The sequence below is a fragment of the Pleurodeles waltl genome, chromosome 4_2 (genome assembly GCF_031143425.1).
Source record: "Pleurodeles waltl isolate 20211129_DDA chromosome 4_2, aPleWal1.hap1.20221129, whole genome shotgun sequence".
Taxonomy (NCBI): domain Eukaryota; kingdom Metazoa; phylum Chordata; class Amphibia; order Caudata; family Salamandridae; genus Pleurodeles; species Pleurodeles waltl.
The window spans coordinates 369,864,100-370,152,457 of record NC_090443.1 but is presented as its reverse complement, the minus strand read 5'-3'; the positions used below and the strand labels follow the sequence as shown (position 1 = coordinate 370,152,457).

Sequence of the window (288,358 nt, the reverse complement as noted above, 5' to 3'; positions counted from 1 at the left end):
TCCGGTAGCCTAAAGGAAGAATGGAACAAACTTTCGACCCTCAAACGTGAATTGATCAAGACAGTCATGTATGGGACCATCATGACCGAATACTTACGTGCAAATATAGCACCTAATGGCCTATTAGTATCTAATATTCCTAGGATTTTCCTGCAAGATCTAGCCTTTAGGAAAGATTGGGCGCAAATCGCTTGGAAATGTACCAGAGACTGGTTGATATTGATTATCAACACCTCCAAGCGCATTGCTGATTCCATCAATATACAAATCAGTGCCATTGAGAACACTATAAAGACTACAATCACATTAACTGCCTTTAAAAGCCGTCTCACCGAGATCAATGCTGAATTACATGAAACAAAAGAGTTCCTCACTCAACAAAAGATCACTAAACTTCAAAAAGACATCTTTAAGTTTAGTAGGGAGAAGGTTTACCCCTATATTAAAGAAGACTACGACATTGACACTCAGTCACGTTCTTCTGAGGAATCTACGAGTTCATATAAAAAACCACGTCAATATAATAGGGGATCATCATCCGATGGGTGGAGCTCTGATGAGAGCACACCACAACCCTTTTATAATTACTCCCCCTATCCCATGAACCAACCGATGCCGTGGCAACCACCCTTTCCATTTCTGCAACCACGCCCCTTTATGCCATACGCGCCTTTTTTAGGCCGCGACCGGGGCAGAGGCAGAGGCAGAAGAAGAGGAAGAGGCAAACAGGTCCAATGGTCCAAGGAAGAACCACAAATGGTGACCAGGAGCCATACAAGGAATCCGACACCCGGAACTTAGTGGTCAATTTATCCCGAAGAGATCTCTCAGTCGATGAGACTAAAGTCCTTAATAGGGGTCTGGGCTTTGTTCCCACCCCTGATGAAGATCCCTTTCGTCTACATATTGAGTTAGCTCAACTGTTTCGAAAAATTTGCCTACATGTGTTCTTTAAAGATAAACCAGCGGAACCTACACTTGATACTGGTTTAAAAAAACCTTCTACATTTTTTCCACCAACAATGTCAATGCCTAGTGAAATATTGACTTTTGAAAAAGCAGTGTTAACGGATATTTCACAGTTACATCCTAAACATCCCTACATCAATATCCCCAAGCGAGAACAACAGGCACTACATCAGCTAGCCAGTGACCCCACTATTGTGGTTAAACAAGCCGACAAAGGTGGAGCAATTGTAGTCATGGACACAAGTGAATACAGACATGAGTGTTTACGCCTCCTGAGCGACACTACATACTATATGAGGATTACTAGAGATCCTACTGAGAGACTACAAACTCAAATCAGAAGTATTCTGGAGGAAGCGAAAAGCAATTCATGGATCACCCCTAAGGAAGCAGAATTTCTGGATACAGCACACCCGAGAACACCGTACTTTTACTGCTTACCTAAAATTCATAAGGGCATCCAACCCCCACCTGGTCGTCCCATTGTATCAGGGATTGGTTCTATTCTTGAACCATTGTCCAAATTTTGTGATCATTTTTTCCAGCCCCTTGTAAGACAGTCTTCTACCTATCTTCAAGACACCAAGGATGTTCTTAACTTAATTGAATCAGCTAACTTGGGTATGGAAATACAGGCCTTAGTTACCCTAGATGTTGAAGCTCTTTACACGAACATCCCTCATAATGCAACCTTACGGGTAGTTGAATCAGCATTACTAAATGACTTCTCCACTACCTCCACACCCATTACATTTATTATGCAATGTGCTTCTTTGGCCTTAACTGAGAATTATTTTCTTTTTGAGGAACAATTCTTTCACCAAATCAGAGGTACTTCGATGGGCAGTACTTTTGCTCCGAGCCTAGCCTGCCTCTATATGTATGATTTTTAGAAGAAATTTATTCTCACATCAGCTAACCCATTTGAGAGAGATATTAGTCTATGGAAACGCTACATAGATGATATCCTTATTTTTTGGAAAGGACCATTTTCACAAACTAACGATTTTATCACCTGGATTAACTCTCTTGATCCATATCTAAAATTCACAGCGTCAGTCTCTACCACTCAACTACCCTTTTTGGATCTCATGATCACTATCAATAATGGATCTTTGAGCACAACCACCTATCATAAACCGACTGATCGCAATAGTCTCCTTCTATATGAGAGTCACCATCCAAAAGCTCTTAGAGACAATCTACCAGTGGGCCAGTTCCTCCGTCTGAGATGGAATTGTAGCTCGATACGTGAATTTGATACACAAGCAGATATTTTACAAATGAAACTTCATGACCGACACTATCCAACTAAGACAATTAACATGGCCCACAAGAGAGCAAAAAACAATCATAGGGACTCTCTCTTGACTAAAATGGAAAAAAGCCCTCAGACATGTATAACCTGCGTCACTACTTTTACGCCTTTGTCAAACACCATTAAAAAGGTGATTAATAAACGCTGGCCCATTTTGGAGAGTGGCGGTGTGGTCATACTCAAACCCATTTTTGCTTTTAAACGCACCCCCAACATTAAGGATATAGTGATCCACACACGTCCACGAGGTCGTGAGTCTCCGACCCAACAAACTCTGTGGGAACTTCCACCCGTTGTAGGCCATTTTCCCTGTGACAACTGCAACGTTTGCTCATTAACTAGCAAAGTTACATTTATAGACCTAGACAGGTGGTTTTTAAAAAAACATACAAACTGCAATTCCAAAAATTGTATCTATTTGATCACCTGTCCATGTGGTCTACGATATGTAGGGATGACTACACGACCAGTCAAAATTCGCATAAATGAACATAGAAGCAATATCAGATGTCGCAGAATGACCACGAAACTGAGTTCTAATTTTTTGGATGCAAAACACTCTCCTGACGATCTCACGTGGGTTGTCCTAGAAGCCCCAAAAATCCTTCCAAATGGTTCCTCATCACTCTTTAGAATTGAGCAGAGATGGATTTTTAAATTGGGAACGTCATCACGGGAATTAAATGATGACATCCCATGGACCACTCTCTCGCCTTAAGCCACACACTGGAGAACTTCCAATCTGTGGTGATATTGTCCTAATATCTGATTTTTCCGATTTTCTCGCCTTAAGCCTCATAATTAGAGAGCCTCCAATCCTTGGTGATACTGTCCTAATATTTGATCTTTCTGATTTGTACCTTTCAATTTTTCCATATTTCCAACCATGATAAGGGTTGAGATCGTTTTGGGTCATTTTAACATCGTTTGATGATATATTTTGGCGGATATTTACTGAAAGTTGACAGAATATTAATTCTGTTGTTCACTTGATTTCTTTTTTGGTTACAATCATGTTTTATTATGAGGTGTATCACTTTTATTACTTGTGATAGTTAGTTTGTATTCATTTCTTCCTTTTATCCCCCTTTCATTTATATTAGACTCGGACGATTCAATTTCAGGTTTTCATTATTTATTACATCCCAATAATTTAACTTATTTGTGGTTACCAAGAGTCACCGTAATAGTGCACCACATTAGATTTAAATCTGTCCTCACTTTCGATGACCGCGCAAGCCGAGATTCATTTCCGGGTGCTAGAGACGAGACCGGCGATATAAATAAACACCGGCACACTCGCACCGACGTTTTCGTAGGACGCGCGCTGGTGGGGTAGGTTTACTAGCCTACTATCAAGATCCTAAAGTAAGTGTTTTTGCGATCCCTTAAGACGCATGCTTTTGGATATGCCGCCTTAACCGGACCTTGCGAAGTTCTACTAAAAATTGTTCGCGTTCGAACAAATCAGTACGTGGGTCTATTCGACCTCGTTTTGTTTTTGTTTTTGTACAACTTACTATCAGTGTATGATGTTGAGTCCCTATCTAACTGTCTTTAACCACGGATAGGTGTAAAACTAATTGAAGAACCGTAGGGCTATCGAGATTGTGTGGGGGTGACATGCTTAGTCGTTTCAATTATGTTTGATACCTGGAACCACCAGATATGTTCATCATCTAACAAATTCATCATGTTGTTTTTACCTTTGTGATTTATGATCTGTATTTACAGAATCTTAGTTTCTGTCACTGGCCAGCGATCCTTTTGGGCTCTATCCTGAAATTAGGGATGGTAAGCTTGATCTCTATGTATTTTTGAACAATTTTTCACGAGTGTGGCACTCTATCACGGTTTATTTCACAGACGCACCTATTTGCTACGGTATTATTACTTTATTTGTGACTTTGGTTTCTCTACTTACATTTATTTAGGGCTACCTTTGCATTAACAAGTAGGACTGAGTAAGTGACTTAGTTTTTACACACTTGTTATTATTTACATTCTTTGGAGAAGGTTGTTGTCCTGATGAAGCGTCGCTGGATCCGGCTGGACCACTTAGACGCGAAACATGTAGACTTTTGAGTGTGAGGAACCATAATTGGCTATTACCTCCCGATTTTTTGAGAGTAGGTGAGCATCAATAATCACCCATTACTCCTCATTTTGTTTTTAATCTTGGTTACCATCGGATTCACTACTGATTAAAACGATGAATTATTGCCAATAGATGGTAAATCAATTTTAAGTTTCGATTCTCTCCAATAGCTGCTCGTTACTTAAAATCAGGTATCCCAGTGATAACTATTACTTTTTTGTCACAACTACGATCTGAGCCAAATGGTTAAGAGCACCCCGTTTAGCCCATCAGACATTGCAGTACCAGCCTGATGAGGAGCTTTCCCAATGATGATGCTAGACATCCATTGTGATGCATGAGGGTTTTGCTCCGGTCAAATTGGGTGGCCTTTGTGAATTTTTCTATGTATTGGAACAGTGTACCTATTTTTGTATATAGATGTGCTTGATACCTTGTTACAAAACGAGACAGAAGACCGTAGTAAGGATCTGCAAAAAGGGCCTCCTCTCGGGTGACAAACCTCCAGCTCATCTTATGAAAGGTCTGATCCAGAAGTATCAGATTTTGAGATGAGGGGATACTGTGCTTATGGAATCTGCTTCTTGATTGTTCTTCCTCTTTTTATCAATTGCCCCGAGAGAAAGTAAATTAGGTTCTGCCCAGTTCCCAAATATTGAAACCACTTGGTTGAGAAATGACTCTGTGCTGAACTGCCTCTTCGGATAAGACATTGTTATTGAATTGTGTGTCTTGCCTACAACATCTGAGCTTCAAATCTCTCCCTCAAAGAATTGAAGGACCTTCTATACTGCTTTCACCTCTTTCTGTTTCGAGAGGTGTACCCTCAGGTAGGCTGTCCAGTGACACTGGGGTGTTCTTGATCTCAAAAACACCCCCAAGCCCTTTTGCTGGCATCTGTGGCTTAAACCATTGGGGATCAGGATGACAGAGCTGTGAATATCTAGGCTGCTTTTAAGAAACTTAGCTGACTCCACCGTGTTTGGATCACATGCCAGCTCTAGTACAACACACGCACATTCAACAGGGTAAACATTAGTAATTCTAAAATAGTATTTTGCATAGCTCGACTTCCCTGTGCTGTGAGAATTACTTGGAACAGTGCTCACAGTTATTATAGCTGCGTTTTGAGGTTGAATAACGCTTCTTTCTCATTAGTCTTATCAACAGTGTCAGGATGAACTATCATGTATTACTAATCAATGCTTATCATTTTGCTGAATGCACTCTCTGGAATTTTCCATTGCTTTAGGAGAACTTATTTGCCCATGCTTTAGTGAGGTATTGTTAGACATGCGGTATTTGAGGATGGCTTTTGATGTTCTTTTAGCTGGAGTAAACAGTTAGCTCTCACAGATTCTCCCGCCTAGGAGTGTTTATTGAATTGTGCTTTCATAGTCTTGTGGGGGAGCACAGACATGCCGTAGACTGGTGGATCTGCATCAGCCAAGTCTTGGTGATCTCAACAGACAGGGAAAGCATGCCAAACAGAGAGATATTCCCCAAAATATCTGACCTCTGATCGTGGCCCTCACTTGACAGCAGTGGTAAGTGGCACATGTATAACCCTATTTATTTTTTGAGAGCGACGCAGGTAAAGGATGGGTTTGAAGAGCAAAGATGAATGGATTAATCAACTGCAGTCAGGTTGCCTGTGAGGAAAAGGCATGTAAAGGTTTCCATTTCCCATCATTACGGAATGAGTGAAGATGACACACTAAAAGGAGGTGTTGGTTCTCCTCTGGATACATATGTGAGTCTAAAAGAAGGTGCGCCATGTCACTTAGAGCCTGGGTCTGGGACCCACAGACCCACGAAGGCCTCTTTTGCTTGCCTGGGTTAAAAACTTCTGACAGGGCCCCAGGTCAGAGCTCTGGCCGGCCCTAGGGTGGAAGCCCACTGAGGTACAAGACCGTTCTCCAATCCCCCATGTCTCATAGTTCCAGGAGGGGGATTGTAGGCCCTGGAGGGCCTCCCGAGCTTGCCTGCAAAAGAAGCTGATACCAAGACCTAGGTCAGAGTAGCAGTGGGCCTTGGGATGGAAGCCCCAGTGCAGGGCTCTGTTCTCCAGCCCAACTTGTCTCAAGGTGGCCGGGAGAGGGACCCGCCGGCCCGGGAAGGCCTTCCTTGTTAGCCTCGGGCAAGAAGTTCTGACTAGGCCCTGGGTCAGTGTGCCAGGTGGCCTGGGCATGGAAGGCCCCAGCCCTGGGCTCCATACCTCGGCCTGTTTTTCACTAGGTGCTCAGGATGGGGACCCGCGGGCCTGGGGAGGCCTCCACTGCTTGCTAAGTAGAAGAAGCTGTGACCGGACCCTGGGTCCCGGAGGCACTGGGAGGTCTCTCCTGCTTGTCTGGTTTCAGAAGCTCTGACCGGGCCCCAGGTCAGAGCTCGAGCTGGCCCTGGGGTGAAAGCCCCCGGCCTTGGGCTCCCTTCTCCAGCTCCTAATGTCACAAAGCGCCTGGTGCGAGGTCCCATAGGCACTGGGAGGTCTCCTATGTTTGTCTGGGTTCAGAAGGCCTGAATTGGCCTGGGTCAAGAGTCTGGCAGGCCCTGAGATGCAAGCCCCCAGCCCTGGGCACCATTCTCCAGCCTGCCTTGTCCCAAAGTGCCCAGGAACGAGTATCGCAGGCACAGGAAGTTCTCCCCTGGTTGCCTGAGTTTAGAAGCCATGACCAGGCCCTGGGTCGGTACTACAGGAGGCTAGGGGTGGAACCACGGGCACTCTGCTCTGTTCCACAGCCCATTTGTCACTTGGAGCCTGAGACAGAGACTTGCAGACATGGGGTCGCCTTCCCTGCTTGCCTGGGATGAGAAACTCTGACTAGGCCCTAAATTAAAGCTCCAGCTGGTCCGGAGGTAGAATTCCAAGCCCTGGGCTCTGTTTTTCAGACTGCTGTGTTGCAAAGTGCCTGGGATGGGAACAAGCAAAAGAAGGTCTACCCTGCTTGTCTGAGTTCAGAAGCTCTAACCGGGCCCCAGGTCAAAATTCAAGCAGACCTAGGGTGAAAACTCCTGGCCCTGGGCTCCATTCCATGGCCTGGGGAACCCACAGGCATAGGGAGGCCTCCCCTGCTTGTTCAGGATAAGAAGCTCTGACCGGGCCCCGGGTTAACGCTTTGACTGGCCCTGGTGTGGAAGCCCCCAACTCTGGGATTTCTCCTCTGGCCTGCTGGGTCGCAAATTGCCTCGGTGAGGGGTCCAGAAGGCGCTGGGAGGTCTCCTCTGCTTTTTTGGGCTCAGAAGCTCTGACCAGGCCTGAGTTAGAGTTCTTGCTGCCTCGGACAGGGTCCTGCAGGCATCAGGAGTACTCCACTGCTTGGCGGGATTGAGAAGTTCTGTTCGGCCCTGAGGAGTCAGAGCTGCCGTTCACACTGGGGTAGAAACCCCCGGCCCTGGGCTCCATTCTTTAGCCCGCCGTGTCGCAAAGTGCTTGGGATAGGGCTCCACAGGTTCAGGGAGGTCTCCCCTGCTTGACTGGTTTCAAAAGCACTGACTGGGACCTGAGTCAGAGTTCTGTGATGCCCCCTGAAAGCCCTTTGCCTGATACACAGATCAGGCTCCGAGAACCCAGGCCTTAGAGTCTTGGTGTTCTCCAAAAGCAAGCAGAATCCTTTTTTCATAAGACTTGAGGTGACCAAGTTTTTGTCCTTCACGTGTGAGCGTCTGGTAGCTCCGAGCCCTAGACATCTGGTTTCCTGCCATGCATTCCTCTGGCAAGCTCAGATGTCTGGGCTGCCCTGAAAGTCCAGATAAGGGCTCATTTGACTTTTCATGCCCATTCAGGGCTTCATGAAGTCGAGAAGATTTTCACTGACAGCCCCCTCTGTTACTTGGTGTGCACAGATTACAAGAAAGAGGGGTAGCCGTCCTCCTTATTATTAGGGACCAGGTATGAGAGACCCCTTTGTCCTCTGGTCTTTCTCCCTGGGTGTCGTGAGGGCCTGCTCTGGCTGTCCCTTGAGCCCCAGGGGCCTTAGTCTGTGGCTGCCTTCCAGCCTTGTCTGATTGGCATTTCCTCCTAGCCTTGCTTCCGGAGAACAGGCAGGGATGTGAAGCTGAGATCCCCATGCAGGGTGGCCTCCTCAGGGATGGTCTAGCCTGCACTATTTGGTCACACTTGGTCCGCTTAGGGATGAACTGCTTTTCCATCTTTGGCTGTTGTTTCAAGCAAAGGGCATCTACCCTGTCTGGGCTGTCTGACTCAAGGGTCTGCCTTTTGTCGAGGCCATTCAGCAGAGCTAAGGCCAAGCAGCTAGACAGGTTGTGAAGTGGTCTGTCCAGAGTGAATGGGGACGGATGGCACTAGTTCTGAATGCTGCCTGGTGCGTGCACCATGCATTTATCTGTTATCTTTGTTCACCCAGCGTATTACCTCAGTAGCTCAGAATGACCATTCCATGGGGTGGTCAAAGAAGTCCAGACCAGACACAGCACCACTGTGTCTTGCTCAGCGTGCACCTTGGCTCAACTCTCCCTTCTGTTATTGTGGAGCATGCTTGAACCACTGGTTCCTGTGTGACTGTCCTGTCCCCCAGAGGCTCCCAAAGCAGGCTCCAAAGGGATGTGAAGGCTGGTCCAGGATGGGCACATGGCTCCTTCTCCTGTCCAGCAGGTGCAGCTACCTGGTTGATCCTGCCAGTAGCATATGCTTGTTTTAAAGATTAAGCCATATATGTGTAGGTCCAGAAAGCTGGTACAGTGAAACTGTGAGTAGCTCATTAAATCAGTTAGGGTTCCTTTGATCATTCCATCTGCTACTTGGATAACTGTGATAATTCTATAGCTAATACATGCTGACGAGTGCTGACTGCCCAGGATGTGTGCATTTATCAGACCAAGACCAATCCGAGCTCACGTGGCCACTTTGGTAACTGTAGATAAACTTAGGCCAATCAGACGTCCCTGTGACAGCAACAATACATACGGAAGTCCACCCTATCAACTTTTGATGGTACTTTCTTTGCCTACCATGGTGACCAAAGGTTACAGGGAATCAGGTTTGATTACAAAGAGAGCACCTGATAAATGGCTACCATATCCAAGGAAGGCAGCAGGCAAGCAAATTACCCACTTCAGGCTCACGGAGGTAGTGATGAAAAATAACAAGATATGGCTCTTTCAAGGACCTATGAGTGGCATGAATACACAATAAATTCTTTAACAAGGATTCATTGGAGGACAAGTTTGGTGCTAGCAGCCGCAGTAAAAACATTCATAAAGATCTTGAAATGGAGCTGGCGGTTCACTGTGAGGCGAGATATTGATTGTCCTAGTCCCTGCCTCTTGGTGGCCCTTTAATGGTCTTGACTGAGTGTCCTGGGGTCCATAGCAATTACTCTGAAAAAATAGAGTGGTTAATTCAGACTGGTCACCTGAATATTTCAGCTAGGAATAATGGAATATGACATTGGTTCTATTTTATTTGTTTTTGAAACTGGAATCATGATTAAGAGGGATGTCCGGGCATGTTTTATTTGTTCCGTTAGAGGTAAAATTCTTGGACTGGTATAGGACAATTCAAAGTGAAAGTATTTGCCAAGAATGGTTCAATTAATTAAGAAGGAAAGTTGGAGTTTCGAAGACGACCAGATAGTGGCGCAGTTCTGACCATAAATGATGCTGAATATCAATCCAGATGTAATATTCCCATGCCCTGCAGAGTAGCTTCCGGGAAACCAAAGTCCTTATATTCCAACTGAGGGGGTGGAGAATTATGTTTGCAAAGCTGAAACTTAAAGGAATTGACAGAAGGGTGCCCCTCACCCATCCGGACATTGAAATGTTTGACAGCTTGATAGCTCATTCTCGATTCTGTGGTTGGTGGTACATGGCTGTTCTTCATTGGGAGAGCAAGTTATCTGGTTAATTCTGATAACAAATTAGATTCCACCATGCTAGCTAGTTACGTGACCACCAGCGGTCGGCATTCAACTTCTTAGAGGGACAAATGGCATTCAGCTACATGAGATTGATCAATAACGGGTCTGTGATGCCCATAGGTGTCTGGGGAGGCACATGCGCTACACTGAATAGATCAGTGTGTGTCTACCATTTGCTAGGTACGGGTAACCCGCTGAGCCACTTTTGGGATGGGGATTGCAAATTACTTCTCATGAACAAGGAATTTGTACTAAGTGCAGATTATAAATTTGCATTGATAAAGGCCTTCCCTTTGTACACACTGCCCATCACTACTACCAATTGAATGGTTTAGTTAAGTCCTCAGATCAGCCTGTTGGGGTCAGCAATGCCTCCTGACCAAGTGGCAAGAAGATGATCATTACTAGACTATCAAGAGAATGCAAAAGTCATAACAAAGTTTCTGAAGGTGAACAGCAGAGAAGCCTGAGCAACTGATGGTGACAGCCTGGACCCTCTTCCTCCTCCCAGATGGAACCCAAAGCATAGGGCTCATCCCTCCCCTTATGCGTCCTGGCCGGTGGAGTGGTCCATGGCTGTTGGGTGCTTGGGTGAGGACCAATTACAGGGTGGGCTCCTCTACCCGGGAGGACCCAATTGAATTGCAAGGGACAAGGGTAGGTGACGCAATGCCCCCAGGCACTGTGGGAGGATCATGATGCAAGAGACAGCCCTCCCGAGTAGGAATGCATTCTCAGCCACTATGCACCTAGCAGTAACAGAATTACAATGCCTCTGCGGGCTGGAACCCCCTAAAGCCCCTGCCATCTGGGCCCTGTCATGCCTGATCCTGGCCTGCCTGTGTCTCGAGTGACTGAGGAGTGGCCTATCTTGGATGGCAGGGCAGCCTGGATGAGAAAGAGCTGGGGCATGAAGGAATCTCTATGGAGAGGCTATGTCCCTCAAAGCCAGTATGAACTGCTTCGAGGGAGGAGAAGCCACACCTGGTTGCTTGAGCTGCAGGGCATGTACTGTAAGGAGGTGAGTAATTTTGACTGTGTGGGGAAACCTGGCTTTTCTCTCCTATGGGACTCCCAACAGAGCAAGGGGGCCCCCGACTGCTGGCATGGCTCAGGCTGCCACTTAAACTGGGGACTCTTGACATGCAGGGTTTGAGGCCTGGCTAACTCCTGCCTGGTGGGTGGTGGATGGGTCATGTGCAGGTGGGGCAACCCACTCTGGTTGCCAGGTGCCTGGTGGCCTGGTCCCTTGTGGCCAGGCTGGAGTTTCAGAATATGTGCTGCCCAGTCTGGGAGGGCCAGTGGTGGAGCTGCCTGCATCCGCTGCCATGGAAGCGCCTCGCTTACCTGCCTACCATGGGGTAAGGATGGGACTCCATGCCTGGAAACACAGTTTAAATCGTGGAGTCCGACTTCTAGATGGGAAGCCTGATAGGGTGCTGGGCTGTCTCACTGTGCAGGTGGTGGACGACTAGCGGTAAATGACTGGTGCTGATTTCGTCTCACCTCTCCTGCTGCACCTGCAGGTGGGAGAACATTGAGAAGGTTGTCTGCGACTATTGGCTTGTATGTTGATGAAGAAAACAGCTAGCTGTGAGAATTAGTATGAATTGCAGGACACATTGTTCATCTACACGTCAAATGTACCTTGCAGTCCCAGGTCCCTCCCAGAGCAATGTCTGTGTGAGGATTGCCTGAACTTCAATCGCCCTGGGACTCTTGCAGGGGGCGGCGGGGCCTGTCACTGGGAGCTTTGCTCCCTTCATCCTCCCAAAGTCAGACCCTAAATCACCTGTCGCAGACCCCCCCGCCCCCGTCCCACCGCAGAGGTATGCTGCTGGTGTGCCTGGCCTATCCCCACTTTGGTGGGGTGGGTGAGCGCCTGGTCCACCCCAGGCCTGAAAAACCCAGGTTGCGTGCTGCCTGTGGCTGTCTGAGGTGTCCCATTGTTGCCTATGCACATCGTCTCAGGCACTTGCTTCAATGACTGAGAAGGCCCCCTGCTGGCTGTGGTTGCTGCTTCCATGCTGACCCCCACCAGCTTCGGTCTCGAATAAGGGAAACAAATATGCTGCTTTGAGTCACCCTGCATGAAAGTAGGCACCCCCTTGTGCACCCTAGGTAACTGGCCTGGCTTCCCCACCATCGGGCATCTGACTTCAACCATATTCACCTCTAATATCACAGACAGCTAAAATATTTTTTGGATTTTCAAATAAATATTTTGTTGGATTTTGAATGTTATTTTCTACTTCAGCAGATCATACATGATGGCTTTTTAATCTTGTTATTTTTATAGGACTCCATATACTAAAGCTTCTTGCCTAGTCACTGGAAGATCCCCTTGATACTGAAACCCACTCTGTGTGATTACCCATTGATGATACCCATCCTGCCACCTCTGCAGAAGAATTCTATGATACCCTTCTACCATGCAAAGATATATAGCTCTTCCTTCTTCAGAAGAGATAGTTAATACCTGCCTTCCTCTGAAAATACCCTACAGAAGTCTCAGTGATACCCTCCTACCCCTTCAGAATACTTCCCCTGCCCTTCTGAAGACCTAAGTGAAGCCCTCCAGTCTGGACCTGGCCCTTTTTGCAGGGTTATCCCCAAACATTTTGCCTTGTTCCTCATATTTTGTCTAACCTGCTTTTGTTGGCTTTAGTACTCTTGGCACCTTACCAGTGCTAAAGTGCAAATGCTCTCTGTCTAAAATGTATTGGTAATTGGTTTCTCCTTGATTGGCATATTTGAGTTACTAGTAAGTCCCTAGTACAGTGCACAGTGTGTGCCCAGGGCAATGTAAATCAGATGCTACTAGTGGGCCTGCAGCACTGATTGTGCCAACCACATGAGTACCACATAAACATGTCTCAGACCTGCCATTGCAGTGTCTGTACTTTTAAACTGCCAGTTCGACCTGTCAAGTGCACCCACTTACTTGCCAGACCCAAACGTTTCCTTTTATGACATGTAAGTCACCTTTAAGGTAGGCCCAATGCATGCTCAGTGTATTTAAAAGGTGGAACGTGTACTGGTGTGTTTTACGTGTCCTGATAGAGAAATACTGCTAAATTCGTTTTTTTAGGTTGAGCCTAGGCAGCACACAAGCACCGTCTCTTGATCTGTTGTATTCAGTGAACGGACTTACATCCCTCCTATTGTATTTTTATTGGTGGCTTGTCATTCTGAAACGCTTGCATTTTATTGGGTATCTTTGGTTTTTATCCCTCTTTAAGTTAGTTGTTAATGCCCTGTGAGTAGGGACTAACTACTGTATGCTTACACCCGGTGTGTTTAAGAGTTTAGAAGGAATTATTATATTTTTTCCTGTTGATGTTTTGTTGTATGTGCACGATTTATTTGTAGCTCCTTTGTTTTTAGCTCCCGTTTGATTTGCTAAAGGTGTATATGCTTTTTTTGGCTTATTGTATGTGTACGATGTTACCGCTGTTGTAATGAAATTGCCAGGGCTATATGTTCGCTTTATTGTAATTTTGGGGGGGATTTAATGTCACGCTTGTTTGCTGTTTGTTCCATGTGCCGGACGTGGGTTTTGTAATTGCCTTTTTATTAAAGTTGCTGTAATTTTATGTGTGCTTATATATCCGTTTTATTGTAATTTTTGGGAGGTTTAATGTCACGCTTGTTCACTGTTTGTTCAATGTGCCCGATGTGGTTTTTGTAATTGCCTTTTTTGTTAAACTTGCTGTAATTTTATGGGTGTTTATTTGTCCGTTTTATTGTCATTTTTTGGGAGGTTTAATGTCACACTTGTTTGCTGTTTGTTTCTTGTGCCCAACGTGGTTTTTGTAATTGCCTTTTTGTTAAAGTTGCTGTAATTTTTTGTGTGTTTATTTACGGTGGTAAGTTCTTTAATAAGATTAGGAAAGTTGTCTTTTTTTGTATAATTTACTTTGAATCGGTGTAATTAAAATGTTAACATTACAATTAATATTTAATTATTTATCAGCTTATAAATGTTATGATTTTCCTAAAAAGCTAAATATTAGAAACACTCAAATGCAACGTTACTGTTTAAAACGTAAAGAACATGCTAACCTTGATTTTCATATTTAATGATTTATTTGCTTGTAGGAGGATAAAAGTTGAACTTTATTTTTCTGTATGTTTATAGGTTGTCAAATGTGTTTATTTGGTAGTTGAAATGTTGTGTGGCTTTGTATTTAATATATGTATTTATCTGTGACATAATGTGTTATGTTTATCTTTGGAATATATTTTGCCGTAAAATAATAAATTAAAGAAAAATACCAGGCAACCTTCTGAAGGCCAAGGTAGAGCTTTTAAAAACAAAGTTCATCTCCCAATATTGTCCCACTTGCAATAGTGGATGGCACACTTTTTGGGCTTTTTTAAACTGCCGCCTGGAAGAACCTACTGGACCCAGACAGTTCTGAAAATTAGACATCCGGAAGAGTCCAGGGCATTCCACATCATTTTCTTACCGACAATGCCATGCAAACCTCCAAGTTTGACTAAAAACATAAATTTTTCTCATATTTCGGTGAGGAAAGCTTCAGGAATCTGCAGGGAGCCACACATTTTCTACCACAAAACATTCCCCCAAGTCTCTATATAAAAATGGTACTTCACTTGTGTGGGTGGGACAAGAGATTTTGAAACAAAAGGCCCTAAAATGCTATGTGGAGAGATTTTCAGTAGTTGTAGCTGTGAGATTTGGGGTCGTGCACAGCTGCCACCCATGGAAACCTATCAATCATAGGCATTTTAAAAAGGTAGACAACCAGGGGATTCCAGGGTTGTGTGGCTTGCGTGAATCTCATGAGATTTCCTTATCCACAATGCCATGCAAACCTCTAACTTTGCCTGGAATCGCTAATTTTCCTTCGCATTTCATGGATGGAAACTTACAGAATGCACTGGAATCCAAAAGTTCCTACCACCTAGAATTGCTCCACTTGTGCTGATAAAAACACTGTGCCACATTTGTGGTGGATTCCTGTGGATTCTGGAATTTTCCATCCCAGAAATGTAAGGAAAGTGGGTGATTCCAGGCAAAATTTGATGTTTGCATGGAATTATTGATAAATAAACCTCATGGGTTCTTCACAAGGCACACCACCCTGGACTCCCCTAGTTGTCTAGTTTTCAAAGTTCTGCAGGCTTGCTAGGTTTCCTTTGTGCTGCCTGAGTTAGGGACCAAAATTCACAGCTACCCACTTTGCCATAAATAGGTCAGTTTTCAGTGGAAAAATGTGATGTATTCCGTTTTGTGTTTTGGGCTGTTTACTGCTGTGGGCACTAGACTTACTCACACATGTGAGGTACTATTTTTATCGGAAGACTTAAAGAAGTGCTGGGTGGAAGGAAGTTTGTGGCTCCCGCAGATTCCAGAACTTTCCATCACAGAAATATGCCGAAATGTGTTTTTTTATTCAAAGTTTGAGGTTTCAAAAGGATTCTAGGTAAAGCAACTTGGTGAGAGCCATGCAAGTCACCCCATCCTGGTTTTCCCTATGTGTCTAGTTTTTAAGAATTTACAGGTTTGCTGGGTTTCCCTAGGTGCCAGCATAGCTAGGGACCAAAATCCACAGATACCCACTTTGCAAAAAATGGGTCAGTTTTGAGTAGAGTAGTTTCCTGTTGTGGGAACTAGGCCTACCCACTCATGTGAGGTACCATTTTTTATCAGAAGACTTAGGGGAATGATGCACGGAAGGAAGTTTGTGGATCCTCACAGATTCCTGGAACTTTCCATCACAGAATTGTGACGAGAATGTGTTTTTTATTCAAAGTTTGAGGTTTGCAAAGGATTCTGACAGGGGCCTAACAAAGGCCCTCACGGCTCCTGCAGTGCAAGGGGGCAGGCTAGCTCCAGGGGGCCACCTCAGCCCAGGGACCTGGCCTGAGAGCTCCAGATCGAGTCTGGAAGGGGGGCCCCCCTCAAGTTTCGGTACACCACTGGATTCTGGGTAAAACAGCCTGGTGAAAGCCAGGCAAGTCACTGCATCCTGGTTCCCCCAGGTGTCTAGTTTTCAAAACTTTACAGGTTTGGTGGGTTTCCCTAGGTGCCAGCATAGATAGGGCCCAAAATCCACAGCTACTCACTTTGCAAAAAACAAGTGAGTTTTGAGTGGAAAAATGTGATGTACCCATGTTGCATTGGTGGCCGCTTCCTGTTGCAGGCAGTAGCCTAGTCACACAAGTGAGGTACCATTTTATCAGAAGACCAGTGGGAGGATAAAATAAAAGAATATTTGTTATTATCGATTAGATTTCACTGCATTTGTGCCTTCCAAGTGCAAGCCAGGGTGCAAGAAGAAGACATTTTGAAAACTACCCTCTAAGTCATATGCTTGTACGGGTACCCACAAATTCAGAGATGTACAAATAACCACTTCTCCTAAACTCCATATCTTGTGCCCATTTCCGAAATACGTTGGTTACCTTGTTACCTATTTTTCACTCTACTTAGTTCACTATATGAATTGGTCTATACTCAGTACACAATGAAAAACCATTGTATGGTGCAGCTCAGTTGTTGGCTCTGGTTACCTCAGGTTCTTGGAGAATCTACAAACTCTATATATCTTTACAACGAAAAGGGTCTAGCTAAGGTAATGGTACATTGCTTTTGTAAATCGGCCATCATGACAAAACGTTACAGATGAAACCGCTGTCACAAATGGCTGTATTTTCCTACTCATTTTCAATAATTCTTTATTTCAACTCTCTGAGAAAACCTTTAGGGATCTACACCTATGACCACTTGCTGAATTTGGAAGTTTGTCTACTTTTCAGAAATATATAGCTTTCTTGGATCACCCATGGGTTTCCAATTGGTTTCCACAACAAACTGGAAGTAGGTTGAAAGCACACAAAATGGGCAAAATGAGCTCCCTCATTGAAAAATGCCAAAACTGTGGTAAAACAAATAGGTCTTTTTGATTCACTTATGCATGTTCCTGAAAGGTGGGAAGATGGTGACTTTAGCACAGCAAACCATTTGTTTATACCTTATTTTTTCCTATTTTGCCCCAAAAACTCAAAATGTAGCTATATTTTGGCTATTTTCTCTGTCCCCTCCCAGGGGAATTCACAAAGGTGAGTACCTTTAGAATCCCCTACATGTTGGAAAACAAGGATGCAAATGTGACGTGTATTCCTTATGTGGACAAAAAGTTATGGATGCCACAAAGTACTCCAAAAAGCCAAAAAGTGCGCCACATGGAGGAAGGGTGGGCATTGGTGGGGGGGGGGGGGTTAAGTCCAGCAGTGAAGTGGTTCACTATATGTTTTAGTAGTTAAGGGGTTAAGAATACGTTTTATTAATAGGCATGGGCAGGACAAAGCAAATGGCAGAAAAATGGGGAATTCCTACTACTAAAAGGGAGGGGCTTGGGGAGAAATACAGAGGGCTTACAGCAGGGTTAGCAAAGGGTTTACAGAGGGACATGTGCCCACCCACAAAAGAGGGAACCTATTGCAATTCACAAACTGCCCTTTTAAAGTTACTTCAACCAGAATGGGACTTAAAACAGTAGTAAATTACTCCAGCCCCAAGCAGAAGTAAGTCCAGCACCAGCTTCGGAGCCATCAAACCCTCTTGGTGAGTTTTGTTCTAGACAAATATACATAACATCACACATGGCCCATCATTGGCACTTTAACACTGTCCCATAGAAATCAAATGTGGTAGGGTCTCAACATAAAACTCCATAAGAAGTAACGTTAAATTAAAGTAAGTTTAATAGTTAAAATAGTTAAAAGTATTAATGAATATAAATTCATGTTATAAATGTATTGTCAGATCTGATAGCCTTAGAGTGGTCATCCCCCAACTTTTGCCTTCCTCCCACCCATTCTCTGAGCCTGTTTATGCTAGTTTTGGGACTCTGTGCACTTTAACACTGCTGACCAGTGCTAAAGTGAAGGTGTTCTCTCCCTAAAAACATGGTAACATTGGCTCATGCTCAATTGGCATAATTAATGTACTTGTAAATCCCTAGTTAAGTGCAATACATGTGCCCAAGGCCTGTAAATCAAATGCTACTAGTGGGCCTGCAGCACTGAGTGTGCCACCCAGATAAGTAGCCCCTTAAACATGTCTCAGGCCTGCCATTGCAAGACCAGTGTGTGCAGTTTCACTGCTACTTAGACTTGACATTTACAACTACTTGCCAAGCCTTAAACTCCCCTTTTTCTACACATAAGTCACCCCTAAGGTAGGCCCTAGGTAACCCATGGGGAAGGGTGCTCTGTAAGTAAAAGGCAGGACATGTACTTATGTGTTTTACAAGTTGTGGTAATGAAAAAGTCACATTTGTTTTCCACTACTGTGAGACCTGCTCCTCTCATAGACCAGCATTAGAACTGCCTAATATACTTTTAAGTAGTAGATTCTGATCTGAAGAGAGCCCTGTCATGTTTAGTATTGCCAGAATGGTAATGGAAAATCCTGCTTACTGGTGAAGTTGGATTTAATATTACTATTTTAGAAATGTCACTTTTAGAAAGTGGGCATTTCTCTGCACTTACTGCCACCTGTGCCTTACAGCCTGTCTCCAATCCACGCCTGGTCTGTGCTGGTTGATAGCTCCCCTTGTGCATTCTACCCAGACAGCCATAGACACAGGACACTCAGTCACATCTGTATTTATCTGCATACTGAATGGGTCTCCCTGGGAAGGAAGGGTGGAGGGGCTCTCCCTTATACTTCAAAGGCCAGTGGCCTCCCCTCACACAAAGGACTGATAACCCCCCAGAGGGATCCTGGCAAACAGGAATGGGCTGAAAAGGGAACTTGTGCTCTTCAAAACCACTCTTTGAAGTTTCCCCCACTTCAAAGGCATTTTGGGTATATTTACTGGGTCTCTGACCCCACTAAATCAGACACTTCTGGATCTACACTTGGACTCTGTCAGAGGGACTGCCTGGCTGCCCAAAGGCCTCATCTGGAATGTTTTGCTGAGTAGGACTGCTGCCCTGCTTATTGCCCTGCTGCCTGCTGATCTCAGACTCTGCTGGAAGAACTCTGCCTTCCCCACAAGTGCTCTCCAAGGGCTTGGATTGAGATTGCCTCCTGTTCTGAAGTCTCAAGGCCACAAAGACTTCACCCCAGAGAAGAAAATCGCAGTGCGTTGGAAAATTGATGCAACACCTGTAGAAATCAACACAAAACCTGCCCTGCAGTGGAAAAATTGCTGCATCGCCTACCAGATCAACGCAGCGCCTACTCCTACCAATGCATCAAGGATTTTCAACACATCAACCCTAGGCATCAAAATATCCCAGCATCGCAGTGAGGAACCAAGGCTGTGCTCCTGGAAATTGAGTCATCACCTTGCAGCGTGGAAAGAAATAACACACTGTCTGTGCCGTGCCGCAAAATCCAATGCAGCACCTTATTTTTCAATGCATCTCCTCGTCTGCGGCCCCCGTGTGCTGTTGTTTTCGACACATCCCAGGTAATGTGTGTTACAAAGATATAACCACTGATCCTTGAGGAGTGAGACTCATTTTAACATTTAAAAAGTAATATCTCGACTTGTGCATATTGGATTTTTGTCGTTTTGATCTAAGCCTGCCTGCTCTGTGCCAAGCTACCAGCGGGTGAGCAAAGGATCATTTGGATTGGTTTGTGACTTACCCTGACTAGGATTGTGGTCCCTACTTGGACAAGGGTGTATACCTCTACCAACTAGAGACCCAATTTCTAACATATATAAATTAGTACATGTTAGAAATGGGGTTTTTGGTTGGCAGTCAGGTTACCCTCTGTCCAAGCAAGAACACTCACTCTAGTCAGGGTAAGTCACACACAATCCAAAATTAGCCTGTGCCCACCCTCTGGTAGCTTGGCACGAGCAGTCAGGCTTAACTTAGAAGGCAATGTGTAAAGCTTTTGTGCAACAAATCATACAATACCATAATATAGCACCACCAAAATACACCACACAGCGTTTAGAAAAATATATAATATTTATCTGGGTATTTGCAGGTCAAAACGATCAAAGATGCAACATGAATTTGTAAAGATATCACTAAAAAGTGATATAAGGTGTCTTAAGTCTTTAAAAAGCAAACAAAGTCTCTTTCAAGCACAAAGTACCTGGTTTGGAGTGGAAAATCTCCGCAAAGGGCCGCAGAAGAAGAGATACATGGAAAAATGGTGTGTGCGTCGATTTCTCCCCAGGACACACAGACTTGCGTTGTTATTTTTCACGCGGGGAAGTCGTGCGTTGTTTTCCGGCGCGCGGACAGTCTCTTTCTGTGGGTCGCGGGATTACCAGATGTCCCGTGGTCTGTGCATGGATTCTTCGGCTTGTTTTCCGGCTGCGCGTCGTTCCGCGAGGCTGTGCGTCGAAGTTTCGTTCTCACGGCAGGTGTCGCGTCGATTTCCCCTCTGGAAGTCGGGCGCCGTTGTCCTTGCGAGGCCGTGCGTCGAAGTTCCGGTCGCCCCGAAGAGGTCGCGTCGATCAGCGTCGGTGTGCGGCGATTTTCTCGCCGCGGAGCAAGCTGTGCATCGAAATTTTCGGCGCACGAAGAGTCCAAATGAAAAAGAGAAGTCTTTTTGGTTCTGAGACTTCAGGGAACAGGAGGCAAGCTCTATCCAAGTCATTGGAGAGCACTTTCACAGCCAGACAAGAGTTCAGCAAGGCAGCAGGGCAACAGCAAGGCAGCAGTCCTTTGCAGAAAGCAGTCAGGTGAGTCCTTTAGGCAGAAAGGCAGTTCATCTTGGCAGGATGCAAGTTCTGGTTCAGGTTTCTTCTCCAGCAAGTGTCTGATGAGGTAGGGCAGAGGCCCTGTTTTATAAATTGTGCCTTTGAAGTGGGGATGACTTCAAAGAGTGGCTAAGAAATGCACCAGGTCCCCTTTCAATTCAATCCTGTCTGCCAGGGTCCTAGTAGGGTGTGTGGCAGTCCTTTGTGTGAGGGCAGGCCCTCCACCGTCCCAGGCCAGGAAGACCCATTCAAAATGCAGATGTATGCAAGTGAGGCTGAATACCCTGTGTTTGGGGTGTGTCTGAGTGAATGCACAAGGAGCTGTCAACTAAACCTAGCCAGATGTGGATTGAAAGGCACAGAAAGATTTAAGTGCAAAGAAATGCTCACTTTCTAAAAGTGGCATTTCTAGAATAGTAATGTTAAATCCAACTTCACCAGTCAGCAGGATTTTGTATTACCATTCTGGCCATACTAAATATGACCTTCCTGCTCCTTTCAGATCAGCAGCTGCCACTTCAACAATGTATGAGGGCAGCCCCAATGTTAGCCTAAGAAGGGAGCAGGCCTCACAGTAGTGTACAAACAAATTGAGGAGTTTTACACTACCAGGACATAACTACACAGGTACATGTCCTGCCTTTTACCCACACAGCACCCTGCTCTAGGGGTTACCTAGGGCACACATTAGGGGTGACTTATATGTAGAAAAAGGGGAGTTCTAGGCTTGGCAAGTACTTTTAAATGCCAAGTCGAAGTGGCAGTGAAACTGCACACACAGGCCCTGCAATGGCAGGCCTGAGACAAGGTTAAGGGGCTACTGAAGTGGGTGGCACAACCAGTGCTGCAGGCCCACTAGTAGCATTTAATCTACAGGCCCTAGGCACATATAGTGCACTCTACTAGAGACTTATAAGTAAATTAAATAGGCAATCATGGATAAACCAATCAATAGTACAATTTACACAGAGAGCATATGCACTTTAGCACTGGTTAGCAGTGGTAAAGTGCCCAGAGGTCAAAAGCCAACAACAACAGGTCAGAAAAAAATAGGAGGAAGGAGGCAAAAAGTTTGGGGATGACCTCGTCAAAAAGCCAGGTCCAACAGTACACATTTGAATTGAATTTTACAATATTTTAATAAACTTTTTTTAATTGTAACAATATTCTATACATGACTCTTTTTATTTCTTTTTTTATTGTTTTGTTATAAGTAAACAACAATCATAAACAGTGTGATAACATATCCAACACAGGATTTCCACATCTCACGTCTACCCCCCCCCAACACCCGCAGCGAATGAATCATCAAGAAAATGAATTCAGTCAGTGTGCAGTAGTGGGAACAGTTCACTGGGTATACAGTTCCTGTCCATATCCTTCCTCTCTAGATGGTTTAGTGTGCCTTCATGGTCCTACTATACCAGACTCTTCCGATACCCTCTGCCCTCCACCTTCAGTGATGTCCCCTTTGCACACTTCTGTTGACACTAACACCCACTACCTAAACCCCAACTGCCCCATATTTTACCAAATTTCTGCAGACAGCCCTTACCCTTGTACATCTCTCTCTCCAACAACATGCAGCTATTCATACCTGTTTCCCAGTCCTGTAATTTGGGGACAATATCGCTCCTTTCTGAGCTGTCCATTTTTGCCACCATGGATCCTATATCCACCAGGTTTTTCTTATATTGCGTCACCTCCATACAGTCCCATACCCCAAGCAACGGGAGCTTGAGTTGCATTGCAATGCGTTCGTCTATCGCATCTTCCAACAATTTTGTGACCGCCTTCCAAAAGGGTCACACTTTCGGGCAGTGCAACATAGTGTGCATGAGTGAGCCTTCCATCCCACAGTTTGGGAAACACTTCGTATTCCCACCTTTCCCATTTTATGTAATAGCAGTCTCATATAGCACATACTATGAAGGATCTTTAGTTGAATCAACCAATAACTTGCCTTGATTGGAACTTCCGTACGAAAGCTGAGCGCGGTTTGCCAATCTTCAGCATCCATTTCACCCAGATCGTGTTCCGAGCAATCCTGCAGCATCCCCATCTCCCCTTGCATGTTTCTCAGTAATGTCCCGTATGTTAACAATATAGCCCTCCTCCAAGCAATGCTGATCCAGCAACCTCATTTACAACATGGATTTCTCTTGAGTCTCCTCATCCCTAGGTATGGCCCGAGGAGTGCAACTGTCTATACTTGAGCCATTGAGTGCGGACATCTGATGTTCCCTCTGCAGATGCTCAAATGGGACAACTCTATTTGCATCCCACATCTGCCAATGTGGAGAGGCCGATGCCATCCCACCTTTAAAAACCCTGCAATGCTCCCACATGCCCCAATCTGGTCCCTTCCCATATGGTGTCTTAAGGGTTACCCTTATATCCCATTTAATGTTTCTGTTTATTCTATGCCATATAGCTATTACTGTCAATGTGACCGGCCTAACTATGTGACCCAGCCTCCCCCAATATAGTGCATACAGGTAGCTGTTATTGGCCATTCCCCATCTATCCCTCTGGAAACCCGGATTGTCCCAGGCCATGTATGCCGAGTCATTGACAATGCTGACCTGGGATGTCTCATAGTAATTCCTGACATTTAGCAGCTCTATACTACCATCATATTTGGAGCACTGCAGCATTGCCATCGTAATGAGATATTGCCCTCCGTCCACAGGGGAGTCCCCAGCAGCTATCAATTTTACAAAAAAGCCATCTGGGATCTTATATAGGCTGTTCTGCAGAATATAGAGAAGCCTCTGCAGTGCAATCATTTTAAACATCACCACCCTGCTAGTATGTAGAATGGCAGTGTACTCCAGTGTTTTAACCATTGGCACCAGATTTGCCTCATAGTGGGACATGGCCCCTCTAGTGATCCATATGCTCAAATATTTAAATTTGTGGGTTCTGTCCTGAGTGGCAGCAGCAGTTCACCGTCCTTCTTTCACCCCTCTATTGGGAACAGCAAGGATTTTTCCCAATTAATCGGAGGCCGATGTAACTCCCATATATTTGAAAAACATCCCGTAGTCTGGTGAGGGACTGGTCCGTTTTAGTTAGATACAACAGAATGTCATCCGCATTGAGTGATATTCTTTCTTCCCAGCTTGTGCCCATGTCCAACACTATATTTGGACATCTGCCTGCACCCACTCAGGCAGCACTTCTACCACTAGTGCAAAGAGCATCGGTGATAGGGGGCAGCCTTGTCTTGTTCCCCTTTCGAAATGAAATTCCCAGGATAAACATCAGTTGAGCTTAATTCTGGCTCTCGACCCTCTATAGAGTAGCCTTATCCACTTAATATAGCAGGCCCAAATTCTATCTTTGCCAACATTGTGAACAAGAAGGGCCACTCAACTAAACTGAAGGCCTTATTGCCATCTAGTGAAACAGTGGCCCATGGCTCCGTCACCTTCCCAGCATTGGCCATGTTGTTGTGGAGCTGCCGTAGATTCAGACTGGTCGATCTGTATGGCATAAATCCTGTTTGGCCTCGATTCACCAGGTCAGTCAACATTGCGTGCATCCTATTTGCTAACACTTTGAACAGGACTTTAGCATCTGTGTTAAGCAGGGATATCGGTCTATATCAGTCATACGTATCATGGGGTTTATCCTGCTTTGGTGATGAGATTGATAGTTACAATTGAATGACCACCGGTAGTTCCTCGGTCCAGTACGCCTCCACATATATTGCATGCAGAGGGCGGCCACGCTTCACACTATTTTTTGGAAGAAGTCTATTGGGAGTCCATTCAGGCTCGGAGCTTTCTAAGCCTGTATTTGCATGGCAGCCAACACAACCTCTTCCACCGAGAGGTCTGCCTCCAGTTCCTTCCCCTGAGCTGGGCTTAGCCTCCTTGTAGGGCAGTCCTGGACAAACTCCATACTTCTGTCAAGAAGGCTGCCAATCTAGCTTTCTAAAAATCTTTCATATAGTCTACAAATGCCTCTGCTATCCTTCTACTGTCACTCACTTTTACAACATTCTCCAGTGTGAGCTCTGTGATGTGCATCCCCTCCTTCTCTCTGCTCTCCAGCCACGCCAGCAACTTCCCCACCTTGTCCCTGGCATTGTAGATTTGTTTCTGTTTGGCTCGTTAGGAGGTTTTACCAGGGGAACTGGGGAGGCACTATACTCATTCTATAGCTGTAGTAATTCTAGTTCTAGGGTGGTCATGCATCTGAGCCTCTCTCTATTCTCTCCTACATCACCTGAGATGATCGTTCCCCTGATCATAGCTTTGTAGGCTTCCCATAAGGCAGTTGCACTCTCTACCAACTCGGCATTTTCCTTAAAGTACTGCTTTTTGGCTTCTTCTAGGTGCTTTACCTTTTTCTATCGTAAGACGCAAGGTCACCATCCTCCATTCCCAGCATTCTTGTGGTCTGTTGATGCCCAGAGTAAAGCAGTGGAGAATGGTATGTAATCCCTCGAGCTAGGAATCTAGTCTCTGAAAATCTCTCATCATTGCCTGTGGGGTAAGGAAGCAATCAGGCCTAGGCAGCATATCATGGGCATTGGAATAGAATGAGTAGCCTCTCTTTCTTCCATGGAGAGTTCGCCAGATGTCTCTCAGCCCCAGTGCCTGTGTGAACCCCTCTAACTTCCCCACCATTGCCTTCCCTTCTGGCCTGGCACTCATCCTATCCAGGTGGGTATCCAACATTAGGGTAAAGTTGACACCAAGTATTGTTAGGGCTTATGGAGTGTGGCAGGCCACTTATATTTGCCCCTTTCCAGGCTGGATTGCTGGTTATCCATTATGTGCATTTCTTGGAGAAAATATTTTTCTGCTTTATACCTGGTGAGCACCTTGGATACCAGGCCCCTTTTTATTTTATTCCCAAGACCACTGGCATTCCACGTCAACAATGCCAGGCTTTGCCGCTGTGTCATTGCTCTTGTATTTCATTTCTCTCCCCCACCTCCAACCTTGGTGTGTGCAAATATGTACCTAGTCACTGGGCCAAGGGCATGATGCCTGTGTGGGTCATTAACATCCCTCCAACTGCCCCTCCTTACCTCACCGTGCCATGATCCTTGAACTGACCATCCCCCCAGTTCATGGTACATTTTTCCCCAAATGAATACATCTAACTCTTTAGTGCACCTTGTGCATGGTGCACCGCTTCCTGCCACTGTTCCTACTATGGAGTGCGTCTCAGTGTCCTCCTCATCTCAGTCTCTTAGCACAGTAACTGCCTTCCCATATCACACTCATTTCTGGTACCCTACAGCATGTTTCTAGCACTCTTGGCCCCCTGATAGGGCCATGAATGATCCTTGCAAGTGCAGACCAGGATGCCAGTACATCTCAATCGATTTTTAGTGACTTAAACAATGTCCTCTGTAATCATCGGGTTTACAACCGGTAGCTGCTCCTTCTCGTTTCCCGGCTCTGTTCCTGTAGCCTCGGGTCCACTTCCCTCGTACTCCAATGCCAATGATCCCCATTTATTGTTGTTGAGGACATTGCTGAGCTGTTTGATCTCCATCACTGTTTTGACTTGCTCTGCACACATTTACTCCTTGGTCGGAGAGACTCTATAGATCAATTTTAATAATTATTTTTCTTGCATAAAAAACATAATTTTTGTACTTTACTTGGGAATTTATTTTTTAATTTAAACTTGAGAAAAATAATATTACTATATTCATATTAATTTACCTTTTAATTCAAAATTGGTTTAAATAGTGATTTAGCATTTTTTATTTAGTTCTACACTTAAATTAAATATATAAAATTAATTTACATTAATATTTAACATAAAAGTATTTTACAAACTTTTTCCAAGTTTAAAAAACGTTTTTACTTTTTCCTATGCTTGACAGTAGGGAGACTTCTCAGTTGGAGGGGAGATCTCAGTGTGGGAAAGTATAGGATACAGTTCCCTATATTTTACAATAGGGAAATCTCTGCAGTTCCAAACTCGATTATGTTCTACGTGAGTGTGTGTCTTTACCAGTGGTTGGCTATGTGTGATGCTGGACTTACAACTGGTATTTTAGGAGTAACTTACACTTGTAAATTGCGATCCACTGTCTTTTTTAGGGGGTGAAGGTGTGTACGCCTACCCTTTTGAGTAACTTTACACTTGGATTTTGTGAATAGCCAAAAGTAACAAAGTTACACAAAAGTATAAGAGTAAATTGCACTTGTTAATTAGAAAGCACAGTTGTATTTGCTTTTGTCTGCTGTATAACATACCTCAATATCAGGGCAGATGGAAGTATATTTAGTAAATGCATCTTATTGACGTCTTTTCAGGGTGTATATCGATGACCTGAACTATCTTACTAACTGGAACATGGCCTGGAGTTTATACTCTGGCTTTTGTAGCTGAAGAAGTGCATATGTAATGTTGGGATGGGAAAGGGACCTCCATAATACAGATCCATTTCTGCAGCGTATGCATGGATCCAACGAGCTATTTTATCGAATAATAATTTGTGATCTGAAGGTTATTGACAGATCTCTGCTTCAGACACTCAGTCCACTGAGATATTGTTACAGGCCTGAAACCTACCTATAACAGTCAGTCAATTCTTTGAGCTCTCTTGTTGGGACTAGAATGTGACTGCAGCAGGAGAAGGAACTGTGATCAACCTTTCTGTGAGTGAAGCATGTCAATGCAGATTACCAGCTAGCTTGCTTGAACGACTTTCTCCCCATTGAGCTATATCACATGATTAGAACCTGTGAGCTGCATGTTCAAACAGATTTCTACACACCTTTTGTTTTTGCATGCAATGCAAACCTGGTCCGATATTAAAATGATCTTTGTAGATCATGTTCTAGTATTTCTAAAATCATTTTGCACACGTTTTATTCTCCTAATATAAAAATAATCAATATGATTGTTGTACTTCTGAAGGAATCAGCAAATCATTATTTAATTATCTGGAACTATGGAAAATATGTAGTGCTCTTGAAATAATCAACCATTCATTTTCAAATCAGCTTAAAGTCATTAGGAACAATGTCACTGTGGTGTAATCAGATACTCATAGTCATATCACCAAGAACAATCTCCATTTTGCCCCCATTTGGACTACTAGCTGCTGGTGGTTTATGGCTCTGAAAGTGCACTGGAGCCTGCTAATCAGGCCCTAGTGCCAGTGCTCTCTTCCGAAATCTGATGAATGTGAATTGGTATCCCTAAATAGCAAGGACTTTAACCTCCTTGTAAGTCCCTGGTAAATGGTACCAGTGTACCCAGGGCTTGGGAATTAAAGGGGTCACCAGGACCTGAAGCTCTATTTGTGCCACCATGCGTAACCCAAATAAACATATGACAGCAGTTCTGCCATTGAAGACTGCATGGACACTGCAAACTGCTCTTGACTCTGCCTTCACCATGTGTAGCAAGGTCAGAGCATAACTTTAAGAATATGCCAGTCACCCCTAAGTTAGACCTCCTAAGCCCAGGAAACACAGTGCATTATATTGATGGTGTGGGCATAAACATGCAAGTTTAAATGTCCCTATGGTGGTCTCTTTCTTTTAAGGGCTTATATATGTGGTCAGGGAGCCTTAAGCTGACTTTGGCTGACACATGGGAATCCTGAGGTCTCCAACTCCATTATGGCCCCTTTGAAGTATGCCATGTTTTGTATCAAACGACTTGCCTCATTAACCCTGACTTTATTGCGAAATCAGATTTAATGTGACATGCACCCAGGTGGCTTACCTTAGAGGTTACTCACCTGGTTTCCCCAACATTTCCTGTGCCCCGTTTGCAAGCCTGCATCTACTGCTACCAAGAAAGGAATCTGACCCCCTGCCAGGATGTGTGAATACTCCCAAGAGTCAGAAAGTGGGAGGTGTCACTTCCCTTCCTAACAGGGTGGCTAGTGAAGTGGTACATCAAGGTGGTGCAAGGCGGTGAGCTTCAAAGCACATACCGCCTCTGATATGCAATCAGGCTGACTCCCAAAGGGGGACAAAGCCACCCCCCCTGCTCCCAGGCACATTTGCACCTGGGCGGATAGGAAAATTAGGTAGTCTGGAGGCGTACACCCCTAGACGGCTAGCCACACCTCGGTCTGGACCTCCGAAAACACATTCTGCCATTTTTTAAAGTGGTAGAATAGAGGGTTCTGGATAGAAAAAGTGACACACAACCCTGTATGTGGTCAACTCAGGGTTATATTTGCTGCTGGGGCTAGTAACCCAGTGGCCACTTGCACCCACACTCCTAATGCATCTATTTCCTCACTGGCACTATATAAGTTGTAAGACCGTCATCCGCAGCCCTGCGTTCCGCACCAAGTACAGACAGGACCACTCTGCACTTGAGCAGTATGACCCAAGTAAAGTTGTACTTTCTGGTGAACTTTGGCCCACGGACTCACACCATCTTATCCCTGGGTAGGTTCCCCTAAACCAGACCTGCAAGTGACAGCACCCGCCGCTTCTGCTTTCTGCACCAAGGACAGCCGGGACAACTCTGCACCCGGGCCCTAGGAGCCAAGTAACATTATACTGCCTGCTGAACCCTGGTCCTGGGACACGCATTGCCTTAGTTCTCAGTGGTTTCCACTGGACTCGACCTGGAAGTGACCGATTGTCAGTAGCTATTCTTTTCATTGACGGCAATGTTACATTTTGACACTGATTTATTTTTCCTTCTACAATCCATAACTCCTGTCATACATATCTGATTGTTTGCTTTGGTGTCTGAATGTATTTGTAAAAACACATTCTGTCATTTTTTTAAATGGTAGAATAGAGGGTTCTGGATAGAAAAAGTGACACACAACCCTCTATGTGGTCAACTCAGGGTTATATTTGCTGCTGGGGCTAGTAACCCAGTGGCCACTTGCACCCACACTCCTAATGCCTCTAAATTTAAGATTTAAGGGGCACCCCTGCACCAGAACATCATAACTGAATAACTTGCAAAAAAGGACATAGAGGAGACCCGTGACTGCGATGTGAGAACCTGCACAAAGCAAACGTGCAATAACCGGCACCTGTGGCAACTATACTGCAACAGCATGACCACAATGTGTCCTTGACCATAGACCATCTCCAAAGGAAAGAGGAACCACCTTACAAGCCAAAGGCAGTTCTAAAACTCCCTTGGACTAGAGGTACTTGTCCCCTGCAGCCTGAAGGTAACCGCGCACTCCAGGATTTAAAGAATCACTGGATATCAGGCCTGCTCAGGAATCACCCAAAAGTAAATGGTCTAGTGCATTGTGGTCAATTTTCAGGTGACTAGTATTTCCCCCCAGACTCCAGGACATTGAAGTAACTGTATGCTGTGTTTGCCACTGCCAAGGCTAGTTGGTGGCCAGCCAGGCTACCTCTACGTTTGACATTGCACCTCAAGGAAACCTCGCAACACCTTCAACCATCCACCTCAGTGCCTCTGTCATTGAGCTTTTGCATCTATTTCCTCACTGGCACTATATAAGTTGTAAGACCGTCATCCGCAGCCCTGCGTTCCGCCCCAAGTACAGCCAGGACCACTCTGCACTTGAGCAGTATGACCCAAGCAAAGTTGTACTTTCTGGTGAACTTTGGCCCACGGACTCACACCATCTTATCCCTGGGTAGGTTCCCCTAAACCAGACCTGCAAGTGACAGCACCCGCCGCTTCTGCTTTCTGCACCAAGGACAGCCAGGACAACTCTGCACCCGGGCCCTAGGAGCCAAGTAACATTGTACTGCCTGCTGAACCCTGGTCCTGGGACACGCATTGCCTTAGTTCTCAGTGGTTTCCACTGGACTCGACCTGGAAGTGACCGATTGTCAGTAGCTATTCTTTTCATTGACGGCAATGTTACATTTTGACACTGATTTATTTTTCCTTCTACAATCCATAACTCCTGTCATACATATCTGATTGTTTGTTTTTGTGTCTAAATGTATTTAAAAATCTGCTCTGTTTTTATAACCTGGTGTCAGATTTCTCACAAGTCATTTTAATTACTTATCATGTTTGCTCATACTCTAAAATGCTTAACACATGTTCGTCGAGTACAGCCTCACTGCTCTGTGGCACACTACCAAGATTGAGCTAGGGATTTATTATTGTGAATCCAAAAAACCCAGTTTGGGGTATTGCGCGGCTGCTACCAGGAAGGGGTGGGGCAGAGTGTGCGTAGCTAGGAGGGTGGAGCAGTTAAAAAATGTGTAAATAGACTTACCTGCCTGATTAAATAGGGAGGGAAGCACACAAGGCGAGGCAGCTGGCGGGAGCGGCGAATTTGCGGAGGGGCAGGTACGTCTATTTACACATTTTTTTAACTGTCCCTCCGCGATCCGCTGCTCCTGCCAGCTGCCTCACCTCATGTACTTCCCTCCCCATCTAATCACGACGCTTCTCGCATGCTGTTACACTGCATGAAAAAAGTACTGCGATTGACCTGAGCGGGCAGAATTGCTGCTCAGGGAGGGAGTGGGGCATTGCGCTTGGTCTCCACATGGCTGTAAAATACAGCTGGGTGGAGAGTTTCTAAGTACGCATGTCAGTTTGGCTGGCCTCGGATGGCTGGCCAAACTTACTGACAAGCACACTTAGAAGCGCACATACCACTCTCCTCCACTTCAAGTGAAGGAGGCTGGCCCTGCTCTGCCCTACCAAGGCAGAAAAATAAAGGGATATTAAAATACCTTTATTATCCTTTATTTTTCTGCTTTTCGTCAGTACTGCGATGCTCCTCTGCCATAGTGGATGGGCCGTCCCTGTGAGAGAGTATTGCATGGTGGGACCTAACCAGCCTCACTGTATAATACTCCACTTGTCAGCAATAAGCAATCAGATGGTCACTTTCAATCATTCACAAGTCATCAAGCACAGTTTCGAAGCTTTTGCTCGTGACTTTAAGACCTTGACTTTGTTGGATGGTGAGAACTTAATTTCTCATGTAGATGGTTAATCATAAAATGACGCTAGGATGGCTTCTGAATTAATCTTGTTTGACCTCAGCCCTGGTCACAGGTTCATATTACAGTGGGTTTCCTCCGACGAGGTGCATGTTTCGTAAAGGAATCCTAGCTGCTGCCAGTAGTAACCGTGGTTAGTATGCCGGAGGCAAGCATTGCTGCTGTTCTTGTTGCCAGGAGGTGGCGCTGCAAGTGTGCTATGTGATGTTTGCAAGCAAGGAGAATGGTCCCTCATTCCCTGTTTTCGTAGTAAGAAACAGCTATAATTGGGGTGCCATTAGTTTTTCAGACCTCTGCGCCTACAAATCAGTGCATCTGCTGCATTATTGGTAGCTACGCCTCTGGTCCCAAGGATTTTAGAACTGCTGCCCTCAGTGGAATAGTCGTAAGAAGCTCTAGTGCAAGGCAGGAAATGAACTCCTTGACCGCGGTTTGAACTGTGAAATACAGCAATACCCCGGTGCCACTGCTCCTGCTGCAGCAATGGCAACTATGCCCCTATCTGCCCTTCTGTACCAGTAGCGAAGGCGATATTCCGTAGCCATTATTAGAGTCAAACTTTGGGTTTACATACACTGCAAAATTCTAAATGCTACTTTATATTCGAATCCGGACAGCAGGTATATGAAATTGAAAGTAACCCCTGGCTGGGACTGCTACCTAGATAGGCTGGCTAGAGTATACGGGCAGAGCATTTACTCCAGAATGGCCAGATGGCCTCCGTGCAAACTCTACCTGCTGCTCCAATGTAGATGAAAACAGAATGCACTTTATACTGTTCTGCCCTAGTTATAAAGACCACCAGAAGCGCTGGCTAAAATCCTTTTATAGAACTTATGGAAAATATGTATTTATTAGCAGTTTTAGATATCTCAGATGTAATGAGAAGCACAGCTCTTAACGAAAGAAAATGTTCGCACAAATAGTAAACCGGAGATATGTTATATATTGTAATATATAATGCTATAGTTCACGGCCATTATGGTTATAGAGTAATGTAATATGATAAAGGTGTAAAATGTGTATTATACCTATGAGCAAGTCCACTAAAATTAGGTGGCAGGAGAGGACCAAATTGCACTGCAGAGTTGATTGAATTATGCTGCAAGAAAAGGAAATTTATGAGGCCTAATAGAGCACATTTTTGGCAGTATTACTTTAGTATTTCATCTTTTTTTCACATTAACACTGTCTAGGCAAATATTTAACATCATTAGTGTCAGTTCAAACTCTAAATACAGCAATCACTAAGTGAAAGGTGACCTTCCAGTACACAGCAATGGACAAGCATCTGCGTGCCAGACGTGGGCCAGCATTTATTAACTTTTGGTCCTTTTGAGCTAGAAACATAAAAAAAAAATACAAGGTGATGAATTATACTGCAAGTGTCACAAATCCATAATTATGTGGAAGACGTCACAGCTTCAGGACCACATAATTCTAGGGGGCCCATCAATGAGGCAACAGTGAATTAGGATGAAGGATCAAATGTGTAGGGAAGAGGTAAATATTCAGTCAGAACAATCCTAATAAGTGTCCATCTCCGAGACATACATTGAAAATGAAAATGTAAAGTTCAGTACTGCAAAATGTGTTACCAAAGCTTCAAAATTATGTTTGAATCTAATTTTATTAATGCTCTTTTGTGTGATGCAAACTATTCTTGGTCATCTTCAATTTATTCTCTTTTTGCTGAAGTCATTATTCTACAATAAGAACTTTAAAGGCCATGGTCTGTGGCCTTTCCGTAGTTTTTTTGTGTCCTTTGCTTGTGAATTTTATGTGAAGCTCCGCAACACGCCGGAGATGTATTGTTTTGCTTGTGAATCAGGATTTTCTTTTTCTTAAGTAAAAATGTACTTGAATATGTTTTTAGTTTTTTTTTAACAACCTGAACTTTATCTGCACTGTATTTTATCTGTTTTAGTCCAGCACCTTACTGTTAGTGTGACTTTGAAATTGATGTCCTCACTACTATCGAACTCTCTTCTCAGTTTGGGCCGGGGGGGGGCAATTATGAACGTGACGGGAGGAGCCTGTTAGAGCTCACAGACACTTGATGGGAGCATCGGCGTGGATTCGCACAGCGCTCAGCGGTCATCCCAAAAGGGTGCCAAAGGCAAGCCGTCCGCACCTGGATGGCGCCAGTGGCCAGGCATCGTGCCCCTCACGACTCCCACAGGTTAGTTTATTCCCCTTCTGAATTTTGTGCACCTAGGAATCCCCATAGCTTTGTGGTGAGTATGTGTAGGTCGCAAAAGAGCTGTCTTTCAGTTGTAGGACCTCAGTTTTAGGGTCAGCTCACCTGGGCTTACCACTAGGTAGTTCTCCCAGATCTCCCTGAATTAGGGTGACCAGGCGTCCCGGATTTCCCCGGACAGTCCTGGTTTTTAGAGGACTGTCCCGGTGTCCCGACGCTTCTCTTAATTTTAAACAAATGCCCCGGTTTTTGGGACAAAGGTCAAATTATTACATAAATGTCCCGGTTTTGGGGACAAAAGTCAGATTATCTAGGGAAGCATACATTGAAGGTATGCTCTCCTTTAACAGACGCCTACAGAGTATGCAATAATTAAAGTAGTTTATCTCTTACTGTCAGGCAACACAGTCCCCTGTCTGCTCCCAGCAGAGAGACGGAGTGGGGGGCAGAGAGAGGTGGGTGGGGGCGGGTTGTTGGTGCAGGGTGGGAGGTCAACCCATAGCTAATTTTAAATGTATAGTCTTGTAAATGTGTGTGTATTGTATTGTATTGTAATTGTATTTATATAGCGCTTACTACCCCTGACGAGGCGTTGATGCGCTTTCCGGTGAGTAGCACGCTACTCTGGAACCCAACAAGAATTACTGATGGATTAGTATCGGGAAATAATGAGTACAGTTTTAGTATTATTATGAGTTCATCTGAGCCGCGGATATGAGAGTTTGTTAGTTAGATTGACTGGAGTAATGGAGGGATGGAGGAGGAAAGAAATCCAGAAGTGTTAATTGGGAGTATATCCTTAATTTACTCAACCCAAAGGCTTGGGATGAGTAAAGGGTGGTGGAGGAGGGAAGAGTATGTGGAAGGGTTAGGGAGAGCATAATAGCAGGGTGAGATAAATGCGGGAGAATTTAGTAGGGTTGTGTGGGAGGACACAGTAGTAGAATGAGGTTTGTGAGTTAGATGTGGAAGCGGAGGGAAGAGCTTAGGCAGAGTTATTTAGGGGATGAAAGTAGTAGAAAGGATTTGGGATGAGTCAGAGTGAGAATGGAGGATAGTTTGATAGAGACATGACATATGATGATGGGTAGATAAGTGTGATAAGATGAGAGCAGGGATTCATAGATATCTAGTATAACAACCCACCCAGGAGCCATGCAATGACCCACGAACATGCCAAGCACAGAAACAACATATACACATACCTACATATATATATATATATATATATATATATACACACACACATGAATACACACACATATGCACATACAATACATAATTAGAACCATGGGTAAAATATACTTTATGAATATGAATTCCATAATTTGGCTGCTTGAACGGAGAAGGATGTACCACCTATAGTCTTTTTCTTGTATGGTGGTGTTCTAAGGCGGGGTGCCATTCTTGAGCGGAGGTTTCTTTGTTGGATGTATTTGGTAATTTTGTTTCTGATAAAAAGCGGTCCTGTTCCATGTATAGCTTTGTGGGTGATACAAAGCAGCTTGAAAGTGCATCTTCTGGCAACGGGTAACCAGTGTAGTGCTCTCAAGGCAGGGGAGATGTGGGCTTGCGGCTTTACATATAATAGTAGCCTGGCTGCGGAATTCTGGATATGTTGTAGTTTTTTCATAACAGATAGAGATGATCCATGGTAGAGGCCATTGGCATAATCCAGTTTGGATAGTACAAGCGAGATAGTAGTTTGCACCTTGTGTGGAAATCCGAGGTGAGGGAAGATGCGTCGTAAAGTCTTCAAGGTGATGAAGCTTGTTCGTGCTAATTTGTCCATTTGGGCATTCATAGTTAACTTGGAATCCATGGTGATTCCTAGGTTTTTAACTTCCTTGGATAATTGAGGAGGTGGTCCGAGATCGTCAGGCCAGACGCACAGAGGGTCATAATTTTTCCAGTTACCACATATGAGTATTTCTGTTTTGGAGGTATTTAGTTTGAGATGGCTCCAGGTCATCCACTGATCAACGGCTCTGAGGCAACTGAAGATTTGTGAGTTTTCAATGTTTTTGGGGCATTCTAATTTAAGTAGTATTTGTGTGTCATCTGCATAGTTGTAGTATGTGAGATGGAAATCATTGATCAGTTCTGGTAAAGATATCATGTAGAAGTTGAAAAGCAAAGGTGAGATGATTGACCCTTGGGGGACCCCTGCTTTTGTGAGGTAGGGTTCGGATGAGAAGGGAGGCGAGTGGATGATATTAGATCTTTTTTGAAGATAGGAAGTAATCCAGTCGAGAGCAATCCCTTGTATGCCGGCTTCGTGGAGTCTTTGAGTTAGGGTGTCATGGTCAACCATATCAAAGGCAGCTGAGAGGTCCAAGAGAAGGAGTGCAGCAACTCCATTTCGGTCGACTGTGTTTTTAAGATCATCCCAGATTGCTATGAGTGCCAATTCAGTGCTTCTTCCTGGGCGGAATCCAGTTTGGAAGTCTGAAAGTATAGAATTGTCTTCAATGAATTGTGACATCTGGGCGAATGCTGCTCTTTCTATCAATTTGCCCAGGAAAGGCCCATTTGTGATTGGTCTGTAGTTGTTGGGGTCTTCGGGTCTAGGTTTGTTTTCTTTAATAAAGGTCGTATGTATGCCTTTTTCAGGTCTACAGGAAAAGTTCCTGAAGTTAAAGAGTTGTTGATGATTCTTCTTACAGGTGTGGCAGCAGAAGTAGATAGAAGAATGTTCTTGAAGATTTGTTGTGGGCAAGGGTCAGAAGGGCAACCAGAAGGTCTGCTTGCTTTGACCAAATCCATAAATTCATCCTGGGATATTTGTTTGAAGGACTGTAGAGGTTGGGTTGGTTTATTCTTATAGGGTATTTTAGGAAAGGGGTTGGTGCTGATGTTTTTCTTCTGTTTTAAATAGGAGTCCAATGTGTCTGCCTTGTTTGGATAGTGAGTTGCCAATTTGTTTGTGAAATCTTGAGTAGTGGGATGACTTCCTTTCATGCATGTAGGTTTTCGAAATTCATGGAGAATTTTATAAAATTCCTTGGTTGTAGATTGAGCATTTTGAATTCTGTCTGAGTAGTACCTTTTTTAAACTTTTTTGATTGATGATTTGTATATCCTGTTAAGTTTGTGTAGCTGCAGTTTGTCTTGACTGTTGTTTGTTTTGAGCCAGGTCCGCTGCAACTTTCTGATTTGTTGCTTTATCTTGTTAAGTTCTGTGTTTCTCCAAGGTGTTGGTTTTCTTTTGTTGTGTTTAGTTTTTCTGAGTGGTATTAGGATATCAAAAGCTTCCTGTAGCCACTCATAAAGTTTTGGCATAGAATTAATTGTATCTAGATCTGTGTTTGCTGTTAGTTGTGTTTCTAAGTGATCCAAATTGAGTTTGCTCCATGGTCGATAGGTGTATGTATGTAAGTAGTTGTGGGGTGTGTTGATTTGTGGAGTTGTATGTTGGAAAGTTATCATAGTGGTCTGACCAAGTGATTGGCGTGATGCTATGAATAGTAACTCGTTCAGGCTTAGCAAAAATGACATCTAGGATGTGACCAGCGATGTGTGTGGGATTGTGTACAATCTGATGTAGGTTCAATGCGACTAGGCCAGTGGTGATAGCTTTTGGATGGGGCATATTGGGTTTGTCAAACCAAATGTTTAGATCCCCAAGAATGCATAGGTTGGAGTATAGTGTAATAAGGTTTGAGACTGTGTCTAGAAAAGCTTCTGGGAATGTGGAGTTGTTAGGTGGAGGTCTGTAAAGGAGGAGAAAGTTACAGGAGGAAGTTGGAGTAGGGTGGCATCTGGTAAGGAGGGCTTCACAACCTTGTATGGAGATGTCTGTTTTACTGAGGTTCAATGCCTGTTTGAATATAATAGCTAGTCCACCTCCTCTTTTGCCTATACGCTTTTGAGTGATGGTTTGATAGCCCGGAGGAACGTACCGTGTAGGCCCCTCTGCCCAGAAAACTACAGAGCTCCTAGATGGGTCTCTTAGAGCAGGACATCAGGTTGCTAATGTTGTATGTAACGTGTGACTAAGCCTCGCCTTACCCCACCTTACCTTACCGCCATGCCCAATGACATTTCAGGACATTACGATATGACGTGGGGCATCTGCCTTCCTAGTTTGTGTCATACAGTGCAGCTGTACTGTGCCAACAGCCCTATCTACCATCCCAGAAGGTGTGGTGTATTCTTATGTACCCGGTCTCGTAAATGAACTGTGTTAGAAATGGGGTTTTTGGTTGGTAGTCAGGTTTCCCCCTGTCCAAGCAAAAGCCCTCACTCTAGTCAGGGTGAGTCACACACAATCCAAGATTATCCTGTGCCCACCCTCTGGTAGCTTGGCATGAGCAGTCAGGCTTAACTTAGAAGGCAATGTGTAAAGTATTTGTGCAATAAATCATACAATACCACCATATAGCACCACAAAAATACACCACACAGTGTTTAGAAAAATATATAATATTTATAAGGATAATTGTAGGTCAAAACGAATAAAGTTGCAATGTGAATTTGTAGAGATATCACTGAAAAGTGATATAAAGTATCTTAAGTCTTTAAAAAGCAAACAAAGTCTCTTTCAAGCACAAAGTACCTGGTTTGGAGTGGAAAATCTCCTCAGAGGGCCACAGAAGAAGAGATACGTGGAAAAAGGGTGTGTGCGTCGATTTCTCCCCAGCACACATGGACTTGCGTCGTTATTTTTCACGTGGGGAAGTCGTGCGTCGTTTTCCGGTGCGCGGACAGTCTCTTTCTGTGGATCGCGGGGATTACCAGATGTCCCGGGTCTGTGCGTGGATTTTCCTGCTTGTTTTCCGGCTGCGCGTCGTTCTGTGGGGCTGCGCGTCGAAATTTCGATCTCACGGCAGGCGTCGCGTTGATTTCTCCTCTGGAGGTCGGGCGGCGTTGTCCTTGCGAAGCCGTGCGTCGAAGTTCCGGCCGTCCCGAAGGTGTCGCGTCGATCAGCGTCAGTGTGCGGCGTTTTTCTCGCCGCGGAACAAGCTGTGCGTCGAACATTTTGGCGCACGGAGCGTCCAAGTGAAAAAGAGAAGTCTTTTTGGTCCTGAGACTTCAGGGAACAGGAGGCAAGCTCTATCCAAGCCCTTGGAGAGCACTTTCACAGCCAGACAAGAGTTCAGCAAGGCAGCAGGCCAACAGCAAGGCAGAAGTCCTTTGTAGAAAGCAGACAGGTGAGTCCTTTGAGCAGCCAGGCAGTTCTCCTTGGCAGGATGTGGTTTCTGGTTCAGGTTTCTTCTCCAGCAAGTGTCTGATGAGGTAGGGCAGAGGCCCTGTTTTATACCCAAATGTGCCTTTGAAGTGGGGGAGACTTCAAAGAGTGGCTAAGAAGTGCACCAGGTCCCCTTTCAGTTCAATCCTGTCTGCCAGGGTCCCAGTAGGGGGTGTGGCAGTCCTTTGTGTGAGAGCAGGCCCTCCACCCTCCCAGCCCAGGAAGACCCATTCAAAATGCAGATGTATGCAAGTGAGGCTGAGTACCCTGTGTTTGGGGTGTGTCTGAGTGAATGCACAAGGAGCTGTCAACTAAGCCCAGCCAGACGTGGATTGTAAGGCACAGAAAGATTTAAGTGCAAAGAAATGCTCACCTTCTAAAAGTGGCATTTCTAGAATAGTAATATTAAATCCAACTTCACCAGTCAGCAGGATTTTATATTACCATTCTGGCCATACTAAATATGACCTTCCTACTCCTTTCAGATCAGTAGCTACCACTTCAATACTGTATGAGGGCAGCCCCAATGTTAGCCTATGAAGGGAGCAGGCCTCACAGTAGTGCAAAAACGAATTTAGGAGTTTTACACTACCAGGACATGTAAACTACACAGGTACATGTCCTGCCTTTCACCCACACAGCACCCTGCTCTATGGGTTACCTAGGGCACACATTAGAGGTGACTTATATGTGGAGAAAGGGGAGGTTTAGGCTTGGCAAGTACTTTTAAATGCCAAGTCGAGGTGACAGTGAAACTGCACACACAGGCCTTGCAGTGGCAGGCCTGAGACAAGGAAAAGGAGCTACTTAAGTGGTTGGCACAACCAGTGCTGCAGGCCCACTAGTAGCATTTAATCTACAGGCCCTAGGCACAGAGAGTGCACATTACTAGGGACTTATAAGTAAATTAAATAGTCCAATCAGGTATGATTCAAGGTTACCATGTTTTAAGGGAGAGAGCAGATGCACTTTAGCACTGGTTAGCAGTGGTAAAGTACGCAGAGTCTAAAAGCCAGCAAAAACAGTGTCCAAAAAGTGGAGGGAGGCAGGCAAAAAGTTAGGGGTGACCACCCTAAGTTCTGTCAGGTCTAACAAACTGGAACTAACTAAACTCCAACAAATGATAATCCAACTTCGCACACCATTCACCCCTCAACCCCACAGCCCCTGCTGCCCTCAAGCCCAGGAATGCAGACTGCCCCCAAGCACAGGTATATGTCAGGCAGGAGAGGTCTGTTGCCCACTAGCGAACCCCCAGACACCCAACTAGTGTCTCAACTTCTGCAGATCGGAATAATCAAGAAAAAGACACCCACCCCTTCCTGAAACCTAATAGGAAGAGGGACAAAACAGAGAAAGACTTTCAGGCAGTGGGTTGGGGGGGGGGGGTGGTGGTGGTGGGGGAGATTGGGGGGGGTTATGGTGGGGGGGGAATACCCCAGCCTGCGAATTCTTTTCCGCCCCGAATGCCCACACTCAGTTCAAGGAACTGAAACCCCCACAATACATTTACCAGTGTGGCACCTCAGGCAGTTTTGGCGCTATCCATGTTGGCTCACTCCTCTCACCCCCTTGGAACACAGCGAGGCATGAGGTCCTATTAGGGCCTTCACCCAGTAAGCCAGGCCGAGCCAAACACAGCCGGTAGTGCATAAGCGACCAATCACGGGCTATACAAAGGGGGAAGGTCATTTAATAGCTAAGTCTGGAGTGTCTTTCACCACTTTTGACCCACTGTCTGTTGACGTCAGTGAGTTAACTGCCTCCACAAGTGCCCCATCCTCTTCCCTTTACTTCCTCTCCCCATCCAAGGTTCCATCCTTTCACCACCACCCGCGCCTCTGTGGCAGATTGGCGCTGCCTGGGCTGAGAACGTTGCAGGGCCCTCATTTGGTGTCTTTTCTGCAACCAAGCTGCCACCCCAGGACCCCGACAGGTCCTCAGTTGCTTGTGATATGGTCAGGGAAGACCTGGCTTGGCAGTTCGGACTGGACTGCTCCCAATGGAGCATGGTAAAGACTAATTTACATATGGCTGGGCCAAATTGTGGTAGCGTTGTGTGTAAAAGAACGATGGACTGGGGTGTGCTCCTGAGTAATTACCAGTGACTGAGATTAATTTAGGAATTCCATCCATGACTTTTTTTATACACTGGAGTTAAGACCTCAATGTCAGAGTTATTGGTTTTTCCAATGTGTTTTTGCCATGTTATACACCAGAGGCGAGGGGGGAGTGGGAAGGGAAATAGTGTGGTAGATTGGAATTGAGTGTTGCCTGGTGCATAGTGGTATAGAGTGTTGCATCATGGAGCAGAGTGTTGCATCATGGAGCAGTGTTGTAGACTGGAGTAGTGTGGAGTATCCATGGTGTGGAAACGCACTGCCATGACAGACTACACATTATCAATTACAATTATCATTACATTTGCACATACATTTTGTAGGAAAGTACCATCTTGCCTGGCATGTTACCCCCATATTTCACAGTATATATGTTGTTTTAGTATATGTGTCACTGGGGCCCTGCCAGCCAGGGCCCTAGTGCTCATAAGTGTGCCCTGTATGTGTTCCCTGTGTGATGACTAACTGTCTCACTGAGGCTCTGCTAAACAGAACCTCAGTGGTTATGCTCTCTCTGCTTTCTAAATTGTCACTAACAGGCTAGTGACCAATTTCACCAATTCACATTGGCATACTGGAACACCCTTATAATTCCCTAGTATATGGTACTGAGGTACCCAGGGTATTGGGGTTCCAGGAGATCCCTATGGGCTGCAGCCTTTCTTTTGCCACCCATAGGGAGCTCTGACAATTCTTACACAGGCCTGCCACTGCAGCCTCAGTGAAATAACGTCCACGTTATTTCACAGCCATTTACCACTGCACTTAAGTAACTTATAAGTCACCTATATGTCTAACCTTCACCTGGTGAAGGTTGGGTGCTAAGTTACTTAGTGTGTGGGCACCCTGGCACTAGCCAAGGTGCCCCCACATCGTTCAGGGCAAATTCCCCGGACTTTGTGAGTGCGGGGACACCATTACACGCGTGCACTATACATAGGTCACTACCTATGTATAGCGTCACAATGGTAACTCCGAACATGGCCATGTAACATGTCTAAAATCATGGAATTGATCCCCCGAGTCTCTAGCACAGACCCGGGTACTGCCAAACTGCCTTTCCTGGGGTTTCACTGCAGCTGCTGCCAACCCCTCAGACAAGTTTCTGCCCTCCTGGGGTCCAGCCAGGCCTGGCCCAGGAAGGCAGAACAAAGGACTTCCTCAGAGAGAGAGTGTTACACCCTCTCCCTTTGGAAAAAGGTGTCAGGGCTGGGGAGGAGTAGCCTCCCCCAGCCTCTGGAAATGCTTTGATGGGCACAGATGGTGCCCATCTCTGCATAAGCCAGTCTACACTGGTTCAGGGATCCCCCAACCCTGCTCTGGCACGAAACTGGACAAAGGAAAGGCGAGTGATCACTCCCCTGACCTGCACCTCCCAGGGGAGGTGCCCAGAGCTCCTCCAGTGTGCTCCAGACCTCTGCCATCTTGGAAACAGAGGTGCTGCTGGCACACTGGACTGCTCTGAGTGGCCAGTGGCAGCAGGTGACGTCAGAGACTCCTTCTGATAGGCCCTTACCTGTGCTGCTAGCCTATCCTCCTTCCTAGGTAGCAAAACCTCCTTTTCTGGCTATTTAGGGTCTCTGCTTTGGGGAATTCTTTAGATAACGAATGCAAGAGCTCATTAGAGTTCCTCTGCAGCTCTCTCTTCACCTTCTGCCAAAGGATCGACCGCTGACTGCTCAGGACGCCTGCAAAACCGCAACAAAGTAGCAAAGACGACTACTGCAACCTTGTATCGCTGATCCTGCCGCTTTCTCGCCTGTTTCCTGGTGGTGCATGCTCTGGGGGTAGCCTGCCTCCTTCTTGCACCAGGAGCTCTGAAGAAATCTCCCGTGGGACGACGGAATCCTCCCCCTGCAACCGCAGGCAACAAAAGACTGCATCACTGGTCCTCTGGGTCCCCTCTCAGCACGACGAGCGTGGTCCCGGGAACTCAGCAACTCTGTCCAAGTGACTCTCACAGTCCAGTGACTCTTCCGTCCAAGTTTGGTGGAGGTAAGTCCTTACCTCTGCACGCTAGACTGCATTGCTGGGTACCGTGTGTTTTGCAGCTGCTCCGGCTCCTGTGCACTCTTCCCGGATTTCCTTCGTGCACAGCCAAGCCTGGGTCCCAGACACTCTAACCTGCAGTGCACAACCTTCTGAGTTGCCCTCCGGCGTCGTGGGACTCCCTTTTGTGTCTTCGGGTGAGCTCCGGTTCACTCCTCTTCCAAGTGTCTGTTCCGGTACTTCTGCGGGTGCTGCCTGCTTCTGTGAGGGCTCCCTGACTTGCTGGGCGCCCCCTCTGTCTCCTCATCCAAGTGGCGACATCCTGGTCCCTCCTGGGCCACAGCAGCATCCAAAAACCCTAACCGCGACCATTGCAGCTAGCAAGGCTTGTTTGCGGTCTTTCTGCGTGGGAACACCTCTGCAAGCTTCTTCACGACGTGGGACATCCATCCTCCAAAGAGGAAGTTTTTAGCCCTCTTCGTTCTTGGAGAATCCACAGCTTCTACCATCCAGTGGCAGCTTCTTTGCACCCTCAGCTGGCATTTCCTGGGCATCTGCCCAATCTCGACTTTGTCGTGACTCTTGGACTTGGTTCCCTTGTTCCACGGGTACTCTCATCCGGAAATCCACTTTGGTTGCATTGCTGGTGTTGGTCTTCCTTGCAGAATTCCCCTATCACGACTTCTGTGATCTCTGGGGAATATAGGTGCACTTTACACCTACTTTTCAGGGTCTTGGGGTGGACTATTTTTCTAACCCTCACTGTTTTCTTACAGTCCCAGCGACCCTCTACAAGCTCACATAGGATTGAGGTCCATTCGTGGTTTGCATTCCACTTTTGGAGTATATGGTTTGTGTTGCCCCTATACCTATGTGCTCCTATTGCAATCTACTGTAACTTTACATTGCTTGCATTACTTCCTTTTGCTATTACTGCATATTTTTGGTATTGTGTACATATATCTTATGTATATTTGGCATCCTCATACTGAGGGTACTCACTGAGATACTTTTGGCATATTGTCATAAAAATAAAGTACCTTTATTTTTAGTATATCTGTGTATTGTGTTTTCTTATGATATTGTGCATGTGACACCAGTGGTATAGTTGGAGCTTTGCATGTCTCCTAGTTCAGCCTAAGCTGCTCTGCTATAGATACCTTCTATCAGCCTAAGCTGCTAGAAACACCTCTTCAACACTAATAAGGGATAACTGGACCTGGTACAGAGTGTAAGTACGCCTTGGTACCCACTACAAGCCAGGCCAGCCTTTTACATTGGTTGTGCAGCAGTGGGATAAGTACTTGTAACTACTTACCACTTTGTCATATTGTACTTTTCATATGAGAAAAATATACAAAACAAGTTCAGTGTATGTACACCTAACCAAAAAGATTTGCTTTTCTTCTCTTACACTATCTGCTAAGTGCTGAAAATTACTCCTAAACTTTCAAAAAAGTTTCTAAAAAGTTGAAAAAGTTTTTTTTCTGTTTCCTTAAAAAGTCCTGAAACTTTTTCTCTCTTTTATCTGTCCCAAAACCTTTCTTCTATCATGTCTGATGTAGGAACTTCTACTAACTTGGTGAGCTCAGCTTATGACCACCTTATCTGGAAGGGTTTAAGGAGTCTCTGCATTGATAGAGGTTTAGGGGTGGGAAAGAATCCCTCTAGAGAATTATTGTCTAACATGCTTATTGAGAATGATAAGGCCTTAGCTGGCACTTCCATTGAGAAGTTAGGAGATAATTCACACTCTGACTCAGGGGAGCCCCCAGTCAAAGTGTTAGAAGGTAACCTTCCCAACCTACCCCTTAGCAGACCACCTAGCATAGCTGGTACTAATGTGAGCTCACGTCACAGTAGGGATGACTTTATTCCTGCAGGCCAGGTTGTTAGGGTGCCAACTGTTAGGGGCAGATCTCCCTCTGAGCATTCTCATCATTCATCTGTGTCAAAGCATGCCCAACCCACCCACCCTGATGACAGATTGTTAGAAAGGGAACTCAATAGATTGAGAGTGGAAGAGTCCAGACTGAAGCTCAAACAGCAACAGCTGGCTCTAGACAGGGAATCTTTAGACTTAGAAAAAGAGAGACAGAGGTTGGGGTTAGGACCCCATGGTGGCAGCATCAGTATTCCAGATAGTAATCCTGTGAAAGAGCATGATTCTACGAATCTGCATAAGATAGTTCCCCCTTACAAGGAGGGGGATGACATTAACAAGCGGTTTGCTGCACTTGAGAGGGCCTGTGTTGTACAGGGGGTCCCTCAAAGGCAGTGGGCTGCTATCCTATGGCTATCTTTCAGTGGAAAGGGTAGGTATAGGCTCCTTACTGTGAAGGAAAGTCATACCAATAATTTTACAGTTTTGAAGAATGCACTCTTGGATGGATTTGGCTTAACCACTGAACAATACAGGATAAAGTTCAGAGAAACCAGAAAAGAGTCCTCACAAGACTGGGTAGACTTTGTTGACTATTCAGTGAAGGCCTTGGAGGGGTGGTTACATGGCAGTAAAGTTTCTGACTATGAAAGCCTGTACAATCTAATCTTGAGAGAGCATATTCTGAATAACTGTGTGTCTGATGTGTTACACCAATATCTAGTGGACTGACCTCTCCCCAAGAATTGGGAAAGAAGGCAGACAAATGGGTCAGAACAAGAGTGAACAGAAAAGTTCATACATGGGGTGACAAGGATGGCAAGAAGAAGGATGGTAAGTCTTCAGACAAGGGTGGGGACAAATCTAAAAATGAGTCCTCATCAGGTCCACAAAAACACTCTGGTGGGGGTGGTGGGTCCAAATCCTCTTCTAATCAAGTAAAGAAACCATGGTGCTATTTATGTAAAGTAAAAGGCCATTGGACAACTGATGCCAGTTGTCCAAAGAAAAGCACCAAGCCTCCCACTACCACAACCCCTACTGCTACACCTAGTGCCCCTAGTAATAGCAGTGGTGGTGGGAGCAAACCTACTAATAGCCAATCCAAGGGAGTAGCTGGGCTCACTTTTGGTAATTTAGTTGGGGTTGGTCTTGTTAGGGGAACCACAGAGGCTGTGCTAGTCTCTGAAGGTGCCATTGATTTGGCCACCTTGGTTGCTTGTCCCCTTAATATGGATAAGTACAAGCAACTTCCCCTAATAAATGGTGTTGAGGTTCAGGCCTACAGCGAAACAGGTGCCAGTGTTACCATGGTAACAGAGAAGCTGGTACACTCTGAACAACACCTACTTGGTCACCAGTACCAAGTGACAGACGCTCATAACAACACTCTTAGCCACCCCATGGCTGTTGTGAATCTCAACTGGGGGGGGGGTTACTGGTCCAAAGAAAGTTGTGGTTGCCTCAGATATACCTGTAAACTGTCTACTAGGGAATGATTTAGAGACATCAGCTTGGGCAGAAGTGGGGTTGGAGGCTCATGCAGCAATGCTGTGCATTCCTGGGCATATTTTTGCTTTAACCAGGGCTCAGGCCAAAAAGCAAAAAGGACAGGGTGACTTGGATCCTGGAACAATGGACCAAGTGCTCCCTAAAGATAAGGTTAGTAAGGGTAAATCCCTACCCACTATCCCTCCCTCTACAGATGATTCAACTTCTGAGGAAGAAGAATTTCCCCCCTGTGCAGAACCTTCACCAGAGGAGCTGGAAGCAGACACTGCTGAGCTTTTGGGTGGAGGGGGCCTGCCAGGGAGGAGCTGAGTGTGGCACAGCAAACCTGTCCCACATTAGAGGGTCTAAGACAGCAAGCTGTCAAACAGCAAAATGGGGATGTCAGTGACTCACATAGAGTTTACTGGGAGGACAACCTCTTGTATACAGAGGCAAGGGACCCAAAACCTGGAGCAGCCAAGAGATTGGTCATTCCCCTGCAATACAGAGAGTTCCTCCTAACTCTGGCACACGACATTCCCTTGGCTGGACATTTGGGTCAAATTAAAACATGGGAAAGGCTTGTCCCCCTGTTTCATTGGCCTAGGATGTCAGAGGACACAAAAGACTTTTGTAAGTCCTGTGTGACCTGCCAAGTCAGTGGCAAGACTGGTGGCACACCAAAGGCTCCCCTTATTCCACTGCCTGTGGTTGGGGTTCCCTTTGAAAGGGAAGGGGTTGACATAGTTGGCCCCCTTGACCCTCCTACTGCTTCAGGCAATAGGTTTATCTTGGTGGTAGTGGACCATGCCACAAGATATCCTGAAGCAATTCCTCTAAGGACCACTAAAGCACCTGCAGTGGCAAAAGCCCTCCTGGGAATCTTTTCCAGGGTGGGCTTCCCAAAAGAGGTTGTATCAGACAGGGGCAGCAACTTTATGTCTGCATACTTGATGGCCATGTGGAAGGAATGTGGTGTAACATACAAATTCATCACACCTTATCATCCACAAACAAATGGACTGGTAGAGAGATTTAATAAAACTCTCAAAGGAATGATAATGGGACTCCCTGAAAAACTCAGGAGGAGATGGGATGTCCTGTTACCTTGCCTCCTTTTTGCTTACAGGGAGGTACCCCAGAAAGGAGTGGGCTTCAGCCCCTTTGAACTCCTATTTGGGCACCCTGTAAGAGGTCCTCTAACACCTGTAAAGGATGGATGGGAACAACCTTTAAAAAGCTCCTAAGCAAGACATAGTGGACTATCTACTCGGCCTAAGATCCAGAATGGCTGAGTACATGAAAAAGGCCAGTAAAAACCTTCAGGCCAGCCAAGAGCTCCAAAAGCAATGGCATGACCAGAAGGCTGTTCTGATTTAGTACCAACCAGAACAGAAGGTGTGGGTCTTGGAGTCTGTGGCCCCAAGAGCACTCCAAGACAAATGGAGTGGACCCCACATCATTGTTGAAAAGAAGGGAGAAGTCACCTACTTGGTTGACTTGGGCACTGCCAGGAGTCCCCTTAGGGTGCTCTATGTCAATCGCCTAAAACCCTACTATGACAGGGCTGATCTCACCCTGCTCATGGCAACAGATGAAGGACAGGAAGAAGAGAGTGACCCTCTCCCTGATCTCTTCTCTTCCACAGAACAAGATGCTCTAGTGGAAGTTGTAGTGTTGGCAGACTGTCTTACTACTGAGCAGAAAGACAACTGTATAAATCTCCTGGGTCAGTTTTCTGAACTCTTTTCTACTGTGCCAGGCACCACTTCTTGGTGTGAGTACACTATATATACTGGAGACAGCATGCCTGTCAAAAGTAAGATCTATAGGCAGCCTGACCATGTCAGAGACTGCATAAAACAAGAGGTTCAGAAAATGCTTGAACTGGAAGTGGTTGAACATTCTGAAAGCCCATGGGCCTCTCCTGTGGTGCTTGTACCAAAACCTCACACAAAAGATGGGAAAAGAGAAATGAGGTTTTGTGTAGATTACAGAGGTCTCAACCAGGTAACTAAAACTGATGCTCAACCTATACCCAGGGCAGATGAGCTCATAGATACACTGGCATCTGCCAAGTATCTAAGCACCTTTGATTTGACTGCAGGGTACTGGCAGATCAAATTATCAGAGGATGCTAAAGCAAAAACTGCATTTTCGACTATTGGAGGGCACTACCAATTCACAGTAATGCCCTTTGGTTTGAAAAATGCACCTGCCACTTGTCAGAGGTTGGTGAATACAGTCCTGCAAGGGTTGGAGGCTTTCAGTGCAGCATATCTAGATGATATAGCTGTCTTTAGCTCCACCTGGGATGATCACCTGGTCCACCTATGGAAAGTTTTGGAGGCCCTGCAGAAGGCAGGCCTCACTATCAAGGCTTCAAAGTGCCAGATCGGGCAGGGGAAAGTAGTTTATCTGGGACACTTGGTAGGTGGAGAACAGATTGCACCACTTCAGGGGAAAATCCAAACTATCATAGATTGGGTTCCCCCTACAACTCAGACCCAGGTGAGCGCCTTCTTATGCCTCACTGGGTATTACAGGAGGTTCATTAAGAACTATGGCTCCATTGCAGCCCCACTTAATGACCTCACCTCCAAGAAAATGCCTAAAATGGTATTGTGGACAGCAAGCTGTCAGAAAGCTTTTGAGGAGCTGAAACAGGCCATGTGCTCTGCACCTGTCCTAAAAAGCCCATGTTACTCCAAGAAATTCATTGTTCAAACTGATGCATCTGAATTAGGGGTAGGGGCAGTCTTATCACAACTCAATTCTGAGGGCCAGGATCAACCTGTTGCTTTTATCAGCAGGAGGTTGACCCCTAGAGAAAAGCGTTGGTCTGCCATAGAGAGGGAGGCCTTTGCTGTGGTCTGGGCACTGAAGAAGTTGAGGCCATACCTGTTTGGCACTCACTTCATTGTTCAGACAGACCACAAACCTCTACTTTGGCTAAAACAAATGAAAGGTGAAAACCCTAAATTGTTGAGGTGGTCCATATCTCTACAGGGAATGGACTATACAGTGGAACATAGACCTGGGAGTACCCACTCCAATGTAGGTGGACTCTCCAGATATTTCCACTTAGACAATGAAGACTCATCAGGTCATGGCTAGTCTTATTGTCCTTTGTTTGGGGGGGGTTGTGTAGGACAGTACCATCTTGCCTGGCATGTTATCCCCATATTGCACTGTATATATGTTGTTTTAGTATATGTGTCACTGGGACCCTGCCAGCCAGGGCCCCAGTGCTCATAAGTGTGCCCTGTATGTGTTCCCTGTGTGATGACTAACTGTCTCACTGAGGCTCTGCTAAACAGAACCTCAGTGGTTATGCTCTCTCTGCTTTCTAAATTGTCACTACCAGGCTAGTGACCAATTTCACCAATTCACATTGGCATACTGGAACACCCTTATAATTCCCTAGTATATGGTACTGAGGTACCCAGGGTATTGGGGTTCCAGGAGATCCCTATGGGCTGCAGCATTTCTTTTGCCACCCATAGGGAGCTCTGACAATTCTTACACAGGCCTGCCACTGCAGCCTCAGTGAAATAACGTCCACGTTATTTCACAGCCATTTACCACTGCACTTAAGTAACTTATAAGTCACCTATATGTCTAACCTTCACCTGGTGAAGGTTGGGTGCTATGTTACTTAGTGTGTGGGCACCCTGGCACTAGCCAAGGTGCCCCCACATCGTTCAGGGCAAATTCCCCGGACTTTGTGAGTGCGGGGACACCATTACACACGTGCACTATACATAGGTCACTACCTATGTATAGCGTCACAATGGTAACTCCGAACATGGCCATGTAACATGTCTAAGATCATGGAATTGTCACCCAAATACCATTCTGGCATTGGGGAGACAATTCCATGATCCCCCGAGTCTCTAGCACAGACCCGGGTACTGCCAAACTGCCTTTCCCAGGGTTTCACTGCAGCTGCTGCTGCTGCCAACCCCTCAGACAGGTTTCTGCCCTCCTGGGGTCCAGCCAGGCCTGGCCCAGGAAGGCAGAACAAAGGACTTCCTCAGAGAGAGAGTGTTACACCCTCTCCCTTTGGAAAAAGGTGTCAGGGCTGGGGAGGAGTAGCCTCCCCCAGCCTCTGGAAATGCTTTGATGGGCACAGATGGTGCCCATCTCTGCATAAGCCAGTCTACACCGGTTCAGGGATCCCCCAGCCCTGCTCTGGCGCGAAACTGGACAAAGGACAAACTGGACCCAGGGGAGGTGCCCAGAGCTCCTCCAGTGTGCTCCAGACCTCTGCCATCTTGGAAACAGAGGTGCTGCTGGCACACTAGACTGCTCTGAGTGGCCAGTGCCAGCAGGTGACGTCAGAGACTCCTTCCGATAGGCCCTTACCTGTGTTGCTAGCCTATCCTCCTTCCTAGGTAGCCAAACCTCCTTTTCTGGCTATTTAGGGTCTCTGCTTTGGGGAATTCTTTAGATAATGAATGCAAGAGCTCATCAGAGTTCCTCTGCATCTCTCTCTTCACCTTCTGCCAAAGGATCGACCGCTGACTGCTCAGGACGCCTGCAAAACCGCAACAAAGTAGCAAAGACAACTACTGCAACCTTGTATCGCTGATCCTGCCGCTTTCTCACCTGTTTCCTGGTGGTGCATGCTCTGGGGGTAGCCTGCCTCCTTCTTGCACCAGGAGCTCTGAAGAAATCTCCCGTGGGACGACGGAATCCTCCCCCTGCAACCGCAGGCAACAAAAGACTGCATCACGGTCCTCTGGGTCCCCTCTCAGCACGACGAGCGTGGTCCCTGGAACTCAGCAACTCTGTCCAAGTGACTCCCACAGTCCAGTGACTCTTCAGTCCAAGTTTGGTGGAGGTAAGCCCTTGCCTCCTCACGCTAGACTGCATTGCTGGGTACCGCGTGGTTTGCAGCTGCTCCGGCTCCTGTGCACTCTTCCCGGATTTCCTTCGTGCACAGCCAAGCCTGGGTCCCCGACACTCTAACCTGCAGTGAACAACCTTCTGAGTTGTCCTCCGGCGTCGTGGGACTCACTTTTGTGTCTTCGGGTGAGCTCCGGTTCACTCCTCTTCCAAGTGCCTGTTCCGGTACTTCTGCAGGTGCTGCCTGCTTTTGTGAGGGCTCCCTGATTTGCTGGTTTCCCCCTCTGTCTCCTCATCCAAGTGGCAACATCCTGGTCCCTCCTGGGCCACAGCAGCATCCAAAAGCCCTAACCGCGACCCTTGCAGCTAGCAAAGCTTATTTGCGGTCTTTCTGCATGGGAACACCTCTGCAAGCTTCTTCACGACGTAGGACATCCATCCTCCAAAGGGGAAGTTTCTAGCCCTCTTCGTTCTTGCAGAATCCACAGCTTCTACCATCCAGTGGCAGCTTCTTTCCACCCTCAGCTGGCATTTCCTGGGCATCTGCCCAATCTCGACTTTGTCGCGACTCTTGGACTTGGTCCCCTTGTTCCACAGGTACTCTCGTCCGGGAATCCACTTTGGTTGCATTGCTGGTGTTGGTCTTCCTTGCAGAATTCCCCTATCACAACTTCTGTGCTCTCTGGGGAATATAGGTTCACTTTACACCTACTTTTCTGGGTCTTGGGGTGGGCTATTTTTCTAACCCTCACTGTTTTCTTACAGTCCCAGCGACCCTCTACAAGCTCACATAGGATTGGGGTCCATTCGTGGTTCGCATTCCACTTTTGGAGTATATGGTTTGTGTTGCCCCTATACCTACGTGCTCCTATTGCAATCTACTGTAACTTTACATTGCTTGCATTACTTCCTTTTGCTATTACTGCATATTTTTGGTATTGTGTACATATATCCTGTGTATATTTGGAATCCTCATACTGAGGGTACTCACTGAGATACTTTTGTCATATTGTCATAAAAATAAAGTACCTTTATTTTTAGTATATCTGTGTATTGTGTTTTCTTATGATATTGTGCATGTGACACCAGTGGTATAATAAGAGCTTTGCATGTCTCCTAGTTCAGCCTAAGCTGCTGTGCTATAGCTACCTTCTATCAGCCTAAGCTGCTAGAAACACCTCTTCTACACTAATAAGGGATAACTGGACCTGGTACAGAGTGTAAGTACCCCTTGGTACCCACTACAAGCCAGGCCAGCCTCATACACAGTTATACTGGTAAATCTATACAGCGCACAAAACAATAATGTGGAGATGGCATTACCTACTGTACTGATTGTTTGATCGTATTAAAATATTTGTTTTTCACCACACTTCTGGATTATTCTGTAATACTTGCACAGTTCAATTACAGACATTTAAATTTTACTGTGTGCTGGGGGGGAAAAAACACTTTTCTTTCCCAGTACACGGCAAGATTGTCACATAGATCTTCTCAATTTGAAGTCAGAAAAAGGAAAGTAAACACGAAGCTCCTTCGGAAGACTGAGCCACACATTTGACCTGTCTCTGAATGCACAGCAAATGTGACAAGATTAGAACAGACATTAAGGGCCTATTTACAGAAAGGAGGACTTGGAGAGAGGAGGAAACGCTTGACAGCCTAAAACAAATAAAGCCAGAAAATAGAAAGCCAGAAAATGTGAGTTTATAAACTACAAAGCCAATGGTAAGCAATGGACAGGGAAGTTTTCAGAATGCCCACAAAGTCTTTCTGCAACCAGACAACTGTGCTGCCTGGTAAGCTTCAACCTAAAAATAAGTATGCTACCCTTGGCAGGGGGTGGATAATAAAAGCAAGTGAGAGGTATGTGGTCTCAGTGTTTAGGCATGGTTGAGGTCAGAAAGCTCAGGTAAGGGTAAAAACAACTGAAAAATGTTAGACGTTAAGTTGATATTCAACACTGTGAACCAGTTCAATTCATGGCATGACGAGGTGGAGGCTGATGTGGTAACCACCCATAAGAAAAACAATATCCTCCTCTTACACCCAGGAAAAAGAAGAAAACAATCCAGTCCATGCGAGTAAAACAGTGTTTTGTTATTTTTGATGAACAAGACCCTCTTTCAAAAACTAAATCAACTAACAAACTGTCAGGTCTTATTTTCTTTATTTTACACCCCTGCTATTGTACCTCAAAAAAGTATTTTTCGTTATGAAGAATCAAAAGTAACCAAAAATAGTGATAAGCTTTTGCTATTAAGAGATCGTATGAATTCTACAAGCCAAGGCATTTGTTTATTCAACCTCATATCTCTATACGATTATGGTGCCTGGCCAGCCATTGTTCAAACGTGTGACCTAGTAGTTGCACACAGCACTCTGCAGTATGTGGACTAGTTCACTGGGGCACTTTGGTGTCTGACTGGAATCTGAAAACATTGCTTCAGAATGAAAGGAAACATACCTTACTGAACAATACTTCACATATGACTCACTGAGATGAGGCATTACTGTGATCAAGGAAATAATCATGATTTAGATATAAAAAAAAAAGAAAAAAGAAAACTTACAGTTTGAAGAAGGTGGTGCCCAGCTGCAGGAGTAAGACATGTGGTAATCTATGCTCGTTTACTATCAGAACTCCCTCTACTGTGCGTCGCATGCCCATCTTATCAAATTCTTCCCGCATGCGCTGGAATCGGGCTGCCACAGAGCTGTCCTTCTCATACAGTGGTTCTTTTGTTCCAAATGTATAGTTTGTAAGTGGATATAGATTTATAGTGTGTATATATATATATATATATATATATATATATATATATATATATACACACACACACACATGTATAGGCACATTCACAAAGCTACGCAAAAAAGGGACATGCCAGATATAAAAGTGAGTGAAAAGTAGTTTGTCCTTCTTTTATGTCTGACCTGTCCCGGTTTTTGCTCCTCAGAATCTGGTCACCCTACCCTGAGTCAGTGCTTAATTTGTAAATAAAAAAGTGCTGGTGCCCAAAGCCGTCCTCTTAAACATGGGGCTGCTGCAATTAAATGTGCGAACACAGAACACTAAGGCAGCGTAATCCTGAGCCATCTTGGGCCTCTTCAATCCATTTAAAGCCACACCTTGTCCCTTCAGCTCACTCTTACAGCTTTCTGCTTTATTTCCCTTATGTGTCTTTTGCTTGCAGTAAATGCTTGAGGGAGAAAACTTAGTGCCGTCCCTCAAAAATAAGTTCTGGTGCCCCGCACCGGAAACCACCGGTGCAAATTAAGCACTGCCCTGAGTACAAGTTCTACAGTATTACAAGTGTGTGCCATGATTTCTTGTTGAAAACTGTTTTATGCTTAGCTTAAATTTAGTAGAGGCTTTGGCCTAGTTGCTTGACCTTAAACTCAACCGTATGGTTTTTTTTTCTTACTTTTAAAAGAACCTTATTCTGTATTTTTCCAGTAGAGATGACTAATACACTTATCTCCAAGGTTTCCTACTAGGCCGGTTTCATCCCCTTTGATCCAAGGTCAGTCTGCAGGTGCGGACAATAAGAGTACAGATATCGAAATAATTGGCAAACCTTGTTACAACTTGTGTTCCAAGGCTCCAAGGACAATGTATGCATAAATGAGTATTAGGAGAAAGACATCTTTCATTGGTCAATTTGAAGCCATCCTATGAACCTTCCAATGGAAGACCCTGCTGAATTTGGAATGTTTCTTACTTAAACCCACTGGACAAAGAGAAGTCAGCCATTTTCTACGATGCCATTTTGAAGTTTGATCCGAGACGCCATCTTAGACGACATCTTGATGCCCTTTTCTCTATTCCAGAGAAAGAGACCTTGAGAAATTCTCACCCTAGAGACTTTAACTTTAATTTGCCCCGTCTTGCCCATGCGGTAACTTTGCCCCATTCTCCTTGCTGTTGCAAGGAAAAATTGCCCTTAACTCTGCCCCCTTTTGAAATTCTGCCCCATGCTGATCGAACCGGTACCTGAAGGACGAAGACTTTCTTGAATGCTGATTGTAATTGGTAATTATGAAAGGATAATTGTATTATGCATTGTGTTTTCCTTTTAGGTACCAACTGCTATTTTTATATGGCCCAAACTACAAGTTTTCCAAATTTGTGTTGACTAAATTCGTTTTGCATGAAGTCCCACATGCCAATGCTAACTAGGGGTTAGTCGATGTATGCACTTGATGCACCATGTTAAATTGAAACCTTGTCATGCTGACCGATGTATGAAATTAGTCAAATTCAATTACTCATATTAGTGATTTGTATTGCCATAACTGAATCTATCATAATTCAGATTTTGCGTAGATTGCGTTTCTTCCGCCGTTATGGACAGTTAGTAATGTTCGTATACATATATCATTTGGTTTTGAGACTTATTTACATTGTGCTAGCTTTGTTAATATAGGGAAATAAATTCACTAACTTTTAATATACTGGTGTGGTTATTCATGACTGAAAGGTCATGGTGCGTTGAAATACCAACTGTTATTGATTCCTAATGTGTTAATTGTGATCCATAAATTGAGTATTGGCTATCGATTACAATAGTTATTGATTACTGATTTAAGTAACCCGACTATTCGAGGATGAGGAGGCTAAAAGGTTCACCGACCTCCAACGTGTCCAGGTACAGGAAATTTATAAGGGCTGGACGCGTTATCAGTAGATGGTAGCAGAGGATGGTTTCGCCCTTTGGGACCCCATCCGAGCAATAGACGGAGTTAGGTTAGAATTTTCTTTGATAAAACGAGTTGGAGAGATGATGATGCCCTAAGTCCCCAATGACTTTCCCGGGATCTCGGAGCTTGCGAATGGAGGACATGGAGGTGTGAGAATGTTTTCGGCGTTTCTAGTGACGGTATGAGTGAAGTTAGGGTTTTTGCGCTTGCACAGCTTGTTGCCGCAGATGTATTGAGAAGTTTGTGAGGATTTTAGGGGGTTACGGACTCCAGTGAAGTTTTAGAGGAGTGTGACTCCGAAGTGTGAGAGTAGGGAAGTCGTCGAACTTCACTTGTGTGTAGCGCTTTGTGCAGAAAAAAATTGCCCAAGTGGTTGTTGTTGTTGAGACGGGCCCTGCGAGGTCAAGAGACTCCGGAGTATGTTGAAAAGTGTATGAGACACTTGATTGATGTTGTAATCTGTTCGGTTTAATAGGTTGATCGGGCGTGGTCAACGAGTCAGTATGAATATTGAGGAATGAAAGAACATCTTCGACTTTGAGATTTGACAAATTCTAAAGCGCGCTAGAATAGTTCATTGATCAGTTGAGAGTGAAGTTTGCGGGTCAAATTTTACTTGCGAAAGTGGGAGACCGAGAAAGATGGAATAACTGCTGAGGCTAGTGAAAAATCCCTAAGGTTTCTGAAGCAATTGTGTTACCTTTCCTGTAGTAAACCGACAGATTTGTTTTCTTCTTTTTGGTTAGTGCTCGCAATATATTGCAGAAATTAGTTTTGAGTGAAGCTGAATGAAAGAAGACAAGCCGCGGGACTTTGTCAGCCGCAGTGTGTGGGTGTGACGTCACTAGGAGCCGTGCTGGGATAGGTTGGTTGGTGAGAAGGGTCGCGTACGGATTGGACGCATTCCGGGAATTAAAGTCACTTATTGATTACACATTTTAGAAAAATAAAAGACGAAAGGATGAAATTTTTCAAAGCATTTAAGAGTGCCATGAGGGGAGATGTTTATATTAAAGCAAATGTAGGAGAAGAAACACCCCCCGAAGGTACACCAGCTTACATCGTGATTGAAGAGAAGGGTGTGGCACCATGTCTTTGGTTAAAGCAATGGTGCAAATTAACAGAGAAGCATGGGAGTGTGGCGTTCCCTATCCATGGGTAGTTCAATCTAAGAGTTTTGGAGAATTTAAGATTCCCACTATACGACATGAAAGTACCTCCAAGACCAGCACAGTTTGAGGCACTAGCAATTTGGGAGCTAATAGCTAGAAACCAACAACAAAAGAAATTTGAGACAAGAATAAGAAAAGTAGAAAAGACACTAGCGGATGCTAGATGGGATAGCACACAAAAGTTTTGGAGATCAGACGTATTGCAGGGAATTAAATTATTCCCAGCAATTACTAATGAAGCGGAGACGGAAGGAAGGAAAGCTACCTATAAAACAAATAGGAGTCAGTCCAGAGATAGAGAAAATAACAGAAACTCAAAAAGGTCAGACGAGTCAGACGATGAGGAGTTCATTATACAATTGCTGAATGATCGCCCGCCACCATATGTGGAAAGCGAAAAAGGATCAAGCATTAGTACTGCCCCTCCAGGACCAACACAGGGTAATGTAACACCGAACTTGAGAATATCACAAAGACAGAGCGGTTCCAATATGCCTTTTTCACCACAAATACCACAAATTCAGAGAATATATCCTGACGTGCCTAAATTGAAACCTGTCGATAATTATCAGCCACAGGTTCAAAGGCACTGCTGTGATGAGCATAATTTGGGAATGACTTCTGATTTAATGGCCCAGGGAGGACAGAGTTATCAAAACCCGACGTTGATTCAAGCCGAATCAACACAAATTTTGATGCCTCAAAAACAGGCACAAGAAGTGCCGAGGTACACTCGAGTAACAGAAAGCCAATTAGGTATGCCAGCAATGATGAACCATAATGTGGGGATTAACATGTCACAGAATTCAGGGAGCAGACAGAATCCAGATGCAATATCTCTGCCTATTACTGTAGGCCAGCCAGTACCATTTTATATACAGGCAAAGCCGAATGTATGCGACCAAAGGGTAATGACACAAAGTGAGACAGGGAGAAGATGCATAGAAAACACTCCAGAAACGACTCCAATAGCGACCATGCCAAATGGATCTGGGTCGTTGTCGGGGTTTAGTCCAATTCCAATTTGTGCTCCGTTGACAGTGCTAAGGTCAGGTCCACCACTATTGGTGCCATTAACTTCAAAGACTGAAACGTTACAGCAACCATCAGTAGCAGTTGATGTAAGCTCTACACTGATGGGACTGAACGCACAACAGCTAACACAATGGTTCAACAGTTTGAACTCACCACAGAGTACATCCAGCGGGAAGGGAGAAGAATACCTGAATAAAATAAGATTGGGCATGGAAGCAGATGAACTAGTAGAGGGAACAATGGGTCTGAACAGGTTAGAGTCATACACAGAAGAAGAGCTGAGATACATGTGCCCCAGGATTACAAGAGAAGTGAGCAACATACATAAGAAGTTACAAGAAATTGCAGACAGAAACGAGATCGATATAGGTAAGACTAAACACTTGAGCAGAAGCTACAGGTAAGACTTCGAGACAAAAGATTTTGAACACATGAGATCGGCAGGGATGAAAACACACCTTAAAGAGATACTGCAGAGCGCGCAGGTCTGGAAATGTCTAGATAAATGGGAAAGTAGGTGGGTTAAGAAAAAGGACAAAAAGAAAGAAAGTACCCCAGATCGGAATGAAAAGGCACAACAGAAGGACGACCTGATAACCATGTTGCCAATGAGAGAGACAGCAGGGGGGAAAACTTGTACATGTACCATGGCACAGGTGCGATATTCAATCCTTTACGGATGATTTCCCCAAATTGAGAGAGAAGCCGATTGAATGGTATCAACAAACAGATAGATTCGTGAAACTCGCAAAATGTCTCTGGGAAGACCTGAATACCTTATTTGAAATTGTGGTTCCGGCAGATTTATGGGAGGATTGCAAAAGGGCTGTAGGTTGGCCGACAAGTGAACCAGAAAGGGACAGAGACACAGGTGCACCATCACCTACTGTAATGAGTTTATACCATAAGGTGATTGAGCACTTGAAGACCAAGGTTGCGTCGAAAAATGTGGATTGGCAGAGGATTGACAGAACAGCACAAGAGGCTAAAGAATCGATATATGCGTACTATGAGAGATTGTTGAAAGCGTTTAAAAATTACAGTGGCACGGAGACGATTGAGGCAAAGGGCATGCTCCATTTCGTGTTCAGATTTGTGGAAGGGTTGAGACCCGAGGTCAGTTAGATGATTAAAATGCATTTGATTTGTTGGCAGTCAAAATCGATCGATGAAGTGTTGAACTATGCAAAATACTGCAGTGATGAGATCGAGACAAAACAGAAAAGGTTGAAAGAAAAGGTGATGGTGATGCAGCTTAGAGCAGCTCAGACAGGCTTGCAAGGTTTGCAAGGTTTTCAACAACAGATGCCGCAGCAGCAACAGCAGGGAAATGCTATGTTTCAGCCGCAGATGAGAGGTAGAGGTCGAGGAGGTTTTGTGAATAATGGTCCTGACTTGAATACTGTTATGATTCCAAATGGTATACAGGCAATAAAGAAAGTGATGCCATGTCACACGTGCGGAATCGTCGGGCATTGGAAATGGGAGTGCCCAATTGTGGTGCAGGAAGGTGTAGGTCAGCAAAACAATGATGTCAATGCATTTCAGAATATGAGAGGACCGAAATTGAGAGGTCCAAATCCAAATTTTCAGAATAATGTAAATCAGATGCAGGGTTTACAACCTATACAATCGCAGCAGGTGCAAATGCCCAGTACACAAATGGCGCAGTTGCAGCCAATGCAACAGCAGTTTCCTATGGTACCTAATCAGCAAATGCAAATGCCCTTAGCACCAATGAATCAGCAACAAGTAATGCTTCCTCCACAGGTCACGGGTAAAGGAATGAACCAAAATGGCACAGTACACCAATTCCCATTACACAGTGAGAATGGAATAAACGATGTATGGGAGAGTGAAAGTTCAGACAAGGAGGGAAATTGTATGCTTGCAGCATCTTTGGAAGTTGATCAAAAGGGTCCGTATGTGGAAGGAAGAGCTATGGGTCACCGTGTTTCCTTCTTGGTTGATACTGGAGCCACACACTCTACTGTTAGGAGCATCGAAGTACCAAATTTGCCACTTTCAGGGAGGACAGTTCAAGTAGTGGGAGTAGCAAATAGGTACCTGACAAACCCAATCACTGATTCAGTGCAAGTCAGAGTTGGTAACTATAAAGGGTCACACAAATTTGTGGTGTGTGACTCGAGCCCGATATCACTATTAGGGAGAGATTTATTGTGTAAATTGGGATGCTCTATTATGTGTTCAAATGATGGAATAAAAATTCAGACAAACAGTGATGGGGAAGAAGAAGACGGCGCAGAAGGGGACGAAGTGGAAACTGTCGATGAAGAGTATCCTCTGATTACTCTTTATCCAATGCTCACTGAAGCAGATATTCCTGCTGAGTTACAGGAAACAGTTGGAAAGGAGGTGTGGGATATGACAGGGAAAGAAGTAGGACTGGTCAAAGGAGTGGAACCAGTGAAAGTGACTGTAAAACCCAATGTAACCTTTCCCCAGACCCCACAATACCACATGGCACAAGACACCCTCATGAAAGTCGCCCAACTCATTGATGAGTTCGTAAAACAGGGAGTACTAAAAGAAGTGTTAAGCAGTCCATGTAATTCACCAATTATGGGACTGATAAAACCGAGTGGAAAGGTCCGGATTGTTCAGGATTTGAGGAAGATAAATGACATAATAGTCAAATGCTGTCCCGTAGTACCAAATCCAGCTGTGATAATGTTTCAAGTTCCCTGTGATGCTGAGTGGTTCTCAGTTATCGATTTGTCACAAGCGTTCTTTTCTGTACCTCTTCATGAGGACAGCCAATTTATCTTCTGTTTCAAATTCCTAGACAGGGTCTACAGTTGGTGTCGAATTCCTCAAGGGTTTTCGGAGTCACCATCAATTTTCAATCAGATTCTAAAGAAATATTTGGAATCGTTGGAATTACCGTTCGAATCAACCTTGGTGCAATACATTGACGATCTGCTAATTGCATCAAAGACAGAAAGTGACTGTACAGCTGATACCATTGCCCTACTGAATCATTTGGGAGGCAACGGACACAAAGTGTCCCCTTCAAAATTACAATTCTGCCAGAAGAAAGTGAAATATTTGGGTCACCAAATAGAGAAAGGGTCACGAAGAATAATGAAAGAAAGGATAACAAGTGTACTTCAGATGAGTCCACCGAAGACGAGAAGAGAAGTGAGAAAGTTTTTGGGGATGGTGAGCTATTGTCACCAATGGATTCCCAATTTCTCAACTCTAGCAAAACCTTTACTGAAACTGACCCAGAAAGATGCGCTGGATGAAATAGAGTTGAAAGGAGATGAGATGGACGCTTTTATTGAATTAAAGGAATGCATGTGCAGGGCTCCAGCTTTAGGTATGCCTGATTACACGAAGCCTTTTATACTGTTTTGTCATTAACGTGATGCATGTTCCTTGTCTGTCTTGACTCAAGCCCATGGTGGCGTTAACAGACCAGTAGCATATTTTTCAGCTACTTTGGATCCGGTCGCAGCAGCACTACCAGGGTAATTGCGCGCCGTAGCAGCAGTTGGTATCAGTTTAAATCAAAGTGAAGGAATAGTGATGGGACATCCTTTAACAGTCATGGTCCCTCACTTGGTCGAGATACTTTTGACACGTTCCCGAACACAGCACATGACTGGTGCTAGGCTTACAAGGTACGAGACAATAATTTTGGGTTCACCGAATGTGCAGCTGAAAAGGTGCACTACGTTGAATCCAGCAACCTTGTTTCCCAGTGAAAATGTCGAAATTGAGAGCGCTGAAGACGTCGAGCACGACTGTCTTCAGGTGACTGAATTTTGTACAAAACCAAGACCTGACATCAAAGACACCCGATTGGAAGACAACGATCAAGTCCTTTTTGTTGATGGTTCATGTTTAAGAGATGGGTTGGGAATATTGAAAGCAGGATATGCTGTATGTACGATAACAGGTGTTCTGGAAGCATCTTGGCTTCAAGGAGTTTACTCTGCACAAGTAGCGGAATTGGCAGCACTTACTAGAGCTTGCCAACTTTCTGCATTAATGAAAGTCACCATTTATACTGACAGTCAGTACGGATTTGGAATAGTGCATGACTTTGGACAGTTGTGGTCACAGAGAGGCTTCATGACCTCTTCAGGATCGCCAGTGAACAATGGTGAAAGAATAAGAGAACTGTTACATGCTATTCAGTTACCAGGAGAAGTTGCGGTGGTAAAATGCAGTGCACACTCAAAATCACAAGACTATGCTTCTTTGGGAAATGGGTATGCAGATCAAGTCGCAAGGATTTGCGCATTGAACTGTATATTGCTCAGGGATGAATGGAACTTGATAAATGAGCCAGAACTTGAACCAAGCAAAGCCTTTGCTCTAAAGGTTGTAGATACAATTGATGAATTTAAGTCTTTACAAAACGATGTTAGTGAGGATGAGAAACTCTCATGGAGCAAATTACAATGTGTAAAGAAACCAGATGATTTGTGGGTCTCAAGTGAAGGGAAATTGGTTCTGCCAAACAGTCTGTTGACGTAATTGGCCAGATTCTACCATGGACAGGCTCATCTTGGAAGGGACGCCATGGTCAGACTATTCAAAACTGATTTGTTTAACCCCAAATTACGTCAAGTTGCTGAAGCAGTTTGCCACTGTTGCGTCATTTGTCAACAAATGAACGCAGGGAAAGGAACAGTAGTAAATTTGAGCCACATTGGGAGAGCTGGAGGTCCATTCAGCAGGATGCAAATGGATTTTATTGAAATGCCTGTGCATGGAGGCTTGAAGTATGTGTTGGTGATTGTGTGTATTTTTAGTCACTGGATTGAAGCATACCCCACACGTATAAATGACAGTCTCACAGTTGCCAAACTACTTTTGAGGGAACTAATACCACGTTTCGGATTCCCGATCTCCTTAGAATCAGATAGGGGAAGCCACTTCAATAACGAAGTAATAAAATTACTGTGTGCAGCGCTGAATATTGAGCAAAAGTTGCATTGCAGCTACCGCCCTGAAGCATCAGGTCTAGTGGAGCAAATGAATGGCACATTGAAATCAAGGATGGCGAAAATATGTGCATCGACAAACTTGAAATGGCCCGACGCATTGCCTTTGGTGTTAATGTCAATGAGAAACACCCCTGATAGGAAAACTGGACTGTCCCCGCACGAGATTCTCAGGGGCAGAGCCATGAGACTTCCAGCAGTTCCTGCAAATGCTCTTTTGAATATTACAGATGATATGGTATTGGACTACTGCAAAGGTCTAGCTGATGTGGTACGCTCTTTTTCTCACCAGGTGGAGGCAACCACCTTGCCACCGATCCAAGGTCCAGGACACGCCCTGAAAGCCGGTGACTGGGTCGTGATAAAGAAGCATGTGAGGAAGTCGTGTCTGGAACCCCGTTGGAAAGGACCTTTCCAAGTGATTCTGACGACTACTACTGCTCTGAAGTGTGCAGGAGTTCCCAACTGGATTCACGGCAGTCACACGAAAAGGGTGACGTGCCCCACAGAAGGGGAAGTTGAAACGCTGAAATCACCAGTGGCCGACAAGAAAGTACCAGACACCGAGACAAAGCAACGAGAACATGGAGGTGAACAAGCAGAATTAGAGGAGGGAGAGATACTCTCTGAGGAAGAAACAGCTGATCCATTTGAAGAGAAAGGGGGAGAGACATCAGAAAGTGACGGAGACCCTGAGGGTGACAAAGAGCCTGCGATAGGTGAAGAAGCAGGAGAGCCTGATCAGAGAAGGACTTTCCCAGAAACAGACGATACAGGAAAGGAAAAGGAAAACCTGATCGACCTCCTGGAGGAAGGAAAAGAGGAAGGACAAAGTGAAATCGCTTAACCTCTTCCGGAACCGGTTGCAGGTCCCTCAGGTGAAAACAGTACAAAATGGAGGCAAAGTATATCACCAGTGAAACTAAGGGTTAAAGAAGTATCAAATGAGAATGAAGGGCCAAAGTTGAAAGAGAAAAGAAAAGAGGTGCCTGTCGCAATAGCAACACCAAATGAAGAGAAAGACCTGGCCAAGTAAGAAAGCACCCGTGAGAGAGAATCAAAGGGAGATGCAAAATTGAAAAGAAAAAGAATACCGAGCAGAAGGTATTCTGGTCCGGAGTGGGCATACATAGCCGCTAGCGATTGGTCAGATGAATTCCTATCTCTCAGTCTCGAGAACGAAGAGGCAGAACTTCACTTTGGCACTTGAGAAGTGAAGCACCATGAACTTTACAGAATAAGACATTGATAACCTGATTGACTTTTAAACCGGCTAAGACATTGCTAAACTTGATTGACTCTGAAACCGATTTTGAGACAAAGCTGCTAACCGATGAGAGACTAAGCTGCTAAAGAAAACAGTGTGAACATTGAACTCGTTCAGCCTGTATATATATCTGCAAATCCAATTTGATAAAGTGTCTTCAACTTTCTGATTCTATACAGATCATGACAGGCTACACTACACAGGGGCATAAAATGAAGTGTTGTAAATACATGTGTATAGGTCTAATAACTGCATGCGTACTAATCATTTTAGCAATAGTTCTTGGAATGCATGGAAAGGATGAGAAAGGGACGAATTATGCTTTTACTTCTAGACCTGCTATTACTACTGAACTAACAGCTTTAAAGAGACTCGAACAAGACGAAAGACATCTGCATGATAAAAAGGAACTTTCGTCTAATGTTTTCTATCGCTTGCTGAGTGAGTATGTTGAGACCATGGATGCGAAAGATTGTTATGTATGCACACAAATACCTACCTCAATAGTGGAAGGGGTGACATATCATAGCATGCCTCTTACGTACGGAATTACATGTAGTATAATAAAGTCCAGATTTTATGGTCATGAGTATATTCACTACTTTTATTCTAATTATGATGTTACATTTGCATATGTCCCCATAATCGAATACCTGAGTAAAATAGCCAGAGATTATTATATAAAATTGATGAGAGGCTTCTTTGATCCGTTGTCACCTTTCCACACAGCACACGCACATAGAGAGAACCTTACATGCTTGCTTTCCCCGATGGAGATAAGCTTTTTAGATAACACTGATGATAGGAGGAAAGAGATGAAGGAGGAATTAGAAAGGGAATTACTCAAAAGGACATCTGTAGATAACTATGCTTTTGCCGTGATAAAGACACAAGGGAAAATAGCTTTAGATACATTACACGTAGAGAGATTCTGTATACATAGACATAAATCATATTATGACACAGTTTTCGTGGGAACGAGTGAATGTAAACATACGTTTTTGTTTCAACCTAAATGGACGTTCATGCTAAATGGACAAGACCCAGTTATTCCAGGGGTATATTACATTTGTGGACTTAACGCCTATTATCGTCTTCCTAAAGGATGGTATGGGAGATGTTATTTGGGAATAGTGTTCCCAAAGATTTACCAACTAGACGACTTAAAGAAATTTCCAAAGCTGTCTGAATCACATCATGTTCAGAAGAGGGAGACAGCTTCTGGTGTAGTAGGAGATATATTTGGAGCTTTGATTCCTTCAGTGGGAGTCATTTTGAATTCAATTAAGATACGAAAGTTGTCTACTATTGTGGATAACATGTTGATAAAATTCTCAGGAGCTATAATCCTGATGGATGCTGAACTTGCTGCAGAAAGAGCTATGACTCTTCAAAATCGGCTTGCCTTAGACATTCATTTAGCAAAGGATGGCGGCGTTTGCAAAATGCTTGGTACACGTCACTGTTGTACATATATACCAGACAGCAGTGGACATATTAGAAAAATGCTTACAAACTTAACTAACGAAAGTACAGATTTGAAGGAATTGAAAGAACCAGGAGTATGGGAGAAGGTTGGAAAAGGATTTGCTTCAGTGGGAAATTGGCTCAGCAACGTTTGGAACGGATTGTTACTAAAAATAGTAAAGGGAATATTAATAATATTGATTTGTTTATTAGGCATTTGAGGAATATGGAAAGCTATCAAAATGTTGAAAACAAGGAACAAAAGGAAAAGAGAAGAGAAAATTGAAAACAAAATGATAGAAATATACAGAGAAAAATCTAAAGGAACCAAAAGAAAGAGGGATTTGACTGAAGTGCCAAATTACTAGGACAGAATTTTAATGGAATAAAATTTGTGGGAAGATTTGATGTGATGACATAATTAGTCATCAGAGGAGGGATTGATGACGCAGAAAAAGAGGGTCCGACATATATCCATATATATCGTATAACAAAAATCATATAATGTAGTGTGATTTTAGTAAAGAAAATAATGTACGAGGGAAATTGTGCCCTCGGGGTAGTTCGCCAATATTAAAAACGAGCTTTATTAATCATGGAGAATTGAAAAATGTAGTAATCTGTCATAATTACAAGTGTGTGCCATGATTTCTTGTTGAAAACTGTTTTATGCTTAGCTTAAATTTAGTAGAGGCTTTGACCTAGTTGCTTGACCTTAAACTCAACTGTATGTTTTTTTTTTCTTACTTTTAAAAGAACCTTATTCTGTATTTTTCCAGTAGAGATGACTAATACACTTATCTCCAAGGTTTTGTACTAGGCCGGTTTCATCCCCTCAGTCTGCAGGTGCAGATAATAAGAGTACAGATATCTAAATAATTGGCAAACCTTGTTACAACTTGTGTTCCAAGGCTCCAAGGACAATGTATGCATAAATGAGTATTAGGAGAAAGACATCTTTCATTGGTCAATTTGAAGCCACCCTATGAACCTTCCAATGGAAGACCCTGCTGAATTTGGAATGTTTCTTACTTAAACCCACTGGACAAAGAGAAGTCAGCCATTTTCTACGATGCCATTTTGAAGTTTGATCCGAGACGCCATCTTAGACGACATCTTGATGCCCTTTTCTCTATTCCAGAGAAAGAGACTTTGAGAAATTCTCACCCTAGAGACTTTAACTTTAATTTGCCCCGTCTTGCCCATGCAGTAACTTTGCCCCATTCTCCTTGCTGTTGCAAGGAAAAATTGCCCTTAACTCTGCCCCCTTTTGAAATTCTGCCCCATGCTGATCGAACCGGTACCTGAAGGACGAAGCCTTTCTTGAATGCTGATTGTAATTGGTAATTATGAAAGGATAATTGTATTATGCATTGTGTTTTCCTTTTAGGTGCCAACTGCTATTTTTATATGGCCCAAGCTACAAGTCTTCCAAATTTGTGTTGACTAAATTCGTTTTGCATGGAGTCCCACATGCCAATGCTAATTAGGGGTTAGTCGAGGTATGCACTTGATGCACCATGTTAAATTGAAACCTTGTCATGCTGACCGATGTATGAAATTAGTCAAATTCAATTACTCATATTAGTGATTTGTATTGCCATAACTGAATCTATCATAATTCAGATTTTGCGTAGATTGCGTTTCTTCCGCCGTTATGGACAGTTAGTAATGTTCGTATACATATATCATTTGGTTTTGAGACTTATATACATTGTGCTAGCTTTGTTAATATAGGGAAATAAATTCACTAACTTTTAATAAACTGGTGTGGTTATTCATGACTGAAAGGTCATGGTGTGTCGAAATACCAACTGTTATTGATTCCTAATGTGTTAATTTTGATCCATAAATTGAGTATTGGCTATCGATTACAATAGTTATTGATTACTGATTTAAGTAACCCGACTATTAGAGGATGAGGAGAGCCCAACTCGGCTAAAAGGTTCACCGACCTTCAACGTGTCCAGGTACAGGAAATTTATAAGGGCTGGACGCGTTATCATGAGTGTGTCTGAGTGAGACAGTGTGACTGTTCATGAGTGTATGAGTGTCTGTGAGTGTGTGTTAGGGTCAGTGTGCGAATGTGTTTTTATATGAGTGAGTCTGTATGTGACTGTTTTTGAGTGTAAATGTGTGTCAGTGTGAGCATGTGTTACTGTGTGTAAATGCGTGAGTGTGAGTGTGTTTGCATTTGAGCGGGGTGAGAGTGTTTATGAGTATGTGTGAGTGCGTCAAGTTTGAGTGAGTGTGTGTGAACATGATTGTATGAATGAGTGTCTGTGAGGGTGTGTGTGTGTGTGTGAGTTTGTGTGAGTGCATGAGAGTGTGCATATGTCTCTATAAGAGTGAGTGTGTGTGATTGAGTGTGATTGTGAAAGCATGAGAAAGTGAGTGTGAGAATGTGAGTATGTGCGAGAGAGATTTTATGTGCATATGTCAGTGTGTGAGTGTGTGTGTTTGAACGTGTGTGAGTGTCTGTGAGAATGTGCGGGTAAATGCTTTTGAGTGTTTGAGTATGTGTGAGTGTTTGAGTGTGAGTTTGTGGGATTGTACCGGCGTGTGATTGTGTAGGTGTGGGTGTGAATGAGTGTGTGCTAGTGTGAGTTTGTGTGTGTGTGCTTGTATATGAGTGTGTGTGAGGCCGCGAGTGTGTGTTAGTGTAAGTGTTTTTGTGTATATTGAGTGTGTATGTGTCTATGAGTGTGGGAGTGCTTGGAAGTGTATGAGTGGGTGTGATTGTTTATGAGTGTGAATGTGTGTGTGTGTGTGTGAGAGAGAGAGAGGGAGTGCATGCAGGTGTGTGTGTTGAGTTTGTGTATGTGTGTTTATAGGTATGTGTGTGATTTTGTAGGAGTGTATCTGAGTGTGTGTTAGAGTGAGAGTGTGTGTGTCTGAGTGTGCAGGTAGGAGAGTGTGTAAGTGTGAGTTTTTGTTAGTGTGTGTTTAAGTGCATGTGTGTGTGTGTTAGTGAGTGTGAATGTATGTGAGTGTTTGAATGTGTGTGAATGTGCGAGCTTGTGTATGTGTGCATGTGTGTGTGTGTGTGTGCATGCATGTGTGTGAGTGTGTAAGTGTGAGATTGTGAATGTGTGTTAGTGTGAGCGTGTGTGAATGTGTGTAAGTCTGTGAGTGTGTGCGAGTGTGTCTGAGTCGACAGTGACTGTTCATGAGTGTGTGAATGTGAGTGTATGTGTTACTGTAAGTGTAAGTGTATGAGTGTGTTGCTGTGTTTTTATGTGAGAGTGTGCGTACATTTGTGAGTGTGTGTTGCTGTGTGTGTAGGTGTGTGGGTATGTGCGTGTGTGTGTTACTCATATTCTGCTGACACCTGTGCTGTGCCTGTTAGCTATGTGAGAATCTTCCACTGCTGACCATGCTGGCCCTTTTCTTTGTGAAGCTTATAGTGCTGTGGTCTGTGTGTACCTCGCTATGTATGTGTGTATGAGAGAAGCTTGAACTGCTAATACCTTCTGTGTACATGTTATATGGAAAGGAGTTTGGCTTTTTTGTTGCCTATACTGTTCAATCGTGTTTAGGGGCTTAGTCTGATGTATTCCAGCAGCAGAAACTTTAAACACAGTTCAACTTTGCCCTAAGAAGTCAGACAGGGCGGAAAATGTAAATAATGATTTTGAAAGCCGTGTGCATGTTTTGGGGTGTGCTATAAAGCTTTGGAAGGATGCCTGAATAGAACTTCAATACGGTACTCTTTACCTTAACAAATGTGGGAGCAAGCCGCGTCAAGTATATTCGCTGATTGTTGTTTTCAACCAAGTAAATGGGCTGTTTTCTATTCTGATAGCTGGTACAAAATTGTGTGCTTTATTGAGGCAATCTAAAAACTAACGTGGGAAAATTTATAAAATTTAGATTAAGTATGCTGCCAAAAATAGTTACAGTGCAATATGATATAGGTTCGTTTGTAAGCATCATGGGTTCTGGAACCCAAACTCTTCCTGCTACAATAAGCAATCCAATTAGAATAAAATGTGAAGGATGAAAGAAATACGTTCAGATCTTAAGTAGCCCTGGCATATGTGTGCCAAAATATTGACAAAATAAGTGTCCCAATAAGCAGCCCTTGTCTGTTTTCTAACTTGGTGACACATTGAGTATCATGTTGATAACAGAAGTCCCTAATGTGTGAACCGGTATAAAATTCAGGGCTACTGCAATTATGCAACAGAGGAGGGCCAAATTATGTGGCAGGGTTGAGTAAATAATGCAGTAAGAAAAGGCAATTTATGTGGCGTAATGTGCCCCATTTTGCTATAGTTTTGCCCCATTACTTTGTTACTTTTACACTGTTTAGGAATTGGTTAAACCTCTTTAGTACCAGTGCAACACCCCAATTTAGCAATAAATAACAGAAAAGTGACCAGTCAAACTTTCCAAAGCACCTTCTATTGCGCGGCAACATATGTTGCTGCATTTTTTGTAACTTTTGAACTGCTTAAACTAGAAACAAGTATTTATGGGATAAAATCTGCAGATTATGCAGCAGATGATGAATGATGTGGAAAATGCGGAAAATTTATAATTATGCTAAAAACGCAATGGCTGCAAAATCCCATAATTCCAGTGGCCCTGCTTATAATATTTGGACATATGAGCAGTAACCTAGAAAATAATTTCCAGGGTCATAAAACCCCTGCAAAAAATCATTTCCAGGGGCATAAAATGCTACCAGAAAAATAATTTCCAGGGGCATAAAATAAAATACTACCAGATTTGTTGTTTATTGTATTGTAATAGAAACCATCCAAGTGGTGTGCTACTTACTGAAACACAGTGGCAGCCTCCACAAATCTTAACGAGGGGTAGGGGTGAGTCGAAAACAGTGGAAACAATACAATTTTAAAAAAAGACTTAACTGTACTGCCCCGCCAGCCGCCTCGCTCCTCTTCTCTCCTGATGGTGATGGTGTCCCAGCAGTTCCTGGGACACAAGCACAGGCTCCTCACGCAATTCTGGCGCTGCCCTCAGGCTACACCTAGCATGAGAGCAGTGTCAGGATTGGTCTGAGCAGCTTAGTCTGCAGTTCAGACAGTGCACGGGATTCTGTGCTGTTTCTCCAACCCTGCTGGACAACACAGGTTGAAGAAATCTAAGGGCCAGCCTAAGACGACCGGCCAAACTGGCATGCACACTTAAATGCTTTCCATCCACTCCTCCTCCCTCCCATGGCCCAGCCCCTCCCCTCCCTGCAAATCCTGGCTTAAAAATAAAACGATGATAAAATATTGTTTTATATTTCAGCTGCTGGGTTGTAGCCAGTGGGGCGACACTCCTTTGCCATTGCGGAGGAGCTGCCCCTGCTGTACATTTTGATGAGTTGGTAACCTGCAGTCCTTTAAGTGGGTATTTCCCCAGGGTCCTCCAACTTCCAAGAGCCATTCTGGGAAAGTAAACTTTCTCAATATCTATCTATTTCATATCTCAACTTCCCTCCTGTCTGCCTACACCTCTACCGTTGGGCGTGTATTTGTAATCCAGTGTACTTTTACAGATTTTAGGAGCTCCAGGTAGACACATTTCCTCTGTTTTGTTTGAACGATGTTTCTGAAAGTTTGTTTGGGATCATGCAGGGTTCAACTGGCGAAAAACTGCGGAATAACATTCAAATTAGTTACAATCAGTGGACCCCAAAATATGATTTGCCGGGGTCACAAAAGCCCTTACGAGGACATAATTGTGTGATTGTTGACGCCTTTATAATGAAGCATGTCCGCATGGTTTGGGCCCGTAGGGCGTTCATGCAGAAAGTTTTAACTCGACTCCCCATAGAAACCATTCTATTTTGTTAGAAATCTGGACCCAGCCATATCAGTGCTTAACAAATGTGATTGCCCCTTCCACAAATCTGCAGGAATGAAAAAGGCCCAAAATTCAATTCAACAAGTTGTCATCGCCGTTCTAGTGCCTCGCCAAGCTGCCCTTCACATTACATATAACCCCTGTACTTCCCGAACTGTCCGAAAGTACTGTCAGTAAACCCTTACTGCTGGGACAGAGGACAAAATATGAAGAGGGAGGCAAATGTAAAAGTGCTGCGGGCGAGAGACGTAACAGAAGGAGGGGAGAACACATCGGTGATAGGCTGAGGGAAGGAAGTGAAAAGGAGGAGGGAGAGAGAAGAGCAGGGCAAGCACAAACAAGGGTGTGTGTGGAACGGAAGCGTGGGAACTGCAAAGAAGGAATAGAGACAGAGGAGAGAGAAGGAACATTGTCTAACAAAAGAGCGCTATCCAGGGGGCAGAAACATGAGGTGATAACGACCTAAGGGGGGAGCAGAAACATCAAGTGAGGACACGAGGGAGGAGCTGAACTTAAGATCACACCTCCAAGCAAAAACCCAGACGACAGAGCGCCTGAAAGCTGCAGAACGCCAGTCCAGGCGAGAAGGTGACAGTGTGAAAAGAGTGGAGGGAGTGGGGCGTCACTGGTGGTATTATTAAAAGGAGTGCGGTATTATAGAGGAACAGAGATCATCTAGTCGTTTGGCATTATAAAGGAAAGCCACCATGCAGCCACCCGAAGTGCCCTGGTCTCTATTCACCGCTTTCTCGGACCGTCTCACCCTTCTCGGTCTATCCATCACCGTGTTTGTTCTGGTCTTTGACTTCATGAAGCGCCGGAAGAAATGGAGCAGCTACCCACCGGGACCCACCTCGCTGCCCTTCATCGGAAACTTGAGCCATGTGGATTTCAACGACCCTCTGGTTTCATTTGCAAAGGTAAGTCTGATCAAACACTGGGGATTCGCCTGCTGCTGGGCAGAAGTGGTAAGGTGCTACAGTGCGTGTTCTAAAGTGCCCACTAGAGACAGTCCCCTGGGCCGTGGGTGCACACGGTGAAGTGGACACATGAGGCAGATAAGGGTGGATTGGCCATCCGAGGCACTTCGAGTGACACAGACACCTGAGGACTCTTCATGTGGGGCCTGACAGGCACCTGCGAAGTGTGCTTAAGGAGAGCAGACACCTGCGATCAGTTCACGAGGAGAGCAGACATCTGAAGCATATGTGACAGTGGTGGCAAGACACCACCAGAATGAGACCTAGAGGGGAGAAAAGGACTCGAGGCATGTGTGGTTGGTTGGTGTTGGCAGACATCTGAGGGATGTGTGCATGAGGTGGGATACCCGAAGAAAGTGTGCACGAAGGAAGAAAGACACCCGAGGCATATGCGCATGAGATGGACGGACATCAGATGCATATATGCTGGAGGCAGACACCTGGACCAGTTTCACATAGAAAGAGGAAGGCATGTGAGACACTTGATAATGAAGTGAGCAGGCACCTGAATCATTGCATATAGTGGAATAAAGACACAAGAACTATGTGCGCAGGAGGTGGTCAGACAGCCTTAGCATGAGGTAATGAATAGAGAAACACTCCCGAGATGTATGGATGAGGTGAATAGGCGCCTGACGCATGTGCACACGAGGAAAGGAAGACATCTGAAGCATATGCGCAAGAGATGGCCACACACCAGTGCTTAATTTGTGCTTGTTGTTTCCGGTGGTGAGCACCGGCACTTATTTTTCAGGGCCGGGGCTTATACTTCTGCCTCAAGCATTTGCTGAGAGCAAAAGACACATTTGGGCCAGTACAGTGACGCCCTATCGAATTATGTCACAGGAGGTGTTGTCACAACCCTATCATATCACTCATGTCCCTTGCTTTAAAGATAATGGCCTATTTTATATAGTGTAGGAATGTAAATATATGTTTTCAATGTATCTATTGTATTTTAATCCACGCATACATGTGCATCTACTTGCTGTCTATGAATCCAAAGCGTTGAATGTTTTTAGCAATAAATCTGTGTACATTTAAATCGTAAACAAAGCAGTTATACATATTTAATTATTTGCATATACAACATACTGTACTAGTTGTGCAATTACATGTATATCACGAAAAGTAGATCTACTTTAGGAAGCTGTGCACTCAAAATTATTTACATATGAATGTGTGATTATGTGTGTGCTTTATCGGCGTCCTGAGGCGCCTGACTGCAAATGCACTTCATGAAGCAATAATGGGATTCGCACATAGATATTTAAAGATAACATTTGACATTAAAGTTTCACTTTTTGTAAATGAGGTGTGTTATCCACTTGATAATGAGGTAGTTGAGCTTAAGAATCGTTCAAAGTGGCATTTTTAAACAAACGTGGTATTTTGTTATTGCATTTAAAAACTGCTGTTTTCATCTAGTGGTGCTGGACCATAGTTTTCAATAGTGCAGCAGGTGCATTGTTGGGGTGGTCAAGGGATCACTGCATTTCTGATTTGGCTATTTTTTACTATCAACCTAGGGACAGGAAGCCCATTTACGTTGCTAGAATGATACCCACAGAACACTTGCTACGCCACTGAAGTAAATAAAATGTGGTCCGAGTACATATATCTAGGCTTGTACTCTGCAATACAGAGTACGAAAACATCTTGGTACACTAACATCGTGGTAAAATACTGAAAGGTAAGTGCACATAGGGAAGTATAGATTTACTACTCATAACTTCACATATATACACCTTAAAGATATATGTATTGTCAAGGGACAAATATGTGGACAGTGCTTAATTTGTAAAAGAATGAGTGCCGGTGCCCAGGTTTCTGCTCAGAAGACCATGACTGGTTCAAATAAATCAGGGGTCTCTAAACTTTTCTACAATGAGAGCTACTTCTGATCACTGAAAATCATCACAAACTACTGAAGGCCCAGTCACTCGCAAGGTGTTACCAGGCACCACCATGTCCATCTTCAATGACTTTAAGCCCAATACTCATAGAATCAGATACTATGGTCTGAACAAAGTACTTTGACTAGGGGCGCTATGAAGGGCTGCCATGTTTGTCAGTAAGAGCATGTCTTTGCAGATGTATTAACGTGTGCATATGAATGGGATATATGTGAATGGGTTAATGAGATCCGGTGTTGTATGTACTTGTGGCATAGGACATACCTTTCCCCATATGTGTCACCATTACATGTATAACACAAACATACAATAATTTTTTAGATGAGAGAAATTTAAAGAGCAGAACAATGTTCAGCAAAAATGTTCATAATATGGAACATTTTTCTGAATTTTAAATTTCTCCCACTTAAAAAATGGCTGTTTTCTTCAGTTATTAAATAAGGCATAGGGCCTGCCAGCCACTGGTAGCAAGGTCCTGCTGTGTGTAAATGGGACACTTTGAAATGGAACAGAATAAAATGAAGAGTTAAATTAATAATTGAGTTAACTCTTCCTTTTAATTTTCTCCCATTCCCATTCAGAAGCATTTGGAGGCATTATTTTGTTCTCACCCCCAATCTGAGTTGAAATGGACTTTTATTTAAGAGTTAAATATCTCAGTGCTTCAGTTCTTCACCTTTGTGCCTGACCCTGAATCATAAATCTGTTTCCAGTATTGCTCATTATCAGGCCCTGTTATCTGCAGACTGATAATAACAATGTTAAATTAACACACATTCTTCTCTTAACCTTAAAAGGAAAATGTGACGCTGTGCTTATTTAACAAGCATTGGTAAATGCATTAGGTTTCACCTATGAAATTATTTATATATTTATATGTATATTAAGTTTTAGCTTGATGGGCAGTTGTGCAATATAATTTAAAGGAACTTCGTAAAAGTGTTATGACTTGTGTACTGAGAAAGGCAAATAATCAAAGGTAACATTGTGTGCCTTTCTATGCAGGGAAGAACACTAGTTATCAATGGTGCAGTATGAGCTGTTTTACCGGGGCCCATGAACATAAGGCACTTACTATACCCCTTTAGTGGACAATGAAAGGAGAGAGTAGGCTAACAGCATTTCCTTGCTTCGCAAAGTAAATAGTATCACACGTCATCTCAACATAACAACATACTTTCCTCTCAGATGTTCAAAAAGTAAATTGTTGTTTGTTTCTAGCAGAGCAAATTAAATAGAAAACGACAAATTACATTTCCCTAGTACAGCAGCAAGCTCGGTAATTTTGTATACTGTCACGAGATGGGTTTACATGATTTTGTCTTGCCTATTAGTTCACTAGTGGTTCAGGTTTAGAAATTATCACTTTTAAAAAGCACTTCTCAGTGCAGTGCTGTAATGTGACTTATTAATGCCAAAGCCTACACATGTTAAACAAATACAGTTTTTTGAATTTTGGAGAGCCATAATAATATTTTAAATTATGTTTGCTTTATGATTTACACAAAAAAAGATTTGAGGACTCCGCTTGTGCAGGGCTCTAAGAGCCAAGGCAGAGTCTTGGCTTCAATTCATTTATTGGCTCAACCATATATCTACTTTCAAATGAGTTGTTTGCAGGTGTTTATTGCAGGTCAGGATTGAGAGTTTAGGCTGCAGACAATGCACGGTTATCACAGTGCTTGCCAGTGGGTGAAAAGGCTGTTGGACTATATTGTCATCTGTTGTCATTGTCTTGGCCTCTCAGTCCAGCACACAGAGCAGTTATAACACGAGCAGGCAGCATTTTTAGTTCTGCTAGAATGAGAAGCAATTAAGACCATGTTATTGAAAAATCGTCGTTTATCTAGTACATACGTTCTATGTCCAGAAATAGGTTGCCTAATTAAATTGGAAATTTGCTTTCTAGACATAAGGCATAGGTCCAGGATAAATGAATACATTTCAGAAACACGTATGTTCTGTGTCTAGAAAGCAACTTGCCTAATTTAATTTAATTAGGTGATTTGATTTGTAGACACAAAACGCACATCTGGGATAAATTACTTTAAGAAGCATTCTCAGCGAGCCAGAATTTAGAATGCTTATGCTGCTAAAGGCACAGCAAGGGCCTAATTTGTTGCCTGCGGTGCGTTTTGCTCTACGTCTCTTTCTCTCTAATAGAGAGATAGAGCAAATAGTGACAAAAGGAGAAAGGAGCAACCGGGACAGAGAGAAAAGAAACAGGAGAAGGGAGAGAGGAAGGGAGGAAAAGAGGGGAAAGGGAGGGAAAAAGGAACAATACAATGAGGCGTGAGCCCTACCAGGAAGAGAAGTCAAGACTACTTACCTCTACAGTCTTGTTGTCCGGTTGGTTTTGCGCTGCACTGGACATATTACACACCAACAGTCTGCTGCTCTTCTTCTTCACAATTAAATTCCCTATCTGCTTTTCTAAACAGATACATGAAGTGCAAAAGCATGCACAAAGTGTGTCTGTTTATAGCACACGCCGAATCCTCACAGAGCCATGATTTCAGTCTCACGACTATGAGGTCTACCCCTCTTCCAAAGGCTGTAACCCCTCCCTTTCTTAATTCGTCACACTGTGACGACTTGGGAAAGGGAAGAGTGGTGAGAGGCTTCTGTAAGTAACTGACAAGCAGCCCCGGGAGTACAGGGCTGATAATGCACACGCCCTGGGTTGCTTCAGAATGTGACGTTTGTAGCGTCATTAGTGGGTGGTCTCTGGAGACCCCTAAGTATTCCACACCAGGGCTGGCAGCATGTCAGCCTATATGCTATTTAACATTCACTGCTGCCGCAATAGAACTGGCACATGCGCACTTCCGCATGTGCTTCATTAAAACTGCCTGACGTCCGTTTTGGAGGACCGACTGGCAGGCTAAGGCAGTGGATGCACATAATATACTTTAAATTGGATGATAATTGCTTTCTGCAATTGCCATTCATAACCCATGTAATTAGAAGGGCCGGGGCCCTCCGCCCAGACTCAGAAACAGCTGCTGCCATTATCTATCTCCAGCTGAAATCAAGCCATAAGACAACGTTTATGGACTGTATGGCAGCGCTGCCATGTTAACCTGCATACGGCTAAAGGTTTTTACCAGTGCGCCCTCGACATTATCATGCAAATGCTTAATTGTCAGAGCAGCCTGCATGAGTTGCAGAATGTTATGTCTATCCAAAATAAGGTGGGACGATGGTCAGTGCAAGAAATAAGCAGAAGACTCACTGTTAAACTCACCATACCACACGTTATCAAGGGCTGCCCTTGTAAGATACGGGCAAGCCCTCTAGCACGTATGCGACTGCACGTTTCCACAGGCCAAGTACAAGACCACATATACTAAAAGCTTGTGTTTCTGTGAGGTGGCGAGGATCACATTGGGCCATCATTTGGCATCTACCGCCCTTCGTTTCCCTGATCCCAGGCAGGCGCCATGGATCAGGCAGAACTGCCAGAGTTCCATATTTGGTGAGGGAAGAGAGAGGAGAGTCATGGAGTCAGGAGGAAACAGTTACGTTGGAGGGAGGGGTAAGGAGAGGAAGGAAAGAGAGAGACCCTCGCTGACACAAATGAAAAGCAAGGAAAGGATGTTTGCAGGATGTAAGCCACTTTTAACATTTATATAAAATACAATAAATTGCACAAGCACAGCGCTGTGCAGCCAAAACCTTAAAACATAGTTCCACAATAGCAGATGGACATAGGTACTTGGTCAACGGAACACTGATAAGAGCAAACACACTTAGAACAAGCATTGGTAAATACAAGAAAATAGTGCTACAGCCAATAGAAATGGAGGAAAAGTAAGTGGCAAGCACAGGAACCAATGAAAGCAAGGGGCGGGATGTAAGCTCCTTTTCAGATTCATATTAAACACGATAGATTTCACAAGCACAGCGCAAGCACTGTGCAGGCGAAACCTAAAAATGAACTCAAGGCTCCCAGATACTTTGAAAATGTCAGTGAGCTACAAGTAGCTCACAATTGAATGGTTGGAGACCTCTAAATTAAATGTTGGTGTGTCACATACCAAGGCTGCATAGTCTTTATTCCACCTTGTGCCCCTTTAGCCCACTGCCAGACACTCCCTGCTGCTTCATCTCACTCTTGCAGGTTACTGCTTTCTCCTTTTATGATGGGTTTTCGTCTTTCTCTTCCTCTGTCTTTTTATGTTGTTTGTTTTTCTCTGTCTTCCTCTTGGTAGATGTCTGATGCAGAAAAATAAGTGCAGGTCCCCAAAAATGAGTGCCCGTGGGCCCCACCGGCAACAACTGGCTCAAATTAAGCACAGTATGTGGAGTTAGGTATCAAAAATCTATACAGCCTTATCTTTTGTTATTTTGTCCCTCGATATTCTGTCTACAATATTAGTGTCCCTTAATATTCTGTAGTCAACATTCAAGATCCCCCAATTTATAAGGAGTTAATAGTTCAATGTTGATGTGTTCACTTCCTGAAGGTGTTAGTGATAAGTCACATGTATTTGAGATGATACACCATCAGCTGAAGTATTATTACATATGGGCCCTCATTAGGAGTGAGTGGTCTGTAGCAATCCCTGTTATATTTCTGTCCTGGATTCATTGTTACCAGTGTCCTGGTTATGTCAGGGGCGGTGAGGGAGAAAAAAAGGATTATGGATATTTGGGAAATATCATGCAGAAATTATTTATGGTGCAAATTTCCATATGTTTTTCAGAATATTCTCCCTGGACATTTGGCCTGCTTTGGCCAGATTACATTTCTGGGTGAAATACCATAGTGTTCCTGGTGAACTCTTTAATTCAGATGGGCTTGGTAACTGTTGTTACCAGGCATATCAAAATCAATTGACAACTTGTAACGAGGGTCTAAGTAGGATAGAGGAAGATGTAAAAGAAACAAACGTGATTAAATTAAGCTATTTATATAAGAAGACAAAGTGACAAAAAATAAAATAACTTTTGATTGATGAGGTTGTATGGCCTCAAACGAATCAATGTAACTTAAAAATAAAATTATTGTATACCTCCTTTTCAAATGAAATCATATGTAGCTTACATTCACACATTATCTCATGTATACTTGCCTTGATTCCTAATAAAGGGAGAACCCCTTATTTCAGGACACTGGTGTGCCAGGAGGCATTCATTCAGCTGGTCCAGCTGGATTCCACCTGCTAGTATATAGGGCACCTATCACCAATAGGCCCATGCTACAAGCAGCACCAGACAGAGAACTAAAATCATTTCTGGCAAACATGTTCAAACCATATCCACTTCTTTCCTCCCTTTTCAGTATGTTTCTAACCACCCATCCTCTGTCTCTCTCTTTCTCAGTTTGCTTTGTTCACTTTATTTCCGACCTGTTTCTATCCTATGAGTCTTTCCTTCAGCTCTTCTTCCTTCGCCCATATCTCTGTTCCCTCCTCTGCCTCCCTCTCTCTCTCTCTCTCTCTCTCTCTCTCACTCTCTCTGCTGCAGTAAAACTCTGGGGAAACGGCGAGAGTGACAGAAGTGCCCGGGACCTACTAAAACCAGGCTCTAATGTCCTCAGTTCCGATAAATGGTCAGTCAGAGTCTGGCAACCAGCTGTTAGGCTGGCAGATGTCCCTGCCTCCTGCATCCTGGCTCTGAAACCAAATACATTTGATGCAGGAGGCATCTGTATCCGTGTTTAATGTGTGCTGATGGTTGTAGGTGGTGGGCACTGGCAATAAGATTTGGGGACTGGGACATATTTTTCATCATCAAGAGAGAGAAAGGCAGATAGGATGGAAGAAAAAAGAGAGAGGAAAACAGTGACAAAGGAAGAACGCAGGGATGAAAAAACCTGCAAGAGAGAGTTAAAGAGACCGGAAGTGCAGGGTGCTGGGATACAGAGACAATGAGGCCAGTTGTGAAATAAAGTGGCATACACATTGAGGTCCGTATCCAGCAGTACTTCTCAAGCTGGGACCGGAATCCAGGTGAGGTCCAATGAATAGTCCAGTCTCGGTGCCCCTATAGTGTACAGACACCACTTCACAGCATGGGTGCGGGCACACATTCACTGCACACTTAATTTTGCACTCTGTCTAGAGAGCTACAGAAGGTATAAGAATGCCTCCCTTCACGGATTAAACTTCTTTTGCCTGAGTTGTATCCTGGGTGGGAGTGGGTTCTGCTTACACAGAGCCCAATGCCCTACCCATTGGGAGAAACTGGAATATACCTTGCAAGTCAATTAAGAAGTGGCCAGTAGGGAGCCACTGTTAGGGTTCTGGGCAGTGGGTGGATTCTACATGCTCTGCTGCTGAGGCGACTGTTGGACCCTCTCCCAGGTATGCTACATCTACTTCAGGGGCATGATCAGAGGCTGAGCGAGACATGGAAGAACCGCGTCTGGAAGGTGGAACAAGAGGAATGAGCAAAATGAGCATTTTGGGGTCAATTGAGAGGAGCCGCGAGGTCGATCGTAGGTGGCGCAACTTAACCTACCTTTTTCCAACACACAAGGAGAGAGCCGATAGGAGCTGAGAAGAGCCCCAATGTTGATAGCAGGTGGCGCTGGAGTTAAATCTGCCTCCTACAACTGAAAGAAAGAGCGAAGCCGAGAGGAGCCGCGAGATCGCTGGTAGTTAAATCTGCCTTTTTCTATAAACTGTCCTATAATTTATCATTGAACTGTCGGCGGTGCGCTACTTGGCGTGTTTGGCGACGGACTGTTATTGCACTGGATGCACCATCTTACTGAGTAGCTGGGCCAAGTAAGTAACTTTGCAGGGTGTCCTCCACTTAATTTTTCTGTGTGTGACAGCGAATATAGGCAGCATGTGTGGCGAACAGACTGTCCTCAGGAGTAAATTTAAAGTTGTTATGGACTTTGTTCCTGTTTTTGCTTTGTCTGGCCATCGATCCATGTGAGCTACAACATATTTGGAACATTGAGCTCGTTTTTTTATATCTGTCATTGCAGGGATTGATTTAGCCTGGCCTTGCCTCCAGGGGAGGCCAGTGGGTGGCTTATTCAATATTCCTTATTTTGGCCAGCAACAAGTACTATCAGGTGGCAATTTTGCAGCAAAGAGGAGAGGATTAGGTTATGGGGCTAAAGGGAAAAAAAGAAAGAACTAAAGGAAAAAAAGGGGGTAAAGAAAAGAGAAAATAAATGAAGGAACACTTTAAGGCTGGCACTGGGGGAAATTCAGACTACTCTGCATTGACACAAAGTGCCAAGAAAAGAGCAGGGCAGCTTGTCGCTAGGGCAAATCGTAGCCCACACTCTCCTAAGGAGAGTAGGATGTCCTCTAATTCTTCAAGTCCAGAGGATACCCTACAGCCTCAGTGTGCAAGGACAGGAGTTGAAGGTGCACTGCAGGGGGTGGGCTCCCCATGACTGCAGAGACAGTGCTTGAATCATTTGACCCTTCTATAACTGCCAAGGATACTGCTGCTCTTTCCTTTTTCTCTACCTCTGTGCCATCTCCTCCCGGTGGAGATAGCAAGGTTCTTGAGGTGAAGCGTGGGAAAGCCAAGGTCTATCCTCTGTTTGTTGAAAATAAAGCAGGGTCTGCTGTCTCAGAATCCACTCGCCCTACTATCCTTCAGGAAAATCTATCAATCCCTAGCCTCTCTGTATGACAAACGCAGCCTCAAGTCCAAGTCTCTCAAAATTGTTCTTCTTCTGTTAAGCATACTGACCAGCAGGCAAAACAGCAGGGAGCTTCCATAGACGAAGGAGTGACTATGCAAATGGATACCAAAAGTATGCTTAATATGATACTTGACGAGATCAGAGGTCTCAAGGCATCACAGGCCGCCGAGGTAGCGCCTCTTCATGCGAGGCTTGCTAAAATTGAACAGGCAATGACTCAGCTCCTAGAGAGGCTCAAGGAGGTTGAAGCCAGGGTGTCACTATTGGAAGATCAAGTCTGATCGACTCAGAAGCTTGTTGCACAGCTTGCAAAGCAGAATGTATCCCTTGAGGCCAAACATGAGGAGTTGGAAAATCACTCTCAATGCTCCAATTTACAAATTGTTGGGGTCCCAGAAGGCTGTGAATGTCAGCAAGTCTGTCAATTGGTCGGCTCTTTCATCAGATCCAGGTGATTACAGAAATCTCAGGGGATCTATTAATGACCAGGGCCCATTGTATACAGGCTCATCACTCTCCTAGTTCTAAATTTCCTCGCACCATCTTGGTCAACTTTAAGGATTATCGGATTAAGGAAAGGGTGCTGGCAGAGGCTATCAAGCGCAAACAATTTTCTACACCTGAGATCCCCTAATGCTGTATGTTTTCTGATATGACTGCTTCAGCTGCTCATAGGAGAAAAGACTTAATCAAATTGATGCATCTGTTTAAAGCCCAGAGTTTGCAAGCAACCATTGTGCAGCAATCAAAATTGAAAAGTGTTGGCCAAAGGACAGTTCCATCTATTTACTAATGTGGCAAAGGCTCATCAGTTTCTCCACAAAATCTCTAATAAGGCAAATGTCTAAATTTCCGTGATGATTTAGCTTGGTTTCTATCCTGCTAGTTTACCAATTGGATTGCATGAAAATGTTGATGATTAATTTATGGTGTTATTATGGTTTGTGGGAAAGGGGTCACCACAAAGTGCAAAGTTATGCCACCCAATCTATGGTGCTATATGGCAGGAGGGGTATTGCAGGAAATTCCCTAGCTGGAAAAGGGTTATGTTTTTTTCTGCTTTTTTTCATGTTGGTGTTTCATGTTTGGGGGGGTCTCCCTTTTTGGGAGGATGGATGGAATTGAGGATGAGTGAAATTCTGAGGAGGGGGGGCTCATGCAATATAAAGAGAGCAGATTTTAGTATAAATGTGTGCTACTAAGCATACATCAGTACAAGGTTGCTTTTGAAATGAGTTTGTTAATTAAAAATGAGCAAGGGCCGAGTGGCAAATATGGCTCAAGGAAGGTGTTGTGTAATGTTCTGCATATTAAGACAAATACAGCAAGTCATTGTGTATGTTGAGTGACAGAGGGGGATTTTTGCTGGCCCAAGGAGGATTTACAAGAATATGCAGGGGTGAAGCGTGATTTTTTGGGCTTAAAATGCTGCCGATAAAAATTATTACCTTTAACAGGAATGGCCTCCTGAACAAAGAAAAATGTGCCGCTTTGTTAAAATGTATTGCTTCATTTAACCCGGAAGGTATGTTTTTACAGGAGACGCACTTTAAAACAAACGCTTCCAGGGTTTCTATTCCTGCCAAATACACACTGGCATTCTATGCTGGAGCGGGAATGGCAATGTGGGGGGTGGCGATATTGTTGTCTAGCACCTTGGATAGGGATAAAAAGAGCTCCATAGGGACAATAAAGTGAGGTTGATATGGATAGAAGCCAGATTAGCTGGAAGGGTTTGGAATTTTTGCAATTATTACGGTCCAATTAGATCGAAGCCTTGAAGCATATATATAATCTTGTGCTTCAAGCAGAGGGATTATTAGTTCTTGGTGGCGACTTTAACTTTATAAAAGAACTGTCCTCAGACACGTCCAATAATGGTAAGAGACAGCTCAAGCTGAAGACTGCTAGAATTCTGAATATTATCAGCAGGATATGGCATTGGCAGATCAGTGGCACCTTCAGCATCCCAAATTCACCCAATGTACATGTTACTCTGCCAGGTTTCGGTCTGCCTCCCGCATAGACTTTTATTTTTACTATCAAGTTGGTTAAAAGGTGGGAAGGTTGAGACTTATGCAAATTCTTTCTCATACCACTCAATGATGCAGCTGAAGGTATTTTGGGAAGGCGGAGAGGTAAAGAGTCCGCAATGACAATTTGATAAGTCAATACTTTCTGATCAAATGTGGCTAAGTTAATTGCATTTATTCAGGAATTCTTCTAGATAAATCTTAACACCTGCTTCATCTTCAAGGTCTGGGAGGCATTTAAGGCAGCATTTAGAGGACAGGTAATATCTTCTAAAGCAAATTTAGCCAGGGCCCGGATGCATAAGATCCAGGATCTTCAGGCAGCTGTAGAGACTGCAATGAGAGAAGCTTCACAGTCAAGGGGCACATCAGCCGGGCAGGCAGGGCAAGATAAACTCATTAGAGCAAAGCAACAGCTCATGGATTTCTTTATTTTAGATGTAATTGCCGGGAGCAAAGCTTTTCAACAGAAGCTCTTTGAAGAGAGCCAGCATGCGGGAAAGTAATTGGCATGGTCAACAAAAAGTCATCAAAGTAGGCAGATAATTCACAAAATAGAGGATCCAGCCACAGGGATGATTGAGGACAGTGCCATAAGAATAACTGAGCTATTCCTCAATCAGTATAGGCAGATTTATGAAGAGGATCAGGCAGTATCACAAGAACAATTGTCCGACTACTTTTCCTCAGTATGCGCACCTCAAATCTCTAGTAATCAAAAGGATGATCTGTCAAAGCAAATAGTGACTGAGGAAATGACTTATCCTCTGAAAGGTATGGCAAACGCTAAAGACAGTGGGAGTGATGGTATACCACCGAGGTATATAAGGCCTTTGTGGCAGAACTTCTTCCATTTCTAATAATACTTTTAATGATATAAAGAAGTCTGAATCTATTCCAAAGACTTTTGAAGAGTCTGTAGTAAAAAGCTTCCAGAAAAAGGATAAAAATCCCTTAGACCCTAATTCCTATCGTCCCATAAGCCTGCTGAACGTCATCTATAAATTATTTATGAAAATGTGGGCTTAGCATTTTGCACCTTTTGCTCTGTGGTAATCCATGAGGACCAACATGGTTTTCTGCCCAATAGGGTGATGGCTGCCATTATCCATTTTCTGATTCAAGCAATCAATTATATTACAGTTAGTAAGGAAAAGGTGGCAACCCTAATGATGGACGGTGAAAAAGAGTTTAATCTCGTAATTTGGCAGGCACTCTTTTTCATTTTGGGAAAGTTTGGGTTCCCGCCCTCATTGATCACTATGCTTAAAGAATGTTATTAATGGTACAGAGGCCAAGATTATTATTAATGCCAAAGAAACAGGGGTTATAAGGATTAAACCTGGCACGCGGCAGGGGTGTCCCTTGTCTCCATTTCTTTTTGTTCTTTTTATTGAACCCCTTGTGGCTAGTATTCGTGCCAATCCCCTGATTAAGCCTCCTGAAGCTGGGATGGTGAAGATTAGGCTGTTTGCTGATGATACAATTCTAAGGCCGAGTGGTAAAATGTTCAGAATGCCATCAACAACATTTTATGCTTTACGCAGATAGGCGGGTATAAAGTTAACCAAGCAAAAACAGAACTCTTGCTATTTAACGCAGCCAATTCCATACTTCCTTCCAGCCTGCAGTCAATTCCGAATCATCCAGTTGGGTACCTAGGAATATGTGTTGAATAATTATTCTCAATTATTCCAGTTTAACTATAGGGCTATGCTATTGAAAGTCAAAAATCTGTTGCAGAGATGGACTCTTCTACCTCTGTCATTGATTGGCAGGGTTGCATTAATGAAGATGTCTATGCTCTCTTTATTTTTATTTATATTCTCCAATTTCCCCCTTAGAACATTTAGCTCATAATTTAATGAGGTGGACAGTGTTTTTAGAACTTTTATATGGGCAAGCAAGCAGATTAGAGTTAAACTCCCTGTACTGCAATTAGATGTAGCCCAGGGAGGTCTAGCCTTACCGCATCTTCAGACATATTATCAGGCGATGTTAGTTGATTACATGGCCCTGTTGGCATCAGACTCCCTAGTTTATGACAACATTCTGCTGAATTGAATTATCAAGGAAAGCCAAATTAGGCTACCAGCCTTATACGTACTACCAAGCTTCCAAAGAAGACCAGATATAAGACAGTATTAGTTCTGTTGTGCCGGATATTGGCCCTTTTTAGATCATGGTGTATCCTGTTTTGTCATGCTTTTATTCCATTAGAAGACTGCAAGGTTTTAGGCCTGCCACTGTCTAAGCATGCCTTAGACGTTTGGAAGACACTTGGATTTAGGACGCTCACTGACTTCTATAACAGGGCAAATTTGATTACATTGGATAGTGTGGCACAGCAATTTGGTAATTTAGGCATTTTAGTTTGTTTTATTTTCAATCAAATTAGCAGCTTCCTAAAGAAAAATTATATAGTAATGAATGAAGCTGCAAGGCTGATAGCATATTGTATGAATGTAACCAAATTGACAGGCTTGGAGAATTGGTACCATTTGTTACGTCACCATGCAAATCCGAAATTACTTTCTGAAGTACTGCAGAAAATCTCCCAGGAAACAAATTGTAGATTTAATAGTCAGGAATGGGAATTCATAGTGAGGTTGGGTACAGATCTTTAAGAGCAGCCAATTTCAAGCATATGGCTTTTCTATCAAGATGGCTAGCATATTGTACACCCCATAGCCTATTAAGATCTTTTCTTTGGTGCCCGATCAGTACGTTAGGTGCTCTGCTATAGGGGGGTGGTGGATGGATCCATGTTTTCTTCGATTACCCGAGCCTTCAGCAATTCTGGTGCAAACTACCCAGATTAAGATTTTCCCGATGTTGGTGCTTTTTGGGTTTTCGAATGAGCTGCGTAGTTTGCAAAAATACCAACAGTATTTTATATCAATTGCTGTTGCAGTAGCCCACTCCCTGATTTTTCAGGGCTGGAAAAAATCAGCAGCCCTGTCATTTCAGCAATGGTTCACAAAAATGAAAAGGACCCAAGCTTTTTGAAGGGGCCTTCACCATAAGGGTAGGGGCTGTAAGAAAATATGAGGTGATCGAGGTCTTTTTTTTGCATTTTAGTTCCTGCAGCCCAGTTAAGGCTGTATAGGCTAAGTCGTTGTTAGAGATTGTTTCCATCATGGGCACTGTTTGCACTTTAATATTAAAACTGTTCGCACTTTAATAGCTACCGATAGGGCCTTTTCGATTGGGGTTACAGCCAATCAGGCAGATTCTTTTCTTGTTTCTTTGGGCACTGTTTGCACTTTAACATTGACACTGTTTGCACTTTAACAACAGTATTTATTTTTGTTTAATCTCTGGCTCCAGGGCGATATTAGTCGTTTGTTTTTTAGGTGTTACCCCCTCAGCAAGAATTTCAGTTCTTTGTGATTGGTGATGGTTCATTAATTATGCTATATAAATGATGCAGTTGATTGTTTTATATATATGGATTATGATGCTGATATTTACGTAACTGCCAATACTAAATGTTGAGAAGTTTATAGGGTGGATAATGCTGCTATTTGGGTTTGCGCCGTACTGTATATTCTACCTGTCCAATGATGTCTTATGTATTGACCAGCATTTAAGGCATTGTTGCACTTTACCAAGTGTTCGTATATATTTTTTTCTATGCATGATTTATATATGCAATATTGCTGCTCTCTTTGCTCAGTAAAAAAAGAAATGGCCAGTAGGGGAACTGAGCACAAAAGTCTTTTTACACGTAGAATCTTGTTTGGTATAAATGTAGGATATGTAGGTCAATGCTTGTTATGTGAAAATGTCAGGTTTACCTACGTGTGGAAGTACCCTCATGACAAAGAATTACTTAGAACAAACATGTTTAGTAAAACCTAAAGTAATCATTATGTCAGTCTTAGAATAATGACAGATTGAATTAAAACCCACAAGGTTTCAGTCTAAGAACTGGGTAAAATGGGCACATTGCTAGTTCATCTATTTTACAATGATTCTAGCTTGTGCCCTTCCGGTAACACAAGAATGTACTCAAAGCATCATTAAACTCAAAAATTTGTTGGATACACTTACATGTCTACAGCAGATTCCTTAACCCCAGTGTTTTCATTAATCAAGGGATGCTGGTGTGCAACACCAGCAAAGAAAACAAGCATTTGCAATGCAATGGGTCTCGCGTTTACTCGAGTTAGAGCTATTAGCATTGTAAACTCCTAACAGGACTTTTCTTGCCACATAAACTGAAAATGAAAAGATAAGCAGTTTCACATACGTGAGCTGACGGCGGCCATGAGAGTGAAGCAGACACACAAAAGGAAACAGAAGTTTGCTTGCAGTGAAATGTATTGGCAAAAGTGCAATTATCCATGTTCCCGGCAAAAGTGCAATTATCCATGTAACTGGCAAAAGTGCCATTATCTATGTAATAGGGTTGATGTCATGCAAAGCGTGTGACTATTGCCCAGCGAGATTGCACTGCCTACGAAATAAAGAGAAAAAGTAGTCCAGAAACCATACGAAAACATGGAGCCTCATATGTTTTCAGTAGTTGGCCGTTGTGCTCAAGGAGGGCCATATACAGGGAAAGGCATGACATATGCATGCCTTTCACTAATCAAATCAAGCAAATTTTAAAAGGCAAGCCCACGAACCACGAATCCTTGTTACTGCTGGTGCCACTTCTCATTGTCCAGGCCCACACTCTAGCACGGGTCCTGCTCGGGCACCGCAAAGCCACTACGCCCCTCTCTCCATCAGGCCCACAGCAGCCGCTATCTTAGGAGCCTTGCCTTCACCTCCTCATCGGTTGCCGTTTTGTGTCCGCTCTGACCACGGCACAGACAGCTCTAGTCCGGCAGCAAGCACCGGAGAGGTCGCCCCTCTGCTCTCTGGCCTGGAGAGGCACCAGGTGCGCCCCGGTCCGCTCAAAAGCCATGCGGGCAGCGGAGCTCCTGCAGGGCGCTCCTACTTGATTCTTCAAATTAGACTGCGAATGCCTTTCTTACACAGGGAAAGGCGAATTTGGATTCACAAATGGCTTATTTTTGTGAAAACATTTGCTACATATGACCCCAGGTTCCAACCTACACCCTGTGGACCACTCAAGTGTTTGCAGACGCTGAACCTCTACTTGGTGCCTTTGGTCTCATATAAAAAGCGCCACAGCACTTTCTAGCAGCTGCTCTCATTGGCTGACACTGGTCCTATTGCATCAGCCACACAACCACTCTAGCTCCCCTGCATGCGTGCAGACATAGGGATGTCTACACATTCACAAAAGATTACGTTTCACAGACAACACTTCTAAATTTACTACAGCTAAAAAAGAAACCCAAAACGGTAGTAAAGTATTCCAGGCCAGAGTTGAAGTAAGTCCAGCCCCACAAATGTCAAGCACTTGTATTACTATCCCCTCTCCTAGAAATTAACGGAGAACCCCATAGAAAGTAATGCAAAATTAAATGAAATAAATGTAAATAGTTAAAACTATAAATTAATATCTTTTTAGTGTTGAACATTATATAAAAATACTGCATGTTTTCAATTTAATTAAAAAAGAATAACTATGCATTTAAAATTAATTTAACATAAATTGTATTAAATATAATTAAATCGTGTTCATTGAATTCAATACATCACTTTTAATAATTACTAATGCATAATAAAATGATTTTTATAATATTTTTTTAAATATAAACTTACGAGAAATGATTGAATGTAATTTAACATTGTAAATCAACTTATTTTTAATTAAAAAATTCAGTAAACAGTGCTGTAGATTTTTTCTTCAGTTTTACATTCAAAATAAATATATAACATTAATTTGCATTTATATTTAACATACAAATATATTAACAAAACTTTTTCCAGCCTTAATATACTTTATCATAGGCAGACTCTGCGGTCAGAGTGGAGATCTCTGCATGGTAAATGATAGGGCAAAGTTCACTATACTTTACCATAGGGAGATTTCCACCCCAGGGGCGGAGACCTCTGCTTGATTTTACCACCATTCATTAAACATGCTCAAATTCAACTAGAATTAGTATCATGACTAAACCCCATTTTATGAAATATTGATGCAGGGGGGAAATAGTTAAGGAACTGACTCTGAAAATCATAGTAAAGTTGTGGTGTAATGAAACTTGAGGGAGCCCTCTTGCAAAGTAAATGATGGCCCCAGACCTACTCATGAGCTTTCAAGTCAGGGGCCTGCCACCTGTGCACACTGTACTGTGCTGAGGAGCCACCCGGGTGCTCGGGCCTCCCTGAACCATGGGGGCTGCGGGGGCTAATGTTACGTCACTGCAGCGAAGTGCTCATTGCATTGATCTGTCAAAACATAATCCCTGGTCAATTTAACTGCACAAATGACCGGATGATCTTTATCGGTAGACATTGTGGGATAGGTATTCAAACTACAGTGTATTCAGGGTCACTGTAAAGTTTCACATCATGACATTTATTAGTGTAATCCCCACTTGATGTACATGATCTTGTATTGTCTCCAAATACTCCGTGTAAGGAACAGTGCTCCGTTGCTTCTTAGCTAGGTCTGCTCTACTTAAATATTAATACATACATACATGGCTGGGCTGCAAGAAATGATGGTTAAATGGATGAGTACATGGATGAATGGATGAATAGGTTAGAGCATGGATGACCGAGTGAACCAGTGCATGGATGGATGCCAATAGGTTGCAAATTTTTTGTAGGTCTTTGCAGAAGTCAAAATATTTTTAATATGCTAAGAATTAACAATATTTTTCCATTACATGAAATTACATCAGGGTGGGCACCATTGTGTCGATTATATCTACACTGTATACAGAATTACCCGCAACTTGCCATTGCAAGCATTCTGGAAGCGTGAGAACCGTTGTGCTATATGTTTCAAAAACATACGGAAGCTTACCACTATTATCACATGCTTACAGTGCGTCCAAAAATTCTGTGGAAGTCCACATTCTTGCGTGAATTACCAACATTATGCCAGTATTTTACGCTTTACAGCAATGGGCGAGCATAATTCCAGAAGAGAGTGCTATTGTGCCATGCCTACCCACAGTGTGCAAAAAACAATTACTATTATGTCAGGACATGTGTTATGCTGTAAATGGCTATACCCCACTTCTCAAATCCAGTTACACATGCAAACAACAATGTATAGGCCATCAAACACTCACACTGTGTGCAAACTGCCATAATATGATTTTTCTATAGCAGACACTTGTATACATATAACAAGTGCACCTCCTTCTTAAGCAAGGACTTCATTTATTGTGCCTTTTAGAAAAGCAGCAACAATTGCTCATGCTGACAGCTAAAGCTGCATGTAGCCAGACCTAACAATTACAGTTTAATAGTATAATGTGATCAAATGTGGAAAAGGTGCTTCAGACAAGAGTCCACTTTCAAGAATTATTTTTTATTTTCTTTTAGTCACTTTAAAACTTAGATCGTTTTGTCTTTCCATTCCCTCCCATCATTTTTGCCTCGTTCCCTTCTCTTCTTTTTCCCACTACTCATTCTCTTCGTGGCATTTGTACACATTCAACTTCACCTATGCCTTTTTCTCTCTTTATAGCTACGCAAAAAATTTGGAAACATTTTCAGTCTTCAGTTCTTTTGGCAAAATATGGTTGTCGTGAATGGATTTGAAGTAATGAAGGAAGTGCTTATCCACAAATCGGAAGAGTTTGCTGACAGGGCGCATTTTCCAATGATGGATCTTATGGGCTATAAGGACAACTGTCAAGGTGAGCATTCAGAATCTCTATCTCCTGATTTGCAAACCTGTCTTTATGGTGTTACCACAATATATACTTTCAGTAGCCTTGAAAAATCATGTTACCCAGCCATGAAACGTTGTCAGGAGTGCAACAGTATGATCATCACCCTATATTGAAATAAGCAAAGTTAGTGTTTAATGATGTTTTCCATTACAGTGATTCTTTCTTTACTGAGTTTTATACTACTATGAATCTTGTGGTGCTTTCTGTGTATGGAATGTGGTAGCCAAATACACATTAGCAAAATGTGTTATTAGGAAAGCGTCCCTTTGACTTTGGCACCAGATCAATAAGTATTCATTGTTACCATACTTTAGACTTTGCCTTTATGGTGTATGGTGAAGCTGACCACAAACGTTTTTAATAATTGTCTGATTCTATATTGTGAAGTGACTAATATCAACCTATAATTATATTCCGTCTGGTATATTGCTGACCAATGCATCGTAAATGTAAACATATCAATTTTACATTTACATTATCTACAAAAGCCTTTTAACTATGGTATTAGCTTCTTATGCTTACCTGTACTTACCTTGCGATGCCATGTTATGACGATTCAGTGACACAATGTGATTGGCATGCAATGTACAGCATGTGATCAAGTGACGGTATACATTTCTACATTTCTTAACCGGGTCTAGATTGTTCAGTAAGACTTGGGGGTGGGGGTCTGAGATTCACATTTATCAAACAATCACACTGGGATGTAATCTTAAAATAAATTATACGACACGTAGGTTGCATGAATGGGGCCTGTGGGACGGTGGAAAGGGAGAGGAGATGGACTGGTATGAGTACTAAGTTAGCGAAAACATAATATTTTGTAAAATAACTAACATTTTTTGGGGACTTTCTAAACAGAGAGAGGGAAATTGTGTGTGTGTTTGTGCGTCTGTAAAAAAATCTTGTGAAATCCGACAGACACCCCACCACACCTGAATGAAAGCCCCTGCACTACACTATTTATCAGAAAATACATTTAATAGGGGGTGTAACACCCCAAACACACCTCAAACTACACCCTGTTCTTAGCGTTCCTTCAAACCACACATAATTATTGCATTTATGTTGGCCCATCACTCCCTCCTCTGTAACAAGTTCACACTGCTTCTGCTAGGGTTGTGTCATCCCTAATGAGTGGGAGGGCACCATAGTTAAGGTGAGAAAGTTACAAATAGGAGCAGAAAACGTTTGCTGAGAGATTCATGCTAGTTTCACAAACAGTAGCAAAACAAAATGATGATGGACGGAGTGCTGACAATGCAAACACTCACCCCCAGTCACAGATCTGGGTTTAATCCATCGTTTTTTTGCTGCCCATGCCATTCCAGTTTGGACCCAGCCATATGCAAATCAGTCTTGACCCTGTTCCCTATGGGAACAGTCCAGCCCGAACTGCCAGGCCAGGTCTTCCCTGGACTGGAAACAAGCATCCTGGGACCGGTTTCGGGGTTTCACCCCTCATCAGCCAGGCTAGCTTGAATCCAGTGGCATGGGAAGCACGGGACCCACGTCTGGGCATACCCTTCCCACTTAGGGCGACATTAGCAAAACAAAATGATGATGGACGGAGTGCTGACAATGCAAACACTCACCCCCAGTCACAGATCTGGGTTTAATCCATCGTTTTTTTGCTGCCCATGCCATTCCAGTTTGGACCCAGCCATATGCAAATCAGTCTTGACCCTGTTCCCTATGGGAACAGTCCAGCCAGAACTGCCAGGCCAGGTCTTCCCTGGACTGGAAACAAGCATCCTGGGACCGGTTTCGGGGTTTCACCCCTCATCAGCCAGGCTAGCTTGAATCCAGTGGCATGGGAAGCATGGGACCCACGTCTGGGCATACCCTTCCCACTTAGGGCGACATTAGCAAAACAAAATGATGATGGACGGAGTGCTGACAATGCAAACACTCACCCCCAGTCACAGATCTGGGTTTAATCCATCGTTATTTTGCTCACCATGCCATTCCAGTTTGGACCCAGCCATATGCAAATCAGTCTTGACCCTGTTCCCTATGGGAACAGTCCAGCCCGAACTGCGATGCCAGGTCTTCCCTGGACTGGAAACAAGCATCCTGGGACCGGTTTCGGGGTTTCACCCCTCATCAGCCAGGCTAGCTTGAATCCAGTGGCATGGGAAGCACGGGACCCACGTCTGGCCATACCCTTCCCACTTAGGGCGACATTAGCAAAACAAAATGATGATGGACGGAGTGCTGACAATGCAAACACTCACCCCCAGTCACAGATCTGGGTTTAATCCATTGTTTTTTTGCTGCCCATGCCATTCCAGTTTGGACCCAGCCATATGCAAATCAGTCTTGACCCTGTTCCCAATGGGAACAGTCCAGCCCGAACTGCCAGGCCAGGTATTCCCTGGACTGGAAACAAGCATCCTGGGACCGGTTTCGGGGTTTCACCCCTCATCAGCCAGGCTAGCTTGAATCCAGTGGCATGGGAAGCACGGGACCCACGTCTGGGCATACCCTTCCCACTTAGGGCGACATTAGCAAAACAAAATGATGATGGATGGAGTGCTGACAATGCAAACACTCACCCCCAGTCACAGATCTGGGTTTAATCCATCGTTTTTTTGCTGCCCATGCCATTCCAGTTTGGACACAGCCATATGCAAATCAGTCTTGACCCTGTTCCCTATGGGAACAGTCCAGCCCGAACTGCCAGGCCAGGTCTTCCCTGGACTGGAAACAAGCATCCTGGGACCGGTTTCGGGGTTTCACCCCTCATCAGCCAGGCTAGCTTGAATCCAGTGGCATGGGAAGCACGGGACCCACGTCTGGGCATACCCTTCCCACTTAGGGCAACATTAGCAAAACAAAATGATGATGGACGGAGTTCTGACAATGCAAACACTCACCCCCAGTCACAGATCTGGGTTTAATCCATCGTTTTTTTGCTGCCCATGCCATTCCAGTTTGGACCCAGCCATATGCAAATCAGTCTTGACCCTGTTCCCTATGGGAACAGTCCAGCCCGAACTGCCAGGCCAGGTCTTCCCTGGACTGGAAACAAGCATCCTGGGACCGGTTTCGGGGTTTCACCCCTCATCAGCCAGGCTAGCTTGAATCCAGTGGCATGGGAAGCACAGGACCCACGTCTGGGCATACCCTTCCCACTTAGGGCGACATTAGCAAAACAAAATGATGATGGACGGAGTGCTGACAATGCAAACACTCACCCCCAGTCACAGATCTGGGTTTAATCCATCGTTTTTTTGCTGCCCATGCCATTCCAGTTTGGACCCAGCCATATACAAATCAGTCTTGACCCTGTTCCCTATGGGAACAGTCCAGCCCGAACTGCCAGGCCAGGTCTTCCCTGGACTGGAAACAAGCATCCTGGGACCGGTTTCGGGGTTTCACTCCTCATCAGCCAGGCTAGCTTGAATCCAGTGGCATGGGAAGCACGGGACCCACGTCTGGGCATACCCTTCCCACTTAGGGCGACATTAGCAAACCAAAATGATGATGGACGGAGTGCTGACAATGCAAACACTCACCCCCAGTCACAGATCTGGGTTTAATCCATCGTTTTTTTGCTGCCCATGCCATTCCAGTTTGGACCCAGCCATATGCAAATCAGTCTTGACCCTGTTCCCTATGGGAACAGTCCAGCCCGAACTGCCAGGCCAGGTCTTCCCTGGACTGGAAACAAGCATCCTGGGACCGGTTTCGGGGTCAAGACTGATTTGCATATGGCTGGGTCCAAACTGGGGTGGCATGGTGAGCAAAAGAACGATGGATTAAACCCAGATCTATGACTGGGGGTGAGTGTTTGACAATGTTCAGCATTCCGTCCATCACTTGTTGTTTTTGCTTTGTCGCCCTAAGTGGGAAGGGTATGCCCAGACGTGGGTCCCGTGCTTCCCATGCCACTGGATTCAAACTAGCCTGGCTGATGAGGGGTGAAAGCCAGAAACCGGTCCCAGGATGCTTGTTTCCGGTCCAGTGAGGATCTGGCTTGGCAGTTCGGTCTGGACTGTTCCCATGAGGAACAGGGTCAAGACTGATTTGCATATGGCTGGGTCCAAACTGGGGTGCCATGGTGAGCAAAAGAACGATGGATTAAACCCAGATCTATGACTGGGGGTGAGTGTTTGACAATGTTCAGCATTCCGTCCATCACTTGTTGTTTTTGCTTTGTCGCCCTAAGTGGGAAGGGTATGCCCAGACGTGATTCAAGCTAGCCTGGCTGATGAGGGGTGAAACCCCGAAACTGGTCCCAGGATGCTTGTTTCCGGTCCAGTGAGGACCTGGCTTGGCAGTTCGGTCTGGACTGTTCCCATGAGGAACAGGGTCAAGACTGATTTGCATATGGCTGGGTCCAAACTGGGGTGGCATGGTGAGCAAAAGAATGATGGATTAAACCCAGATCTATGACTGGGGGTGAGTGTTTGACAATGTTCAGCATTCCTTCCATCACTTGTTGTTTTTGCTTTGTCGCCCTAAGTGGGAAGGGTATGCCCAGACGTGGGTCCCGTGCTTCCCATGCCACTGGATTCAAGCTAGCCTGGCTGATGAGGGGTGAAACCCCGAAACCGGTCCCAGGATGCTTGTTTCCGGTCCAGTGAGGACCTGGCTTGGCAGTTCGGTCTGGACTGTTCCCATGAGGAACAGGCTCAAGACTGATTTGCATATGGCTGGGTCCAAACTGGGGTGGCATGGCGAGTAAAAGAACGATGGATTAAACCCAGATCTATGACTGGGGGTGAGTGTTTGACAATGTTCAGCATTCCGTCCATCACTTGTTGTTTTTGCTTTGTCGCCCTAAGTGGGAAGGGTATGCCCAGACGTGGGTCCCGTGCTTCCCATGCCACTGGATTCAAGCTAGCCTGGCTGATGAGGGGTGAAAGCCCGAAACCGGTCCCAGGATGCTTGTTTCCGGTCCAGTGAGGACCTGGCTTGGCAGTTCGGTCTGGACTGTTCCCATGAGGAACAGGGTCAAGACTGATTTGCATATGGCTGGGTCCAAACTGGGGTGGCATGGTGAGCAAAAGAACAATGGATTAAACCCAGATCTATGACTGGGGGTGAGTGTTTGACAATGTTCAGCATTCCGTCCATCACTTGTTGTTTTTGCAGTTTCACAAACTGTAGCCTAATCTGGACTACTCAAATCTCCCTGTGACACTATACACCACTCCTAAATGTTTCCGTGTTTTCTCCTTGAGGCAGAGTATCTTATATTTCCCTATTATTGTCACCTCTGCACCTTGCACCACATGAGTTTTCCAGTTGTTTGCACATTGATTGCTAGAGTTGTCTGTTTCTCTAACTTAGTTACTCCTTTCTGGAGTATGCTATACCTCTTTCTTAATCTCAGTGCTCACAAGTGAGATCCAATGTCAACAGCAGCGTAGGGTGCAGGTGGTCAATTTCATATCTGGTGCCATATCCTCCTCCAAACACACAACAATGAGCCAGCCATTTTTTAAACTAATGTATTTAATTTTTCGGAATAAATACATTCAGTGTAAAAGTATCATGAAATAAACTAAGTGGTTATATCTGTTGAATATACAGAGACTTTAATACATCAAAAAGTAGAGGGGGGATTTGTACGAACAAATCTAAATGCAAACGGATGCGTATATTAAGACATACTCTGTGTCAGGCAAGAAACAGAGCAAATTTATTAAAGCTATTAGTTTTACAACACTAAATTATAATGATATGGCAGTCCACAGGACCAGGACAATAGTATTCTCTGACCAAGGCTACAAAATATTTGTAAATTCAACAACACATAGTTAGCCTCAGTCAATGGCTAAACCAGTAATCATCAAATGTCCTTTATCAGGATGGCTGCTGTCGGGGCAGAGCAGCGGGGTAGGGGACACAAAACAAAGACAACAAAAATAGAAATAACAAAAAAAAATTACCTGATGCCCGGCACATCGCCACCGCTCTTCTGGCTCCACTCATTGCAGGCACAGGCTCCCAGCCTGCCCTGCGGCCAATCCTAATGCTGCTCTCATGCTGCTGGCAGCATGAGACCAGTGTTAGGATTTGCCTGAGTGACCTGGCTTTGCGCTTCCAAGCAGACTGTGAGTCTGTGCCTGCTGTCTCCAACCTAACAACACTGCTTGGGTTGGAGAGAGCTCAGTGCGCATGTGGGTTTGGCCGTCCTGAGATGGCCGGCCAAACATACATGCACTGAGGGGAGTGCACACCACTCCCCCTCCCTGCCTGTCATCCCGCATGGCCCCGCCCCCTTTGAAAAATAAAACAACAATAAACATGGTTTATTATTGTTTTATTTTTCAAGTTTTGCAGCTGCTGGCGAGGGAACGCTCCTCCGCCATAGCAGAGGAGCCACCGCTGTCCTTTATACAGTCTTTGTAATTCAGTAAGAACTGTCATGTGTAGAGGTCTTGGAGGCTGTTGTGGAACAGTCATCGACATTTTAGTCCCTCGAGACGTCAGTCAATGAGACAATTGTCAATACTATCTATCCAAAGAACAAAAATGGCCAACCCTTTAAACCATAATAATGTTTATCTAGTAATATTAATATCATTCTATTGAGAAGTGCAAACTTTAATTTACACAAAAAGTGATGAATATGGGAAACGCAAGGTGTTGGGACAAAACACCATACATTGCCTGTGGTGTGCAAAAAATCAGAGCTACACGCTTTAATAAATTGTAATCATTCTAATCATTCTAATAAAGAGCATGCTTTCTGTGCACATGTTTACATTTATGTTTGTCCGTACAAATATTGATTAACTGATATATTTTAAATCTGATTAGTTTGCCACCAACCGATTTTTTGCAATATACTCCTTCAATTTAATCCTTCAAGAGTTCATATACTTGTAACTGCTTTCATATCAGATGCCGGAATTCCGAGTTTTGCCACACTCATACCCCCTTTTGCACACAGTTGCGGGGTGAGTCTGACACATGCAGAATTTCTTACTAAACATGGAAATTCTGCATGTCATCCCCCAGTTTTCTTTGGGATTACTCAAAATAAGAGGTATTTTCTGAACCTGATAAATACTTCATGCCAGGGTATCGATATTTACCAGCAGCCATAAATACCTGCCTTCATGCAGGCACACCTGGTACCTGATGCTAACATCACCATGCACTGAGCAGCGCCCAGGGAAGAAGAAAGGAGGAGAATAACTGAGAGGAAGTGGCAATGTCTAAGAATGTTTTGAGGCACTCAAGGCATTTAGATAGTTGGTTTAAAAACGGAGAGCCCCACATTTTTCCTCCTTGCTGTGCTGTCATTACCATTGTTGTGATATATCATGTTTTCTGTGGTCTCCACCTCCCTCAGGTGTGATAGCTGGACGGTATGGCAATGCCTGGAAGGAGCAGAGGCGGTTTGCACTTACCACCATGAGGAACTTTGGTTTGGGTAAGAAGTCCTTGGAGAAGCGAGTGATTGAGGAGGCGAGGTATCTTTGCTCTGCATTTGAATCTGAAGAAGGTATGTCACATCTAAGGGGCAGACCTGTCCTAATCAAGGGAATGGGTAGAATCTTGTTTATGGCCCGGATTTAATATTTGTAGGACCAAGTCAGTGTGTCCAGGTGGCGGAGGACATTACCACTGCAACTCTGATGGACTACTGTTCACCAAATCTAGAGATGACCACCAGCCAGGTGGTCATCTCTGAACATTGAAATGAACCACCATCACTAAAGATTTGGTAGACGGCCATCATTTTTTATGGTCATTCACTTTTGACTCTTTGTTTGTTTTTCAAGAGCAACTCCCATTGCAGGAGCTTGTTTTTGAAAAACTAAAAACTAATGACCCCCACACCCAACCTGGGAGCTCTCTCCCAGGCTACAGGGGCCATTATAGTTTTTTCTTGTCCCTTACTGCAGGTTTTATCTGGTGGTGACATGCAGGAAAAAAGACACTACACCGTAAATAGGCTGGAAGGTGTCATTTCTTTTCTCTGAAGGCCCTTACTCCGTGGGGCTGTTGGAGGATATATTCCATTGATGGAGCCAATGGGTGCTCGGTCAATGGAATATTTAAAATCTGTTCATCTCTAAATGAGGCAGCTGGACCAAGGATTTGATAGGTAAAGTCTATCCTGTCCACCAAACTGTAAATTGGGTCCTATTTTTCAAGTTTATGGCACAGGGAATGGGTGACCTTCATAGCTTTTATTTGGGAGCAAAGAAAGATAGTCTGCAGCAAAGGTGATACCACAAATCTGTAGACAAACAATGACATAGCAAACCTTGTATAGTAAACTTTTTTTTAATGTTTTTATTCACATTGAGACACTAGTAGGCTGAGGGAGGAGAAGTTGAGGATTGGGAAGGGAGAGAAGAAGGGTATATGCTGTAAGACGGGTGGGATAATGGGGCTTTGGCACAGACAGATTGAGTGAGAGTACAAGAGGAGGACCTATTGTTGAAATGGGCCACTGTCTTGGTTAAAGAGGTGGAAGCTGGGTTAGGAGAGGCACAGGAAAAGTGTACAAAGAGAGGCACACTCTATTCGAACAGAAATGCGGTGTATAACTTAGATAAAAGGCAAGGCCCAGGGGTAGCACTGCTGTCCAAAATGCAAGGCTATGACCTTTGAGTTGCTCCATCCATACAGAATCCTGTTGAGCTCAATTCAACCCTTCTTTTTTCAAAGGTTGATAAACTGATCACTGCTATCACTCAGTAGTGACAAATATGATTATCTTAGGTGCTTACAAATACATATCTCAATAGATGCATTTTATGCACACAAAAGGGGTACCTGGTAAACCTTGTCACCCTCCTGGATATAACGTATGACTCAATAGTCGATCTGTGTCCGGCATACCTATGGGAAAGGAACAACAAGCAGGCAGTGACTCTAGGGGATTTGTTAAGGATGCCCCACCCTGGGACTGGATTGATTAGATGGGTGTGCCTCACCATTCTGAAGTAAATAAAAGCCTGCTGAGAGGTGGCAGCTATGGAGCACCATTGGGGCAGGAATCTGCAGAGAAACAAATTCTGGCAAAATTGCAATTGCCATTGAATAAAAAGCCAACATAACTTATAAACAAAGAAGCAGGGTTTATTATCCCAGAAATGTAAGAACATATGATTGGTCATAGACTGCAAACAAGCACATCAACTATATACAAGGCTCGCCCTGTTCCCTTAGTGCTGCGTGCATTACCACAATGGTTTGACTTATTGCTGTACACAGGTTAGGTCCTTTGGTTGAATGAGAAGTGTCCCAGAGACAAGGTCACAGTAGATGTGCAGCTGAAAGTTGCTTTCGGCAAAAGTTAGAGTGATACTGTACACAAACAGGCAGGATGATCAAGGGGGCAAAAGCAATGAGTGCTGACAATGGGGCGAGCAACCACACCATTAGGGGAGTGGATACCTTGGAAAATTAGGTGAGTAAGTGAAATGACAGAAACTAATCTCCCTCCCACCTGGGCCCTGCCTGACAATGGAGGGGTGGTGGAGAATTATTGCTTGTCTTTGCACACTTTCTCAGCAGCTCAAGTGGTTTCCACTGTGGTCAGTTGGCAAGACAGACAGAGAGAGTAGACCTTACTTCAAAGTCACATGTAGTGTCTGTCTTTCCTGGGTAACTTGGCAGTGCTCCAACTGCTTGATGTTTTGCCACTTCAATTTACTTTAATAGCATTGGCGGGACTCAAACTCTTGTCCTGTGGTGTGTTTACATTTCTCGTCCAGTATAGGGCTGAACTCCAGACCTTTGTTCTTTCAGCCAGAATGGTGAAACTCCGCCTTCAGCCATACTGATAATGTCATTATACTGCTTGATCATACCAACCAATGACGGAAATGCAGCCAGACTTCCATTCCTTGTACATGCACAGTCCTTTCTGAGGACTACCTGTGAATGGGGACCTGATGGAGACAGGCCCTCCAATACATATGGAATCTGCCTTGAGAGTACTCAGGTTCATGGTGTGGACTCAGAGCTTAAGACGTACTCATCACAAACCCGCCCTAGCTGCAGAAGTCGAGATTCATTGTTCGGTGTTGAGGTTCAGCTGGAGCTACGCCTGCGTGTCCATATTTGGGGGAAATATGACAAATTGAGCAGACATTCTTGAAGCACCCCATTCAAGTGCATCCATTAGAGGCACCCTTAGATGCGTTAGTGCATGACCAATACAAAAGCCAATCTCTACTGTGTGTGATTTGATTTTTAATCTGGGTTCTGAGCCTGTAGCTCATACAGTAATGCACAGTTACCTAGTTAGTGTGCTTGCAGCAGACAGCAACATTTTATTGAAAGCGAGGCATGCCTACATTCTGTAGTTATATATGGGGATTAAAGGAGTAAGCCCGGAACCACCTGCTTAAAGTTTTCTGTACTGGAACGTCACAGGTTGTATCCTTGCCTCTACATCAATCTGATTTTCATCCACTTACATGTGGTGTTCCCCAGGGTTAGCATTAAACTTCACAGTGCTTCATTTATTTGTGTCTCCTCTCCTGTGACCTCCTTCATTTGTTAATTTGCCAATATCTTTTATTGGTATGTGGATGTCACACAGATTATTCTGTAGTTTGACACTGCCTCTGAAGAAGGAATTACTCGACTCAATGCTTTTCTTTCTGATGTTGCTACTTGGGTGAGATTAGATTCTCATTACTGAGTGAAGACAAAACCATAATCTGTCAACCCTCCTCGGTGCAATCTGGGCTATTTCAAGCCAACACACAGCGACCCTGAACCCCACCCACATCCTGTGGTTCAAGCAACAATTTGAGTTGTGACCTTTCCTTTCCATTAACCAACCCCTTTCATCTTCATGAACTAACCTATCCTCTTCCCAGAAAACCATTCTCTCTTGATGCAGAGGTTTCTTTCTGCACCTGTGGGAATTCTTTTGAACTAGTGTTAGATCCTGTTCTGAAGGCCATATGGCAGAAGGGGGCTACTGGGCTCCAACTGTGGTGGTTAAGTGTGTTTGTCACATATGTCCAGGGGTCTGTTCAACTATTGATCTGAAGACTGGGCTAAGTACATTCCCTTCTGCGCTTGACTCTCAGAGTAGCAGTGGTGGCCAGTCACATGCCTCTCATGGAGGTAGTGAGGGAGTGTACAAGCTCAGAAATCAACGTTTGACCAACAGACACAATAACATTAATGTCTAGTCCAGTGCTTATATTTTATCAAAAGAAAGTACTTTTAATCACCCAGGATGTTAATACATACTACACAATTCATGTTAAGGTACAAGCCAATGACCCTGGACATGTCTTTCCCCATGTGGCACTACACTTGTCGAACCCCCTCTGTGCTGAACCCACCCTAGGTAATTCTCTTAATGCCCCCCACCCCAGTGGTGACAGTGGCAAAGTCATGAATTAGGCCCATGGACAGTCTCTAGTGTCATCCACAAGTTAAATGTATACACAGCTCACTTTGGCTCACATTTCTTCCCTCTGTGGTCTAGAAGATAGTTTCTGTGGTGAGTTAAGAAAGTCTCTCGGGCTGCAGTGTAGGCCAGGGGTGGCTACATCTTAAACATGCAGCCACCCAGCTCTGGTCTTACAGTGCAGCATCTTAATCACAAGGTCTGCAGATGTGGCATGGGATGTGGTGATTCTCCCTTGGCTGTGAAGTGGGTCCGGTCCCCTCTCTGTGTTGTTCAGTTATTTGAGCAGATGTAGCCAAGGCTAGGCAGATGTCACCCTATCGCAGATGCAGCCCCTATGCCGTTGAATAGCAGATGGAGCCTCAATGTGGCAAATTGTGTCACAGTGCAAATGCAGCCTGCTCAGGGAAAATAGACAGTTGCAGCCACGATTGGTCCAATGTTGTGTGAAGCAGATGCAGCACCTGTCAGGCCATTCACACACTTGCGTTCAGTGGTTCCGCCAGGACCTGGGTTTGAGAGTCCAGGGGGACACGCTACAGCACATGCTGCTCCTAGCTCACTCTCAGTAGTCAGCTTCCTCTGGATGTCTCACAGCTCAAGTGTTGCACTGGGCTTCTCCTTCTGGGCAGCTTCTTCTCCTGTAGAGTCAGGCAGACTCCTTCCCTCTCAGCAGGCAGGCATGCAGGCTCTAGGCTTTCAGGCAGAGCATCAATTCCTCCATTAGAAAGGTCAGATATTCAGTGATTTCCATTCACGTGTACAAAACTGAATGTCAGGCAGACACCAGCCCTGGTCACACAGCAGTCCCCTTGAGTATTCTGCAGAGCATCACATTCCTTGGCCTTGAAAGACTTGGAACTGGAGTCAAGTGGAGTGGTTCGGGTCTTGATTTTAACTTCTAGACAGAGATGTGGATCCGCTGCCTCATACTTCAGAATGGTTTGGCGTGGTTGTCCTTTCAAGTCTCTTTCTCAGGCTGCTCTCTAAACAGAACCTTTGTATAAAGGGATGTGTGTCACACAGGTAGCATTGGGACAGTCTCCAGACTGGAAAACCCACAATAAAGTTTGTGGTTTCCACACCCCGCTGTTGTCACCAACTCTGAGTAGTAAACAGGAATAGAAAAATAGACATCCCTGACCTCGAAACATCCTCATCTAATACAACAAAAGGTTATGGGCTAACAAATAATGGCAGAACTTTACAGAAGATGGGCCTGTAGGACATACTTTCCGCAACATAGATAAAAAGTCTGGTCAAACTATCAATTTCAAAAATATGGTACACTTCCACCACCGCTTTATGCGTTATACCTAGAACAGGGGCAATATTTTAGTCCTGGCATCCCCATTCCATGCATCTTGGTGATTCTTGTCCCGGATCACCTGTGAGGACACTTAAGCATAGGATGTATAATACTGGAAATACAAACTACCTTATTGTTCCTCCAGATCTCACAAACCTTCTGTTTTACCAATCTGCTAGTATATGTAGCACTAGACTACCAGACATCAGGTCTTTTCCATGCCTGATATATCATCATCTACTACTTTTGCTGCTTGGTGTCCCCGATTTACTTACTTCACTCAAAGGCAATACTCATCTCTCCTCTTAGGACAGTCTCTAGGCATGTGCAGATGCCCTGCACACTTCCTCCAGTTTCTGCAAATTCCCCCATTTAGTCTTTAACCTTTTTTAGCCCCTCTGAAGTGGCCTAACTCACCATGGCATCTGCTTATCTGATAATATACTATCCAGTGTGTGTTCATGCTCTCCTTCTAGAGCTCCTGCTTAGCCCTGTAACTACTCCAGTCCCCAGTCTCATCCTTATCCCATCTCCTCAATCTCAGCCCTTTTCTATCTTGTGAAGCTTTTACTACATTATTCTGGATATTGTTGAAAGTTTCCCACGGGGTTCTCATTTTCATCCTACCCTTTTTTTTCCTGGTGCCCACTTGTGCTTCAGTATCTTTACAGTGCCTGACGATCTTCCTCACACCCTCATAAACATCATTTTCCAGTCCAAAGTTATTCAGCACAAGGTGCTACTAAATGCTGTCTGTCTTCAGTTTGTCTTGAACCAACAGAAGGGGCGCCCAGGTCCTTCTTCCCTTCACTCCTTCACATTAAGTAGCTGCTCTCTGTTACTCGCTGTCTGTTACTCACCATCTTAAGACAGTCCTCCTTAGTCATCGGGACTCGCAGTGGGCATTCTATGCCTCGTGCCATGGGTGGTGCATTTGTATGCTGTTGCTACCTTTTTCTCCATTGCTCCAACTCCTCCTTTTTGTAGGTTCTTTGGGTTGCAACACTGGCGTAGGTCTAGCAACAACACAACTATTCACTTATTTTTAGGTGTCAGTCATCCATTCAAGCTTGTTGCACTCTTGGTCCGAGCTCCCTGTTGGATTAGGTGGACTACTGAACACCACCTGGTCTGTTTTGCTGTTTTGGATTCCATTAAGCTGGCACGGGCTGATCCTGCAGAACATGCCTTATATTTTGCCACCAAACTTGCCTTTCACCATTTATTGGTACCCTTTCTGAACTTCACCATTACTTACTGAGTTCACCTCTTCTTGGATTTGTTTGGCCGCCACGTTCAGCATTTCAGCTCCTGTTCTTGGGATTTTCATTTTGGCCGCTTATTCATGTATACCTCATTCTAGAGGTCCTTGCACTTGACTGGCAGCTCATGTACTGGTAATGCACGTCCCTCTAGCCCACTTTCCCCAATGAAAGTTGGAGACAGTTAAGCACATATGTACTGACCTACATTCTATTCCTATAAGTAAGGTAGTCTGATGGGGAGAAGAGGGGCTAGAAAAAGTTGACATGTATCTCGCTTAAATGGTATGAAATAAATTCATAAGTATCACAGTGTAGTGACTTCAGGAATTGAGACCAGCTTCATGGCGGAAATATACAGAGTACATTTTGGCCAAGGTCTCCTATAGTCAGAGCACTGGATGTCACAGAGGGCCTCCATATACTGCACTGCTGTGCTTCAGAGATATAAAACACATTAGAGAACTGATGTCCTGCGGAGAAATTGATGCACTGCCCTTTAGAAAACATTATTAGTGTTGAGAGTATCATATCTTGATTATGCTGATGAAAGATTGCTTCTGGTCAGGATAAAATGATAACAGTATTTGAGTCCTTCTGTAAAATGAAAGGGAGGGCTGAGCCGGCCGGCCACATGGTAGGCTGAGGCCAGGAAGCTGCTTTTATGAGTGGATGAGGGCCAGGATCATCTGTTGGCACCTTGAGAAACAACCCTGAGGAAACATGTGACCTTCCTACAGACACATGTACGCTTTGCCTCCTCTACACCCGCAATTCATCCTAGGTGATGAGACTCACTTGCTGCAATCAATCGCTACACTGTAATATTAGTGCAAATTAATTTTCCAGAGCTACTTTTAATTCCCGTCCACAAATACTGAAAACACTAGATCTGAATGAGAAATATTAGATGATGGTCTGGTAATCTGGATATATTGTATGCTAGTACGAAATCCTTACAATTCAATGAGGTTGTCCTAAAGGCATTTTCTTTTTAAATTTGGTTTACCAAAAATCCTTGAAAATGGTCACAGGTTCTACTAGATAAATTAAATAGTTAAACAAACAAGAAAGATTAGAGCACTTAACGTGTACATAGATCTCACATTTTCTAGAAAATGGAGAGTTTTTTGAGTGTTGTGAGTGCTGTACTTTAAGTTGATTGTTGCAGGAATGTTAAGAGCAGAGGAGTGTAAGAGAATAAGAACCATCGATTATGTGATATTGCTGCAAAAGCAATATTGAGAGTTCTAGATAACTGAACCATTCTGTTATGCTAAAAGAGGCATTGGATCACATTGACTTTTTAGATTTAAGATTCAGTAAACCAGGTTTTCGGAGGGCACAGATTGAGAAGAATAATGGGATATTATTAAACACTGCTTGTATATTTTACTGTATAATTTCAGTGGTAGTGGAGGGTCCCTATCATCTACTCCAGTCACGTTGTAGAAGAAAACAGAAATACGTCCTCAGAATAAAGCTGAGTAATTGGGCTCAGCTAAAACAGAACAATTAGCATCGCCCCAAAATGAACTTATCAATGTATTTGCCATTTATCAAAATCTGCACCATTAATCCCATTTAATCTGAGGGTTCGGAGGGCAGGTTTACTAAAACATCAGTGTTGTTTTGGCCATGATTATGGTCAACCTCTGTATCTATATCAAGAAACTTCTAACGTTTTATTAAATTCTGATGTTGACATTTGTCTTCCTTGGCTGGGCCATATCCGAAATATTTTTTTAACACTTGAACTAAATTTGATATGGTCACAAATAGAAAGTATATCCAGACAACAGTTGACGTTAATAAAATATGGATACATGCATCAAATCAGTTACCCTCAGGAGCTCTCTAGAGAAAAAATATTATGAACTCAAAATTATGAGTGCATGGAAATCCTATGCCACCAGCTCGTGCACCCACAACATCACAACTGCTATCTAAAATTTGAACTAGGCCCCCTAATTCTGAAACTTTTACAGCAAAGTGGGGCTGCAATTGTTTGTGTAGAAGGTCAGATTCACAGAATGAGTCAGATTTCTGTCTTATTTACACATCTCAGAGTTTTTGGCTAAGAACCCTCATCAAGAATTAGAACATTGACAGCTCCATTGAAGACAATTGAGTAGCTCTGGGATTTTAATGGCTCATACAAGCCTGGAGCTCCAACATGCCAATGTTTGTTTTCATGTATCTCCAGTTTTACTTTAGAAAGTTCTACCCTTTGTGAATGGAATGTTCGAATAACTGTATAGCCCTTCTGCCTATGCTATACCGGTTGGTAAAAGCCCTCTCCTTCGTTATAGGCCCTCACCTGCGACTTTGGCCTGTAACTTGGGTTCAGAGCCTTTAGCAACCAGAATAGCCCTCGTAGTGGTCTATTAAAGGCCCACTCCAGTGTTAAAGGTGCGAGTCAAAGGGGAGGGCCTTTAAGAAGGAAGTTGGATTTTAACGGGTATTATAGCCCGGCTGCGGCGAGCTGTAAAGCTAATAGAATATTCCTAGCCATGAGGGCAGAATAATCTAACTGGAAAAACAAAGGCCTCTTGGAGATCAAGGGGATTGAAATCCTCCTTAGCTCAGAAGCCTTTATCACAGCTCTTGCTCTGATTGTTTTTCCAGTTAGATTATTCTGCCCTCATGGCTAGGAATATTCTATTAGCTTTACAGCTCGCCGCAGCCGGGCTATAATATAGCCTTAGAACCCACCGTAGCGGGCTCTACCGGCTATTAAAGGCCCGCTCCCTGCGTTAAATGCCCGAGCCGAAGGCGAGGGCATTTAACAAGGGAGAGGGACTTTAAAAGCCAGTAGAGCCAGCTACGGCGGGTTCTAAGGCTATTAGAACATTCTGCCACTCGGGGCAGAATGTTCTATTAAAAAAAAAAATGTTCATGGAGCCCGAGGGGATTAAAATCCCCTCGGGCTCCGTGAGGCTTTGTTCACAGCTGTTGCTGTGAACAAAGCAAACATTGGAATGTTGGCGCTGCGGGCTTTTACCGGCCTGTAAAAGCCCGCAGCACTCCATTGTTTTCAATGGAGCTACCAACATTCCAATGTTCTAATATAAAATAATAACTAGGAAGGTTGGATTACAATTGTGTAACTAAACCGGAATGAGCCACGCACAATATTTCACCAGTGAAAGTTTAGGATTTTGTTTTTTTTGCATGAAATGGCAGTATATATCACTAAGAAATTTACTGAGGTGACTTCATTTCATCCTTGAACCAGGAATTCTGTAACTCGAGTGTGCATAGCCAACATGATGGTGAAATTTATTGTTACAAAGTAAGATGATTGATAGTACAACTTCAGAAATCAGTAGCACTTTTAAATATTAGAGGCATATACATTACAATGATTCTTTAACTTTGAAATATGATCGGGAGACTTTTTTAGTGAAATTTAATTTTGTATGAAACTAAGACAGTAATATATTTCTACTGCTATATATTATTTTATTGCATACTTGATTTTGTGTGCTTTACGATCAATTTCAAAAATAAAAAATGTTGATTGATTGCATATATAATCACCTCTGGTACTGCCTTATCCTATAGCGTCAAAGCAAAACCCATTTTGCAGTTATAGCACTGTAATAGAAAGAGGACTATGTTACTGGATCATTTTCATGTATCACGTGTTTATGGATAAATCCTGTGCATAGGCGATCACCCTACCTAACACCCTTGTGGTCTTATGTTGCTTATGCTTTTTTTGGCATTACCATTGTGCCTTCCTTTCACCATCATGCAATTTGCAAAACATATGAGGTTCTCAACTTTGAATCTACTCAAACCGGAAAAAGAAACTCACTCCTGCACTAAAGACCTGGTGAAAGCAGTCAATTTTTTAAAAACCTTTGAGTGCATACATAATACAGCAGTCCTTTAGTTCATAGAAGTAGACCAAACCTTATTTAATTCCTAAGGAAATACAAATAATTACTTTAAAGGTATTCTTATGATCCTTCACAAGTCATTTAACCTTCTTAACGACATAAAGTGCATGTGGATTGCATCAATAAAGCTGGCATTACTTTTTATTTATTTATTATTTATTTGACCGTTTTATATAGCACAGGCTAGACCCCTTGGGTGTCAAAGTGCTTTATATAAAGAACTATTACACTACAAAGCACACCCAAAAATGGGAGGGATCACAATTTTATTAGTTGTTCACCCTTTCAGCCATTCATACCTTTATCTTTCCAATTTCTCTTCCAGTTTACAGGCAAAGATGAAGATTAGGAACATATTTATATATGTTCTATGCTGCCATTTGGTATCAGTTTTGCTCCATGAGGTAAACATCTAAGCACACATGCCCCTTTATGGCACTGCAGTGGAATTGCAATCTGAGTTTTTCTCTCAATTTTCACAAAATTCAATGGCTGCAAGTTACAATACTGAGGACTGAAACAGCCACCTGCAAAAATAACGACTCAACTATATTGACAACCACTATATCATCAAGACAAACATATTTAGGGAAGTAAAGATTTATTCTACTCCCACTTCTAAGTACCTGAGTGCAAAGTTGTCATTGTGGAATCAATATTTTTGAAGTCGCTATTACAAACTCAGTATTGTGGTCGAACATCCAGTCAACTTCAACGAACCAAGCAACAGGCTGAATCACCATTATAAGAAATTATTGTTTAATGTCTTCTAAGATAAATACTTTTCAGGAACAATTAAGTATCTGGTTCAAGAAAATACAAAAGTTGGCTTCACAATGCATTGTACATAAAGTTGGTTTAGTTTCCCTATACAAACATCACAAGAAGATAGAACACACCACACACCCATCACCTTGTGCTGTATTACCTAATTTCTCAGAGAAATAGAAGGATAATAGCTACTTAATCTCAGTCAGTCTAACTACAATACTGGTCTTTCCCTGTTTCTCTGGTACATCTTCAAGCCTTTTGTTGTCCAAGGACGTGAATCAGTCTTCTCTCTATTTCTCTGTCAAACCTCATGCCCTTTTGCACACAACCTCCATCACATACAGTTCTTCCTGAGCAGTCTTCAGCCTGGATGGTTGTCAGTGTCTCCATTAGCCCAATAACGCTAAGCGAGAGTATTGAACAGAAAAACAAGCATTGGAAACGCAAAGAGGCCAGGCTTTTTTTGTAATTGTATTTGTATAGCGTTTACTACCGATGACTAGGCGTAGAATCGCTTTTTGGGTTTAGGAGCTGAGACTTACAGACGGGAGATGCATAGAGGATGCACAGTGCACACTGTACATTGACAGGAGGAAGAGGAGCCATCGCTGATCGCCGGAGCGGCTGGGGCAAATGGCATTTGGCGTCAGCCCTAGCAGCCCACGTTAGGTGCAGTGCAGCGCTCCAGCCTCAGCGTTGTTGGCCCCGTCTGCTTCCCTGCTTTTCTGGAAGGCGGGTTGCGCACAGGACAGGTCGTGCACAGGACGCGGCACACAGCACTGCGGGAGAACATCGGAGGAGGCGAGGTGAGTTGGGGTGCCACGGGTTGCTGTGGCGGGGTCGTGGTGGCATTGACCCCCCCACCCAATCCACCTAGACTCTCATCTTCAGTGAGCAGGGAAGCGGGGGTAAAGACTCCAGACACACTGCCTGCCTGACTGCCCCCAACCCCACTGGCACCGGCTGTGCTGTGCTTGGTGCCTGCCCACCCAGCTCACCCCAGCTGTCCCTGGTGACCAACGGCTGTGCCGGCACTCAGTCCTCCCTCCTCTAAAATTAACCCCAATTAGTCTAGACCAGCCTAGACCAGCACAACTTTTACCCAGCCTTCTATCTATTGGCCTCACACTTTCTTGTTGAATCTTCAACCTACAACCTTGGCTCAACTCTACCCTGCTGACCTCGCTTGACTCCATTGATCTCTATTGATCTTGCTCCAGCTCCAGCTCTGGCGTGCTCGTGCCACTCCTACCCCCTCACCAGCAAAGGAGGAAGTCAGGGAGGAGAGGCAGAGCAGGAACTACCCGGAACATCTAGAAGCCGAGAAGCACCCCAGACGTGCCAGAGCACTTTGGTCATGATCCAACTTTAGGAAAACCCAGAAGACACCCCAGGACCAGCGTGCTCGTGCCGTCCGACCCTCTCTCTGGCAAAGGGGGTAGTCGGGGAGGAGAGGCGGTGCAGTTGCGGCCCGGAACACCGAGAAACACCTTGGACGCGCTAGAACACCCAGGTCAAGGTCTAACCTCAGGAAAGCATAGCCAACGTCCAGAAGACTCACAGAAACAGAAGGGCTGGAAGAGCTACCATCCTAAAAATAAATAAATAAATAACCAATTACACCCACGTACGGGCTCACAGTATAATACCTGACATAACTACCAAGCGCCATCAAGCACTCTACTTATTGAGTACGTCACTGAGCAATTCTGCAATAGCAGAAGTAACGGTAACAGGAGGCCACAGCCTGACATAACTACCAAGCGCCATCAAGCACCCTACTTATTGAGTACTTCACTGAGCAATACAGCACTAGCAGAAGCAACGGTAACAGGAGGCCACAGCCGAGGTGACGTAGCAGGGTCCGGGCAGCATTAGTCCCCCCCTATAAGTAGGTTCAGCCCCATGCCACGGAAGCGGCCAAGCCAGGCCTTGGTGCAGCTTGTTGCCGGGGGTCTCCCCTCCTCTGATCCTCACCTCCACCCCCAACCCCCTCTCAAACAACTCCGAAAGCTCACCAGTAGAACCCAAGAGTCCGACCATGAGATCTGGCAAGAACGGACTGCAAATTGCAAACAAGCCACGGAAGAAGCTCACTCTGAAACTCCCCCCTGTGCTCAGTGAGGGAACCACAGTGAACAATACCACTGAGTTGGAGCTCCTGCTGCCGCCAGCATCAAAGCTGTTCCCTTTCTTGAAGGACCCAATGGCTGCAAAATACACAATCTCAGATGATGCCTCTGTCCTTCCCAGTCCGATTATTCCAATCCAGAGGAGCACCGCACTAGAAACAAGTGGTGTATGTGCCTCACATCAAATGTTAATGTCTCCATTGAAACTTACAAAACTACTAGCAGCCAAACAAGACCCAAATTTCACCCCACCCAATCATGGCACCTCTGTCTTTGCAAAAACTCTAGAAATGGTAGCTCAAATCCACCGTTCCTTCAAAATGACAAATGCCAATCTTTATCTACTCTCCTCAACCCACGGTCCCGCACAGACCTCCATAGTAATCAGCCCTCCAGCGGCAAACCCAGCAAAGCAGTCTGTGCACAGCCTGCACACAGAAGAACTTTGGTCCCGCTCTCTCTCCCTCTCAAACAATGCTGAATTGCTACAGGTATTAGAAGTCAAAACTGTTCATATCGAGGACGTCCACTCCCCAAACCACCTGGGAAGTCAGGCACCATCTAACATTACTCACAAACCGGCGCTCCAATCTCACAGTGCAGGCAAAATTAAGATGAGCCCGTCATCCTCTGACTCAACCAAAAGGGATCACACGCTGGAAACCCCTCTGCCCAGGGATACGCTGTCATCCCCCAACATAATGACCCCCACAGTCTACCACCCAATGCAGGGCACACCTAGGCAAGATGGTAACGACCTGGGCCTACCAATCCTTTAGCAAACCTCTTCCACTCTACGGAAGTACAACCAAACAACAGAAAAAGACCCAACACTAGCACTTGATCAAGTAGACAATCAAGAGCCAAGCGTCCCGTTGTGGTGGGACTGTCTACTCGCAGTCCTGCAATCATATATCGAAGTCCTAAATTTCCAGTCGGACCAACTGGACACACAGATCGACATTATGAATTTAATTGCTGGCAGGCCCCACACCGAACCAAGAGCAATGTGCCTGTGGCCCAATCATCAATACATTTGCTGTACTTCCAAACATTCTGTTGAATATATTAATATCGCTGCAGCCTGCCAGAAATCAAGAAGTAACACTGACACTGCCTACTGCAGGCCCCACCCAAAAACTGGATGTGGCCCTCAGCCAACAAAACACGAGCTGATCTGTGACTCTGCTCAGACCAAAGCTCAGACCAGCCCTGCCTCTGAGCCATCCCTTAGGGAAGCAGTACCAGAAGGGCTAATTTGGACCAGCAACGAAACTGCCCATCCAAAATTAACTAAAAGACAATGTGAACGCTTAAGGAAAGCCAGGAAGAAGCAATCCGACCATAATAACGGGACATGCAAAAAAAAAAAAATACCCAATTTTTGCTACACAACCCACCAACGCAGTCCCAGAGAAGGCAGACAAAGACACCAGCACACCAGACTGCAGCAGCCTGTCCACTCAGGCGGATTTATCCCTGTCAGCCTCAATGCTAGACAACATCGCCTTCCCAAAAAACAAACCAACTCATGAATAAGAACAGGCTTGCAAGAGGATCAAAAACTACTGTCAGCCCAACCCCAACCGAGCCACTCCACCGGAATCACACCTCATGATCTCAAATCACAGGACCAGAGTCCAAGACAATGTTGACAAGCAATCTGCCTTTGTCGTAAAAGGGCAAGACCCATCTCATATTCCCACCCAGACCATACTGGCTCAACAGTACTCAACCAACCAGAGTCCGCAGCCGGGACAAAAATCGTAGCAGGATCAGACCTCCCCCCAGCCTCTCACCAGGTGCAAATGAATGCAACTACAACAATACCACACAGCCCACCCCCTGCCCCCGACGAGGACACGTGACCAACGAACTCGTGCTACACCAAAAATCCACTGGTTCTAGGCCACACACCTGGCCTAAGTCATCAACCCACCAACACGGATGTCCTAAGAACCAACATAGTGAAACAAGTAACTGGCCTCCCTTCAAACAACAGGCTAACAGTAAATTCAGGCACCCATGGCCGCGCAGTTGTGGTAAAACCAGCCACTCCACCAAGGCAAGTGCCACTCACGCACACAGACACTGCCCCCAATTGGAACCAAATTCCGCCATCTCAAGCTCCAGCGAAACCCGACAGCGCACTTAACTTGGAAGGCTCCACTCCCCGCCCACACCCTCCTGCGTGCCACAGAATATCAAGCACGGTACTTGCACATAATATCTTGTCACAACAATCACAGCCAGCAATTCAAGACAAACTCCCCATCAAGCTGCGTTTCCAACCACACTATACCTCCCATGGGAACCACAACATCCTGAATAGAGGGAACATTATGAGGCTCCTAAAAGCAATCCTAGAGCTCAACACCTTGTCCTCCATAGAACTAACATCTGTAGAATCCCAACCAACTAAGGACAATAACTGATCAGAAGCCGCCCTAACAACCTGGGAAACAGCAGAAATAGCAGATCACATCCTGATATTTGCTTCGTGCTTTCAGACCTGGGGGATTTCTATAGTAAGGCAAGAGCCGGTCAGGCACCCGTATCCGCTTCTAAGCACTAGCACTCCCATGGTAGTGGACGAACTACCAACAACAGTCTTGAGGGGCGCCCTAGGAGTCTCTCCCACTCCTTTTGGTAAATAAAGAATCCACCCGACTCAAACTCAAAATCCACTCACCGGAGCCAGTTGAGAGTGGCTGCCAGTAGCCCTCAATGACCCCTCGCCTCGCATGAGAGTCACACCCATCACGGGCAAGTTCAGACCAGAAGCACCTAAGTCTGCTATCCTGGAATATAGCAGCTGCCCAATCATTGTTGAAAGCAGGCTCTCCATCAAAAGCCTGGCAATATGGATATAATCGCACTTCAGGAAACCTGGTCACAACAGGTCTTCCCGCTATCAGGTTTCATGCCCTTTCAAATAAACACGCTTAAGCACAAGCTGCACGGGAGACCAAGTTGGGGTCTAGCAGTCTACCTCTCATTAACCCTGAAAATGGATATAGAGGTGCTGCCACAAGAATGCAAAGACTGCCAAGTGCTCAAACTCTGCAACTGGAATTCCTGCGATAGACTTCCGGTGTTATTGGTCAATGCCTACGTATGCCACGGCTCGCCCCCCAATCAATCTGCAATAAAAAGCCTAACAGCCATCATTAGGTACTACCGCCAGACCCACTCTGACTGGGACATCATTTTGGCAGGAGACTTCAACTCAAATTTATTTAAGGCTCAAGAGGCAGACGAAATACTAAGCACCAACAACTCCTACTGGAACATCCCAACACAGGTGTCATCGACCTTTACTCGTCGTGATCAGCAGGGAGCACAATTGGCGACATCACTGAAATACCTCAAACTATGGGTACTAAACAGGAGATTCACTAGTTACTCCCCCCAAGCCACACCTTCCACGGCCCAATTCATGGTCCATTCTAGACTACACCCTAGTCACATTACCTCTGATCCCTTTGGTACAGCAATTTCAAATACAATACACCACTTCCAGTGATCATTCGTATCAAATACTGACCCTAAAGTCCTCTTTAAATGTCAATGAACCTGCCCCGGCACAAATGGGCCAAATAGAGTCAACGAGCTTGAAGAGACTATGCTGGTCATCTGCCACAATAGGAGCCTGATCTTTAGCTGCAAAATTGTAAATGTTGGAGAGCCTTAAAACCCACAAACACATAATGGATGCCTGGGAAGACTTCCGATTGAAAAAACTGGACCAACACTCTCCTCACAACCTATCACTGCCAATTCGTCGAGTCCCCCCGGCCCGCCTTTCACAACAAGCTCAACCTTTGAAATAAGCTCAAAGGAAGCTTGCAAGACTTCTGAAGGCATGCCCAGGCAATCTGCTACTCTGGGAACAACTGAAGAATTCAAAGAAAGAGTACAAAAGACAAATAAGTAAAGAAAAGGCCGAACAAACGAGCTCCCTTTGGCTAAAATAATACATGTTGCAAAAGGAATTGCCTGGGGTATTATCAATTATCTAAATACATGAGGGAACCCAATCAACAACTCAAACATCCTGGAAAAGACCTGGGTGAGTCACCTCAAGACAATCTTCACAGCAAAGTTCAACCCTCGTGGAAACACCCAGCAACTGCCAGCATGGACCCCCATCACGGGAAACATCTCGCTAGATGACTGGGAAACAACAGAATTCACCTAGTCGACCAATAGGACATACCGAGCACTCCTAAAGGCCCACCGGGAAGGAGCACCCAGGTCAAATTGCCTTCCACAAGCCTTTTTTATGGAAGAAGCAGTCTTCTGGTCAGAAGTGCTAACCTCCTTATGCCAGGAAGCAAGCTTAGGAGGAGGCATTCCTGAGAGATGGCGAGAGTCTATAATCAATCCAATTTTCAAGGGTGGCAATAGAGACAGTCCGGGCGACTATAAGTAAATTGACCTTATTGACGTTGAGGCAAAGAACTACGCCTCCCTGCTCCTTGCTGAACTAACAACATGGTCTGAAAAACATAAAACCGTCCCAATGAACCAAACAGGCTTCAGAAAAGGAGTGGGTACTACGACGAATACCTTAATAACTTCTCTCCTGATAGAGGAGAGCAAACAGCGGCACAGGAAACTACATCTTGGTTTCATTGATTTCAAGGGCGACTTCGACCGAGTGAATAGACACCTGCTCTGGAGTAAGCTATAGCAATGGTGCCTCTCGGCCCCTCTCCTCAATGCAATAATTGCTTTATACTCAGACACATGGGTACGCATAAAGATCGGAGATGGCACAAGGCTCTCAAGGAAAATCTCCACAATCCTTGGCCTGAAACAAGGCTGCTTACTCGTTGTGCATCTGTTCAACCTATTCATGGCAGACCTGACCCCAGCTTTGGACGCCGGACACGTTCAACTCCCCTCGCCTGGGAGGGCTCTCACTGACACATTTACTTTATGCTGATGGTCTGATGTTGTTCAGCTGCGCTAAAGTTGGACTACAAAGATCCCTAAACATACTTGCAGACTACGTTCAATCCAACCAGCAGGAAATCAATGTGTCAAAATCAAAAATAATGTGTGTAGCCTGCAAGCACACCCTCAAAATTTAGGATGGCCTTAAGCAATGTTTCATTAGAGATGGTGCCCTATTACAAATATCTCGGAGTAATTTTAGACATCCAGGGCTCCTTCCATCAACAGAAGAAATACATCATGCAAAGAGTCCCAGCACTAATTTACACTTTCTTCCTACTGGCCAAACAGCTACACGTACCATCATTTCGTCCTCTGCTGACATTCATTTCATCCAAACTGCTTCCCACCCTAACCTATGCAAGAGTGGCTATGCACTTTCAAGACGAGCCCCTGATAGGCAAAGCACAGCTCAAAGTATTCAAACGAGTCCTCAAATGACCAAACTCTGCCTCTCCGGCGCAGCTCCGCCTTGAATTTGGACTTGTTCAGCAAGACTTGGCCGCAAGAGCAGAGGCGGTTAAAAACTGGTATAAAATCAGTCACTCTGCAGACAAACTGAACGAGGCTCTTCGGCAGGCCCTAGAAAATGCACTCAGCCTACCATAAGTACCTTCGATCATCAATTGTCGAGTTACGACTTAAGGATCTGTGGAGGCAGCCCCGACATACAATTCTTTTTCTAGAGGGGCTACCGAGGCCACTAAAATGCTTTCGTTCATAGAAGATAAAGCCAAATTCAGTGCCCGGGCACACGCATGGATGACCATAAAACACTATATCAAACTTGAACCGGCTGCCTACCTCTCTACAACGTTTGCACCGCACATGAAACATAATCTTATGACAATGCGACTAGGCAACCTGCCAACCCTGGCCAACGCTCCATCCTGGAAGAACATTACCTCGCAGAAGTGCAGGCACTGTGCTTTCCAAAAGGAAGACCTAATATACATATTCTGCATGTGCTCGGGCCTGTTAGATCTCCGAAAGAGATTTCTTAAGAGGTTGTTCATCGACAGAGCTATTAGGACCTGCAGCGGAGCCATTGTAGCCTGCTTCAATCCACACGACCCCAGCTAAATTGTAAGTTTGTCAAGTTTTATCAAACACTTGATGCATATTGTCCCCCCAGTTAAACTGTAAGTTATTCAAGTTCCTGAAATACGCTATGTAAAAAACGATGTTCAGGTTTTTAGCTCCAGTGGGTCAAGCAGACACTCACCACGGAAGCCCATAAGTATTAATGACACTACTCAAGTTCGGGACAGTAATAAACTTATCTCTCCCATCTAATGACATCTTGAATCCCAGGCCTGCACATCTTTTATCCCCCACTATAACCGAGTCAATTTTTAGCGATTTATTAATTTTAACTCTTAAACTCATCAACCTTTATTTCATTTCTCTGTATTACAATCTTACATTTCTTTCTCTTCTTCAGAATGTTGTTACCATGTAATTTGGCAAAACTGTTATGGTCTTAATCAACTGAAATTAGTTTTTTTAATCTACATTTAATTTCTTTGCATTACAATCCTAATTTTCCTTCTTTTCTTTAGAATGTTTTTACCATGTAATTTGGCAAAATTGTTATGGTTTTAATCAACTGAAACAATACACATTTACAGTTCCTCCATTAGGTGACCGGTGTCAAATGGGCTCCCAGAGGTCACTATCATCTAAGTGTGAAACTGTGTGTTTGACGTATCCAGTCTCAGATGGAATAAGAAGAATGGTATCGATACCTGGCAAAAGGAGTAGTGAGGAAGAAGCAAAAGAATGTAATATATACGTGCACCAATCCTCCACGCTGTGAGGTCAAACCCAAGAGAAGTAGAATCTAAATCATTGCAAGTAGTGGCCTTCCCGAAGGAAAATTAAGTAAGGGAGAATGAAACACACTGTAGCCTAGTGGTGTCGTCTGCACAGCTGGGGTTCCTGATGCCCTCACAAGTGACCTCAGACAGGTGATCATTCACAGAATTCTGGGTTTTAAGTGTGATATTTAGCCTTCATCTAAATGTGAAAAATCACTATTGGTAAGGGGTGCCATTGGTGAATGTTAGTTAGGTGTATGAAACTATTTACACCCACTAACCATACTTTGAGTCATATAATGGTTTTAGGGCATTAGTCAGGACATTGTATGATTTGGTCTTCTAATTGAACATCAAGATGTAACCTTTTGTCACTGGCTATTATTTAGGGTATCTTGTCTTGTTACTCTAACACCTTTTCCTTCCATTCTGTTTGCTAATGTTTAGTCTAGTTTTTGTGGAACAGAATCTTCTATGTTGCTACTACAACCTGCTATGATGTCAAATTTTTGACCCCTCTTTAACAGGGCCTGCATGTGTTGTGCATGTAGTAAATCCAAAAAACAAAGTCCCAGTGCTTTCATTGCCATTATTAAGTTCTTGATGTTGCAATATCGAAAAAAATAAAAAATTTCCCTATGGTTCCAGAAATCTACATCAGAAACACCCTCACATATCCATGTAAGTTCCCTATTTCCAACATCAGTAGATACCTATGCCTTTGTCTCAGTATCAGAATAATCCACTGGCCATCAGTTGTTCATGAAAGGTAATAACCACGCTTCTTTTTCTGATAGACAATCGTGTAACTAGAACCTGTGTAGCAAGTTCTCTGCTACTTTGTTTCAAAGTGGTCAATGATCCAGTTATGTCTAAACTCTTTTTTGCTTCTCTCTCTCTCTCTCTCTCTCTCTCTTTCTCTCTCTCTCTGTAAACTTTGACATAGACTTGCTGTATCTCTTTTTTGTCTCCTTGTCTGTCCATTGTCCCTTACCTAGAGCCTACTAATCTCTTTGTTACTTGTGTCTCCAAATTGGCTCTGATCTACACCGTTCTACTTTCTTCATTGCTTCTACGTCTCCAGAATGCCTTTGATTTTGACCTGTTCCTTCTTATCTTGCCTTCTCTGTCTCTTGGTGGTCTCTGATCTGCACCTTTCTAGTCTCGTTCTCTTATCTAGATCCTTTGCTCCCAACCTTCAGGTTGCCCGTTTGACCCACATCATTTCATAAACAATGCTTCAAGCAATGTGATCTGCTCAATCACTTTTGGAGATCGCTTTGAGTACGATGACAAGCAGTTTTACAGGCTACTGGATCTGTTAAAGGAACACATGGAGGCAGCAACTGGTTTCCTCCCTCAGGTACTGTGATATGGGAAGGACGGTAATCATTAACAGTAGGTGCATGGAGTTTAAATACCATACCTGCTAAATTTGCCCCTTTTTTTTGCATTGTTAATGCATTGATTAATCTCAGAAAAATAATGCAGTGTTATTAAATTATGTACATTGCAGTACACACCAGATGTGTGAGTGAGCATGAAAACCTAGCGCTACATATCATAGAAATCTTCCTAGCAATGTCCCAGCTCGTATCACTATGTGTAGGCAGGTCGTGCTTCCCCCTGCTTCCTAGGACTTGTGGTGGCCTAGGATAAGACCAGAAGGACTGGGGCTATCTAGGGTCTGCTGACACCCATTTCCGCCTTCCTTCTTCTAGGGCCCTGGCGTTGGGGGCACACCACGGGCCGTACATAACTTTTCACACTGGATGCAGTCCTGTTCCTTAATTCTAGGGCGTGTTAAGGGATCCAGGGAGACACAAGGGCCCCAGCTAGGCCTTAAAGGGTAATAGCTAATTCAGGTGGTGTGAGTGACAACCTTGTTCCAGAATGGGTGGGGGGCTGGGCTCTTACTAACGGGAGTGCAACATTCAATGGTTGCAGTTTTCTTTTCCCTGAGTAAACATTTGATAGATATTTCAGGCACCTTGAGGTGGGAAAGGCCTTCTAACAGGTTGTTTTGTCATGCTGGGATATTTATGAGCAGTGGTCCTGCTTGTGGGTTGCTGCTCCTTATGACAGAGGGCTTCTCAGATTACAGCCACTCTGCTTGAGGGGACCTAAGGAGAAACTGGATCATCCTCAATCTGTAGCGAGGAACCTTGTCTTGCCACTTTCCCCAGCGAGAGAGGCAACTGAGTGGTCTGAACTTGCTATACATCTCCAATGCCTTCTGACTTTGTCATTGAGCCAGACCTTGACTACTGATTTGACTGTAATACACTCCATCCTTTTACCGCCTTGGAAGGGGAGATACTGAGGCAGGCAAAAGAGGAGTCAGGAAGTACACTCCAGTGAATTAGTAATTTGGAATAGTTCCCAAGAACTCAATTTCCACAGGCTCCATTTGTCATGAATGAACTAGTATGCTTGGGGTCCGCCAAAAACAGAAGCAATAATATCACAGACTTTGGTAAAGCTGCTAAAAAAAACGGTATGGTGCAGAAAAATAAAATGTTACAACGAGTATGTAGCTTACCAGTCTAACTATAGTTTGCGCCCACCATGAACTGCTTATGACCTCACATATGACATCACTCATGGCATGCTCAAGGACAATGATGATATCACTGATGGCATCTTAAATGGCATCATTGCTGACATCACTCATTGCATCACCCAGTGAATGTGACAGTTTGCTATGTGTTTATCATACTTTCGTGATATTTAGCCAAGTACATCTTGACAGGGGCGGCTTCTCCATTAGGGCGGAGGAGGGTCGCCCCCCGCCAGCAGCAGCAGCTGCAAAACCTTTACAAGAAAACACATTTCAAACTGTGTTTATTATAATTTTCTTGTAAAGGGGTGGGGCCACGGTGGTGACGAGCAGTGAGGGGGAGTGCACAACACTCCCCCTCAGTGCGCATGTATATTTGGCCAGCCATCTCGGGCTGACCAAACACACATGTGCAGTAGGCTATCTCTAGTCCGGCACTGTGTTGCCGGGCTGGAGAGAGTATGCACAGGCTCCCAGTCTGTTCTGAGCAGCGTCAGGATTGGCTGCAGTGCAGGCTTGGAGCCTGTGCCTGCAACAGAGGAGCAGCACGGTGGTGTCAGCGGCGATGGTGGCGATCAAGATATGTGTTTTAAAACAAAAAAAAAAATTATGTTTATTCCACCCTCCCTGCGCACCGCCCCGCCCCTTCAGCGAGCCGCAACTGCATCTTGACTAAATTTCCTAAGGACTGTGCACTGCTAAGTGTAAACTTTGGCAACATACTTGGCCTCCTAATGGGTCTTGGGTGTCTAAAGGGAGTGGGGTCTCTGTTAATGTTTGTGCACAGGGTGAAGACTGTGTGCAGCATGGACTTGCCAACCCTTGTCAGGTTGATTGCCCATAAGAGGTCGGCTCCTCATGAAGGGTTTGCTACAGAGCAAAGGCTGCGCTTAGCAGGAGCTCAGCCACCTAACAGGACTGTCGGCACACAAATCTGTATCACCTTGACTTACCCTGTTCGTGCCAACAGCTTGGACTGGGAGCAGTGTAGTCACTAGATAGTCTTTGGGGCCCCCTGTTTGGACCCATCTCTACACCTTTTATAAGGCTTAGTAATGAGCTAGACATGACAGGCACGGGTCAATGTTTCAAGTCTTTATATAAAGAATTATTAGGCAAAGTACATGAAATAGCATTGATCAGGTTAGGAGCAAGAGTGCAGATCATAAGTACAATGAACTCAGTTAAGTTAACTAGTAAATCCGGTGACATGAAAGGTAACATTGTATATAGAGTGGTCTGGGACAGCTCAGTTATCCTTGGTTAGGTAGATCTTAATCCCAAAGTCTGGGAAAGCTCACGATTCTTAGAGCAAAGGCAACTATGGTCATGTGGTGTAGCGCTGTGTTATTTCAAAATGGAAGACAGTACACTTTTCATTTGTTAGCTCAAGCTCGATTTCAAACACATTGGAAGCTTACAAAAGATTAAACAACATTCACAGGGCCTGTGGCGGGTGGTAACTCTTGACAGTGGAGGGGCATCAAGAGGTAGTGAACTTTAAACCAGAGATGGGCATTGTAATAAATCAACAATGTCTTTAGGCACAATGCCAAAGCTCTCAAACATTGCTCGTTAAGAGAAGTTTGTTTATAAAAGGCCATGACTGAGAGCTCTAGAGTTGAGGCTGAAGGCAATGTGAGTTTCTGGCAGTGCCTGTCAGTAGGATAAAAAGTCAGGAATAAAAGAAAATCTTTACTTAACCATGCTTCCTCATCCTTGGTGTTCTCTTTTGGAGTGCAGTCTCAGTACAAGTCCTCCTGGAGCATCATGCAGCTCTCCTCTACCATTCCAGATACTGCTCTCATGCTGCTGATAATGTTAATGTAACAGAAACATGTTTTGGTCCCTCTGGGGGAAGGAAATGAATTAACCTCCATGACAGTGGCTGTACCGTAAAGAACTTTTTGTACCAATGAAGTTTGTGAGTAATATATCACATTTATTAGAAACTTAAATTCCACAATTTAAAGTAAAGTAATCAAGGTGCTCCTGTATAACGGCGCAGTGTGAGTGAATTATGTGTTAGTATAAGTGTTGCAGTGCTATTTACATGAGAACTAAAACCAAACTGTGGTTAGAAGCAGGAGGTCTCAAATAAGCATCTATAACCATAGGCACAGTGAGCCTGCTGAATTTTTCAAAAGTCAAACTACAATTTCTAATACAATGTCGACATTTCGACCCCAATTGTGGATTGACTTTTGAAAAATTCAGCAGGCGTCAAGCAGCGTCAAAGATATAGGCAAACAAAAAACTGCTTTTTCTATAGAAACTAGGTCTACTAGAAACTAGGAAACAGATATCCAGTGCAATGCACTGTGCACATCTGATAGTGCCACACTTCATCTGCTAGTATCTCCAGCATGGAAACAGCTCTGCCTGTTCGGAGGAGCTAGTGTGAACAGTCCCCTCCTTACATTCAGATTGGTCACCGAGCCACAAATCTGAACATTACCAAGGAATGAAGACAGACATGTAAGATGTAGATATTTATTCCCATGCCCAGGCTGACTACTTTGTAGGATTGCTATGGTAAACCCTCTCATCTAATAGGAGAATGAAAGTTGAGGTCGTATTTGCTGTGGTTGCTTTTTCTTACATGTGGATGTCTGTGTGGCTGGTCTGGAAAAAAAAAACAGTTGCTTGATTCGCTCTGAGAGTTTATGGTGTTGATAGACATCATCTCCTCTATGGCTGAATTCAAGGTCCCCATTGCTACCTTGACTCTGACTTTCTACTGCTTACCTGCTTTGCCTGGTTAATTCAGGAGCTGCCCTCCCTCTGCACCCCCACCCCCTTTTAGCCTGCTTATGACGTCCCGGACATCTCACAACACATCTTTTACATTTTATGCTGAAATACATGGCATGGCTTCTTATCCTCTGAATGAAACAGTTGCCTACACAGAGCTGGTAGCTTGGGCCAAACCCCAAAAGCCACAAGTACATGCATGCCCATTCGACCACCCCACAAGCTCCTCCCTGGCAGGGACCACTGGTCGATGGTATTTGTTTTGGTTTCTAAGTGGTGAATGTGAACCTGAGTACGATGATACGACTGCCAAAGATTCTTCCTGGAACTCACCGTACTTATGCGTAAAGTTTTGATGAATAAGACCATCCATAAACAACAGTCACTATGACGCTCCTACAGAACTGCTTGCGCACATTGCCAGAGAAGACCGCACATGCCGCTTGTCTCATCCTCCAGGTGCAGGGGCCATATCTCTGGCCTCATTGAGCAGTAGCCCACAACATACCAGCCTTACCACTCAACAGATAGCAGTTGTGCGGGGACCATGGTTGTGTCTAGAGTCAGGCACCTTCATTCATCTGCTTTACCAGCGAATTAGCGGGATGCCCTTAATGAGGAAAAACTCCATGCACTATGATTCATATTTACAATGCCCAAAGGGTGAAGCGTGGGCTGCCCCAAAATGTGAACAACACTAGGGTGATGAAGCATTGTCCCTCTCTATTTGTGTTGATGTCATAGGCTCTGGCAGATAGCTAAAGCTGTCGCTAGCCAAACCTAGGAGGCTTCTGGGATGGGTATTTTAGAACAGGGTCTGCAGAAATGTAGCATGAGAATGCATATTCTATTACTACTATGTGCTTAGGCAAATCAGTGCCGGTATCAGATTTTAACAAAAAATAAGCATTGTTTGTATTTAGGCTTCTCCAGTGCTCAGCATGTGCGGGCCACCAAAGTAAGTATCATCAGTGCTTTAAACGGGCCGGTACTGCCCAGTACTGAGTATCAGCACTTTTTTATTTTGAGTGGGAGAGTACCTGCGTTTCTCAAGAAAAACATAATACTTTTCATTGGAGAGTACCGGCACTTCTAAAAAAAAAAAGCAGGTACTCTGGTACAGGGTACCTCCTCTTCTATTTTTCCATTTCAAGTACTGAGTATCATCATGCATTACTGATATTGTATGGCAGTACCCGGGCACCATGTTTATCAAGCTAAAATAGTGGTTTGGGCCACTGAGCTATCTGAGCAGTTGCTCGGTGAGAGGCCTACTCATCACAGACATTTTCAAGATGTATTCTTGTTCATTGCCCCTAAAGTATTTACTCATGCTATATTTTCTTTTTTTATTTTGATACTGTCTTGTAACTATTTAATTTTATTCCATGGATACGGTATATTCCAGGAGTTCGCCAGAAAGTCTTGCGGCCCTATTTCGGATTAAAGAGCTACATAAAGGAGATGGCAAAGGAGCACAAGGAGACCTGGGATCAGGCAGTGACTCGCGACTTCGTGGATGCTTTCCTGTCAGAGATTGAAAAGGTTTGAATGTGAACATACAGTCTTTAAATATGTACCCCGAGCTAAGGCTATGTAACTTCAATTGAGAGAAAATCCTAACTCTGTAAATAGTGAAGGTGTGAAGCCAGTGCTTAATTTGAAGTGGTGTCCATATGCACTTATATTTTGGAGTTGGCACTTATTTTCTTTATCAGACATTTATCGGAAGCAAGAGAGGGAAACAAACAAACAGAGTGACAAGAAGGAAGATAAAGTTAGAAAAACCATCACAAAGGGAGAAAGCAGGAACCTTTAGAGTGAGACAAAAGGGCAGAGAGTGTCTGGTAGTGAATTAAAGAGGAATGAAGTGGAATCCAGACTACCCAGGCTTGGTGTTTGGTTCACTGACATTTAATGGCACCAGCCGCTTGCTTCTATGGGGGAGCTTTGGACTCCAGCACTCATTCTTTTACAAAGTAGCCACGGTGTTAAGTGTGTTGGGTAGAACCCATGGCTGGCTGCAGGGAGTGCTGAGGATATTCCCTCTCAAAAATGTTGGCCGGATATTGAGAAATATACATTATTTCCTTCTTTTTAAACTGAAAATCTTAAGACAAAAATGTAGGAGTGGGCGAACCAACAAATTAAATGGGAGAGCCGTGCCAGAGCTCGGGTCTTGAAGCCAGTGAAAGAGCTTAGGTCTGAAAATATGTGTTATGTATATCATACACCAAACCACGTAAAATGTGATAAAGTCTTTTCAAAGTTCAAAAATTTGTATTTCTTTAGCATGTGGGAAATTTGTCATTAATAGGGCTCAATATTGCACTGCACTGAGAAGTAATTATTAAAAGTGATAATTTAGAACAACTGGTAGTCTGTATTCACATATTCGAAAGTGTTTCACACGCAATAATGAAGAAAAAAGTGTTTTGGTGAAATAAAATATTTGCTTAAAATCACACAATTTAAGTCTGTAAGCCGTCATTTATCCAAGTTTTCTGGCTTCACTTTGTGCAAATCAGTCAGTAAATGGGTATCTATTTGCTTTTCCTTAAGTTAAGGCTTTGTTTTCACCTCTTAGTGCATTTTTCTGCAGTTTTAAAATATAGGGCAAACTCGACTTGAGGGTATTGGAGCGTTTTACATGAGCCCATGTTACATTTCACAAAGTCACATGTATTTTTAAAGGCATGGAATATTAAGTGATTTGCCCAGAATCATATGATGTTGAGCCGACCCTTAAAGTGAAACCTGGTTCCCGAGTTCCATAGTCAGCAGCCCTGGCTGTAACACCACATCCCGGGTTGAGGGATGGAGGCAGAAGCTGCAAGGAAGCTCGGCTCGTTATGGGTTCAATGTTCCAAAAAAACCTCAAGCTGAGCCAGAGTCATCCATCAGGCTCGAGCCTGGCTCAAGGTTTCAGTGGTTCACCCAACTCTAATAAAAGTGAATCATTCTATAATTGGAAGGATGAGCATTTATGCGATTTGGGGCCATATTACGAGCTTCTCAAACGTTCCAATGGGCCCGATTTTTGGAGTAACAAGGCTTTTTTTGGATTACTTACAATGCAGCAAACCTGCAGGGTTCGGACATTTTCCCCTTGGACTCCAGCTGCTTAATCCAGCTGAAATTTTTGGACAAAAATGAGGTCAAAAATGAGGAATCATTGGGGAAATTGATGCAGCAAATCAGATTTTTCTGTGAATTCCCCATTTCTTAGTGGGATCCTCAGGGTTTAGCTTATGATGATGCATTTACTGACCCCAAAAGTGAGTGTACTGGCCGGTGATGGTGACCCACTGGGGAGCTGTTTGTCTGGTCCAGTTAACAGTCCGCTCATGATAAGGCTGCCCGTGTTTTTTGCACGTGCACATACCAAATATCTTCAGCCTTTCTACTCACCTGTAGGGTTGGCACCTGACCAGTATCGTACTGGCATAACCAGTATTTTGATGTCCCAAAATACCCAAAAATGTATACAAAAATTAGAAGAATCACCTTAAGCCGGTATCGTTTCTCCTTATCAATAAATCAGGGGATCTGAATCAAAACGGGACTGCACACAAGTTAGGGGCATTGAGGCTAAGTAGACCTTAACACATCTAGCTGGATCTGTGCAGTGGCTGCAGGATTTTAGAGCCGCAAGTAAATTGGTGCAGTGCTTTCCTTTGCTTTGTGCCTCATGAGCGCCCAGAATAACCCCCATAAAGTACTATTTGGTAGAAGTGGGCAAAATTTTTTAATCTGTCTGCTATGCTCTGCAAAGCTGATGAACTTCGCATGCATCTGATGATATATGTTCAGCTGTCTGCTTCACAAACTATCACTGGCTGCTGAAAATTCCTGCAAAAATATTTTGCATAAGAATTCTAATGCAAAAACGTTTTTATGACAGAATTCTACTTATAAACATTGATTATGCAGGTTGTCCCCCACCAAACATAAAAAATGCAACCTTCATGAATGTGCCTATATTGCCCATGCAGGACTATAACATACAAATAGAATGTGTCCCTTTCTGTCAAGCTAGGACATTATGGCCCTCATTACAACCTTGGCGGGTGGCCGCCTGCCAAGGTTGAGCCTCCGAGCGGCCGCCTATGCAGCCGCAATCCCACCGGCCGCATTACAACATCCCCGCTGGGCCAGCGGGGATGTCGGCCGTAACATTGGAGCCAGCGCCTAATGGAGCTGGCGGTGTTGCGGCCGTGCGACGGGTGCAGCTGCACCCATCGCGCTTTTCACTGTCTGCTGTGCAGACAGTGAAAAGCAGGGTGGGGCTGTACCTGGGGGCCCATGCACTGCCCATGGGCAGTTCAGGGGCCCCCAGGGGCCTCGCGATTCCCCTTCCCGCCAGCCTTTCCATGGCGGTCTCTACCGCCATGGACAGGCTGGCGGGAAGGGGAGTTATAATCCCCAGGGCAGCGCTTCCGGAAAACGATGGCGGGAAAACACCGGTCCCGGCGGTGCGACCGCGGCGAAAATGGCAAATTGTACCGCCAGCCTGTTGGCGGTACAATCGCCAAAACAACCGCCAGGGTTGTAATGAGGCCCTATGTGTGAAACGATCCAGACGCTGCCAATTAGCTCAAAAAGTGCTCAGCGCGATGTATTTACAGAGCACATCTGTCCTTTTAATTCCAGACTCAAGATGACTCCAAAAGTAGCTTCACTGAGGACAACCTCATTTTAACCACTATTGACCTGTTTGTGGCAGGAACAGAGACCACTGCCATCACCCTCTACTGGTGCCTGCTCTACATGCTTCTATACCCCGACATACAAGGTAGGTGATGGAGGTTGCACAGGAAGAAGCGAGGGTTTCCCCTTGCATGTTGTGCACATGTGGAAAGACAGGAGGTAGGTATTGGTAGCCACGGCTAAGTGGATGGGGGACTACTAAATCGCAAGTGATATGACTATAATATTGCATCTTTTATACCTACCTTACAGGGGTAGATAGATGTGGAGGATGACATATCATTGTAGGTCGATATTACTGAACTCGACATTGGGTCTGATTATCAGTCGGGTGGGCCAACATTTCTGTATGGATTTCCATTCCACCCGATCACAAGTGGGCCAGTGTTCCTAAGCCCGTTTTTCCTGTCCGGGAATTCCAACTGTTAAATTTTCTGTGGAAAAGAGATGTTTCTTTGCAGCTTGTTACATTTGCCAGTTCCTACCTAACCTTCAGCAAAGACACGGGGGTGGGGGATGGTGTTGGTTAGCAAGTAACGCTCAAATCTGCCAGGCGACAGTCACCCCCTCCCTCCCCCACTTCTGCTTAGAGCACGTGGCAAATGTGAGAAACTGAATATTGTACAGAATTGGTAAAACCGGGTGCAAATATTCATTTCCATTCCATGGAGAATAAATCATAATTGCAGGAAATCCACAAGGAAATTACGGTTGATAGCGATAATTTCGGCTGCACTGAGTTTGCTCATGGAATTCTAAATTACTGGTAGTCAGGCTTGTAGTGTCAAACAGCAGGTAGGAGGAAGTCGGTGTATGACTACGTGTAAACTGTGTTCCATGCCTTGCAGCCTGCCTTAGTTTTCAATATCCGGCAAAGTCATGGTGTCTTGCAGGACTTGCCTTAGTGAGAGAGTAGAGAGTGGGTGCATGGATCACTATGACTTCTTTCTTAGTAGTAGCTGCTGGTGAAGTCTGTGGAGCAATCTTTAGTCTAGACCACAGACTTCATTGGCAGAGGACTTCAGGAATTACCATTACCATTAAGAAGCCTTAGTTCTTTGGTAGGGAAGGTAGAATTTGCTTTGAAAAAAAAAATAACTTCATCCCTTGAGCAGAATTCCTTATGTACAAGCCAAGAGTAGTAATCTGGCCCTCCCCGCCAAATTAACAGTTCCTTTGACATTCCCTCACCATAGGTTCCCATTTGTCGTGCAGTACAGATTCCTAAGACTCTCGCTCTAACGCACCAGGGTGTGCCCTTCCTTTTCCGGTTCCCTCTTTCAACTACGGGTCTACATTAGTGTTTTGTTGCTTAGGATCTTAGTGTGGGATAAATATTATGTACTCTTCTTCTTTCCATTCAGCACCTCCTCCCTTCTTTCATTTTCTCTTCTTTCCTCGTTTCCTCCATTCTCCCCAAATGTCTGAAACAGCCTATAAGCATCATGTGTCCTACAAGGACAAGCAGCATAACAAAATATCACATTCTCTGCTTCCCTCTTTTATTTTTCTTCCTTCTTTCATTTGTCTCTTTGGACCGTCTGTTCCCATGTTTTGGTTTCAGTCTCAGGTCAACACAAGTAACTATACACATATGCACCCATGATCTGGAATGCAAAATCTGCCAACATCCGAATAGCACCCACTCATTAGCAGTTCAGAAAGAAAGTGAAGACCCATCTCTTCGAAGTACACTACCTCCTCCCAGAATAGGAACAGCCTGCCCCTTGTAAACAATCTTGAATTGTAGCCTTTGGTCTAAGCCTGTTGCACTCCAGTTAAGTTTGCACTACATAAATATCACTGCAAACTTGCATAAAAGCAACTAATCAAAGTCAAGAGATCACAGATCCCCTACAGAGCCACAGACATCACCATTAAAAATCTCTCAAATGTGCATTCCTAGCAGTTCTCTCACCTCGGCTCCTGACCAGAGAAGAAATAGTGCCCAAAATAATGGGAGGGGGGCACCAATATAATCAGTCCTGGTTTAGCAGTGATGGTGGAGTTATGGACAAGTAGCGAAGCACAGTTTAGTGAATGTGAATCAACAGGTTAAGAGAGATGAAAACTCCAGGTCCCACGTAGTCTTCAGATTCTTTTCCTAGACTCATGCACCCATTTATAATGTAGTGCATATTAGCAGTATTCTGAACTGCTACTCCATTCTGAAGATATTCAGATTACCCTCATGATACACTCCTCTGTTGAACTGCACCATGCAAGATATCCAAGAACTGGGGCTTTTAGAGGCCTCGCATGATGACCCACTGTATTAATGGTGGTGGGTCACTATATTTCATGCCATATCTATAGCTTGATTATTATATTATATAAACTGACCACTTCACTGTAAGGTAAACATATACTTACTATTCTCGATTCCACTTTTGGGGTGAGAAGAGTAAATATATACGTGCCTTACAATGTAGTGGTAGGTCGATTTAGTGGATATGACATTGGTGTAGTTTGATTTTAACGACCTTGATTTAGCATCGTACACCCAGGCTAGCCTCCATCAGGCACTGATGTCCCAGTATATAAACATTCATTGAGCTCTGACAATGCACTGGTGTAAAGGACCATATCATGCATTTATGTCTTGGTAGTGACATATTGAAAGGGCTGTCATGATGCATCACTATGCCGGCCTACATTTTCACCATGCTCTCACTACTGACGCATCGATACTTATCTATTTTGACTTGGACAAGCTTGAACATCCCTGTATTCAGACTTTTGCATAGCTCCCATAATTCACATATATTCATAACTACACCATGCAAAGCTTTCCCACTTTAATTCTGAGCTGTACCATGTATCCCAGTAGTGAGACATTTATAGGGCTTAGTATGTCAATCCTGGGACTTTGATAGAGATCTTAGAGAACACCTCCAGATTTACTTGCAACAGTCACTTGTGTCATATCCTTGAGAGCATAAGACGAGCTGGGGATAGCTCAGTTATTTGAACAGTGAGACTTGTATGTTACAGGTCAACAGGACTCAGGGAGTTGAACATCTTCCACAGAGATCTATGTGTAACATGCAGATCAGGAGTGCCAGTTTTAGTAAGAGAAGTTAGAGGATTATGCTCCTTTTGTTGAGGTGTGTGGGTTTGTGAAAGTATAATGGAATGTCAGAGATTTTGGTGCGACCTGGAATTTCATGGAGGCCCTGCACATCATGAGCACTTGTATCTAAGTTGTTTTATTATAACCTCCTGCCAGAGAAATAGAAAACACAAGAACGCCTGCACCTGGCACCATCTAGTGTTACAGCCTCATTGTTCATATATAGTGCCAGCTTGCTTCAAAATGTATTAATAAATTTTGCAAGACAAATGTGGGGCTCGGAAAAGGTATGTGGTAAGGGAATAATGCCCCCTATACACCTCCTTTTGACGATGTGTGTGCACGGAGACTGTATGGCCTACACGCATGGAGACTATGGTGTGTGTGTGTGTGTGTGTGTGCGTGTGTGCATGTGAGTGTGCTTGTGTGTGTACTTTACACACAAAAGCCGTATAGCTCTCATCACCGGCCATTTATCTCTCTGACTCCAGTCAGACAGCCCTAACACAGCAAGATCACAGTGTCTTTTGCTTCACTGGTTCCACTTTCTCACAGATGGCCTCTCCAGAGCCAGAATGGAAAGCAAAATGAACCCTGGCAAAAATGTTCAAACCAGACCTTCACTGTAGGAGTCCACAGCTAAATAGGATACATAGCGACATGGTTGGGTCATGGGAGCCCATCCAGTTATCAAAGCAGCCCCTTAAGCCTGCAGCCTATTGGGAAAATGTCACAGTGGCAGAATAGATAGTGTAGACCTGGCCTCTTCTAGATTTGGTAAGCTGCTGCTTTGGCTAGAAGAATCAAATTTAGAATCTGAAGGCTTTTTGTTGATTATAAGCTAAATAAATTGACCAGAGATTCTAGCTTGGACATAAATACCATCAGAATGCCATTGGCCTTGAGACGCCGTTTTGTTCCCTGCCTGGTGAAGCGCCTTCAGCAAACCAATTCAAAGTAAGTGGATGAAAGAACGTCATTAAACCAGTGGCGTAACATAGTCTCCGGCAGCCCCCTCCTTGCGGTGGTCCCCGGACCACCAGGGGGGCCCCTCAGCACAGTACTCGTGCCTGAGAGCTTCTGACTAAGTCTGGAGGGGGGGGCTCTCCATGTACTTTGCAGGGGGGCACCTCAATTTTCGTTACATTACTGCTTTAAACAAATTAATATATTGATATAAGAACTTTCATTAACATACAAAGGCATGTGTATGTTTAACACAATTGTTAAGCAAACATATTCAGTGCATCGAACTTTCTTTTCTGGCCATACTCAGATATCCCCAAATACTGTGATATATAATAAAATGTAACTATGTCATATACAATGTTTGTTTATGCATCAATTTGGATTCATAGACTGTACAGTGGAGTAGCCAGTGACCAGGGCTCTATGTACCTTCTTACTTGGGAAAGTCATTTATTTCCGGAGCGTGACATGCTTTATGTCTCTAAATACAAGCACCAATCAAAACATAACATCACCTTCTTTTTCTCCACTTAACACCACCTTCCATCACTCTTCCATTTTCATCCCTTCCCTTCTGCAAGATGTATATGTGAAAGCAAATTTTATGTCAAGTTTTGAAATGTTTATTTCCTTTTATTAAACTTTTGTGTTTTATTTTCAGGAAGGGTTCAGAGGGAGATTGATCGTGTTATTGGGCATAGTAGGAGTCCTGCAATTGAAGACCAGGCCAACATGCCTTATACCAATGCAGTGATCCATGAAGTCCAGCGTAATGGTGATGTCGCTCCATTAGCAGTGCCACACATGACATACCGGGACACGGAGATCCAAGGCTTCTTCATACCAAAGGTTAGTCCAGATGTTGCACACAAGCCAACATTCCACTGACCACGCAAGACCACCAAGCACTAAGTTGCCCAATCCAGAAGAAGATGGTGTCCATGCTACAGCAAACTTCCAATCTGAAGGATCTCGTCTGGACACGACAAGAGAAATGCATATAGACCACACAGGAAACAAATTGGTGAAAATGTTTCCCCTGACTTAAGCAAAAAAATAGTTGGAAGATTGTATATACAGGGATGTCAAGTTTTATGGGATAGAATACATATATTCAGTCCTGCCTAGTGAGTCCCAGTTTAGATTCTGAAGAACATTTTAAATTTTTTTACGTCTTCAGAGACAGGGATTTTAATTCTGTGCTGGTTGCCTGTGCTACGCTACATTAAATATAGTCTCAGATTTAAGAGAAAATAACGGAGCTCGACACTGAGCCAAATTTGGCAGCACATCGCTCCGTCATTTTCAAAACGCAGAAATGAGGCATATTTAATAGAATACGGTGCACCCTTGTGTTGCCCCCTCTGCGGGCACTAATTTTGCCGCCGAGCGCCAACGTAGCCACCCTTGCGCATGATGCAAGGATGGCTGCGCTGCAGGGAGAGATTGTTTTTGTGCAGGAAGGGACACCTTCCTGCACAAAAACAATCTTCAGTGGCCTTTTGCTCTTTCTATGTGTGCTGCAGAATTGCAAAGAAAGAGGAGAAATTAAAACATTCCTCTTAGTTGCGCCATGTTAACGCCACCCCTGGGGTGTCGTTAGATTTTGTCGCTGCCTCAGGTTTACAAAAACTCGAAAATCTGGGGCAGCATCAAAATGCAATGGGTGTTGCTGTGGCACACCCACAGCAACACCCATTGCACGCCCCTTCCACACAAAGTGCTGCGTGTGAAGGGGGCATATTTACAAGGTGGCGTTACGCCGCAAAATTGGCTCAATGCCACCTTGTAAATACTTCACAGTGCATAGTGCCACTGGAGCGTCACTAAAAGTGACGCTCTGGTGGCGATAGGACCTTGTAAATCTGGCCCATAGTCTCTATTCTAGTGTGCCATTTTCACTCTGTTTTGACCGTTCTATTTAGAGACACCCCCACTCAGGCCCAAATTAAAGAAAGTCTAGTGGCACATTAGCGTTTTTTTTTTTACATGATTGTGGCATTAGGCTTGCAAAATCGCCGTCCTATATTTACAAAGTAGCGAATTGCGCCATTTTGTAACCCTTTGCACCACATTATGCATGCGCCACAAGGAGGCCCGCAAAATAGCACAATAAAATCTACAAGATTTCATTGCCCCCTTTTGGGCGTCATTTTTAATGCCTGCTGAAAGCACCCTTAAAAGGACACATCCATTGTAATCAGTGGGCCTCCTTGCACTTTGCTCCCCTGGTGTCAAATTTTTTGTTCGCTAGTGGATCAAAGCGCCACAATAGCATAAAGGTTTTTGACGCTATCGTTCCTATTACTGCCATGGTGCCCCGTATCATAAATATGGTGCATGCATGGTGACGTTAGGAGTATGCAGGGGGGTGCAAGAAAAGTGGCGCTGCATTGGATGCAGCGCCACTTCTCTTAAATTCGGTACCCAGTGTGCTCCCTTCCATAGCTGACCTCTCGCCCCCAGTATGTATTGTGGCCGTCATTTGCTAGACCTTTCCTGTAGTATGACTGATGGTTCTAATATCAGGAATGTACCTGTAAGGTGGTCATGTCCAAAGGTGTCTGCAGTAACCGACACACCCAGGCTGCGCCTACGCATGTACCTCTGTTCTTGTTGTCGGCAAAGTATTTTCTAATTGAGAAAACACACGTTTAAGAGCAGGTTTTCTTAATTCTCGCTCCTACCCCTGATATTTCCTCCTTTGGTCCTGGAACCCCCTGATACCCTTTCGCTGCTGTTCCTTTTCACTGCACTCATCTCCTGGAAACATTTAATATGCGTACATTCTCATACCATGTAGAAAAAAAATCCCACACAAGCAGCATAGTATCTGTCCGCCTCTCCGTTCAGTGAAATCTGATCGAGATACAGCCTAATACGTGTAAATTCTGTAGTAAATTAAATCGAATATTGTGTGCCCAATCCTTCCAATTCGCTAGCAAATAAAACTTTCCCATCTGGAATACATCATAATATTTTTTTTAAGGGGAAAGTGGGTCGGTCTCCGGTTCGTGTTCTGTTAATTAAAAAAATAAAAATAGAAAGGTATGTGGGATATTTGCAATCCCTAGTCAGAATCATCCTGCATGATTCTCTCTGGTGGGCGCAGGTAGGGGGGAAGTTTAAAACCGAAGGGGCACTTTTACTATTACTTCACGAATCGCAGAGCAGCAAGGCAACTGCTGCGCTACGTTGTGTAAACGCGAGTGCAGGAATGTTCCATATTTACAAAGATACAGAGCATTTCTGCTCTCTCCTTGCGCTGGTTCAATGTGTGCTGTCTACTCTAACACAGCCATGCCTGCACCAGGGTGCAAGGATGCATGTGTTATGGACAGGATTGGTTTTGTGCAGAAAGGGACACCTATTATCATGCACACTGCAGCACACATAGAAAGAGGAAGTCACTAGGAGAAATAAAGAATTTCTCATGGTTACTCCTCTGTCGGGCAAGCACACCATTTTAGCGCAAATCCAGGTTTGCAAGTCTTTGTAAGTCTGAATTTCTGTCAAAATACTTGGGTTGATGCGTGGGAACGCTCATGCACCACCCATGGGAAGCCTACCCGATGCAAAGTAATGAATGCTGCGCTATGTGCTGCTTTGCATTACTTTAGATTTACATATTTACTAAACCATGCAGAGTGGCTTTGTGTGGCTTAGTATAAGCCAAAAAATAATTTTGCTTTGGGGTTGTGCCACAAAAGTTGAGTAAGGCTGATGCAAAATCAGAGTATATCTGGGCCAAAGGGGAAGAGCTAAGATTGGTACCTAAATGCACCCCACAATAAATGTCAGATCAACTCCTTCATGCAGGTTTTGTTTCAGGAATCCTGTAGCAGTGATAAACCTGCTTTTCAGGACCTGATCAAAAGTAGGCCCTGTCAGATGAGATAATTATTGCATATGATAATAGGTCTCGCCTATACAAGAGCTATTTGATTTGGCAATGTGTTTATACCATGTTGTACTCCAGAGTGGCTGCTGTTCATTATTGCTAAACGTTAGCGATATGGAGTGCTGTATAGTGGAGTGGGGGAGTAGAGTGTATGAGAGTGAGTTTGTTGGAGTAGATTCACCAGAATGCCAGGGGTAGCGAGGGTGTCATGACATGCCATTAAACTTTACCTTCACTCACACAAGCATGCTTACACATACACACACTCGTTCTCGCATAAACACACTCTCACCGCAAGCGTACACACAACAAACATTTAAAATCACTTTATACCTACCTCAGCTGCCAGGGAGGGTTTTATTCCAGCAAATTGTAATTCATTCTTTATTACACTAATTGTGAATATTAAAAGATTATTCACGATTACTGTAATAATGAATTGCCAAAAAACAAGTAGAGTGGAGCTGCCTTGTGTGCCTGATGCAGATTTTGCCACCTCTGAGGCCAGGGGTCGCAAAGGCAGTGCTAGGGGCCATAAGGGGTAAGCTAGGGGTCGAAGCTGCGACCTCTGGTGACCACTAAATTACGTCCATTGAGTGTCAAAGAATTGAGTAAAGGGAAGTAGAAAACAGTGGTTCATTGGCAGAGAGTGTCGTAGAGTGAGGTGTTATGGAGTGGAATAGAAGGGAGTGGGGTGGAGTGGATTGAGGTAATGGGGTGGATTGGATTGGAGTAGAGTAGGGTAGACTGGATTAGGGTGGAGAGATGTGGGCTGAAAGGAGTGGGGTGGATTGGATTGGATTGGGTGGACTGGATGGGATGGATTGGATTGTAAGGGAGTGGATGAAAATGGGGTGAGGTGGAATGGAGGGGCGTGGATTTGTGTGGGGTAGATTAGATTGGATCGGGGTGCGTGGATTGAAATAGAGTGATAAGACTATGGTGGAATATAATGGGTGAGGTGGATTGGATTTGGGTGGGGTGGACTGGAGTGGGCGGTGTGGATTGGATTGGAATGGGGTGGCTTGGAGTGGGGTGGAGTGGAGTGGAGTGGGCGGGTGGATTGGATTGGGGTGGGGTGGATTGGATTAATTGGAGTGTGATGGATTAGGCTGGTTTGGACTGGAGTGGGGTAGATTGTATGGGAGTGGAACGGATTGGAGTGGGGTGAGCTGGATTGCAGTTGGGTGGGTTGGATAGATTGGATTGGAGCAGGATGGGCTGAGCTGGGGATGGGTTGGATTGGATTGGGGTAGAGTTGGATGGGTCAGAGTAGATTTGATTAGAATGGAGAGGGGTGGATTGGAGTGGAGTGGAGTGGGATGGATTGGATGGTGTGAAATGGGGTAGTGTGGGGTGGATTGTATTGGGGTGGGTTAGATTGGATTGGATTTGGTTGAGTTGGATTGGTTTGGGGTGGGGAGGGTTGGATTGGAGGGTGGTGGATTTAAATGGGATAGATTGGAGTGAGGTCAGTGGAGTGAATTGGATTGAGTGAGGTGGATTATACTGGAGTGGGGTGGAGTGGAGAGAGGTGGACTGGAGTGGGGTGGAATGTAGTTAGGTGGGGTGGACTAGAGTGGGGTTGGGTGGAATGGAATGAAGTGGGGTAGGGTGGATTGGACTGGTGTGGGTTGGGGTGGATAGGAGTTGAGTGGATTGGATTGCAGTGAGGTGGATTGGATTGGAGTTAAGTGGATTTGTTTGAGTGGGTGGGATAGATTGGGGTGGGTGGATTGGATTGGGTGGGGTGGATTGGATTGGATGGGGTAGGGTGGATTGGATTAAATTGAGGTGGATTGGATTGGGGTGAGGTGGATTGATTGGGGAGATTTTTTGCAGGTGGGTGGAGTGGAATGGATTAAAGTGGGATGGACTGGAGTCGAGTGGATTTGATTGGAGTGGGGTGATTTTCTTGGAGTGGAGTGGATTTGTTGGAGTAGGGTGGAGTGGGATGGATTGGAGTGGGGTGGTTTTGATTGTAATTGAATTGGATTGGGGTGGAGTGGAGTGGATTTGAATGGACTGGTCAATCGGGCGAGGAGCAAAGACTTCCACTGGGGGAAGCTATTTCTGGCAACTTCACGTGTGTTAAAGATAAGGGGTTACAGTTGTCGAAGGATATGGAAGTGAGAGTCAATTGTCAGATCAACTGTTTTGAACCAATCTCCTTAACATCGCATTGATCATTCCGTCGGGGACCGCGTTAGACCCACTTCCAGTCAGACAGTGGAAGAAATGGTCAGAAGAGCTTTTCCTGCCCCTAATGGCACTTTGTAATCTATCTTTAAGCACAGAGGGAGTACTGCAAACCTGGAAAATGGCCATGGTCTTTTCTTTATTGAGAAAATCAAAGCAGATCTGGTCATTTTGAGAAACTATAGGCCCATCTCTCTCCTCCCATATCCAGTAAAGATCCTGGAATGATATGTCAGCAGAGTTTTACCAATATATTTGGAAGATCATTTTATGCTAGAGGCATAACAATTTGGTTTTAGGCCCGGTCATGGCACTGATACAGCTCTAGTAAGTGCACTAAAAGAGCTACATAGGAGGGCAGATAGTGACCAGACCGCCATACTGGTTCTGCTTGACTTGTCAGCAGATTTGATACTGTCAACCACAAGACTCTGTTGACTAGGCTACAATCTTGTGGTGTGGGTGGTACAGTATTAAAATGGATGCAATCCCATCTACAGGATCGTAGTCCGGTGGTGACATTGCCCCCGTACTGCTCTGATTTTAGAAGTATCCAACCTGTGGTGCTTCAAGGGTCGACACTCAGTCCAATCTACTCAATATCTATTTGAAGCCATTGATTGCTTTAATAAAAAGTCACAGTATCTCGGTTATAAATTATGCTGATCACACACAATTGATCTTGTCACTTAATCAACAGGAGGAAGTATCTTCTTTTCAGTCCTGCATGACTAATATTGTAAATTGGATGGACGCTAATTCCCTAAAATTAAATGGGGATAAAACAGAGTTTCTCTGTTGTGCTCCAAACAAGAGCCCAATTCCATTACCCCCAAATTTTTTCCCCCTACCTACGAAAACCAAGATGTGCTCCTTGGAGGCTGTACGTAACCTGGGGGGTACATTTAATGCTCATCTTTCCCTCAAGAAGCTTGTGAATAAGGTGGCTGGTGCCTGCTTTGCCTTGTTGCATAGTCTTAGAAAGCTGTTTCCAGTATTACTGGCACAATCTAAGCCATTAGTTACTAGGAGTGTTATACTTAGTCTGCTCGACTATTGCAGCGCCATCCTTCTTGGCACACCAGACTTTTTGATCAAAAGTCGGCTGCTCCAAAACTGCCCTTGTATAGATCTTGTCGATCCTTTACTTCTAGCGCCCTTATGGAACTGCACTGGCTCCCCATTCAAAAGATAATTCTCTTCAAAGCAATGCGCATTGTGTTTAGGGCATTTCAGGGGAAAAGTCCAGCAGTCCTTTGACGCAATCTGAAAAAATATGTTCCATCAAGAGCTTTGCGCTTTGTCATGGCCAATTTGGTGCAGGTACCTAGAAGAGCTCATCTGGGGGAGGGAAGCCTTTTCCTTCAAAGCTGCTCAGCAGTGGAATGCACTCCCAGCTACTTTGCAAGCACATACTGAGCTGCTGAAATTTAGAAAGTCCCCGAAGACATGGCTATTTCCTAATTAGATACTACTCCATATTAGGACTTCACCATGCTCTGATTTTCCATTCCCCGCTGCCAAATAATTAGTAATATAGCACCAGGATACCAGCTATGGTCACAGTGCACTTTACAAGTGTTATAAATAAATAAATAAATACATATTTGAGTGGGGTGGATTGCAGTGGATTGGACTGAAGTGAAGTGGGGTGGATTGGAGTGGGTGAATTGGATTGGTGTGGGGTGAACTAGATTAGAGTGGGGTGGATTGGCTTGGAGTGGGTGAATTCGATTGGTGTGGGCTGGATAGGTTTGGAATGGGGTGAATGGATTGGAGTGGATGGTCTGGATTGAAGTGGGGTGGATTGGAATGGAGAGGTGTGGTTTGGATTGGAGTGGGGTGGATTGGGCTGGAGTGTAGTGGGGTGGATTGGAGTGGGTAAATTGGATTGGTGTGGGGTCGATTGGATTGGAGTGGGGCGGATCAAGGTGATGTGGAGTGGAGTGGATTGGATTGAGTGAGATGGATTGAGGTCAACTGGATTGGACTGAGTAGGGTGGATTAAGGTAGATTGGATAGGGGTGGGATGAAGTAGAGTGAGGTGGGTGTACTGGGTTGCGGTTAATTGGATTGGAGTGGATTGGTGTAGGCTGGGATGGATTGTAATGGGTTGGATTGGTTTGGAGTGGGCCGGGTTGGATTGGATTGGAATGGGTTGGTTTGCATTGGAGTGGGTGAGTTGGATTGAAATGGGGTGGGTTGGATTGGAGTGGGGTGGGTTGGATTAGAGAGGGGTGGATCGGACTGGAGTGGGTTGGATTGGAGTGGGTCGGATTGGAGTTGGGTGGATTGGACTGGAGTGGGTTGGAATGATGTGGTGTGGGTTGGACTGGAGTGGGTTGGATTGGACTAGAATGGATGGATTGAAGTGGGATGGATTGTGGTGGATTGGAGTGGAATGGATTGGGGTGAGGTGAGGTGAGGTGGACTGGATTGGAGTGGTGTAGGTTGGATTAGGGTGGATTGGTGTGGGATGGATTGGGGTGGAGTTGACTGTGATGGATTCGATTGGAGAGGGGTGAATTGTGATGGAATAGGGTGGATTGGGGTGAGGTAAATTGCATTGGAGTGGGGCAAATTGGGGTGGGATGGGCTGTTTTGGATTGGAGTGGGGTGGATTGGAGTGAGGCAGATTGAAGTGGGGCAGATTGTAGTAAGGCAAACTGTTTTGGATTGGAGTGGGGCAGATTGGAGTGGGCAGATTGTTTTGGAGTCAGGAAGATTGTTTTGGACTGGAGTGGGACAAATTGTTCTGGATTTGAATGGGGAAGATTGGTTTGGGTTGGAGTGGGGCAGATTGGAGTGGGGTAGATTGTTGTGGATTGAGGTGGGGCAGATTGCAGTGGGGCAGATTATCTTGAATTGGAGTGGGGCAGATTGTTTTGGAATGGGACTGAGTGTTTTGGATTAGAGTGGGGCGAATTGTTTTGGATTTTTTTATAGGGCAGATCATTTCGTATTGGAATGGGGCAGATTGTTTTGGATTAGAGTGCGGCGGAATCTTTTGGATTGGAGTGGGGCAACATCTTTTGGATGGAGTGGGGCAGATTGTTTTGGATTGGAGTTGGGTAGATTGTTTTGAATTGGAGTGGGGCAGATTGTTTTGGATTGGAGTGGGGCAGATTGGAGCGGGCAGATTGGAGAAGGGCAGATTGTTTTGGATTGGAATGGAGTGGATTGTAGTGGATTGGATTGGAGAGGGGTGGATTGGTTTGCAGTGGATTGGATTGATGTGGATTGGAATGGGCTGGGTTAGATTAGATTGGAGTGGGGTGAGTTGGACTGGAATAGGGTGCAGTGGACTGGACTGGACTGGGTTGGATTGGTGTAGGATGGGTTGGACTGGACTGGAGTGGGTTGGGTTGGAATGGACAGTCGGATGGACTGGATTGAAGTGGAAAAGATGTGGTGGAGTGCAGTGGACTGGGGTGAGGTGGATTGGGTTGGAGTGCAGTAGATTGGATTGGGGTGGATTAGATTGGTGTGGGGTAGACTGGAATGGAGTGGGGTGGATTGCAATAGACTGGATTAGAGTGGGTAGACTGGATTGGACTGGGGTGGATTATAGTGGGGTGGACTGAAGCGGGCGGATTAAAGTGGGGTAGATTGTTTGGAATGGAGTGGGGCAGATTGTTTTGGATTGAAGTGGAATAGAATGAAGTGGGGCAGATTGTTTTGGAGTTGGGTAGATTGTTTTGGATTAGCGTGGAGCAGAATGGAGTGGGGCAGATTGTTTTGGATTAGAGTGGGGCAGATTCTTCTGGATTGGAGTGGGCCAAATTGAAGTAGGGCAGATTGTTTTGGATTGGAGTTGGGTGTACTGGGGAGGAGTGAGGTGAATTGTATTGGGGTGAGCTGGATTGGATTGGAGTGGGATAGATTGGATTGGACTAGATTTGGGTTGAAAGAGATGGGTGTGGGTTGGATTGGTGTGAGGTCGATTGGATTGGAGTGGAGCTGATTGTGATGGATTAGAGTGGGGTGAATTGGGATAGAGTGGGGTGGATTGAGGTGAGGTGGATTGGATTGGAGTGGGTGGGTTGGAGTGGGGTAGATTAGAGTGGGGCAGATCGGAGTGGGGCAGATTGTTTTGGATTGGAGTGGGGCAGATTGTTTTGGATTGAAGTGGGGCAGATTTAAGTGTGACAGATTATTTTGGATTTGATTGGGGCAGGTTGTTTTGGATTGAAGTGGGACAGATTGTTTTGGACTGAAGCGAGGCAGATTGGAGTGGGGCACATTGATTTGGATTGGAGTGGGGCAGGTTGAAATGGGGCAGATTGTTTTTGATTAAAGTGGGGCAGATTAGAGTGGGCCATTTTGTTTTTGATTGGAATGGTGCTGATTGGAGTGTGCAGATTGTTCTGGATTGGAGTGGAGCAGATTGTTTGGGATTGAAGTGGGGCAGATTGTTTTGGATTGGAGCAAGGAATATCGGAGAGGGGCAGATTAGAGTACTGAAGATTGCTTTGGATTGGAATAGGGCAGATTGGATTAGGTCAGATTATTTTGGATTGGACTAGGGCAGATTGGAGTGGAGCAGATTGTTTTGGCTAGGAGTCAGGCAGATTGCTTTAGATTGAAGTGGGGCAGATTGGAGTGGGTCGTATTGTTTTGGATTGAAGAAGGGCAGAATGTTTTGGATTGAAGTGGGGCAGACTGGAGTGGAGCAGATTGTAGTGGGCAGATTGTTTTGGATTGGAATGGAGCAGATTATTGTGGATTGGAATGGGGAATATTGTTGTGAACTGGAGTGTAGCAGATTGTTTTGGATTGGAGTGGGGCAGATTGTGCTGGATTGGAGTAGGGCAGATTGTTTTGGATTGGAATGGGGCAGATTGGAGTGGGGCGAGTTGGAGTGGGTAAGATTGTTTTGAACTGGAAAGGGGTAGATTGGAGTGTGGTAGATTGTTTTGTATTTGACTGGGGTCAGTTGTTTTGGATTGGCGTGAGGAATATTGTTTTGGATTGGAGTGAGCAGGGTGGAGTGGGGCGGATTGGAGTGGGACAAGTTGGAGTGGGGGAGATTGTTTTTAATTGGAGTGGGGCAAATTGTTTTTGGATCGGTTTGGATGAGAAAGGGGTAGTATGGATGACATTTGTTCTGTTTTGAAGGTAGGATGTGATCCAGTCAAGAGCAGGACCCTCTATGCCGGCTTTGTAGAGTCTTTGTATTAGGGTGTCATGATAAATTGTGTCAAAGGCAGCTGCGAGGTCCAAGCGAAGTAGTGCAGCAACCCTGTTCTGGGCCACTGTGTTTTAAGATCATCCCAGGTGACAATGAGGGCAGATCCTGTGACTCTTCCTGGGTGGAATCCAGTTTGGTAACCTGAAAGTATGGAGTTACCTTTAATGAATTGTGACATCTAGGTGAATACTGCTCTTTCTATCAGTTTGTCCAGGAAAGGTCCATTTGTTATTGGTCTGTAGTTGTTGGGGTCATGCGGGTCCAGGTTGTTTTCTTGTGTAATGGGCTTATGGATGCCTTTATTGGGACTTCTGGAAAGATTCCCATAGTTAAAGAATTATTGATGATTCTTCTTACTGGTGTGGCAGTAGAGGTAGATAAAGGAAAGTTCTTGAAAGTTTGTGGTGGACAAGGGTTAGAAGGCCAGCTAGAAGGCCTGCTTGCTTTGACCAGATCCATAAATTCACTTTGTGATATTTGTTTGAAGGAATGAAGAGGCTGAGTTAGCCTAATCTTGAAGGGGATTTTTGGAAATGGGTTGTTGGTGGTGGTTTTCTTTGTTTTAAATAGTGTGCAATACTGTTCCAGTTTGTCTGTGAATTCTTGAGTAACACAATTTGGTGAGAATTTTATATAGAATTCTTAATTTTAACATTTAGCATTTTGAATTCTGTCTGAATAGGACCTTTATTAGCTTTTTTGATTGTTGATTTGTATATTCAGTTAAGTTTGCATAGGTGAAGTTTGTCTTGATTGCTGTTTGCTTTGAGCCAGGTTCTTTGCAGCCTTCTATTTTGTTGTTTTATCTTTTTTAGCTCTGTAATTCTTCAAGGTGCGTGTTTCTTTTGTCCTGTTGGGTTGTTCTTAGTGATATTTGGATATCAAAAGCTTCCTGTAGCCACTCACAAAGTTTTTGAACAAAATTTATTGTGTCTAATCTATGTTGGATGCTAAAAGGCTATATAAGCAAAAGAATGTTAATTCAGACTCCATTATTTTGGTTAGATGTCTGTATGTGTTCTTATTTGACCTTGACAGTGAGAAGTAGACACTTGACCCTGATATTGTATCTACGTCCTTAATTGAAGAACTTGACGTTATCACAGTTCCTAGAAAGATAAGGTCTGGTGGTATGTAAGTTTAAAGACAGACATGGCTATGATTCTGCATACATCAGGGAATATGACAGCTTCCGTGAACTGAGCTAAGGAAGATGAAATCCTCTGTGGCCTAAGAAGGAGTAGGGTCCTATGTAAGATGAAGTTGGACCTTAGGGAATTTGCAACATCCCCTGCTTGTATGTCTGAATGTGACATCATAGAGGTGTGTCTAACTAACTAGGAATTTGATCAATGTGTAGGGAAACGTATGCTTTCAAAATATCATGTAAAAAAGTACCTGTCTAAAACATTTATATGCAATATATATAATAAAAGAGCCGTTCAGACACATAAAACAAATGTGATGATATATAGTTCACATAGTAAATCATGAATATTTGTAATCCTTACATAGTTACAATGTTACAGTTTATAATAACATAATCACATTTCATGATCTATCTAAAGCATTTTATGTGTGTTGGTGAAAAAACATTCCAGTGATAAGGCAGATGGGCCAAATTAAAAATAAGCGCTACGAAAAAGTCACAATTAAAAGAGTTCATAAAAAAGAAGGAAAACGATTCTCTTTTCATTTTTCAGTTTGTATAAGCTTTGTGGTACATATGATGGATACAGGTCATGATTTGTTGGTCGACTTACTTGCCCCGTTCACTCCTTATTGAGGACATGGCAACATCATCAGGGGCACACACAGCATACATGTGGTGTTTGCAAAGATCATATAGAGCATGTTTGTGGTTAATAGTTGGTGTGCTGGATGGAGCAGCAATTGGTTGCTCGTCTGAAGCTCATGATGTTGGTTGTGGCTTCTCTCCAGGGGGCTTGAAGACTAACATAGAGCCAAGCCATTCATCAAGAGCTGTGTAGAAAAGTGCCACTAGTGATACTGCTGTATCACAGGTAGCATTCCGTAGAAGGGACAAATGCATTGCACAGCATTGTTTCTGGTGCTCTTGAATAGCTTGTAGGATAATTTCCATATTGGCTGTTCCAGATGTAAGTCCAATATGATATCAGCCGGACAGTTTATGCACCAGAACACAGGTTTTACTTGTGTAGCACTGACTTTGTGAAATGTGAGTATCCAGTGTTCACTAAGTTCAGATAGCTAAGCATGTCCCATGTAGCGTGCTAGAGTCTCTCTGCAACTTTGTTCAGTTGGATATCGGTACTCCATGGTGTTGGAGAAAGATGATGATACCACAGCCAATTAGCAGTATTATGATCAGACCTCCTCCAAAAGGCTGGAGAACAGAGAATGTAAAAATGTTGGAATCAGTACAAATACTGCTTTAAATCCAGTCACTAGACCAGATTAATTGTTCTTAAAAACATGCACAACACCAGTTGTTACAGATTAAGTATTGTTTGCACAATATCTGCAAAATGTGTTGGGTATTGTGTGTGTAACAGCCGCTGAATTTCGGAAGCAGTCCTGGCTTTTTGCAAATTCTAAAGTTCAACTGCTGAAGTCAAAGTGACTTCTGTTTGTAAAAGAATAGACAATAGTTTGTTCAAGTTGCCAAACACATAGATTTCATACTTATACTAGGCCAAGGGATGTTCATAACAACATTTTTAGGTGGCGGTTAGAAGGTCCTGCCACAACACTGTATTGTTTCTGGAACAGTTATCAGGTATGGCTGGTCTCTGAAGGCTCTCGAAGTGAACTAGTTCCAATGAAGTAGTGTCAGGCAGAATTTTATAGTATTACAAATAGGGTTCCTGGTTTTCTAGTGTATGCACCTAAGCCAGGCAGAACCCACCACACTAGTCAGGGCAAGAGATCTACACACCCAAGATAACCCCTGCTGACCCCCTTGGTAGCTTGGCACGAGCAGTCAGGCTTATCCCAGAGGCAATTTGTAAAGCGTTTGCACAACACACACAACACAAATGACACAATAAATATACCACAAAGGAAACACAACAACAAGTCATATAAAAATAAACTGTATTGCATAAAACATCATTAGACCAAAAACAACATGTATCATGAATACCCTGCTATATAAGCAGCTCTCAGAACATCACAGGTTGCTAATACTCTGCGAAAGTTAGCAGTAGTCAGGTAAACATATAGGTTATTGGTATTCTACTACACCAACCATTGTCAGGTTGTCATTTTCACCAAAAATGCACATTTCCGAATAAGCATACTATCAGAGATGCCAAGACACCATCATGAAAGCACATAAAATGAACCATTCCCATCAGGCACGTGATAGTAAACACATTGTCATGAATGCCAAGGCATCATCATAAATGCACATCCCATGAAGCACCCTCATACTTTGCCTAAGTCATAAATAAACCTTACCCTCCCAATGCGTGAGTCAGGTCACAACAAGTAATGTGGCATACACAAAGGTGTGGGCACCAACATAACAGGGAAAGACAGAACGCCATGCAACAGGCATGGGAATCACCCTACCTTGCTCACCACTAAAGTATACACACAGATCGTGCGCCCCTGCGCTTAAATTCCGAGTCTGGTGGCAATTGGTTCCCAATGTCTCTGGGGCATCGGTCCTCGTACAACAAGGGTGACGGTATCACCACACCAAAAGGGGGAGGGCAAAACGCATCTCTTATAACAGTGGGGAGACCTCTCAGGGTCCCCCACTGTAGAGCCGAGTACCCAGCACACATCCACGTGGAGCGGCTACAGACTTTGGCGGCTTCCCGCCCTGCCGCCTCCAGAGGAGAGCTCTACTGGGGCCCCCAAGCCTTCCTGGGCCGCTGCTGTCCTCTGCAGGGTGGGAGGGTGGCCCAGACCTAACGAACCCATGATACCTCTTTGCTGGTGGACGAGGGGAGAGTGGAGCGGCTCCAGCCGGCTTCCTCTCCCCCCGGACATGCACCTCAGCCGAGCGAGCCTCCCAGCTCGAGGGCGCGGCTCAGCCCTCCTGCCCGATGAGCAGGTCCTCTGTCCTGCCCGAATGGCAGAGATTGGTACTCTCCCTCAGGGCCCAACACCTCCTCACAAATGTGCGGCAGCTTCTCAGGACCTGCCTGGGCTGCCGCTGTGGTTTTGTCCACAAAGAAGTTCCTGCTTGTGCTCCCGGGGCACAACAAGGAGCACCCTCAACTGAGCTGGGTTCAGAGGTAGCCGGTGGCTCCTCTGTGTTTCTCTGGTATCCACAGTTGGGGCTCACAGCCTCAAGGCACGGAATAAAAACCAAGAAAGAATATAACAAATTGCTCCACACACACACTGCAATAAGAGAAGGGAGATCTCTCCACACTCCTGGTCCGAAGAGCAGAGCAATTCCCTTGCGCTGAAGTAATGGATCCTGAAGTGCCCTTCCTGTGCTTGAGAAAGGGGAAATGCATGGGAAAGGGGGGCACACCACTCAGCCCCCGGAGACAGCAGTGGGGGCACTGGGCTGCAGGGGCCAAGCAAGCAGGCCAGTACAAGGGTTCAAAAGACAGAGGCAGTTCCTCTCAGTGACCTAGCAGGTCACAGGTCAGCACAACAGCAGAGCGGTCCCAAGGCAGTTCCTGGTGAGTTCTTCCAGCCGCATCCCATGTCCAGTTCATTAGTCTATAAGTATCTATCTATGTGGGGGACAGCCCTACCCTGCCACTGGCTCCCCAGTAGAGGGCTTGGACCCATACACTGGACAGGGGCCAGGGGTAAGACTTTCCTCCCCCTGCCCCTCCTTCTAGGGTTCTGTACCCTTCTTTTGGGAGTGGTAAACCCAGAATCCAGAGCTGTCAAGGCGCTGGTGCCAGTCATCCTGCTCAGTTCTCCTACCAGCTCAGGGGAGCTACCCTGTAACTAGTCTCCCAACCCAGGGCCTGCACCCTTGGGCTTAACTGGGGTTAGGAGAGAGTCCTCCCTCTCCCTCAAACCCTTCTCTCTAGAGTTCTGCACCCTCCCAACAGAAGTAGTACCCCTAGAAGACAACAAGGTAGGGGCACTGAAGTAGTGTCAGGTAGAATTTGATAGTATCACAAATGGGGTTCCTGGTTGGCTAGTGTATGCACCTAAGGCAGGCAGAACCCACAACTCTAGTCAGGGCAAGAGATCTACACACTCAAGATAACCCCTGCTCACCCCCTTTGTAGCTTGGCACGAGCAGTCAACCTTATCCCACAGGCAATGTGTACAGCATTTGCACAATACACACACAACACACTTGACATAATAAATACACCACAGAGGAAACATAAGTTCTATAAAAATAAACTGTATTGCATAAAACATAATTAGACCAAAAACCACATGTATCAGGAATACTCTGCTACAGAAGCAGTTGTCAGAACATCACACAGGTTACTAGTACTCTGCGAAAGTAAGCAGTTGTCAGGTAAACATATAGGTTATTGGTATTCTGCAACAACAGCCGTAGTCAGGTTGTCATTATCTGATCAGCAAATTAGCCAGCCTCCCAAAAGGATTCAATGACCGACTCATATCTCTGCGGCTCCCCCTCAAAGGAAAGTGCCACGCCACATTCATCAGTGCATATGCCCCCACCATGACAAACCCAGAGGAGATCAAAGACAAGTTTTTTGAAGACTTGGAGTCCCTCATAGCATCTGTGCCCAAGGAGGACAAGCTCATCATCTTTGGCGACTTCAGTGCCAGAGTTGCTGCTGACTACTGGACATGGGAGGGAGTCATTGGGAGGAATGGAGTTGGCAAAAGCAACAGCAATAGTCAGCTACTTTTGAAGACCTGCGCAGCTCATGACCTGTTGATCACAAACACAGTCTTCCACCTACCCAACAGTAACAAGACGTTCTGGATGCAGCCATGCAGCAAGCACTGGCATCTCATTGATTACGTGATAGTAAGGAGAAGGGACAGGCAGGATGTTAGAGTGACTAAGGCCAGGTGCGGAAGAGACTGCTGGACAGACCACAGACTCATCCTCTCAAAACTCAACACGCACATCCAGTCCAGGCGGCACATGCAGAAGAAAAAGACCAATAGGGGACAGAATGTCAGCAAGTTAGAATGGCACTCTGTGTGCCAGAACCTCAGGGAGGACCTTGACAGTAAGCTTGACAAACTCAGCTTTGGCACAAATGGTGCAGAAGAGGACTGGCAGCTTTTAGATATATAGGCCCTCATTCTGACCTTGGCGGGCGGCGGAGGCCGCCCGCCAAAGTCCCGCCGTCAGGTTACCGTTCCGCGGTCGAAAGACCGCGGCGGTAATTCTGACTTTCCCGCTGGGCTGGCGGGCGGTCGCCTTCAGACCGCCAGCCAGCCCAGCGGGAAAGAGGCTTCCACGATGAAGCCGGCTCGGAATCGAGCCGGCGGAGTGGAAGCTGTGCGACGGGTGCAGTTGCACCCGTCGCGTATTTCACTGTCTGCGCAGCAGACAGTGAAATACATGTAGGGGCCCTCTTACGGGGGCCCCTGCAATGCCCATGCCAGTGGCATGGGCACTGCAGGGGCCCCCAGGGGCCCCGCGACCCCCCCTACCGCCATCCGGATCTCGGCGGTCCGACCGCCGGGATCTGGATGGCGGTAGGGGGGGTCGGAATCCCCGCGGCGGTGCAGCAAGCTGCGCCGCCGCGGAGGATTCAATGGGGCCGCGGTACACTGGCGGGACCCCGCCAGTGGTGCCGGTCCGACCGCGGCTTTACCGCCGCGGTCGGAATCCCCATTGGAGCACCGCCGGCCTGTCGGCGGTGCTCCCGCGGTCCTCCGCCCTGGCGGTCAAAGACCGCCAGGGTCAGAATGACCACCATAGTCTACAACACCACTCTCTCCCACTTGGACCAGAACACACGCAAACATCAGGACAGGTTTGTCAAAAATGATGAAGACATTCAGAAGCTGCTGGATTAGAAGCATGAAGCCTTCAGATCTTTCCATCAAGACACTATATCTGTCTCCAAGAAGGCAGTCTACAAATCCATCAAAAGCAAGGTGCAAGCAAAGCTCAGAGAGATGGAAGACTCCTGGCTCAGCAGAAAGGCAGATGAGATCCAGAAGTACACTGACAGCAACAACTCCAAGCAGGTCTATGATGCCCTGAAGACCATCTACGGGCCACAGTCATCTGGAACATCACCACTGCTCATTCTGCTCACTGAGAAGAACGTCATCCTGAAAAGATGGGCTGAGCACTTCAAAAAAGTCCTGAACAGGCCTTCCTCTATCAATGCCGAAGCTATTGATCACATGCCGCAAGTTGCCATCAACACCTCCCTGGCAAAACCTCCAAAGGAATCAGAGGTTAAGGAAGCAATTAAGCTTCTCTCCAATGGCAAAGCACTGGGCTCTGACTCCATCCCAGCTGAAATTTACAAGGCAGGGGGACCAGTCTTGTTACAGAAGATCACTGAGCTCTTTCGGACCATGTGGCAGCAGGAAGATATCCCTCAGCAGCTCAAGGATGCCTCCATCGTCCATCTCTACAAGAGAAAGGGAAATAGGCAGTCTTGTGACAACCACAGAGGAATCTCTCTCCTGGTCATTACCGGCAAAATCCTTTCCAGAGTCCTCCTTAACCGCCTCACTCAACACATGGAAGATGGACACCTGCCAGAGAGTCAGTGTGGCTTCAGAGAGGGCCGAGGGACAGTGGACATGGTATTTGCAGCATGTCAACTACAGGAGAAGTCCCAGGAACAAAACAGGGACCTTTACACAATGTTCGTGGACCTGAACAAAGCCTTTGACACCATCAGTCTAGGGGCTATGGCAGGTCATGGAGAACTTTGGCTGCCCAGACAAATTCATCAGTATGGTGCGCCAGTTCCATGACGGCATGCTTGCTCGAGTACTGGACAAGGGAGACTACTCTGATGCCTTCCCAGTCACCAACGGAGTCAAGCAAGGCTGTGTACTGGCACCCACACTCTTCAGCAAGATGTTCTCGGCCATGCTATCAGATGCCTTCTGCAATGATGAAGAAAACAGTATCAAGTTCAGATATAGGACTCATGGCAGGCTCTTCAACCTGCAGAGGCTACAGACCAAGACCAAGGTTGAAGAGGACTCTGTGCATGATTTCCTGTTCGCAAATGACTGTGCACTCAACACTGCCACAGAGTCCCAGGTGCAGTAGAGCATGAACCGCTTTTCCTCTGCTTGCAGAAATTCCATCCTCACAATCAGTACCAAAAAGACAGAGGTTTTGCATCAGCCCGCACCACAGAAAATGTATGCCGAATTAACTATCCCCCCTGAAGGAGAAATCCTGAAGGCTGTTGACAAGTTTACATACCTAAGCTCTCCAGATCGCACCTTCCTGTCCAAAAACAATCCAGAGAGGCATTGTATCTCTTTCTATATGTGCGGCAGATAGCAACACACATGGAAAGAGGAAAAACAAGGAGAAATTAAAAAATTTCTCCTCATTATGGCCCTCATGACGACCCTGGCGGTTTGTAACCGCCAGGGCCGCGGCACGTGGGAGCACCGCCGACAGGCCGGCGGTGCCTCGCGGGGCATTCTGACCGCGGCGGCTTAGCCGCGGTCAGAGAAGGGAAACCGGCGGTCTCCCGCCGGTTTCCCGCTGCCCCCAAGGAATCCTCCAAGCCGGCTTGGGGATTCCGACTCCCCCTCCCGCCATCCAGTTCCTGGCGGTTCTCCCGCCGGGAACCGGATGGCGGGAGGGGGAGTCGCGGGGCCCCCGTAAGAGGGCCCCAAAATGTATTTCACTGTCTGCCTTGCAGACAGTGAAATACGCGACGGGTGCAGTAGCACCTGTCGCACCTTCCCACTCCGCCGGCTCGATTACGAGCCGGCATCCTCGTGGGAAGGGAGTTTTTCCCTGGGCTGGCGGGCGGTCTTTTGGAGACCGCCCGCCAGCCCAGGGAAAAACTCATAATACCCTCCGCGGTCTTCTGACCGCGGAGCGGTATTATGGAGGGCGGAATCCTGGCGGGCGGCCTCCGCCGCCCGCCAGGGTCGTAATGAGGGCCTATGTCTCCTTGGGGGAGGCGTAAGGTTTTGGCTCTGCTCCAGTTTACGTGATTTTGTAAATCTGGGGGAGCGTCAAAATCCAGGGGTGTTGCGTGGGAACACCCACTGCAATGACCATGGAACGCCTCCTTGACGCAAAGTAAGGCAATGCAGTGGCTTGCGCTTCTTTGCCTTACTCCATATCTAGGGGCATTCAAAGCCATGCAGGGTGGCTTTGCATCACCTCATAGGTATGATAGGAGGCTTGTGCCACTGGAGTGTTAAAAAAGTGATTCTCCAGCAGCGCAAGCCTCTCATAAATAAACCCCCAAATATTCGAAGTTGTTTTTAAGTCTTTCGTGATAGCTACATATAAAATAACAGCCAGCTTAAATGAAAAATAAATAAAAGAAAGTTATTACTCAGTGGGAAATGCACTGTAGTGCATTATGAAGCCTCTATTAGTTAATGCACTGCAGAGGTCTGTGTGCAACCGGAGAGTGACAGAATTTAATCCTGGTTGGTGCAGTTGAGAAAAGGGACCTGTATTTTTAGTGCCACGAGGTCACAGCCTGTGACAGAAAGTACTGTGAATATGTAAGGCATTATTTTATACTTGAGTTACACACAGTATAAGATAGGCCACTGCAAAAAGGTTTAAGATAAAACTGTGCTTCCAAAATGTAGATTAAAGTAATACCAGAGCATATGCAGTACCTTTTTTTTTTAAATAGCTGTCCCTTTAATGCCTCCAGGTGAAGTAAGCGCTGTGTAACTACAATTAAATGCACACACACTTCTTAACTTTTTGCACTACCCCTGAAATAGAATTAATGTTTGTCATCACAAAGCTTTGTGATTCGATCAGCTCCCACGCATCCTTTACTGTCACATATTACCCTTTACATTTGCAAATGAGCTCGTAGAGCACATTTGCATTTAATTCTGGAAGTAGGTGCCTCCTTAGCTGTCTGTGCGGCGTTCACAGCACAGGAGACTCAGTAAATCGAAGTTCACCAGAGGCATTTTAACAATGGGCTAGGGGAATGCGCGACCCTCTTTCCAGAACTCCACGGCCCCCCTGGGGGTCGCAACCCCCAGATTGAAGACCTCTGGTCTATGGGGACAGTACCCTGTACTTATACTCATTTTGTGCAGCCTCCACAAATTAAATGTGCCAATCAGGTGTATGCCAGTCATACCAAGTATAGAAGGGAGAGCACATGCACTTTAGCACTGATCAGCAGTGATAAAGTGCTCAGAGTCCTAAAGCCAACAGAAAGAGGTCATCAAAATAGGAGGAAGGCAAAGCGTTTAAGGATGACCCTGTAAAAAGGGCCAGGGCCAACACATAGTAAATCATGGAATTATGTGGGACAGTAGCCACTGTCATATTGGTAGCATCAGCGTTGTTTGTTGCACTCAATGTTCTGAATAGAGTATTAAACTCAGTTTTCCCCCGCTGGTAAGTCCAATTAGAAATGTTACTGCTTTGTTCAGGGGGTAGGGAATTCAGAGTTGGGAAAGGCTGTGAGACACTAATCTCCCTTGGTGTCTGCGGTGGACAGCTGTAGAGGACTGGCCACGTAAGTGGTGTTTAACTTTCTCAAGGCACCTGTCTTTTTCTTCGTGATCCAGGCAGAAGAGGCAGCATAACAGTTCACGGGTGTTTTTTAGAATAGCTCAGAAGCTTGCTTGTCGTGGATTTCCTCCTGAACTAGGTCCCCAACTTTGGGAACCCACCCATCGGCAACAGTAATAACCTTCTCTTCACAGGTGGCAATGTCTGAGTGGTTTGTGTTAGACAGTTTGTCTCTGACTTCTTGAATATTCTGCAAAACTCCTCCAAGTGAAATTTATCTTTATCCGCCACCTTCCCAGAATTATTGTGTGCTTTTTTGATTAACTTTAATCTAAACAGGTTATTAGGTATTATTCTGTCTCCTACTCCTTGTACCCTAACTACCCAAATGTTATTTGAATTAAGGGTGTAGGAGTATGTGGGAGGAAGGCTTGAAGGAGATTTCCCACCTTTCTTGGGTGCATTCATGGCCCTTAAGATATCTGTGTCAATCTTCGTTTGAGATCTGGTTAGGATTGCTACTCAGTCGGTCTACTGCAGCTTTTGCTGCTAGGTCAGCTGGACAGTTCTCTTTTGTGTGAATACCACTACACTGATGGCCCAAAGTGTGCCTTACATGGACCAATTAAACCTTGTCTTGTAAGGCAGCTACTTTTCCCAAAGCTTTTTATTTTTATAGGCTTCCTTTTGAATCCTTGAATCCATTCAATCGTCAATGTTGCAAATCAACATTGTAACCTTGCAAACAGAAAGCTGAGTCAGACACAATGAGTATGGACACTGATTATTCAGTTTTTTGTAGTGCAACTAGCGGGGCATTTAATTCTGCATGTTGTGCAGTACTATCATCTAGAGTTTGTTGTGGGTGTGTTGTGGGATGCACTCACCATCTTTCACGACACCTTGCACTGCTGCGTAGGCTGCGAAGTACTTACACTTGGTTTCTACCGCAGGTTGGGCAGAGCCATCTGTGTAAAGGATGCTCTGATAAAACTCAATTGGTAAAGTGTCTGGAGTCGGAGCGGTATCCTGTTGATATTGAAGAAAAGCTTGTGTAAGACAAGGACCATACTACAACTTTACAGCTACTGCACTCAAAGAAAAGGACCACTATATCCATCTTGAGTGTAGGGCATGAACATTAGGAATGCTTGCCTTTGTGGCCGCCTCTTGTGTTGGTACGGGAGAAGCAATAATAATGTGTTTTCCCTGCACCAAAGGGTTCTCCTTTAGAACAGTTATTTGTAGAGCCATCAAGATTGTTTCAATTGAAGCAAATTGTGCTTCAGCCAGGGTAAACAAGTGAGACTTGTAGGCAGTGGGGATAGTCTGTTGTTGTAGGTCACATAAGTGTAACCATAGTGACTGCGAATGACTCTGATAATAGGTTGGATTTATTGTCCCTAGTTTGTAAATATTTTGTCTCAAGCATGTCTGCTTGTAGAGCATCCAAGATGTCAGTATGTGTTTTTAGTTACTGCTTAGAGGAAAACATGTGAGAAATCAGGTTATACAGAGGCTTCACTCTCTTTGTTTTGTGAGGAAAATAAGTACATCAAAGTTCAGATACCCAAACAGGGATTGTAACTTTTTCAGTGTGTCGGGAGGTTGCAAGGTTGTGCACTTCAGCAGGAAGTCTGGACCTAGACCCTTGCCCTGACTGGACAATTCATATCAAAGGAAGGTCACCATTAGGTAGGCAATCTTCGATTTTTTTAAAATTAATCTTGTAACTATGTGATGTCAACAGAATCACTATCCTATCTACCCTGTAAGATGTAGCTTCAAGTCATCACCTGTTAAGAAGATATCATCAATATATGGCAATACCACAAGATCTGGTTGTAAGAGCTCCACGATTTGCACTGAGAACAACCCAGGACTTTTCTTATAGCACATGGGCAAACTACTGCGCTATACATTGTGGTTCCAGTCTACCCGGCATAGCCAGAAATATAGACTGTCCCTTTAGGTTACTAAGAATGATAGAGGAAACTGTGGAGAAGTTTTCCATTAACTTCATTTCTAAATACAGAGCTGGTGCAGTTCTGTGTTCATCTTTTACTTGTCTAAGTACATCCTGGAAGAGTACCAATGAAGGTGTACCATGCGTACTGGTATAAATGCATGAAAAGATGATTACTCTGGAGTTACACTCCTCTACTGAAGACACCATCCCAAGAGGAAGACACATTGTCAGTATTCTGTTTTACTTGGGGAGTAGTATACAGACACACTGCTTCTAACTGGTCTTGCAAGCAAACGAAAAAGCCATTTCATCATGCTTTGCAGGTGCTTTTCTCATGATAGATTAGTCTATGGAGTAATGGTATACATTTGTACGAGAGCATCCGGACCTGTTGCACCAGAAGGTCTGTAGATCACACTGTGTTGCACAAACTGCGCAAGACTACTGTAGAAGGCTACTGTGCACCCTACTACTTTTGCCTGGGATAAAGTTTCACATCAAGGAATGAGAGTGTAACCAACCAAGACTGGCCATGAAGCCCCGTCATTCCTCAGAGACCCCAAACGAACATTTCTGATAAAGAGATTTCAAAATATTGGCAGGCCCTGTAGTGTGCAGAAGGATCTACCATTGTGTATTCATGAAACTGCCCTAAAGCAGCATCAATGGGCTCAAACTCCACTCAGGAGTAAAAGGTCTCGAAAGTATATGCTGGATGTGCAGCTATTACAAAAGTAACTGCCCCTCCTCATTGGGGACACCTCAAGCTTTGAGGTGTTGAGTAACTGCTTTCCTGAAATTGGCCCCTAAAGCAATAGGTGCTCCCATGATGAATGGATTCAATTTGAAATCTGCATCAAAGAATTAGAAAGGCCACAGAGTGGGGAATAACCTTTAAGAAGATAAGCTTGATAAACCTATGGAAATAAGTGCTTCCTTATTCTCAATAGGAGGTAGCTATGATTACTATGGGGTCTCTGTAATTACGTAATAATGGTTCAGATGTGTGGTATATGTGTAAACTACTCAACGCTTAACCATAAGATACAAGCCCCACATTGGGTGCCAACTGTTACATAAGTTACCACTTTGGCGTCACTCTCCAAGGTGTGCTTTCCCACCCCCATGTGGCACAGGTGAACCTGGTTCAATGCAGCAACAATGAATTTGAAAGACAAGTTATTGTAGCTCAGCAAAACGCTATTCAATGTGTAATTGACATAGAAGTATTGATTTTGAATTGGTATCAATCCCATGAAGAGATCAGGAGCACCATGGAAACAGCAACAACCTTTTTTTGTTATTCACTGTATCACACACACTGTACTGAGAAGAATGAACACTTTTAAGTTAAAAGTATTTACTATAAGAACAATCAGTTTCTTAGCACATCTAAAACAACTAGACAGAATATTATACAAACAGCAACAGGACATGTTATAAATACTGAGAATAAAAGAAACATTGCCAGCATTATTGAAATGTCATTTAAAGATATTATCTGCCTCAATGTGCTATACTATGAGAGCATGAAAGGCAGAGCAACTTGCAATTTAGAGTTTCTTAATGAGAAGAGATACACTGCATACCTTTCTGACAGCCAATGCTGTCCTTATCAGCTGAGGTGTGAAGACAGTGTTCTCCGCAAAGGGGAAATACCCACTGCTGTAGCAGTAAGTAGGTCTTCCTCCAGGACTTGGTTCTCTCAGCTTCAGTCGCCAGGCTAGATGTAACATATGCGAAGTGTGCTGGCAGCAGCTGTGACCGTCTCTGGCAAAATCACAACAATCATCTGTGTGAAGGACCTCTCCTGACAAGAAGTCAAGTGGCAGTCCAGTCATTATATTCTAAATCTTATCAAAACTAAATTGAAATTTCTAGTGTAAATTTAGGAATGTGTGACATAGATTATGTGCATCAAGGTATGCATCCCAGACGTTTCCTTATGAACAAATAAGACAAAAGGACGTAAATTCACACTACATTATTTTGGTTATCTGTCTGTCTTCTTATTTGACCGTGACATGGTGAGGAGTAGACATTTGACTCAGACAAATGTTGCATTAGATATTGTATCTATGCTATTAATCAAATAACTTGACGTAATCACAGTTCCTAGGAAGTTAAGGTCTGGCGACATCTGCGTTTAAAGGCAGCATGACAATGAATCTGCATGAAACCGGGTTATTTGGCATCTTCTGTGAACTGAGCTAAGGAAGATGGTGGCCTTTGGGGCCTATGTAAGATGAAGTCGGACTTAGGGACTTAGGGGTCATTCTGACCCCGGCGGTCTCAGACCTCCGGGGCCAGGGTCGGCGGGAGCACCGCCGACAGACCGGCGGTGCCCCGCAGGGCATTCTGACCGCGGCGGTTCGGCCGCGGTCAGACAAGGAAAACCGGCGGTCTCCCGCCGGTTTTCCGCTGCCCTTGGAATCCCCCATGGCGGCGCAGCTTGCTGCGCCGCCATGGGGGATTCTGACACCCCCTACCGCCATCCTGTTCCTGGCGGTTCGCCCGCCAGGAACAGGATGGCGGTAGGGGGTGCCGCGGGGCCCCTGGGGGCCCCTGCAGTGCCCATGCCAATGGCATGGGCACTGCAGGGCCCCCCGTAAGAGGGCCCCACTGTGTATTTCAGTGTCTGCAATGCAGACACTGAAATACGCGACGGGTGCAAACTGCACCCGTCGCACCCCTGCAACTACGCCGGCTCAATTCTGAGCCGGCGTCCTCGTTGCAGGGGCATTTCCTCTGGGCCGGCGGGCGCTCTTTTGGAGAGCGCCCGCCGGCCCAGAGGAAATGTCTGAATGGCCGCCGCGGTCTTTTGACCGCGGTGCGGTCATTTGGCGGCTCCCTCCAGGCGGGCGGCTCCCGCCACCCGCCGGGCTCAGAATGAGCCCCTTAATGTCAGGGGTTGGTAACCTGAGGAAGCTAGGCACCACACATGTGTGGTACTGTTTTTCTGAGGAGAAGTATATCAATCCTGGATGGTAGGGCTTTTACTGTTTCCTTTAATTTCTATAAATTTCCATCAAAGAAACATTTTGGGCCTTTTTTATCTGAGACGATAGGCCTGCCCACACATGTGTTGTACTGTGATTATCAGGAGAAGTATTGGGACACAGGTTGCCTTTCAATATATTCTGGAACCCTCTCTGTCACTGCTGTGGAGTAACTATGTTTTTTAACCAACAGTTGAAGTTTACAGGGTAGTCTGTGTAGGAAATGTGGATGGATCTATGTAGACCACGGTACTCTGGACTCCTCCGGGACTCTAGTTTTTAGAAAGTTCTTAGATTAGAATGTTTCCCTTGCTGAACAATGACTACTAGCACAAATATGACACCTATCGACAAAACAAAGAGCAAGCTTTACCAAAACAAATTGAATGTCCTTTCTATGTTCACATTTTGGGTCTTCCATGTAGCATTCCCATTCTCAGTGGGAGTAGAATACAAATGCTAAGTGATGGGATGTTTACCATTCCCAACATTCCATCTCCTTTAATCACAGACCTGTTAGAAAATAAATTTTTTGACTAGAGCTTTACATTTACAGTGCATTCTAGGTTTGATAGTGGCAGATACCATACAAGCCAATCACCATGGAATTTTCCTAGTATCTAGTTTAAAGAAATATGTAGTGCTGGTAGACTTCCCTGTGTGTCTGTTGACTATGGCTCAAGTAGTGCAGCTATCCAATTATTTAAAAATGAGCTCTACCAAAGCAAATTTGATGCCCATATTTTTGGCTTTCTATTGTAAGTGATTTCACAGAGACAACTTTTAAAAAAAAAAAACTCCCTGAAAATCACCCAGCAGTGAAGATGATGCAAAATATTGTTTCGTAAAAATGGCCCATAGCTCCAAAACGCAACTTCCTGGTTACATTGTAAACATACCTTAAGACAAAGGCCCTCATTAAGACATTGGCGGAATCTGCTGCCTACCGCCACGGCAACGGCCGCCAACATACCGTGGCTACCTGCTGCCCACCCACATTATGACCCTCGATGGAATTCCGCCAGAAGGCTGGCGGAATACCACCAACGGTCATGGCTGCGGATGGCAGTAAGGCGGCACTGCTGCCAGCTGCAGCGCCACCCCAGCAAAACACTGCCTACCGTATCATGAGCAATGATACGGCCTGGTGGTGTTTAGCTGGCGGACGCTGCTGCTGACAGCAGCGCTGCGTCCCGTCTCCAGCCTGAGGACCCCCTGCACACAGGTAAGTCGGGTGATCCGACAGGAGAGCGGGGTGGGGGATGTTGTGTGTGTGTGTGGGAGTGTTGTGTGTGGGGGAGCTGTCTGTTTATGATTGCGTGCATACGGGTGTGAGTCGCGTTGAATGTGTGCGTGAATGCCTGAATGTGAGTGTACGTGTATGTTGTGTGTTGTGAATGCATGTGTGCGGCAGAGTATGTTGGTGTGTGTTGCGGTGTGTGTGTATGTATGTGTGCATGCATGGATGGATGTGGGTATGCGTGTGTGTATGTGTTCATGTGTGTGTGGGTGTGAAAATGTGGGGGGCAGGAGAGGGAGAGGGAGGGTAGGGGAGGACTCTGGAGAGGGGGTGGGGGTGGGATATACCCCTATCAGTGCCATGGAAGGGATTCCCTGGCACTGATAGTGCCTACCGCCATGGTTTTCGCAGCTGTACGCTTGCCACAAAAACCAGGGCGGTAGGCGGGGTGATAATCGCGAAGGTGGGATTGTGACGGCTGCCTGGCTGGAGACCAATGTCTCCAGCCCAGCGGCCCTTACCACCCTGGTGGACGGAGTGGTACATTGGGGGTTTGGGTTGAGCCAAACCGCCAATGTCATAATTTGGGAAAAGGTACCGCCAGCCTGTTGGCAGTACCTTTCCCCAAATTACCGCCGACCGCCAGGGTCATAATGAGGGCCAAAATATTCATTTATAAGATTTTTTTCTTTTCAAGTGAAATATGCACAGTACACAAGGCAAAATCATTATAAGCGATAGCTCGATTGTTGCTGCTTATACAAACACAATACATCTTTGTCACCAGAGTCTGGCAGACATAATTGTACACTGCTATCATGTATCCGGCATTGGTGCAAAATGAAAATTTTATCACACCTTTTTCTTTTTTTTAGCATTTACATTCAGTAATTTTCGATTTCAGCATTTAGTTTTGTTGGGAAAACTTTGAGCAAACTACACACTACACTAAACCTTTACTGAGCTCACAATGTTGTCTATGTTTAAAAAATGTGTAGCTTTCCAAGTTCACCCATGGGTTTCACCCATCCCTTCCATCAAAGTGCATAGGAAATTTCGATCACCATTTGGAAAAGTAAAAAATAACAGTCACAAACTACATATGTGTTTCTCCTGTGCCTCTATTCGGAAAGCTGGGAAGAGGGTAATCTTTTGATGATGTTATCTTACACACACAGTTTCGGTCATAGAAATGTTTTGACATTTTTTTTCACCAACTTCTTGCATCAAAATCAAAAATCCTGTGTACCATAACAGCCCCCTGTTTTGGGGGAAAAAAGGGTTCACATTTGGCCTGAATATGTTTTGCGGGTAAAAAGTTACTAAGGCTTGTGAGCAAACTGCTTCAAATGCCAGAGTGGAAAAAGCTAGCAGTCAAGAGGTTAAACACTGAACTGGCTAATTCACCCAGGTCAGTGCTGGCCCCTTGATATACCTCCGTAAAAAATTGTTGTCCACAGATTTTCATTTTTGATTTGTGTTGTTGTATCATTTGAAAAGTAATTTAGCTTGAGTAGACATTGCTAATGCGGGACTTTTTTTGTGGACAACATTTTTAAAAAACGGCAGATGTGTTGCAGTAATGATGTAATATTTCACTGATTTCCAGATTTTAACAACTGAGACATGTTATAAACCAAGTGTAATATGCAGACATTGTTGCTAACCAGACTTAGCAACAGTTAATTTTTGGATGCAGAGAAAAAAATATATTTTTTTTTTCTGTATTGAATGCATGATTCAGATAAAATATGTAATGTGTGATGATTAGGTGTACATTTTAGATTTTACATGCTGGGTGGCAGCTGGCAGCCATGATGGACCACTGAAGAAGGTCATTCAATTTTGTAGTCTCCATAGCATTGAGGCACTTCAAGATTAAAATAAATGTTGCTCAAGTTCTCAAGGAGAAAGATGGAGATGGCATTGTTGGGGTCGTTGATGTGGAAGTTGGATGTCTTGGTTGGAGTCGAGGGTCCATCTACAACTTCACCCCACAACGCACGATCTCCAGCATTAGCTCTCTTGACTCCCCAGTGCACACCAACACCCTAGCTTCACATTGGCACCGCTCACCACTCAATCCACATCAGCCATCATTTTTTATTTAAACATATTTGGTTGAGTTTTATCAAAAATACCAAAACAAGAGACAATCGCTTTTGTCTCATATCAGGGGTTAATTGCCTCTATGTTATACATTGTTGTCAGTGATGTTGTAAGTCCAACTTCTTTCCTAAATCCCCCTCCCTTGCCTCCCATGAGCCTTGAAATCAACGTGTAGCTTTATTCTTAGAGGTGTATGTGAATTATTGTAATATACAATAAGCAGGGGAATTTGGGACCTCTTTCGAAGTTACTTCTGGTACTTTGGCAGTTACTGCCTCCCAGTAGTCAGAAAGTGATGGGCAGGCCAAGATCCTATGTAGCAATTTGGCACCCTTCTCCCCACATCTCAGGCAGGCTACTCCATTCGCATGAAAGTACTTATTAATGTGCCCCGGGCCATATATGCTCTGTGTATTAGGTAGTAGTTAGGCCCACATTTATACTTTTTGACGCAAAACTGCGCCATCGCAGTTTTGCGTCAAAAAAATTTGCGCCGTCTAACGCCATTTGGATGCGCCATTCGGGCGTCAAATTTATACTTTGACGTACGGCGGCGCAACCAACAGGTGGGAGTCATTATTTCGTGACGCAAACAGCGTCGGTCTGTCGTAAGGCAAACCCACGTAAAAGTGACGCAAATCACTGTGGGTCGATTTACGACAGCGCTATCGTGAATACGCCGTTTTTTTTCACGCTATTGCGTGACATTTTTGCGCGAAAACTGCACTTACAGGAGAGGAGACCCAAAATGGATCCCAGATGCCCCAACAGACCCCAGGAGGATGAGAGCAGACCAGGACCCAGCCAGGAGGAAGCACACAGGAACCAGGACATGTTAAAGCAAAAAAGAAAGTGTCGCTTCAGTGCAGAGGAGCAGGAAATCCTGGTGAAAGAGGTGACGGAACACCAGCACCAACTTTTCATATCCTCAAAATTGCCACTCAGTAGGAGAGAGGCCATCTGGAAAGAAATTGTGGACAAGATAAACAGTGTGGCTGAAGAACGCCGGAGTCACCGAGTGTAAGAAACGCTGGCATGACTGTAAACGTAGGACCAAAGAGAAAATGGCCAGGAACAGGAAGGCAGCAATGCAGACTGGAGGGGGGAGTCCAGCACAACAGGAGGCTCTGGACCACATGGAGGAGATGGTCGCAGCCGTCATCCCAGAGGAGATCGTCACAGGGATACAAGGACTGGACAGCGCAGACTACCACGACACTACGCACATGCAGGGTAAGTCGCATGGGGAATTACAATGCAATAATGGGGACTGTAAGCAGGGGGGGATACCTACTACACAATGCATGTAACTTAGCACATATATGAAGTGGCATGGGGAAAGGGGCACGGCAGGGGGGAATGCCCAGTACTGACCATAGCCGGGGCACGACAAAATACTGCCACCACTACAGTCCCATGGGGACATCCTGTAATTACAACAAGAGAGCCAAGGGAAACCAGTGACAGGTGGGAAGGACACTACCCTGAATCCACATCCAGGCACTTGTTTTGCACAAACTATTCCCCATCAACTAGGTCCCTACCTGTAATGCAGTAGCAAATACAACAACTGCAACTTAACTGCCACCACAGTTGACAATAACACCTCTCATCTCTGGGCAGCTATAGTACCAAATGGCAGGAACCCCACCCTGGAACATACATTCCTAAATTAGGGGGTGAGGATGACATCTGCAACTACTCCTAGAAATAAGACAAAGCTACCAGTACACTTAAATGCCGAATGTCCATAACTGACACATACATAAGCCTAAGTAAACAGCAATAGGAGCCACACAGCACTAACGACACACACATGCTGCATACGTCAGGGTCCCTCACGTGCCTGCCTAACAATGCTACATCACAAATGTCATACTGCTCAGACAACAACATTGACGAGGGGACACAGGCAACTGGTCAATGAAACACATCTGCACAGTCTAACCAAAAAATAGGACATTCATACGATAAACAGGCCAATCCAGTAAGACACACATGAGACCCCATCAGATACAAACATCAACAATGTTTACATCCATACCACATCCTAACATTGACATACATAGGTCATGCCACCTAACATGTACAGATCATGCAATGTGAATAAAAAGTGTATGGTGCAGGGCCTGTGAGGCAAGTGTGCTGGCAGGGCAGTCACAACACCCACAGTCAGTCAAAGTGTAGCGTGGCAAGTGAAACGTATACTTTGCGCAATAGCCTCAGGCTGGAGGCCTTTGTGCATCTTACCCTGAATGTACTTATACTCATTTGCTCACATCTAAGTGCCTCAGAGCACTTTGCACTAAATGAATCTCATTGCCCTTCCTATCAGTTAATGTAGCAAATAGTCAGTCCTAAGGTGTTGGCAATTAGTCAAATCACCCTGTTTTGCCTACTTCTGCACTGGAGTTTGCCAGAACATATTCACTCTGTGCCCCAGTCAAGGATACCGTCTGGTTCGTTGATGATAGATGTGGTAGGGGTTAAGGTTTGCCATTCCTGCGTAGGGAAACTTTGTCATCACAATGACATATGTCTTTTAAATTCACTTCCTCGTCCCAAGACACGCATGGGGGAGTTTACAAACAGAAAATCACATCTAGATGCTGCCTGCCTTGCTGCTGATGCACAACCAGATCCCAGCCCATTCCTCTGATATGAGGGATGATGTCTCCCCTGTGATTCAGACAGCCAAGCTCCAAACTTAACATGCAGTGCTATATATAGAACAAGCAGAGGGAGAGTAGAAACTGTTAGGCACCATGATAGCTGTGTACCAATGTATTACTCTCCTGCGGACTATTTCAGTTCTAACTGTGTGTATTGTTTTGGTTATTGGGGCTCACACCGAAATTCCTACAAGTCAGTTGTACAATGAAACTTCATATCCAACAAATACTGTCTGTGTCATTTGTGTATGGGAACATACCGGAAAAGATAGAAATGTGTAGGACCTGAGTGACCACCACTTCCCTGAGAAGTCCCAAAGATGTCATGGGCTTGGACTTCTAAACATTCCTCTGTTGTGGGAGACCAGAGGCACTGCTAGTCTGTCTGAGCTAAATACAATATCTGGGTGACAGAGTTATTTACAAGTGGGTCAAACTTAGTCCCCCACACCATTAGCTATCCTGCTGCCTAGAAAGCCAAGAATCACATGTAGGATAATGAGAGCCCACCCAAACAAATGTCCCTCCATAACAATAGTGAAACACCGAGGGAGGAGTAGGACAAAAAAATGCATATTCCAAAATAATTACAAATCAACACCTAGAGATGACCTGGCAGGCATGTCTGATAGCTCCATATCATATATGTGACACACAGGTGGGCCATAGGCCTACAACAATGCCCTATGACAGACAGCAGATACCAAGACAAAATCAGAGTACAAAGTAAAGGCATCCAAAGGCTTGTATCTTAGTGCTAAATGATCTCAACACAGACACACTAATTGTACCCTGTTTCTTTGCAGAGGAACACGGATCTCCTGCCGATATGCCTGTCCATGAGTTCCCTGATGACATGGATGACGAGAACATCAACCTCACACAAGAGACCATTGACATGGTCCTCGAAAGCCTCCAAACCCCCCCTTCAGTAACAAGGAGGAGCCAAGATGAAGCAGCCACCACAGTCGAACCACCCGCCACCCCAATTGTAAGACCTGCCAGCTCCAACACAGCTGAGGACTCTGACGACACTGGCACCAGCTTCGAAAGAACAGTCGTTGGGGTCCAGCGGGAGCTGGCCAAGGAGGTGCGGGTGGGGATGCAAACTATGGCAGCCAGCCTTGAGGGGGTGCGTTCGTGCATGCTGTCAACTGCTGATCAGGCAGCTGCAATGCAAGCCAGAACATCGCTGTTGGAGGAACTTTTAGTAACACAGAAGGCAATCTGCACAGCTGTCATCCAGTTGACCAAACAACTCCAACAGCAAGCCAGTCAGCGTGTGCACGAATGCAACATCGAACCCCTCAGGGCAGACCTGGCTGCCTACCATCGGGATGTGGCTGCCATTCTGAAAAACCAGCACGCTCTCCTTGCTGCAGTACTGCCCTTCATAACTGGACAGGGATCAGCCCCCGGGATGTCTGCCTCCATGTCTTCTGACACTGAGGTGTGTGTTGCCCCTTCAAAACCAACAACAACAAGGACACACCAGGCAACACACACATCAGAAGAAGAAGACATGGAACAGATAACATTCACACGCAAGAGTACCCGGAAGCCCTAGTCCCTGCACCATGCCCCACTCTGACCAAGGTCCTACGTTTTGACACATGCCAGCCTCACTCCAACTACCCTCAATGACTGTTCGGCAATCTACTGTTCAACTTGTCCACATTGGCTGTAAATGTTTCTCTCCTACCATTTGGCAATTCCTGTTCCTCTGCACCGTCTGTGACATCACCCCAGCATGTCAGGAGCATCATCCACACCCTGTAAATAGGATCACCATTTAAGAATGCACCAGAACGGACTCACCTAACATTGTTAATGGACTTTTTGCACTACTCCACCTAAAAATAAATATCACTTGCACACCAATTGTGTCTCTGTGTCATTTCACACTTCAACTGTGCAGTACATAACTCCAAAGTGGCTGTGTGGCAACCATGTTGATTCTCTAGACTACTGTCCTGATTTCATGTATACTGAAACATCTGTGCAGTGGCCAGGATTGCATCATAGCTTTACTAGACTGAGGAAAATAACTGATGTAGGGACTAAGCACACACAATCATGCTGTGTTGGACAGAATGAGGCCCCATCCATAGCTATTCTAGACAACTAATGGTGGATGAGAAATGTAGGCACCTTGCGATACTAACACAATACATTATGCTGTAAAATGAAAGGAATGATAACCAAATTACACTGCATCAATCACCCTTACAGCGTATACTACCATGAAGGAAAGTCATGCTCAAGCAGTACACACATGATGTAGGTCAGCAATGACAGCAACAAGACAAGAGTGTGAACAAATACTCATCTACAAAGCTCTCCCTGAACTTCACAATGCTGTCCGACCTATCTATTTACCTACAAAATCAACTCTGGAAGCACTCTTTGTGAAGTAGGATACATACCAACCCCAAATCTTGATGATCTATGCACACTACCAATGGTGGCTCTCCCACACGGTGGATACTTACCAAGTTAGCACACGGGTAGCTGGCATGTTAAACCTCAATAGCCTGGGGATAGCGACCATAGGACACAAATGTCATACTAAAACTTTCTGCTACACTGATGTCAAGGCCATGAAAAGGTAGCACCTAACGCATCTGGTAAAGGGTTAACAAATTTTTTATTTCCAATAAGTAAGAAAAGAGGCAACTAAGGGAAAGATAAACCTACACTAATCTAACCTGACTACTACTAACCCACAACTGTCCCTAACTAACCTAAGCTAAACTTACTCTACACATGTAACGAAACGATCTAAACATCAACCCCCCACCCACCATTATGAGACAAGACACATGCAGGACAACACTTACTAACCTACACACATACTATACTATCCTAAACAAACATATTTTTTTGTATTTTTTTTTTGTATTTTTTTTTATCAAACAGGAATCCCAACATTGCCCCCCACCCACCCACCCACACAAAAATATTAGATAGAAAGTATAAGGACCCCCCACCCTCTTACCTAACACTAACTAAGCTAATTACCTATACTTATCCTACAACTAACCCCCCAAACCCAACTAACAGTATGAAAAGAGGAAAGAGGGGAGAGGGGAGGGGTAAAAGTTAAGGAGGGCAAAATAACTAAGGATTTGCCCTCTGAAGTGTGCGCCGGATGGAGCGCACCTTCTTTTTAACCTCCGCCATGTCCTCCGTCAGGTTGTCAACCTTTTGAATTAACCTGTCCAGTTTCCTAGACAATGCCTGGAAGGCTGCAGGGTCAATTGGAGGGTCACTACTGGTCTGCGTGCCGGTGGAGGTGGAGATTGTCGCTGGAGTGGAGTGGCCACGGGACAGCCCTGCTCCCAACACACGGCTGGGTCCAGGTCTTGAGGAAGATGGCTGGTCCGTCGCTGGGTCCCCTTGGGCAGACCTGGTGGTTGTAGGTGGCACCGTTGGTGGAGCCTGTGGTGTGGCATACCACGCCCCGGAGGCCCGTTCCGAATTGTATCTGCGGGCCATCCTCCGATACCCACACTGCACCTGCAGGATGTGCCTGTACCTCATTGCACGTCGCTCAAACTGGTTGCGAGCTGCGGCACTCAGGTTTGCAGCTGTGAAGGGAAAAGGCAAATATTGAGCATAGAATTTACAGTGGGTTGAATACCACAATGGGTAATTTGACCATTACTAGCAATGTATTGGTTGCAGCAATTGTTACAACATATTTCACGGGAAGGCTCAGAGGAAGTACATGTGAATCATGCATACTGAAGGGCATATCACATATAGCATATCCATGTCTCTACATGATGGATGACATCACCCTAAACTACTCCTACAATTCATACCTAAGCCATTATACATTATGGCACCAGCTCGTCCGCATACTGACTTCACTACATATGTCATTCTATGTGATAAGAATCACACTCCTCACTCAATGGCATTTCGAAATAGTTGTGTGCTAAGATTGAACCCCTGGCCATGAATCATATGTCGACACTATGGGCCAGATGTAGGAATTGATGGGAAATCAACTAGCAAATTGCAAAGCTGAACGGTGTCTCTGACACCGTCTGCGAGTCACTATGGGGTCCCTAAATCCCACCTCATGAACATCAATGATGTGGGTTCCAACTTGCACCACCTTAGCAACTATGGGCACTCACGGGGATGGAGGCCTGCTGGGAACAGCAGAACTCCATAGACGTGACTGCTTTTAAATGAAGCAAGTTATTTTTCACCAAGTGTAGGCCCTTTATCTGAAAGGAAAATGAGCTGCGATTTGTTTAAATTCACAACAATTGATTGTTCGTAATTTACACAATAATTATTGCTCCCCTAGACCACTGGCTGTTTTGTGTAGGAGTATTTTGGTCCACTCACAAAGGTGAAGGTTCACAATGAGGACCCCTTCCAGTCAGCAAGTTGGTTAGCAGCCACTTCAAGTGGATGATAACAGCTACTCACTTTGCAACCACGTACTCGTTAGCAAATGGGATTGCCTAACACTGTGATTTGCAAGTAGGGCTGGTAAACTCCTTTATTTTTTTACTTTAGAAAAGCATTTTGCGAATATGTACATGACCACCAAAAACATTTCGGATTAGGAAACAGACGTTTGCAACTCACTAACATCAAATTATGCTATTTGCAATGTGGAGACATTTTGCTACATCTGGACCTAGGTACAAACTCAAGTCACAAAAGGTGTTAAGTACGTGTAACATACTGGTTGCTACAGTCCTAGGTCCCCTGTTTCACAGTAACATCCCAGTCTTTGTGGGTGGTGTGGGAAGAACAAACAACAATCCCATGATCAATGCACAACCAGGAGTGTACAGAAAGTGCAACAAGCATGTGCCTTCACACACAACACCTATGAAGGGCTAGCAACACGTTGGAGACAGCCCAACCTTGTCACATCCCAGGTCCACACATGTCAAAATGATATGACTTAGCCAAACATAACATACTATTAGTGAGGCATGTTTTACAACACACACAGAGGAGGTAGAACACCCATTCACATGATTCAATAGAACACCTAGGCCATTGCACTCAAGTCACACACACTTCGAGGTCACCTTGTGGAAGTACATGCCCCCGGAAGATCCGACCTACAGTGTACACAGTCCATCCTCAACTAGGAAGAAGCACTTGTCATCGAAGCCATGTGCCTAAGCTATCTGGGAGACTGTCAGTCTGATATGCTGACTCAGTTAATGGCAAGTTCCTGACCAAGTCTAACATTGACCAGTGTGTTCAAAATGAGTCATGCTATTCCCAATAGTCGCACTAATTGAATGACCTACTGCCCCTCAATCTGAGAGATGACTAGGGATTGCTTTCCCGAAACATTATTCCAATTTGATATCACACCAAAACAACAAAGCCAATGAACGGCCAGCACATCATATCATGAATTGTCCTGAACACACAGTAATCCATCATGCTTCATTTCCAAACAATGTAAATAGCACTTAGGCAACACTCACTGTAGGTATCGGGGTCGTCAAAATGGGCTACCTCACCAACGGTGTACGGGGCTGGTCCACCTGTAAAGCATGAAAGGAAGATTATACTCAGACTGGGTGAACAGACAAATAATTTCTGTTACAATGACAGTGTGTGAATATTACATGGTAATGATACACTTTCACACATGCTCATCCTGCCTGGCTGACTTTGTATTCTAGATTATCATTGGATGAGTCTCCTGCTCCAGTGACACACCCTACTACACTCATGCAGTGGCCAGGACAGTCATGTGTCGTCCAAGTTACTCCTCCATTAGTAGGCCCGAACAATCATGTGATCCATACATCTCAGCATGTGCATCCCAGAGAGAAACATTTCACAACTGGTTCCATGAGGACTGCATGACCACTCACAATCAAACAGGCTATGGGGACAGGTTCAACACACAGCAACCAGACACACATGTGACATATGTGTGGACAACATGACTAACTTCATGTGACGTGAAGGCAACACACAGGTGTTGCATCATCATGTGTTTGCAATTTTCGGTCTAGCTATGGCGTCTACATATGTAGGTATGTTGTTTCTACATGACGTACTCACTGGCCATTATAACCAGTAGAGTACAAATAGAGCAGTTCACGTGTTGCTTTTCAGACACAAATGCAACACTACATTCCATGCAGCTACAGCCATCTGGTATGTGTTGCAAAGATAAGGCATCGGCCTGGTAGCATAGGTCTTCATACACACCCGGCAACAAATACACATTTGGACACATATGTATACCTTTGTAGCGCAGCATTTGCATCATTTTGTGACGCAGAGAGGGGGCTACTTAGCAAAATACAAATAGATGTTGCATTTTACTGCTGTTATTGGGTGTACATGTGTAGCAAAAATGGGGATTTATGTGTATGCCCATGGGCCTAGGTTTCCCTAGTATAACACGCAGTCAGCTACTTATTTTGCAGATTGGCTACCAATCATCACATGTTCACGCACACATTCCTATTATTCCCATGTAATTGATTATTACTCACCAACATAGCCACCAATCCGGAGTCCCAGGTGGTCCAGCAGGTCCTGTTCCCTGCTGATCAGATCTGCCCAGCGGTGCTTGAGTTGATGGACATTCCTCATACTCCCGTAGACCCGGACCAGGTGATGGCGCACCTTCTCCCAACGTATTTTCCTCGCCTCCGTGTGATACCCCTGTATCACACGGCCCCCAGCCTCCAGCATCAGTGGGAGGAAATGGCTAACGAGCCATATGAAGCCCCCCAATTCGTCCTCACCCATCCTGGACAGGCGAGGCCTACCTGACATGATGCGAGGTGTAAAAAAGTACGAAAGAAAAATGAAAGAAAAAGTGGGAAATGGGGAAAGGTAGAGGTGTGAAAGAAAAAGAAGAAGGAGAAAAATAGCCCAACTAACACCCCAAACTATGCTACCCACAACAGACTCCCACAGACAATACAAACTATCACAGGTATAGACAAAACAACACTAAACAGACTGAGACAATGTTTGACAACAATAAAAGATTGACACAAAGACAAAATACAAGGCACACAGGACACTGAAGCAGTAAAACACAGGACAACACCTTTCACACAACCACACAGTCTAGATAACTCTGAGACTGCAAAGTGAAAGTGAAAGTCAACTCCCAGTACAGATTTGGTAAACAGGATATCCTATTACATCACTTCCTGCATAAAATGGCCGCCGTTTTTATTTTCGCGTAATGCGTCATATTTTCACGCATACACAGATGTGCGTCATATTTTTTTGACGCATTACAGTGCACATGATGCGGAGTGTAAAAATATGCTATGAATATTAATATTTCAAATTGTACATGAGATGACCAACATATTGTGCATGTAGCGTCAATTACACCACGCATACATCATGGGCGTCGTTTTTTTTACACGTACAGTGGTGCACATGATGCGGAGTCAAAAAATATGATATGAATATTAATAATTGATAATGTACATGAGATGACCAACATATTGTCCATGTAGCGTCATTTTGACCACGCATACATCATGTGCGTGGTTTTTATTACACGTACAGTGGTGCACATGATGCGGAGTCAAAAAATATGATATGAATATTAATAATTGATAATGTACATGAGATGACCAACATATTGTCCATGTAGCGTCATTTTGACCACGCATACATCATGTGCGTGGTTTTTATTACACGTACAGTGGTGCACATGATGCGGAGTCAAAAAAAATGCTATTAATATTAATAATTAATACTGTACATGAAATGAGCAATATATTGTGCATATAGCGTCATTTTGACCACGCATACATCATGTGCGTGGTTTTTATTACACGTACAGTGGTGCACATGATGCGGAGTCAAAAAAAATGGTATGAATATTAATAATTAATACTGTACATGAAATGAGCAATATATTGTGCATATAGCGTCATTTTGACCACGCATACATCATGTGCGTGGTTTTTATTACACGTACAGTGGTGCACATGATGCGGAGTCAAAAAAAATGCTATTAATATTAATAATTAATACTGTACATGAAATGAGCAATATATTGTGCATATAGCGTCATTTTGACCACGCATACATCATGTGCGTGGTTTTTATTACACGTACAGTGGTGCACATGATGCGGAGTAAAAAAAAATGCTATTAATATTAATAATTAATACTGTACATGAAATGAGCAATATATTGTGCATATAGCGTCATTTTGACCACGCATACATCATGTGCGTGGTTTTTATTACACGTACAGTGGTGCACATGATGCGGAGTCAAAAAAAATGCTATTAATATTAATAATTAATACTGTACATGAAATGAGCAATATATTGTGCATATAGCGTCATTTTGACCACGCATACATCATGTGCGTGGTTTTTATTACACGTACAGTAGTGCACATGATGCAGAGTCAAAAATATTGTGGATGTAAATAATAATTTGAAGGTGAAATGTCAAGACACTTTTGGATACATTTGTATCTGACTCTGCATTGTGTGCACTCATGTACATGAACAAATTATGACGGCCATGCTGTATGCGTAGAATATGGAGCAAATTGATCCAAATGTCTTCATGTGTTTAGCTTTGGAAAGGTGATTTGTCATGGTAAAACGGTGCGATGTGAGACACATTTGTGTTTGTATCTGACAAATGTCCGTACTTTTATGTATAGACGGCCTTCACACTGTGATGTTTGGGATACGTTAACTAATGTATTGACCATATTTGACAACATATTTGGTGTAATTGCTGATGGCTATTTTGAAATGAGGTTTTTGATACCATTATGTATTCCGTCTCCAAAATGTCCCCACCTTTATGATGGGGATGCTTTTATCTGTAGTCCTAACAGGGAGTGGGAGAGTCACTTTCAGTTTTTAGGGGGCTGACCATGTCCCATTATGATTTTGTGTTTCATATTTGTGTAGGACTTGTGACATTGAGGCCACATATGTGCCTTATGCATGTGTTTAGTTCACAAGTACATGATTCCTGTATGTTTTGGGGGTGGTAGAGGTGGAGTTAGTCCCCCAGCACCCTAGGATTTGACCATCCAGAATAGCTACTGTATCCATGGAGTATTTTTATCATATCCTGGCAAACCTGCAGCAGCGGGCGAATGTAAGGCCATATGGTATGAATGACTGTTGACCATTCATTCATCTCATTAGCCCATTTGACGTTTGCAGTATTGATGATTTGGAGCTAAGTTGCATACCATTTTCATATGACTAAGGGGGTCATTCTGACCGCGGCGGGCGGCGGTCGCCGCCCGCCAAGCGGTTCCCGCCGAAAGACCGCGGCGGTCATTCTGGCTTTCCCACTGGGCTGGCGGGCAACCGCCAAAAGTCCGCCCGCCAGCCCAGCGGGAAACACCCTTCCCACGAGGACGCCGGCTCAGAATGGAGCCGGCGGAGTGGGAAGGTGCGACGGGTGCAGTTGCACCCGTGGCGAATTTCTGTGTCTGCAAAGCAGACACTGAAATTCTTTGTGGGTCCCTCTTACGGGGGCCCCTGCAGTGCCCATGCCATTGGCATGGGCACTGCAGGGGCCCCCATGGGCCCCGCGGCACCCCCTACCGCCATCCTGTTCCTGGCGGAAGACCCGCCAGGAACAGGATGGCGGTAGGGGTGTCAGAATCCCCATGGCGGCGGAGCGCGCTCCGCCGCCATGGCGGATTCTCAAGGGCAGCGGGAAGTCCGTTTCTGGCCGCGGCTGAACCGCCGCGGTCAGAATGCCCATCGGTGCACCGCCAGCCTGTTGGCGGTGCTACCGCCGACCTCCACCAGGGCGGTAATTACCGCCAGGGTCCGAATGACCCCCTAAGTTTGCAAGACTCTCAGCGTTCACGATGTGATAATGCGAAGGTTGTTTTGCTTGTCTGTGTCCCTTTCTGCATAAACTGGTTTAGTGTCATGTTACAATCTTCCTGCTAGGTTCAAACTGGGACACAACTGTGATGGTCTACTTTCAAATATTAGGTTGGTTGTATGACATATGTGTACATGTGTGTGGGAATGTGGATCCAGTATGACCTGTCTGTGTGTATGTTGTCACTGTAACTTCAAGGTCTCCTCCTGAGTTAGTGGCAGCTGATGTTGTTGCAATTGTGTATTGCTCACATCATACACTTGAGAGAAGCCATTGATGACATGTTCACGTACACATGGATGGTCCCACCCTGTCTCTGAACCCGTGTGGTGTGACTTTCAAATGATCTCCAATTTTGGGCTGGATGAGAGACTGTTTCAGTTGTTTGGATCCGGCATGTCTAATTGTCACATTTGTACTCTTGTTGGGCTCTGTGTATGGTAATGTAACATGTCACATCCTACCCTCTGTGCATACAGTTGTGATGTTTATTTTTGGTGTGATGATTTTTAATGGCATTCTTGATCAATGAGACGACATTCATCTTCAGCTATTTCAAACTAAAGGTGGTCAGAAATGAATAGGCCAAAGCATGATGTGGTGTTTGTGATCTGTGTTTATTTACAAGTGTGGAATACAAGTGATTATAATGACTTAAGTAAAAAAATTGTTCACAAGCTGTTGGCGTCTACGCACTCCTGCTGCGGTGTTAGGTTGTTCCCCCTCCTGTTGCAGGCCAGCATCCTCCTCATCATCATCCTCAGGCATGTCTGGGTCCGGTTCAAGGAGGGGAATGTTCCTTTGTACACAAATATTGTGTAATATGGCACAAGTGAGTATAATTTTGCATACCATCTCTGGGGAGTATAGTAGGCTTCCGCCAGTGATGTCAAGGCAGCGGAACCTTGACTTTAGGATCCCAAAGGTCCTCTCCACAATGCTGCGTGTCCTCTTGTGGGCGTCATTGTATGCCCGCTCTGCAGCAGTATTTGGGTTCCCATATGGTGTCATTATCCAAGGCTGGATGCCATACCCCTGATCAGCTGAAAGAGAAACACAGAATGGTATCAATTAGATGTAGGAGGCACTGTTGTACGTATCTTTGATGGCAGTAGTTGTGTTGTGTTGTCTGTGACTATTTTGTGTACTAATGTGACAACCTATGGTTGTTGGTGGAAACTTTGGCATTGTTTTTTTTCCTTGGCTGAGCAAGTGTTTGTTGTCTAACTGTTTGTCAGCAGGATGTATTGGTTTCTCAAGTACAGTGTGCCCTCCCTTGCATTGTGACTTGTGACACAGGTGTCCGTGTGTCCTCACTGGGGGTGTGATGATAGTTCCATGCAGAGTTGAAACATGAAAGGGTATTAGAAACGTCCATATGAACATAGCCAGGCCATCCCATCCCTTAAAAGTTATTATTGTATTAGTGTACAGGTTATTGTGAGACTTCCAATTTGCAAGGTGACATTTAGGCAACCACAGTCATGAATGTCTTCACACTAAGCTGTGGAGTAAATTCAAATGTGTGAGAGGTTCAATGGTGACTTGTGACACATGGCTAGTGATGTGAGTACCTCAGTGTGTTCCTGTCTAGGTGTTGCTATTGTGGTGTATGTGTTGTTTATCCTAGAGGGTTTCTGTGCAGTGAGTATATAAGTAGATTTTTGTCCTTACCAACAAGTAGTCCATTGCCATACCGTCCATCCTGGAAGTGTTGGTTGATGGTGCAGTGACGGAAGATGAATGCATCATGTACACTCCCAGGATATTTAGCCACGATGTTGCTGATCAGTCCTTGGTGATCGACTATGGCCTGCACGTTGATGGAATGTGTGTGCTTCCTGTTGCGATAGAGGTGTTCACTCGCAGCAGGTGGCACAAGGCGTACGTGTGTGCAGTCGATTGCACCAAGGACGTGCGGAAAGCCACTGATGGCGTAGAACCCCTGTTTTGTTTCCTGCTGCTTCTGCAGTGTGTTAGGGAAGCAGATATGGCGGGGTGTCAGTCCAATGATGGCATCCAGTACTTTAGGCAGGAATGCGGAGAAAGATGGTTGTGAGATTCCACCAACCAGGGCACCAGTTGTCTGAAAGGAGCCACTTGCCAGCAGGTGAAGTACGGCAAGCAGCTTTGTTTCTGTTGGGATAGTGCGTGGAGTCACTAAAGTGGGGGCCAATTGCTGTTCAATATTTGTCAGCAGCTGCTGAATGGCCTGCCAGTTCAACCGGTACCTCTGGATGATGTCTCGTTCCCTGAGGCCATGCAGGGTTGTTCTTGGGTGGAATATCCTCTCCTGCCTTCTGCGCTGTCTTTGGGGTCCCTGCTGTTGTTGTTGTGGCTGCTGTTGTTGCTGCAGGGCTCTGCGTCTACGTGCACGTTGAAGAAAAAGCACCTCCATGTCTCCCTGTTGCTGCTCTGCTGCTCTGTTGTTTGTTCTGTGTGTTCTGATTAAGTACAGGTGTGTTTGCCCCATTTTAACGCCTGCCCTGACCCAGGCGTTCAAATTTCACGCTATTCATGCTTTGCGCCATTTTTTTGCGCCGCCTGCCGCGCGGGAGTGATTTTTGCCCTGGAGCATAAATACCACGCACCGCTATGTGCGTCTGTTTTTAGACGGGAACGCCTTCCTTGCATCTCATTAACGCAAGGAAGGCGTTCACGCAAAAAAATGACACTCTTTCTTCATACTTTGGCGCTAGACGCGTCTAACGCCAAAGTATAAATATGGCGTTAGTTTTGCGCCGAATTTGCGTCGAAAAAAACGACGCAAATTCGGCGCAAACGGAGTATAAATACGGGCCTTAATTCATTTGAATTGGGCATTTCTGGAGACTTTTGGAATCCTCTCTAATATCCCAGTCCCAGTCTCCGTCCTGTATGGGGATCCCCAGGTCCTCTTCCCATCAGGCTATTAGAGCTTCGAGGGGTTGCATTATATTGTGCTGTATCGCTCAGTAGAGGCATGTTACTCCTTTATCTGTGCCAGAGGATTCAACTATGTATTGGCAGGAGGCGTGGGGTGAGGGTTCCAGTAAGCCTGTGTTCTAGTGTTTGTTGAATGCTGTTGTGATGGCTCTGTGCAGTAGGAAGTGGTCCTGTGGTAGGTCAAACTCCGACTGGAAGGCCTCAAAAGAAGGAGGCCTCCCTCATGGAACAAGCCACCCAGCTTTGCAGCCCCTGCAGCAGTCCAGTTTCTTAATCCCCTCCAATCGCTGCCATGAGGTACTGTCTCTAACATGGTCAAGGGTATCTCAGGGGAGTAGGGAGTTCTAGTGTGCATCTTTTGCAGACATCTATTTCATCATTTTCTTAAAGTCCGAAATTCCTGGGTGTCCCTATCTGATGGTTGGGTGGATCTCAACAGAGCTCAGTCAGCTGAGGAAGTTCAGGAATGTAAGGTCCCTTTTCGCATTCCGGGGTCTGCCTCCCGGCCATCCTCTGTGTGAGCCACTACAGCTGGGCTCCTTTGTACTGTCTCGAAGTCAGTGACTGCAAGTCCCCTGTTGTTTATGTACCATTAAAGTGTTACACTCCTGCGGTCCCCTCCCCACAGGAATGTAATTAACACTGAGTCAAGTTCCTTAAATACTGGCCTGGGAATCTAAATCGTGAAGGTGCTGAAGTGATACAGCAAGCAGGGGAGAGCCACAATCTTGAGCAGGGCCACTCTCCCTCAGACCGATAAGGGCAGTGTTTTTCAGAAACCCATGTTCGATTTCAGTGCTTTGATTGCCTTCCCTATGTTCCCATCAAGTAAGTCAGCGCGATCATGGTAGATCCTCACATGCAGATAAGTTAAGCAGCGCGGCTCCCGTTGGAGCATGTCCAATCCCTTGGTGGGGGACTATCCGCTGCCCTCGAGAGCAGCTTCGATTTTTGCCAGCTAACCCACAGGCCCGATATCGAGCCAAATTTCTCAAGGAATCCTCAAACGCCTCTGAGGTTGGTTGTCGTATTGTTCAAGAACATTAACAAGTCTTCCGCATATAATGCTATGAGGTGAGGGAGGTCACCAGTTGTGATGCCCTGGTACCAGTTCCTGCTTCTGGCCTGGGCAGCCAGCGGCTCCATGGCCAGCGCAAACAGCAATGAAGACAAGGGGCATCCCTGTCTCATTCAACAGCGTATACAGTGTCTGTCAGAGATGGTCCGACCCATCCATTCTCTAGCCATAGAGTTGGTGTGAAGCAGTTTTATCCAGACCATGAAGCCTCAGCCCAGCTGTAAGTGTTCTAGGACCCCGTATGGAAATCCCCATTACAGGCTGCTAAACGATTTCTCAATGTCGACGGCGAACACTGCCGCCTCTTCGTGGCAATAGGTGTCTGCCTCCATTTGCACAAGAAGCCGTCTGATGTTCTGAGCTGTGTTGCGGCTTGGTATGAAGCCTGCCTGGTCTGGGTGTACCAACTTAGGCATGAGGGGTAAGAGTCTGGGGGCCAGGATTCAGCTGAGGATCTTGTAATCTGTGTTCAGCATTGACAATGGTCGATATGCTTTGCTGTCATGCCCCGGTCTGCCTGGTTTCAGTAGCGGTACTTGTTAGACATGGCATTCTTGGCATGGTCTCCCTTAACTTTTTGCCTCCACTTCCCAGGTTGTTGCTGTGTGCTGGACTCTGTGTCTGCTGTTTTTGTTACTCTGGGTACTTTACCACTGCTGACCAGTGCTAAAGTGCAAGCGCTCCCTGTGTAAAATGTATGTATAATTGGCTTTTCCATGACTGGCACATTTGATTTACTAGTAAATCCCTAGTAAAGTGTACTAGAGGTGCCCAGGGCCTGTAAAACAAATGCTGCTAGTGGGCCTGCAGCACTGATGTGCCACCCACATGAGTAGCCCTGTAAACATGGCTCAGACCTGCCATTGCAGTGTCTGTGTGTGCAGTTCTAAGCTGCCAATTCGACTTGGCAAGTGTACCCACTTGCAAGGCCGAAAACCTTCCCTTTTTATACATGTAAGGCACCCTTAAGGTAGGTCCTAGGTAGCCCCATTGGCAGGGTGCAGTGTATGTTAAAGGTGTACATGTTCTAACAGTGAAATACTGCCAAATTCGTTTTTCACTGTTGCAAGGCCTATCTCTCTCATAGGTTAACATGGGGGCTGTCTTTAAATATATTTTAAGTGCAGTTTCCCTTTGGGAGCAGATTGAAATGTGGCGTTTGGTATCTCTGAAACCTAAATTTAAAAATACATCTTTTGGTAAAGTTGGTGTTTAAATTGTTAGTTTAAAAATGCCACTTTTAGAAAGTAGGCATTTTTTTACTTTAACCTTTCTGTGACTCTACCTGTTTGTGGATTCCTTGTCTGGGTCAGACAGACAGTTGGGCTGTTTGTGAATCTCCTCTAGACAGTGACACAAAGGGAGTTGGGGTGTAGCCTGCATATCCTGATGAGCCATCTGAGCTAGAGTGGAGGGAGGAGTGGTCACTTACACCTGAATGGGCTGTGCCTGCCCTCACACAATGCCGTCTCTAGCCCCCTGGTGTGTGTCTGGGGCCTGACCTGGGCAAGGCAGGATCTTGTGAACAACAGAGACTTTCCTTTGAAGTTGCCTACTTCAAAAGCAGAAAGGGGTATAAGTAGTGGATCCAAAACCCCAGACTTTTAGATCACTTCTGGAACCAAGAGGAACCTCTAGCAAGGAGAAGAGCTGAGGAGAAGTGCTGCCCCTGCCTGTGACTGTGCTTTGTTGGGCTATCCTGCAGTTGCTGCTTCTGCCTGTGAAAGGGGACAAAGACTGGACTTTGTTGTGCATTCCTGCTTGGGAAGAATCTCCAAGGGCTTGGACTGAGCTTGCCTCCTGTTTTGAAGTCTCAGGGCATCAAAGACTTCTTCTATCAGCATCTGGACTCACTGCTGAGACTTCTGCCTTGCCAAGTGGTGCCCTATCCAGTCCCTGGGCCCTTGAAAGGTGAAGTTGTCATAACAAGGACTGAAATCCATGCACAGAATGCTGTGTGGGGAAATTTTCGATGCACCATCTGCATAGCGGCTGATATACGACACAACACCCGTTTGTGGCTGCTGATAACGACACAAACCCCACACAGCACGGTTTTCTTCACCATGCAACCGGATTTCTCATGAATCGTCCCTGGGCGTCAAAGTTATCTCTAACCTGTGCGGATCCGAGGTGCCCTGTCCGGAAATGAACACATAGCTCTCTTGCGAGGAAGAAAACTGACGATCGCCTACCAGATCGGAGAAGAAATGATGCACGGATTCATTCGTGCGTAAGGAATCGATGCGTCGCTGGCTTTTCTGATGCGCGCTCACCCGTACAGCTTTATTTTTGACGCAAACCAGGTACTTTGTGTAAAACCAACGTTTCCATTGCTTTCTATGGAGTTACACTCTTATTCTTTTGAAAATTCATATCTTGACTTTTGGATGTTGGATTTTTGTCGTTTTGGTCTTGTTTGATTTAATTAAATATTACCTATTTTCCTAAACCGGAGTGGTGTCCATTTTGTAGTGTTTTCACTGTGTTACTGTGTGTGTTGGTAAAAATACTTTACACATTGCTTCTGAGTTGAGCCTTTCTGTTCGTGCCAAACTACCAAGGGGGTGAGCGGGGGTTAACCAGGAATGTTTCTCCTTTGCCTTGACTAGAGTGAGGGTCCTTGCTTGGACAGGGGATAACCTGACTGCCAACCAAGGATCCCATTTCTAACAGTACTACTTGCGCCTCTCGTGTAGATTCCAGTAATCCTCCCTCTTCTCTCACAGCTTTGTATAGTTCCACTAGGTTAGGGTCTAATTCGTCCGGTTATGTGGCATAAAATTCCACCGGGACGCTGTCTGTTCCAGGGGCCTTCCCTCGTATCCGCCCTTTTACTGCTTCTCTGATTTCATTCAGTGTAATTTCCCTGCCCCATGCCTCTGTCTCTTCCCAGGTGAGGTGGGGCATTTAGTGGGTGCAGAAATGCTTGTATTTTGAACTCAGTGCACTCTGTGATGCTTGTGTATAAGGTGGTGTAGTAGTAAACGAAGTGTTGATTTATCCCCTCTCGTCTGTAAATGCTTTCCCCAGCCTTGTTTTGTATTTCTATTATTAGTGACCCTCTCTTTGTTGGATTTGCCAGCCATGCTAATAGGGAGCCTGTTTTGTCCTATTCCTCATGCACTGCACCATATATTGTGTGTAGTCAAAGCAGCAGAGTCTTTCGACTTGTTCTGCTAATTTCTCTTTGGCATCTAGCAGGGTAGTCTGCATTTCAGGGTACCCTGGTCTTTCCTTCTCGACTGCACATAGATTGTGCTCTGCTACTGCAACTTCCTACAGTAGGTTGCCCCGTATTCCCACCAATGTAGCCCCTAGTTACATCCATGAAGACATCCCATTCCACTCAGGGAGAGGACGCTGCGCCCTTGTTCTTCTCAAAGTACTGCTGTATGAGTTCTCTTATCTCAGTGTAATAGACTGGGTCCTCAAGGGACTTGGGTTCCAGCCACCAGGTGGGAATACGGGGTTTGGGGCTCTCACAGTTCAATTGGAGCAGAACTGGGCTGTTGTCTGAGATAGTCCTGGACAGGTATTCCACTTCTTTCACTCTAGTATGCACATCGAATGTGCAGAGAAATGTGTCTAAGCATATATGTAGTTTGGGTAGGCTAGAAAAGAAGTAGTATTCTTGTGCTTGTGGATATAGTCTTCGCCAGGTGTCTAATAAGCCCCACTGTGTTTGCCAGGTCATGTAGGTGCGGGCTGTGTGATTTACCGGGACTCCTGCAAGGGCGGGTGTGATCTATCCATATCTGCAACGCAATTGAAGACCCCATGATAAGTGCAGTGTGAATTTGGTGAGGTGCTTGGGCTGCTCCTGATAATGTTGCTAGGAGGGCCCCTTCATCTGTATTCAGAACATAGATGCTAATTAGTACTATGTTGCATCGTTCCAGTCTGCCCATTAAAGCCACATATCTGCCCTCGGGGTCTGACACTTCCCCAGTGTGCTGAAACAGGACTCCTGCATGTATCCAAATGAGGGTCCTCCATGCATACGCTCAGTAGGTTGTGAGGTTTGCCTGGCCCCTCCACCTTCTGTGTAAAGCTGCCCCCTCCTTGGCCGTCAAGTGCATTTCCTGCAGCATTGCTATTTGGATACCTCTCCTGTTCAGATAAGAGAATACCTTATAGCGCTTTATCATTGTGTGCATTCTCCTGATATTCCAAGAGAGGATCCTATACTTTAGAGTGGTCGCCATTCACCTTTCGAGCCTATCAAACCACTCTGCCATCACCATTTGCCACTAACTCCAGGCACTGCTATGGTCCATGTGCCTGGCAAGTCTCCCAGGTACCAGGTGACATGGCACATGAATTCCCAAGAAACAAACATACAATTTACAACCCAACTCCCACACCCCACTGCGAGTAGGTATTAACCCTTTATGCAAACGTTCAATCGTGCCACAAACACTCGTGGGGAGACCAGCCGAGTGTCCTATTTGGGGTCTTTAACTTGTGAAGTGCCCTGCCAGAAGCACCCATCCAGCGATACGAGATAAAGTCCCTTGACATCTTATCTTTCCTTCTCAAGCACCTATGAGGGGCAGGGCATTTCTCAGATGGTGTCGTCAGTTGTCGCTGGTGTGACGATAGGCAGTTCATTGCTTAAGGTTCCAGAGCCAGATGGATTCCTAATCCATTCTGTGCCTCCCCCCTCAGTGTGGATGTGGGGCTAGCTCCACTCTGCGACACCACCACCTCCATTACTTTTTGTCTTTCTTAGCGTGCTTCGGCTGTAGTTGGCACAGCTCTATTACTCCGTGGTGATCCCCGAGCTGACCCGGTGCGGGGGCCACCTTTTCTGTCAGTTTTGTTTGTCCCGCTGAGGTCTGGGGTTGCCACTCCAGCCAGTCCGAGACCACTTGTGGGGTGTCGAAGAATTCTGCACCCTTTCTGTGGCCACCCTCAGCCGAGCAGAGAACAGCTTCGCATATGGGATGTTAAGTTCTCTCAGTTTTATCTTTGCTTCAAGGAAGGTAGCACATTGTCCTTAGACTTCTCAGGAAAAGCCTGGGAAATTGCATACTATGCTGTTCTCAACCGAGATGTTTCCCTTCTGCCTGGCCTGGCTAAGGATGTGGTCTTGGTCTTTATGGTGCAGTAAATGTGCTACTACTGGGTGCTGGGGAGCCTCTGGGGGTGGTCTCACCGGAACACTATATGCCCTTTCTAGAGTGTAAAAATATGTTAGGCCTTCAGGTGCTATTTCTTCTCTCAGCCATCTTTCTAGGTATGCCAACATTTTATTCTTTTTGATTTCCTCAGGTAATTCTGCCACGCAAATATTATTTTGGCATTATCTGTTTGCAGCATCTTCCGATCGAAATTCTAGCATCCGAACCTGTGCTTCCAGGTTGGTTAGGCGCTTGTTTGCTGAGGTCAATGCCGTAAGTAGTTCTGCTAGGTCTCTTTTGGTTGCCGTGACTCGTTCTGCAAGCATCTATGGTCATCATGCAGTATTCCCATATCTGTCACAAGAGTGTCCATGTTGGTTTCTAGCACCTCTCTGGAAGGTGTTATGGCCTGCAGTATATCTTGGAGCATCGGGCTGTCTGATGTTCTCCCCTGTGAGAACGGGGTCTCCCATTCTTGGGAGGTGCCCCCATCCTCCCCTGAGAGCTGTGCGTGTTCTGGGTCCAATTCGTTTTTCTTGACTGCCTTCGCCATGGCTGTTATGGGTGAGATGTTTAGTGGTCTGTCTCTCTAGTGGTTTACAGGTAGCGCGAGTATTTCTATGATGGTGTATAGTGCACTGTTTTTGGGGCTATGCCTGTGCAGTGGTCCGTGCTCTGTGGCATCTCCTCTCCTGTCTATGCCCCGTTGAGTCGGTGGAAGGCGTTGCCGTTGGGGAGAATGGAAATGTGTAAGTACCACCACTGTTGTGTTGCTAACTTCTAACTGTTGGTTGTGTGGGGCTGCTTGGGTTTGTTTGGGTCTGTCACTTCTGGTGTTCCCCAGTTTGCAGCTGGGCAAAAAGCCTCTCCGCAGGGTTAACCGAGGGGTCACTATCATGTATGTGGCAGATAATGATAGTAGGCCTTCTACTTTCCGGCCAGCGTTCCCCGCCAGAGTTCATGTGGGGAAGGTGTGACGGGGTCTATCCCTCTCAGGCCTTTCCAGTATACAAGGCATCCAGTAATCTCTCTTCCTTATGTTCAAAGAGAGTTTGGCACATATGGCAGGAGTCGTTGTAATATGGTGCAGTTCTTTGATTACTCCCTGCTTGAGTAGTCTCTAGTCAGTCTGTGGCAGTGTGCCCTACTGGTTGTGGGCTTTAGGTTTCATGCTAGCAGATGCTTTTTTCGAGGGCGGCAGCCTCCCATACCATTGTGCTGAGCTCCCAGTGCAGCTTAGTCCAGTTAGCGCAGCTGGGCCTTCTGCGCCCGTGGCAGTTGTGAGGCAGGATCTCCACAGCAGCAGGGCCCACTCTCCAGCAAGCAATGGGGGGCAGCCGTTCCACAAGCGAGTCTTGTTTGCTCCTTATTACGAAAGGAGTGTGCTATGTTATCAGGCTCCCCGGCCGGCAATCCGTCATATGCCCCCAGGCCCTGCAGGCTTTTTTCCCCTCACTCCTCCGTTGCCCCGGTGTCAGCCAGCCGCTGCCTCCTGAGCGGCCCGTTGACCTAGTCTGTCTGGATGGAGCCTCTTACCTTCTGTGTCACTTCAATTTGGACCCCCTCACAACGATCTCAGAGTCGGCTCCGCCAGCCCCAGCAGAGGAGTCCTCTGCTTCTGTCGAGTTGCGGCCTCCTTCGTTGGCCTGACGGCCATCTTGTTGTATCTGCGCTGCGGCCACGCTCTGACCCACAGATGGGATCTGCGGCCCCTTTGTGGTTGCAGTTTATTTGTTTTGGGGCTATATTTTTTGTCCTGTTCATGCCCCCCTTGTTTTGTGGGCACCAGGTTAATGGGTCAGGATGGCCTGGATGGAGCTTTCACGGCAGGAGCTCTTTTCTCGGCTCCCTCCGCCATCAGCATCAGACCACACCCCCCACCTCAGCTATTATGTCATCCATTCACTCGGGGCACCGACTGACCCATGCCCCCACCACCTGTTCAACCTTGGAACCAACCTCATCAGCACGGAACTCACCAGCATCCTCAATACCTCCATCACATCTGCAGTTTTTCCAGTCAAATGGAAAAATTCGGAAATCAAACCCCTTCTGAAAAAACCCTTTACCTACCCCAACAAACTCAAGAATTACCTACCCGGGCAAAGGACTCGAGAAGGCTATCATTCAGCAGCTCACCAGCTACCTGGAAGAAAACAACCTACTGGACACCTCCCAATCAGGTTTTTGTTCCAACCACAGCCCTGAGACCACACTCATCACTGTCACTGATGAAATCAAAACACTCTTTGACCACAGGGTAACCACCACCATGATCCTCCTTGACCTATCAGCCGCGTTCAACACTGTCTGCCACCACACCCTCATCAACAGACTCCATAGCATTGGAATACAAAACAACACCCTCAAGTGGATCACCTCCTTTCTGTCAGGATGCACTCAGAGCATCTGATTGCCCTTTTTCACCTCCACACCAAAGAGCATCATTTGCGGTGTGCCCCAAGCTTCCTCCCTCAGCCTCTTTTTGCTCAATACCTACATGACCCCGACCGACATCATTATATCCCACGGACTCAACATCATCTCCTAAGCAATACTCAACTGATCCTCTCGCTTACTGAAGAACCCTCTACCACCTGAACCAACTTCTACAACTCCATTACCAAGTAGCTGACTGGATAAAAGAAAACTTTCTGAAGCTCAACTCCAACAAGACGAAAGTCCCACTCTTTGGCAAAACACCTCCATTTGGGACCATAACTGGTGACAGCCGAACTTAGACCCACTTCCACGTTTACAGACCACGCTAACAACCTTGGCATGATCCTTGACAGTGAGCTGATCATGATGTGGCAGATCAACGGTCCCCTCCTCCTGCTCAGATGGATCCTAGCCAACCCCAGGAAAATTGTCACCCAGACCCTGGTCACCAGCCACCTCAACTACAGTAACGCTTTCTATGCCGGCATGTTCTCACAGCTCCTAAAGAGACTCCAGACAATACATAACACTGCGGCCAGACTCATTCTGGACCTTCCCAGGTGCAACCACATCACCACTCACCTTAGAAACCTCCACTGGCTCCTTGTCCAGAAGAGATGTCATTTCAAGCTGCTCACACGTGCGTACAAAATCCTACACATTCAAAGACTGGACTACATCAAACATTGTCTACAGTTCCACCAACCCACCAGACATCTGCGCTCTTCCAGTCTGGCCCTAGCACACAGACCCAAAATTTGATGCAGCCAAAGTTGTGGCCGCTCTTTTTCCTACATGGCCGCCAAGGCCTGGAACGACGTACCCCTCCCCATCGAACAGCACCCTCACTGGCAGACTTCAGGAAGAGACTCAAGACCTGACTCTTTGACAGAGACATCGCACCCGAGCACCCAGATACACCCAGTGGTGACAGCGACACACTCTACAAATGACTGGCTAATTGACTGACTGACTAGTGGTGTTTTGAAGTTGAGGATGTCATTGCAGAAGGCTGGTCGAGGTCCTGGGGTTCTGTATACAAGGGTGCTTCTTACCATTGTCTTGGGGTCAGTCTGTAGCTGGAAATTGAGGTGCTCCATGAGGGGGTTTAGGATCGTCGTTGGTGGCTATGCATCAGGATGGTGTTTTTGAAGATGTTGGTGATGACCCCGCCTTGTTTGTTGGTGCGATGTATCATCTTGTAGCCGTCAGAAGTTGCGGTGGTGATGTCGGGGTTCGAGGAGGGGCTTAGCAAGATTTTGGTGATGAAGGCCACATTGGGGAGGGGGGAGGTGATGGTGTCCTAGATTTCTAGGCCGTGTTTGCAGAGGGATCGGGCGTTGAGCAGGATGGAATGGAGTGGTTCCTGGTTGTTCATGGTCTTCCGGGCGGGTGTGGCTTGGGGTCCGGTGTGGGCTGGAGGCTCTGTGTTGCAGGAGAAGTGGCAGTGTTGGCAGGAGATGGGTCAGTTGGCTGCTCGGGGGGGGCAGCAATCAATGTTGAGGCACCCAGGATTCTGAGCTCCTCAGTGGTGTAGCGTTGGGTGAAAGGAGGGCCAGGGTTCTGGATGAAGAAAGGCTTGCCTTTGGTGTGCTGGTGGTACGCCCGCTACACGCGGCCGTGCTGCAACCTCCATTAAGTATGTCCTGGGAATGGCGGGGGACGGGTGGCAGTGGAGTGGGCAGGAAGGGAGCAGCAGGCAAAAAAGTGGGAACGCGGAGAAAGGCAACCGACCAGAGGGCACAAATTAAGGAAAAAAATAGACAAAACAGAAACTGAAGTGCACAGTCAGACGCACAAAAGGTGACATACAGAAAACACGAGCAGAAATGCACAAAACGTGAACAAACAGGGAAATGAGCAGAAATGCACAAAAGATGAACAAACAGTGAAATGAGCAGAAATGCACAAAAGGCTAACAAAACGGGGAAACAAGCAGAAATGCACAAGGTGATGAAAAACAGACAAAGATGGGGAAAAAACAGTCAGAGGAGCACAGGGGGTGTGAGCGAGTCAACGAGTCGGCAGGGCATTGGCGGCTGGGCCAGAGCGAGGGAGCTGGCACAGGACCTTTGCCTTTCTCAGAGTCTTCATGAAGTCTGCAGGGTTGAGGCAGCCATGAGCACTGTAATTCACAATATAATCTAATGTTTTCTGGAAGACTCAAGTCAACTTCAGAATGTCCTCCACTCCATTTCTTAATCTGTGTTAGGTATCCGGTGCTATGGTATTTGTGTGGATTCAAATAAGCTTATAGCTGAAAAATACACTCTCCACATTCAATGTGCCCATCAGGTAGTCAACTTAATGACATAGATGCACATCTTAGAATTAGATTTTGGTGAATTGAGAGACCTACCTAATTCATGGTTCTCGTGCTCTTTTTATTGTTGGGGAAACACTGTGTTAACACCAGTGAAGGCTTTGCTAGTGTAAACCCTTCACCCTGACCTAGTAGCCCATCCGCAAAAGGGCATCCACGTCACTGTGATGGTTGCCCGTTCTATTGAGAGCAGGGCCACATTGATCCTGCTCATGTCCTTCCTTCAATGCATTGCAGATGTGGATAGAGAACATGCAGAATGACCTGCATGCTGCTGTCAGAAAACTCTTCTCATCTGACCCATTAGTTTCCTGTTTAGGGAAAACAAAGCCCCACATTGGGAGTTGATTTTCTCTAAATAAAGCAGGTGCTTTAAACATGGCCGTCACTCCACAAACCTGCAGTGCTGCAACGGGAACCATCACAGCAGTGGTGATCACTAACTAGACAGGGCAGATAGTCCTCTGCCGTGGCTACCACCCCTCTGGCGGACCAGTGGACCGTTCACTAGGGTCTAAATTATGTCCCTAGTTTCCAGCTTTACTATGACTGTCCTTCACCCCCAAAGCCCTTTGTGAGTCATATTCTGGACAGTCTGTCCTTTGCAGCACAGCATTTTTGGGGATTGTGCCCTAAACAAACTCAATAACTATTGAAAAAACTTTCATATCTGTGCAACTAATTGTGTTCTTTTAGAAGCACCTGTGTCAGAGTGGACCACAACATGAGGGTGAGATCTGGTAGAAAATTAACCTTGGCAGCGAGAGGAGAACCACCAGCCAATCAGCTATTCAGTAAAACAGTTACACATGATTAATGAATTATTGGCTTATAACTGGGAATTATGACAGGAACAGAGACAGGGGCAAGCAGATTATTGGCTAAAAAACCCTGTCTGAGAGAAGGAACCAGGTGTCTGAGAAGGCAACAACTACAGAGTAACTATGAATAAGAGGTGGAAAGATGGGATCCAAGAGGGCACAGAAAAGGGATGCTTATCATCAAACCACCACCATGGCATGGTACCAGTGGCAGAAATAGTAGGAATCGCCTATAAACACATGGAGAGTAATGATCAACTCTGCCCCAGCCCTGTCTATGAGCCAACATTGTGACAGACATTTGACTTACATTTTCTCTGTCCCAACCGGTATGTCAGAGGTGCCCCTGGCAAGGGTCTCACTCCACCCAGCTCTACTGATCTTCACAGGTGACCCCAGCATGTGGTTAACTCTGCAACATAACCTACCAGCTGTTGCAGAGTAATTCAAAACTTAAAAATGGAAAGAAAGACAAACTCCTCTTTGACAATGTAAAGTCAGACCTTTTACTGTCACAACAGGGAGATCGACCCTCCTCACTTAGGCAGGCAGCCTGTCTCAAGCTGCTATAGCACAGACAGAACAGTAAATAATAATTGAGTGGCCAGTCATAGATTGAAACAGAAAAACATTTGAACACCTGTGACCCCTTAACCTCTTAACCTCTTAACTCTAAACTAATCTTCTACACATTCTTCACTTGGGCTTTAACAATGCTTGACAAACTAACCGATCTTCACTTTAGAATACATACATATTTGTGGCAAACACAACTTTAATACCATGTGCTTTATCATTATAACCCTAAGACCTACATGGAGTCTGAACTGATTAGATTTCCTGCACTCATTGTCTAATCAGGTTACAATATATGTGGAAACAAGAAATACATGCCAGTGAGACTGTGTGCCTAGGGTTGTAAATTCCTATGTGTTTGCTAAACACGAGTTAGCTTTTAACTGCAACCCTTTCAAGTTACTCATTTCAGTGTGTCCTCAAGTGAACTCGTCATGTTATTCTGGTCAGTATTGGATTTGGGCCTGCAGTGTTCTTTTATTACATACATCTGCATAGCACTTTCTGCCATTGTCTGTTGTTGCATTATATTTTCATGAACATATGCTACATTTCCTGTAACACAGCATTTGAAAGGTGGGCCTCATATTCAACCGACTATGCTTCAGCCCTACAGTCTGTAAATGTTGCACCTCACATGTGACAAACTCTGCCCCTAACTTATCAGTCTATCAGAGAGGCTACTAAAGTGTGAGTGAAACTTGCTCAGCCTTATCTGCCTCCTAAAGTTCACCTAACTGATCCTCTTCCGGACTTACTAGCATTTCATATGCGTGCTTGACGTGTGAAGACACTTGCCCCAGCCCTACAGGGATTTCAGATATAAGTGTGATATGTGACAGACTTTGTCTCTGCACTACTGCCCTTTCAGTGCTGGGCCTGACCTCTGACCAGTGGTGCCCTTGTCTTAAAGCCATGCCACAGTCACGTCTGACATGTGACTGATTGTAGCCTTTGACACATGCACTTTGCTTGTACGTGTTATTATTCAAGCCTCACCATCTTTTTAGATGTCCGCCTGACAAGTGACTAACTCTGTTCTAACCCCACATGCCTGTCAGATGTTCACCTCAAATGTGACAGACTGCCCCAATCGTACTGCACGTCTGAATCACACCCAATATGCAAGCCGATAGGCCTGTTGATTTTTCTGAAACACAGGACTGTAAGAAACTCCCCCTTCTCCTAGAGTTTGGTTTTCCACCCATCACTGTTGCCTCAATCTCTCTTGATAATTAAGTACTCTTGAGAAATGGTGCCTTAGGCATGTCATAGCTCATGTATTTTAAAATCTAATATAGATCTAGCTTTTCCCATTCTGCAAGGAGCTTAGGGGTCATTCCGACCCCGGCGGTCAAGGACCACCGGGGCCGGGGATGCGGGAGCACCGCCAACAGGCTGGCGGTGCTCCTCAGGATATTCTGACCGCGGCGGTTCAGCCGCGGTCAGAACAGGAAAACCGGCGGTCTCCCGCCGGTTTTCCGCTGTCCTGCAGAATCCTCCATGGCGGCGCAGCTTGCTGCGCCGCCATGGGGATTCTGACACCCCATACCGCCATCCTGTTCCTGGCGGGTCGCCCGCCAGGAACAGGATGGCGGTATGGGGTGTTGTGGGGCCCCTGGGGGCCCCTGCAGTGCCCATGCCAATGGCATGGGCACTGCAGGGGCCCCCGTAAGAGGGCCCCACTTTGTATTTCAGTGTCTGCTTTGCAGACACTGAAATACGCGCTGGTGCCACTGCACCCGTCGCACATACCCACTCCGCCGGCTCCATTTGGAGCCGGCTTCCTCGTGGGGAGGGGTTTCCCGCTGGGCTGGCGGGCGGCCTTCTGGCGGTCGCCCGCCAGCCCAGCGGGAAAGCCAGAATGGCCTCCGCGTCTTTCGACCGCGGAGCGGCCATATGGCGGCTCCCTCCAGGCAGGCGGCGACGGCCGCCCGCGGGGGTCAGAATGACCCCCTTAGTGTCCATTGCGTTTGTTTTGGGAAAACACACATGAAGGATTTTATTTGCCCATTGAGACATGTTGTCTTGTCTAAGAAAGTAGATTCCTCAGACCACTGTAATAGTGGTGTTAGAAATGGGATCTCTGGTTGGCAGTCAGTTGGAGCTCTGTCCAAGCAAGGACCTCACTCTAGTCAGGGTAAGGGAGATACACACCTAGGATAACCCCTGCTCACCCCCCTTGGTAGCTTGGCATAAGCAGTCAAGGCTTATCTCAGAGGCAATGTGTAAAGTATTTGTACCAACTCACACAGTAACACAGTGAAAACACCACAAAAGTGACACAACACCAGTTTAGAAAAATAGTCAATATTTATTCAATCAAACAAATCCAAAACAGCAAAAATGCAACATACACAAGCAAACTTATGAATTTTTAAAATAAATAGTCTTAATCCATAGAAATCAATGGATGCATTGTTTTTACACAAAGTACCTGGTTTGCGTCTGAATTAAAGCTGCATGGGCAAACATGCATCGGAGATGTCAGCCATGTGTTGATTCCTTACTCGCAAGTGAGGCCGTGCATCATTCTTCTCTGGTCGGGTAGGCGATGCGTCGTTTTTCTTTCCTGCAGAAAAGCGATGTGTCGATTTCCGGGTGGGCAACCTCGGGTCTGCGCAGGTTCACTGTGGTTCTGACGCCCAGCGACGATGTGTGAGAAATCCTGATGCACGGTGGTGAAGAGCTGCGCTGCGTGGAGGATGCGTCTATTTCGGTAGCCGCAAGCGGGTGTTGTGTTGATTTTCCAGCCGCAATGCAGGTGGTGCGTCACTTTTTTCAGCCGCGAAGCAGATACCACATCAGTTTTTCCCGGCTCAGCTCCTGTGCGGGAGTTTTAGTCTTGGTTCTACCAGCTTCTCCTTTCAAAGGCCCAGGGTCTGGATTGGGCACCACTTGGCAGGGTAGGAGTCTCAGCAAGGGAGTCAAGTTGCTGGCAGAAGAAATCTTTGATGGCCCTTAGACTTCAAAACAGTGGGTAAGCTCAGTCCAAGCCCTTGGAGACACTTCACAAGCAGGAAAACACAGCAAAGTTCAGTCTTTGTCCTCTCTCAGGCAGAAGCAACAATTGCAGGCCAATCCAGCAAAGCACATTCACAGGCAAAGGGGCAGTACTCCTCCTCTAGCTCTTCAGCTCTTCTCCTTGCCAGAGGATCCTCTTGATCCAGAAGTAATAAAAAAGTCTGTGGTTTTGGGTCCACTACTTATACCCCTTTCTGCCTTTGAAGTAGGCATACTTCAAAGGAAAGTCTCTGTTGTTCACAAGATCCTGCCTTGCCCAGACCTGGCCCCAGACACATACCAGGGGATTGGAGACTGCATTGTGTGAGGACAGGCACAGCCCTTTCAGGTGTAAGTGCTGGCTCCTCCCTCACCACTCTAGCCCAGGAGACTCATCAGGATATGTAGGCTACACCCCAGTGTCACTATCTAAAGGGAATTCACAAACAGCCCAACTGTCAGTTTGACCCAGATGTGGATTCCACAGGCAGGCAGAGGCACAGAATGGTTAAGCAAGAAAAAGCCCACTTTCTAAAAATGTTATTTTCAAACTGACAATCTAAAAAACAACTTTACCAAAAGGTGTATTGTTAAATTGTGAGTTCAGAGACCCCAAACTCCAGATCTCTATCTGCTCCCAATGGGAAACTACACTTAAAATATATTTAAAGGCAGTTCCCATGTTAATCTATGAGAGAGATAGATCTTGCAACAGTGAAAAAGGAATTTGGCAGTATTTCACTGTCAGGACATGTAAAACACATCAGTACATGCCCCACCTTTAACATACACTGCACCCTGCACCCTGCGGCTACCTAGGGCCTGCCTTAGGGGTGCCTTGCATGTACAAAAAGGGAAGGTTTGGGAATGGCAAGGGGGTACACTTGCCAGGTCAAATTGGCAGTTTAAAAATGCACACTGAGATACTGCAATGGCAGGTCTGAGCCATGTTTACAGGGCTACTCATGTGGGTGGCACAATCAGTGCTGCAGGCAAACTGGTAGCTTTTGATTTACAGGCCCTGGGCACCTCTTGTGCACTTTTCTAGGAACTTACTAGTAAATCAAATATGCCAATCATGGAAAAGTCAATTACAAACACAGTTTACACAGAGAGCAGTTGCACTTTAGCACTCATCTGCAGTAGTAAAGTGGCCAGAGTACCAAAAACCAGCAGAAACACTGACCAGCACACAGTCAAAACACAGGAAGTGAGTAGGGGCAAAAAGATAGGGGAAACCACACCAAGGATGCCAGGTCTAACAAGTGGTCACTGTATATGTCCACTGCTGAAAATTATTTTCCTACTCGCCAAGCATAAAAAAGACTGGGCAAAACAAAGTAGAGAATATCCCTCCTTTTGTCATGGCTGTCAGTTCACCAAAATGTCAGAGGTAGCTGAAGTGACATCACATGCCCTTTGACCTTCAATTTCAATCACACACTCACAAGCTCACACATACACACACATTCGCACTTACATTCACTCTCTCTCTCATGTAAACACACTCACATAACATACATTTAAAAGCATTTTTTTTTATCTTACGTGAGCTGCAAGGGATGTCATATTCCAGCTAATCGTACTTCATTTTTATTACGCTATTGGTGACTAATTAAACTTCATTCACTATTAGTGTAATAAAAATTTATAGAAAACAAGGAGTGAAGCCCCAACCGCCGTCCATGTGGACTGGCTGCAACTGTTTCTCTGGCACTGATTTTGCCACCCCTGAGGGCAGGGGTCGCAGAGGCAGTTCCAAGGGTCGTAAGGGGCAAGCCAGAGGTCGCAGTAACGACCACTAAACGACATCCATGCTTTCTGTGTATTTATCTCACTGCTTCGCCAATGAAATGTCAACATGCCTTAGTCTATGTGTAATTACAATCTGCAAACGTTTTGAATGACAGTTATAATTAACCAATAGCTGATGACTGGGACGCCATTTACAACCAATGGAGGCGGGAGACTGAGGTTAATGCTTTTCCTAGTATAGTTTACATGAGATATATGCAACAGCTAACGATTTCTCTGCCACATTTAACATCTATTATTGTTTTTCAACTCAGGGTACCACTGTTATGACCAACCTGTCCTCCGTTCTGAAAGACGAGACTGTTTGGGAAAAGCCGCACCAGTTCTACCCAGAACACTTCCTGGATTCAGATGGAAATTTTGTGAAGAACGAGGCTTTTTTGCCGTTCTCTGCAGGTAAAGATTTATATATAGAAAGTGTATACTGTGGTTGAGCTGTTGTAGCGGCTGCCTGTTCAGTGGATGAGTCATGCTGAATATTTGTCAAAGTGGCCGGAGCGCCTGCCTATTTATACGCAGGGGGTAGTTTTCCTGCAGTGGTTGTTTAGGAGTGACTGCGCACCTAAAGTTATTTTCAAAGGGTGAATGGCAGCCATAATCTTTGTGTTAATGACCATAACACAGAAAAATACAAACATAGGTTGAGCCCCTGTTATAGGCTGTTTGTGGCTGACTATATTACAGGATACTTTAGAAGGGGAACGTGCCTTGCCAGGGCTGAATGGAACATGGCGCATAGGGTAGTGGCAACTGACCTGTACCTCCATTGCCCACAGTATTGTGCGGGACGTAGAACTGATGGTCACCTGCCAAGACTGCACATAGAGTAGCTGCAAGCAGAGCACTTTATGTCCATCACCCTGAATCTACTTACACCCTACACCCTGACTGCACTCTTTCGCTGTTTCAATGAAGTACCCTCTCCGCCATACTCTAAATCAACCCCAGAATTTCGAGGAATACACAGGGTGGCTGCAAGTGGCAGATGCATATAAAGGGGAGGCTGAGAGCACAAAGTGAGGCTAAAAAGTGGCAGGACATTCAAGGGAGAGCGGCAGGAGTAATGCAGGGCAATACTCAGAGGTGCTGCAGAGGGAAAGTTCCCACGGGGGCTACAATGGTGCAGAGGGGTGCCAGGGATGGGGTAGCACACAGGTTCTACAGCAGTTAGGAGGGCACTGAAGGACTGCACAAGGGCAGGTGACAGATTGGGATGCAAGGGAGCAAAGGGCACACATTAGGGCTGCAGGTGCTGAACTGGGTGTCACACAAAGAGGACATAAGGTGATGAGGAACACACAGATGGGCTGCAGGGGTGTGGAGGGTAACAAAGAGTGACCTCAAGGATAAGACATGGTGGGACACCAGCTGCAGTGGTTTTAGGAAGGCACAAGGAGGCCACAAAGGGCAGGAGGTACGGAGAGAGAATGTAGGAGAGCAGGCAGGAGACAAATGCTTTAAGAGGTGAACGTTTAAATGTATAAGCGGGTTATGTATTTATTATGCATCAAAGGGGGCATTTCACAAAATCAGTAAACAAAGAGATCACAATGCAGCAACTTGGTTACTATGCATCGTAAAAACCCAGGTAATTTAACTCCTCTTTTCTTCTGACCAAGCAGTCTTATCATATAATGCCTACCAGTATAAATGACACCTGACTCCTACACCTAGTAGTCCTCATTATCTTAAGTAACATTTCCTATACATTGATGTGCACACTTGTATAACTAGTTGTCACTGTATAATATATTTATCTAAAGCTCTCAGACAGTCTACATTAGGATGAGCAGGACCATAAAATAAATAAATGTGAGGGATGGGCTAAGAAGATATTAGGGGTACCATAGGAGAGTGGTAGCAAGGGAATCTGAAAAGAATGAGGTCACTGAGGGAGGCGCCAACAAAGATTGTAACGGGGCGCCACCAAAGCTAAATCTGGCCCTGCTTAGAGCTAATTAGCAGCCTTCAATCACAGATTTTTGCGAAAGTTGGGAAGCTGACTTTAGCCTAAATTTGAACTTAACTTTGAACAACAGCAAATGCTGGTGAAAGTCAAAAAGATGAGCAACCACGTGTGGGAAACATTTTAGAACTACTACTCATGTTACCAGATCCACTGGACAACAAAGAAACAATCAAACTACAGGGGGTTTGTCATAATTCATTGCAATATTGCTTGGTATGGGTGCATTTTAAACCCATGATTGGTGCGCAACGGAGATATGCAGAATGGATGATCTGTTGAGGATGTGGTGAAGTCCTTAAACATAGTAAACTGGATTGAAGATAGAGTCTTGATAGTATCACAAAAATAAGGCATGTGTTAACATTCCATGATGTTAGGTTTTCTCATAAAACACAAAATAGTAGGTGAGCCGTTGCAACTTCAGTTTATACTGGTCAAGAACCAGAATGGTGAACACTTGGACTTAGGTGTCTCTGCTTCCCATACAATGTGAGAAGTACAAACGATAGGGGCAGTTATAATGGCAGTACAAAGTGGTGCAAGACATATTGTTTTTTTAATTTTCTTCATTGACTGCTGTGGCAGGTTCATTTTCCCAGGTGGTCAAAACAATGAGTAACGGCATTTTGTCATTCATGAACATCATGCTTTCTGTCCATAAACAACAGTGCTTTGATAATGTCTTCCATGTTTTCTACTCTTTTGTGTATCAGTAAGAGGGACACCATCTCTTTAGAACAGATTATCTGGTCATCATAAAATGCTTCCAAATTGCTTCCAAAATGTGCAGTCAAGATATGATTAACACTTTGATGAGCACTCTGAAACATTGGATTAAACTTGAAGGTGTAGAGCTACTTCTGACTTTGGGCAATGTGCCAAAAAAAAAGTGAACATTGGGGTACATTCCATGTAAGCAAGCATGATATTCCTTTATTACAAACCAAAAACCTGAAATCAAATACCTGAACTGTGTCCCATATCATAACTTGTACCATGTACAACAATTACATTTAGCAGGGGATGACTGAAAATATATATTTCGAAACCTACCGGAGGTATGTTAAACTCACCTCCTACCTACCATCAGGTGTTGAAACACCCACCATCTTTTACACATGCACATCCACCATTGTAAACCCCACATCCATCATCATACAGCTGCATTTTAACCATTAGTCATCCACACAGCCATCATCTAGCAATTATCTACTCTGTCATTCGAAATACTATGTGATGCCATCATACAATATTTTATAAATGTATACATCTAATCAATTATCCTAAGAATTGCATCTCGTTTCAAGTTTTCCTAAAAACTATTAGGATTCACTCAGTCACAATCATGCATCCACACTTCCACAATTATATTGCAATATACCTACCACCCACATCATACATGCATAAATCTGTCATCATAAACCAACATACTGAACATTACATGCTGACACACCATCATCATGTACCCAAAAATCCACAATTTAACAATGATCCTCAAAGGTATAGTTTAAACAGCTCAGAAATGTAATCAAACATGCCTCGAACGTACTGTCATGGTTACAAACAAAACATGAGAACCCCTGAAATTGTCCAGGCATGGGTATTTAAACAAATAAAAAACACACGCCTGCCAGTAAAACCATAACGTGCCTACCAAGATCAGGTTTCCCAATTTTACACATACTGTGGCAGTTAGCATCACATACTATATTGATAGGATCACTGGTGACATCACATATCACCCTAGCATTGAAGTAATAGATAATGTCACTATGGATGCTGTATCATTTCTATAGAGAAGTATTATTATGTAATGTTCTTAGGTTGTACATTTCTGTTATGTACAGATATAACTATTGTGAGCTCATAAGCAGTACATTTGATGGGCAAATTATGGGTTGCATGAAGGGGTTGTCAAACCCCACTTTGCATGGCCTTAGGCTGTTCACACCAGTTGTTTGCTACAAGGATTGGTCTGTGACAAGGCACTCAACCTAACTATCCACAGGTGACCAAGGATTACCCAATTAACAGCCAAGACATATCTAAGGTTAATCATTCAAAGCCCCACTGACACATTTTTGTAATTCATTCATTTCAATGACTACAAAATAGATTTATTCCAACCCAGGTTTGGTGTAGTTCCATTTAACCATTTTTTTCTGGGCTGGAGCACATCTTTTCCTGTTGGAATTAAAAGGGAAACTGTTCATTTCTTTAATCTCTTGATTCCTCGCCACAGCCTGAACGGATCTGTACAAACAAAATTGGACATGTCTAAACGTAACCAACGACCATAAGCCATTTGATTTGAAAGTTTGGTGGAGAGTCATCAAACAGTGCCAAAGTTATAAACAAAGAAAAATCATCTTTCAAATGTAAAATTAGACCTAACTATAACTACACATTGCAGTAGCCAGTTTGTAACATATACATATTTACATATAGTACGGAGTTGTTATGGTTAGGTCAGCATTTCTATTGACCAGCCTTATTTTTGTTTTGCTAAAACATTGGTGTGGTTTGACAAATTTGCAAAGACCCTTTCAATGGGTCACAGGGGAAGCAGGGTCTGAAAATCTCTCCGAAAATTTCACTTTTTTATTGTCAGATCAGCGATCCAACAAGGCCTCAAGAAACCATACAATGATCTGTCTGGTACAGCAAAAAGGAAAGCCAAGATCACTTGCAGCAGAATGGCAAAGAGTATCAATTGAAAGACATGAAAAAAAAAAACTCTAGATCTAGAAAATAAGAAATCGGACACTGCCAGTTTAATGGAAACTGAAAGTCAGGAGTAAACTGGCACTTGCTCAATGGAAGAAGATGTTCAGGAGCAGATGAGCTCGAATTTTGAGGTAGAGGATGAAACTGAGAATACAAGAACTATTTTGACTTCTGATAAATCTATACGGGTGGATCCACATACATGACAAAGAACATTGAGTCAGCATAACATGGACAAGCTAGTTTTAGGCGGACCATTCAGAGACACAGAGAGAGACAAGAGAACCTATCCCAAAACCTATGACCAACGCTTCACACCTGTGCATTTTTATAAAACCCTTAAATTCCCTTACAAACAATGAAAGGATTAAGTGACAGTGGCTAGAATACGCCAGCACAGCTGATGCACTATATTGTTTCTGCTGCAAATTGTTAAAGGGTCAGGCAAACTCTCTACTACTGGAGTCAGTGATTGGGCATATGTTAGAGAACACCTGCATTCACATGAAAAGTCTGCTAATCATATGCAACACTTGCATTAACCCCTTCGCTGCCAGGCCTTTTCCCCCTCCTGTGCCAGGCCTTTTTTTGCCTATTTGGGGCAGTTCGCGCTTAGGCCCTCATAACTTTTTGTCCACATAAGCTAACCAAGCCAAATTTGCGTCCTTTTTTTCCAACATCCTAGGGATTCTAGAGGTACCCAGACTTTGTGGGTTCCCTTGAAGGAGGCCAAGAAATTGGCCAAAATACAGTGAAAATTTCGTTTTTTTTAAAAAAATGGAAAAAGTGGCAGCAGAAGAAGGCTTGTGGATTTCCCCCTGAAAAAGGCATCAACAAAGGGTTTGTAGTGCTAAACTCAGCAGCTTCCTAGCTTTCAGGAACAGGCAGACTTGAATCAGAAAACCCCATTTTTCACCACAATTTTGGCATTTTACTGGGGCATACCCCATTTTTGCAATTTTTTGTGCTTTCAGCCTCCTTCCAGTCAGTGACAGGAAGGGGCATGAAACCAATGCTGGATCCCAGAAACCTAACCATTTCTGAAAAGTAGACAAAATTCTGAATTCAGCAAGGGGTCATTTGTGTAGATCCTACAAGGGTTTCCTACAGAAAATAACAGCTGAAAAAGAAAAATATTGAAATTGACGTGAAAAAAACATCAATTTTTCTCTACGTTTTACTCTGTAACTTTTCCCTGCAATGTCAGATTATGGAAAGCAATATACCGTTACGTCTGCTGGACTCCTCTGGTTGCGGGGATATATAGGGCTTGTAGGTTCATCAAGAACCCGAGGAACCCAGAGCCAATAAATGAGCTGCACCCTGCAGTGCGTTTTCATTCTATACCGGGTATACAGCAATTCATTTGCTGAAATATAAAGAGTAAAAAATTGCTATCAAGAAAACCTTTGCATTTCCAAAAAGGGCACAAGATAAGGTGCTGAGGAGCAGTGGTTATTTGCACATCTCTGAATTCCGGGGTGACCATACAAGCATGTGAATTATAGGGAATTTCTCAAATAGATGTCTTTTTTACACACTCTCCTATATTTGGAAGGAAAAAATGTAGAGAAAGACAAGGGGCAATAGCACTTGTTTTGCTAATCTATGTTCCCCCAAGTCTCCCGATAAAAATGATACCTCACTTGTGTGGGTAGGCCTAGCGCCCGCGACAGGAAACGCCCCAAAGCGCAACGTGGACACATCCAAAATTTTGGGAGAAAACAGAGGTGTTTTTTGCGAAGTGCCTACCTGTAGATTTTGGCCTCTAGCTCAGCCGGCACCTAGGGAAACCTACCAAACCTGTGCATTTCTGAAAACTAGAGACCTAGGGGAATCCAAGGAGGGGTGACTTGCGGGGCTCGGACCAGGTTCTGTTACCCAGAATCCTTTGCAAACCTCAAAATTTGGCTAAAAAAACACATGTCCCTCACATGTTTGTGGCAGAAAGTTCTGGAATCTGAGAGGAGCTACAAATTTCCTTCCACCCAGCGTTCCCCCAAGTCTCCTGATAAAAATGATACCTCAATTGTGTGGGTGGGGCAGGTGCCTGCAACAGAATAAGGCCCAAAACCTGAAGGGATAGAAGGGATAGTTGGGGGAGCCACGCAAGCCACACCTCCCTGGACTCCTTGGGGTGCCTATTTTTAAAAAGTTTCTGGGTTTTGTAGGTTTCCCTACATGACAGCCGCACCCTGGACCAAAAACATAGGTTGGCCCTCCCCCCCCAAACACAGGCATTTTTGGAATATATCACTTTGATGTGTGCACATACTTCCGTGATGTGCCAAACACTAAAATTGTGAAAAGAAACACACTTAGGTTATGTGAAGAAGACCCCTCACCCACCAACCAAGTTGGTGGCATGCTTCATCATCGGGGTCCCACCCGAGGCACCTAGCGTGTCACAGGTGTGCTGCGACGCCTGATTACAGCGGAGCAGGTTTTGTCTTTTTTTACAACACATACTGGTTGGATTTGGCACGACGGTGAGTGATGGTTCAGTGGATCAAATTTTATTAACAAGAGATTTCACAAAAATGAAATGCACTGCTAATAACTGAAAGGCAAAAAAGTGAACCAATGACTCACAGCTCGTGAGCTGTAAAGCCGCGACAAGGCACCAACCGCTTTACAGGCCATTCACACACCTTTCATACATGACACGCACAAGACCATTCACACCGCCAGCCACGGGCCCAGCACATTACAACACTCACATCGACAGACCGCGCCACTCAAGGGCCCATCACTTACATACGCCCACATGCCTGATACAAGAATCACACCAGCTGATGGGAGTGTGGACTGCCGTTCAGCTGGCACCGCCAGCCAAGCGCCACCCCACGCACACCGCCAGCCAAGCGCCACCCCACGCACACCGCCAGCCAAGCGCCACCCCACGCACACCGCCAGCCAAGCGCCCCCCCACGCACACCGCCAGCCAAGCGCCACCCCACGCACACGCCCAGCCAAGCGCCCCCCCACGCACACCGCCAGCCAAGCGCCACCCCACGCACACCGCCAGCCAAGCGCCACCCCACGCACACCGCCAGCCAAGCGCCACCCCACGCACACCGCCAGCCAAGCACCACCCCACGCACACCGCCAGCCAAGCGCCACCCCACGCACACCGCAATCACTTTTTTTTATTTATAAACAACAAAGAAACTACTAATTATAAAATAAGCACAAAACTACAAACACAAAAGCTCTAACTAAATACACAACAGATGCCAACCGTGAAACATATGAAAATATAAAACAGACAGCTTACGCTCAAGGTATTTCCCAGATTTTTTTTTGGGTATGGTAACTTCTGTAACAGCCGGGAACACACAGCCCAGGCTTTGAAGGGCATTCGGGGCAGTACATCCGGCTCTCCCTCCGGATTAATCTCCGGGCACATACTCTACATTTCTTTGTGGGCATGTCTTTTTTGGGAGTGGGAGGAATGTGATCTGGAAAGTGCCGATCTTTCAATCTAGCCACATCCTCCACCACTTCTACTCTAGAAACTCTTGCCGGTTCCACCACAATAAGGCTTTCTATCACCGACTCCTGAAATTTAACAAATGTCATCCTTGACTCGGGTGAACAATCCTTGTATACAATAAACGCATTAAAAGTTGCCAAATGAAATAAATGTAGGGCCAACTTTTTATACCACACATATGACTTACGAAGAGCAGTGTAAGGTTCTAACCTCAGATCTACTCTATCAACACCACACATGTGCCTATTGTAGTCCAAAATGCACGCAGGTTTGCGCACTTCCGCAACCTGACCCCAAACAGCCACAGGGGAAGTACTCTCATCATGGATGGTCGATAGCATGTACACATCCCTCCTGTCTGAAAATTTCAGAGCTAACAGCTCATTATTCCGCAAGGCACTGCACTGTCCCCTCTCAAGTTTTTTACAGACAAGCTCCCTTGGATAGCCTTTCCGGTTAGAACGGATTGTGCCACAAGCAACAGTGTCCACCCTAAACAACTCCTTGAACAACTGCACTCCAGTGTAGAAATTATCTACGTACAAATGGTGACCTTTGTTAAACAGCCGTCTAGCAAGTTCCCACACAATTTTTTTCGCTAACTCCAAAAGTGGCCGGACAACCAGGAGGGTCAATACTGGACCCAAGGGGTCGCCCCCAAAAACAAACATAAAAAAAGATATCCCTGGTGTCTAGTGGTTTTGGCCCCCCCCTGGGGGCAGATCCGCCGAAAAATCGGCGGATCTGCCCCCGGGGGGGGGGGGGCGAAATACAAATAAAAATTGCCCCCGGGGGGGGGCCACCCTTGCCCAAGGGGTCGCCCCCAAAAACACACATAAACAAAGATATCCCTGGTGTCTAGTGGTTTTCGCCCCCCCTGGGGGCAGATCCGCCGAAAAAACGGTGGATCTGCCCCCAGGGGGGGGCGAAATACAAATAAAAATTGCCCCCGGGGGGGGCGACCCTTGCCCAAGGGGTCGTCCCCAAAAACAAACATAAAAAAATATATCCCTGGTGTCTATTGGTTTTCGCCCCCCCCTGGGGGCAGATCCGCCGAAAAATCGGCGGATCTGCCCCCATGGGGGGGCGAAATACTAATAAAAATTGCCCCCGGGGGGGCGACCCTTGCCCAAGGGGTCGCCCCCAAATTTAGGCAAAAAGAAAATCCCTGGTGGCTAGTGGAGATTCCTGCTCCACGATCGCGGGCCCTGCCCGCGATCGTGGAGCAGGAATCTTGAGAAAACAGACACAGGGGAAAGGAAAAACCCTTTCCTTTCCCACCGTGTCTGTTTTCTCAACCCCCCTGCCCCCCAAAAACGGAGAGGACTCACCTTTGAACTCCTGCTCCGAAGACGCGCTGGAAGCAAATGGCTTCCAGCGCGCCGGCAACACTAGATGACGTCAGCGCGCTGTGCGCGCGCTGACGTCATCGGATTGCCGTGGGGGGTGCGGGGGTGGAAGGGGAAGGTCTTCCCCTTCCATCCCCGCCTGGGGGGGGAAGGGGGGTGCATGGGGGGGCGCGCTAGCGCGCCCCCAAGTTCCCCTGTGCCTAGGACGAGATGATCTCGTCCAAGGCACAGGGGAACTGTAGCCTTGGACGAGATGATCTCGTCCAAGGCACAGAACCGGTTAATGGTATGAAGCACGAATAGACTTTCCACTTGCACAGGAATTGATCAGGCAGAGCAGACCTTCAGTCTGAAATCTGATATTGGAGTTCTATTCTGCACCGTCTTGTGTCAATACTACAGTTTTTAGCAGAACAAAACCTGGCTTTGGGGGGGAAGCAATTAGAAACTTGGAAACATTCAAAATGGCAATTTTCTGGGTCAAATAGAACTGTTTGCTAAATATGATGATCGCATGGCAGAACACATTAGAAGAGTTGATAAAAAGGAAATAGCAGACTATTACCTAGGGAAAACAATTCAGAATGAAATCGTTCAACTTGTTTCACAAAACATACAGAAAAGATTGCTAGATATTATCAGGTCTTCTAAGTATTACTCATTCATACTGGACTGCACACCAGGCATACGTCATCAAGAGCAAATGACTCTGATGATTCATGTAGTTCAGTGGTTCCCAACCTTTTGACTTCTGTGGACCCCCACTTTATCATTACTAGAATCCGGGGACCCCCCTCTGCATCATTATTGGAATCCGGGGACCCCCCAATAAATCAGTACTGAAATCTGGGGACCTAATCTGTTAATATTATCTAATTTTCTGAGCAGTCGCGGACCCCCAGGGGTCCCCGGACCACAGGTTGGGAACCACTGATGTAGTTAATGTATCCTCAGCTATCCCCCCTTTAGAGGAACACTTCATGGGACTCATACCTGTAGATGACACAAGTGGTTAAGCCATTAGTGAAGTACTACTTGACAAACTGAAAGATTTAGGAATACCTCATGAACACTTCCATGGTCAAGTTTATGTCAACAGGGCTAATATGAAGGGAACATATTCTGGTGTGCAGAAAGGAATACTAGACAGAAACCCCAAAGCAATTTTCATTCCTTGTGCTTGTCATTCTCTTAATGTAGTCTTATGTGATGCAGAGAAGTCATCAACTGCAGCTCTGTCTTTCATTGGGTATTTAGAGAGAATATACCACGTTGGCAGCATCCACAAAAACATGGGCCATACTTACCTCTTGTGTGAGTACTGCAGTAGTGAAGAGTCTATCAGACACATAATGGGAGAGCAGCATTGAGAGTGTGAAAGTTCTGTTCAACTATACCCCTAATGTTCACAGAGCATTGATAAAAGCTCAGATGTGCCTAAACTTGATGGACAGACATTCTCCGAGATCCAGCATTTACAGAATGAGGTTTACTCATTTCCATTTCTTGTCAGCATTGTTATCTGGTATGAAATTTTAGGTCAAATTAATAAAGTTAACAAATTAATGCAAAGTATTGACAATGCAGTTAAATGTTGCCATAGCTCTGCTCAAAAGTACTGGGGATTACATGAGAGAGTATTGTGACACAGGATTTGATAAATCTAGTGAAGTTGCCTCTGAGATAGCCCCAAGTTTTAATGATCCAGTGGAGACTAGCTTCAAGATGGAGAAGAGGACAAGAAGGAAGAAACATCTTAATTATGAAGGAGAAGATGATTCAATAATTGAAACAGAAGAAAAATTAAAAACTGAATATTTCAGTGTGATTGATGATCAGGCAATCAGCAAACTTGAAGAACGCTTTGAACAAATGGTAACATTTAATGACAGATATGGGTTTGTGCACCATGTCAAATCAGGTAAAAACCTTGGAAACAGAAGAGCTCAGGAAAAAAGTACAAAGATGCATATTTTGAAGAAGACATTGCAGGGTATCAATTCATCACAAAAATTAAATGTTTCCAGGGTCTGTACAAGAAAAGCCATCCTTATACAGATGCATCATGTACTGTGTCAACTTTCTCTGTTTTGCCCATTCCTGCACAAAAAACAATCCTGCATGCAACACAGGTACCCTTCCACCAATTGTGCAAGGATGCCTGCATCAATGCTAGCTGCACCAGCGCAGAGGGAAAGGACAGAAATGTGCCATATTTCATAGAAACAATACTTTCCTGCCCTTTTCCTTTGACACAGGACAGCACAGCAAGATGACTTGCTGCGCTGCCCTGTGCCAAAACCCTATAGATATAGGCCTGAGTGTTTATACCAACAATAACATGTCATTGGTTTTCTACAACACCTACAGATTGCTCTTCTCCAATATCTTCTCCAACCACTACTTAGAGATTTGCAGTGCCCTTTAGATGTTCATCTCAGAATTTGGTTTGCTAAGCCACCACCTCACCCTCTCTCATTCCTGCAGGTGAAAAGAACAGACATATACTATTGATATGTGTTGAAGGAATTACATTCTGGGGAAAACACAATTCCAGCAGTTTTATAGGGCTGGAACTTACTGAGTTTGCTTCATGTATCAAAATGATGTTATATACATGAAAAAAGTAAAGGGGCATGTGCCAAAAGGGCATGTGCCAGACAGATTGTGTTTGTGTGTGTCTCACAGATTGTATTTGTGTGAGTGGCTGTGGTAGAGTCACCTAAAAACAGAAAGTAGGCCCCTAGCACAAGTTATGCCTAAGGTAGCAGTTTATAATTTAGCCAGCAGCTCACGAGGCTGCTGTCCCACGAGAACCTCCGCCTCCTTATGCTCCTTTTAGGTCTGCTTTCTGAACTTAGAGATCCCCACCGACTTGGCAGGAAGCATTTTGCCGAAGGTGCACTCTCTGACGCTGTAGAGGCACTTTTGACAGAATGCATTATAGGCATTCTACAATGTCGTGTCTGCCTACTTAACATGTTTTTGTTATGCAAAAATAAATCCGAATGGTATTTCAGCAGAACAAAAAGGAAATGTCCATAACGTTAAACGATTTTGCTCTCAGCTCGTCGTGGACATTTTTTCTTTTTTTCCAGCTCAGGTGAACCATGCATCCTGTGGTAGACTCAGACAGGAAACACCAGTGTTGGAAGCCATGCTTTAATAGGGCAGACCTTCTGATGCTGTCACCTAGGTGGCCCAGTGGTGGCCTCCCGATTCTCTGAAATTGGAAACCTAGTGATTCTCCCACCTCTAAAGGAGACTGGAAAACCTTAAATTTGAGGGAGAATGTCAGTGTGTGTGTTTTTAACTGGAGCAGAGGGATATTAATAGACGAGGTAAGTGTTTGGCAAACATGTTGTGTTAGTGATTGAGTACAGAAAAGTTTTTACAGAATGCCTGTTGATAGTTGTGTGAGAGTGACCTGGGAATAGCCAGTCATATACAGTGGAGGGAATCGGGCTACAGACTGAGGGGCAGATTTATGTTTTTGCATTGCCCTTTCACCATGCAAGCTGACGCATGATGAAGCAAAACTTAAATCTGATTTACCGAGCCACACAAGGCCTCCCTGCTTGTCCCTACGTGGCTCGGTAAATCTGGTGTAATGCAAGACAGTGCATGTCGCGGGCTTGATTTACACTGTTGTGAAGGTGTTACAAGGGTGGAGCGCGGCTGCATCCACATGCATCTACCCATGCATTTGGATGCAGTGCCAGATTTACCAACACTGGTAAGCCTGGCAATGTGTCAGGATTGTGCACCTTCCCACCAGAGGTGTGAGAGGAGAATTTCTCCTTGTTGTTTCCTCTCTCTCTAAGTGTGCTGCATCCTGCAGAACAGGTAGAAAGCGGAAATTGCATCTAAGGATTTTTTGTGTAGGAAATTGTCCCTTCTTGCTCAAAAACAATCCTGCCTGCAACGCAGACACCTTTGCACCATGATGCAAGATTGCCTGTTTTGGGGTTAATTCGGCTGAATTGAGTGCCCCACTGTAAGGAGAGGATAGGAGTGTACCATATTAGTAAATATGGTGCATTCCTGCGCTCTCCCTTTTATGCAGCACATGGCATGGTCTTGCTGCATTGATTTGGCTGAAAAATGCTAAATATGAGCCAATGTACATCAATTGAAATGACTTGTAAATGTCATAGACGTCTCTCTGGCTGAGAATTTATTTGTAACCGGCACAGTCATATAAATTCACTAGAGAACTGATCACCTCAGTCTCTCGGTATAATTTACACAAACATGTATGTGTAGTGCATGAAGATCTGGAGGAAGCCATGGGAATGAAAAGCCCACATGCATACATCCAGTGGAGTACATCTGTCAGAAACTGTGTGTTATTGGCTCAGGTAGATCTATGCAGTAAAATGATGCTTGAGGCAGGATGTAAAGGGTGCAGGCAGTATACATGCAGTGGAAGGACACCAAGCCCAGGCTGTACACCTAGTATAGACATGTAAATGTAGTTGATTGTTGCCATGCATAGGCTGCGGTGCAAAAACACACCCTAGTGCACCAGAATACTACAACATAGATGTACAGATGTATGCAGTGGAGGGACATCTGATTCACGCATTGTGTCTATTTAGTCCCAAAATGTATTTGTCAATAAAGGCAGAAACTGACACAAATAAGTGAATTGGGGGAACTGGCAGAGATCATGTGTGAAACTGCTGCAGACAGGTATGTGCATTGAAGCAATACTTGGAAGAGCTTGTGTGTGTGTTTGGAACAGACTTGTTTCTACAGGGAAGGGACTTACCACCTATGTTCCTTTCCATACTACCCTCCTTTATTCCTTTTTTTGCATTGCGCTTTACTATGATTGCCGCTCTGTTACAGGTCGCCGAGTGTGTCTGGGAGAGCAGTTGGCAAGGGTGGAACTCTTCATCTTCTTCACCTCCCTCATGCAGCACTTCACTTTCACCATCCCTGACAACCAGCCGAAGCCACGAGATGAGCCAGTTTATCACCTGCTGCAGAGTCCTCACCATTTTAAAATCTGTGCCACTGTTAGATGATCTTTCACTGTGGGTCTTCCATTTTTACTATTTACAAACCAAAATAAGCCTCTGCTCCTATTTCTGATTTTGAGGGCTGTTTCTGTTAGGAAGAATTGGGCAGCCTCCTAATGGGATAAACTATGAAAAAATATAGGACTGTTTATATGCACAGGCACCCAAATTATTTTGAACTGTAATAGGCACATGGCCAGTGGAATTCCAATTCAGAAACCTTTTCATTCCAAAATATGTAGGCCTAAATTCTTCTGTTTGAGAAGATTAAAATCACTTGCCTTGAGGCTAACCATATGTAATAAGTAGTTTAGAGAGTTGGGGTCATAAAACACGCCTATCATACCAAAGTTTCAAAATGGCATTGGTTCATTGAGTAACCTACAGTGTCTCACAAAGCCATTTGCAATCTGATATGGAACTGACAGCAAAGAGCAATTCCATACAATAACCTTTGTGCTCGAATATAGATTTTTGACAACCTGGATTGTTAAAGATCTGTGATTAGTGAGGTGCTGTAAGATCTCAGTGGTAAAAACCTACCAGGGTCAAACATCTGCGTGAAACTCCGAAGACACTTGTTTATGAGCAGCCTTTGTCAAGCCAGTCTCTATTTACCAGAGAATGAATAGTTCAAGTTAACAAGTATTTTCTTGGACCTTAAACATGAAATTTGCTGTTTAAAAGTACAAATTGTTTGACTTTGAACGTAGGCCTAGTGAATCACAAATGGTGTTTTGAGGCATAGTTAGAGCAGATTAAACCACCTTTTTCAGAGGCATTGGGTATTTAATTTCAGCTACAAATCTTATCTTTGTAAGTTCTTCTACCATACAGGATAACTGTAGTATGCTTTCCAGGATGGAACTGTTTGGTGTGAGGTTAATTTCCACCTTTTCTGTCTGACCTACATATATTACAGGAAGAATGGCTATTCTGACCTTTGAAAGTCCGTTTTGACCCCCGCCGGGTCTAAACGTCTTCTTTTATTTTGAGAAAAACATAATAAAACAAATTTGCTGCTCAAGCTTTCAATTTTATTTGCTGTGCCCTCTATTACATATTCTGAAATTGAATATATAATAATTAACCTGCTTGTATATTTCCCCTTTAAATGTGCCTGGCTGTTAGCTTTTTTAATAAGTACACAATCACATATTAACATTTTAGTTACTCATATAATTGTAAATTATACAATGATTTTAATTATACATACTGTACATTTTTTCTTTGTTATTGTATTTTAAGCCTCTGCTGGGAATAAACAATGTGAAAGTGATGAGACCAGATCTAGGATCCCTGTATAAGTGACTTATGTAGACATTGTCAGACTCAATCACCACTAACCAGCATATCTGGGAGCTTATTTACAAGCCGCTGGCGCCACCAGAGCGTAACTTTCAGCGATGCTTCAGTGACGCTGTGCCCTTTTCCACCTTTACAAGGTGACGCTAAGCCACTTTGCGTGGTTTAATGCCACCTTGTAAATATGGGCCCCCCAAAGCAGTTTTCTGCAGCAGAGGGGCGTGCAATGGGTGTTGCTGTGGACTTTTCCACGCAACACCCATTGCTTTTGACACTGCCCCAGATTTATGAGAAATCCTAAACCTGAGTCGGCGCCAAAGTTAGACTAGCACAATGGGGAGCAATACTTCAATACTTTTATTTCTCCTCGTTTTTGCTTTTTCTGTGTGTGCTGCATTCTGCATTGCTATGCCCTGGTGGTGAACACCCTGAAACATAGCCGGAGCTGACCGAGGGGATGGAGTCCCCAGGGCCATTAATAGCTCAGGGAGGGGGCCGGGCCCTGGGGGATGGGAACCCAGGGCCGAAATCAGCCTGGGAATTCATATATATATTCACTGAAAAAAACAAAGGTTAGCAGGATGTTATAGATAGGTTGACGTTTTACCCATACAAATTCAGCAGTTATAGTTCTCCTTACAGTTATACTTATGTTAACAAACTATACCTTGTTGCCCAAAGTTACTGTCTGGCATGAGCTATAGTTTCTTAATATTTCTGTCACGTTGCGGCCAGCCAATCAGGGCCTTGTTCTTCCCCAAGATCCGAGGAGAATCTGTAAATCCGCAGATCGGCCGAATTTTTTTTTTTAAATGTTTTGCCCTGGACCCCTCCATGTGTCCTATGGGGTCAGGTTACCTGTATCCTGACCCCTTATATGTTTTTACACTGATTGTTTCCATCCCACAGGCAATGCGAGAAACAAAATGGCGGGTCACACCTTTTCTGTCAGGTTGCGGCCATCCAATCACATCCTTGCTTTTCCTCTGAATCATCGGAGGATCGCGCCCCCTCCATGCCCAGTTTTACGGTCAATGATTTTACCGGAAATATTACATTGATATTATTAATGACGTTATCAAAGATGTAATGAGTGCCGTAATTTGTGGCATAATTAGCAGTGTATGGCGAGGGTGCGAGTTATAGTTACTTGAGATAACTTTAACTATGACAGGTGAATTTCTATGGTTTTGTACGTTTAAAATGTGAGCCTAACTATAACGTCCCTCTAACCTTTGTTTTTCTAAGTGAATTTCGAAGGTTTTTTAATTCTGTTTCCTAACTGTTTTTATAACGTTTGTTTTTTTCAGTGAATTTTAATGTTTTTTTAAAGTAAAGTAATTTTCATTATTATACGTTAATCCAACCACCGCCACAGACGGCCTTTGGCCGTGTGCAGCGGGAGTTGGCCACATGGCGTGGCCTGCAGTCAGGCCCTGCAGGCATTTCCATATAGCTACTCAACCCTGAGCAAGAGAGAGAGAGAGAAAGTGAGAGATTGAGAGAGAGAGAGAGAGAGAGAGAGAGAGAGAGAGAGAGAGAGAGAGTTAAAGAAAAATGTGAGAGAGGCAGAGTGATAGAGTTTTTTAGGCATGATGAATGATATGCTTAGAATGAGATATTTCTAGACAAATTCAAAAGAAACATGTTTTTGTCAAATAAAAAGAGTGAGGACACCTTTCAGTATGTTACTTAAATATTTATAGTTGAAAGGAAACTAAAGCAGGAAAAGACTACACACTCCCCTAGACTGGAACCCTTAACCTTCAGTGTGCATGTCTGAGACCTTAAACACTAGGCCAGAGATGACTGCTTCCTATGCAGTGTCTAAAGTTAGCAATGACATTCAAATCACAGATTTTGAGGGGGAAAATACTTCAATTTTCCATCACTAGGAATGTTTAACAGTCAAAACACTAGAAAATAAACAGACACACTATCATGAGATACTAGGTTTTGAATCTTCAACTTACTCACTATCGAAGAGATTTACCATTAGGCCAGAAGTGACCCTGGTCTGCTGTCCATTAAAACGTAACTATAACATTTGCCCCAAACATCTTGCTAGTTTGATGCTTTGAAGCCATTGCATGAAGTGACCATTACAATAACAATTTCTCTCTCTTCCATCCCATTATGGAAAGAAAGACAGAGAAAGAGAATGACAGGTCTTTGGGTGGGGGAGCCTCAAGGCCCACACAGTCCTAGCTGGCTCCCCACCCTCTGCAGGAGTGGGCATTGCTCACAGAAGCAGGAAGCTGCTTTAAATTGCAGCTCTCTGCTTGCAGGAGCAATGTGAATTGCTTGCAGGGAAATAGATGAAAAGTCCACTTTCTGCATGCAGGAAACTGTTTGACGGCACCCAGTTGCAGAAAGCCAAGAGTTTGCTCTGTCTTGGTGGAATCTGTCAAAGGTCCCGCCAAGTGAGAGCAAGCAGATATGGCCCAGGGTTAGCACCCCGGGACATAGCAGGAACTGCCCCTGGGGGGTGTTGGTCTCCAGGGTCATTATTGTCTCCATGAGGGGGCGCGTGACTCCCCTCCAATGTGAAGTGGCACTGGGTAGGTGGTGTAGCACCAGGGAAGTGGTAGCAGCCGGGCCGGGGGTCCATGACGGACCCTCTTCCTTCTTTAAATTCAGCCCCGGGAAGGGGGCAGTCCTTGGAGCTGCAGTGGGGCCTCGTCACACTCCTGCACACAATTGACACTTTGCCCCAGGGAAGTGGCAGTGCCTGGGGCTGTGGGAGGGCTGCGCCTCCCGCATTCATTATAATTAAAGCTCCGGGAAGGTGTGGGTCTTGAGGCTGCGGGGGGGGTGCACGGCCCCCACATATTCTATGTCATTTAAGCTTCAGGGAGGTGGTGGTCCCTGTGGCATAAAAATTCTCTAGGAAGAGGCTCCCAGGACCTGGCCCACCCAGAGGCTTCATAAAAATAAGTGCGGTAGCCTGTGCTTATTTCTTTAAATACTTTTTGTCATGAATCTGCGATGTTGTCGTGGATTCCTGGCAAATTTATTTTTACAAAAGTGCTTTTTTGCCCTGGCATGGTCCTTCTGGGACCCCAGCACCAGAGATAAGGGGTCAGGGTGTCCCTAACTTGGCCCCTTTTTTCACTTTTTTCTGGGACTCGGTTGAAGCTGAGGGCTAAGATGGCTGCCAACACTTCCTGATTTGAAATGTTGGCAGCCAGTCAGAGCTTTGCATCTCTCTGCACAAACTCTTAATATTTGCTAAGTCATCAGGGAAGATCCGCAGCCCTAGATATACAGATATTCCCCTTCAATATCCCAAAAACTACTGAGTGGATTTACACCAAATAACCAAAAGCACAATCTGCACAATAAAATCTAACTTTCTGCCAAATATGGTGTAATTCTACACAGCAGCTTGGGCTGTATGCGTGTTCAGAGCCCCTAGGGGAATTAACAAAGGTAACACATGTTTTTTGACTCCTCTTTTTCTCAGCCCCCACTTGACGGATCACCTTGAAACTTCCCATGTGCAACAAGAATAACTGGCACATTTTTTAAAACATGTTGCCACTCAGACCTGCTCAGACACACACACCCACTCACAGACCCACTTAAACACTCAAGCACCCACTCACAGAACCACTCAGAAACTCATGCACACACTCACAGATCCACTCCGAGACTCACACACCCACTTACTCACCCACTAAGAGACCTTCAAAGACACTCATGCACCTACTCACAGACCCAGTCAGAGACTCACACTCTGACTCACAGATCCACTCAGACACTCATGCACCCACTCACAGACTCACTCAGACTCTCTGCACCCACTCAGATCCACACAGGCACTCCCACACCCACTTACACATCCATTTAAACACCCGTATAGTCACTCACACAGCCACTCACACACCCATACAGCCACTCACACACCCACAAACCCACTCACCCACCCACTCAGAGACCCATACAGCCACTCACACACCCACTCAACTACCTATACAGGTTACAGTTAGGAAATCTTCACCAAACCAGAGTCATTCCTGTTATCTGTATGTCAAAGTGCTTCTTTGTTTTGTGGAGATGTCCTCATATTTCTCGGATTTAAGAACGTGCTAGCAAAAAAGGCAGGAAATGCACTGGGGGGCCCTTTGGTATCCCAACTTTCATTGAATAGGGGAGAGCCTTATTTTGGCCCCTGGGACTTCACCCCAGGGCCTGACCATAAACAAATGGGAGAGGGGGGCCATTCGGCCCCTCTCCTTGGGCTGATTCTGGCCCCGGGGACCCCATACCCTGGGGCCCGGCCATGTCACTTGGGTTTCAGGGCACACAGTGTGCATGATAGGGATAGTGGGGGGAGCCACAAGACTTCCACGGTCCACGCCAGTTCCCCGCCTCCTGCAGAAGCCGACATTGCTATTGCACACAGGGAGCTGCTGGAAATGCAGTTCCCTGTGTGCAAGAGCAATTGTTTCATCTCATTTCCTGCCTGCATGTCTGCGGGCAGGGAAAGAGATGAAACCTCAGCTTCCAGTGGGAAGGAGCACTTTGACAGCTCCCGCCCGCTTGAACCGGAGTGTTTGCTTTTGCTTGGTTAGAGCTGCCAAAGCTCCTGCTAAGCAAAAACAAACAGCTATGTCCTGGGGGTGGGCCCCTCCTTAGATTTTCAAGGGCCTGCCCCGGGGAGGTGGTGGTCCCCAGGGCCAAGAATGGCCCAGGAGGGGGCCCCCTCCTTCTAAAAAAAAAAAAAACCTTCAGGGGAGTGGTCAATGGGGCCTGGGGGGTGTGTTCTGTGCGCCACCCCATGCTAAGCTTTGACTATAGCCCCGGGGAGGTGGTGGTTCCACACAGCCCCCCATACTATTTTTTGAGTATAGTCCTGTGCAGGTGGTGTGCCTCAGGGCACATGGGGTCCATGTGCCCCCTCACATTAATATTAACATTAGCCCCAGGGAGGTGGTGGGTCCCGGGGCATCTATATTCCCTTGACGGGGGGCCCGTGCACCCCCCTCCTTTTTATTTTAAAGCTCCCCCCGTGACCTGGCCCATCCAGGAGATTGATTAAAAACAAGCATGGGATATGCGCTTTTTCCAATTTGTTTGCTGCAAATTCACTAATTTTACAAATTTGCATTTCCCTGCACAGGCTTGTTATTCTTTGCTAAATCGTCATGGAGGACCGCAGCCTTAAATATACAAATTTGGATTTCCACCAAATAACTGAAAGCACAATCTGCAAAACAAAATCTACCTTTCTACCAAATTTGGTGTAATTCCATTCAGCAGTTCAGGCTGCAGTCGTGTTCACAGCCCCTATGGGAATTAACATGGGAAATACACTTTTTTGACCCCTCCCCTGACCGATTGCCCCAAAACTTTCCATTTACAACAAGAATCACAGGTACTCAATTTTTGGCAGATTTTCATGAAGTTTCATCAATCTGCGACAAAGATGGAAACATGGTCCTAACTATACCTATACCTACCTAGGTATATATATATATATATATATATATATATATATATATATATATTATTATTTTTTTAAACGTTGTCAAGACACTGCAAGGTATTAATCTCGAGGTAGAAAATCAACGAGCCGTGGTTCAGTGGCTAGTATGAAGGCAACAATAGGAGGGATATATATATATATATATATATATATATATATACACTACATACATACTGTATGCTGACTACACCTTCTAAAGCGAGGAGAACTGAGGATGGATTACTCAATTATGCCTCAACTCTGGGGAGGTGATCTATAAAAACCTGGACTCCCCATATTATCACATTATTGGTTTTCAAATGTTGATGGATACACGTTTTCATTGATTCAATTTTCAAAATAATGCTTTAGTGCAGAGAAAATATGCGTGATTCATTCCTTAGACAGAGATTTGGAAGTCCTCGGCTCTCCAAGAAGTGTGGAAAATTATCTGATATGGGGAGGTGATTTAACCGCTCATCTTTGCTGATTACCTGGTAGGGAATCTGTGGCTGTGTAGAAAGTATTGATTTAGGTTCAAAAACACTTTGTCCATGATGGGTGTAGTAAAAAGCTGAATAACCCTCTTTTTAAACATAATTTGTTTTTTGGAGAAAGAGGCGAGTGCTTGTTATTTATCATTTGAATATACTTTCATGGGCAGATATTAAAAGGACAATATATTTTAGCCAAAAACAAACTAGGTTAATTGGCTAAGCGTTCATACTGCTCAAAGTGTCGATATTTACTGTCCATATATTATAGTGAATGCAATAGTAGTTGAATGCATAATGAGTATAAACATTGCTTTCACAAATGGCATTACTATGACACAGAGTAGAGTTAATCTAGAGGCCTTTTTATCAAAGTTTGTGCAAATAATTTTATGCTTGTTAATGTCTGTTTAGATGAGAAAGCGAAGGATGAGATTACAAATGCCTTCCAGAGAATTGCCAGGAATGTGAAAGAGTGACTGGGGATCCCATCCTCTCACACTAGTAATACACCCTGGGGATGGTTTGATTCTAGTTGTGCTAAAGCCCTTAGCTCATTGAAAGTGTCACTTAACAGACCTATTAGAATTAAAGCTGAAATGATATCTTGCAGGCAGCTTATAGGGCCTCATTGGCTGGTAGGAGGCAACCAATAAAAGATGAGGCTTGGTCAGCAGTAATTTCTGCTACCAATTTCAGGGGTAGTGCCACTTTCTGGCAAACAGTTAATAACCCCTATTTAAAAGATTTCACCGCTCCCAAGCTTGGGGATGCCATCCCAATAGATGATTATGTCACACATTTTACTTTAACGTGTATTACATAAAGTGTGAAAGTCCCTGTAGATCAGGGGGAGACATATTTTGTGGATTGCTGAAAAAGATAACTATAGTACCCACTGTGTCTCCTCATTAGACGAAGTGATAGCTGCCATCAATATCAGTGATAGTAGATGGTGTGCCAGTTGGCATTTTTTTTAAAAAGATAGATAAATGAGGCTCACTCTTGACCAATGTCTTGAGAGCTGTCTGTAGATCTGGTGCCTTAAAGACTTGGTCAACCTCTTTAATTGTCTGTGTATAAGAATGGAGATCAGGCTGATCCAAAATGCTATAGGCCGACCTCACACCTTCATTTATTGATGAAGGTAGTAGGAAGAATATTACTTTCACAACTGGATATTGTATATTTCCAATATACAATATGGTTTCCAGACGGGGGTAGGGACAGTTGAACAATGTCTCAGCTTAAGCCATTTTATCGGAAAATATACACTGGCCAAGAAAGGTCCTATTTACATGGCATTTATGGACCATTCCTGCACTTTTGAATGTGTTAACTATTGCATTCTACGGAGTATGATGAATGAGTTGGGGAAGAGAGCTAATTTCCTTAGAGAGATTTATAAAGGGGCCAACATCATGATAAGGTATGGCATACATGGGGAATGTACGCGAAGCTTTCAGAATAGTAGGAGAGTGAGACAAGTCTGTGTCCTTTTCACCCTTTACATCAATAATTTGAGCAGGGCATGGACTCTCCTCAGATTCCACATTGGTTTTGCAAGCGGGCGATGCAGTACTTATGGCCCAAACATCAAGAGGTCTGGAATCACTAACTGATATCTTTTTTTGCCATATGACTGACCTGGATTTAAGAGTTAATCTGACTAAGACCTAAATCATGAAATGCGGTTTAAATGTTGACAAAGCTTACCAGTTTAATGTAGGAGGTAAGCCGTGCTCAGATAGCCTCATTATCCTACTTGGGGCTCTTACTTGATGTTCAGGAACATTCTCACAGTTAGTCACGGCTACAAAATTCCAGCTCGATAAATCTATTGCTGCAATTAATACTTTTTCTGCAAATCTGGGTATGACACCCTTGAAGGAGAAAGGTGCCATTTATTGAGGTAAATGTGTCTCTCTGGCTTCACATAGGGCAGGTGCCTGAGGTTATGTCAACCTAGAAAAGCTGCAGCTAGTGGAAAATGCCTACTTAACAAAATATCTTTCAGATTTGCAGAGTGTTTCCACCCATGTTTGTCATAAGGAGCTAGGTCTTCCAATTTAAGTATTGACTAGACAGCGCATTCCTTGTCTCAAACAGGCATGTTGCATTCAATATGTGGGCTTCAGCCCACCCATAGGCTTCCCATTTTCTGGAGCCATCGTCGCTCTCATATTCTTTCTACCCATTTGCCTATGGTTTGCATTTATCATGCCTTCTCCTGCATTTAGCCTTCCTGAAGAACATGGACCAATTACTACTATCCACCCACTGCTCTCAGTTTAGGAACTGTTTTAGGAGCTACTTTTTTCTTTGTTTGAGGAATAGTTAACATCAGCACTCTTGTTTTCACTCATTTGGATCTCCCCTGTAAACAGACCTGTAAATCTTGTTCTTATCTTATCACATTTTCTTTGCAATTAACGACCAAGGTCAATTATCAGATGCTGTTTTTCAAGAGCACCTGTTTACTTTTCTTTCTCTGACTTGAAAGTGAAAGGATTTTATTTTTGCTTGTTTCCATTTACATTCCTGACTGATCTCTGTCAACACTCTGTTTACAGGACAATAAAGGGATTTTCACACATGGTAAAAGTGCAGTAAAACAGAATTGCCAACTTTTTATAGCTGTCAGGAGGAGGTAGGGAATGGGTATAGTTTGTGAATTAGAGAGAGGGTGGTATCATTGTGTACAAAGGAGAAGATGAGTGTCTGACAAGTCCAGGCATGCAGTGCCAGAGGGTCCGTTGAACGTTTGGCTCTGTCAGACCACTCCAGATGGAGACCTGAGGATGCCTCATAGAAAGGTGCCATTGCTTTGAGTTTTCTGACGTACTCTCAAGGACATTTTCCATGAAAGATCCTTTATCTGGCATGCGTATGAAGGCATACAGTTTGTGCTGGCACTTTCTTTGAGTTTTTAAGTTTCATTTTCTATGAAAGCCATTGTGTGGCTGGCTTTGTGGCTCTACAGGTTTTTTCGTGTCATTTTTAATAGGAGCACTGTTTCATTTTCTGTCTGCTGTCGCTTGTTAAATCACATTGTGGCATGGTTTTCATTGTAAAATACTTTTGCTGACTAAAAGTGTGTTCTGTCGTTTCATGCAACAGATGTTAGAAAGGCACAGTATCTGTTTTCGGGAAACTGCTTTGGGATGGTGGGTACTTTAACTTTTTACTCAGGGCCCAAATTAACAAGATTTGTAGTGTGTCTGGACCACAAGGTAACAGAAATAATGGCTATCTTGAGGTGCGAGACTCAATTACAGGCAAAGATACAAGAAAGACTTCTCAATAGGCATACTGTGCTGCAAGGTGTTAGGCTCACTCTGAACAAGGGAAGTATGTTGTCTGTCTCTACCTGAATTTTCAAAATACGTTTGGGGCACGATTTGTATACATCTGTGAGGTTTTTACTTTTCTTGAGATATGCAAGTTTAAAATTAGAGTATACATATCATAACTTGATGAAAGTAAACACACTCAGCCGCTTGCACAGTGTATAAAGCAGTGATAAGTCAACGTGATTTTTGGGGTAATTTACCTCTGGTTGTCTTCGCTCAATTCACCAAATCCAATTTCATTTTATTTAAATGTATGTAAGTATAACAGGTTGGTCACAGTCACAGAATCAAGCACTTTCAAAATCATCCAATCAAACGTATGTCCCAGTTCTGGCATGGCTGTTTTACAAACATGGAGCGTTTGCTTGTTGCCATCCTGTGCAGTTTGGCTTTTATTTTTCACTCCTCCATTTCTCTGGACAGAGAGATAAATCTAAAGAGACTGTGTTGACCCCATTATCTTGACTCACCTAAATTAGACTCAAGCAATGGCAAGCTTTTAGCCATGTTTTATAGCAGCCACACACACGTTCACTCCACATCATTCCACTCCAGGCCACATAATTACAATTCATTAAATGAAACTCCACATATTTCCACTCTGCTCCATGCCACATAATTTCACTTCACATAATACTACTCCACACATCATCATTCCACTCTACTCCAAGCCATATATTTACACTCCAAACAGCACAATGTTACTCTAGATAATTCCACTATACAAAATATACTCTCCACAAAATTCAACTTTACAACATGCCACATAATTCCAACCACATAGTACCACTCTACACTGTGCAACATAATTCCACTCCACATCATGAAACATATTCCCCTTCACATAACTCCACTCCACACCATGCCCCATAATTCCACACAATTCCACACCACAGAATTCAACACCACACTATTCCACACCACGCATCATAATTACACTCCACATAATACCACTTAACACCTCATATTTCAACTCTGCATAATTACACTCTACTCAATGCCACATAAGTACACTCCACATAAATCCACTCTATGACACATAGCAACAATCCACTCCACACCCTGCCACATAATTCCACTTAACATAATTTCACTCACCGCCACATAGTCCACACCACACAATTAAACTCCCCAGAGTTCCTTTCCAAACCAAACCACATAATTCTACTCCACAACACAATTTCACTGCACATCACACACCTACAATCCACGCTACAGAATTCTACATTATGCTACAAAATTCAGCAACATACCACACAATACCACTCAACATATTTACACTTGATGACACACACTCCACTCCACATAGTTCCAGTATACTCAAAACCACATAATTACTATTCACATAATTCCACTGCACACCATGGCACATTATTCCACTGCTCATAACTACTCAACACCACACAAGTCCACGTCACACATTTCCACAACAAACATTTCCAATCCAACCCACATACAACGACTCCACACCACGTACATGTACTCCACTCCATAACACATGGTTAAAAGACATTGGGCCTTATTAGGACGCAGTGGCATTCTGACCACCGCCAAAGCGGTGGTCCGACCACTTTAGTGGCAGTCTGACTGCCACATTATGACCGTGGCGGTCATGCCACGGTCGAACTGCCAGCATCAACAGTTTTCCTCCACAGGAGGGACTGGCGGTCCTAATCTGCCAGGGCAGCACTGCAAGCAGCACCACCCTGAGGATTAGGACCCCCTCTCTGCCAGCCTTTACATGGCGGTAGCACTGCAATGTAAAGGCTGACAGAGGCGGGGTGCAGGGTGCCCCAGGGGGGCTCTGCACTGCCCATGCACTTGGCATCGGCAGTGTAGGGGCTCCCCTTTCCAGCCCTGTGAACAGACAGTGAACATTGGGACGGGGGCTGGTGCACCCTACGTACTACAAAATGAACTTGAACCCTTTGATGAGTTCCCATGTACAGTCCTTTAATAGGGTAGCCCATAAGATTAATGCCTTTTCCTGGTGCCTTGGTCGTGCGCACGTCAAAACTAATATGGACATTTATATAGCTAAATGCTTCCTGACAGTGTCAATTGGCTCTGAGATTTTGGGGTTATAAGCCTTGTCACCCCATCCAAGTCACCGAAAATAAATTCTTAAGGAGGATTCTGAGGATACCACAACGTGTTCCTGCAGAGATTGTGCATAAAGAATTGGGTGCAGGGTTTATTTTGATGATATACAAATCCGCCCCTTACTATTGTGATTTTCTTTCTGGTTGAAAAGTGATCTGGAGTTTAATAGAACGATTTTCAAATATTGTTTGGGTCTGGATTATTGCCATCGTATATCCTGATTGCACTATATCAAATGTATTTGGATGACCTTGGAAGACCCAAACTTTTCTCTGAATCAGAACAAATTTCTAAAACAGATGTTTTATGGATCACTGAAGTATTTTGCGTTTATGTGCATGAAAAAAGTATTAAACACACGTTGTCTAAAAATATTTGTAACCAATATGCTATGATGAAAACCTTGCGTAAAATAGAATTGTATTTGACACTTGAAATGCCAGTCTTGCACAGACAACTTTTATATTATTTTGCTGGAATTTGATCCCTCCACTTATAGCTGGTTGCATAAACTATTGGAGGCTCCAGTTTTCGCATGTGAAGTGCATGCTGCACTGGACACTTTACATATTGTTTTTATCTGCCCTAAATTTGCTAATCTATGTAATAAGTACATATGCCCCCTCCTTTTGCCATTACATTTAAAGCAAACGATCCCTGCTTTACTGTATCACCAATTTTTAGCTAGTCATAATGTTTGTTTTTATGTAGCATGGTTTTTAGCAGGAGTGTTCCACTCCTCCCTGTGAAATTTGTTGTATTGTTTTAGATGATTTTATTGTACTGTTTATTTTTCTGTGCTTTTATGATTAACTGTTAAACTGAACAATGTGATTTTTGACTATTTGACTACATTAAAGGTAGGGATGGAGGGTGCCAGGCTAGCTACCCTAACCCTTGTGCATGGGAGGAAATAGCTTATTACTACAGCAGGTCACTATGTGAGAAACAGAAACCACATAGTGGACACTTGCTCTTATCCATGGTCATTCAGCATTAAGTAACTTCTATTTGAAAGCAACTGAAACACTGGGCGAATCAAGGAAACCGGTACTCCCTTCAAGTAACATGCCAAAGTGGCCACAGATGCATTACATACTCCGTGCAATGTCATCTGTTTACAGGTTATGGAGTGGATTAGAAACGTTTTGTATTCATTTCCGCTAAGAAAAGCCTATTTTTACCCACTCACACCTCTGTAATTGAAGGGTAATTCCCATACCTCGTGAATTGAACTCAACCCTAAAGCTCCATATCTGCCTACTGGAATTTGTTTCAAGCATGATGTGAACTGAAACGTTGACATTAGCAGTAAGATAATTCCATGAATAAGCCATACTGCTGATTGTGTTTTGTTTACTGTGACAGGCAATTTTTCAAATCTTTCTATTCTGAGCATTGTGTATGTAGCATTTGTCTTTACCATTATTTGTTGTTTATGTGTCAGACTAAAAGGCAAAAACAATTCTATTGCATTCAGGTGCTTCCAGAGCACGCGATTTGATTTAACAACGTGTAATGTCCAACTCAACTGCATAACAGATCTTAGTTGACTTTGCCCATTTTTTTAAAAAGACATCATTCTGTATGATATCAATTGCAGATGATACAAGGTTATTTACTATGTAAATACCAGTGGACAATGTATTCATTCCATTATCAACAACCGACAATGCTTTTTCTAAATTAACCTGATCTATTTGCCTTATACGAGCTACAGCTTCCATTTGAAAAAGCTTCCAAATTTAATTGTAAATGGCATAAAGGAATCTTTTAGAACATGGTGACCTAGGACCTAACAAGTCATCTTGGAAATCCATGTAATCAGAGAGGAGAGACAGGTATTCTTTTACTGCAGATAAAGTAGAATGTTGCAACCATGCTGGCATAACTTTCCCACACTGTACGTAGTGACCACCTCAGAGTGCTAGAGCCGAATATAACAAGAGTTTGGTCTGCTTGCTTTAAAACCCTGTCAGGTGTTTAAAAACTTGAGTGACAACCCCTTTGTGTCCACTCGCCACAACAACCAACCGCTGGGGCTTGAAAGTATAGAGTTAAATGTACCATTCTGTACCATACAATTGAGCTATTCTTCAGTGTAATTTACTAAACTCTGCCAGTTCTCAAAATGTGCAATTGAGGGGATACTGAGCACATTCATTTCTTTAATTTTTGCTAGATCTAGGCAAGTGATCTGCTGTACTGTGTCACTTCAGAAAAATAATCTGTATTGGAACTAGGCATGCTTTAAATAAGGTACATATTCCCTGCACCTGCCAATGTTTTGTTCCTTCACCCAAAGTCACCAAACGTACACCTCCTACAACGACCACCTCTTCCTCCACTCCCAAACGCCCTCCTGCTACCCGTCCCAGTGTGTCCAAAAAACTTTTCCTGTCCACCCTTGACACACACCTCCCCCACCCCGTTCATCTCATAGGTCCCGAACTAGCACCTCAGCCACAACATCTCCGGGACCAGTGGTGTCTGTAGTCACCGGAATCTGGAGTGCACCGGCCACAGCACAGACAGTACCCACCTGTGAAGCATCAGAAGTTGGCCAGTGCCCGGCGGGAGAGGGGGAAGACTCCAGCCACCAAAGCCGCTCCCAGGGGTACAGGTGGGAGTGTGGAGTCAGCTGTGACACCTTCCAAGGTGGGGGAAGGGCCACAAGAAACCCGGAAACTCTGGGAAGAGCAGCACGGCGGAGAAGACCGCCATCATCCCCGATGCCCAGGAGGCCACCACCAGCACCATCCCAGCTGCCCAGGAGGCCACCGCCAGCACCATCCCAGCTGCCCAGGAGGCCACCACTAGCACCAGCCCAGCTGCCCAGGAGGCCACCGCCAGCACCAGCCCAGCTGCCCAGGAGGCCACCGCCAGCCCAGCTGCCCAGGAGGCCACCACCAGCACCAGCCCCTCTGGGCCATGAAGGACCGCCAGCAAAAGCCCCGCTGGGCCATGAAGGACCGCCAGAAAAAGCCACGCTGTGCCATGAAGGACCGCCAGCAAAAGCCCCGTTGGGCCATGAAGGACCGCCAGCAGCTGAGACCCTGCAATGGAGACCGCCATCTCAAGCACCGCTGAACAGGGCACCGCCATCTCAAGCACCGCTGCACAGGGCACCGCCATCTCAAGCACCGCTGCACAGGGCACCGCCGCCTCAAGCACCGCTGGCCCATGAGTGGCAAGGGCACTGACGCAACTGAGTCCTTCACGGGGTGAATGATGCACTCTGGGCACCATGCCCCCTCCAGAACCAGTGGAGAGATACATCCACTACCTCAGTCCTTAGCAGGATGAAGCACTCTGGGCACAAAGCCCCCCCCAGAACCAGTGGAGAAAGGCATCCACTCCCTCTGTCCTTGGCAGGATGAAGCACCCTGGGCACCATGCCCCCTCCGGAACCAGTGGAGAGATACATCCACTATCTCAGTCCTTAGCAGGATGAAGCACTCTGGGCACAAAGCCCCCTCCAGAACCAGTGGAGAGAGGCATCCACTCCCTCTTTCCTTGGCAGGATGAAGCACTCTGGGCACCATGCCCCCTCCAGAACCAGTGGAGAGATACATTCACTACCTCAGTCCTTAGCAGGATGAAGCACTCTGGGCACAAAACCCCCTCCAGAGCCAGTGGAGAGAGGCATCCACTCCCTCTGTCCTTGGCAGGATGAAGCACTCTGGGCACTATGCCCCCTCCAGTACCAGTGGAGAGATACATCCACTACCTCAGTCCTTAGCAGGATGAAGCACTCTGGGCACAAAGCCCCCTCCAGAACCAGTGGAGACTGTTATCCACTTGTGAGACTGTGGCTTTGCACTCCCCAGGATTGAACAGTGGGCAAACCACCCACTTGTGAGACTTGAGAGACTGTAGCTTTGCACTCCCCAGGATTGAACAGTGGGCAAACCACCCACTTGTGAGACTTGTGAGACTGTGGCTTTGCACTCCCCATTATTGAACAGTGGGCAACCCAACCACTGTAGAGACTTGTGAGACTGTGGCTTTGTACTCCCCAGGATGGAACAGTGGGCAAGCCACCCACTGTAGAGACTTGAGAGACTGTTGCTTTGCACTCCCCAGGATTGTAAAGTGGGCAAAACACCCACTGTAGAGACTTGAGAGACTGTGGCTTTGCACTCCCCAGGATTGTACAGTGGGCAAACCACCCACTGTAGAGACTTGAGAGACTGTGGCTTTGCACTCCCCAGGATTGAACAGTGGGCAAACCACCCACTGTAGAGACTTGAGAGACTGTGGCTTTGCACTCCCCAGGATTGAACAGTGGGCAACCCACCCACTGTAGAGACTTGAGAGACTGTGGCTTTGCACTCCCCAGGATTGTACAGTGGGTAAACCACCCACTGTAGAGACTTGAGAGACTGTGGCTTTGCACTCCCCAGGATTGAACAGTGGGCATGTGGCCCCCTCGTGGATTTGGCGTTGTGCACTCAAGCAGCTGAGGTGCCCCCCCTTTCCCTCCCCCTGAGGTGCCTGTTTAGTTGCTGTCTGATGCCCCTGCAGTGTTCTTTCCGTCATGGTCGGGGAACTTGTATTGGCCTCGCCCATACCGTGTGGTCCCAGTGTTCCACGGACTTTCTTAGAGCACTACCTGGACTACTATGCTTGGTATATATTATGTACATGGTGTATATATATATATTTCTGCCTACTTGCTTTTAATATATTACAATGGTTACACTCATTTTCTAATGTCTTTGCATTCTTCCGGGGTGTTTGGGGGGTGTAACTGTGATGTATTGATATGCATTAGTGCGTGTGTTGTAGTGGGTGAGGGTGGGGGTGGGGGTGTTGCGTGTGTGTGTCCCTGTTTTTTCCCTCCCCCCTCCCCTGTGTCATAGGTGCAGTACTCACCGTGGTCTTCGCCGCCGGCCTTCGTGCTCCTGGTAGAGGAGCAGAAAGACTATTGCAGGGAGAATTTGGAGTTCTGGGTCCATAGCATCCTCGTTCCTCGTGGAGTGTGTAGAGGTGAGCGTTTTTCCTTCGGGATTCCTGTTTCCGCCATGTTTTTATCCGCGGTGAATCCGCCCTGGAAAAGGTGGCGGATTGGCCTGTCATAATAGTGTGGGCGGTACATTGTCTTCCGCCTGTCTGTTGGCGGTGACCGCCAAGCTGTTTGTTTGTACTGCCGTGGCGGTCGGAGTGTTAAAGTGGCTGTCTTTGTTGGCGGTTTCCGCCACGGTCGTAATTCCAAATTTTTTACCGCCGGCCTGTTGGCGGTCTTACCGCCACTTTAACACCGACCGCCAGGGTTGTAATGACCACCTTAGTGTTAGGTTAGTATAGTCTGTTAGTTTAGTTAGTGTTAGTGGGTGGGGGGTCCTGATTCTTTCTATTTTTACTTATTAAGTGTGTGGGTGGGGGGCTATGTTGGGGTTCTTGTGTGTTTAATAAAAAATAAAACCAAAAAAATACAAAAAAAGATATATTTGTGTAGAATAGTATAGTATGTGTTTAGGTTAGTATGTGTTGTCCTCCATGTGTCCCGTCCCACAAGTGGGGTGGGGGTTGATTTTTAGAACGTTTCGTTACATGTGATAAGTAAGTTTAGCTTAGGTTAGTTAGGGACAGTTGTGGGTAATGGTAATGAGTAGTCAGGGTAGATTAGGGTAGGTAAGACTTTCCCCTCAGTTTCCTCTTCTGTGATTACCATTTAATAAATATGTAGTTAACCCTTTACAGTATGTGTTAAATGCTACTTGATCATGGCATTGAAATTAGTGTACATGAATGTTGTTCTATTACATTTGTGTCCTATGCTACAAACAAATCCCAACTGAGCTGTAAGATTGGCAGCTACCCCAGAGCTACCTTGCAAAGTTTCCACCATTCGTTGCAACCCCCAATCACAGTTAATATGGATTCCAACGTGTTTCTGTCGATAAGTATTTTTTCTATGTCACAAACAGTGCTTCCAGACTTGGTATTGGGGGAACAGTTTTAGGTCTGACTGCAGTGTGATGTTCAAGGACACCCTTATAAGATGAGTTCTCGTAAGCACTCTTGTATTCTTGTCTTTATGACTCACATTGATCATTTGTGACACAGTTCAGCATGACTACCTATTTGGATGTAAACTCAGACAGCTTCATTCATGCAGTTTTTGTAGTGTTTGCTTAGATTTGTGTGCACTGTTATATGTGTTAGATTTGCATGGTGACAACATTTTGCTGCCACTATTTGATGACTTAGATATCCCTTGAGGAAGCATTATTCTGTCCAACACAGCATGATGGTGTATGGTTTCTCGCTTCATCAGATATTACCCTCAGGAAGGGCAGAGTATGATGCAATCATGGTCACTGTGCTGATTTATCTGACTATATAATATCAGGACAGTTGTATTGACAAGCTACGTAATTTGACAGTAGGCACATTTCAGTTATCTACCTCACAGTTGATATGTCACATTACCCAGAGACAGATTTGTTGTGTAAGTTCTATTTATTGAAAAGTGCTGTAGTGCTATATGTACATTGTCCATGATTGTGAATCCATTATAGTGACATCTTACATTGTGATCCTACACAAGAGGTTAAGGAAGTGATTTTGACATGCTGGGGTGATGTTTCAGACAGTGCAGTGGGACAGGATTTGCCAATGAGTAATAGAGAGACAATCACTGGGCAGGCTGACAAGATATACAGTGGTAAGCAGAACAGTCATTAAGTAGAGATGTTGTGAGACTGGCATGTTACAAAGCGCAGGACCTTGGTAATAGTTGGCCATGTGGCAGGGAGTAGTGCTTCTGGGTACTTTTCCGTGTGAATATGATCTGTTCCGTATCTTCTTCTTCTGATGTGTGTGTTACCTCCTCTGTCCTTGTTGGTGGTGGTTGTGAAGGGGCAACACACACCTCAGTGTTAGAAGAAGTGGAGTCAGACATCCTGGTTGCTGCTACCTGTGAAGGTCTGAAGGGCAGTACCGCTGCAAGGAAGATCTGCTGATTCTTAAGAATAGCAGCCACAGCATGATGGTAGGCAGCCAGGTCGGCCCTGAGGGGTTCAATGTTGCATTTGTGCACGCGTTGACAGGATTGCTGTTGTAGGTGTTGGGTCAACTGTATTACAGCTGTGCTGATTTCCTTCAGGCTTTTTTGCTGTTCCTGCAAGATAGATGTTAGCGCTTGCTAGTTGCTGCCTGATCTGCAGATGACATCATGCATGAGCGCACCCCCTCAAGGCTGGCTGCCATAGTTTGCATCCCTACCCGCACCTTGGCCAGCTCCCGCTGTACTCCGACTACAGTTAGCTCAAAGCTGGTGCCTGTGTCGTCTGAGTCCTCAGTTGTATTGGAGCTGGCAGGTCTTACAATTGGGGTGGTGGGTGGGTTGCCTCTGTGATGGCTGCTTGTTCTGTGCTCCTCCTTGTGACTGAAGGTGGGGTCTGGAGGGTTCCAAGGACCTCTTGGATGGTCTCCTGGGGAATGTTTGTCAGCTCGTCATCCATGCCATCAGGCTATTCTGGGACAGGCATATCCGCAGGAGACCCATCTTCCTCTGCAATGAAATGGGGTGCAATTAGTGTGTCTGTGTTGTGGCATTAGTGATGTGACATGCCTGCCTTGTGATGAATTCACATTGTGATCTTGTTTCCTGTTCATTGCTCCAGTCTTTCAGATGGGCATTCTCCCACCTGCATGTCACATGTATTGTGGTAAGTTTTTAGACTTCTCTGCATCATCTCCTCTAGTATAGTTTTAGGCCAAATAGTGAATTGCCACCTTCCTGTCCTACTCAACCCTCCCCCTACTTCCATTCTCATGGTGAGGCCTTTCACTGGCTGTGGGTGTTCTGATGGCACTGGCAGCACACTTAAGAATCTGGACCTGCCCCAGTCTCTGATCTTTTACATCCACTTAAATGTAGTTGACATGTAGCATATCCTATGCATAGCAATGTTATGGCACAATATGGATGTTGGCATTGGTAACGTGTACAGCTGATGTTGGGAATGTGTGGTACACTGGATTGCCCTAATAATGGTATCAGTGTCCTATTTCCTCCTCTGACTGTGCAGGTGTATTTCAGTGACCAGTTACATGTGTCCTCCCCTCAATGCTGTTGTCTGAGCAGTATGACATTTGGGATGTTACATTGTGACCCAGGCACAGGATGGACCCTGACATATGCAGCATGGGTATGTCCTTAGTGCTGTGTAGCTCCTATTGTTGTTGACATTGGCTGATGTTTTCAACAACTATGGGCATTGACATTTGACAGTACTGGGGCCTTTGTCTTTTTTCAGGGGATTACGGGAGCTGTCATCCTCAACCCTCTAATTTAGGTGTGTATGATCCATGGGGAGGTTACTGCCATTGGCTACTTGAGCTGCACACAGAGCGGAGGTGGTAGTGGCAACTGTTGTCGCAGTTACATTCCAGTTATCGGTATGGCTAGAGGTTGTTAATAGGGCACTAGTTAATGTAGGGGGTATGGTGGCTGACGTGTGCCGGGATGTCAGTTTGACGTTGTGCCCTTCCCTCCTGGCATGGCTTTCCCTTTGCTCCATCGTTGGCATGGCAGCATGCCCCCATGGGACTGTTGTTGGTGTAGTGTTATGGTGTGCCCCAGCTTCTGTCTGTGCAGGCCATGCCCCCATGCCATCCCCCTTTACCCATGCCACTCCATGTATATGATGACTTCCATGCATTTTGTGGTCAGTATCCCCCCGTTGTAGTTGAAATTAGTGCATTTTAATTCCCCATGCGACTTACCCTGCACGTGCGTTGTCTCCTGGTAGTCTGCGCTGTCCTGTCCTTGAATCCCTGTGACGATCTCCTCAGGGATGATGGCTGCGACCATCTCCTCCATGTGTTCCAGGGACTCCTGGTGTGCTGGACTCCCACCTCCAGTCTGCAGTGCTGCCTTCCTGTTCCTGGCCATCTTTTCCTTGGTCCTGCGCTTGCAGTCACGCCAGCGTTTCTTGCACTCGATGACTGTTCTGTGTACTTCTGCCATACTGTTGATCTTGTCGACAATTTGTTGCCATATAGCCTCTCTCCTACTAATTGGCAATTTTGAGGTGACAAACAGTTGGTGCTGGTATTCCATAACCTCTTTAACCAGAATTTCCTGCTCCTCTGCACTGAAGCGACACTTTCTTTTCTTCTTAAAAGTGTCCTGGTTCTTGTGTGGGTCCTCATGGCTGGTTCCTGGTCTGTTGTCATCTTCCTGTGGTCTGTAGAGGCATCTGGGATCCATTTTGGCTCTCCTCTGCTGAAATGGCAGAGTTCGCGGTTTTTTTTTTTACGCTATTGCGTCAAAAAACGCTGCATATCTGGTTTGCGGGGTTGTAAATTGACCCACAGTCATTTCAGCCGCGTTAACGTCGTTTTGCTTCATGACTTACGCTGCGGTGTGCGTAAAAAAAAATGACTCACACCTGTGGTTTGCGCCGCCGTGCGTCAAAGTATAAATTTGACGCCCGCATGGCGCACCAAAATGGCGTTAACCGGCGGTATTATTTTTGACGCAAAACTGCGCCAGCGCAGTTTTTCGTCAAAAAGTATTAATATGGCCCAAAACCTCTTCTGGGGGCCATAGAAAGTATGTAACACAGAATAAACGGGACGAGCAGACATTCCAAATCTTTCCATCATAGATGTGACCCTAGTCACTTCTGAGCAAAAGGATGAATTCAGTTGCACAGAGATGGAAATAATAAGTGGTGTAGCAAACAACACACTCCTTGCAATTTTCTCTAAATACATTTCAGCAGGTCAAACCTGTTGAAATTCACCAGGGAAAAATGCCTGGAGTATTCCTACACATTCAAAATTTGATGTGGAATCCCTCCCATCCTGATTCCATAAATAATTTCACATTTTTCTTGTAACCCCTCCAAATAGGAGGTATTTTCCACATTCAGTTAGTGACTTACACCGAGTACTAGTATATAACGGATGCAGTAAATATTCCATTGCATTCCAGCACTTTCGTAATTGGAAATTTAGTGGCAAATTCCTAAACGAATATTTTTTTTCACTAAGGTGATATAAAACGGCCATTTAACTAGTTTGGTGCAGCTTCAAAATAAGTCTAAGTGTTGGTGTTAGAACTTTAAATTTCACATTTCCCTCTACTGGTAACTGGCTCTCCATGTACACAGAACATGATCTTCATAGCTAGCAAATTTGAAAATAATCTTTTGAGAGATACTGCCTGGGGAAGTGTTGCGGGATTTAGTTTCACACTCCTGGCGGCTCTTGACACGGTTCCTTTGCTAATACTCATAAGGAGCCGAATCAGGATTACAAATCCCGCAGAAACACAGAAGGTTCGGGAATGTTTCATCCAGGCATTTCAGTAGCTGAAAACAGGCAAAATGCCTAGCTGGACGAAAATGGAGAATAACATGTAGGAACATGGGCGAAAATGCTAAGTAGTAAAGTTCTGACTGTTGGTTACAACTTCAGATGATGTCTTCGCAGCTGCTGGTACAACGTTAATATGTCTTCCTATTGAGATTTGCAAACTTTACACACTGGGCTTTTCCTTTTTTACTGGTTTGTTTTTCCAATCTGTTGTATGTCTTCGCTGAAATTCTTAGTCATATTGCTGCATACTCACGACTGAAGGTTTCATCATCATAATTTTCTGCCTACCTGTCTTGCTTTGATCCTTGTGTGGTACAGCAAGGTTGCTTGACACTATATTGAGGCCAATTATATGGAATTCCAATTATATTGCATTTAGTATGTCCCCACCACTACATCGTCATGGTAAGTATATTATTATTTTTAGCTTTACATGATCTTTCTAAAAAAGCCCAATATTGGCTTCTATCGCTGACCGGAGGAGCCAGGAAGCTTAATACCTCTGATCCCATCAAGCTCAATATCCTTCCCACAGTATACAGGTAATTGATGGCCTTGTGCCACCTTAGTAATTGTATCCAAAACAATGTCAACTTCACATTGAGTTCATTGACTCTAAGGGCCATATTTATACTTTTTGACGCAAAACTGCGCTATCGCAGTTTTGCGCCAAAAAAATTTGCGCCGTCTAACGCCATTTGGATGCGCCATTCGGGCGTCAAATTTATACTTTGACGTACGGCGGCGCAACCAACAGGTGGGAGTCATTATTTCGTGACGCACACAGCGTCGGTCTGTCGTAAGGGAAACCCACGTAAAAGTGACACAAATCACTGTGGGTCGATTTACGACAGCGCAATCGTGAAAACGCCGTTTTTTTTCACGCTATTGCGTGACATTTTTGCGCGAAAACTGCACTTACAGGAGAGGAGACCCAAAATGGATCCTAGATGCCCCAACAGACCCCAGGAGGATGAGAGCAGACCAGGAACCAGCCAGGAGGAAGCATACAGGAACCAGGACATGTTAAAGAAAAAAAGAAAGTGTCGCTTCAGTGCAGAGGAGCAGGAAATCCTGGTGAAAGAGGTGACGGAACACCAGCACCAACTTTTCATATCCTCAAAATTGCCACTCAGTAGGAGAGAGGCCATATGGAAACACATTGTGGACAAGATAAACAGTGTGGCTGAAGAACGCCGGACAGTCACCGAGTGTAAGAAACGCTGGCATGACTGTAAACGTAGGACCAAAGAGAAAATGGCCAGGAACAGGAAGGCAGCAATGCAGACTGGAGGGGGGAGTCCAGCACAACAGGAGGCCCTGGACCACATGGAGGAGATGGTCGCAGCCGTCATCCCGGAGGAGATCGTCACAGGGATACAAGGACTGGACAGCGCAGACTACCACGACACTACGCACATGCAGGGTAAGTCGCATGGGGAATTACAATGCAATAATGGGGACTGTAAGCAGGGGGGGATACCTACTACACAATGCATGTAACTTAGCACATATATGAAGTGGCATGGGGAAAGGGGCACGGCAGGGGGGAATGGCCAGTACTGACCATAGCCGGGGCACGACAAAATACTGCCACCACTACAGTCCCACGGGGACATCCTGTAATTACAACAAGAGAGCCAAGGGAAACCAGTGACAGGTGGGAAGGACACTACCCTGAATCCACATCCAGGCACTTGTTTTGCACAAACTATTCCCCATCAACTAGGTCCCTACCTGTAATGCAGTAGCAAATACACCAACTGCAACTTAACTGCCACCACAGTTGACAATAACACCTCTCATCTCTGGGCAGCTATAGTACCAAATGGCAGGAACCCCACCCTGGAACATACATACCTAAATTAGGGGGTGAGGATGACATCTGCAACTACTCCTAGAAATAAGACAAAGGTACCAGTACACTTAAATGCCGAATGTCCATAACTGACACATACATAAGCCTAAGTAAACAGCAATAGGAGCCACACAGCACTAACGACACACACATGCTGCATACGTCAGGGTCCCTCACGTGCCTGCCTAACAATGCTACATCACAAATGTCATACTGCTCAGATAACAACATTGACGAGGGGACACAGGCAACTGGTCAATGAAACACATCTGCACAGTCTAACCAAAAAATAGGACATTCATACGATAAACAGGCCAATCCAGTAAGACACACATGAGACCCCATCAGATACAAACATCAACAATGTTTACATCCATGCCACATCCTAACATTGACATACATAGGTCATGCCACCTAACATGTACAGATCATGCAATGTGAATAAAAAGTGTATGGTGCAGGGCCTGTGAGGCAAGTGTGCTGGCAGGGCAGTCACAACACCCACAGTCAGTCAAAGTGTAGCGTGGCAAGTGAAACGTATACTTTGCGCAATAGCCTCAGGCTGGAGGCCTTTGTGCATCTTACCCTGAATGTACTTATACTCATTTGCTGACATCTAAGTGCCTCAGAGCACTTTGCACTAAATGAATCTCATTGCCCTTCCTATCAGTTAATGTAGCAAATAGTCAGTCCTAAGGTGTTGGCAAATAGTCAAATCACCCTGTTTTGCCTACTTCTGCACTGGAGTTTGCCAGAACATATTCACTCTGTGCCCCAGTCAAGGATACCGTCTGGTTCGTTGATGATAGATGTGGTAGGGGTTAAGGTTTGCCATTCCTGCGTAGGGAAACTTTGTCATCACAATGACATATGTCTTTTAAATTCACTTCCTCGTCCCAAGACACGCATGGGGGAGTTTACAAACAGAAAATCACATCTAGATGCTGGCTGCCTTGCTGCTGATGCACAACCAGATCCCAGCCCATTCCTCTGATATGAGGGATGATGTCTCCCCTGTGATTCAGACAGCCAAGCTCCAAACTTAACATGCTGTGCTATATATAGAACAAGCAGAGGGAGAGTAGAAACTGTTAGGCACCATGATAGCTGTGTACCAATGTATTACTCTCCTGCGGACTATTTCAGTTCTAACTGTGTGTATTGTTTTGGTTATTGGGGCTCACACCTAAATTCCTACAAGTCAGTTGTACAATGAAACTTCATATCAAACAAATACTGTCTGTGTCATTTGTGTATGGGAACATACCGGAAAAGATAGAAATGTGTAGGACCTGAATGACCACCACTTCCCTGAGAAGTCCCAAAGATGTCATGGCCTTGGACTTCTAAACATTCCTCTGTTGTGGGAGACCAGAGGCACTGCTAGTCTGTCTGAGCTAAATAGAATATCTGGGTGACAGAGTTATTTACAAGTGGGTCAAACTTAGTCCCCCACACCATTAGCTATCCTGCTGCCTAGAAAGCCAAGAATCACATGTAGGATAATGAGAGCCCACCCAAACAAATGTCCCTCCATAACAATAGTGAAACACCGAGGGAGGAGTAGGACAAAAAAATGCATATTCCGAAATAATTACAAATCAACACCTAGAGATGACCAGGCAGGCATGTCTGATAGCTCCATATCATACATGTGACACACAGGTGGGCCATAGGCCTACAACAATGCCCTATGATGGACAGCAGATACCAAGACAAAATCAGAGTACAAAGTTAAGGCATCCAAAGGCTTGTATCTTCGTGCAAAATGATCTCAACACAGACACACTAATTGTACCCTGTTTCTTTGCAGAGGAACACGGATCTCCTGCCGATATGCCTGTCCATGAGTTCCCTGATGACATGGATGACGAGACCATCAACCTCACACAAGAGACCATTGACATGGTCCTCGAAAGCCTCCAAACCCCCCCTTCAGTAACAAGGAGGAGCCAAGAAGAAGCAGCCACCACAGTAGAACCACCCGCCACCCCAATTGTAAGACCTGCCAGCTCCAACACAGCTGAGGACTCTGACGACACTGGCACCAGCTTCGAAAGAACAGTCGTTGGGGTCCAGCGGGAGCTGGCCAAGGAGGTGCGGGTGGGGATGCAAACTATGGCAGCCAGCCTTGAGGGGGTGCGTTCGTGCATGCTGTCAACTGCTGATCAGGCAGCTGCAATGCAAGCCAGAACATCGCTGTTGGAGGAACTTTTAGTAACATAGAAGGCAATCTGCACAGCTGTCATCCAGTTGACCAAACAACTCCAACAGCAAGCCAGTCAGCGTGTGCACGAATGCAACATCGAACCCCTCAGGGCCGACCTGGCTGCCAACCATCGGGATGTGGCTGCCATTCTGAAAAACCAGCACGCCCTCCTTGCTGCAGTACTGCCCTTCATAACTGGACAGGGATCAGCCCCCGGGATGTCTGCCTCCATGTCTTCTGACACTGAGGTGTGTGTTGCCCCTTCACAACCAACAACAACAAGGACACACCAGGCAACACACACATCAGAAGAAGAAGACATGGAACAGATAACATTCACTCGCAAGAGTACCCGGAAGCCCTAGTCCCTGCACCATGCCCTACTCTGACCAAGGTCCTACGTTTTGACACATGCCAGCCTCACTCCAACTACCCTCAATGACTGTTTGGCAATCCACTGTTTAACTTGTCCACATTGGCTGTAAATGTTTCTCTCCTACCATTTGGCAATTCCTGTTCCTCTTCACCGTCTGTGACATCACCCCAGCATGTCAGGAGCATCATCCACACCCTGTAAATAGGATCACCATTTAAGAATGCACCAGAACGGACTCACCTAACATTGTTAATGGACTTTTTGCACTACTCCACCTAAAAATAAATATCACTTGCACACCTATTGTGTCTCTGTGTCATTTCACACTTCAACTGTGCAGTACATAACTCCAAAGTGGCTGTGTGGCAACCATGTCGATTCTCTATACTACTGTCCTGATTTCATGTATACTGAAACATCTGTGCAGTGGCCAGGATTGCATCATAGCTTTACTAGACTGAGGAAAATAACTGATGTAGGGACTAAGCACACACAATCATGCTGTGTTGGACAGAATGAGGCCCCATCCATAGCTATTCTAGACAACTAATGGTGGCTGAGAAATGTAGGCACCTTGCAATACTAAAACAAGAAATTATGCTGTAAAATGAAAGGAATGATAACCAAATTACACTGCATCAATCACCCTTACAGCGTATACTACCATGAAGGAAAGTCATGCTCAAGCAGTACACACATGATGTAGGTCAGCAATGACAGCAACAAGACAAGAGTGTGAACAAATACTCATCTACAAAGCTCTCCCTGAACTTCACAATGCTGTCCGACCTATCGATTTACCTACAAAATCAACTCTGGAAGCACTCTTGTGAAGTAGGATACATACCAACCCCAAATCTTGATGATCTATGCACACTACCAATGGTGGCTCTCCCACATGGTGGATACTTACCAAGTTAGCACACGGGTAGCTGGAATGTTAAACCTCAATAGCCTGGGGATAGCGAGCATAGGACACAAATGTCATACTAAAACTTTCTGCTACACTGATGTCAAGGCCATGAAAAGGTAGCACCTAACGCATCAGGTAAAGGGTTAACAAAAATTTTATTTCCAATAAGTAATAAAAGAGGCAACTAAGGGAAAGATAAACCTACACTAATCTAACCTGACTACTACTAACCCACAACTGTCCCTAACTAACCTAAGCTAAACTTACTCTACACATGTAACGAAACGATCTAAACATCAACCCCCCACCCACCATTATGAGACAAGACACATGCAGGACAACACTTACTAACCTACACACATACTACACTATCCTAAACAAACATATATATATATATATTTTTTTTTTATAGATATTTTTTTTTTTTTTTTTTAAACAGGAATCCCAACATTGCCCCCCACCCACCCACCCACACAAAAAGATAAGATATAAAGAAGAAGGACCCCCCACCCTCTTACCTAACACTAACTAAGCTAATTTCCTACACTTATCCTGTAACTAACCCCCCAAACCCAACTAACAGTATGAAATAGGAAAGAGGTGAGAGGGGAGGGGTAAAAGTTCTGGAGGGCAAAATGTCTACTGATTTGGCCTCCGTAGTGTTCGCCGGATGGAGCGCACCTTCCTCTTCACCTCAGCCATGTCCTCCGTCAGGGTGTCAACTTTTGCAATCAACCTGTCCAATTTCCTTGACAATGCGTGGAAGGTGGAAGTCCGCTGGGTTGATCGGAGGGTCAGTGCAGGTCTGGGTGCCGGTGGAGGTGGATTGTGTTGGTGGAGTGGTGTGGGCACGGGACTGCCCTGCTCCCACCACACGGCTGGGTCCAGGTCTGGATGAGGATGCCTGGTCTGTTGCTGGGTCCACTTGGCCAGACCTGGTGGATGTAGTGGCGGGGGTTGTTGGGGGCACCGTTGGGGGAGCCTGTGGTGTGGCATACCACGCCCCGGAGGCCCGTTCCGAATTGTATCTGCGGGCCATCCTCCGATACCCACACTGCACCTGCAGGATGTGGCTGTACCTCATTGCCCGGCGCTCAAACTGGTTGCGAGCTGCGGCACTCAGGTTTGCAGCTGTGAAGAGAAAAGGCAAATATTGAGCATAGAATTTACAGTGGGTTGAATACCACAATGGGTAATTTGTCCATTACTAGCAATGTATTGGTTGCAGCAATTGTTACAACATAGTTCACGGGAAGGCTCAGAGGAAGTACATGTGAATCATGCATACTGAAGGGCATATCACATATAGCATATCCATGTCTCTACATGATGGCTGACATCACCCTAAACTACTCATACAATTCATACCTAAGGCATTATACATTATGGCACCAGCTCGTCCGCATACTGACTTCACTACATATGTCATTCTATGTGATAAGAATCACACTCCTCACTCAATGGCATTTCGAAATAGTTGTGTGCTAAGATTGAACCCCTGGCCATGAATCATATGTCGACACTATGGGCCAGATGTAGGAATTGATGGGAAATCAACTAGCAAATTGCAAAGCTGAACGGTGTCTCTGACACCGTCTGCGAGTCACTATGGGGTCCCTAAATCCCACCTCATGATCATCAATGATGTGGGTTCCAACTTGCACCACCTTAGCAACTATGGGCACTCACGGGGATGGAGGCCTGCTGGGAACAGCAGAACTCCATAGACGTGACTGCTTTTAAATGAAGCAAGTTATTTTTCACCAAGTGTAGGCCCTTTATCTGAAAGGGAAATGAGCTGCGATTTGTTTAAATTCACAACAATTGATTTTTCTTAATTCACACAATAATTATTGCTCCCCTAGACCACTGGCTGTTTTGTGCAGGAGTATTTTGGTCCACTCACAAAGGTGAAGGTTCACAATGAGGACCCCTTCCAGTCAGCAAGTTGGTTAGCATCCACTTCAAGTGGATGATAACAGCTACTCACTTTGCAACCACGTACTCGTTAGCAAATGGGATTGCCTACCACTGTGATTTTCAAGTAGGGCTGGTAAACTCCTTTTTTTTTTCATTTAGAAAAGCATTTTGCAAATATGTACATGACCACCAAAAACATTTCGGATTAGGAAACAGACGTTTGCAACTCACTAACATCAAATTATGCTATTTGCAATGTGTAGACCTAGGTACAAACTCAAGTCACAAAAGGTGTTAAGTACGTGTAACATACTGGTTGCTACAGTCCTAGGTACCCTGTTTCACAGTAACATCCCAGTCTTTGTGGGTGGTGTGGGAAGAACAAACAACAATCCCATGATCAATGCACAACCAGGAGTGTACAGAAAGTTCAACAAGCATGTGCCTTCACACACAACACCTATGAAGGGCTAGCAACACGTTGGAGTCAGCCCAACCTTGTCACATCCCAGGTCCACACATGTCAAAATGATATGACTTAGCCCAACATAACATACTATTAGTGAGGCATGTTTTACAACACACACAGAGGAGGTAGAACACCCATTCACATGATTCAACAGAACACCTAGGCCATTGCACTCAAGTCACACACACTTCGAGGTCACCTTGTGGAAGTACATGCCCCCGGAAGATCCGACCTACAGTGTACACAGTCCATCCTCAACTAGGAAGAAGCACTTGTCATCGAAGCCATGTGCCTAAGCTATCTGGGAGACTGTCAGTCTGATATGCTGACTCAGTTAATGGCAAGTTCCTGACCAAGTCTAACATTGACCAGTGTATTCAAAATGAGTCATGCCATTCCCAATTGTCGCACTAATTGAATGACCTACTGCCCCTCAATCTGAGAGATGACTAGGTATTGCTTTACAGAAACATTATTCCTATTTGATATCACACCAAAACAACAAAGCCAATGAACGGCCAGCACATCAAATCATGAATTATCCTGAACACACAGTAATCCATCATGCTTCATTTCCAAACAATGTAAATAGCACTTAGGCAACACTCACTGTAGGTATCGGGGTCGTCAAAATGGGCCACCTCACCAACGGTGTACGGGGCTGGTCCACCTGTAAAGCATTAAAGGAAGATTATACTCAGACTGGGTGAACAGACAAATAATTTCTGTTACAATGACAGTGTGTGAATATTACATGGTAATGATACACTTTCACACATGCTCATCCTGCCTGGCTGACTTTGTATTCTAGATTATCATTGGATGAGTCTCCTGCTCCAGTGACACACCCTACTACACTCATGCAGTGGCCAGGACAGTCATGTGTCGTCCAAGTTAATCCTCCATTAGTAGGCCCCAACAATCATGTGATCCATACATCTCAGCATGTGCATCCCAGAGAGAAACATTCCACAACTGGTTCCATGAGAACTGCATGACCACTCACAATCAAACAGGCTATGTGGACAGGTTCAACACACAGCAACCAGACACACATGTGACATATGTGTGGACAACATGACTAACTTCATGTGACGTGAAGGCAACACACATGTGTAGCATCATCATGTGTTTGGAATTTTCGGTCTAGCTATGGCGTCTACATATGTAGGTATGTTGTTTCTACATGACGTACTCACTGGCCATTATGACCAGTAGAGTACAAATAGAGCAGTTCACGTGTTGCTTTTCAGACACAAATGCAACAGTACATTCCATGCAGCTACAGCCATCTGGTATGTGTTGCAAAAATGAGGGATCGGCCTGGTAGCATAGGTCTTCATACACATCCTGCAACAAATACACATTTGGACACATATGTATACCTTTGTAGCGCAGCATTTGCATCATTTTGTGACGCAGAGAGGGGGCTACTTAGCAAAATACAAATAGATGTTGCATTTTACTGCTGTTATTGGGTGTACATGTGTAGCAAAAATGGGGATTTATGTGTATACCCATGGGCCTAGGTTTCCCTAGCATAACACGCAGTCAGCTACTTATTTTGCAGATTGGCTACCAATCATCACATGTTCACGCACACATTCCTATTATTCCCATGTAATTGATTAGTACTCACCAACATAGCCACCAATCCGGAGTCCCAGGTGGTCCAGCAGGTCCTGTTCCCTGCTGATGAGATCTGCCCAGCGGTGCTTGAGTTGATGGATATTCCTCAGACTCCCGTAGACCCGGACCAGGTGATGGCGCACCTTCTCCCAACGGATTTTCCTCGCCTCCGTGTGATACCCCTGTATCACACGGCCCCCAGCCTCCAGCATCAGTGGGAGGAAATGGCTTACGAGCCATATGAAGCCCCCAATTCGTCCTCACCCATCCTGGACAGGCGAGGCCTACCTGACATGATGAGAGGTGTAAAAAAGTACAAACTAAAAATGAAAGAAAAAGTGGGAAATGGGGAAAGGTAGAGGTGTGAAAGAAAAAGAAGAAGGAGAAAAATAGCCCAACTAACCCCCCAAACTATGCTACCCACAACAGACTCCCACAGACAATACAAACTATCACAGGTATAGACAAAATAACACTAAACAGACTGAGACAATGTTAGACAACAATAAAAGATTGACACAAAGACAAAATACAAGGCACACAGGACACTAAAGCAGTAAAACACAGGACAACACCTTTCACACAACCACACAGTCTAGATAACTCTGAGACTGCAAAGTGAAAGTGAAAGTCAACTCCCAGTACAGATTTGGTAAACAGGATATCCTATTACATCACTTCCTGCATAAAATGGCCGCCGTTTTTCTTTTCGCGTAATGCGTCATATTTTCACGCATACACAGATGTGCGTCATATTTTTTTGACGCATTACAGTGCACATGATGCGGAGTGTAAAAATATGATATGAATATCATTTTTTCAAATTGTACATGAGATGACCAACATATTGTCCATGTAGCGTCATTTTTAACACGCATACATCATGGGCGTCATTTTTTTTACACGTACAGTAGTGCACATGATGCGGAGTGAAAAAATATGATATGAATATTAATATTTCAAATTGTACATGAGATGACCAATATATTGTGCATGTAGTGTCAATTTCACCACGCATACATCATGGGTGTAGTTTTTTTTACACGTACAGTGGTGCACATGATGCTGAGTGAAAAAATATGATATGAATATTAATAATTAATACTGTACATGAAATGACCAACATATTGTCCATGTAGCGTCATTTTTAGCACGCATACATCATGGGCGTCATTTTTTTTACACGTACAGTGGTGCACATGATGCTGAGTGAAAAAATATGATATGAATATTAATATTTCAAATTGTACATGAGATGACCAATATATTGTGCATGTAGCGTCAATTTCACCACGCATACATCATGGGTGTCGTTTTTTTTACACGTACAGTGGTGCACATGATGCTGAGTGAAAAAATATGATATGAATATTAATAATTAATACTGTACATGAAATGACCAACATATTGTCCATGTAGCGTCATTTTTAGCACGCATACATCATGGGCGTCGTTTTTTTTACACGTACAGTGGTGCACATGATGCTGAGTGAAAAAATATGATATGAATATTAATAATTAATACTGTACATGAAATGACCAATATATTGTGCATTTAGCGTCAATTTCACGACGCATACATCATGGGCGTGGTTTTTTTTACACGTACAGTAGTGCACATGATGCAGAGTCAAAAATATTGTGGATGTAAATAATAATTTGAAGGTGAAATATCAAGACACTTTTGGATACATTTGTATCTGACTCTGCATTGTGTGCACTCATGTACGTGAACAAATTATGACGGCCATGCTGTATGCGTAGAATATGGAGCAAATTTATCCAAATGTCTTCATGTGTTTATCTTTTGAAAGGTGATTTGTCATGGTAAAACGGTGCAATGTGAGACACATTTGTGTTTGTATATGACAAATGTCCGTACTTTTATGTATAGACGGCCTTCACACTGTGATGTTTGGGATACGTTAACTAATGTATTGACCATATTTGACAACATATTTGGTGTAATTGCTGATGGCTATTTTGAAATGATGTTTTTGATACCATTATGTATTCCGTCTCCAAAATGTCCCCACCTTTATGATGGGGATGCTTTTATCTGTAGTCCTAACAGGGAGTGGGAGAGTCACTTTCAGTTTTTATGGGGCTGACCATGTCCCATTATGATCTTGTGTTTCATATTTGTGTAGGACTTGTGACATGGAGGCCACACATGTGCCTTATGCATGTGTTTAGTTCACAAGTACATGATTCTTGTATGTTTTGGGGGTGGTAGAGGTGGAGTTAGGCCCCCAGCACCCTAGGATTTGACCATCCAGAATAGCTACTGTATCCATGGAGTATTTTTATCATATCCTGGCAAACCTGCAGCAGCGGGCGAATGTAAGGCCATATGGTATGAATGACTGTTGACCATTCATTCATCTCATTAGCCCATTTGACGTTTGCAGTAATGATGATTTGGAGCTAAGTTGCATACCATTTTCATATGACTAAGGGGGTCATTCTGACCGCGGCAGTCGGCGGGCGCCGCCCGCCAAGCGGTTCCCGCCGAAAGACCGCGGCGGTCATTCGGGCTTTCCCACTGGGCTGGCGGGCGACCGCCAAAAGTCCGCCCGCCAGCCCAGCGGGAAACACCCTTCCCACGAGGACGCCGGCTCAGAATGGAGCCGGCGGAGTGGGAAGGTGCGACGGGTGCAGTTGCACCCGTCGCGAATTTCAGTGTCTGCAAAGCAGACACTGAAATGCTTTGTGGGGCCCTCTTACGGGGCCCCTGCAGTGCCCATGCCATTGGCATGGGCACTGCAGGGGCCCCCAGGGGCCCCGCGGCACCCCCTACCGCCATCCTGTTCCTGGCGGGAGACCCGCCAGGAACAGGATGGCGGTAGGGGGTGTCAGAATCCTCTCCGCCGCCATGGCGGATTCGCAAGGGCAGCGGGAAGTCGGCGGTACACCGCCGACTTCCCGTTTCTGGCCGCGGCTGAACCGCCGCGGTCAGAATGCCCATCGGTGCACCGCCAGCCTGTTGGCGGTGCTACCGCCGACCTCCGCCATGGCGGTAATTACCGCCAGGGTCAGAATGACCCCCTAAGTTTGCAAGACTCTCAGCGTTCACGATGTGATAATGCGAAGATTGTTTTGCTTGTCTGTGTCCCTTTCTGCATAAACTGGTTTAGTGTCATGTTACAATCTTCCTGCTAGGTTCAAACTGGGACACAACTGTGATGGTCTACTTTCAAATATTAGGTTGGTTGTATAACATATGTGTACATGTGTGTGGGAATGTGGATCCAGTATGACCTGTCTGTGTGTATGTTGTCACTGTAACTTCAAGGTCTCCTCCTGAGTTAGTGGCAGCTGATGTTGTTGCAATTGTGTATTGCTCACATCATACACTTGAGAGAAGCCATTGATGACATGTTCACGTACACATGGATGGTCCCACCCTGTCTCTGAACACGTGTGATGTGACTTTCAAAGGATCTCCAATTTTGGGCTGGATGAGAGACTGTTTCAGTTGTTTGGATCCGGCATGTGTAATTGTCACATTTGTACTCTTGTTGGGCTCTGTGTATGGTAATGTAACATGTCACATCCTACCCTCTGTGCATACAGTTGTGATGTTTATTTTTGGTGTGATGAATTTTAATGGCATTCTTGCTCAATGAGATGACATTCATCTTCAGCTATTTCAAACTAAAGGTGGTCAGAAATGAATAGGCCAAAGCATGATGTGGTGTTTGTGATCTGTGTTTATTTACAAGTGTGGAATACAAGTGATTATAATAAGTTAAGTAAAAAAATTGTTCACAAGCTGTTGGTGCCTACGCACTCCTGCTGCGGTGTTAGGTTGTTCCCCCTCCTGTTGCAGGCCAGCATCCTCCTCATCATCATCCTCAGGCATGTCTGGGTCCGGTTCAAGGAGGGGAATGTTCCTTTGTACACAAATATTGTGTAATATGGCACAAGTGAGTATGATTTTGCATACCATCTCTGGGGAGTATAGGAGGCTTCCGCCAGTGATGTCAAGGCAGCGGAACCTTGACTTTAGGATCCCAAAGGTCCTCTCCACAATGCTGCGGGTCCTCTTGTGGGCGTCATTGTATGCCCGCTCAGCAGCAGTATTTGGGTTCCCATATGGTGTCATTAGCCAAGGCTGGATGCCATACCCCTGATCAGCTGAAAGAGAAACACAGAATGGTATCAATTAGATGTAGGAGGCACTGTTGTACGTATCTTTGATGGCAGTAGTTGTGTTGTGTTGTCTGTGACTATTTTGTGTACTAATGTGACAACCCATGGTTGTTGGTGGAAACTTTGGCATTGTTTTTTTTCCTTGGCTGAGCAAGTGTATGTTGGCTAACTGTTTGTCAGCAGGAGGAATTGGTTTCTCAAGTACAGTGTGCCCTCCCTTGCATTGTGACTTGTGACACAGGTGTCCGTGTGTCCTCACTGGGGGTGTGATGATAGTTCCATGCAGAGTTGAAACATGAAAGGGTATTAGAAACGTTCATATGAACATAGCCAGGCCATCCCATCCCTTAAAAGTTATGCATTGTATTAGTGTACAGGTTATTGTGAGACTTCCAATTTGCAAGGTGACATTTAGGCAACCACAGTCATGAATGTCTTCACACTAAGCTGTGGAGTAAATTCAAATGTGTGAGAGGTTCAATGGTGACTTGTGACACATGGCTAGTGATGTGAGTACCTCAGTGTGTTCCTGTCTAGGTGTTGCTATTGTGGTGTATGGGTTGTTTATCCTAGAGGGTTTCTGTGCAGTGAGTATATAAGTAGATTTTTGTCCTTACCAACAAGTAGTCCATTGCCATACCGTCCATCCTGGAAGTGTTGGTTGATGGTGGAGTGACGGAAGATGAATGCGTCATGTACACTCCCAGGATATTTAGCCACAATGTTGCTGATCAGTCCTTGGTGATCGACTATGGCCTGCACGTTGATGGAATGTGTGTGCTTCCTGTTGCGGTAGAGGTGTTCACTCGCAGCAGGTGGCACAAGGCGTACGTGTGTGCAGTCGATTGCACCAAGGACGTGCGGAAAGCCACTGATGGCGTAGAACCCCTGTTTTGTTTCCTGCTGCTTCTGCACTGTGTTAGGGAAGCAGATGTGGCGGGGTGTCAGTCCAATGATGGCATCCAGTACTTTAGGCAGGAATGCGGAGAAAGATGGTTGTGAGATTCCACCAACCAGGGCACCAGTTGTCTGAAAGGAGCCACTTGCCAGCAGGTGAAGTACTGCAAGCAGCTTTGTTTCGGTTGGGATAGTGCGTGGAGTCACTAAAGTGGGGGCCAATTGCTGTTCAATATTTGTCAGCAGCTGCTGAATGGCCTGCCAGTTCAACCGGTACCTCTGGATGATGTCTCGTTCCCTGAGGCCATGCAGGGTTGTTCGTGGGCGGAATATCCTCTCCTGCCTTCTGCGCTGTCTTTGGGGTCCCTGCTGTTGTTGTTGTGGCTGCTGTTGTTGCTGCAGGGCTCTGCGTCTACGTGCACGTTGAAGAAAAAGCACCTCCATGTCTCCCTGTTGCTGCTCTGCTGCTCTGCTGCTCTGTTGTTTGTTCTGTGTGTTCTGATTAAGTACAGGTGTGTTTGCCCCATTTTAACGCCTGCCCTGACCCAGGCGTTAAAATTTCACGCTATTCGTGCTTTGCGCCATTTTTTTGCGCCGCCTGCCGCACGGGAGTGATTTTTGCCCTGGAGCATAAATACCACGCACCGCTATGTGCGTCTGTTTTTAGACGGGAACGCCTTCCTTGCATCTCATTAACGCAAGGAAGGCGTTCACGCTAAAAAATGACGCTATTTGCCCATACTTTGGCGCTAGACACGTCTAACGCCAAAGTATAAATATGGCGTTAGTTTTGCGCCGATTTTGCGTTGAAAAAAACGACGCAAATTCGGCGCAAACGGAGTATAAATATGCCCCTAAACGTTTTGTTTTGGTGGGGGAGCCTTAGGTGTAGGATAGCCCGAGTATTTTCACTTCCATACACCTTCACTGCTCCCTCACAGCCAACACCCATGACTAAAAATACAACAGCTCAACATTAAAAGAGCTGTAAAAGGTTGCTTTGTACTCCTAGAGAAATAGACATAATTTAGGAGTCACCAAGTTCAGAGCTGTGACCCATTACTCGTCTCTTGGGACCCCTGGAACTGGCTTTGAGTTCCCTGACCTCAGAGGTGGCAAAATAAGTATCAAAAACATGGGCGTCTCAGACTTATGGGCATCAGGGTTTAGTCCTCCTTGTTTTCTGCCCATTTATTATTATGCTAATAATGAGCAATTCTCTGTTATTCACTATTACTGTAAAAACATGGAGCACAGTTGGCTGGGATGGGACCTTCGCTGGCAGCTGAGGTAAGTAAAAATGCTTTTAAATGTATGTTATGTTCCTGTTTGTCAATGAGAGTTTGATTATGAGTGAGAGACTGTGTGTAAGTGTGAGCAATTGTGCCTGCATGTGTAAGCCTGTGTTAGTGGGTGAAAGTGAGTGAGAGTCAACAACAGATAATGAGTGAGAATGAGTGAGTATCATTAAGGGAGTATGAGTGATTTACAGTCAGTGGGAATAAGCACATGAGAGTAAGAGTGACTGAAACTGAGTGAAACTGGGTGAGTGAGAATAAGTGAGTACGAATGAGTGTGTAGGAGTGTTAGTGTATGATTGAGAATCAGTGAGAGTGACAGTGAGTGAGTGTAACTGTGAGTGAGAATCAATAGGCCAGAGTGGGAATAAGCAAGGATGATTGAGTGAGAGTAAGAATGAGTGCAAATAAGTGTGAGTGTGTGAGAAAGTATGAGTGAGTCAGAGTAAGACTGAATATGGGTCGAAGTGACTGAGTGTGAATAAATACGTAAGAATGAGTGAGAATAAGTGGGAGTGGGAATGAGAAAACAAGAGTAAGAATGAGTGCAAGAGAGTAATTAAGAATAAAGGAGTGCAAATAAGGGAAAGTGAACCCGTGAAAGTGGGAATGAGTGTGACTGAGTGAATGCAAGTAAGTGTGATTGAGAATGTGGTGTTATGGTTGTGAGTCTGTTGTTGGTCATGGCATACTGAAGGGCTAATTCTTATAAAGGCAGCCATGGCAAACTACTAGTGCTGGCATACTGGAAGCAATTCTCAGCATGACAGGCACCTGTGACAAAATACTGGAAATGCCGTACTGAACGTGATTGTTGGCATAATGGGCACCTCTGGTAAATACTGGTATACTAGAGATAGTTGTTTTGCTTCTATTCACCTGTGGAAAATACTGACATACTTGAGGATAGATAATCTTGGTATGGAGGTGCCCATGACAAAATGCGGGTGCTAACACTTTAGAGCTAATTCTTGGCATAATGGAGGACAACGTTGCCATATGAGAATGGAACAAATATGGACAAAGATGGCCCTGACATACTGAGTTGATTTTTGGCATGAGTCATCTATGGTACATGGACATCTCTGATACATGGACGGCATTAATGGCAACATTTGTTTGCCGCATATTTTATATTATTTTGGCAAAAGGGGGCACTCCTGGCAAAATGCTGACCCTGGCACAATGGAGGTGATGTTTTACATATAGTATCTTTCCCCACAGTAAGTACCAAGGGCTAAGATGAATACAAGCATTACACCCATTCCCTTTTTTATTTTATTGAGTGTCCGCAGAAATATGAAATGTAGGCATTTAAATGTGTAGTGCACTAACACCAGTTACCTGACATATTATATCAGAGTAACAAAGTAATAGACATTATCTCTGTGTGGGGTGCTCAGGCAGGAAGGGCATACCATGAGGCTGTGCCATCACTGACCATTTCCACAAACCCTAGAATAATACAGCAATGAAGGACCACATTATGTGGCCGGATTAATTAAGTTCTTGAGCGAGAAAAAGCTAATTATCTAGCATAATGTTGCACATTCTATGACTAGCTTGTCATGTGAACAGACCTTGATACAAAAGAGAACCAAATACAACACAAAATACAAAGGTTTCCCAAGGAAAAAGTGTCCACATTTATCAGATCCTATTGAAAATCCAGCTCTCCAACATATAACAACATTGTCATGAATGAAAGTACAGCAACACCATTTTATTAATACTGTCCATTTTAACCCCCACAGTAAAATGAGTTTGAGTAAAACATAAAATGCTGCACTCAGTTGAAAAGACTCCTAAATATTCACACTTCTTGTAATTAAAGAGAACCTTCATTTATTCTATGTAATCCAAATATTTTACAATACATTTTGTAGTACTGCGCTAGTATAACTCACAGACTACAAAATGCTGTTCACAACCCTGCACGTCGAGTGCTCTGCTTCTCCCACCTTCTCTATGCAGAGGAGTCTGCCGCATGAGCAGAGATCTCCACCCACGTAGGTATGTGTTTTAGTAGTAAATATTGGAGAATCTGCAGGAGTGGCTGGAAAATGAATAATGCTTAGTACTAAATTGGAAAGGAATAGCGACGTGTAAGGGAGTAGGGAGGGGTAAGGATGGATTTAGAGATTGACCTGTTAATAGAAACACCCACTCACAAAAGAGTAAGCTCATTGCTATAAAGAACCTAAAGTTACCATGGCCAGAAAGGTCCTAGAACAGTAGAAAATGTACTTTGGCTCAGCCTTGGGGAAAGTCTTGCACAAAACATGGCCACCCACAGGTTACTGCAACACATTTTCATAGAAAATAATGGAGGCAGGGACAAAAATTACATTCCATTGGAAATAATGTTGATTAAAAAACGTTTGACTCATAAAAATATACATTTGTTTAGTGTTTAAAATGTGTATTTAATTATTGAGTACTGATACTAACATGAAATGTAATAATATTTTTACATTTTAAAATGTAATTAAACTTTAAACACTTTTAATTTTTTTAATGTAAGTTAATGATATACATATTTTTGTACTAACTTGTAATGCATAATAAATTAAAAATACTGTAGATGTGATTAAATTATTAAAATATTTCACTGTAGATGTGATTATTTTGTAATTATGTATACAAAAAATATTTATTTTTATATTTATCTGTTAAGAATTTGACATTTGCTTTAATATGCTGTTACAGTTTTTATGCGTATTAATTTTAAACTAAATTTACAGTAATATTTTACTGTAAAAGTTTTAAAATATTTTTCAAGCTTAATAAACTTTGTTATTTTTCCCTGTACTTTCTGGTAAGGAGATCTTGTACCCACTGTGGTGACCTCCACCTATGTGTGAAAAGTTACATATAGTAACTTTGCACTCGTAAATTTGTTGCTGCACCCTGGCTTCAAGACGAGGAGACATGAAAGTGTGCACCCTGGAGTAATTTTACTCTTGGTAATGGTAAATAGCAAAACGTACTTAAGTAACTCCAAAGTGAGTAAATCCACTTGTGTAAGTTTGCCTTTGAAAATAGGGTCTAATGTGTCCACACTATGGGAATTTTAAAGTTCCTTTTTTATTAAGAACCAGTCTTGCAGAATTGTATTATACATCACAGTACAGATGAATACCATCGGCTGTTTCACTCAGAAAAACTGTGAGATTTAAGAAATTGAACCTTAAAAGGGAAGCACAACATTTCAGATTGTTCTGTGATTGCAGTACTCTCTTGAAATAATTGTGGCTTTGCGACCAGTGTGGCCTAAAATTATTTTCCAAACATAATCACAAATAATGTAACAAAACATTTTCATGTCAAAGAAGGAATGATTATGTCCACTCTGGTAACATTTAACTTAAATGTGTGAAGATTTTAGTACCAGTTTGGTATCAAAGTACAGCAATCACAACCTTAAAGTGGAGAGTTATATTTTGAAGAGTGCCTGCTACCGCATTGCACTCTGTTTGGAACATGTTTAATATCTTTTCATCCACTTCAGCCATGGATGCAGAATCCTGCAACCCTAGTGGTTCTGGCTGCATCCTATGCCTAGGAAGGCTTCTCTCCAGAAAGAAAATACCTCTGAGCGTGTTGGGATATGAACCTCCAGGACATACAGGGTGATAACTCCTGTTGGTTATCATAATATTGTATACAAAAATATCATTAGACACAAATATCACATCTACATATCATTTACAAAACTCATGTCCCTTTGGGTGTAGATTCTCTGTTAATAGCTCCAATCGGGAGATGATATTCTGCCAATCAATAATATACTGATACCACAACCTGGGGGGTTTGGGGCATAGGCTCTGGAAGTACAAGTGCATGGGGGCTGCAGCACCCCCAAAATACCTATGCTGAAGTTCAGAAAGTGAATGAGTAATAAACATGCCTTTACATTCTTTTGTTTTCTTCTTGTTTTTACAGTGCCTTCAAATGTCTGGCTATGTCTTCTGACAAATAGTTCCTTATTCTTTTAAATGGGTTATTGGTGTTTTCTTTTTCGGACTGCAAAGGGAGAGGATTTTTAAAAGTGAACCATGTGACACAGCTAATTACTCCACATATTATGTCATTGATGATATCTTGTATGGCATCTTTGTTATCACTGCAACATTTCCAATAACATTATTAATAAGAAAACTGTGCATGGCAAGGGAGCAAATTATAGTTACCTTAGGGCTCGAGTTATAGTTACTTGAAAGAACTCTAACTATAACTGCTGAATTCCTATGATTTTGTACGAGTATATTCAGAACCTAACTATAACGTCCCTGCAACCTTTGTATTTTTCTTTACAAAAAAACGAATATATATATATATATTTATATATATATATATGTCCACACTACATTTTCCATCGAAGGGGGCCTCCAACCCTGCAGGGCAGCTCCAAAACACAGGGATGGAGGATCTGTGAATTTAATCCATACTGCAAACAAAGTACTGGAGCCCCAGTTCCATAAAAGACACCCTTTCATTCCTCATAGATACTGGCATCAAAGGTAACTTTATTTTCTGATGCATTTCGGCATGACTGCCTTGTTCACAGGTGATTGCGAGTTGAATACAGGTGCTTAAATCTCAATTAGTCACGTGCCACTAGTGTGTAGTACTTCGATACCCATAATGCACCTTACTATCTTTCTAGTCTTTGGAACAATAGTGTAGCCTTTCAATTTTGCTTAATAGCATAATTTCACCACAGTTTCTTATTTTTATATTTGAAAGGAGAATCATATTTCAAAATGTAAAGTGGCCTCATGTGCTGCATAATTCCAAATTCTTAGCAACTCGCATTGCTTTAAACTTTGCTGTCTTTCAAATGCATAGTCTCTTTCACATGTGGAAAATAGGAACATGAAGATGAGGCGAGTCCCTCTTACTTCACCCAGTCTCACCTCTGTATTCATTATTTCAGGTTAAATACTTTTCTCATTACAGGGGCGAGCGAGTCATGCCCCCTGAACAACATGTTCACACTACATTCTCCATCAAAGGGGGCCTCCAACCCTGCAGGGCAGCTCCAAAATACGCGTATGGAGGATCCCGTGAATTTAATCCATACACCAAACAAAGTACTGGAGCCCCAATTCCATAAAAGCCACACGGTTACTCCTCATAGATACTTGCAGCAATGGTTACTTTCTTTCCTGGTGAGTTTTGGCATGACTGCCTTGTTCACAGGTGATTGTGAGTTGAATACAGGTGCTTAATTCTCAATTAGTCATGTGCCACTAGTGTTTAGTACTTCGATACCCATAATGCATCTTACTATGTATAAAGTCTTTGGAACAATAGTGCAGTTCTTCAAGCTTGCTTAATAGTGTAATTTCACCACAATTTCTTATTTTCATATTTGAAACGTGAATCATATTTCAAAATATAAAGTGGCCACGTGCGCTGCATAATTCGAAATTCTTAGTAACTCGCATGGCTTTAAACTTTGTTGTCTTTCAAATGCATAGTCTCTTTCACATGTGGAAAATGGGAATGTGAAGATGAGGCGAGCCCCTCTTACTTCACTCTTTCTCACCTCTGTATTCAATATTTCAGGCTAAATCCTTTTCTCATTACAGATGCGAGCGAGTCATGCTCCCTGAACAACATGTCCACACTACATTCTCCATCAAAGGGGGCCTCCAACCCTGCAGGGCAGCTCCAAAACACGTGTACGGAGGATCCCTGACCCCATGGGACTGACGGAGGGGTCTGTGAGGGACCACTCTTGGGCAAGAAACTGCCCAAAAATTTTTTGGGGGGCACCCGAAGATTTGTGGCTCCTCCGTGGTGCTCAGCGCGGCCCCCCATATGAATCTGTGACGGATCCACGGAGCAAGCCCCAAAATAAAAAAACATATACCCACTCACAGACTCACTCACACACCCACACAACTACTCACACACCCACTCACACATCCACACACACACCCATGCAGTCACTGATATAGCCACTCAGAGGCCCACAGAAAACACTCACAAACTCACTCATAGACTCAAACAGTCACTCAAACAGCCATCCTGCACCCATACAGCCACTCACAAACCCACTCACAGACCCACACAGCCGCTTACACATCCCCTAAAACACCCATACAGCAAAACCACTGACACATTCCTTTGTTGTGTAGCCATTTTTGTTATAGCTTCATGCACGTTATTTTAACATACTAGGCCTGCCGCTGTGCACTTTAACCTAGATATATTTTATTCGGCTTTGCTTTATTATTGTTACAGTAGCCACTTTTACGGTCTTGTTTTAATTTCTCTCTATCTGACTGTTTTTCCCTAGGCCAGCTCTCTGTTCTCAAACAAGACATTTTTGCTCACTCTGTGCTTCTTCCAAGGCAGCAGTAAGATAGATTGCATCTGACATTCATAGAAAAAACACATCCTTAAGTAGGGACATATTCTCAGAATATCAGTTATTTTATTATAAAAAACACTTCCCTGTCCCTTACACGTTAGAGGGAGATTCTAGCCAGAGAACCACAACTGTATGCTGATGCCGAATGCTTCGCAACAGCTGTTTTGCAGACTTCAGGCCTTTGCTCAGGTAGGGGGGACAATGTCTTCCCAGGGGAACCTGAAGGACAGAATTAGAGCTTAACATGCTGTGCTCTATCATAGCTGAGGTAGGAATTAGTCTGTTGACTCTAGTGACAATATGGTAGCATTATTTTTATGTTTTACTCTTCTTGTCACAATCTTAAACTTGTCATGCTGTATCGTCCTGGTTATTGCAGCCCACGCTTTGCTATCCTAGATGCAGTTGCTTTATTAAAGCATTATTGAAATATAAACTGCCTCTGTCCATCATTGTGTATGTGAGACTAATGTAACTGAGAGAAACGGATGAGACCTGAGTGAGAAACCAGTTATGTCATGCGCTTGGCTGCCCAATCATCCCTGCCCTGGGGTAAAGATGAGGCACTGCTAGTTAGCCGGAGCAGAACCCGGATTGGAGCGACAGGTGTCACCTGTAGTGGGTTAGACTCAGTCTCCCCACACCGCAGGTGATTCTGCCACTCAGAATCCAGTAGTCTCATTAGAATAATGAGAGCCTACACAACACCTTCACACAGTCATACAAATGATAGCACACCACTCAGAGACCCAAAAAGCCAAATACACACCCACTTATATACCCACCCACCGCACACTCCCACTTACAAACTCACACTACCACACACACACCGACTCAGAGACCCAAAAAACACTGACACATCCATAATCACATGCATGCAGCCACTCACACAACCAGTCACGTATCCCTACAGCTATTCACATACCCACTCACCCACCCAAACAGTTCCTGATACATCCACTCATAGACCCAGAGAACCACTCGCACATCCACTCTCAGGCCCACACAGGCACTTACACACCCACTCACACACTTACACACCCATACAGTCAATGATACATCCACTCATAGACCCAGAGAACCATTCACACACCTCTCAAAGACCCACACACCCACCAACTCATCCATACGGTCACTGATACAGCTGCTCAGAGACATAGAAACCCACTCACACACCCACTCACACACCTACTCACGCATCCACAGAACCACTCACAAAATCACACAGCAATACACAAACCCATTCAGCCACTTACACACCCATGCACAGGCCCACAAAGCCACCTACACACTGACTTTCACACCCATACACTCTGACTCACACACTCATACAGACACTGATACGCCCACTTAGGGACCCAGAGACACACCACTGAGAGACCCACACAGCCACTTCTACATCCACTCATACACCAACCACACATTCACACATCCACTCAGAGACGCACACAGCCACTCACACCAACTCAGAAACCTAGATAAAATTCACACACCAACTCACACACCCATACAGCCACTCACACATTAAGCCACATATCCACACAGGCACTCACACACTCAGCCACACACCCATACAGTCACAGATACATCTACTTAGAGACCCAGAGAACTACTCACAGACTCACACAGGCACTCACACACCCACACAACCACTAACACATCCACTCACACACATATACAGCCACTCACACACCCATTCAGAGACCCAGAAAACCACTCAGACTTTATAAAACTACTCACACACCTGGTGAGAGACCCAGAAAACAACTCACACACCCATTTGAACACTCATACAGCCACGTACACACCCCCTTACAGATCCAGAGAATTGCTCACACATCCACTCACAGACCCACACAGGCACCACACCCACTCACACACCCATGCAGCCACTCACACACCCAGTCACACATCCATACAACCACTCATACACCTACTCACACTCAGAGACCCAGAGAACCACTCAGAGAACCTGCTCACAGATTCATGTAGGCACTCAAGTGCCCACTCACACTCTCACTTACACAACCACTCACACATCCACTCACCTACCCATATAGCCACTCACCCACCCACACAGTGACCCAAAAAACAATTATACACCTACTCAGACACCATACAGCCACTCACACACCCAGTGAGAGGCCCAGAGAACCACCCACACACCCATTTAAAAACTCATACAGCCATTCACATGCCCACTTAGAGACCCAGAGAACCACTTACACATCCTCTCACAGACCCACACAGGCACTCACACACTGACAAAAACACTCTCAAAGTCACTCACAAACCCATATATCCAGTCACACAACAATTCAAACATCCAGAAAACCACTCAAACAACCAATTCACACAGCCATACAGCCACTCACACACCCACTCACAGACCAGGAGAACCACTCACATACCCATCCACAGACCCACACAAATGCTATCAGACCCACTCACTCTCACATACCTACTTACAGACCCACACTGTCAGTGACACACTCACTCACTGACTCACAGAACCACATATACATCCATACAACCACTTACACACCTACTCAGACAGCTATACAGCCAATTACACACCACTCACAGATCCCAAAAATCACTCACACACCCATAAAGGCACTAAACAGCTACTCACACACTGACATAGTCACTTACACCGCTACTCACACACACGTACACAGGCAGTGATACAATTATATAAATTGCAGTAGGATGTGTTTGTATTAAGTGTGTTGTTGCTTTTTACTGAATGTGTGCTTTAGTTTGGAAATTAATCCTTGGATCTGTTACAGATCCTGCCACAACATAGTCAGTAGAAACCTTATTTGGCAAGGGATCTGCAGCAGATCAGCAGATCCGAGTGAAAAATTTGAAAACAAGATTTGAAAACAATAAAAATCAGTGCTTGGGTAAAGGGTTGGCTCTGAAAAGAGCCATCGTGTTTAGGGTGTGTAGATGATAATTACACATAGAACAGGATGCAGTCTTTTAAGTAGTTGAGGAAAACTCTGATGCATCCATCCGTGAAAAGGACCTCATCTTTTTGATATATTGCATCCATATTGAAGCAAAAGTTGTTATGGTATGTAGAGCTCATATTGTGCTGTTGGAGAGATGCAGAAATAACTTTATTCACATGTTTACTGGAGTTCTCCATCTGCGGACAAAATTGGATTGACCAACGCCATTTTTAGAGAACACCAAGGCAGTATGTGGGAAAAGTGACATTAATTTAGCAAATGTATTCTTCATTAGGATTTTCAGTCTTTCCCGAGTAATTCTGCCTAGGTCATTGCCACCATAGTACACAATCATGAGGTCTGGGCGTTGACAATCTGAAATGCTTTCAACCAAAGACAGAAACTGATGCCACATTATCCCTCTCTGGCCAACCCAAGTAATATCTACATTAGGTAAACCTAGGTCCCTGTCAATGTCACTCTTTCTAGCACCCTTTCTTTCCCAAAACACAAAACTATGGCCCACAATCCAGACTATGACCCTTTTTGAGACAAGCAGGAGTAGCACACGGGAAAAGGCTGTAGCAGGATGAGGCAGTTTTGAAGATGAGAGGCAGTTACAATGGATGACAGTAAGTAAACTATAAAAGGATGTATTTGATTAGATGATGGAAATGTGCAGGAAACTAAAATTAGATAGTGAGTTTAAGAAAAAAATGTAACTAACTCTGTAATTGGCTTGTGAAAAATGAAATAATTATATTGTTTGGGATATGCTGGGAATTACAAACAGTCAACTACGCCGCTACAGTTAATTTGAAGCTTGTATGCTGTTGAGAGAAAGTCTTGTAAACTTTTGAGCTACTCGTAGGCAGAGACTATTGGAAACATGGTTACTATGGAAACTAGGTTAAAAGAGTGTGGAGGAACGGAACAAAAGAGACTGCATTGTGAAGCTGAAAAGCAGACTGGTGTACAAAAAATGGTCAGTAGGAAGTGTACGTCTTATATCTGGCAATATTTTACAAAATAAAATATAAATAAAAAGCATTGACAGCAAATTGTGGAATGCTTGTAAGGACTTTCATGCAGATTCACTGCGGTGGATCTGAAAAAATCCTGCCAAACTGGGCTTCTTTACAGGAAACATGGAAAAGGTTAAAAATAGTTACCATTTAGAAGTGGTATAACACAATTAATAGATGAAAGGAAGTCTGTGATGTGCTAAGTACAGGAGTGGGAGTGAAAGCCCAGGGGGAAGGGTAGCCATTATTAGTACTTTTGTATTGAGAGTGGAGAAACATTGCCATGGTTATGACTTGAGATTGAAGTTGAAAACAGATATTAACAGATTTTAAAATAAAAGTTGGACAGCAGCAAATATATTTTACAGGTATGTTAATTAGGTTGTACTATAAAAAAGTAAATTAAAAAAAACATTAGTGTACATAAGATTAAATAAAATGTGTAGCTTCTAGACACTATGGTAAAAGGCAAAATAAAAGAGAGCTTAGATGAAATCACTAACTGAAAATATAGTGAGTAGCAAAGGAGGTAAGGGAATTGCCATACTGAAAACATATATTTGTTTTATTAAGCCAGTATGGAGGAATGTATTTGCAGTTTGATGTGGGTGCTTGTTTAGAATATATATGTATGTTTTTTGTACCCAGTCACACAATCAGGCAGATACTTACACACCAAGTTACACACTCACAAAAGCACTTATGTACCCACCACTCATATATCCAGACAGTGACTGATACTAAATGAAAAGTTACAAGCAGAACTGGATTTATTAGAAAAATCTGTTTCACAAGCTGCAGAGTTGGAGAAATGTTTAGGTCTATGCAAAAACTATAGGGTGATTTTGCGCCAGAATTGAAACATTGAAGAAGGTTTGGTTAATGATGCTATAGGCAAAGTTGATGATTTTATTAAATTTTCCATATAGGAATGAAGTGGAATACCTTGTGATTAAATTTGATCAGATTGACAAAGGAAAGCAAATTAGACAATCTACTGTACATATATTTCTTGTGAAAGATTTATATGTTTGATGGAAAGTTACCAGTTTCTGTAGCATAGGCTGTTACTATTCATAAATCGTAAGCTTTAAGTTTCGATATTGCATTTATTAATATTAATGGAACAGTGTTTAAGGAAGGTAGGTCACATGTAGCTTTGACTTGAGTTACTACATTGTCTGGTTTATACATAGTTACATTTGATGAGAGCTGAGTAAATGCAATCTCAAGTTGCGTTAAAGAATAAAACCAATTAATAAGTCATTATGCCCCTCATTTAGGACAGTATCCAGTTTCTGTGAAACACTTCATCTGTCCAATGTTGAAAGTTTTAAAGCAGTCTAGTGATGGTGTTGCAAAGGGGGAGACGAAAGAGGAAAAGACAGTTGTTAAGGAACAATAAATTGAAAATGAGGGAGATATTATTGGTTATCAATTGTCAATCCCCTGTGGGTTAAACTGCTGTGCTAATTTTGTGGTAAGCATACAGTTTGCATTACTTGTGCTGTTGATGCAATTCAAGAGAAACAACAGAAGACATTTGTGTTCTGCACTGTGTGCTTTGTTAAGTTGTCTGCGCAGTGAGAGAATGAAAATATATTCTGCATCAGTAATTCAATGCACTGACTGTAGATATATGTAGTGGAACTGTACAGTTTACTCAAAATACTCAAGAGGATGCACATGAGTTTTTAAAGGTGATGTTGGCTGTTTTAGAAAAAGAGGAGATACCTGTTAATTAATTTTTTGGAATTAGGTCCTCATGGTATTATGAATGTGAAGATTTCTCCTACATCAACATAAACTACACAATTGAAGTGTTTTATCTATTTAACATCACCAGATTAAAAAAGTGTGACTTTTGAGAGATTAGTGAGAAAGACTAACAAAATAACTTATGTCCAAATTATCGAACAGATGCTGTGTCAATGTTATGTGTTCAGAGAAGTTGAAAGTATGTAATTGCAATGCTACAATGATACAGGTGATAGTAAATTAGACTCTGAGATTACTAACTTTAAACAGGACAAATATCTATTTCAGGTAAAGCATGCTCTACTATTGCTGCCATTTTCTAAGAAGGAGTTAGTATTAGATCTGGCTGTTATAATGTCTATCCAAAAAGTCGAAGTGGATGGGCAGAATGTAACGACAGGAACCTTAACTTCAGACAAGAATTTACTATCATTTAATCTTGGAACCAAAATTCTAAGGAGGGTCACAGTTGCAAAAGTGGAATAGTGTAGTTATTCTACATGTATTATTAAGATTTATAGCATCATGTCGCCTACCAAGGTGACGTCTTTATAAGGCTTTATCTAGGACTGTTACAGTAGCACTTCTAATGATGAAGTTCTAATTTTCAGCATATGCTAATTTGTATAGGACTGCAAGTGTAGATAAATTGATCACCTGCTAAATTGTAATGTGTGCAATGCACTGTGTTGCCTATTTGCAGTAACATACTGTGCAGTTGTGGGTTTTTATACAGTTTATATGATTGCTTTTTCCCAACTGTTTAATGATGATTCTTTATACATTATATAATTTATTTTGTATAAGTATAAAAGCTGAGAACATAAAAAAAAAGGAAAATAAAATGCTTATTTTATTGTAACATAGCACTACAGTATGGGAAATATGTAGTGACTTGTTGCTATTATGAAGCTATGCATTGATAACAATTCTACAGTTATTTTATAATTTTTATAAATTGTAATACTAATTCATATTAGTTTTTTTTTATCTAAAGATGAATGGCACCATCTATTTGAGTGATTTGGTTTACAAATTAGTTCTTCCACTTTGTCAGGGTGCTTAGACTACAGTTAAAAAAACACACACCCATTTACACAGTCAGACTGCCACTTACACTCTCATACAGTCACTAACACACCCACTCACACACCAATACAAACATTTACTTTTTACATACTCTCACAGTCATTCAAAGACCCACTTGCACATCTGTATAGCCACTCACACCCTTTCTCACACACCCACAAAGCCACTCACATACCTATTCACATATCCACACAACCACTCACACAGCTAGACACACAGCCATACAGCCACTCATGCACCCACTCACAGACCCACAAAACCACTTACACACCCATTCACACACAAGTTTGCAAACACTCACTCACAGTATTACACAACCTCTCAGACACACACTCATAGACCCATATAACCACTCACACACCCAAAAAACACTCACACACCCACTTCCAGACCCACATAACTGTTCTCACAGCCACTCAGAGACTCACACAGTGACTCAAACACCCACTGGTATACCCACACAACCTCTGACAAATCCACTCACATGTCCATACAGCCACTCTGACATGTACTCACACACCCATAAAACCACTCACACACCCATTCACAGATCTACACAACCACTCACACACCCACTCACAGACCCTTACAGCCACTCAAACACCCACTCATAGACTCATACAGCCACTTACAGACCCACAAAGCTACTCACACACCCACTGACATACCTTTTTGCACATTAACACTCTCACAAAACCACTCACACACCCATTCATAGACCCACACAACTTCTCACAGAGCCACTCAGGCACTGACACACCCAGTCACATACCCATACAACCACTTACACACCCACTGACAGACTCATTCAGCTACTCACACATCCATACAGACACTGACACACCCACTTACAGACCCACAAACCCACTCACACACTCACTCACAAACCCATTCACACACCCACACATACACCCATTCACACACTCACACACCCACTTACAGACCCATTCACAAACGCACACACCCACTGACACACCCATTCACACACTCACACATTCACTCATTCACTCACCCAGAACACCACTACCCCATCTGCTCACACAACCACACAGCCACTTAGACACCCACTCACACATCCATTCACACACTCACACACCCACTCACAGACCTAGAAAACCAGTACTGCAGCCACTAACAGACTGACACAGCCACTCACACAACCACTCAGACATCCATACAAGTATTCACTCACCTACTTACAATTACATATATGTCGACATATGGCAATGAGTATTCATACTTTCACAAACAAGCATACAACATATAGGTTCTCTTTCTTTAAACCAAAGTAGGTGATTCTAAAAAGGACCTTTTTTGTGTTTTTTTTGAACTTTTTTGTTTTTTTTGTTCGTGGAACTATAACACATTAAATGGATACATGCACAGAACATGTAGAAAGTTTGAGGCCCGGCCCAACCTAAGTCCCCCAATAAATACCTCCCCCTTGTAGTTCTTTTACTTATTTATGGTGGAGGACGTAGAACACTCATAAAAGGGTAGGGCCCACTACACCTCCATATAAAGAGCAGAGAAAGGTAATGAGTGTAGCCTCCAAGCTAATCCTTTGATTTCTTGTAAAACACATACAGTAGATGATATTCTTCGAGACCGAGATCCAAAGACAATTTTCCATGTTGCTTATTTTTTGATACTTATGATTCCTAAAAATACAGTGTTTCTGTGGCTCATACATTTGGTTAGCCAATATGTGTTTCACCCCTTAATGGCTGGCAAGCCTGTAGCTTTCTCAAGGCTGTGGTATTACACTCACTGGCAGCATACTTGGAATGCGAACTGTGTGCCATGGCAGACAGTGTGCATTCCGACTGTGGTGATGGGAGTCCCCTGCACTGCCCATGCTATCCCTGCTTTTCCAACAGCCTTTCCATGGTGGGGTTCCTGCCATGGAAAGGCTGGAGGAAAGGTAAGTCATAATCAGCGTGGCGGTGCCGAACTCAGCAAATCTGTGGTTGACCATGACTTGTACCACCACCAACCTGTGGGGCTCTCTGATCGTGGAGGTGGCGGCAGTGTGCTGGGAGCATCGTTATGTGGCGGTCGGACTGCCAAGGTGGGGCGGTCCGACAGCTATTGTGGGTACGGTGGTCCATTGACCACCATACTCGTAATTAGGCCCTTAATCATTTGCTGCATTTTACACATAATCCATCACCTACGGCATGATCTCCAGATTTTAACAAAAAAATGTTTATTTTTAACTGAAATGCCTCAAAAGTTATTAACAGTGCAGTGATATGTGTCGCTGTGCAGTGCACAGCCCTTTGGAAAGTTGGACTGGTCACCTTTCTGTTGCTTATTTTTGTATTTGGGTGTTAAACTATGTTGGACTTTTTCCCTTTTGCAGGGTCATCTCCAGTCTTTTTGCCTCCTTCCTCTTTTTCTGACCTGTTGTTGTTGGATTTAGGACTCTGGGCACTTTACCACTGCTAACCAGTGCTAAAGCGCCTATGCTCTCTGTGTAAAATGTATGTGTAATTGGCTTTCCATGATTAGGATATTTGATTTACTGGTAAGTCCCTAGTACAGAGCACTAGAGGTGCCCAGGGTGTCAGAGTCACCAGATCCTCGGGGTCTGTGCATGTTCCCAACACTTCCACCACAAGACAGCTCCAATACTCTGATTAGAATTGTCACAGAGTCTAAGAGAGTCCAAGTAGGGAAAAAGGGATTAGGAAGGGAACAGCTGGGAAGGAGACCTGTAGGAAGCAAAAAGGGTAAAACACACAATATCAAGATTATATCAAAGTACTAGGCTATGACTCTAAGCATTGTCATTCTGAAAACATGGACAACCTAAGCATAGACTTAAAATGACTAAGCTTCAAGATGACTGGATACCTGTGAGGGAATTAAGAAAGGTTAAATACAACTTTCAAATCCAAGTATTATCTTTTGCATGAGGATCAGGAAATAATCTGAATGATTTCCAAAACCATCATATGAATTGTGTTTGAGAAACTTATTATGGACACCCAACATTACATCTAGAACTCTAGCTTTTTGTTCTCTCAAAATTGCCGGAACATGAATTGCGCACATTGCAGATTTGTACAAAGGTTGTAAACATCATAGAGTGATTGTGCACCATGAATAACATGAATTAGACATGAGAAATAAATCATGCGTCTTGCCAACTCGAAAGCCACCAAGTAAATGCCTTAAAATGGTAGTGCATAATGAACACCGTGATTTTAAACACAGGAAAGGAATCGCGCAGCTTGCCGATTCGAATGCCACCATGTAACTGTCAAGAAATGTTAGCGCACAATGAATATCAAGGGGTAAAGCACGAGAAATGAATTGCTCGTCTTGCCGATTCGAATGCCACCATGTAACTGCCAAGGAATGGTAGCGCACAATGAATATCAAGGGTTAAAGAACGAGAAATTAATTGCGCGTCTTGCCGATTCGAATGCCACCATGTAACTACCAAGAAATGGTAGCGCAAAATGAATATCAAGGGTTAAAACACGAGAAATGAATTGCGCGTCTTGCCGATTCGAATGCCACCATGTAACTGCCAAGGAATGGTAGCGCACAATGAATATCAAGGGTTAAAGCACGAGAAATGAATCGCGCGTCTTGCCGATTCGAATGCCACCATGTAACTGCCAAGGAATGGTAGCGCACAATAAATAACATGAATTAAGCATGAGAAATGAATCGCGCGTCTTGCTGATTCGAATGCCACCATGTAACTGCCAAGGAATGGTAGCGCACAATGAATATCAAGAGTTAAAGCACGAGAAATGAATCGCGCGTCTTGCCTATTCGAATGCCACCATTTAACTGCCAAGGAATGGTAGCGCACAATAAATAACATGAATTAAGCACGAGAAATGAATCGTTCGTCTTGCCGATTCGAATGCCACCATGTAACTGCCAAGGAATGGTAGCGCTCAATGAATATCAAGGGTTAAAGAACGAGAAATTAATTGCGCGTCTTGCCGATTCGAATGCCACCATGTAACTACCAAGAAATGGTAGCGCAAAATGAATATCAAGGGTTAAAACATGAGAAATGAATTGCGCGTCTTGCCGATTCGAATGCCACCATGTAACTGCCAAGGAATGGTAGCGCACAATGAATATCAAGGGTTGAAGCACGAGAAATGAATCGCGCGTCTTGCTGATTCGAATGCCACCATGTAACTGCCAAGGAATGGTAGCGCACAATGAATATCAAGGGTTAAAGCACGTGAAATGAATCGCGCGTCTTGCTGATTCGAATGCCACCATGTAACTGCCAAGGAATGGTAGCGCACAATAAATAACATGAATTAAGCATGAGAAATGAATCGCGCGTCTTGCTGATTCGAATGCCACCATGTAACTGCCAAGGAATGGTAGCGCACAATGAATATCAAGAATTAAAGCACGAGAAATGAATCGCGCGTCTTGCCGATTCGAATGCCACCATTTAACTGCCATGGAATGGTAGCGCACAATAAATAACATGAATTAAGCACGAGAAATGAATTGCGCGTCTTGCCGATTCGAATGCTACCTTGTAAGTGCCATAAAATGTGAAGTGCACTTTCACACGCACAAGGGCAAATAGATTTATCATACTAATTAGGCCCAAGAACTCGAAATACTTCGAGAACGGGATCGGGGGCCCAGCCTGACCGCCGTCTTACCGCCCTGATCAAGAATCACCCAGCCAAGTGAAAGGGCGAGGCCTGGAAGATCAAAGTAGGCCTCCGGAACAGGAGCTCAGGAAGTTGCTGCTGCTCTGCACTGGGACCTCTGAATAATGAGCACGTGGAACTGGGCTGGCCCCCTTTTATAGAGTCCTAGCCCAACACACCAACCACACCCAGGCATGCTGCAGGGAAAGCTTCTAGAAGGCCCTGGAAGGGGACCACACCCTGATACAGTCTGAAAGCCTGCATCAGTACATTACATGTGAACAGTATTTATATGCATACTGAACATAAGTCTTCAGGATTAAACTCTGCAATGCAAAAGGTTAAACAACATCATATCAGCACAATGCATAAATTATGTTAGCTTGAAATTGTTAAGTTTTTGCATTCTAGTCGCCCGTAGAGCGCGCACTGCCCTGATGTTGACATGGGCCTGTAAATCAAATGCTACTAGTGGGCCTGCAGAACTGGTTGTGCCACCCACATTAGTAGCCCTGTAAACAAGGCTCAGACCTGCCACTGCAGTGTCTGTGTGTGCAGTTTTAACCTGCCAATTCAACTTGACAAGTTTAGCCACACCCAGCCTAAATCGTCCCTTTTCTTACATGTAAGGCACCACTAAGGTAGGCCCTAGGTAGTCCCATGGGCAGGGTGCAGTGTATGTTTAAGGTAGGACATGTACTCATGTGTTTTACATGTCCTGACAGTGAAATACTGCCAAGTTTGTTTTTCACTGTGCCAGGTCTATCCCTCTCATAGGTTAACATGGGGGCTGTCTTTAAATGTCATGAAACCGCAGGTTCCCTTTGGGAGTAGATGGACACGTGGAGTTTGGGGTCTCTGAACTCACAATTTAAAATACATCTTTTAGTGAAGTTGGTTTTGAGATTGTGTGTTTGAAAATGCCACTTTTAGAAAGTAGGCATTTTCTTTCTTAAACCATTCTGTGACTCTGCCTGTTTGTGGATTCCCTGTCTGGGTTAGTTTGACATTTGGGCTGTTTGCACCTCTCTCTAGACAGTGACACAAAGGGAGCTGGGGTGTAGCCTGCATATCCTTGATGAGCCATCTGTGCTAGGAGAGAGGGAAGGAGTTGTCACTTACACCTGAAAGGGCTGTGCCTGCCCTCACACAATGCAGTCTCCAACCCCTTGGTGTGTGTCTGGGGCCTGGCCTGGGCAAGGCAGGATCTCACAAATAAAGAGAGACTTTCCTTTGAAGTAGGCCTACTTCAAAGGCAGTAAAGGGGTATAAGAAGAGCACCCAAACCCCTGAAAATTAGATCACTTCTGGAATCAAGAGGAACCTTTGCCAAGGAGAAGAGCTGAAGAGCTGAGGAGACTTGCTGCCCTGCCTGTGAGTGTGCTTTGTGGAGCTATCCTGCAATTTCTGCTTCTGCCTGTGAAAGGGGACAAAGACTGGACTTTGTTGTGCATTCCTGTTTGTGAAGAATCTCTAAGGGCTTGAACGGAGCTTGCCTCCTGTTGTTGAAGTCTCAGGGCCATCAAAGACTTCCCCTGCCAGCACCTGGACTCTCTGCTAAGACTCTTGCCAAGTGATGCCCTATCCAGTTTCTGGGCCCCTGAAAGGTGAAGCTAGCATGACTGAAAATCCACACACAGACCACCGTGCAGGGAAATTTTCAACTCACCTTCTGTCATGCAGCTGATATATGATGCGCCGCTGGCTTCGCGGCTGAAATCAATGCTCCTCCTACATCACAGCTGGAAGATCAACACAACGCGGCTGGAGAAATGCCGCGCAACACCTGATAACAGAGGCTGATAACGACGCAAACCCCATGCAGAGTGGTTTTGTGATACTGTGCGACCGGAGTTTCAAAGCAACACTACTGGGCGTGGTCAAACAACGGAAAGCTGGCCCGGATGCGAGGTGCCTGTCCGGATCGATGCATCGCTCTCTTGCGGCAGAGAAGAAACAATGCACGCAAACCTGACCAGAGGAGGAACGACACACGGTCTCGCTTGCGAGTGAGAAATCGACTCATCGCTGGCCTTTTTCGGTGCACACTTGCCCTTGCGGCTTTATTTTGACACTACCCAAGTACTTTTGTACGCTAACAGTCTTCTCACTGTCTTCTAAAGGATTTAAGACTCTTAGGCCCTCATTACAACCCTGGCGATAAATGCCGCCTACCACAGTGCTGACGGCCGACAAAATACCGTGACCGGGGCGGTATACTGTTACCGGTATTATGACCCACACAGAGAACTCCACCACTATACAGACACCCACACAAGTCCGCCACACCAAAGGTCAGTGATAAAATGGCGGTACCAAAACCCACACCGTTACACCAACAGGATTACGCCCACAGTATCACGACCCACGAATCACAACTGCGGTCTTTCAACCGCAGTAAACCATTGACGGTACACACCGCCGTGCTCAAAATAGACATACACTTACAAAACTACACCACATTGGACAATTCATGCTACACACACCTGACACACATACACACACCACACCGACACCACTATAAAACACACACCCACATTACCTACAACCCTTTGTGAGAAAACAAAGATTGCCAACAGAGAGAGACACAAGCCAGGAGCACCCACTCAATCTGAGCCACAGAACACCATCACCTATATACCATCCATGCACCTCACAGCACACACCCCAACACATCACCCCACACATCCTCACACATATCACTCACACCACATCCATGGCACCCCAAAGACACACCAGGTTTTCAGAGCAGGAGCTAAGGGTCATGCTGGAGGAAATCATCAGAGTAGAGCCACAGCTATTTGGATTACAGGCGCAGCTGACGTCCATTGTTAGGAAGATGCAGCTATGCCGAAGAATCGTGGACAGGGTCAATGCCGTGGGACAGCACCCCAGAACAAAGGATGACATCAGGTAGAGGTGGAACGACCTACGGGGGAAGGTGCTTGCTGTGGTTGCAAGACACCAGGTAGCAGTACAGAGGACTGGCGGTGGACCCCCACCTCCTCCCCCACAACTAACAACATGGGAGGAGCAAGTCTTGGCGATCATGCATCCTGAGGGCCTCGCATGAGTAGCAGGAGGACTGGACTCTAGTAAGTCAAATCTTTACTACTATATCCCCCACCCTACCTGCATGCCATAACAAACTCCTACACCTACCCTCACCCCCATCACTCCACCACCTCATATATATACCCCACTATCACAACCCACCCATCCCAATACCAAGCCCTGCATGCACACCAATCCATGGAACCCCATCAGAGACCTGCATGGACACCCATCACCACAGCATGCCCATTAGAGAGAATCACAGAGACCACAAAATCACCACGCACACAAGGCAAAGCTGACAACACAATCACAACCATACAGGGAAACACACCCATGCACAAGATGGCACACGCAGATACAATAATGCTGCATTTGCATCCCCACAGGACCCCTATTCAACATTACCATAGAGGAGGTGCCACCCATATCCAGTCTCCCCCAGAGGAGGCCCACAGTGATGACAGCAGCTCTTCATGCCTGGATCATGATGACCAACCTGGCCCATCAGGGACCTCTGGATAGTTGGTTACCCTGACACAGTCCCATACCACCACAGAGCCTCCCCCCTCAGGAAACACCAGCACAGCACCCACCAAGCGGGCCCATGCCACTGTCCCCAGGACACGTCAATCAGCAGTTTGTCCACCACTACAGGGACCCCAGGCAACCCCACAAACACAGGACGATCAGGGACCTGGGGTCAGTGGCAGTGGGCACACGGTTCAGGGGACAGAGGCACAGGACAACAGGGAAGCTGGGAGGACTGCTGTGTGACAGGGGGAGGACAGGCCCAGGTAACCCACTCTCCACGAGTCACTCACCAACGTCGTGGGAGCATACCACCATTCCCAGGAGACCATCGGCCAGATACTGGCCAAGTTGCAGGAGCCCCCGTGGCTGCAGGAGGAACAGTACCTGGGGATCAGGGAGGACCTCAAACACATCTTCACCATCCTGGTCACCATTGCAGGAGTGCTGGGTGACATGGCCAACACCATGAGGGAGGCAGCGGCACACTAACAGGCTCCTGACACTAGCCACACCGAAGAATAGCCCTCCACCGGCGCTAGTGGACAGGAGGCCCCGCCACAGGACCAACAGGCCACCAGCACCCCACCCCCTGCAGAAGGAGAACCACCCCACAAACAGTCCCTGCGATCCAGGCAAAAGCCAGAGAACATTGCCAAGACCCCAACCAGGAAATAAGACTCCTGATTGTCACCCTTCTGTCCCACTCTGTCACCCTGTCCACCTTTAACTGCCATTGCTCCCATTGGACAATGCACCTGTGATACCAAGAGACTGGACTCTAACTGGACATATGTCCACCATCACCCCAGCCCATTGCACATCCCCCTCTACTTATTAGCACTTAAATAAACACCCTTGGAACAAATACAAATCTGGAGTCTGTCAAATGATTTAAATATGTATTAGTACAACATTCTGAAAACATTGCAAGTCATATGTACAGTGATATATACATTGGTATGACCTTATATAGTGGGCAGCAGTAAACATACCAGGAGCCAGAGTGGGCCACAGAGGTCTGAAAATAGAGATGTCAAAGGGTACAGTAAGTGGCCATAGACATAGGGCAATCAGGCTCCCATGTACAATGTCCAACAGAAAACTGAAAAGTAAAGTGAAGTTATAGTGTCTTACCTATGTGTCACTAGAAGTACTGCTGTCTGATATTACTTCCGTTGTCCACATCTTCTTCCTCTGCCTCCTCTTCCTCACTGTCCACAGGCTCTACCGCTGCCACATGACCATCTCCAGGCTCATCTTCCGGCAGAAAAGGCACCTGGCGTCTCAAGGCCAGGTTGTGCAACATGCAACGATGATCTGGCACTCCTTCTTGGGTGAGTAGTACAGGGATCCACCTGTCAGATGGAGGCACCGGAACCTGGCCTTCAGGAGGCCGAAGGTCCACTCAATTATCCTCCTTGTTTGCCCATGTGCCTCATTGTAACGTTCCTCTGCCCTTGTCCTGGCATTCCTCACTGGGGTCAGTAGCCACAAGAGGTTGGGGTAACCAGAGTCACCTGAAAACATCGAGGGGCAACTGTTAGACACACACTAACACTTAGGGACAAACCCATACCCAGACACCAACATATACTGGGTGGGGACCTTGGACTCACCTATCAGCCACACCTGGTGCCTCTGGAGTTGATCCACCACTTATGGGATGCTGCTATTCCTCAAGATAAAGGCATCATGCAGAGAGCCAGGATACTTGGCATTCACATGGGAGATGTACTGGTCCGCCACACACACCATCTGCACATTCATAGAGTGATAGCTTTTTCTATTCCTGAACATTTCTCTGGGGTGGGATAAATGCTACATGTGTACCATCAATGGCACTGAGGATGTTGGGGATATGTCCCAGGGCATAGAAGTCAGCTTTCACTGTGGCCAAATCCTCCACCTGTGGGAATACAATGTAGCTGTGCATGTGTTTCAGCAGGGCTGACAACACTCTGGTCAACACGTTTGAGAACATTGGCTGAGACATCCCTGATGCCATGGCCACTGTTGTTTGGAATGAACCACTTGCCAGGAAATGGAGCACTGACAGGACCTGCACTAGAGGGGGGGATACCTGTGGGCTGGCGGATAGCTGACATCAGGTCTGGCTCCAATTGGGCACACAGTTCTTGGATTGTGGCACGATCAAGTCTGTAGGTTAGTATAATTTGTCTGTCCTCCATTGTCGTAAGGTCCACCAGGGGTCTGTACACTGGAGGATGTCTCCATCTCATATTCATCCTCAGCAGTCGAAGCCTATGGAGGAAAACGGTGAGCAGAGGGTCATAATCACACATCTATTTCAATAATGATGCATTTCTACATTTAGGGCCAGATGTAGCAAAGGTTTAGCGAATCGCAAACGGTGAAAATCGCCGTTTGCGAGTCGCTAAAGCCACTTTGCTTTGTAGAAATGCATTTTCCCTTCCTATTTGCGACTCGCAATGGTATGCATTTTCATTTGCGACCGCGATTGCGGTCGCAAATGAAAGCGCAGTTACCATCCACTTGAAGTGGATGGTAACCCAGACGCAAACGGGAAGGGGTCCCCATGGGACCCCTTCCCCTTTGTGTCTGGCAAAAAATAATAATTTTTCAGGGCAGGCAGTGGTCCAATGGACCACTACCTGCACTGAAAAATACCGAAACTAAAGGTTTCGTTTTTTTTTCAAAGTGCAGCTCGTTTTCCTTTAAGGAAAACGGGTTGCACTTAGAAAAAAACAACTGCTTTATTTAAAAGCAGTCACGGACATGGTGGTCTGCTGTTCCCAGCAGGCCACCATCCCCGTGAGTGCCCTGAATCGCTATGGGGTCGCAAATTGCGGCCCACCTCATTAATATTAATGAGGTGGGTCTTTGCGACCCCATAGCGACTCGCAGAAGGTGTCTGAGACACCTTTCTGCATTCCAAATTGCGAGCTGCAATTTGTGAGTCGCTGGGACTCGCAAATTGCAACTCGCAATTTGGAACCTTGCTACATCTGGCCCTTAGAGAACCAGTATGTGAATCCTAGAGTAAGTTGCTGTGCCAATATCTGCTGTGACGCAGTTAGGTGCCATGGCCCGTGCCCCCCTGAAATGGCGGCTGCCTGACCTGTGAGGAGGGACAAGTGGAAATGAGGTAATTCTGCTGGCGATGTGAACCGTTGCGGTAGACGATCGACGACTGCCATGCAACTTCGCATTGGTTATCATTGGGCCCTATGGGTTCCAGGAGCCAATGGCGATGTACGCTGGCGGTGACGGTACGCACCGCCACGGACATGACCGCCATTTTCTATCTATTCACTCACTTGCTACCTGACCTTCAACAGGAGAGGACCTACACTGCAAGTGCTGTTGTGACCTGTGTCTGGAAGCGACAATGGCACATGTGTCTGGGGAAAGGGCCCCTGCCTTCACTGCGGAGGAGTTGGAGAGACTGGTGTATGGGGTTCTACCCCAGTACACTTTACTCTACGGTCCTCCAAACAAACAGGTGAGTACACTGTGAGCATGATGCGTGGGCCATGAATGGATGGAGTGCTGTGTGTATAAGCCACATGTAGAGGAGGCTGGCCAGAGTGCTGCATGTATGGTGGTCAATGTATGTGCGGAAGGGGATGGGAGGGATATGAGTGTGACGGTCCGGACGGTTAACTAATTCCCTTTTCTGCTGTCTTTTTCCTGCAGGTCAGCACCCACCAGAAAAAGGGTATTTGGCGTGCCATTATCAAGGAGGTGCAGACCCTGGAGGTCTTTGACAGGCGGAGCACCCACTGCAACAAACGGTGGGAGGACCTGAGACACTGGGCAATGAAGATGGTGGAGGCCCAGCTAGGGCTGGCCTCCCAATGAGGAAGGGGTTCCCGTCATACCGTGACCCCCCTGATGCTCAGCATCCTGGCAGTAGCCTATCCGGAGGTGGATGGGTGCTTGAGTGCATCACAGCAACCTCAAGGGGGTGAGTACAAATTCAGATCAATAACTTTGCGTGTGTTAAGGTTTTACCTGGGTGGGGATGTGGACTGTGGGTGCCCCTAGGCCAGGGCAAACATGGGAGGGTAGGTCCCTTGTTGTGCAGGCTCTGAAGCACTCTAACCCCAACAGCATTAGTGGGCATCTACTACTGGTCAGGGACCTGTTGGTTTCAGGTGTGCAGCTGATGGTGTTAGGCATTTAACTCCATGGGCTGGTGACTAGCATTGTAACTGGTAGTGCATGGAATAGTGCATAGGGCTGTTCCCTTTGAGTTTTGTACGCCAATGGTAGTGTTGTTGCTGGCATTGACCAAGTGTATCCTCTGTCTCTCCCCCCCTTTTTGTTTTGTCACCCTGTCCTTGTGTGCATTAGCATCATTTGGCAGAGGAGCAGAGGCACCGGCGGTGGAGGGAGCTGCATCCCACATGGGCTAGGAGGCTGAATCCACTGACGGTGAGGGCACCAGTGTGACGGAGGGCAAGGGGAGCACCGGGACACCACAGACTGCGACTCCTCCTTCGATGGAAGCTCCCTGGCGGTGGCGGACACCTCTGTGCCCACCCCAACAACAGGTACAGCCGCCAACCCCCCTACCAGCACTGCCCTCCCAGCAGCCCCTCAGCGTGTTTCTCGTACTCGCTCACCCAGGAGGGTGGGCATCTTCTTCTCCCCAGGCACCTAAGGCCCTGCCCCAGTCAGCTCTGCTGCCCTCAATGAGGAGGCTATTGACCTCCTGAGATCCCTCACTGCTGGGCAGTCAGACATTCTGAATCCCATCCAGGGTGTCGAGAGGCATTTGCAACAAACAAATGCATACCTGGAGGGCATTCACTCTTGCGTGGCGGCCCAACAGAGAGCATTTCAGGCTCTGGCCTCAGCACTGATGGCAGCCATTGTCCCTGTCTCTAGCCTCCCCCCTCCAACTTCCTCTACCCAGTCCCAATCCCCTCAACCCCAGCCTATCCCAAGCACACCTTCAGACCAGCATTCATCCAAATCAACACACAGAAGTGGCTCAGGCAAACACGAGGACCACACTTCATCTCACAGGCACTCACACAAGCACCATCCCCATGCAGACACACCAACATCCACTGCCTCCACTGTGTCCCCCTCCTCCTTGTCGTCCACCTCCCTCCCAGTAGCGTCTCCACTCACTCCTGCATGCACTACATCCTCATCCACTACCTCCAACACCAGCACATCCATCACTACACACCCCTCACTGGCAGTCACCACCCCTACATCCATGCACATGTCCCTGTGTCCTCTTCCACTGTGTCTATGACCCCTCCTCCCAAAGTACACAAACACAAGCACCCACCCACCCAACAGCCACCCCCCTGCAAACAGCATCTAGGCCATGCACCTGCACCCACATTCAGCAGACAGACACCTCCTAAACTAATCCCTCTTCCTCCACTCCCAAACCTTCTCCCTCTTCCCGCCCCAGTGTCCCTAAGAAGCTTTTCCTGGCAAACATTGAGCTGTTCCCTACCCCTCCCTCCTGTCCTTACCCTCGGGCCAGGGTGGCCAAAACCCTGCCCAGCACCTCAGCCACCAAGTCCACGTCCGCTGTGGTCCCTTCAGCTGTCAGAGGCTAAAAGAGGGCACCCGTCAGGCCAGCCAGTGTGCCATCAACCCCTTCCAAGGCAAAAGGTGAAGAAGGGGACAGCATCCAGCAAGGGGACGGAGCCACAACAACCCAGCAAGGCCACCTCAAAGACTCCAGCTGCCAGACCCAAGGTGACACCACCATCTGCCAAGGTCAGGAAGGGGCACAAAACACCAGGCAAGGCACTTCAGCCGTCCGAGGCTGCAGGAGAAGGGCTGGTGGCTTCCAGCACAACCACCAGCACTGCCACCTGCACCGCGTCCAGCTCCGCCAGCAGCACCGCCAGCAGCCCCGCCGCTAGCACCTCCGCAAACCCCGCCACCTGCACTGCCACCTCCGCCACCACCTGCACCGCCACAAGCACCACTACTGTCAGCAGCAGCAGCCCCAGTGGGCAGCCATCCGAGGCTGCAGGAGAAGGGCTGGTGCCTCCCCCCACCACTGGCAGCACCAGCACCTGCACCGCGGCCTGCAACGCCACCTGCACCGCCGCAAGCACCGCCACCTGCACTGCTGGCAGTAGCACCACTGGCAGCAGCAGCAGCCCCAGTGGGCAGCCACCCGAGGCTGCAGGAGAAGGGCTAGAGTCTCCCTCCACCACTGGCAGCACCCCCACCAGCACCGGCACTACCACCACTGTGCAGCCGTAGCCACCGCCGGATGGACTCTAGCACTGCCTCCATGGACTATCATTCATCCTGGTCACTGCAAATCTTGTGGCTCTGACACCCAGGTGAAGGACTGTGAACTGCCACCCCCAAGTGTTGCATCACTGGGCACAAAACCCCCTCCAGAACCAGTGGAGAAATGCATCCACTCACCCTATCCTTGGCAGGATGAAGCACACTGGGCACAAAGCCCCCTCCGGAACCAGTGGAAGAAGGCATCCACTCACCCTATCCTTTGCAGGATGAAGCACACTGGGCACAAAGCCCCCTCCAGAACCAGTGGAAGAAGGCATCCACTCACCCTATCCTTGGCAGAATGAAGCACACTGGGCACAAGGCCCCCTCTAGAACCAGTGCGGAAAGGCATCCACTCACCCTATCCTTGGCAGGATGAAGCACACTGGGCACAAGGCCTACCTCCAGAACCAGTGGAGAAAGGCATCCACTTGAAAGACTGTGGCTTTGCACCCCCAAGGACCAAGCAGTGGGCAAACCACCCACTTGAGAGACTGTGGCTTTGCACTCCCCAGGACCAAGCAGTGAGCAACCAACCCGCTAGAGAGACTTGAGAGACTGTGGCTTTGCACTCCCCAGGACCAAGCAGTGGGCAAACCACCCACTTGAGAGACTTGAGGAACTGTGGCTTTGCACTCCCCAGGACCAAGCAGTGGGCAAACCACCCACTCGAGAGACTTGAGAGACTGTGGCTTTGCACTCCCCAGGACCAAGCAGTGGGCAAACCACCCACTTGAGAGACTTAAGAGACTGTGGCCTTGCACTCCCCAGGAGATGGCTGTGGGCATGTAGCCCCCTCCAGGAGCAGTGGCGTTGTCCCATCTTCCGGCTGAGGTGCCCCCATTCTCCGTCTCCCTGAGGTGCCTGTGTGTTTTCGACCTGATGCCCCTGCAGCGTTCTCTCTGTATTCAGGCAAGAGTCAAGTGTGGGCTTGGCCTATGAGTTTTGGCCCAGTGGCCCACAGACATTTTGAGTGGACAATGTACTGCCTTTATGTGCATATTGTATATAATGTAAATACTGTTTTTGAATTTGTAACGTATATCTGACTATTTCTAATATGAGACTCATTTGACTCCATTCTTTTTGTCCTGGTGTTATTCCAGAGGGTTACGGGGTGTCTATGTAATGTTGATGCATGTGTTTGTGTGTATGGTGTTGGGGGTGAGGGTGGAGGTAGGGGTGTTGTGTGTTGCATGTGTGTCTCTTTTTCCTTCCCCCCTCCCCTGTGTGTTAGGTGCAGTACTCACCGTGGTCATCGCCGCTGCCTTCGTACTCCTGGTAGTTGAGAAGACACACCAACATTGGTAACACCTGTAGTTTGGGTTCCATGGCATCCTGGTTCTTCGTTGAGTGTCGAGAGGCGTTGGTACCGCCCCGGAAAAGCTGGCGGATGCGCAGGTTGTAATGGGGTGGGCGGTACATTGTCTTCCGCCTGTCTGTTGGCGGTTACCGCCGTGGTGTTTGTTGCTACCGCTGTGGCGGTCGGAGTGTTAAAGTGGCTGTCTCTGTTGGCGGTTTCCGCCATGGTAGTGATTCCATTTTTTTTACCGCCGGGCTGTTGGCGGTATTACCGCCGCTTTAACACTGACCGCCAGGGTTTTAATGAGGGCTTATTCTTTAAAAATTTGTGTCATTTTGTAGAGTTTTCACTGAGTTACTGTGTGTGTTGGTACAAATACTTTACATATTGCTTCTGAAGTTAAGCCTGCCTGATTGTGCCAAGCTACCAACGGGGTGAGCGGGGGTTAACTGAGTGTGATTCTCTTTTACCCTGACTAGAGTGAGGGTCCCTGCTTGGACAGGGGTAACCTGACTTCCAACTATAGACCCCAATTCTAACAGACTGGTATTAATGAGGTGCAACCTATGGCTATACATTGTTACCAAGTTTAAAAATAATGAAATAATGAAATAATATTATTAGACAATGTGCCACATGATGCCACATAATTTCCATTTTCTTGCTGCATAATCTACTTAACCATGACTCGTAATTCTGCCCTCTCCTAGTGTGTAATTCTAGTGGCCCTGGTTACTGTTAGGTGTCTTTCATTAATATTTGTTTCGGTGATTAAAAATACCCTAGAAATATGCTGAAAAAAAGAGGTTACAGGATGTTATAGTTAGGAAATACCACCAAAACATCGTTGAAATTCTCAGAAAAACCAAAGATTACAGGGACTTTATTATTAGTACCAGTTTAACACCCAAATATAGCAATAAACAATAGAAAGGTGACCAGTCCAGCTTTGCAATGGGTCTTCCACTGTGCATCAAAACGTGTCGCTGCATTTTAGTGACTTTTGAAGCCTTTGAGTTAAAAACTATTTTTATTGTTAAAATCAGCAGATTATGAGGTTGATGGTGGATTATGTGTCAAGCGCAGCAAATCTATAAATATGAGAAAATCGCCTGCGGCGAGGCCCTGCAGCTAACCCCCCACCCCACCGGGCATCAAACTCTGCACAACGCAAGGCCTTTTGACATGCACATCGGGGGTTGGCCACAGGGCCTGCGAACCAGACCCCATAGGCACCCAAACCCATGCCACACATGGCCTTTGGTCATGCTCGGGGCAGGTTGGCTGTAGTACTTTAATCTGGCTAATTAGTAAATGCTACCTCATTTGCTAAATATATACCGCACATTCTATGCTACCACTGCATAAAGGACGATGAGGTAATGCCTCCAATGATCATGTCTGATGTACTTTTGGCAATGTGACTATTCCTTGAGGGACTTCCTACTGAAATCTGTGCTAACATGAATCCTTGTATGGATCAGACGGCAATTCTACAAAGAGTTGAATCTCCACCAAACAAGGGTTCTTCCTCTTAATGATATGAAGTAAGTGCTTCTTTGTTTTGGGGAGATGTGCTCATATTCCTCTACATCACAAACCCTTTGGGGTCCTTTCGGTAAGCTGTCTATGAAGCTGGAAAAAGGCAGGAAGACCGATGCATGCCACTAGCGTATACAGGGTGGGGCTAAAAAAGCAAACCTTTGAGATCATTTTGCACATTTCTGTGCTGGTAGTAATTAGAGGGATGAAGGATGGACTCTGCTCTCACGAGGACAGGACAGGAAAGAAGCCGCTCTTCACAGTCACCACAGAAGAGATTCCGCTCCAATAGAGCAAGAATGCATTCACCTCCATTGAGTATTTCAGAGCTTTCTTCAACAGGGAATTTTAGAGAAAACACCCTTGTTTTGCCTTGGATAAGATCAAGAAGTTAGGAGGATTTGTCCTTTAATGAAGCAGAGTTTCAACTGGGGCACCTGCTGTGTTTACATTTGTAAGAGCGTCCTTTTGTGACTTTTGTAGACCGCGGAGGCAGCCTCAATTCCCCGCTGTCCCATTGCTCATATATGCATGGAAAAATGCATCCTCCCTTTGTGCCTACTTTCCTGCCCGCTTGACTGTGGGCAGGAAAACATTTCAAAAGTCCACTCCTAGTGAGCGGGAGCAGTTTTCCTGCTCCCACCCACTGGGAGCGGACTTACAGTTTGCTCTTGTTTGGCGAGAGCTGTCATAGCTCCGACCAAATGACAGAAAATTATTATGCCCTGTGAGTGGCCACCTGGGACTTAGGGGGCAGGCCCTGGTGGATTGTGATCCCCAGGGCCATTAATGGCTCCAGGAGGGGGGGCGGGCAACCCAGCACCTTTCTGTTTATAGGGCTGTAGTCATGTTCCACATCCTCATGGGAAATTGCATTGGGGAAACATGTTTGGGACCGTCCCATTTTTCTCAGCCTCTCTTGACAGATCGCCTCAAAACTTTCAAGACAGCAGCTGAACGATCTATTGAAAATTTTGTCAAGCTCCACCAGAATGTATTGGCAAAACAAAAAATGTTTTGTCTATTGGAATTAGGTCATAACTATAACTACCTACTGGTGAGGAAATGTGTGTGTATATATATATATATATATACTTCAAAAGAAAAGGGATCGGAGGTTTAATGGTCTAGTGTATACCCTCCTAAGAATCTGTTAATATAATGAAATACACTGTTCCAAGAAAGATGAATGAAAAGAAAACAAGGGAGTCCTCCCGAAAGGGAGCACAGCCAGGGGGTAGGTGCCATATTAGACACCGGTCTAACCACAAATCTGTTGTTAACCTGGCAACAGGCCTGCGTGATCCCATGAAGCTCGTCCTCGAGTTGGGATGGGTGACTGATAGGAACAGCAAGTCCGGGTTGAAGTGAATTTGAGTAAGTGACTGTTGACGTCTTGACTGTGAGTGTCAGTATGCAGGAGTCTATATTATTTGTTTTTCTTATTGGAGAAGTCTAGTGATATAATAGGTCCTGAAGAAGCGTCACAGGATCCGTGTGGACCAAAAGAGACGCAAAACATGTTGACCGTATATTAAGGAACCTCTGTGAATGACCGACTTCCTCTACATTCTATTATTGTTTCGAGTGAGTGTCTGAGCATTATCTCTATTACACTCCCTTGTTATTCTTTTAATCTTGGCCATCACCCAACATCAAAGAATAAATGAATATTTAGTGAGGGTTCTGAGCCAATTTTATTCTCTATTTTGAGTCTTTCTCCTTTCTCTTTGGACCCATATTTGGTCCCGCGGCATCATCGATAGTAAAAGACCTCCGGCAAAGAGCCCCCCTTCGGGGGGTGCCAGTCAGACATTGCAGCGCCGGTCTGACGAGGAGCTGTCCGATGATGAAGCATGACACCTAATATGGTGTGTGAGGACTCTTGCTCCTATTGATTAGGACTCCCTTGTTTTCTTTTCATTCATCTTTCTTGGAACAGTGTATTTCATGATATATATATATATATATATATATATATATATATATATATATATATATATATTCACTTAAAAAAACAGAGGTTACAGGGACGTTATTGTTAGGCTCACATTTTAAATGTACGAAACCATAGAAATTCACTAATTATAGTCAGAGTTACCTGAAGTAACTATAACTCGTGCCCCAAGGTAACTATAGCTCATGCCCCCGCCATGCACTGTTTTTTCGTCAAAAATTTTACTGCAAATATTACATTGATATTATCAATGGTGTTATCAAAGATGTCATGAGTGCTTTAATTTGTTGGGTCATTAGCAGTGGATGTCTAGGGCGTGAGTTATAGTTACCCTAACCGTACAGAATTTAACCAATGCCCCGGGGAGGTGGTGATCCCAAGGGCAGCAGGGGACCACGCGGCCTCCTCATCCTAAATATTTACAATGCCCTGGTGAGGTGGACCAGGCAGCCCCCCCACATTTACTTTCATTAATGCTTCGTGGAGGTGGTGGTCTCTGGGGCAATGGAAGGGGGCCACATGGGCCCCCACATATTATAATAAGAATGCCCTGGGACTTGGCACACATGGGGGCTTTATAATAACGAGGCACGGGAGCCAGCGCTTTGTTTTTTTTATTTTGTAAAATCTGGATTTGCAGTAACATAAAAAACTAAAAATCTTTTTAGCCTGGGGAGGTTCCTTTGCGACCCTAGCACCAGAGCTAAGGGGACACGGTGTTTGTACCCTGGCCCCTTCTCTTTATTTTTTACCTTTTTTCCGGGACGTGGCTGAAGCCAAGTCCCAAGATGGCTGACAACACTTCAATGGCTTCTTTGTTGAAGTGTTGTCAGCCAATCAGCTCTTAGCATGAGATCAGGAGGGGTCGCAAATCCTTTGCATTCCTATACATACAAATGTGCTTTCCCCTTAAATTCTCAAAAACTACTGTAGAAAAATACACCAAAACAAAAAAGGATGCTTTCTGGACCAGGAACAAACTTTCTGCCAAGATTTGTGCAATTCCGTCCAGTAGTTTTGGCACTATCGCTGTTCAAATTATCTATGAAAAAATTAATGGGGAAAACGTGTTTTGGGACCCCCCTTTTTTTCTGCACCCCCTGGACGGATCACGCTGAAACTTTACAGACAGCAGCTAATGTGACTGGCGACTTTTTTGAGAAAGTTTTGTGAAGATTCGCCAAGCGGCAGCAAATGTATAGGCAAGTAAAAAAACATTTTTTATATAGAACCTTGGTCCTCACTATAACTACCTCCTGCCACCAGGTAATACATCTATATATATATATATATATATATATATATACATATATATATATATATAACATTGTGGTGTCGCCAATAGGTTGTTGTTGTTAGGACCTAGCTTCTTTAGAAAAAGTGTTTTTTCTGCTCGCCTATATTTTTAGCACTGGTAGATGAATCTTCACGAAACTATTAAAAAAATTCCACCAGTTACATCAGCTGCTCTCTGGAAAGTTTCAAGGTGATTCGTCAAGTTGGAGCTCAGAAAAATGGGGTGGCTCAACACTCTTTTTCTCCATTCATTTTTCCATAGGAATTTTGAACAGCGATAGAGTAGAAACCACTGGACGGAATAATACAAAATTTGGCAGAAAGCTGAGTTCTGGTCATGAAAGCAACCTTTTTGTGATTTGGTGTAAATCTGTTCAGTAGATTTAGAGAAATTTAAGAAAATGCAAATTTGTTTATATAGGGACACAAAGGCTCTGCGAACCCTCCCGATCTTGTGCTGAGGTCTGATTGGCTGCCAGCACTTCAACAAGGAAGTGTTGGCAGCCATGTTGGAACTTGGCTTCAGACGAGTCCCAGAAAAAAAGTAAAAAAACAAAATAAGAGGCAAGAGTAGGAAGAGCTCACCTCTTGGCTCTTATGCTGGGGTGCCAGGGGGACCCCACCAGGGCAAAAAAGAACTGTTTTTGAAACATTTTTGCTGCAAGTTCGAGGTGATCTCCCACGCTTGTTTTAGTAAAGCCCCCAGGGGCATATAAATAAAAAAGGGAAGCACGGGGACCTCCTCCTGGCTTATTTATGCCCAGGGGACCACCACCTCCCCGGGGCTTAAATTAAATAGTATGCGGGGAGCTACGCAGCCCCGTGCCCTAAGGACCACCACCTTCCCAGGGCAAAATATGTAAATTATGATTGGGGGGGTCCTGTGCCCCAACCCTCATGCCCCAGGGACTGCCACCTCCCTGGGGCTGTTTAAACATTGGATGGGGCAGCATGGCCCCCCTCCTGGAGCCAATTATGGCTCCTGCTATGTCCCAGGGTGCTCACCCCAGGACGTAACTGTTTGCTCTGACTTAGCAGGAGCTTTGACAGCTCCCACCAAACACAACTCTGCTCCCAGCAAGTGAAAGCTGTCAAACGATTCTCGCTTGCTGGGAGAGAGCTGTCAAACAGCTCTTGCTTGCTGGGAGCAGAGTTTTCATCTGCAGAGAAGCGACAGGGACACAGATGTTTAGCAGCTCCCTGTTTGTGACAGCAATGCCAAAAATAAAATATATTTTAAGGCCGGGCCCCTAGGGATCGGGTACTGTGGGTCAAAATCAGCCAGGGAAGGGGGGCCTTGCAGCCCCCCTCTCCCGTATTGGATGAAGGCAGGTCCCTGGGGTTTGGGGTTCCCGGGGCTAAGATCTGCAACCTCCCCTATTAAATGAAAAATTATTTGTGGAGGTGAATGCATCATTGATCTATTGGAGCGCAATCTGTATGTGACTGTGACAAGTTGGTTCTTTCTTGTCCCCTCCTGGTAAGACCAGAGTACACGGTTCTCCCTTTAAAATGCTATGAGTATTTAAATGTGTAAATCATCTGGAAGCTGTGTCTGCTTGGCCCTGCACTTTCCACCTTAGTAGTATACAAAGGACTTCACAAATTTTGCCAAGATGATGGACAACTTACCAAAGGGCCTCCCAGTGCGTTTCCTGCCGATTTTGGTGGTGCATTCTTGATGCCGAGGAATATGAGAACATCTCCACAAAAATAAAGAAGCAGGTACTCATGACAGCTTTCATAACATCAATAAAAATATCAATGAAACATTAGTGTCAATGTATTGAGAAAAAAACGGTGCATGGCGAGGACGTGAGTTGTAGTTACCTTAGGGCGTGAGTTACAGTTACTTGAAATAACTCTATAACTGCTGAATTTCGATGGTTTTGTGCAAGTAAATTCAGAATCTAACTATTTAAGTGAGTATATATATATATATATATATATATATATATATATCTCCTCCAACACTCCCTTAAAATATCAGGAGAACCAGGACACCTCCAAAATGAGTAAGGCGGTTGCCGAAACGCATTGGATGTCTATGCTGGAATAAATTAATTCAAGAAATATTTTCATTTTGGAGGTGTCCTGGTTCTCCTGATATTTTAAGGGAGTGTTGGAGGATTTATTAGGGCCTCTCGGAGCCCATCCAGGACCGCTGTATGGAGCTCCTGTATTCCGGTACTTGTGTATGAATTATATATATATATGTATATATATATATATATATATAATATCAGTACGTAGTTTCCATAGGAACAGCATTTTTTGACTTGGCTATGTCTTTGGCGCCATTAGACAAATCTTCATGAAAGTTTCAAAAATAAGTATCCTATAGGGTCTTGTTGTACTTGGAAAGTTTTGGAGTGGTTCATCAAGCAGGAGCCAAGAAAAAGAGGATCAAAAAAAGTGTGTTTCCCATGTTAATTCCCATGGAGATTTTAGACACAAATGCAGCCAGAACCACTGAAGAGAATTACACCAAATTTGTCAGAAAGGTAGCTCTTGGTCCTGAAAGGAGGCTTTTTTGTTATTTGGTGTACATCTGTTCAGTGGTTTTTGAGATATTAAAATAAATCCAAATCTGTCTATTTGGGCAGACCCTAAGCACAGATCTCTGGTGAGTTCTGATTGGCTGCCAACACTTCAACCAGGAAGTGCTGTCAGCCATCTTGGGATGAATATACGTAATAGCAAGCCATTGAAATGCATAGTAGTGAATGGCAGGTTTTGAGGGTCACAAAAAGCAGAACATATGAAGGGTGATAACATATTCTAGTTACAATATAAGTCATTTGTTGATGGTACCATATGTAGAGACTACACTGGTACGCTGATCACAAATCTAAGTCATGGGTATTTATTAAGAGCATGCCCTTTACATGTATTGTCTTCTCTCGCTACTTGCACTCCACAAACTGTCCACCCACGTTCTCCTCACCCAGTATTCTAGCAATCCACATTCCATTACCTAGGCATTGGTAACTAGGATACCAGGATACCACATCTCCCCTTCTTAACAATATTACAATATTATTTTACAGGTCTAAAATCATTTAAAGATGCTAGTACCTACAAACTATTTAAAGAATAAAATCCTACAGCATCCATGTGTTCTAATATGTTCCTTCCATGAAACTACTGTTGCTAACTCTTAATGGCGTGCCAGATACATGCAGCACCACCCCTTACACTTCTGATCTTTTGACAAATGAATTAACCTTTGCTATAATATATAAGTCACAAAGGAATTTATGAAACTTGTTCACAACTGCATTTCAAAATCATTGAATTTCTTGGGTAATACAACACACCAGCCACCTCTTGTCATTTTAGCAGCATAATTCACTGGTGCACTAATACTATTACTGCTACTAGTTCCTTCGACCGATTTTGGTACATTTGTGTGTGTATCCCTTCTCCCAGTCTGATTTATACTTCCAACATCATCCCACAAACAATTCATTGAAATAGGAGCACTTTCCTTCCCTTTTTTGTACCTTCTCAATCCAGAATTTTGTTGCACCTAGACATTCTACTAAAATGTCAAATTTGTTTATCATTTAACAATGCTGATTGATTATACACTTCTTCAACTTGCAATGACACTGACAATTTGCTATCACCTTTGTCAGATTTGTGACCTTTTCGACCCTTGCAGATTCTCCTGGTTTTAAATATTCTTCCTTCACACTGTGTTTTTATCATAGTAAGTTTTATATACTTACTGCATTTTTGTTATGTTAGCTCTGACTACTGATGGAGATCACTTGCTGCATATCTTCATATTCTTCCAAGCTACAATATCTTTGGTAAATGGTTCTCTCCCTCTTAGGATCCTAAATGGGCTATACTCTGTTAATGTGGCTGTTATCCTATATATATGCCTAAAGTGTATTATTCAGCTCTTTCACCCAATCTTGTTTCGCATTGATAGCAGCTTGTACACATCCTATGATCAATTTATTAAAACATTCCACAATTCCATTCCCAGCAGGATGGTAGACAAGTGAATTTCTCATGTTTATCTGAAATCAATTGTGGTCCGTTGTCACTCAGTACGCTCTTGGGAATGCCTTCCCTTAAGAACAGTCTCTCTAGGAAGGAAATTGTTGCTTTGGCATGAATTCCTTCTACCATTTCTGTCTCCGGCCATTTAGAATAATAATCAACTACCACCAAAATGTACTTGGACATTCCCCAGTCATCTAAAATGGTTCCAAGAATATCTATACCTATTTCTTCCCATGGATGTTCGGGATAATTCCTTTCTCCCAGAGATGGTCTTAACATAGATTGGGCTTTGTCTGAAGTGCACAAATCTGGCAATTCCTTTTCTGCTAATCCCCTGCCA

General features: G+C 44.9%; 1 protein-coding gene across 5 annotated transcripts; it reads left to right on the top strand.

The window, feature by feature from the left end:
- The first annotated feature begins 72,381 nt into the window (after window positions 1–72,381).
- Window positions 72,382–257,000, top strand: LOC138292736 (cytochrome P450 2D15-like). 5 transcript variants are annotated; one of them, XM_069231473.1, is made up of 9 exons: window positions 72,382–72,986; window positions 92,190–92,361; window positions 99,713–99,865; window positions 121,120–121,280; window positions 126,603–126,776; window positions 129,885–130,026; window positions 134,645–134,832; window positions 197,076–197,217; window positions 255,777–257,000. In XM_069231473.1, the coding sequence occupies exons 1-9, from the start codon at window positions 72,774–72,776 to the stop codon at window positions 255,884–255,886; spliced, it is 1,455 nt and encodes a 484-aa protein (XP_069087574.1). In that variant the 5' UTR covers window positions 72,382–72,773; the 3' UTR covers window positions 255,887–257,000. The 5 variants fall into 5 exon arrangements, with proteins under 5 accessions (XP_069087574.1, XP_069087575.1, XP_069087573.1 ...); XM_069231474.1 differs by lacking the exon at window positions 255,777–257,000 and adding an exon at window positions 211,217–212,429 and having other exon boundaries at window positions 99,713–99,793; XM_069231472.1 differs by lacking the exon at window positions 255,777–257,000 and adding an exon at window positions 211,217–212,429.
- The last annotated feature ends 31,358 nt before the right edge of the window (window positions 257,001–288,358 follow it).

Excerpts from the sequence above, each read along its gene's own strand:
- LOC138292736 (XM_069231472.1), top strand. The coding sequence starts at position 72,774 with ATGCAGCCACCCGAAGTGCCCTGGTCTCTATTCACCGCTTTCTCGGAC. Across the intron at positions 72,987-92,189 it reads CTCTGGTTTCATTTGCAAAG|CTACGCAAAAAATTTGGAAA; the intron begins GTAAGTCTGATC and ends CTCTCTTTATAG. Across the intron at positions 99,866-121,119 it reads TGCATTTGAATCTGAAGAAG|GTTGCCCGTTTGACCCACAT; the intron begins GTATGTCACATC and ends CCCAACCTTCAG.